The sequence below is a fragment of the Jaculus jaculus genome, chromosome 5, assembly GCF_020740685.1.
Source record: "Jaculus jaculus isolate mJacJac1 chromosome 5, mJacJac1.mat.Y.cur, whole genome shotgun sequence".
Classification (NCBI taxonomy): domain Eukaryota; kingdom Metazoa; phylum Chordata; class Mammalia; order Rodentia; family Dipodidae; genus Jaculus; species Jaculus jaculus.
In genome coordinates, this window is record NC_059106.1 from 57,736,040 (window position 1) to 58,018,251 (window position 282,212).

Consider the following 282,212-nt stretch of genomic DNA (forward strand, 5'->3'; position numbering starts at 1 on the left):
ACAAGAAATGCGTCTTACACCCAAGCACACAAACGTGGACATGTGCAGAAGTGCCTGTCTAACACGACGTCTATTTCAAAACGTTCAGGGGACACGTAAACGAAGAAAACTTCCACTCCACTCTCCCACTTCTGAACACAGTTCCTGAAGAGACTACACAGCTGTTCCTCTTTCCAGATTCTGCTTGATCTCGGCTGTGTATTTCCCATAGAATCTTTCCGCTTTCTTGTTGAACTTGGCATTCCTTTCATTGATGTAGTCGATATCTGCATCATCATTATAAGGACGTCTCCGGCTGTATTTGTCTCGTTTTTCAATTCTGAAGAAAGGAAATGGTTCCTTTTTAGATTTTTTTTTTTTAATTTTTATTATTAGAGAAAGAGAAAGGGACAGAGGGAGAGGGAGAGAATGGGAGTGTCAGACACTCTAGCCACTGCAAATAAACTCCAGACACATATGCCACTTTGTGTATCTCACCTATGTGGGTACTAAGGAATTTGGGTCCTTAAGGCAAGCACCTTAACCACTAAGCCATCTCTCCAGCCCTAAAACTGCCTTATTTTTATCTTAATAAAACAGGGTCAGGAGCTAGGAAGATAACGCAGTGGTTAAAAGCACTCGCTTGCAAAGCCTAATGGCCTGGGTTAAATTCCCCATCACCCATCAAGACTGGACACAAAGTGGCACATGCATCTGTGATCCCAAAGTGTGTATGACAATGGGAGGAGGAACCAGAAGAATCTGAAGTTGAAGGTAGTGAGTCTTCAGTGGCAAGAGACCCTGTGTACAGTGTACAGTAGACACCTTAGGTGGTTGTAACCACACACATGCTGTGGAACATGTGCACCCACACACACATACATGCATACCCACACATTAACAAATTTAATTGCACCAAGCTGGGTGTGGTGGTGCACGCCTTTAATCCCAGCACTCAGGAGGCAGAGGTAGGAGGATCATGATGAGTTCGAGGCCACCCTGAGACTATATAGTGAATTCCAGGTTGGCCTGGACTAGAATGAAACCCTACCTTGAAAAACAAACAAAATAATAATAATAATTGCATAACTATTTGCATCTCCATTCCAAAGGATAGTGGCTCAACCCATACTGGCTGCCTAGCTGTAAAACTATTAGACAACTAGTTTGTAAGCAAGCAAGCATCATCTGAAGCAAATGAGACTGAGATACACCTTCACATGCATTCTCTTGCTAAGTATTTAGTACTGCAGGCTGCCCAACTGTATACTTACTGTTTTTCCAGATCTAGGACCATTCTATCAATTTCCTCTGTGGAAGGCACATGTGTCCCATGAAGAAGACTGTTGGAAGTTGGGAAAAAGTCTTCTCCACTGAAAAGACACCAAAAGGAATTGCAGCAACACTCCAGTACTCCACTCTCAACCTCAAACTACACTACCATTCATGACAAACCTGCATATATATCAGGGGAAAGGGGGAGGGGAGGCAGAATTAGAAAAGACTAGCCAGGCTTGGTGTCACAGACCTGTAATTCTGATGCTGGGGAAACTGAGGCAGAATTGGTGACATCAAGGTCAGTCTGGACTTCACAGAAAGCCCTTCAATCTTCAGATGAATGGCCACAGTTTAAAGAGCTTATCAAAGGTCACAAAGACTTAGGATTATAGCTCCTAAGCAGTTATTACTCTTTTCACTAAAGCAGGGGCCTGCCAACCCCCTGCATCATCTTGGGAATAGCCCCACCTGCTCTCCTGTGTGTCCTTTCTGACTGCTTTCATACCATGACAACCGAGGTGAGAAGTGTGCCTGAGACTGTTCAGCCCTCAGAGCCAAACATCTACCATCTGGTCCTTTGTAGGAAAAGCTCACCAGCCCCAGCACTAAAGCATCTGGCCTCCTCTGACAGCATCTCACTGACAGCTGAGTGTGAATCATCCAACAGTTGCACACTTAACTGCTATGATATAAACAATAGTGTTGCAAACTGAGCATAGTGATTCATGCCTGTAATCCCAGCAGTCAAGAGACTGAAGCAGGGGGATTTCTGTGAGTCTGACACCAGCCTGAACTATGCAACAAGATCCTGTCTCAAAGAACAGTAAGTAACTGATGTGTATGTGTGTGTATATCATGGTCTACCTGCCTCCACAGCCCCCCGAGAAGAACACTTGCATACACTGGGGACTTACTGCTTTTCTCTCAGTCGCTCATACGCTTCCATGTCAGGTTTGATCTGCTTGGTCAGCCGATGATACTGGCGTAACTGGGCAGCAGCATAATCTAAACACAAAACGTGAACTAGAGATGACACATGTCCCTGTTTGGGCACGACTATTCAGAGAAACACTGATTTATTATTGAGTAGTAGATACACAAGACATGGACCTAAGCAGTCTCTAAAACTAAATGCTGACAAGGCTGGTTAATTTGCCAGGTGTAGTGGTGGTCCATGCCTACAACTCCTAGATTCAGGTTGAGGGGCGAGAATCACAAGTCTGGGACCAGCCTGGGCTACTATTGTCTCAGGGCTGGAGAGATGGCTTAGCAGTTAAGGCACTTGCCTGCGAAGCTTAAGGACACAGGTTCAATTCCCCAGTACCCACGTAAGCAACTGCACAAGGTGGCACATGTGTCTCAAGTTGGTTTGCAGCAGCTGAAGGCCCTGTGCACCCATTCTCTCTCTATCTGCCTCTTTCCTTCTCTCTCTCAAATAAATAAAATAAATTTAAAAAAATAAAAATAAAAAACAACTCAGGCAAGGCATGGTGGCACATGCCTCTACTCCCAGCACTTAGGAGGCCAAGGAAGGAGGATCAGCATGAGTTCAAGGTCAGCCTGGACTACGTAGTTTCTGGTTAGCATGGACTAGAGTGAGACCCTGCCTCAAAAAACAAAACTAACCAAGAACCTCAACAACAAAGACTGCCTGTGCCACTCAAGTAAACCAGCCTGTGACTGAAGTGCAGCCACTGAGGGTCTTCTGAGTCACACCCACACTGTCCTTGGTGTCCTGAAGAGCACCCCAAGGAGGAGGAAGCACAGAGCACATCCTTTCACTGCACCCGATGCCAGTGCAGGAGTGCTTGTCAGTAAAGTTCCTCCAGGTCAATTTTACCTGAAAATCCCAAGTCAGGGTTTTTCCTCTTCTTCTTTCTCTCCCACCTCTCGGCGTCTTCTGCACTGATCTCCAGTAGCTTTGCTTTCTCATAATCTTCTCCTCGGGCTGCGCATTCCTGGCAAGGAAAGAAACCTACCACAATTATGGCACAAGCAAACAAGAAATTATGCGGCTTTTCTGTCTGGCTAGAATTTTGTTTTGTTTTGTTTTGTTTTGTTTTTTGAGACAAGAGTCTCTTGCTCTAGCTCAGGCTGACCTGGAATTCACTCTTTGCCCAGATGCAGTCTTTCATTTCTAACTCATGGCAATTCTCCTACCTCAGGCTCCTAAGTGCTGGGTTAAAGATATGAGGACCATGCAAAAAGGGGTTTTAATTTTTTTTTAATTTACTTGAGCGTATGTGTGTGTGTGCACATCAGGGTCTTTTGTCCCTACAAGTAAATGCCAGACGTATGTGCCACTTTTCTGCATCTGACTTACCCAGGTTGGCAGGCTTTTCAAGCAAGTGCCTTTAACCACTGAGCTATCTCCCCAGTCCCTTTTTTTTGTTTCTTTGAGACAGTCTCACACCAAAATCCATGGCTTCAAACAGCAATCTTCCTGTTTCTACCAGGGATATATATAATAATCACAGATATGAGCTACCACACCCAAAATAATTATTTGCTCTATTTTACTTCTTAAGGTTTTATTTGATTTTGTTATTTGTTTTGTTTTTGAGACAAGGGCTCTCACAGCCCTGGCTGGCTGGCCTCCAACCCACTATGTAGCTAAAATTGGCCTTGAACTCTTTGATACTGTCCCTACCTCCTAAGTGCTGAGATTCTAAGTGTATTCCACCATGCCTTGACTTCTTTTTTCTTATAGCCTAGTCTGGCTTCAAACGCTTGGCAATCCTCTCACCCCAGCTTTCCCAGTGCTGGAATTGTAGGTGAGAGCCACCAAGATGGCTATTTAAATCTAGAAAGATCCAACAAAGGTATCAACTTTTGAAAACAGTTAAACAGGCTAGAGAGATAGCTCATGGGTTAAGGCACTTGTCTGCAAAGCCTGAAACCACAATTCAATTCCCTAGAACCCATGCAAAGCCAGATGCTCAAAGTGGCGCATGTGTCTGGGGTTCATTTGCAATGGCTAGAGACCCTGGGGCACCCATTCTTGTTCTCTCTCTTTCTCTCTGCGGAGTGTGGTGGCACACGCCTTTAATTCCAGCACTTGGGAAGCTACAGTAGGAGGATCACTACAAGTATTAGGACAGCCTGGAACTACAGGGTGAGTTCCAGGTCAGCCTGAGCTAGAGTGAAACCCTACCTCAACAAAACAAGGAAATCCTAAAAAGTCTACGCCACCACACCCTGCCAAATTTATCACTCATTCAATTATTATTATGTCCTCATCATTTAAAGAAAAAGTAAGGTAGCCAGGGTGAGTGACTTGCCCACCGCATGGCAGTGAGAAGAGGGCAGAGCCAGAATGTCAGCCCAGTTTGGTCTCAGCACTACTCAAAGACCACGTCCTTCAGTTTCACCCTAAGAGGTTGGTGGAAGAAATCTTTTTAGGTACTGCCCTCTTAATTTGTGGCATGGCATGCTTCCTGACCTTTTTCTTTTCTTCCTCCTGCAGTTCCCATTCCAAACGAGCTTTCTTGGCTTCCCAGTTGGCAGGCAATTTAAGTCTTTTATCTTCTTCCACGACTTCCTGGTGGTTTAATTTACGAGCTTCATTCTAAATCCGTAAGACAAAAAGGCTTTCAGGGGAAAGGTGAAGAGGATTCCACATAATCCTGCTTTCTGAGGAAAGTCATTGACAAAGTGACGAAATTCAATCCAACAGCAGTAAAACGCCACCAAATGATGTCTGAGCCTCCTGAATGTAAAGATTACAGGTGTGAATCATCGTGAGCCGCTCAGAAAGTCACCTCCTATAGGACGCACTCCCCTAGGATGCCCCAAACTGCATTCATCTCTCCTCTGCACTTTCACGAGGATTATTCCTACCTCCACGTTGCATTTACCACAGTATAATTTTAACTCTTAAGAATGCTGGGGAGGAAGGGAATTACCATGGGATTTTTTTTTATAATCATGGAAAATGTTAATAAAAATTTTAAAATTTTAAAAAAATAAATAAATAAAAGAATGCATCCTCTGGGGCGGGAGAGATGGCTTAGCGGTTAAAGCACTTGCCTGCAAAGTGTAAAAACCCAGGTTCCATTCCCCAGTACCCACATAAGCCAGATGCACAAGGTGGTGCATGGGTGTGGAGCTTGTTTGCGGTGGCTACAGGCCCTGGTGAGACCATTCTCCCCCACTCCTCTCTCCAATAAATAAATAAATAAAAAAGAAGGGCAGAGGTAGGAGGATAGCTGTGAGTTCAATGCCAGCCTAGAACTACTGCTACAGAATGAGTTCCTGGTTAGCCTGGGCTAGACTGAGACCCTACTTCGGCCAAAAAAATTTTAAAAAATGCCGGGCGTGGTGGCGCACGCCTTTAATCCCAGCACTCGGAAGGCAGAGGTAGGAGGAGTGCCCTAAATTCAAGGCCACCTTGAGACTACATAGTGAATTCCAGGTCAGCCTAGACTAGAGTGAAACCCTACCTCAGGGGAAAAAAAAAAATGAAAGAAAAAGAGAGAATGAATGAAAGAGCAGGAAGGCCAATGTGTAATAGACTCCCAGATCTACTCTGACACATGAAATCCTGTGGGTGGAGAAAACAGGTCTGGCTTTTGGAAGTTCTCAACGTGGTTTCAACGGGCTGCGAGGGTCGGGAACCACCGGCGGAGGCCGCCCGTGCGGCCGATGGGGCGAGCCTGGGAGCAGGGCGCAGAGGCCGGGCAGGGCCGGGTGACGGGTGACAGGTGACAGGTGGGCTGGCCTCCCCGGGGACTCACCCGCTTCAGATGCAGCTCCCGGAACTTGCGCAGCCTCTGCTCGCGCTTCTGGGCGGCCAGCTCCTCGGCCGCCGTGCAGGGCGCCTCCTCGGCGGTGGCCATCGGCACCTGTGGCGAGGAGGACCGGCTTCAGCCCGCGCTCGGCCGCCCGAGGCCTTCCAGGCCGAGCCGCGGCGGGGCAGTCAGCCCGGCGCCGGACCCTCGGCTGCCCGCCCACGCCGACGTCCGCGCTCTCCGGACCCCAGAGCCTGGCTCCCGCCTCCCCTTCCCAACCCCTGACTCTCCCCGGAGCTCGCAGACACAACAACCCGAGGGTGCTCACCTCCACGGCCGTCGCAGACGCCATTACAGTCCTCTCCTCGCTACTTCCGGCAACAACTTGGAGCACTTCCGCCGGCCTACGGACCGCCCCCGCCGAGTACAAACAAGCCCGCAAGCCCCGCCCCTTCCGGGCCGCTTTGGGGATTTAGGACCCACTCTGGACCTTGTTGGCACGGAGATGCGACGGATGAGGGCACGGCCTGGCGCAGGCGCAGAGGTCTGCGAGAGTTAGTACGCGGAGCCTGGTAGGTGCCCAGGCGTGGCGCACTTTGAATCGCAGCACTTGGAAGGCAGAAGTAGGGGGAACGCCATGAATTTGATGCCACTCTGAGACTACATAGTAAATTCCAGATCAGCCTGGGCTAGAGCGAAAGCCTACCTCGAAAAACACTACCACCAAAAAAAAAATCCTTTCCGGGCACATCAAAGTGAATAAGAATTGGAACTATGCTGCTCTCCGGCAGTCAATAACAGGAAAGTATCTTGTTTTCTCGAGGGTTGGGCCCTTAGAGTTTGCAGGCAAGCACCTTAAGCACTAAGCCATCTCTCCAGCCCTCCTTTTGTTTTTTCTGTTTTTCCAACGCAGGATCTCACTGTAGCCTCTGGCTGGCCTCAAACTCAGGGCAATCCTCCTCCTACCTCAGCCTCCAAACTGCTGGGATTAAAAGTGTACACCACCATGCTTGGCTGTTAAGTTACTGCTTTCTAACAACCAATTACATGTAGAAATTAATAAATAATCTTCCAAAATAGCTCAGTGGCTAAAGATGTTTGTCGTTTGATGGCCCAGGGTTCAATTCCCCAGTAACCATGTAAACTTGATACCAAAAACAAGTGGCATAAGGGTCTCGTGTTCATTTGCATAGTCAAGAGGCCCTAGTATGCCCATACCTGCACATCTCCCAAATGTAGATGCTTAGGTATAAAACCAGGAGTAGTAGTGCACACCTACAATCCCAGCACTTGGGAGGCTGAGGCAATTCAGACTGCCTGGGCTACAGAGCAAATTCCAGGCCAGCCTGAGAGTGGTTCCAGACCAGTTAGGGCCAATTGTGTATATGAAGATTATGTATATAATCTCCACAAAACTTAAATGATTTGAAAGACTCACAAAACCCTAGCATGGAGAGTAGCTGTTGGTGTGTGCTTGTGGTGCAGATTCCCAGCGTTCCTCTATAGGGCCTGATTGCTCTTCCACCATACTTGCCTAGGACCATCTCTGTTTCCCAACTTTGACCCTCTCAGGGCTAGGGTTACAGGCAGTGCTTCCATGCCCAGCTCTTTACATGCATGATAGGGAGTCAATCTAGGTTTTCATGCTTGCATAGCAACTATTTTACCCGCTGAAAATCACTCCACCATACAAATGTGTTGCAGTCAGGTTCTCATTGCTGCCAGAAATCACCCAACCAAGAGCAGCTTGTGGGAAAAAAAAGGTTTATTTTAGTTTACAGGCTCAAGGGGGAAGCTCCATAATGGCAGGGAAAATGATGGCATGAGCAAAGGGGGGGACATCACCCCTGGCCAACATAAGGTGGAGAATAGCAATAGGTGTGCCAAACACGAGCATGGGGAAACTGGCTGTAATATCCACAAGCCCACCCCCATTAATACACTCCCTCAAGGAGCCGGTAATTCCCAAACCTCCATCAGCTGGGAACCTAGCATTCAGAACACCTCAGTTTATGGGGGACACCTGCATCAAACCACAAAACGTATCTCAAATGATGACTAAGACAGCTGAAAGGCAGTTGCTTATTAAGCCTGCTAACGCAGGTTTACTTGCCCAGTACCTACATGCAGGCACATGCATTTTGAGTTCACGTGCAAAGGCAAGAGGCTTATGCATTCTTACGTTTTATTTATGAGAGGCAGATAGAGAATGGGCACACCAGGGCTCCCAGCCACAGCAAAAGAACTCGACACATACGCCACTGTGCATCTGGCTTTAGGTGGGCACTGGGGAATCAACCCAGGTCATCGGGCTTTACAGGCAAGCACCTTAACCATTGAGCCATTATCTCCAGCCCATTTTTGTCATCAGTTTCCTTCACCTATTTTTCATTTTTTCAAGGCAGGGTTTCACTCTAGTCCAGGTTGACCATGTAGTCTCAGGGGTGGCCTCGAACTTGTGACATTCTTACTTCTACCTCCTAAATCCTGGGATTAAAGATGTGTGCCACCATGCCCAGCTTATTTTCTTTATATATTTTGAGTAAGAGGCCGCGAGGGAATGGGCACACGAGGGCCTCTAGCCACTGCCAACTCCAGATGCATGCCCCAATATGTATATTTTGCTTACATGGGTACTGAAGAGTCGAACCTAAGTCCTTAGGCTTTGCAGCAAGGACCTCTCCAGCCCTTAACTTTTCATGAGAAATAAACAGAATAGGTATGCCAGGGCCTCCAGCTGCTGTAAACGAACTCAACACATGCACCCCTCCATGCATCTGGTTTACCTGAGTCCTGGGAAAGAGAACCTGGGTCCTTTGGCTTTGCAGGCAAGGGTCTTGACTGCCAAACTCTTCTCCAGCCCTCTTTTTTTCTTCTCAAGGTAGGGCCTGCTCTAGCCCAAACTGACATGGAATTCACTATTTAATCCCGGGGTGGCCTGGAACTCAGTGATCCTTCGACCTCTGCCTCCCAAGTCCAGGAGTAAGAAGCTACCTGGGAATATCTCAAGTGAGTTTACAGATGTATTCCCATCAAATCTTGGGTAATGAAGAGGAAAACTCTCAAAAAGTATTATAGCCTTTGGATTTGGAACTGGAAAAAATTTTAATATTGGGTGTTGAAATGTAGCGGTACTGCATAACTGCCCTGACCCAGGTTCCAATCCCCAAACCACACAATTAAAAAAAAAAAAAAAAAAACAGCGATGGCACACACACCGCTAATCCCAACACTTGGGAGGATCGGTGTGAGTTCGTAGTTAATTCCAGTCAGCCTGAGCCAGAAAACCAAAAATAAGCCACTAGAATCCTGGTACCACGTCCAGGTGCAGCCCTGATTTCTGGACAACACTCAGGAGGCCAGAGGTAGGAGGATCCCTGTGGGTTTGAAGCCAGTCTGAACTCTTAGAGAAAGCCTCTCAAAAACAAATTTTAAAGCTGGGCATGGTGGTGTATGCACTCCGGAGGCAGAGGTTCACCAGTTCAAGCCACCCAGAGACTACATAGTTTCAGGTCAGCGTGCGCTAGAGATCCTATGCCCCCCCCCCGCCCCCCGCAATTTACACAACTTAACCTTTGGCCAGCTTTTACATGTAAGGGGGAATACATTTTTATAAATATTTTTTACTAGAGAGGACGCAGATAGAATAAGTGCACCAGGGCCTCCAGGGACCGCAAATGAATTTGATGCATGCACCATCTGTGTCTGGATTATATGGGTTTTGGAGAATTGAGCCTAGGTCCTTAGTATATGTAGACAAACGCTTTAACTGCTTAGCCATCTCTCCAGCCCACAACATACAGCTTGATGGGTCAGGGTTTTTTCTTCTGGAGGTGAACTGGAAAATGAACTGATGGCCTCATGCATGACAAACGTGGCACCACTAAGGGACAACCGCATCCCTTTTTGAGGTATAGTCTTGCTAATTTATTATCATGTCTTTGAAATTCTGACTTCAGCCTTTTGCACTGGGATTACAGATATGAACCACTATACTAGGGCTTTTTTCTTTTGGGGAGGTAGGGTCTTGCTAGCCTAGGCTGACCTGAAGTTCACTATGTGATCTCTCAGGGTGGCCTCAAACTCGGTGATACTCCTCTACCTCCTGAGTGCTGGGATTAAAGGCATCATCCATGCCTGGCTTGGGATAGTTTCTTAATAGCAAAGAAATGAAAGCCTTAGTGGTGGTGGTAGCACCCACCTTAATTCCAGCACTCAGAAGGTACAGATAGGATCACTGTGAGTTCAAGGCCAACCTGGGACTAAGAGTTCCAAGTCAGCCTGAGCATCATGCATGAGAGTAGTTCAAAGTCACCCTGAGACTACATAGTGAATTCTAACTCAGTGAGACCTTGGTGGTGGTGAGGAACACATCTCATTTATGCCTCCCCATTAAAATAAGATCCATTAAACACACAAGACAAATAATAACAAATTTATTAACAAATGTACAAAACAGTACACACTGTATCAAGGTTCACTTCAATAAATGATACTATACAATATTTACAACTATATATACAAGACTCCCACCTGTATTGAATCGCTGGTCCATTTGTGCCGATAGATATCTTCAAGAAAAACATCAACTGTTAATTCTTTATCATTCTATCTTTCCCCATTGGTTTTTAAAAAATCAATTGCTAGCAAAGTAGACTCAGATTTTTCCAGAAACAGACCTATTCAGTAAAGTGCAGTTGTAGGCAACATTAGCCACTAATTTTCTTTTAGACAGGTATCCACAACCCATATGGACTTTTTTTCTTATCTATTTTTGGTGATCCTGACGATGTGACTTCAGCATTAGCTGTTTTCTGTATTGGTTTTGCTACAGAATTCTGCAAGACAATAAAATTAATTTGACTTCCAGACATTTACACATACACTTTTCAGAAAAAAAAATTCCAGTTAAACAATCATCAACTACAAAGCATGCACCCCACTTTTGACTTAGCAGGAGAGGGATTAGATACCCACAGGACATGTACTTATAGGGGCAGGAGGCATTTGCTTACAAACTGATCACTTTGGCTTGAATCCCTAGTACCCACATAAAACTAGACACAAAATGGCCCACGTCTGGAGTTTGCAATGGCAGGAAGCCCTGGCACACCCATACTCTCAAATGAACTCCAGACACATGCAACACCATGTGCATCTGACTTACATGGGACCTGAGAATTGAACCTGGGTCCCCCCTTAGGCTTTGCAGGCAAGCACCTTAACCACTAAGCCATCTATCTCTCCAGCCCCTTAGATTCAATTTACTAAGATTACACCAGACACCATTATCAACAAAGATGCTACACAACAAAAATAACGGGTCGTCTGAATTAGATGTTCCCCATAGTCATGTTTTGAATTCTCAGTCACCAGCTGATGACAACTTCAGAGGTGCAGCCCAGCTGAAGCTATGTACCTAGGGTGCTGACCTTGAGGTTTATTAAAGCCCTGGCTTGCCAGCGGAAGTTCTGCTCACTCTACTCTGGCAAAGGTGCTATCCAGCCTCTGCTCCTGCTATGCTTCTGCCTGCCACCTTGAAGCCAAAATAAACCTTTTCCACCTGCCAGCTGCTTTTGGTCAGGCGTTTTTGTCCCAGTAGCATAAAGGTAACTACAAAAGCATTCTAAAACCTAATGTTCCCATGCTAATTAATGCTTAAATATACTTACATTAGAGCTGAAGGCTATGTTTCTTTGTTGGGATAATTTCTCATTGGGACTTCTAGTTTCATCTTCTGTTTGCTTTTCTGACAGCTAGACAGGCAAGAGAAAGAATATATTTGTTTAAAAATAGCCCAGATATGAAAACAAAAAGGGAAAAAACGAATAGTCTTGGGTTTACAAAGTAGCCCCAAGTGTGTGATTTCTTTTATTTTTAGATGCATAAATGAAGTTGTATCTACTGCCATAGTTCAACACCTAAACATAAAAATATTTGCTACTTAGCAAGGCTGACTAATCATAGGCACACTTGTTTGTAAATACTTCCCTGCCACTCATTTTCAAATACACTAGAAAATGCCTTGTCTGAAGGAAATTACTACACTTGCCAGTAAGCACCTCAATCGAAGTAACTTACTCAAATAGGCCCTTACTTGTCCAACCCTACACGGGTCCCAACAAAGGTTCATTTAAACAAGACTTTTAGTATGTAAACTGGTCAGTTTCCACCTTCAATCATTATCTACTAATTTCATCTCAGTTTTCACATAGCGGAAAAGCACAATGCAATGTGCTAATGCACATCCTTTGTTTCTGGAGAATTGTAACAAACTTATCTGCAAGTGAAGCAGGCCTCCTCTTCTGTAATCTCTCAAAACATCTGCAATATATTGCATATATTATGAAAGGGACATCTAAATCAGATGCCCCAACATTACAAAGTGTTATTTTTGCTTATTTTAAAAATTGTCTTTTTAGTAATTTAAGCAACAGTACCTGTTCCAAATTCTAGCATGCACAGGGTGCTATCAACTTTAACAAACTAAGCTTTGCTGTGTAAAAGGTAAACTCTTGATGCTTAAACCCATGTGTCAATTACCAACAGATTTTCTTCATCATTGTCTGGAGACCACATTCATGATTTCTATAAGACAGAAATAAAGCAGATAAACTATACTGTATGCTGAGTACAGACTTGCGGGAACATAACGCTGTAAATGAAAGCTATATACAGAGTATGGAAATATCTAAAGAGTAAGAAAACTTGAAAGTTGATCAAGTACAAGGAATAATATATTCACCGGGTTTGGAGCGTTTCTTTAGATTTTTTTTTTTTTTTTTTGAGGCAGGGTCTTATCCTAGTCCAAGCTGCCCTCAAAGGGCCAAGCTATCCCAGCCTCCCAAGTGCTGTGATTAAAGGCATGAACCACCACTTTTCTCTCCTGGAGGTGTTTTTCTTTTGATTTTTTTTTCAAGGTAGGGTCTCATTCTAATCCAGGTCCAGGCTGACGTGAAATTTACCACTTTCACCACGTAGTCTCCCGTGTGAACTCACTCACTCCTGATCCTAGCTTCTGCCTGAGTGCTGGGATTAAAGGAGGATGCCGCCACACCCAGCTTTCTTTTAGAGATTTTAATGGTGTTATGAGACTAGTGTCAAAAGTTCAAAAAGTCAATGAGTTCACTTTCTAGTCTGACTTCCAGTCCATCCCATGAACTAAACTCATGGGCCATAAACACACCCAAAAGCATTTGTAGATGTCAAGAAATTGAGCTTATATTGATGTAACTACTTTTTATTTTTAAGGTAGTGTTGGTACTTGTCATTTAGTAAGGTGATTTTGTGATGTATAAATGCTATAAAAAAAAATCTCGAACCCCCCAAAAAATTTTCCACAAGTATGTAAAGATGACTTGAATTTCATTAACATATAGGAAAAAAGTTAACATTAAGGTCAACGTATGGGAAATAAAGTTCATAATCCTCCAGTTTTGTGTGAATGTTTTGGCCAAATCATCTAAGCGACTTCCCAGGAGGGGAGTCTAAGGTAACGATCTGTGTGGAAGTAACTTTCTGAACCTCCTGCTCTGCACATCTCAAATACTTACCTCACTCTTTGCACCCCTGCTTGTGTCTTTAGCTGCAGGAACTGTCTGGAGACTGGCTGGCAGGACAAGGTTGGTTGTTCCCAAAGCTTTAGCTGCATTGGCTTTTGCAATTTCTAGCAGCTCCATGCGATCTAAAAAGGCAAAGCATTCATTAACCTGTAGGTGGTTCCCTAACACAGTACTGGTTCAGGTACAAATTGTTTTTACTAAAACTAATTTGTTTTCCTTTCCTTTTCACATGTTATACATTTTTGCTAAGATAAATCAGCATTCCTAAATTACTTCTTTTTCTAATACTTGATTATTTTCATTTTTTTCTGTAAACTAGGGATTTTTGCAACTTTCCAATTACTGCTAAACCAGTCTATACACATTGCTAACATTCATGTTCAAGCTTTCTTATTCAACTAAATTTCGACTACATAATCCTACCAAGACATCAAATCACTTGATGTAACACTAGGCAAAATTCAATTTGTCCACTAAGAGCTAAAAAAACGATCCCAGGCTGGGCTACAACTCCAGGTGACCCTCATGCAGCACTAAATGCTTGAGCCACTACACCAGCTTTTATTATTTTTGTATGGGCAGGTTATCATGTAGCCAAGGATGGCTTTTAGCATCTCATCTAGTGTTGGGAGCTAAGGCTGAGTCATTGGCTTGGACTTGTGCTAAACTACATTTTAACCAGATGCTACCTAAAATCCTTCTACAAGAAACCTTAAATTTCGCACAATAACCCAGTTGTGGTAGCACATGCCGTCTCGGGAGGCAGAGGCGGAAGGATTCCCACTGAGTTTGAGGCCACCCTGAGACTACATAGTAAATTCCAGGTCAGCCTGGGCTAGAGTGAGTCCCTACCTCAAAAAAAGAAAAAAAAGGTTCCGTACAACAAATGTACTAATACACACTATCCGAGGATATAAACCTGCAGTAAGGTGCCTGACTTTGTGAAGGAGGCAGCAGCAAATAGACCCTGGATTAAAGCCAGGGGATTAGCCCGAGACACTGCAGACTTGCAAACAAGCTTGAGCCAGTTTGCCAGACAAAACCAGTCTTCCTATCTTAGGCAACAGGCAGCCAGCGCTGTCCTCACTTCCCCTTCTCATTTTATAGCCAGAACTTCTGTGACCCTAACTAGGGCTAATAAAACAACCTCCCAGCACACCCCACGCAGTGCTCCTGAGTCATAGTGTCCTTGGACTCTTGACACGTTGTCACCATCTCAGGCCTGGCAAGGCAATCTGAAATAAAGCCTGCTCTTTGCCACTAAAATCCCTGTTTATTCTGAACTCGCCTTAAAACTTTTTCCTTACACCTGGTATGTGACAACCCCTCGGTTCAATTCCCTAGTACCATCCTTTTAATAAAAAGGCGGGGGGGTCCGGAGAGATGGCTTAGCGGTTAAGCGCTTGCCTGCGAAGCCTAAGGACCCAGGTTCAAGGCTCGATTTCCCCAGGACCCACGTTAGCCAGATGTATAAGGGGGCGCACGCGTCTGGAGTTCGTTTGCAGCGGCTAGAAGCCCTGGCGCGCCCACTCTCTCTGCCTCTTTCTGTCACTTTCATATAACTAAAAATAAAAATAAATTAAAAACAAAAATGGGTGGGAGTTGGAGAAGCCGGAAGGACCCAGGTTCGACTCCCCAGGACCCACGTAAGCACAAGGGGGCGCATGTATCTGGAGTGCGTTTGCAGTGGCGGCAGGCCCTAGTACGACCATTCATATTCTCTCTCTACCTGCATTATTTTCCTGCTTCAATTAATGAAAGATTAAAATACTTTTTAAAAACCCTAAAACTTCAGTGTTACCTAACACTTGGCACATGCACGAGTGCAAGCGCCGTAGGCTCACGCCCACCCCCACCGCGCTGATTACGTAAGTCCTCTTGGGTCTAGGTTCGGTCCCTAAAAAACGTAAAGGGGAGAGCCGGCACGCCGACGACTCACCTTTCTCGGTCAGGCGAAAAGGGGTTGCGCTCCTGCTCCGCGACCTCGTCCTAGATCGCGCCCTCCACCGGCCGTGCTCCTCCGGGTACACGGTGCGGCCAAAGCCGTAGTAGCGGCGCCCGCGCGTGATCGCGTAGTACGACCTCCGCGAATGCGACCTCCCGCGGGAGCGCGAGCGGCTCCGGGAGCGGTACGGCGAGGGGGACTGGTAATACCTCCGCGGCCGTCCGTAGTAGCCGTCTCGGTGCCGGCGGCTGCGCGAGTAGGAGCGCGAGCGGCTCCGCGAGTACGAGCGCGAGTAGCGCCGGAAGCGCTGGTGACGCCTGCGGGAGCGGGACCGGGACCTGCGGCTCCGCCGGGGTCGGCTGCGGCTCCGGGACGAGCGGCCCGAGGAGCGCGAGCGGGACCGGGTGCTTCGGGACGACGAGCGGGAGCGCGAGGACAGGCGGCTCGAGTGGCCCGACCCCGAGGTGGACGGCGAGTCCTTCTCCTGCGGCGAGCCGGGCCACATGTCGTTCACGTAGTTGGACATGGTCGCCGGCGGCTTACGGCGATCTCTCAACTTCAGCGGAAAGGACGCGGTCTGGAAAGAGAAGAGGGAACATGTCGGACACCGGAAGCAGGGGCGGGGCGACGAGCTCCGGCTCACAGGGCGCAAACATGGCGGCCTTGCGCCACAGCCCCGAGCGGAGCCAGTCAGGCGCCACCCAGCCCGTACCGGACGACTGCGCGGCCCCACACTCACCACAAGCAGCCCACGCCGCGCTCGGGCGTAGAGGAAGAACAAACGTTAACGCCTTCCTCCGAAGTTCGGGACTAAGCGTGGAGGAGGGACCAAAGTCCAGACCAACGACGAGGCAATAACCTCCACCTCTCCCGTCCGGAAGGGAAGTGAGCTAGGCGCTTGTCTCCGCGTCGAAAATACTAGAAGCTGGAGCCCTGCGCATGCGCATAGGCGTTGGCGCGGTGGGCGGGCCCTCCTCCCAGCCAACCGCAGTCGTGCCTTCTCGCCCCGCCCACTGCTTGCCGCCTAGGCCTCAAGGATGCGCAGGCGCACCTTGGCTTCCCACCGCCCTCCTGTTTTCTTATCCCCTCCCCCACCGCCGCTGGGTACTACATCCGGGTATTCTTAGGCCGCTTTGTTCTTAGGGTTTTTTATTATTGCTTGTTGTTCTTTTGGTTTTCCGCGGTAGGGTCTGGCTGTACCTCTACCTAAAATTCACTCTGTAGTCTCGGGCTGGCCTCGGACTCAGCGTAATCCAACTATCTCTGCCTCCCCGGTGCTGGGATTAAAGGCGTGCGCCACCACGTCTGGCTGTTCTGTTGTCAGTATTGTTGTTTATGTTTAGGGTTTCGTTGGGGCTTGTTTTTTGCTTTGAGATGCAAGCCCTTCAGGTTGCTTAGCTGACTGGTCTCGAAGTCGCAGTCATCTTCGTAGGGGCCGCGGCCGCCGCCCGGCTTGGTTTCCGGTTTTTCTTCCCAACCCCCCCCCCCCCGTTTGGGTTTCGGGAGCTGTGTCTGACCCACTGGCTTCCCGGAAACCTCGGGCGGTCTCGGGGCCAAAGGCTAGGCAGGCCCAGAGCGGGCCTCTGCGGGCTGCGCCGAGGGCTCTTCCCCACCACCCCACCCGCAGCTGCGGGCTTAGGCTGAGCCTCTCCGCCCGCACCCGGGACGGTTCCTGTCGCGCTGGGTCAGGCCGCCAGCCCCAGTGACGCAGACCTGGACCCGGGACCCCGCTTCCCCGCGCATCGTCTCGGCTGGCCCCTGACAGCGCAATATGAGTTTAGAAAAGATTTTTTTATTTCCATGTTTTGATTAGTAAAGGTAATTGAAATAGAGACAAACACAAAGACAACCATGGTTGACCTTGAAGGATTAAGAATTCTGATTAGGTCTATCCTCCATAAGTTTAAACAGCAGAGCCCTTCTGCTTCCAGGGTGTATTCCGAACACTAATAAAGCATGACAAGTGAAGGGCTAATGACTTTCCTTGAAACCAGAGGGAACTGAAGAGTTAAAAACTGACCTTGAAACTAGGAGGTTTGGGGAACATCAGAGGCATCTGTAGTCCCACCCAAGCCTGACAACTCCCTGCCTGATAAACATCCCTTAACTCGGAAGCGCTTGAAGGAACAGAAACCATTTGAGGAACTCTCCCTGGACACTTGGCTGAAAAGCTTATTCTGAGCAAGGACACAAACAGTTACATACAGTTCCTTATCAAATTCCCTTGGACCTGTATCTGTTTCAGTCTGTTTGTCTTAGGATCCGCCTTAAAAACTTGAACCCAAGCCGGGCGTGGTGGCGCACGCCCTTATTCCAGCACTTGGGAGGCAGAGATAGGAAGATTGCCTTGAGTTTGAGGCCACCCTGAAACTACGTAGTGAATTTCAGGTCAGTCTGAGCTAGAGTGAGACCCTACCTTGACAAACAAAAAAAAAAAAAAAAGCGCTGCGGGGGGGAGCCTTAACTGAGGGCAGAATTCAGGGGGATTTATGTTGAGACTGTCTACCTGCAACTGAAGGTGCTCTAAACTGATTGGTCTATTGAAAGTTTAGTAGTAACCAGAAGATCTTTTGTATTGAGGAAGGAACAGGAAAGGGAGTAGGCTGATGGCAATAGCAGTGATTCCACCTTGGCCAACCACAGTGTTTTTGGATAAACTCCCAGAACCCCAACCTGTCTTCAAGCAAGCCACATAATTTCCAGATTTCTTAACTATATAATTCCCAGAAATGAGGGATTTCTCCTTGTGCTTGTTTTGTTTTGTTTTGTTTTGTTTTGTTTTGTTTTGTTTTTGTTTTTCGAGGTAAGATCTCACTGTAGCTCAGGCTGACCTGGAATTCACTATGTAGTCTCAGGGTGGCCTTGAACTCATAGCAGTCCTCCTACCTCTGCCTCCCAAGTGCTGGGATCAAAGATGTGTGTCACCATGCCCCACTTTTTTTTTTTGGTTTTGGAGACTTTCTTTTGTGAGCTGTCTGAACTGCAAGCTGTCTGATTAGTTTATTTTAGTTTCCCAGGATGGCCAGTCAGCAAGTGGCTTCTTGTGACCTAAGATAAGGGGCAGGTGGTTATCTGGGGGCAGTCTGTGGCTCACATTTGTCTGCAAGCCTGCCATCTCCGGGCAAATCCCCTGGTGTGTGACCAGGGTCTGCCTGCCACCTGCTTCAATGTCTACTTAGCATGGGAAGGTCCTGACTTGTTCCATCCCAGGAAGAGGGGAGGCTGTAGATTGTACTTTTTTTTGCCATGAGGTGTTTTATTTTCATTAACCATATAAATAATTTTCTATAATATCCCAAGTCAAAGCAGAAAAATTTGGCAGTCCCATTGGGGGTTCCTAAAGACACCTGCAGGCTGGTGACATCGGCGCAGAGTGACCAGGTTCACCGTGCAGCTGTTGGCTCTTGTCCATCTTGCAGGTGGCTCTTTCTCCACATCACTAGGAGACTCAAGAAATGAGGGGGAAAAAAAAAAAAAGAAGCCGGGCATGGTGGTGCATGCCTTTAATCCCAGCACTTGGGAGGCAGAGGTAGGAGGATTACCGTGAGTTCGAGGCCAGCCTGAGACTCCATAGAGACTTCCAGGTCAGTCTGGGCCAGAGTGAGACCCTACCTGGAAAAAAAAAAAAAGAAAAGAAAAGAAAAGAAAAGAAAAGAAAAAGAAATGAGGGGGGCAGGAAATCCTCTAGTAGGCTGTTAAGAAATCTCACTCCACTTTTCCTGCCCAGTGTGATCTCTCTGGTCTGGTCGGTAGGGTGTTTTTCTCCTGCATCTTGGTTTTTTTCATCTTGGCCTTATCAAAGCTGGCTATTTCCCCCATTTCTGGTTTGTGGTTTGTCTGCCATTTTCTTAAAGGAATCCATGTGGAGTCTAGCCCCAGTTCCTGGTACTCCCACTTGCATCACTGCAGCAAGAGTCCTCCTTTTTTTTTGTGTGTGTGTGTGTGTGTGTGTGTGTGTGTGTGTATGAAAATTTGTGAGTTTGCCCATTGCATATATGTGGAGGTCAGAGAACAACTTTGGATGTGAGTCTTGGCATTCCACATTGTTTGAGGTCACACATGTGCACAAGATGGCACACCATCAAAGTTCAATTACATTGACTGGAAACCCTGGCCCACCAGTAGTCTGTCTGTCTCTCTTTCTTTCTTTCTTTCTTTTTTTTTTTTTTTTTTTGGTTTTTCAAGGTAGGGTCTCACTCTAGCCCAGGCTGACCTGGAATTCACTATGGAGTCTCAGGGTGGCCTCAAACTCAAATCCTCCTACCTCTGCCTCCCGAGGGCTGGGATTAAAGGCGTGCACCACCACGCCCGGCTCTCTCTCTTTCTCTGATAAATAATTAAATAAATATAAAGGTGGAGGCAGGCATGGTGGCACACGCCTTTACTCCCTCCACTTGAGAGGCAGAGGTAAGAGGATCGCCGTGAGTTCGAGGCTACCCTGAGACTCCACAGTGAATTCCATGTCAGCCTAAGATAGAGACCCTACCTCAGAAAATAAAAAGCCTTTAATCCCAGCACTTTGGAGGCCTAGGTAGGTGGATTGCCATGTGTTCAAGGATACCTCAATACTACATAGTAAATTGCAGTCAGCTTGGGCTAGAACAAGACCCTACCTCAAAAAAAAAGGCCAGGGCTGGAGAGATGGCTTAGCGGTTAAGCGCTTGCCTGTGAAGCCTAAGGACCCCGGTTCAAGGCTCGGTTCCCCAGGTCCCACGTTAGCCAGATGCACAAGGGGGCGCACGGGTCTGGAGTTCGTTTGCAGAGGCTGGAAGCCCTGGCGCGCCCATTCTCTCTCTCTCCCTCTCTCTGTCTTTCTCTCTGTGTCTATCACTCTCAAATAAATAAATAAAAATTTAAAAAAAAAAAAGGCCAGAGAGATGGCTTAGGGGTTAAGGTGCTTACCAACAAATTTTAAGGACCCATTTTTGACTCTCCAGATCCCACTTAAGCCAGATACACAAAATTGAGACAAGTGTAAGTGGGCACAAGGTGGCGCAAGCATGTGGGGTGCAACTGCAGTGGCAGAAGCCTTGGCACACCAATCCTCCCTGTCTCTCTCTAAAATAAAATAAAAAAGTCTACCAATCGTCTTTCTCTCTCTTACTGATAAACAAATTAAATAAATATAAAGGTGGAGGCAGGCGTGGTGGCACATGTCTTTAATCCCAGCACTTGGGAGGCAGAGGTAGGAGCATTGCCATGAGCTTGAGGCCACCCTGAGACTACATAGTGAATTCTAGGTCAGCCTGGACTAGGGTGAGAGCCTACCTAGGGGAAAAGAAAAATTTTTTTAAAATTTTTTAGAGAAGAAAGAAAAGGCCTGGGTACACAAGGGCCTCCAGCCACTGCAAATGAACTCTGGATGCATGTACCACATTGTACATCTGGCTTTAGTGGGTACTAGGAAATGGAACCTGAGTCTTTAGGCTTCCCAGGCAAGTGCCTTAACAGCTGAGTCATCTCTCCAGCCCTTTATTTTTCTTGTCCTGGAATTCACTATGTAGCCTCAGGGTAGCCTCAAACTCACAGTTATCCTCCTACCTTTGCCTCCTGAGTGATGGGATTAAAACCATGAAATGGGCTGGAGGGATGGTTTAGCAGTTAAGACGTTTGCCTGCAAAGCCAAAGTCCCCTGGTTCGACTCCCCAGGACCCATGTTAGCCAAATGCACAAGGGGGGGCACATATGTCTGGAGTTCATTTGCAGTGGCTAGAGGCCCTGGCACACCCATTCTTTCTCTCTCTAAAAAATAAAAAAATTAAAAAATATTTAAAAAAATAAAAGCATGAAACACCATGTCCAGATTCCTTTTTTATTTTCTTTTTTCTTGGTTTTTCTAGGTAAGGTTTCACTTTAACTCAGGTGTTGACCTGGAATTCACATGTAGTCTTAGGGTGGTTTTGAATTCACTGTGATCCTCCTATATCTGCTTCCCAAATGCTGGGATTAAAGGCGTGTGCCACCATGCCTGCCTCCACCTTTATATTTTAGTTTATTTTTGGAAACAGGATCTTATGTAGCCTAGGCTGGCTTTTTTTGTTGTTGTTGTTTTGTTTGTTTATTAGATACTGAGGGAGAGAGAAAGAGAAAGAAGAGATGTGCCAGGGCCTCTAGCCACTGCAAACAAACTCCAGATGCATGCGCCACAATGTGCATCTGGCTAATGTGGGACCTGGAGAATCGAACCTGGTTCCTTAAGTTTTGCAGGCAAGGGCCTTAACTGCTAGGCCATGTCTCCAGCCCTACTTATTTATTTTTATCAAGGTAGGGTTTCTCCCTAGCTCAGGCTGAACTGGAATTCACTATGTAGTCTCAGGGTGGCCCCAAACTCTTGGTGATCCTCCTATCTCTGTCTCCCGGGTGCTGGGATTAAAGGTGTGCACCATGACACTGGGATTTTTTTTTTTTAATACAAGTAGAGAGCTATTTGTTTTTATTTATTTATTTGAGAGCGATAGGTAGAAATAGAGAGAGAATAGGTGTGCCAATGCCTCCAGCCACTGCAAAGGAACTCCAGTTGCATGCACCCCCTTGTACATCTGGCTAACGTGGGTCCTAGGGAATCAATCCTCAAACTGGGGTCCTTAGGCTTCACAGGCTTAGTGCTTAACTGTTAACAGTTAACAGCCCAACACCCAGCTTTTAAAAAAAATATATTAATTTATTTATCTTCAAGGGGACAAAGGGTGGGGGAGAGAACATGGATGAGCATGCCAGAGCATCTAGCCACTGCAAACAGACTACAGATGCATGAACTAGTTTGTGCATCTGGCTCTATGTGGGTGCTGGGAATTGAACCTGGGTTGTTAGGCATTGCCAGCAAGTGCCTTACCCACTAAGCCGTCTCTCCAGCACCCACCCCCTGCCCTTTTAAGGCACAGTCTCACAGTAGCCCTAGCTGACCTGGAGCTCATTTTGTAGCCCAGGCTGGCCTCAAACTCACAGCTATAGCAATCCTCCTGCCTCAACTTCCCAAGTGCTGGGATTACAGGCATGCACCCCTAAACCCTGCTTTTTTTTTTTTTACTTTTTACAACTTTATTTAATGAATAATTTCCTTGTAGATGACGTAGGAGTTCACCAATTACAAAAGAACAAATATATTTGCACATTCATTACCTTGTTAAAACAAAGATCCTCTTCTGTATACTCAAACTCATAAACACGTCTAAAATTGGCAGTACCTATTATCTATTTTTATGGGTAGATTTCCCATTTTATCAACTTCTCATTTATGGGAAGAGGTTCTGGGTTTCAGAGTTTCTTAGTATTTATATCCTGATTCAAGGACAGAACCGCTCTGCTGTCCATCACACGGCACCCACTTACAGCTGCCGGACGTTTGACAGTACTCTTCTCCTGACGTCAACACACAGAACACGTAATGCACAAGGATGATCCCAATCTTGTCAAACGATACTTTGTTCACTCTTCTTCAAATAGAAATTCCTATTTCTTGTCTCTTTGCCACACCCTTCCCCTTCAGTTGCTCCCATCTGGATTATGCGAAAGTTTAACATTTCAAGGGCTAAAGGCCCATCTTCCCACTGAAGGAAAACATCTTGCCTACTATTTTACCCCAGTCACCTATGAGCTGTCATTCGTTAGCCTTTATCAAGCATGTGGCGCTGCTTAATACTGTTCATTTATCTTTTCACAAGTTTTTGAGTTATCCTTGATTAGACTGAAAGCACCTTACAGATTCCTATATTGTTCTCCCTATACTCATAGGCCTACATACTAGATGTAAGGTACTGGTTTTATGATCCAACATATATACATTTAGTAAACAATAATTTTTCTATAACAAATATACATTATTTGTAGAAACATGGATATGTTGCTAGCCAGTAAGTTAAGTGTTAGGTATCAGAAGTCATCAGATGATTGTGTGTCCCAGCACAGGACTGCAGTTGTTCATCCTGTGGGGACGCAACCTCCATGTCATAAACAAAATTTGGATCATCCTTCTTCTGATTTTTCTCAAAAAGTTCATCCATGATGCTCTTCCTTTTGGCGAGCTACTTGTCACCTAGTTTGTTCAGGTCCCTCTCGGGATCAATGATGGTTTCCCTTCGATTTTGTTCCGTCGTTTCTGTCAAGCTCTGTGCCTGTAAATAACCTTGTAAAACACTGAACAACTTCTAAAGCTGCTTCAGGCACACCTGTTCCAGAAACGCTTGTGTCATGGGTTATTCTTTAATTGTTCAGCAGCTCTGGTGCAATACTGACTTTTCAACAGATAGACACCCCTCTTCCCGCCTGGAGACATTTCGCCTAGAGCCTTTTGTTGTACCCCACTGTCCGCCAGCACTCTCCACACCCTCGAGACCTGCTCACGGATTCCGTTCAGTGGGACCGGGGGTCCATCCATCCACTTGTTTCCGGACCAGTGACTGTAAAGACACTGACCCGTGTTCCCCACAGCATTTAAGCGAGTACAGATTTCCCAACACAGACCCCATCCTTCCCTGAGTCAGGCCTCCACGTCCTTATCGTTGAGATGTTTGGGAAGTGCATCTCCTATGGCGGCTGGGAAGGGGTTGTTCCTTGCTATTGTTTTTAAAGGTTTAGAGAAACTTTATTCAATTGAGAGCAGAATAAAGGAGAAAGTAAACAGAGCTCCTGCCATAAGGAAGGTGGGAGGGGGTCAAGCCCCTAAACTCCATTTTCTTGAGAGTTTTTTTTTGGGGGGGGTTGAGGTAGGGTCCCCTTCTAGCCCAGGCTGATCTGGAATTCACTATGTAGTCTCAGGGTGGCCTCCAACTCACAGTGATCCTCCTACACATGCCTCTTAAGTGCTGGGATTAAAAGCGTGTAAAGCTAGATGCACAAAATGGTGCATGCATCTGGTGGTCTCTTTCTGTCTCCCTCTCTACCTCAGCAAATAAGTAAATATGCTTAAAAAAAAGAATTTCAGCTGACAGAAAGCTGGAAAAAGCTATAATGCATGCAGTTCAATGGGAGAAAGAGAAATCACTAGTGAAGATACTCAACAGCGGATACTGCAAGCCTTAAATTTGGCCAGCCAGGCCAGATGAGCCAACTGGTGCAATAGTGGCACGTCTGTTATGGGGGAAACCACCTGTCCTCTAATTGGACTGGAGGCCTGCTCCTTGGGAGGGAATACATCCCTGATACTGAAAACCTACAACAGGGTAGTCATGAGCCCTAGGGGTGTAACATCTGGTGGTGTCAGGCTAAATGCATATACTATGCTTATCAAACTGCCCAGTAAGCCCTTCTCTTAATGTTCATCCCAAAGTCACTGCCATCCGGAAAGAGAAGATTCTCTACCCAAAATGAGAGTAGTGTTAATATAAGGGTATAAATATTAAGAGAAGGGCTTACCGGGCTGTTTGATAAGCATAGTATATACATTTTTCCAGACATCAACAGATGTTACATCCCTAGGGCTCATGACCACCTCTGTTTTCAGTTTTCAGTATCAGGGATGTGTTTCCCCCCATGGAACAGGTCTCCAGTCCAATTGGAGGGCAGTTGGTTTCCACCATGACAGACGTGCCACTGTTGCACCCGTTGGCTCATTTGGGCTGGCTGGCCAATTATAAGGCTTGCAATGTCCACTGTTGAGTATCTTCACTGGTGGTATCTCTTTCTCCCATTGAACTACATGTAGAATGGCTTCTTCCAGCTTTCTGTCAGCTGGTCTACATGGGGGAGGTTATCAGCTCAGTTCCAGCAGGATTTCTCAGTGGCCTTTTAGGCCAAGTATGTGAAGTCTTCAGCAATACCAATAAACCTTCTTTAATGAAGGGAGAAAAATAATTAGAAAGCACTCAGGAGGCCTGTGTAGGAGGAGTTTGAGGCCAGCCTGGATCTAGGCTGGGCTAGGTCAAAATCCTACCCCGAAAAAAATAATGTCAAGACTTACAGATAAGGGATACTGAGGGTCTACAAACACCTCCTTTTGGGAAGCTAGAGAGAAGGAGCAATTCTTCACACTCAATTTTTTTTTTGTTGTTTGTTTTGTTTTGTTTTTCAAGGTAGGGTCTCACTCTGGTCCAGGCTGACCTGGAATTAACTGTCATCTCAGGGTGGCCTTGAACTCATAGCGATCCTCCTACCTCTGCTTCTCTAGTGCTGGGATTAAAGGCGTGCACCACCACGCCCAGCAATACACTCACTTTTTAATTTTTTTGTTTGTATTTTTTCTGAGACAGGGTCTAGGTGACCTGGGACTCACTTTGTAGTTCAGGCTGCTCTGGAACTCTTGGGGATAATTCTGCTCCTCCCCCCATCCCTCTCCATCTCGCTGAGCTGAGACTAAAGGCCTGAGCCACCTCAGGGATTTTTGTTTGTTTGTTTGGTTGGTTGGTTGATTTTTCGAGGTAGGTCTCACTTTGGCTCAGGCTGACCTGGACCTGGACCTGGACCTGACCTGTAGGCTCAGGGTGGCCTCGAACTCACGGACATCCTCCCCAGTGCTGGGATTAAAGGCGCGCGCCACCACACCTGCTTTTGATTGGCTAGCCAGCGAGCGTGGTCCTAAACGGGGAAATGCTCCAGAGCATGCGCGAAGCTCGCGGGCGTGGCCTGCAGGCTCTTGGTCCCGGCTCCGCCCTCCGGCCGGTCTCCGCTTGCGCAACGATGTGGGGGCGGAGCTGCCACATCCGGGCGTCTGGCGGCCTGGGGCTGTTTTGTTTTCCTGGCTGAGCAGGAAGGAAGGGTGGCCGTCCCGCGTCTGGCGACAGCAGGCTCCCGACCTTACTGCCAGGGCCGGGCTGGAGGTGAGTGCCGAGCGGGGAGGAGAGGAGCAGCCGTCCGCCCGACAGCGACTCCGATCCCGGGCTCGGTGGTGGGCTGGACGCCCACGGCTTCGGGAAGCGGCAGCCTCGGGCTGTGCCTCGCTGGACACTTCCTGGTCACTTCCTGTTGTCCTGGCCGGAGAGCGTGGCCGCATCCGGACCCTCCGCGCTCGGGCGGGCGGGGAGACGTGGAGGGAGCGGTGGCCCGCCCAGGAACATCGCAGGGTCTCTGGAAACCTCGGGACGGTGCTTCAGAGCTGGACGCCCAGCCGAGGGGGAGCGTCCGAGATAAAACTAGTTCCCACATCTTCCAGCTCCCTGGCCACTCTCTGGAGCTCAGATCCCCGGTCCCTGGAGGGTGGAGTTTGGGGATTGATTGTCAGTAATTGTGCAGAGGAAAATGGACCCGGGGTGGGGTCCTTGGGGTGAGGCGAAAATAGCAAGTAGAGGGTTGCTGCACCTTCCCAAGAAAGAACAAAATGAATTTTAAAAATCAAACTCATCACGAAAGGTATATTAACGTTGCTTATAATCATAGGTTTTTTTTGTGTTGCTGAAATCGAAGTTGTTGCACTCTTTAGGGTATCTTGGGATGTTTCTTGAATATCAGTGAGTTATATGTAATTCAGGCCTTACCATAGTCTCATATGGATGTGTCTCAAGCCACATCAGCACAATTTAGCTTGGAGGGATGTTATGTCATTTGGTAAGACAATCTAGGTTAACTGGTGACTTGACTATTAATACTATTATTATTATTATTGGCTTTTCAAGATAGGGTCTCACTAACCCAGGCTGACCTGGAATTCACGCTGTAGTCTCAGGGTGGCCTGAATTCACTGATCCTCCTACCGCTGCCTCCAGAGTGCTAGGAGTAAAGGTGTGTGTCTTTATTTATGAGAGAGACAGAGCAAGAGAGAATAAATGAGAATGGGCGCACCAGGGCCTCTAGCCACTACAAAGAAATGCCGAAGCATGAGTCACCATGGGCATCTGGCTTCCATGGGTTCTGGGGAGTAAAACCTGGGTCCTTAGGCTTTGCAGGCAAGCTCCTTAACCATCTCTTTAGCCTTTTTTTTTTTTTTTTTATTTTTTTTTTATTAGAGACAGGAGAGAAAAAGAGAGGGAGGGAGGGAGAGGATGGGCGAGCCAGGCCCTCTAGCCATTGCAAAGGAACTCCAGACACATGTGCCATCATGTGCATCTTCCAGCCTTATTTTATTAATTTGAATTAATCTCTTTTTTAAAATGTCTAGAAGATATGAGTTTGGGCACTCTAGGACTTCCTGGCACTGCAAACAAACTCAACATACTTGTGCCACTTTGTGCATCTGGCTTTACATGGGTACTGGAGAATTAAACCCAAGCAGTCAGACCTTTCAAACAAATGTGTTTAACTACTGAGCCATCTCTTTAGCCCCTGAACTATTTTTTTTTTATATTTTACATTTTTAATTTTTATTTGAGAGAGACTGGGCAGGCATGCCATGCCAGGGCCTTCAGCCCCTGCAAACAGTCTCCAGAAGTATGTGCCACCTTGTGCATCTGGCTTACCTGGGTCCTGGGGAATATAGCTTTGCAAGCTAGCACCTTAACAATTAAGTCGCCCCTGCAGCCTGAGTTTGGCCATTCTTCGTTGTTTTCCACTGCTGTGGCAGATTGTGATGTCCAGCCTCTGTGTTGCCATCACAAAGCTTCACCTTGAGACTGCAAGCCAAAGTAAAACCTTTCCTCACATTAGCTGCTTTTGGTGGTGTGAGGAAGAGATAACAGAGCTGAAAAAGTACAAGGCCAAAAGAAAGTATTTCTAACTTACATCAAGTTTTTCCTGAAGTGGGTGTTTTTGTTTGATTGTTTTGTTTTTTTCCGAGGTAGGGTTTCACTCTAGCTCAGGCTGACCTGGAATTCCCTGTGTAGTCTCAGGGTGGCCTCCAACTCACTGCGATCCTCCTACCTCTGCCTCTTGAGTGCTGGGATTAAAGGTGTGTACCACTACACCTGGCTCTGAGGTGTTTCCCCCCACCCCCAGGAATATAAGCCAAGTTTGAAACAAGTAAATGGCATTATTTTTTATTTATTTACTTGTAAGCAGAGAGAGAGAGAGAGAGAAGAAAGAGAGAATGGGCGCTCCAGGGCCTCTTGTCACTGCAGACAAACTCCAGATGCGTGTGTCCCTTGTGTATCTGGCTTACGTGGGTCCTAGGGAATCAAACCTGGGTCCTTTAACTTCACAGGCAAACATCTTAATTGTTAAGCCATCTCTCTAGCCCCTAAATGGCATTATTTTATTTAACTGTATTTTCTTTTATTTTAAGTGACCTCCCTCCCCCCCCCAAAAAAAATGTCTGGATTCCTAGAAGGTATGAGGTGCTCCGAATGCATTGATTGGGGGGAAAAGCGAAATACCATTGCCTCCATTGCTGCTGGTGTTTTGGTAAGTGTCCTTGATAACTGGGCCCTCATTATTTTGATTTGTGTGTGTGTGTGTTTCAAAGCAGGGTCTCACTCTAGCCCAGGCTGACCTGGAACTCATTGGATTGTCCCAGGCTGGCCTTGAACTAATCATGATCCTCCTACTTCCTGAGTGCTAGAATTAAAGTGTATGATTTTTTTTTTTTTTTGGTTTTTCAAGGTAGTTTGTCACCCTAGCTCAGGTGGACCTGGTATTCACTATGTAGTCTCAGGCTGGCTCACAGCAATCCTCCCACCTCTGCCTCCCGAGTGTTAGGACTAAAGGCGTGTGTCACCACTGTAAGGAAAAAGCAAGAAAGAACACCGGACTTGATCTCTGTAGTCAGACTATTAATTGAGAGATACAGCGAGGGGCAGCAGCCTTCCTGAGGAATGAAGGCTGAAGCACTAAGTCAGGCTGGGGTTCAGACTTACAAGGAGGCTCCTAAAGCAAACAGACTAAATCAGCTACAGGTCCAAAGGAAGGAGATAAGGCATCAAAGTTACTTGTTCAGAAGAGGCTTTTTGGCAGAATTGTCTAGGGAGGACTGGGTGTCTCTTTTTCTCCCTCTCTCCCTTCCTTCCTTCCTTCCTTCCTTCCTTCCTGCCTTCTAAGCTTAAGGTTGGTTATCAACTCTTTTTAATTTATTTTTATTTTTATTTTTTTTTGTTTTTATTTATTTGAGAGTGACAGACACAGAGAGGAAGAGGCAGATAGAGACAGAGAGAGAGAATGGGCACGCCAGGGCCTCCGGCCACTGCAAATGAACTCCAGACACATGCGCCCCCTTGTGCATCTGGCTAACGTGGGTGCTGGGGAATTGAGCCTCAAACCGGGGTCCTTAGGCTTCACAGGCAAGCGCTTAACTGCTAAGCCATCTCTCCAGCCCTCAACTCTTTATTTATTTTTTTATTAACAACTTCCCGTGATTATAAACAATGTCCCATTATAATGCCCTCCCCCACCCTTTGAAACACCACTCTCCATCATATCCCCTCCCCTTCTCAATCAATCTCTCTTTTATTTTGATGTCATGACCGGTTCCTCCTATTATGATGGTCTTCATTAGGTAATGTCAGGCACTGTGAGGTCATGGATATTCAGGCCATTTTGTGTCTGGGGAGAGCACATTGTAAGGAGTCCTACCCTTCCTTTGGCTCTTACATTCTTTCAGTCACCTCTTCCACTATAGACCCTGAACCTTGGAAGGTGTGATAGAGATATTACAGTACTGAGCACTCCTGTCACTTCTTTCTAGCACCATGATGCCTTCTGAAGTCATCTCAAGGCCACTGCCATCTGAAAAGAGAAGATTCTCTACCAAAAGTGAGAGTAGCATTAATATATAGGTATGAACATTAAGAGAAGTGCTTACTGGGAAGTTTGATAAGCATAGTATATACATTTAGCCAGACAGCAGCAGACGTTATACCCCTAGGGCTCATGACTACCTGTTTTAAGTTTTCAGTATCAGGGATGTATTCCCTCCCATGGAGTGGGCCTCCAGTCCAATTAGAGGGCAGTTGGTTTCCACCATGCAGAGTTGCTAAAATGAAGAGGGTAGCTAAGATTCTAACAATAATTTCTGCTTTCTGGAGAGATGGCTTAGCCATTAAAGGTGCTTGCTTCCAAAACCTGATGGCCCAGGTTCAATTCCCCAGTACCCATGTAAAACCAGATGCACAAAGTGGCACACACATCTGGATTTCTTCTGTAGCACTGGGTGGCCCTTGGCTGCTTATTCTCTCTCAAATAAATAAATAAAATTAAAGTAAATTTTCTCCTGTAATGTTTTAATTTTGAGTCAGGGTCATGCTACCTAATAATCCTCCGTGCTGCTGGATTAGTAGCCTGTGCCTATAGTCCCAGCATTTAGGAGGAGGACAGCCTGGGCTACTGAGGGAATTTCATGTCAACCTTATCTTTGTAGAGGTCTATGATGTAACCATAACAGGACATTTCTTCTTCTGTCAGTTAGAATCTGAGGTTGCCCTTAGATTCACAACCATCCTTCTGCTTCAGCCTCCTCAGTGCTGGGATTATTGGTACAGGCCATATTACTAACTTCATTTTTTTTTTTTCTTTTGACAACATAAAGTAGAAAAAATGGGTTTAGGGTTCCTAATATTTGTTAATACTTTAGTTAGAGTCTCACTATAGCCTGGGCTAACCTGGAACTCACTCTGTAGCCCAGGTTGGCCTTGAACTCATGGTGATCCTCCTACCCCAGCCTCCCAGGTGTTGGGATAAATGGTGTGAGCTACCCTGCCTGGTTGGGTTCCTAATATTCAACCACCTACTACACATGTACAAATTGTATTTGTGAAACCATTGGAACATTTAAGAACTTAAAAAAATTTTTTTTGTTTATTTTATTTATTTGAGAGTGACAGAGAGAGAAAGAGGCAGAAAGAGAGAGAGAGAATGCCCCCTTGTGCATCTGGTTAAAGTGGGTCCTGGGGAACTGATCCTCGAATTGGGTCCTTAGGCTTCACAGGCAAGCGCTTAACCACTAAGCCATTTCTCCAGCCCTCAAGAACTTTTTAAAAAAATTTTATGTATTTATTTATTTGGGAGAGAGAGAGAATGGGCACGCCAGGGCTCTAACCATTGCAGATGAGCTTCAGACGCATGCACCACCTTGTGCTTGTGTTTTTATGTGGCTACTGGGGAATTAAACCTGAGTCCTTTGGCTTTGCAGGCAAACATTGTAACTGCTAAACCATCTCTCCAGTCCTTAAGAACATTTGCAGATTCATTAGAAGGATATCTTTTTTTTTGAGGTAGGGTTTCGCTCTTCCATGCTGACCTGGAATTCACTACATAGTGTCAGCTTGGCCTTGAACTCAAGGCAGTCCTCCTCCTCTGCCTCCCAAATGCTGGGATTAGAGGCGTGTGCCACCATGCCCAGCAGAAGGGATGTCTTTACTTAGACCCTTGACTCCTTTTGGCCAGTGGTGGGTACTGTTTCTGTAATGTGCCTCTGGTGTCACCTGATTTTGTTTGTTTTCAGTTTTTCACAGGCTGGTGGATTATCATAGACGCAGCTGTTATTTACCCCACCACGGAGGACTTCAACCACTCCTACCATGCCTGTGGTGTTATAGCAACCATAGCCTTCCTAATGTAAGTCATGACTGAGCCTGCCTGCAGAGTGTCGCAAGCTAAGACTGACTTCCGTATACCAGTAAGACTGCAAAATTAGAAGTGTTACCGTGTCAGCATATTGGACATGACTAAGTTGCAGTAGGAGGGAAGGCCTGGGTGTGGTGGCACGGCCGTGTAACCTGGAAACAGAGGCAGGAGGATCATTGTAAGTCTAAGGACTGCCTAGTGTACATAGTGACTTTCAGACCATCCAGGGCTATATAGTGAGACCTTGTCTTAAAAAAAATAAAAGGCTAGTAGCAGTTAAGGCGTTTGCCTACAAAGCCAAAGGAACCCGGTTCTACTCTCCAGGACCCACATAAGCTGGATGCACAAGGGGGCACATGCATCTGGAGTTCATTTGCAGTGGCTGGAGGGCCTGGCGTGCCCATTCTCTCTCTCCCTTCCTCTTTCTTTCTCTCACATAAGTAAGCGAATAATATATATACATATACTTTAAAAAGGCTGAATGAAGAGCAGTGTTGTGAGTTCAAGACATACTCAGGCCTTGTCTCAGGAGAAAAATCCACGGATTTGGGTGACGACTCAGTGGGGAAGGTGCTTACTGCGCAAAGCAAGAGGACCTAAACTTGCATGCCAGTGCCATATGAGTGCCGCGTAGTCACGGCAGTCTGTCTGTATGCCTGCAGTCTCAGCACCCAGGGGTTGGAGATAGGCAAGTCCCCAGGGCAAGCTAGCTGTGGAGACTACATGAATCAGCGAGCTCTGGGTTCAGACATGACTGAGGAAAACAATATCACTCTCTGGCCTGTGTCCCCACATGCACCTGCACACATACATGTACACCATAACACACACACACAAAACCAGAAAAGGACAGTCCTGCTTTTCTATTCTGTTCCCATCTCTCCTCCCCTGTGTCCGTCTCCCAGATTTTCTCAAATTGTTTTTTTTATGTCTGTACATTTCACATGTAGATCAGAGACCATGTGCTTTCCCTCAGGGATTATTCATTCTTCCCACAGGTGTGTATTAAGCTTTTTTGTTTTGTTTTGTTTTTTTGGAGGTAGGGTCTCACTCTAACCCAGGCTGACCTGGAATTCACTATGTAGTCTCAAGGTGCCTCAAACTCGCAGCAATTCTACCTCAGCTTCCCAAGTGTTGGGATTAAAGTCATGCACCATCACACCCGGCTAAAGAGGAGATTTTGAGTGACGATATAAAAAATGAAGGTACTGACCGTGGGGATAGAAAGAGAGGGTTCATTCCAGGTGGCTGGAACTGCGAGCACTGTATGAAGACTGTACAGGCAGAAGACCCGTGTGGCTGGAGCAGTGGCTCAAGGGACAGAGCAACTGATCGGCTCAGGGAAGTGGAGGTGGGCAGACCGGCCTGAGCCCTTTTTAGTTTTTTGTGTTTTTAATTTTTTTTTTTTAAATTCTTTTTGCCTTTTAAAACAAGGATTTGCTGTTATGAGTGTGAAGGAAGCTACTAAGGAGTTTTGTGCAGACAAATAGTGTTACCTGACTACATAGGGCCAAAACCTGTTCAAACAAACACTGTAAACAAAGTAATCACTGCAAAGCCAAATGTACATTCTGAACAATTCAGTACCATGACCCCACTTCTTTTTTTAAAATTTTTATTAACATTTTCCATGATTATAAAAAAATATCCCATGGTAATTCCCCCCCCCCCCCCCCCGACACTTTCCCCTTTGAAATTCCATTCTCCATCATATTACCTCCCCATCTCAATCATTGTACTTACATATATACAATATCGACCTATTAAGTACCCTCCTCCCTTCCTTTCTCTTCCCTTTATGTCTCCTTGTTAACTTACTGGCCTCTGCTACTAAAGTATTTTCCTTCTCACACAGAAGCCCAATCATCTGTAGCTAGCATCCACATATGAGAGAGAACATGTGGCGCTTGGCTTTCTGGGCCTGGGTTACCTCAGTTAGTATAATCCTTTCCAGGTCCATCCATTTTTCTGCAAATTTCATAACTTCATTTCTCTTTACCGCTGAGTAGAACTCCTTTGTATAAATGTACCACATCTTCATTATCTGCTCATCAGTTGAGGGACATCTAGGCTAGTTCCATTTCCCAGCTATTATAAATTGAGCAGCAATAAACATGGTTGAGCACGTACTTCTAAGGAAATGAGATGAGTCCTTTGGATATATGCCTAGGAGTGCTATAGCTGGGTCATATGGTAGATCCATCTTTAGCTGTTTTAGGAACCTCCACACAGATTTCCACAATGGCTGGACCAGATTGCATTCCCACCAGCAGTATAGAAGGGTTCCTCTTTTTTCACATCCCCAACATTTATGATCATTTGTTTTCATGATGGTGGCCAATCTGACAGGAGTGAGATGGAATCTCAATGTAGTTTTAATCTGCATTTCCCTGATGACAAGTGATGTAGAACATTTTTTTAGATGCTTATATGCCATTTGTATTTCTTCCTTTGAGAATGCTCTAATTAGCTCTATAGCCCATTTTTTGATTGGCTTGTTTGATTCCTTATTATTTACCTTTTTGAGTTCTTTGTATATCCTAGATATTAATCCTCTATCAGATATATAGCTGGTGAAGATTTTTTTCCCATTCTGTAGGTAGCCTCTTTGCTTTTTTCACTGTGTCCTTTGCAGTGCAAAATCTTTGTAATTTCATGAGGTCCCAGTGATTAATTTGTGGTTTTATTGCCTGAGCAGTTGGGGTTGTATTCAGAAAGTCTTTGCCAAGACCAATATGTTGAAGGGTTTCCCCTACTTTTTCCTCTAGCAGTTTCAGAGGTTCAGGTCTGATGTTAAGGTCTTTAATCCATTTGGACTTACTTCTTGTGCATGGCGAGAGAGAAGAATCTATTTTCATCCTTCTGCAGATATATATCCACTTTTCCCAACACCATTTGCTGAAGAGGCTGTCTTTTCTCCAATGAGTATTTTTGTCATTTTTATCGAATATCAGGTGGCTATAGCTACTTGGGCTTACATCTGGGTCCTCTATTCTGTTCCACTGATCTACATGTCTGTTTTTGTGCCAGCACCATGCTGTTTTTGTTACTGTGGCTCTGTAGTATAGGTTAAAATCAGGTATGGTGATACCACCAGCCTTATTTTTGTTGCTCAGTATTATTTTAGATATTCGAGGTTTTTTGTGATTCCAAATGAAGTTTTGGGTTGTTTTTTCTATTTCCATGAAGAATGCCTTTGGAATTTTGATAGGGATTGCATTAAATGTGTAGATTGCTTTAAGTAAGATTGCCATTTTGACAATATTGATTCTTCCAATCCAGGGACAAGGGATGTTTCTCCACTTTCTAGTGTCTTCTGCAATTTCTCGCTTGAGTGTTTTAAAGTTCTCATTGTAGAGATTCTTTACTTCCTTTGTTAGGTTTATTCCAAGGTACTTTATTTTTTTTGATGCAATTGTGATTGGGAGTGATTCTCTGATTTCATCCTCTGTGTGTTTGTTGTTAGCATATATGAAAGCTACTGATTTCTGTGTATTTATTTTGTATCCTGCTACATGGCTGTAGGTTTTTATCAGCTCTAACAATTTTGCTAGTAGAGTCTTTAGGGTCCTTTATGTATAGAATCTTGTTATCTGCAAATAATAATAACTTGATCTCTTCCTTTCCAATTTGTATCCCTTTTATGTGTGTCTCTTGCCTTATTGCTATGGCTAAGACTTAGCTTTTTTTTTTTTTTTCTTTTTTGAGGTAGGGTCTCACTGTATCAGGCTGACATGGAATTCACTATGTAGTCTCAGGATGGCCTCAGCAATCTTTCTACCTTAGCCTCCCAAATGCTGAAATTAAAGTCAGGGCCCACCATGCTGAACCCAAATTTATTTTATTTTTTAAAGATAGTGAGAGGAGGGTCATGGAATTGGTGCACCAGGGCCTCAGCAATTGAACTCCAGATGCCTGCGCCATCTAGTGGCCATGTGGGATCTTGCATTTGCATCACCTTTGTGCTTCTGGCTTATGTGGGATCTGGAGAGTTTGAGCATGGGTCCTTAGGCTTCGCAGGCAAGTGCCTTAACCACTAAGCCATCTTTCCAGCCCCCAAATGTATTTTGAGAGTACTCTTTTTGCACAGTACCAGTTTCTCAGGCCCTGCGGTATTTTAGTTTAGTGGTTTTTTTTTTTTTTTTTTTGTATGTGGATTGTGCCTTATTTATTTATTTTAGAGAGAGTATGGGCATGCCAGGGCCTCCTGCCACTGATCAAGAACTTCATACACATGCGCCATTTTGTGTCTGGCATTATGTGGGTACAGGGGGAATCAAACCTGGGCCATCATACTTTGTAAGCAGATGCATTTAACCACTGAGCCATCTCTGCTGCCCAACTTTTCTTGTTAGTATTGTTTTTCCCGAAGATTCTGATTGCTTCCTCCTTGACTTTAGTAGAGAGAATGAAAGAATTATATATTTGTTTTAGGACCCATTTTGGGTGTTTTGACAATCTCATTCTAACCCAGGCTGACATGGAGCTCATTCTGTAGCCCAGGTTGGCCTCTGTCAGTGATCCTACCTCAGCCTACCAAGTGCTCAGGTTCCACACATGCACCACCACACCTGTCTAAGGTCTACTGATAGGTCTTTCTTTGACATGCTCCAGGCCTTTCCTCAGATTCTGGTGACCCTTGGTATCTATTCTTACTAAAGGAGTCACTGAGAGTTGAATGAGCTCTGGGTCTAGGTCAGGGCTTCAGTTTAGGGTAAGTGGTTAAGGGAGTTAGCTTCCTAAATATCCAAATAAAGGGAACTTTACACTGGGCATCAGTATTCTTTTTTATTTTTGGTTTTTATATTTATTTATTTATTTATTTACTTATTTATTTGAGAACGACAGACAGAGAGAGAAAGAGGCACATAAAGACAGATAGAGAATGGCACACCAGGGCATCGCAAATGAACTCCAGATGCTTCTGCATCTGCTGATATGGGTCTTGGGGAATTGAACCTCGAACCGGGGTCCTTAGGTTTCACAGGCAAGCGCTTAACCGCTAAGCCATCTCTCCAGCCCTGGACATCAGTATTCTTATCAGCTGATTCTTTCCAGATGACTCTTTAGTTACATAGGAGAGCCCCGCTGCCCATCTTGGTTAAGAGAACAAATAGTTGCAGGTATGTTGCCGGACAGAGGACTAGCACACTGACCGGTCTTGTTTTGCAGGTCAGGTTCTGTCGGAACAAAGTCAGGTGCTGTTACAGGTGGTGTGTGTGGTGCTCTTGTCGTGTTTCTTCTCTCTGTGGTGTCCGGAATTGAACCCAGAGCCTTGTGCATGCTAAGCAAATACCTTGTGACTTAGCCTTATCCCTAAGCCCAAATATGGTCTATGGTTTCTTACTTGTGGTGTGACTGACTGTATTGTGCATGGGTCTGAAATACGTATTTTGTGATCTTGACGGAAGTGTATGCAGATACTTGGAAGGCAGGACAAATAAGGAAGGGAATTCCTTTATGTTTTTTTTTTTTTTTTTAAATTTAATTTATTAGTTTTCTTTTCAGTAAATACAGGCAGTTTGGTACCATTATTTAGGCTCATCTGTGATCTACCCCCTCCCATTAGACCCTCCTTATTATTGAAAATGGGTCGTGCATTGTGGAGTTAGCCCCCAGTTATTAGTATGATAAATGTCTCTGAAAATCATGACCCAACATGTAACTCTGACATTCTTTCCGCCCCCTCTTCCGCAAGATTTCCCTGAGCCATGTTGGGTTCATTTTTGGTCTGCTTCAGTGCTGAGGTGTTGGGGGCCTCTGAGGCTCTGGCTCTCTGATTTTTCTCTGAATTGATCTCCTTCCCCTTTGTGCTGGTATCCAGTTCACAGGAAAACATCACCCTTGCTTATTTCGCCAGTTGTCCTTAGTTTCAGTTGGGCCCCTTCTGAGGTATGTTGGGGCAGCTCTCTTCTTAGGATCTGCATCTATCTGGAAAAGAGAAGCAGATTCTCCAACGGAGAGTGAGTTAGCACCCAGAAAATTGAGATAACACTTACTTTTTTGATAGACAGTTTGATAGGTGTAGGCCCTCTTATACCCCGTGATTGATGATAGCTTGATATTGTAGAGTGGGCTTGTGTTTGGGTATGGTTCTGACTTGTTTCCCAGCTCCAGCTAAGGGTCTAGTACCACTGAGTGGATCAGTTAGCCAAATCAAGAGCAATTGATTCCTCACCATGGCTGTGTACCACTATTGCACTTGTATGGGTATCACATCCGGTTAATTGTTGCTACTTAGGTTAAACAATGTGTTGCTTGGACAGATCTTGGTCACTTCCCCCAGTCGCCTATGTAGCACCTTCTGGCACTAGACACACTGACTGTCTGGGGACTGACTCTCTCCTGGCTTCCAGCCATGTCATTCCATTTTACGTGTCAGCTGCGTATGGAGTCTTCAGCAATAGGGTCTTACCACTGGCCTTTGGTGGGTCATCAATTGGGAATTCCTTTATGTATAGAACCTTGTTAACCCTGGGTTCTCACTATCTTTCTAACTCCTTCCCTCCTGCCATATCCAGGCCTCTATACTGCGGCACTCTCGAGTTTAGGCCCCGCTCCTTCATCATCTGTGTTCCAAACATGCAAAGGAAATGTCATCTACTAAAGGATGTTCGTGTTCTTACTGACTGTCTCTATTATGTGTATTTTCCCTTTATGCTTCTCTCTCTCTCCCCCTCTCCCCCACCTTCTCTCTCTCTCTCTCTCTCTCTCTCTCTCTCTCTGTGTGTGTGTGTGTGTGTGTGAGATTTACTATATAACCCACATTGGCCTTGAATTTAGGTAACCCAGACTACCCTCAAACTGATAATCCTTTTGCCTCAGCCTCACAAGTACTGGAATTTCAGGCAGCTACCATCATTCTTAGCAATTCTCCTTTTGAATGGGGCATTGGGAAAGAAGAGATCTGGGTAGACCTGGAATTCACTATGTAGTCTCAGGCTGCCCTTGAATTCACAATGATCCTCCTACCTTTGTCTTCCTAGTTCTGGGATTAAAAGCATGCACTACCACACCTGCTTTATTTTGTTTGTTTGTTTATTTATTTATTTATTTTGTTTTTTCAAGATAGGTTTTCACTCTAGCCATGAGTTCAAGGCCACCCTGAGACTACATAGTGAATTCCTGGTCAGCCTGGGCTAGGGTGAGACCCTACTGAAACCCTACCTTGAAAAAATAAATAAGTAAATAAATAAAAGCTACCCTTTGTTTTTGTTTTTGTTTTTTGAGGAAGAGTCTCACTCTAGGCTACATGCTGAATTCCAGGCTGACCTTGAACTCACAGGGATTAAAGGCATGTACCACCATGCATGGATAAACTACTCTTTTAATAGAAACAATTATTTATTCTATTACAACAAACATTCTACTATTTGTGGCTTTCATAGTACTAACAAATATTTGTTCCATGTGTTACTCTTTTTTTTGTTGTTTGTTTTTGTTTTTTGAGGTAGGATCTCACTCTAGCCCTGGTTGACCTGAAATTCACTATGTAATCTCAGGGTGGCCTTGAACTCTCTCCTATCCTTTTACCTCCCTGCTTAATTTTTTTTTATTAGCATACAAAGAATTAGGATTCAGGGCCTGGAAAGATAACTCAGTGGTTAAAGGCACCTGCTTCCAAATCCTCCTGGTATGGGTTCAATTCCCCAACTCCCAGGTAAAGCCAGATACAAAGTGGCACATGCATCTGTGATCCTAATGTGCCTGTAATGGGAGGCAGAGCCAAGAGAATCTGAAGCTTCAGCCAGCCCGCTAGTCTGATACTTCTTTGCAGCAGTAAGAGACCCTGTCTCAAAGAAGATGGGTCACAGACACTTCAGAGCAGTCCTCTGACCTCCACATATGTGCCCATACCTGCACACATATAAATAAGTAGAATTAAGTTTAATTGTGGTGATCTCCCAACTTATTGTATCTAGTAATGTTATGTCATAGACGCTGCCTTCTTGAATTGAGAAACCCTGATTTCTTGTCTTTTTTTAAAATTTTGTTTGCTTTAGGGTCTTTGTGTGTGTGTGTATGTGTGTGTGTGTGTTTTGTTTTTCGAGGAAGAGTCTCACTCTAGCTCACACTGTCCTGGAATTCACTGTGTAGTCTCAGGCCGGCCTTGAACTCATGACAATCCTCCTACCTCTGCCTCTGGAATGCTGGGATTAGGGACGTGAGCCACCACACTCAGTGGCTCTAATTTTTTTTTTTTTTTTGGTTTTCTGAGGTAGGGTTTCGCTTTGGTTCAGGCTGACCTGGAATTCACTATGTAGTCTCAGGGTGGCCTTGAATTCACAGTGATCCTTCGACCTCTGCCTCCCAAGTGCTGGGATTAAAGGTGTGCGCCACCACACCCGGCTTGCGGCTCTAATTTTTTTATAAATATTTTATTTACTTATTTGAGAGAGAGAGAGAAAGAAACAGAGGGGAAGAGTGAGAATGGGTGTGCCAGGGCTTCCAGCCATTGCGAACAAACTCCAGATGCAAGTGCCACCTGTGTGTCTGGTTTACATGGATCCTAGGGAATCAAACCTGGGTCCTTTGGCTTTGCAGGTAAGTACCTTAAGTGCTGAGTTATCTCCCCAGCCCTCCAATTATTTTATAATATTTTATCTATTTTTTTTGAGAGAATGGGCATGTCAGGGCATCTAGCTATTGTAAATGAATTCTAGACACGGGCATCACCTTGTGTAGTGTACATGGGTACTGTAGGGTCAAACCCGAGTACTTTGGCTTTGTGGGCAAGCACCTCAACTGCTAAGCATCTCTCCAGCCCTTTTTTTGTCACCCCCCCCCCCCACCAATAGGATTAATGCAGTATCGAATGGACAGGTCCGGGGCGACAGTTACAGTGAAGGCTGCCTGGGACAAACAGGTAAGTAGGTAGAAACATCTTACTACCCTTGTCTTAGCTTTGGAGGGAGAACTACACGTGGAAGAGCACGTCTCTGTTGTGTTTGGTTCAGGCACAAGGTGGGGCAGTGTCTGTGTGTGTCTGGGTGCTGGGTTCCAAGGCAGAAATCACACTGGCTCACAGCCGGCTGGGAGTGACCTTCATACATGCCTTGGCACGTGCATGCCTACACTCACACAGGGTTATACACATCATACAGAAACTTTTTTTTTTTTCCCCAGATAGAGTCTCACTCTAGCCCAGGCTGACCTGGAATTCACTATGGAGTCTCAGGGTGAACTCGAACTCACTATGATCCTCCTACCTCTGCCTCTTAAGTCCTGGGATTAAAGGCATGTGTCACCACACCCAGCACAAACTTATTTTTAAAATCATCACTTTGCCAGGTGTGGTGACATACTCCTTTAATCCCAGCACTGGGGAGGTTGAGGTAGGAAGAACACCTTCAGTTCAAGGCCAGTCTGGGACTATAGAGTTGAGTTCCAGGATAGCCTGGGCTAGGGTGAGACAATGACAAAAAGTCAATTGTACTCTTGTTGTTTTTTTTTTTTTTTTTTTTTTTTGAGCTAGTGTTTTACTCTAATAGAGGCTGATCTGAAATATGTAGCCTTAGGGTGGCCTGGAACTCATGATGATCCTCCTACCTCTGCCAAGTGCTGGGATTAAAGGTGTGCACCACCATGCCCGGCCTGTTAATGTGAGCTTTTAAAAAATTTGTTTTCATTTATTTGAGAGAGAAGCAGAGAGGAAAAAAAAAAATGGGTGTGCCAGGACCTGTAGTCATTGTAAACAAACTCTAGACACATGTGCTACCTTGTATATCTGGCTTACATGGGTCCTGGGGAATCAATCCTGGGTCCTTAGACTTTGCAGGAAGCACCTTACCCACTACGGCATCTCTCCAGCCCTGTTAATGTAATTTTAATGCAAGTTTTGTAAGTGCTAGCCATGGTAAATTTGAATTTCCTTTTTTGTTGTTGCTGTTTCTGAGACCATGTTGTGTAGTCCAGGCTGGCCTTAAGTTTCTAATCCTTCTGCCTCAGTTCATCACCTAAGAGCTGGGATTACAAGTGTGCACTCCACCTCTCTTGCTTTTGATTTTTACTTTGTAACATTTACTGAACTTTTTTTTTTTTTTTGGATTTTTGAGGTAGGGTCTCACTCTAGCTCAGGCTGACCTGGAATTCACTGTGTAGTCCCAGGGTGGCCCCGAACTCTTGGTGATCCTGTGCCTCCCAAGTGCTGGAATTAAAGGCGTGCACCACCATACCTGGCCTACTGAACTTTTTGCTGCCCTCTAAGATTCAGTCCTGATACCATGTTGTTTCTTTGAAGGTGCTCGCATTTGGCTGTTTATTGGTTTCATGTTGGCCTTTGGATCTCTGATCGCATCAATGTGGATTCTCTTTGGAGGTTATGTTGCTAAGGGTAAGAGACAATACTGGTTCCATTTTATCTAAGTGCACTGCTGGTCTGTAATTTGGCCTCCCTAGGACTGGATTTACGGGCATGAACCACCACACCTGGCCACTGGTGCTGGGGTTTTGTTTTGTTTGACATGTTCATGTGTATAGTAGGTGTGGTATGGTATGTGCATGTGTGTTACAGAAATACATGCGGAGGCCAAAGGGGAAAGTCAGTTGTCCCTCGCCATCGCTCATTCCTGTGTGTCTTGACTCAGAGGGTCTCACTGATCCTGGAGCTTGCCATTTTGTGAGTCCCAGTGATTCTCTGGTTTATGGCCACACCAAGCTATTTACATGGGTGCTGGGGAATTGAACTCAGGTGGTCTCAGGTGCCCTCAGGCCCTCATGTTTGCATGGGAAGCACTCTTACCTGCTCAGCCATCTCTCCTCCCCTGTTTAAAATTTTTCTTTTCCTGGTTTTTTTTTTTCGATTTTTTTAAGGTAGGCTGATTTGGAATTCACTGTGTAGTCCCAGGCTGGCCTCAAATTTACAGCAATCCTTCTACCTCTGCCCCTCATGTGCTGGGATTAAAGGTGTGTGGCCACCATACCCAACAGAATTATTTATTTACGTGTGTGTGTGTGTGTGTGTGTGTGTGTGTGCACGCGTGCGCGCGCGTGCGTGTGCATGCACTTGCACAACACATGCATCAGGGCCTCTCCCCTCTGTGCAAACACACACCAGACACCTGTGCCTTTTTCCTTTTCTTTTCTTTTTTTGCATTCAGTTTATGTGGGCAGGTTGGGAATTGAGCCTGGGCCAGGAACAGCAGCAGATATTGCAAGCAAGTACATTTAACCAACCAGTGAGCCATCTTCTCAGCAACCCCCCCTTAATTAATTAATTAATTAATTAAGTTATTTTGGGGTTTTGAGGTAGGGCCTTGTTCTAGCTAAGGCTGACCTGAAATTCATTATGTAGTCTCAGGGTGGCCTCGAATTCACGGAGATCCACCTCTGCCTCCCCAAGCGCAGGGATTAAAGGCGTCACCAAGCCTGTGTCGCCACCTCCGTCTTTTAAGTAAGCGAATGCTTTCTTTTTACTTTCTCCTTGTACATTACCATTAGTATTTGTTTAGCTGGACATGGTGGCATGTGCCTTTAGTATCAGAATTTGGGAGGCAGAGGTAGGAGGATCACTGAGTTTGAGGCCAGCCTGGGACTACAGAGTGAGTTCCATGTCATCCTGGGCTAGAGTGAGACCCTGCTTCATAAAAACCAAAAGAACAAAAGTTTATGGTTAACTGGGTTATATTACCTCGGAATTTTTTCACGGTAGTAAAGGGAGTTTAAAAAATTAAGGTGTCTTCCCTTAGCATTAAGGATTATTGGTTTCCAGAAATGTGGAAGCAGAACCTGGGAAGACATCCTGGTCATTTTGTCATGAGCAAGCCAGACTTGTGGCTCACGCACAATGAACCTGTCCAATGAAGGGCTGCTGGCAATAGCCATGGCAGGTGTGGTAGCTTGGCCCACACCTTCAGCTGCCATTGTCAGTTTTCTGGATTGGAAGAAAATAAGATAATGTAGCTCAGATTTATTAATGAAATAGGGTTGTGGTCATTAGACTCTTGAGGCTAGCTCAGTTGGTAGAGTGCTCCTGTAGTATTCATAAAACCCAGGGTTCGATTGCCAGCACCACATAGACCAGGCGTGCACCTCCATGCCTACGCATCTCCACGTTAAGCATCATAATCTTTTTTTTTTTAATTTTTATTAACATTTTCCATGATTATAAAAAAAAATCCCATGGTAATTCCCACCCTCCCCACCCCCACACTTTCCCCTTTGAAATTCCATTCTCCATCATATAAAGCATCATAATCTTAATCATAGGAGGCTGGGGATGAAGCTGAGGGGTAGAGTTGGACCCTAATTATCCTCACTGCTCATAGAAAACACTTGTTTCTACTGGGTGTGGTGGCACACGCCTTTAACCCCAGCACTTTGGAGGCAGAGGTAGGAGAGTCCCTGTGAGTTCAAGTCCACCCTGAGACTACGTAGTGTATTGCAGGTCAGCCTGAGCTAGAATGAGACTCTACCTAAAAAACAACAGAAAAAAAAAAAAAAACCCACTTGTTTCCTTCTGGTCTCTCAGATGTTTTTGTATAGTTATTGTTATAATGTAAGTACAATTTCTGCACTTAACATATTGTAAGTCATTCTTTTGCTGCTACAAAAATCCTTATTAGTATCACATTTTAGCAATGGAAAGGTCTTCTTAGGTGAATTTTATAATACTTTATTATAGAAAATTGGGACTATCAATGAACTAAAAAGAGAACAAATTATTGAAAGTTCTTTTCCAGATAGAGCTAGAAGTAGAGAGCTCCATTTTCACAGAATTTTTTTTTGAGGTGTTAGCCTGGAATGTGCCCTCAGGAAGTGTTATTAGCTGAATGTGGGAGCTGTCATCTGCTAAACCAGTGCCAGTCTACCATATGCATTATGTTATTTAAGATTGCTCCCCTCCATAGGTACTAGAAAAACCAGTCCCAGTAGGCAAGAAACAGATGTTTGCCATTACACCTGAAACTACATGTCTTGAGATCATAAACCTCTACATACTTGTTTTTACAGAAAAAGCCATAGTATATCCTGGAATTGCTGTATTTTTCCAGAATGCCTTCATCTTTTTTGGGTAAGTTTGTTTTGTATTCTTCGTGTGTGTGTATATATGTGTGTGTTTTGATGACAGAGTCTCACTGTATATCTCAGGCTGGCTTTGAACTCATGATCCTTCAGTGCTGGGATTACATGACCACCATGTTTTAATAATGTTTTATATCATTTACTATATTTAGTTGCTTAATTTACTCCCCCATGCTCTTTTCATAAAATATAAAGAATGAGGTTGAATAGGATATTTTTAATACTTGGGTGGGCTTGTTACCAACCTCGGGAGCATGCATTAATTTTTAAAATTGCCACCCACCTGTTTAATGAGTAGTTATGATTCATATAGACTTAGTTATATAACACTGACGATGTTCATTTTGAATAGAGATCTCTAACAACAGCATTTAATGAAAAAGCCTATTTAAAACCATTTCATGCATGCCTTTAATCCCAGCTCTTGGGATGCAGAAATAGGAGAATCACTGTGAATTCAACAAACTGGGACTTCATAATGAGTTCTAGGTCAGCCTGGGCTACAGCAAGACCCTACCTTGAAGAAAAAAAATTTTTTTCTTAATAATTAATTCTTAATTTCTTAATAATTTTATAGTAGTTCTATCAACTTGTTTGATTTTTAAAATACAATGTCTTATTTATTTATTTATTTATATATTTATTTATTTATGGCTTAGTGGTTAATGTGCTTGCCTGCAAAGCCTAAGGACCCAGGTTCGATTCTCTAGTACCCATGTATGCCAGATGCAAAAAGTGGCATATGAGTCAGGAGTTCATTTGCAATGGCTAGATGCCCTCGTATGCCCATTCTCTTTCTATCTGCCTCTTTCTCAGGAGGCAGAGGAAGGAGGATCACTGTGAGTTTGAGGCCACCCTGAAACTACATAGTGAATTCCAGGCCAGTCTGGGCTAGAGTGAGACCCTACCTCGAAAATTCTACAGAAAAAACTGCCCAGCTAGGTGGCTCACTCCTTTAATCCCAGCACTTGGGAGGTAGAGTTAGAAGGATTGTTGTGATTTAGAGACCAGCCTGAGGCTACATCGTGAATTCCAGGAGGTCAACCTAGGCTAGAAGGAGACCCTACCTTGAACCCGCCCCCTCCCCCCCCAAAAAAAATCCTTGAGGCTGGAGGGATGGTTTGGGATGGTTTAGTGGTTAAGATATTTGCTGGCAAAGCCAAAGAACTCAGGTTCTATTCCTCAGGACCCACATAGGCCAGTGCACAAGATGGCACATGCTTCTGGAGTTTATTTGCAGCAGTTGGAGACCCAGGCACACCCATTTTCTCTCTCTCAAGTAAATAAATAAAATGTTTAAAAAAAAAAAAAAGCCTCACCGGCGTGTTGACGCACACCTTTAACCCCAGCACTTAGGAGGCAGAGGTAGGATTGCCACAAGTTTGAGACCACCCTGAGACTACATAGTGAATTCCAGGTCAGCCTGAGCTAGAGTGAGACCCTACCTCATAAAAACCACCTCATTGATGGTCCTTTGTTGCCAGGCTGAGCCACTATGTGATGTTTCTTGCTTTATCCACAGGGGCCTGGTTTTCAAGTTTGGCCGCACTGAAGACTTGTGGCAATGAAGAGTCAAGTTTGGGCAGCACAGCCACCCTGCATGGGTTTTTTTTGTTTTTTTTTTTAAGGCTCCCCCGTCTTTTGTAATGCCGTTTTCTACACTTCTGAGTGTAGTCTCAGCTTCAAGTTGTTTAATGCTAAAATCATGAGACCTCCCTAACGAAACATCTGCACAGCACACAGTGAGTTGTGCACTTGGCCATCTTTGGCAGCGTTCAAGGAACTGTTCCCATGAGTACCTGTCACATGAGTATCATGACATAAAGAGAAGTAAATTATGCAGACATGGTGGAGTCATCTGTATGAGTATTTGATTGGAAGTCCGGCATGTTTGTTAAAACATGGCCTCTCCTGTGTCAGACGTTCATGATGTCTAGACATCTTGTTATTAAAATCTTGTGTGGTCACAGTCCTGTCTCATTATACTTTGATTTGTATTATTTTCCAAAGTATCTGCAACATGTCGGCATAACTAGCACTTGAGGGTCTTCCAGAACGTGACCAAGCAGGCAGAGAAGCCTGCAGCCCATTAGGCTCCCCTCCCTCCTAGTGCTGAATCAGAGATGTGACCCCGGGTCTTGGTGGGACACAGATGACTCACTCCACATTTGCCACTGAGGGACTTCACTGGCTACCTACAGCTGAGTGAGCGGTTCCAGGCAATCCTGAGGTTACAGAGCCTGCCTTGAAAACTAATAATAATAGGGCTGGAGAAATGGCTTAGTGGTTAAGGCACCTGCCTGCAAAGCCTAAGGACCCAGGTTCAATTCTCCAGGTCCTACATAAGCCAGATGCACAAGGAGCCATATGCATCTGGAGGTTGTTTGCAGTGGCTGGAAGCCCTGGCTTGTCCATTCTCTCTCTCTCTCTAACAAATTAAAATAAACTGTAAAATAATAATAACATTAATAAAGACCCGACATCTAGTCTCTCACTCAGGCAACAGTTTCTAGGACTTGATGTTCTCTTGATCAGGTGACTGACACACCAGCAGGATCAATTACAACCACACACAGGAGCTTCCAGGAATTCTCGTAGACTGTTCCTCATTTCAATCCTTACCTTCCCCCCAGGCTGCAGCCCCAAAGAGGGCACATACTCCTCAGAACCACACCTTGTAATGTTGGCCTTCTTAAGACATGCTACAGGGCTGGGGATGAGCTCAGTGGGAAAAGTGCTTGCCTCACTTACAGGAAGCCCTGAGTGATCCCCAGGCCTTCATAATGAAAACTAGGCATGGTGGTACACACCTGGAATCCTAACACTCAGGAGGTTGAGGCAGAAATCCGGATAAGTTCAAAGTCGCCCTTGGCTACAGTAAGGAGTTTGAGGCCATGCTGGGATACATGAGACCTTAGAAAACCAAAGATTAAGACATGAAGGGTGTAGCATGATTAACGATTTTTTTTTTTTTTTTTTTTTTTTGTGGTTTTTCAAGGTAGGGTCTCACTCTAGCCCAGAATGACCTGGAATTCACTATGGAGTCTTAGGGTGGCCTTGAACTCACAGTGATCTTCCTATCTCTGCTTCCCGAGTTACTGGGATTAAAGGCGTGCGCCACCACGCCCGGCTTGATTAAGATTTTTTGAGGGGTGGGGTTCCAAGGCAGGGTCTCACTCCAGCCTAAGCAGGCATGGAATTCACTATGTTCTCAGGCTGGCCTCAAACTTATGGTGATCTTTTTTCCCCCTCACACCACATGCCTTTATGGAAAGTAGGGAATGTGAAAAATCAATACATGCCAAGAACAGTGCTTGACACAACAGTAATAGCTATTAACTAATCTTTGTTCAAGTGGTGTGTCTGGAGTTCGTTTGCAGTAGTAAGAGGCCCCGGTGTGGCCTATTCTGTAATAAAAATAAAATAAAAAGTAAAAAGCCTTTTATATTGAAAACCTGTCCGCAAGAACCAAAAGTGAGGTCCTAATTTTTCTATCTGCTCTGCTGGTATAGACAGGAGTTAATTGGGTAGCAACTTGATTTTTGTAAACCCCTACGCCATAATTCAACTTGGTGAATCAGTGAGCTTATAGGAATCACAGGGGCATGGATGACAAAAAGGCAGCTGCGTTATCAAAAACCCCATCCCAGCCAGGGAAATTCATGAAAATTGTGCCCCTGGAGCTGACGGCACAACTTAACAAGGCTGCGGGCTCTCCTTGCCATCTTCCACAACCTTGGGCAGGGGAAGGCCTTCGCTTACTTGTTTCTTTCATTTCCTTTTTCGGTTTTTAAATTTTTTTATTTTTCAAGGTGAGGTCTCACTCTAGCTCAGGCTGACCTAGAATTCACTATGTACTCTCAGGGTGGTGTTGAACACTCGGAAATCCACCTATCTCTGCCTCCTGAGTGCTGGGACTAAAGACGTGTGCCACCACATCTGGCCTCTTAATTTCTTTTTTTAAATGTGTGCACCAGGTTCCCTAGCTGCCACAAGCTTAACTCCAGAAGCATGCGCCACCTTGTACATCTGGCTTGGGTCCTGGAGGATTGAACCTTGGTCCTTTGGCTTTGCAGGCAAACGCCTTAACCACTAAGCCATCTCTCCAGCCCTGTTTCTTTTCCCTCTGAAGTAGGGTCTCCAGCCCAGACTGACCTGGAACTCACTTTGTAGCCTAGACTGGCCTGGAACTCACGGTGATCCCCCCCCCCCAACCTTAGTCCCTAGTGTACTGGGATTAAAAGCATGTGCCACCATGCTTGGCCCTTATCTCTTCTCCCTTTCTACATTTGTGTGTGCACATGAATATGGGTATCTTGTTACAAATGAACATGAACACTAGCTGCACCACTTTGCATCTGGCTTTAAAGAGTGACTTGGCAACTGGAACTGGGCCAGCAGGCTTTGCAAGCAAGCATCTTTAACCATTGAGCCATATCCCCAGCCCCAATACCTATATTTTGCATTGGCAGTTTTCATACATATAGAATGTATTGGAGGGGACTGGACCCAAGTTTAATTCACCAGTGCCCATGTAAGGCAGATGCACAAGGTGGGACATGCATCTGGAGTTCGTTTGCAGAGGCCCTGGCACACACATTCTCCCCCCTTTGTTCTCTCCCCCTCTCTATGTACCTTTTCGCTCTCTCAAACAAATAAAATATTAAAAACAGAATTTTTTTTCAAGGTAGGGTCTCACTCTAGCCAAGGCTGACCTGGAATTCACTATGTAGTCTCAGGGTAGCCTCAAATTGACAGTGATCCCTGGTGTTGGGATTAAAGGTGCCTGACCTCCAGAATGTACTTTAATCATAATTTCCTCCCATTACTTTTTGTTCCCCTCCCCCTTCTACTTAATCCTTTGATAACACCTTTATTAAGCATGAGAAAGGATAGCAATTGTCAGTAGACTTGAGTCAGAACCTTAATCTTGTGGCTACAAGCAACATTGATAGCATCTTTTTATATAGCATCTTTAATGAAACTGAACATATTTTAAGCTTTATTTAATTAATTAATTTAGTTATTAGAGACAGAGAGAGGGGAGAGTGAAAATGGATGCACCAGAGCCTCTAGTCACTGCAAACAAACTCCAGACACATGCACCACCTTGTGCATCTGGCTTATGTGTGAGCTGGGGAATCGAACCTAGGTCCTTAGGCTTGGCAAGCATGCACCTTAACGGCTAAGCCATCTCTCCAGCTCACCAAACATATTTTTTAAAGTATTGTTTAAAACTTTAGTTGCCACTTAAACAAGCACATCTTCAGCCATTTATTTATTTATTTGAGAGAGATTGAGAGACAATGGGCACACCAGGGCCTCCAGCCACTGCAAACAAAACAAACTCCAAATGCATGCAACCCCTTGTGCATTTAGTTTACGTGGGTACTGGGGAATCAAACCGGGATCCTTTGGCTTTGCAGGCAAACACCTTAACCACTAAGCCATCTCTCCAGCCCATCTTCAGCCTTTTATTTGCTAATATTAAATCCATCTCTGACCTTTTTCACTGTACATAGACTTCATTATGAGTGTGTGTCTCACACAGAGTGGCCAACAGGGGAAGGAAGTTTCTTTCCAAGCTTAGTCAGGCTTGTTCTTGGATGAATTTGCTTAGAATCCAACTGCTAAGTGGGGAAACTGTAAAAACAAAACAAATGTGTTATTGTGGATGAACTGTTGTTCTCAAGGTTTATTTATTTATTTATTTATTTTTAGTCTCATGGTGGCCACAAACTCACCATGATCCTCCTACCCCTGCCTTCCAAGTGTCAGGATTAAAGGCGTGCTCCAGGGGTTAGTTTTTTAAACTTGATCTGAAACTTGCACTAACCTAAACACTTCAATACAGTACCACAGAGGTTCACATTCATGGGCTGGGAAGGTGGCTCAGTGGGTGAGAGCACTTGCTACACAGGTATGAAGACGTGAGTTTGGTTTCCAGTACCCATGTAAGAAGCCAGGCGTGGCTACCACCTGTAACCTGTCACCCCAGTGCTGAGGCGGATGAGGACAGGCAGATGGCTGAGGCTCAGAGGCCAGTCAATCTAACCAGAAAGTGAAGCTCCAAGTTCAGTGAGACACTGTCTCAAAGAAATAAGACAGAAGACCATTATTTTTGATTTATTTATTTGAGAGAGAGAGAGAGAGAGAGAAATAGGCAGGTAGAGAGAGAGAGGGAAAGAATGGGCGTGCCAGGGCCTCCAGCCATTGCAAACGAACTCCAGATGCATGCACCCCCTTCTGCATCTGGCTTACCTGGGTCCTTTGGCTTTGCAGACAAGTGCCTTAACCACTATTTTTGTTTTTGAGAATGTGTTTTGCTATGCAGCCTAAGCTGACCTTGAACTCATCATCTTCCTGCAAATAGCTTTTCAGTGATGGGCTTACAGGCCACCATGCCCATCTCTGTTTAGTTTTCTTGTTTTTATTTATTTGCAAGAGAGACAAAGAGGCAGACAGAAAGAGAGTATAGGCGCACAAGGCCTCTTGCCCTCAAATGAACTCCAGATGCACGTACCACTTTGTGCATCTGGCTTTATGCAGGGACTGGGAATTGAACTCAAGCCATCAGGCTTTGCAAGCGAATGCCTTTAACCATTGAGCCATCTCTCCAAGGCCCTGTTTAGTTCTTTACATGGATCATTGATGGTAAACTGTACTTTGTTTGAATGCCTTCAGTGACAAGGGACTTACTGCTACCATAGGAAGTAGCTCGCTCCGTTTCGCAACAGTTCAGTTTGTTACGCATGGGTGCTGCGTCTCCACTGGGGTTCCTAAAACCCTGTAACGGAGCACAGTGTCTCAGGTGTTTGAAACGAGTTCTCAGGTCTCCGTTGGCCCCTCCGCAGGCTCAACATATCCTGAAAGGTTCTGTTGTCATTTGTTTACTTGGGGCTGTATCACAGCCTGCTGTGCCACATCCCTCATCTTGAGCGGTTTTTATTTATTTATTTATTTATTTATTTATTTATTTATTTGAGAGCGACAGACAGAGAGAGAAAGAGGCAGATAGAGAGAGAGAATGGGTGTGCCAGGGCCTCCAGCCACTGCAAATGAGTTCCAGACGCATGCGCCCCCTTGTGAATCTGGCTAACGTGGGTCCTGGGGAGTCGAGCCTCGAACCGGGGTCCTTAAGCTTCACGAGCCAGCGCTTAACTGCTAAGGCATCTCTCCAGCCCTTGAGCAGTTTTTGGATCACAGAATACCAGGGCTGGGAGTCAGGAGCTAGCGCCTTGATTTCTCTACATCAGTCAGGGCGCTGGCATCTCACACACACTGTCTCCTTTATACCCTTTTTGGTAGTTTGGAAGTATGGCCCCATAGACTCAGATGTTTTACTAAAATTAAGTTTGTAATTTTCAGTTTCTAGCAGGCGGATTGCTGCTAGCGGGGGCATGTCATTGGGCGGATCTGATTCCAGTCCAAACATGTTCAGAGAGAGCCTGAGCTCTGGATTCGGGAGCTACTGGAGCTGGTGTTTGCTGGCTCTAGTTGTCTCTCTCTGCCGGGAAGCAGCTTCTGCCATTGACGGAACTTCCCCTGGATCTATAAGCCTGAAATAAATCCCTTCTTCTCAAATGTTGCCTTCATTTCACAAGTGGGGAGGCTGCGGTTGCAGGAGGCCATGCAGGAGGGCATGGGCAGAAGTGGTAGGACCTAGACCTGACTCACTGTAGAGCCCGGGCTCTCAGAATGTGGAGCTTGGTCTCATTTTTTAAAATTAATTATTTATTTATTGCAAACAGAGCGAGAGAATGAGAGTGCCAGGCTGCAAACAAACTCCAGACACGTGTGCCACTTTGTGTGGTCTGGCTTTATATGGCAACTAGGGACTGGAACCCAAGGCCAGCAGCAAGCCAGTGCCTTAAAACACTGAGCCATCTCCCAAGCTCTGGGTCTCGTTTTATAGCTGATGAAATGGAAGTGGCCTGTCCTGGGGAGTTAGACTTATAGTTCAGACCTCATTGCTTCTAATCCGTTTTCCTACTTTACAAGCTGGCCCTCCTCATTCTGCTCCCTAGAACATTCATTTCAAACCAGAAGCAGGATGATATCAGTACAGCAAGGCTAGATTTTAGAAATTCTGTGTAATGGCTGGAGAGATGGCACAGGGTTAAGGTGCTTGCCTGCAAAGCTGAATAACCCGGATTTGATTCCTCAGTACCCACATAAAGCCAGATGCACAGTGTGGCGCATGCATCTAGAATTCATTTGCAGTAGCTAGAGGTCCTGGCATGCCCATTATCTTTCTCTCTATTTCTCTCTTCTTGCAAATAAATAAATTTAATTTAATTTAAAAACTTCTGCATAAAACAGCAAGAGGAACTCAACACATTTTGTTGTATTTTTATGCCAAAATTGTAATAATATTTATATTTTTTGTTGTCTATATTCCTTGACAACAACCCTGAAACTACATAGTGAATTCCAGGTCAGCCTGGGCTAGAGTGAAACCCTACCTCAAAAAACTCGAACCCCCCCCAAAAAAAACTTCATAGTGGATGAGAATGCAGCTTGAATGTTGATGTTCAGTGGTTAGCTGAGGAGAGGTTGGGAGGAGCAGGGAGGGAGCAATTCAAGCAAGCACTTTTAACTGCTGGCTGAGCCATGGCCTCTCCCGGAAGGGAGTAGTTCAGAACACACAGGAGCCTTTTGAGGGTGAAAGGTGCATGATCCTTGCCTTAATTGTGCTCAGGGTCCCACAGGCATATAATTATGTCTCAATGGATCCAATTGTATTTTTTGGTCTATTTGCTTTTTCTCTTTCCTTCCTTCCTCCTTTTATTTTGATTCTTCCTGCCTCTTTCCCTTCTTCTCTCCCTCCCTCATTCCTCTCTTCCTCCTTCTCTCCCTCCCTCCTTCCTTCCTTGCTTTTTTCTTTCACAGACAGACCAACTGTGAAGAGATGGGTGTACCAGGATCTCCTGTCACTGCAAAGGAACTCCAGACACATGTGCCACTTTGTGCATCTGGCTTACTTGGGTCCTGGGGAATTGAACCTGGACTGGCAAGCACCTTTCATAGTTGAGCCATCTCTCTAGCCCATTTTATTTTATTTTACTTTTTGTTTTTTTGAGATAGTTTCAATCTGTAGTCTAGGTTGGCCCCAAACTTGCAGCAATCCTCTTACCTCAGCCTCCAGAGTCCTGGGATTACAGGCCTGTGCCACTACCCCTGGCTTCCAGTTGTATACTTGAAGCGTGTGGGATTCACTGCGTATCAGTTATACCAGGATAAACCTGTCTAAGGGGAAGAGGAAGAGGCCCTTCCTCAGCACCCTCTGCTGGCCACATGTGCTCAGGTCCTTAATAGCACTGTTTCTATGTCCCCTTTGTGGCCAGTATCTTGGCTGCTCCCTAGAGAAGGGACTGTCCTGGAACCCAGAAGGCCTAATATCTAATCTTGTCTTATACTCACAAAGGTACGATTCAAGCCCAGCATGGTGACACACGCCTTCAATCCCAGCACTCAGGAGGCAGAGGTAGGAGGACTGACATGAGTTCAAGGCCAGCCTGAGACTACAGAGTGAATTCCAGGCCAGCCTGGGCTTGAGCAAGACCCTACCTTGAAAAAAAGTATGATTCTGGGCCTGCCATCCGTCAGACAACTTCCCCAGGTCCCTGCTTACCCAGCCTACCCACAGCATGCATCAGAGGATGACTGACGAAAGGGACACACGACAGAGTATTCTGTGAGCTGAGTGTACGTTAAAAGAGAACAGGGCAGTGGGATGACGGGTGAACTCTGGCCCTTCGAGCCAGCTCATGACCACAGGTGCTATAATGCAGCTCGGTGTGTTCTCCCCTCTCCGCAGCTGAGTTCTTTCTTTTTTTTTTTTTTTTTTTTTGTCTGTTTTGGTTTTTCGAGGTAGGGTCTCACTCTAGCCCAGGCTGACTTGGAATTCACCATATAGTCTCAGGCTGGCCCCGAAAGCACAGTGATCCTCCTACCTCTGCTTCCCAAGTGCTAGGATTAAAGGTGTGTGCCATCTATGTAGAGAAGCGCGCGTGTGCACCGAGCATATCATCTATGTAGGGAAGCATATGTGTAAAAAAAAATCTCCTTTCGTGGTTAGGAGATGGCTCAGTGGTTAAAGGCTCTTGCTTGCAAGGCTTGACTGCCTATATACAATTCTCTACTCACCCATGCAAAGCTAGATGGACATGCTCAGTGGCCAGAGAGCTGGTGCACCCACCAGCTCCTCTTACACATGCAAATAAGTAAATTTTTAAAAAAAGCTTACCTCCCAGAAAGCTTGATCATCAAAATATTTAGCTGCGTGAGGTGCTTTCCATATTTTGAGATTTAGGAGCAAACCTTAAACAAATGATAATAAATGTCAAAACATTTAGAGCACATTTGTTACATCAAGATTATAGAAAATATCGCATGTAGATTATGGCATCTCAAAAGGAATTCTTTTTGTCTCACAATCAGGGGACAGGCAGATGAAATCACTGTCACTCCTGATTAGCCTCCGTGGATATCTAAAAGGAACTGGCCAGAGCCAGGTTCTCCAAAGGATCGAGGTCTCACTAAGCTGTATTGGATGAGCATGACTCTGACTGCTTAGATGGCATAGCAGGGCCTTGGCACAGCCCGTCACTGTAACAGTCAGGAGGCAGAGGCAGGAGGATTACCAGTTGGCTACATAGTGAGACCCTGTGAAGAAGAAAGTTGGGAGAGAAGGAAGGAGGGCTGGAGTGAGGGAGGGCAGGGAAAGAGGAAAATGCAAGGAGCAGTGGCTCCATTTCTTTTCTAAAGATGTGTGTGTGTGTGTGTGTGTGTGTGTGTGTGTGTGTGTGTTTGAAATTAATGCCCATCCAGCTTTATGTGGGTGGCTAAGGAAGAGAACCCAGGCAAGCAGGTTTTGCAAGCAAGCACCTTCAACCACTGACACAAGAGCTACCATGGAGAGTGTCTCCTACTGCCGGGTTTGGTGGCGCACACCTTTAATCCCAGCACTCGAGAGGCAGAGGTCGGAGGATCGCCGTGAGTTTGAGGTTCAAGGCCAGCCTGAGACTACATAATGAATTCTAGGTCTGTCTAGGCTAGAGTGAGACCCTACCTTGAAAAACAAAAACAAAGAGAGAGGGAGGGAGAGGAGAGAGGTTCCTACAAAGTGCCCTCACAGTTCTGTCTGTCCTCACTCCAGTACCCACAGGCACCTCAGCTGAAGGGTCTGCTTTTGTAGGGAGGACAGTAGTTTAGAGCAATTTGCATTTGCTGCTGTTTTGTCTTTTTCCTAATCAACCAGCCTTTGTCCAATCAGTTCAAGCCTGAGCGTCCTCTCAATTTCTGGTTGGATTCATTAGCTTACCCTAAAGGAGTACTTGCCTTTTTTGTGAGGTGGCTAATCTCTCTCTCTTTCTCAACAGACTGGGTCTTGCCTTAGTATTCTAAGTAGTTAGAATCACGGCATGGGAGCTGGGTGTGGTAGCACACGCTTTTAATCCCAGCACTTAGGAGACAGGTAGGAGGATTGCCGTGAATTCAAGGCCACCCTGACACTACTGAGTGAATTCCAGGTCAGCCTGGGGCACAAGTGAGACCCTACCACAAAAAAACAAAATAAAATAAAATAAAAAGGAATATATCTGTATATAAAATTTATTTATTTATTTATTCATTCATTCATTGGAGAGAAAGAACGAAGCAGGTAGAGAGAGAAAATGGGCATGCCAGGGCCTCTAGCCTCTGCAAACAAACTCCAGATGCATGCACCACCTTGTGCATCTGGCTAACGTGGGTCTTGGGGAATCGGACCTGGGTCCTTAGGCTTCACAGACAAGCATCTTAACCGCTAAGCCATCTCTCCAACCCTCTTTTATTTACTATATTTTATTTATTAGAGAGAGAGAGAATATAGGCATGTCAGGGCCTGTTGCTGCTGCAAACAACTCCAGATGCAGCACCTACCACGTTATGCATCTGGCCTTAACCGCTCAGCCATCTCCCCATCCCGTACATACACAGAACGCAGAGCAGTCCTCCAACCTCTGTCTCTTGAGTGCTGGGATTAAAGGTGTGCACCACCAACCTGGCTGGTTTCGTTTTTTTTCTTTTACCTCTACCTCTGGAGGACTAGGATTACAATAGCACTACATCCAGTTTCCCATGGTGTTAAAGACTGAACCCAGTGCTTTCCACATGCTAGACAAGCACTCTGCCAACTGAGCTACATTCAGATTCAAAAACACCTCCAATGTGTGTGCGTGCGCGCATGCTCGCCACAGTGTGAATGTGGGGGTCAGAGGACAACTTCCGGGTGTCAGTCTTCACCTTCCACCTTGAGGCAGAGTCTTTCTTGTTGGCTGCTCTAAAGGCCAGGAGCTTCCAAAGCTTAGTTCCACCTCCCATTGCCGTAGGTGTGTTGGGATTGAAAGTGTGAGTCCCAGCGCTTCCCTGAGCTGGGCCTGGGGGGATGACTCAGTACATACATCCCCAGCTATAGGGCAGGAAATGCCCAGGTAGAAGGATGATGTCACACTGACCTGTTAGAAGACCAGATACCATGCCTGCTGCCATAAGAAAGCTGAGAGCCCCAATGTCATTGGTCACCTGGCTGACGAGTCTAGAAAAAACAAAAGAGAGGGGCCACTCAGGCCTCAAGTTGCAGAGGTTACAAGGAACAAAAAGGACAGTTGGCATCAGTAATGTCATTGCTAAGAAGGGTCATGAAGGTCAGGTCAGCTGTGGTCTGCAGTGATGTCTCAGCAGCTAAAGGTGTTGGCTTGCAAGGCCTGATGACCTGGATTCAGTTCCCCAGTACACACATAAAGCCAGATGTACAGAGTGGTGGGCACATGCATCTGGAGTTCGTTTGCAGTGTAGGAGGCCCTGGAGTGTCCATACTCACTCTCTGTCTGCCTGTTTCTCTGTCTCTCTCAAGCAAGCTCCTTTATCCACTGAGCCATATCCCTAGCTCTTTCTGTATCTCTCTCAAATAAATGAATAAAATATTTTAAAAAGAGGCCAAATCAGTGACCTTGGGATCGCTCAGGAGGCACCATGGTACTGAGAAGTGACAGAGGAGTGCTCAGCACTAAAAAATATCTCAGTCACACTTTCCAAGGCTCAGGGTCCATTGCAGAAGAGGTGGCAGAAAGATCGTAAGAACCAAAGGAAGGGTGGGACTCCTTACAATGTGCTCCCCCAGACACAAAATGGTCTGGATATCTATGACCTCAGTGCCTGACACTACCTACACAAGACCATCATAATAGGAGGCAAAGAATATGACATCAAAATAAAAGAGACTGATTGAGAGGGGGAGGGGATATGATGGAGAATGGAGTTTCAAAAAGGAAAGTGGCGGAAGGGTGGACATTACTATGGGATATTGTTTACAATCCTGGAAGTTGTTAATTAAAAAAAATAGGGGTTGGAGAGATGGTTTAGCAGTTAAGCGCTTGCCTGTGAAGCCTAAGGACCCCAGTTCGAGGCTTGACTCCCCAGGACCAGATGCACAAGGGGGCACGTGCGTCTGGAGTTCGTTTGCAGTGGCTGGAAGCCCTGGCGCGCCCATTCTCTCTCTCTCTCTTTTGCCTCCTTCTCTCTGTCACTTTCAAATAAATAAATAAAAATAAACAAAAAAAATTGGGGGCTGGAAAAAAAAAAGAGGCCAAATGTCCTCTCCACAGTCTGCACATTTCCTGTCATTTTCCTACAGAGTCATGCAGACAAATGGCAGGAAGGGAGGAGGAGTTCCAGCATCTTCTCTAGTATATTAGAATCCTTGGGCCCCGGGGTGCAGCCTGGGCCTGGGCACCACTAGCCCTGCGGGGCTGTGCTGTGGACAGCAGCATTGATCGCGTCTGCTTGACTCTTGCTTCTACAGTTCACAGGTGGGTGGGAAAAGGAGAAAACAGAGAGCTCAGCTCAGAGCCTGGCCCAGGACTCATCCCAGAATCATCCTGGGGTAAAACTGAAAGGCAGGATGGAAAATTTTAAAGTAAAACTTAGTGAAGAAACAGCTGGTTGCTACAGAACAGCTAGGGGTCAGCCTGAATGGTATATTCAGGAAGAAGTAAATCAAAGATAGGCTAAAGATAGACTGCGGGTGGCCCAAGATATGGGTTGGTTGGGTCAACCTGAACTTTATGTCCCGGGAAGAGGAAAAACAAAAATACAGTTTTGAGAAAAACCAAAATAATGGAATAGTTTCCCAAGATAGCCTGACCAAGGACTTAAACTCTGGTTATGCAAAAATAAGATATGTAGACATAACTGTACCAGTAAAGTTATAAGCTTTGCAAATACCCTTGTGAAACCCCCCTTTTCCCGTCCTTGCTAAAAACCCTATAAAAAGAAACACCCAATAAGGCTCGGGGTCGACTCCTCTGTCTCCTGCATGAGATACGTGTTGGCCCCAGACCTCTGGTCTTCCCAAATAAAGCCTCATGCTTTTGCAGCAAGCTCGGTCTCCCGTGTGTCTTTGGGTGCATGCTATCTCGAGACTTGAGTGAGGGTCTCCCTCTGGGGGTCTTTCAAAACCTCTTCCTAATTCTTCACTTTTCCCTCTGACAATGACAAGAGCCTGGAAGCGCTGGGTGGAGTTCTCAGGCTGCTCTAAGACCTTCCAGCCTCCACCACCCGCCACAGGAACAGTTTTAGGGCCACTCTGATGTTACCCTGATCCCAACTACCATGTCTGGAAAAAGTGACCCAGAGGGCTTGAACCAGATTGACCTGCTCTGTTTACATTGTGGGGCCTCAACTGTGGGCTTCTGGACTGGAGCTATGGCTTAGCAGTTAAAGAGCTTGCCTGTCAAGCCAACGACCCAGGTCCAACTCTCCAGATCCCACGTAAGCCAGATGCACAAGGTGACGAATGTTCAAGGTTGCACATGCGCATAAGGTGGCATACGTATCTGGAATTTGATTACAATGGTAGAGGCCCTGGTGTGCCAATTCTCTCTTATAAAAAAACAAAACTGGGGCTGGAGAGATGGCTTAGCAGTTTAGTGCTTGCCTGTGAAGCCTAAGGACACCAGTTGGAGGCTTGATTTCCCAGGACCCACATTGGCCAGATGCACAAAGTAGTGCATGCATCTGGAGTTCATGTGCAGTGGCTGGAGGCCCTGGCATGCCCATTCTCTCTCTTTCTCTTTCTGTCTCATTCTCTGTGTCTGTTGCTCTCAGATAAATAAGTAAAAATAAACACAATTAAAAAAAAAAAAAACCATTGGACTTGTCTCAACACACACACACACATACACAAGCCAGGCATGGTGGCACATGTCTTCAATCCCAGCACTCGGGAGGCAGAGGTAGGAGGATCATTGTAAGTTCAAGGCCACCTGAGACTACATAGTGAATTCCAGGCCGCCTGAGCTAGAGTGAGACCCTACCTCGAAAATAAAAAAAATAATTAAAAAAAAAAAGCAAAAACATGTGTGCCACATACTTTCTTAGGCAGCACATCTACTAAAACTGGAACTATACAGACATTAACATGGCTCCTGTGCAGGGATGAGACACAAATTCATGAAGTGGTCCATATTTTGGGGAAGGCACACTGTGAGGCATTGTCCTCCACACAGGAACTGACTGGTTCATTCAAGACCCACAGTGATCACAGATTGCCCCACTGAGGAGGGCCATCGGCGGAATGCGGCAGAGGAAGGTACGAAAGAGTACACCCCGATGGAAATATGACCAATTTGTAGCATGTTCATATATTAGAGCTCCCAATAACAATTATTTTTAAAAAGAACAACAAAAAATACCGTGCGCCTCTGCCCTGCTCCTAACTTGCCCTTCTGGTAAGAAGTGTCCTGGAGAATGAACTCCACACAAGGTAGAGGGAAGAAGAATTTCTGAGGCCAGGCATGGCGGCTCACACCTGTAATCCCAGTACTAGAATGGTTGCGGTAAGAGGATCTCTCTGAGTTCAAGGACAGCTTGGGCTACAGAGTGTGTTTCAAGAGTGGCACCATTAATCCCAGCACTTGAGAGGCAGAGGTAGGAGGATGTCCGTGAGTTTGAGGCAACCCTGAGACTACATAGTGAATTCCAGGTCAGCCTGGGCTAGAGTGAGACCTTACCTCAAAAAGCCAAAAACAACAGAAAAGCAAAACACAAGTGTGTTCCAGGTTGGCCTGGGGTTAGAACAAGACCTCACCTAAACAAACAAAACAAAACAAAATGGAATTTCTGGCTGGGCATGGTGGTGCACACCTTTAATCCCAGCACTTGGGAGTCAGAGGTAAGAGGATCACCATGAGTTCAAGGCCACCCTGAGACACCATAGTGAATTCCAGGTCAGCTTGGGCTAGAGTGAGACCCTACCTCGAAAAACAAACAAACAAACAAAAAAGAATCTCTGAATAGACTGGCCAACAAAGGTTGGATGTGTGGTCCTGCATGGCCACCTACGCTGGACTCTGGGCACATTTCCTATTGAGTTGGGGCAGGGGCTGTGGGACAGCAGGACCAAGCAACCCACGTTAGAGCTGAGAAGGTGTGATGTGTTATCAGGATAATGTAGGTGACCCCTCCGAGTAGACCCGGCAAGCCGAAGGTGTAGTGCACGCCACTGGGGTCCTGAATCTCCAGCATGCGGTTCAGACACACCTGGGGACAAAATGAAATGAAGTTACAAGCAGATCAGCAAGTGAGACTCATGGCCCCTTCCCACCCTTCCCACAGGCTCTTGACACCCAAGGCCACCAAAGGGGGATGGGCACAGGGGATCACCTTAACAAGCAGGGCATGGTGACGCAAGCCTTTGAGTCCAGCACTCAGGAGGCAGAGTACTGGGGGTTTGAGGCCAGCCTGGAGTCACAGGTGAGTTCCAGGTCAGCCTGGGCTAGAGTGAGACCCTAAGATGGGGTTGGGGAGGGGAGGAGAAGGTCTTCTAAGACCTGTAGGTTGTATTCACAGCCCCTGGGGAACAAATGTTAAGAAGGCTGAGGGTGTGGTTTGGTGAGAGGGAGTTTGCTTAGAAGATGCAAGGGCCTGGATTCCGTCCCCACCACACACACACACACACACACACACACACACACACACACACACACACAAATAAGTAAAAAGATTTTTAAAACCATATATTGCCGGGCGTGGTGGCGCATGCCTTTAATCCCAGCACTCGGGAGGCAGAGGTAGAACTTTCCTACCAGCGCTGGGATTGCTATGTAATACTGTGTCTCTGCAGAGTCCCCACAGGTCTGCCTGAGTTCAGAAGACTTATCCGTTTGAAATGACAAGGGCCTCCAAAAACTGGTGCAAAGGACAATTAAGAATCCTTCGGAAACAATGAAAGAAAAGCTTCCATTGGGGAAAAAAAAAACCCTAAAAATAAAAGGAGAGGCCCCACTTCTGTGCTCCACAGCTCGGGCTAGGAGAGCAGCGATAAAGGCCTGCAGCCAGAGAAGTGGGTATTTTAGGGTTTTCTACAAACATTTCAAGACGCTTGGGGTCTAACGGGCTACACAGATCTTCTGTGTATGTAATTAGTTTGTGGAAAATCATCTTTACCTTCAATTACCCATATCCAGGCCCACAGCTGAGAAGGCTAGACTCAGCAAAGTGGACGGTTCAGAGCCACTGCTACAGTGACAGCAGTGAAGGACACTGTCCTGATGAAAGGGGCCTGTGGTGGGAGTACCAGAAGCTTCTGTCCTTTTCATAATTGGCATGGCAGTGAAAATCAATCAAGACCACTTCATGATCATTTTAAAAAGTTGAGCTTTTTTTTTTTTTTGATTGGATCTTCAAGGCTGGGTCCCACTGTTCTCATTTTATATTATTCTTACCTTTGTATGGATTTATCCCCTGATCTTTATACAGGGCTTGTTTAAATAGCTTACTGCAGCCAAGGTCTCACCCCAAAGCTACCTAAGGTCTATGGTAGAGTTGTGGGTTGTTTGGTTTTTTTTTTTTTTTGTTTTTTGTTTTACAATTTTCCTTAAAAATATTCCACAATTTGTTATTCCCAAACAAAATAAGATTATGCACCACTCAGAGAAATTGGGTAGCCATTCGAAGATGTTTATGAAGCTGGGCGTGGTGACGCACGCCTTTAATCCCAGCACTCGGGAGGCAGAGGATCGCTGTGAGTTTGAGGCCACCCTGAGACTACATAGTGAATTCCAGGTCAGCCTGGGCTACAGTGAGACCCTACCTCAGAAAACCAAAAACAAACAAATGAATGTGTCTATGAACTGTATCATTGCCACATTCTTAGCTCACATTTCTTCCCTCAGTTCTCATTTGTACATCCACACTGTGGTTCACAAGTCATCTGCTTTCCAGTGTCTCCTACTCAAGTTAAAAGAACTTGGATTTACACATTTCTTCCCAACAGCTAGATGCCTTCACAGTTTGGTGCATACTAACGTATACAAAACTAGGGTCGATCCTAACTTCCATCTTTTTTCAAAAATTATTTTTATTTATTTATTTGAGAGCGACAGAGAAAGAGGGAGGGAGGGAGAGAATGGGCACACCAGGGCCTCCAGCCACTGCAAATGAACTCCAGATGCGTGTGCCCCCTTGTGCATCTGGCTAACGTGGGTCCTGGGGAATCAAGCCTCAAACTGGGGTCCATAGGTTTCACAGACAAGCACTTAACTACTAAGCCATCTCTCCAGCCCCTGACTTCCATCTGAATCTGATAATTCAACATCAGAGTCCAGGTTGGGCTTTGGCAAGCTCTTCATGTACGATTCTCACCATCAGAATATGCGTGAGCATGGTATCCAGGGTGCCAGGGTCGATTGGGAATGTTGAGTATGCATGGGGCTGTTCGGGACACAGGAACGCTCAGGCTGAAGGTAAAATGCATCACTCCCCTGCTTCACACTTCCTGAGCACTTTGACAAGTACAATTCATAGAGCCAGACAGGGCATCTCAGGGGATTGTCCATATTCTCTGCCTTCTCTGCACCCATTGGAACCTCATCATCTTCGTTTTGTCTCCTCTTGTCAATAGTTAGTTTATCATTAAGAAGTATTGCAGGTTCCCATATTCTCAAGAGTTTGGTAAATTCAATCATAAATCTGGAATAGGGCTCAGTGAAAATGTTATCTATTCTACCATTTTCAACCAGGTACTGCTGAATTCCAAGGCATGTAAGTATAAGGTACTGTCTGGATCAATATATGTATATGTGTATATATATATATAGTTTGTTTTTGTTTTTTTTTCAAGGTAGGGTTTCACTCTAGCTCAGGCTAACCTGGAAATCACTATGCAATCTCAGAGTGGCCTCGAACTCATGGCGATCCTCCTACCTCTGCCTCCTGAGTAGTGCTGGGATTAAAGGCATGTGCCACCATGCCCAGCTTGGATCATATTTTTCACCATTTGGTCTCCACACCTCTTGGATAAATTGGCGTAAGTCCAAACTCAACTCAGCAAAAGTGCAGGCCAGAATATCTTCCTTCAGCTTAATAGAACGACCCTTATAGCCTGGCTCTGAGGCTTCTTGAGAAAGTGACTGGTCTTGAGCACTTCCTAAGGAATCAGAATGTGGGCTGGCCACAGCATGCTCACCTCCACTACACTTGAGACCTCCCTGCCCTTCCTTGGCATTTTCCCACTGAACCCAATTCTTCTAGACGTTCACCCCATACATGTACTTCAATGTCATCCCAGACACCGAACACCCTTGAAAGGCTCCTTGAATAAGACTCGTGGGCTCCAAAGCTACTACAGACTTCTTCCGCCCTATTCTTCTTGGCTGGGGGAAGCCATCCCTGTGTCGCCGTCTCGTTTGGGAATGAGCTTGGATTCCCTGTCCTTTATTAAGTGGGTCAAAGAATTCTGATGGAAAATAGGCCTCCAGATCCTGTTCAGTTTCCCCTTTTGAGGACTGTTTCAGTTCTGAATCAGTTTCTTGCACAGCGTTTGATTTTTAGGACACAATGATTCAGTTCTTCCTCCCAGCTATGTGGAGTAGACACTGCCTCCAATTCAAGGTCACCAGTATATGTACTTCCTTGGTCTTTTTCAAATATCACTTTTTATTTATTTATTTGAGAGTGACAGAGAGAGAGAGAAGGAGACCGAGAGAGAGAGAGAGAGAGAGAACACGGGCGCGCCAGGGCTTCCAGCCACTGCAAACGAACTCCAGATGCGTGCTCCCCCTTGTGCATCTGGCTAACGTGGGTCCTGGGGAACTGAGCCTCGAACCGGGGTCCTTAGGCTTCACAGGCAAGCGTTTAACCGCTAAACCATCTCTCCAGCCCCAGGGTCTTTTCTTTATCTTCATCGTCTACAAGTATTTCTGCCATCTCAGGAGATCAGCTTCAAATGATGTGAAGGAAGTTCTTCCTTACTGTCTTCAGTGTGCTCTGTGACTTTATCCACTAGGGATGGAGAGAGCATGGGGACAGGCATTGGAACTGGAATACCAAAGGGAACAGGAGCATACTGGGTATACAGATGAGGAGGTGCAGGTACAAACACTGGCACAGGCTCTGTCTGGCACCACAATAAGCTGGGGCCGGCTTGGAGCGTCTTCTGTCTGGCATTCTTTGTTCTGAGTATGCGGTTTGCGTGAAGTGGCTTTAGTCTGTGTAATGGGTTTGCACAATAAAGCTTTGTTCTTCAAAAGCCTTGGAGGTTGAGAAGGTGGCAGGTTCAGGGTATCTGTTTGTGTACTGGCACCCCCACTGATCTTTGCTGTGACAGCTGGAACTGTACCTCGTAAGACACTTAGAATTCACTGCAGGCCCAGCAGCAGGAGCACTTGCCCAAAGATACTACATTAGCAAAAACTGGAGTTAGATCTTTTCTGAGGGATCATGGGGGCCCTGCAGAAGTGCCTTGGACCATGGAAATACTTGCTGCATTGTTCTGTGAAGGTGGGTTACATATACTTTGCTGATGGCAGAACATCAGGACGGAAAGCAGGTTACAAAAATGTTTTCTTGCCCCTCGCCATTTCCAGGACTCACTGAGTTTACTCTGTCTTTGACAAGCACATCTGGCCATCTGACAGCACAGGCCTGTGCACTTACCACTCCTCACAGCACAGTCTCCTGTCTTTCCGCCCCAGTGATTCTGCGTCTGTAAACAATCTCTGCCCATTGTACAGTGACTTCCCCAGCGTTTCCCCACGTTATGTTTATAAAGTACTTTGCAACCTTCACTACAAAATGACTTGTCAGCATCCGAGAATCGCACAGTCTCCTTTAAAACATTCTCAATTTTACAATATTCACACATCGCCACTACATTATTTATTTTCTTATATTCATCAGAACAATTCTTGCCACAGAACTGAAACATTTTACCCTTATAGACAAGAAGTTCTGGCTTTGCAGCAAAAAAAAAGACAATTACAGTGTTGACATCTGGGTTTCGCGACACTTCGTGCAAACCCAACATGCTGAGACTGGGCGGCTAGACGTGGCACCCCAGCAGGGGCAGAACTGATGGTGGGGGGGGGAGACGCCAGAGGCGTTCCCTCCGCTTGTTGAACAAGTGGGGATGCGCGCAATTAACTTGAGCCTGAGACAAGGGAACCAAGGAAAGATTCATTCCCGTTGGTTTGCTGAACAAACTCTGGAAAGCCACCACACAGCTGTAGCCGCAGAAGTTGCATCTGACACAGCTAGGTGACGCTGAGGGACCGCAGAGATTTTACGACTGTTAACACCGAACTTGTACACCTGCTTGTATGAGGTGACACACAGTGAGCTACAAAACTTCTTGGACTGTCCTTCAATCTGAAGCACATGGCACTGCCAAGAGCCACTGTAAGAGCAAGCCCCACGGTCCTCACAACAGTTCATCGTGAGGTTGCTAGCAGAGCGAAACTTCGAGAAGCAGGCATCACTGCATAGTTTATGAACCACGTTCTGATAACTGACTTCATGTTGAATCACAGCATTCTTCCGACACATGCTGCACTTGGTTGAAATAATGTTTGTATTTATAGTAACAATAGTTTTTTGTTTTTTTTTTTTTAGTTCATATGTGGATAAACATGACCGACTACAAAAATCCTTACTGGTGGTGGTATTTTTCTTTCTTTTTAAATATTTTATTTTTACTTATTTGTTTAATTGACAGAGAAAGAGGGAGAGAGAGAATAGGCACGCCAGGGCCTCCAGCCACTGCTAACGAACTCCAGACGTGTGCGCCCCCTTGTGCATCGGGCTGATGTGGGTCCTGGGGAATTGAACCAGGGTCCTTTGGCTTTGCAGGCAAACGCTTTAACTGCTAAGCCATCCCTCCAGGCCCTGGTGGTGGTATTTTTAAACTGGGCACTGATCACATCTTTTGAATTTAAAATATCTTTGTAATTCCAGCACTCAAGAGATAGAGACAGGAGAATAGTAAGTTCAAAGCCAGCCTAGGCAGTACAGTGAATTCCAGACCAGCCTCAGCTGCTGGGGTTTTATTTCCCCCACACTTTTTGTTTGGATTTTTTAGCAGCATCTCATGTGGCTCAGGTGGTCCTCCAGCTTGCTGTGCAGTAGAAGGTAACTGATGTGATCTAATTGCTTCTACCTCCCAAGTCTAGGGGTCACCCCCAAAGCAATTTTTAATTTAATTTATTTGAGACAGAGACAGTGTCTGTGTGAGAGACAGACAGTGAGAAGGAGGCATATTGAGAATAAGTATAGGTGTACCAGGGCTTCTTGTCACTGTAAACGAACTCTAGACGCACAGGCCACTTTGTGCATCTGACTCTATGTGGATACTAGGGAATCAAACTCAGACTATCCGGCTTTGCAAGCAGTACCTTTAACCACTGAGCCATCTTCCCAGCCACATTCATCCACTTGCCCCCCCCCACCCCTCCAAGGTAGGGGCTCACTGTAGTTCAGACTAACTTGGAATTCACTATGTAGTCTCAGGGTGGCCTCAAACTCACAGTGATCTCTACCTCTGCCTCCAGAGTGCTGGGATTAAAGGCGTGCACCACCACGCCCATACATCTACACGTTTGATTGGCAGTAACCTTGAATGATTGGCCTGCTCCCCACCCCCACTGCAGTCAAGGATGACATATCATCCATGTTAAGCCAAGAAGCCCTTTCTTCAAAGAATTTGGAGTTGAGGGCCTAGAGATTGTTTTTGATTTGTTTGTTTTTGTTTTTCAAGGTAGGGTCTCACTCTAGCCCAGGCTGACCTGGAATTCACTCTGTAGTCTCAGGGTGGCCTTGAACTCACGGCAGTCCTCCTAGTAGAGGAGGAGAGGAGGTTGGTCCGCAGGGGGAGAATAAAGCAGATATCCAGGAAAAGCAAAGAAAGCCCAGACTTGGCATCTCTTTGTACAGTGATCCCTGGTTGGCAGTCGCTCCTGGGTTCCTAGTGGCATCTCTGTCTCTGGGTTCTGTGACACCCTAATGTTTCCTCAGGAAAAGTCACACCAGTGGTTTGTGACTTGCTCCGCAGAATTTGACAAATTGACAATCCAACTAGGGTTTGACCCCAACCTAAGAAAGCATCAACATGCGCCTCATGCACCCATGGCACCACACAGCAGCCCAGCAGGGACCCACACACACCCTGCCGGACCGAGGCAGGGCAAAGGATGGCAGATGGCCAGTTCCCCTACCGGCAGGCACTTGGCTCCCGTGATGGAGATCAGCCCAGCTATAAGGCCCAGCACCATGGAGATCCAAGGAGAAGGAATCAGGTGACCCGGGGCTCCCACGGCCACGCCTCCTGCCAGCACGGCGTTGTGGAGGTGAATCTGCAAAGGAACAGCTGTGAGTGGATGGCACGTGGGGCTCTGAGACGGCAATGTTTAAAAATGCTTTTATTTACTTATTTGCAAGCACAGAGAGAGTGAGAGAGATAGAGAAGAGATAGACAAGAGAATGAGTGTGCCAGGGCCTCCAGCGGTTGCAAATGAACTCCAGACACAAGCACCTCTGTGTGCATCTGGTTTTACATGGGTACTGGGGAATCAAACCTGGGTTCTTTGGCTTTGCAGGCAAGCGCCTTAACTGCTGAACCATTTCTCCAGACCTGAGAGGGCAATTTTGCCCAGAGCTTGCCAACACATTGGCAGTGAGGCAGCCTTGGAACGTCCTGACACCATTCCTTTCCCTCTGTTGACACCTTCATTTCTGGGATCTCTCTCTCTGGTGCTCAGAGAACAGAAGCCCTGACTGGGAATTAATTAATTCTGAGGTAATTAAGATGTTACCTGGGGGCTGGAGAGAGGGCTTAGCCACTAAGCTGCATGCCTGCAAAGCCTAAGGACCCAGGTTCGATTCTCCAGGTCCCATGTAAGCCAGATGCAATGGTGGCACATGTTTCTGGAGTTTATTTGCAGTGGCTGGAAGCCCTGGCGTGCCCATTCTTACTCTCTCTCTCCCTCCCTCTCTCTCTCTGACTGTGATAAATAAATAAAAATAAAATGTTTAAAGGAAAAGATGTTACTCAGCATCATGGCCCTTGGACACTTGGAAGGTTTGTGTGTGTGTATGCACATAGTACATGCAGCGTGCGCGCGTGTGTGTGTGTGTGTGGTATGCACATGCTGATGAGGCCCATAGGTTCCCCTGCAGCAGTCCGGGAAGGGCATCAGGTGTCCTCCTCTATCGCTTCCCCGCCTGTTGTTCCATGCAATGAAGTCTCTTACAGGCTCTGGAGCTTGTTGTCCACTAGCCCCAGGGCCTCTCCGGTCTCTGCTTCCCATGGGACTGGGGTTATAGGTGTGGGTGACCACACTCAGCTGTTTGTATGGGTTCTGGGGAGTCAGACCCAGCCACTTCCAGGTCTTTATGCTTGTGCAGCCCAAAGAAACCTGCATGCATGTGTTTGTGTCCTGGAGGTGGCCCATGTGTTCACCTGCGGCAGTGTACGTGGGTCTAGTGATTCAAACTAAGGCAGTTCCAGGCCCCCTCGGCTCATCAAGCTTGGGCAGGAACAGCATTTGAGCACCGAGCCATCGCTTCAGCCCCCAACCTTCGTGTGTGTGTGTGTGTGTGTGTGTGTGTGTGTGTGGTTTTACAGGGCAGGGTGACCTTTTAGCCGAGGCTGACCTGGAATTCACTATGTAGTCTCAGGGTGACCTTGACTCACAGAGATCCGCCTGCTGCTGCCTTCCTAGTGCTGGGATTAAAGTGAGTGTCGCTATGCCCAGAGGCTTTTTTGTTTTTAATTTTTTGTTTGTTTGTTTTTTGGAGGTAGGGTATCACACTGGCATTCTAGCCCAGGCTGACCTTCAATCTTTTTTTTTTTTTCTTTTTAAAACAGGGTCTCACTCTAGCCCCGGTTGAACTGAAACTCTCTGTACCACAGGCTGATCTTGAACTCACAGCAATCCTCCTACCTCTGCCTCTCAAGGGCTGGCATGAAAGGTGTGTATGTATGTATGCGTTAAAACCATGGTTTTTAACCTTGTTTGAGACAGGGTTACACTTATTTTGCTGCTGGGAAGGCCAGATTAGCTGGCCCTTGAGCTTTGGGATTCTCCTGACTCTGTCACACATTGTCATAGGTGCATTAGGATTACAGATACTGTACATCTTGTTTTTTTAAGGGGTGCTGAGCATATGAATTCTAGTTGGAAAGCACCTTTATTAACTGGCATCTCTCCAGCCCCTCTCCCTCTTATTTAAAAGATATTTATTTGTTTGCAAACACAGGGAGAAAGATAGACAGAGAGAGAGAGACACAGAGAGAGGATGGGTTCACCAGGGTCTCTGCCAAGGAACTCCACATATATGCACTACTTTGAGCGTCTAGCTTTACGTGGGCACTCAGAAATCAAACCCAGACAATAGGCATTGTAAGCAAGTACCTTAACTGCTGGGCTGTTTTCTCCATCCCCTCCCCCCTTTTTAAAATTTTTCATTTATGGGCTGGAGAGATGACTTAGCAGTTAAGTGCTTGCCTATGAAGCCTAAGGACCCCGGTTCGAGGCTCGATTCCCCAGGACCCACATTAGCCAGATGCACAAGGTGGCGCATGCATCTGGAGTTTGTTTGCAGTGGCTGGAAGCCCTGGTGTGCCCATTCTCTCTCCCCACTTTCTCTGTCAAATAAATAAATACATTTTTAAAATAATTTTTTTGTTTATTTTTATTTATCTATTTGAGAGTGACAGACAGACAGAGAAAGAGGCAGACAGAGAGAGAGAAAGAGAGAGAGAGAGAGAGAGAGATTGGGCATGCCAGGGCCTCCAGCCACTGCAAACAAACCCCAGATGCATGCGCCACCTTGTGCATCTGGCTAATGTGGGTCCTGGGAAATTGAACCTGGGTCTTTGGCTTTGCAGGCAAACGCCTTAACCACTAAGCCATCCCTCCAGCCCTTTGTCTTTTTTTTTTTTTTTTTACTTTTTTGTTTATTTTTATTTATTTATTTGACAGCAACAGACAAAGAGAGAAAGAGGCAGAGAGAGAGAGAGAGAGAGAGAATGGGCACGCCAGGGCCTCCAGCCACTGCAAACGAACTCCAGATGCGTGCGCCCCCTTGTGCCTCGAACTGGGGTTCTTAGGCTTCACAGCCAAGCGCTTAACCGCTAAACCATCTCTCCAGCCCCCCTGTGTCTTTTTAAAATTAATTAATTAATTTTTTATTGACAACTTCACTCCACCTTTTTTTTTTTGTTTTGTTTTTTTGAGGTAGGGTTTCACTAGGTCTTCTCAGGGAGGCCTCAAACTCAAGGCGATCCTCTTATCTCTACCTCCCAAGTGCTGGGATTAAAGGCGTGCGCCACCATGCCCAGCAAGTGCTTTTTAATTTAATTTATTTATTACAGAGAGAGAAAGAGAGAAAGGCAGAGACAGAGAGAGAATGGGTATGTCAGGGCTTCCAGCCACAACAAATGTTCTCAAGACACATGTGCCACCTTGTGTATCTGGCTTATGTGTGCCTTTGGGAATCAAACCAAGGTCCTTTGGCTTTGCAGGCAAATACCTTAACCTCTAAGACCTCAGTTTGATTTCCCAGGACCCATGTAAGCCAGATACACAAGGTGGGGCATGCGTGTGGAGTTCGTTTGCAGTGGCTGGAAGCCCTGGTGCACCCATTCTCTCTCTCCCTGCATCTCTCTCTCTCTCTCTCAAATAAATAAACAGAAATAAAATATTTTTAAAAATTGTTTATTTGCAAACACAGAAAGATAGAGAGTAGCTGGGTATGGTGGCACATGCCTTTAGTCCCAGCACTCGGGAGGCAGAGGTAAAAGGATTATTGTGAGCTTGAGGCCAGCCTGAGACTAAATGAATTCCAGGTCAGCCTGGGCTAGAGAAAGACCCTACCTTGAAAGCCCCGCACCAAACGAGGAGGGATTTAGAGGTTAAGGTGCTTGCCTACAAAGCCAAAGAGCCCAGGTTCAATTCCCCAGTACCCATATAAACTAGATGCACAAGGTTGCATATGCGTCTGGAGTTCATTTGCAGTGGCTAGAGGCCCTGGCATGCCCATTCTCTCTCTATATCTGCCTCTCTCTCTCAAATAAATATTTTTTTAAAAATTTAGTTTAGTTTATTTATTTGAGAGCGACAGGCAGAGGGAGTGAGAGAGAGAGAGAATGGGCGCTCCTGGGCCTGCATCTGACTAACGTGAGTCCTGGGGAATTGAGCCTGGAACCAGGATCCTTAGGCTTCAGAGGCAAGCGCTTAACCGTTAAGCCATCTCTCCAGCCCATCAAATAAATAAAGTTTTTTTTAAAAAAAAAAAAAAAAAGGAAAAGAAAGATAGGGAGAGAGAAAGAGTGGCCTCTTATTTTTTGAGGTAGAGTCTCATGAAGTCCAGACAGGCCTTGAACTTGCTATATAGCCAAGAATGACCTTGAATTCTAATCCTCCTACCTATACCTCCTCAGTGCTGGTGTGTGCCAACATACTCCTTTATGTGGTGCCAGCTAGATAAGAAACCCAGAGCTTTGTACATGGTAGGCAAACATTCTACCACCTGAGCCACATCCCCAGCTCCTGCATTATCTTTCTCTCTTTTTATTAACATTTTATTTTTATCTATTTATTTTGAGGTAGGGTCTCACTAGCCCAGGCTAACCTGGAATTCACTACTTCTGCCTCTCGAGTGCTGGGATTAAAGGCATGCATCACCACACTTGGCTTATTTATTTATTTTTAACTTAATTTTTTTTTCTTGACAACTTCCATAATTTAAAAAAAAAATTTATTTATTTGAGAGAAAGAGGGAGAGAGAGAGTGGCAGTGAGGAACTGTGCAACAGGGCCTTCAGCCACTGCAAAGGACTCCAGGAGTATGCACTGCCATGTGTATCTGGCTTATGTGGGTCCTGGAGAACTGAACCTGAGTCCTTTGGCTTTACAAACAAGCACGTTAACCTCCAAGCCATCTCTCCAGCTCCCCAACTTCCATAATTTTAAACAATATCCCACGGTAATTCCCTCTCTTCCCCCCACTTTCCCCTTTGAAACTCCACTCTCCATCAAATCCCCTCCCCCTCTCAATCAGTCTCTCTTTTATTTTGAGGTAATGATCTTTTCCTCCTATTATGATGGTCTTTTGTATGTAGGGTCAGGCACTGTGAGATCATGTATTATTTATTTTTGCAAGACGAGAGATAAAGAAGCTGATAGAGCAAGAGAATTGGGTGTGCCAGGGCCTCTAGACGCTGCAAACCAACTCCAGACGCATGTACCACTATGTGCATCTGGCTTACGTGGGTACTGTGGAATCGAACCTGGTTCCTTAGGCTTTGCAAGCAAGTGTCTTAACTGCTAAGTTACCTCTCCAGCCCACATTATCTCAATTTAATGTTCATTTGCAAGGAGAGAGATATACAGAAACAGAGAGAATGGGCACGCCAGGGCCTCTTGCCACTGTAAACAAACTCCAGACACATGTGCTACCTTTATGTACGTACTGGGGAGTCGAAACCAGTCCATCAGGTTTTGCAAGCGAGTAAAAAATATTTATTTGCAAGCAGAGAGAGACAGAGAGAAGAAAGACAGGCAGAGAGAGAGAGAGAAAGGGAGGTGTGTCAAGGTCTCTAGCCACTGCAAATGAACTCCAGGCGCATGTGCCACTCTGTGCATCTAGCTTTATGTGAGTACTGGAGAACCTGGGTCTTTCAGCTTTGCAGGCAAGTGCCTTAACCACTGAGCCATCTCTCCAGCCCCCCCCCCCCACCACCTTATAGGTGCCCATAAAAGCTCAGAATGTTGAAGCCTAACCAAGGTCATATGACTAGTGGCACATATTTCACTTCTGTGGTGGTTTGAATGAGGTGTTCCTCATAGTTCATGTGTGTAGGGTACTTGGTTCCCAGATAGTGGCAGTTTGGAAAGTGTAGTCATGCCAGACAGGGTGTATTTCTGGGGACAGACCTTGAGGTCTCTTTGTCCAACTAGCTGAGTGTTTGGAGCTCGCTCACAGGGACTACTTCCTCTTGATGTGATGTGGGGATGAGATTCAGGCTTTCTGCTTGGGTCTGTCGTCTCCCATGATGAAACCTCCCTCAAGGCTGTCAACCAAGCACTGGGGAGACGGTTCAGCCATTAAAGGCATTCACTTGCAAAGCCTGATGGCCTGGGTTTGATTCCCCAGGACCCACGTAAAGCAAGATGCACATGCATCTGGAGTTCATTTATAGTGGCAGGAAGCCCTGGTGTGCCCATACCCACTCTCTGTCTGCCTCTTTCTCTGTCTCTCTCTCAAATTAAAAAAAAAAAAAGTTTCAGGGCTGGAGAGATAGCTTAGAAGTTAAGGCACTAAGGACACAGGTTCAATTCCCCAGTACTCACATAAGCCAGGTGCACATGGTGGTGCATGTGTCTGGAGTTCATTTGTAGTGGCTTGAGGCCCTAGTCATCCCATTCTCGCTCTCTCTCAAATTAATAATAATAAAAAAAAATTAGCTGGGCATGGTGGTGCACACCTTAAAAACAACAACAACAAAAAGAAAAACCCAGGCTAGAGAGATGGCAAGTGCTTGCCTGTGAAGCCTAAGGACCCCAGTTCGAAGCTCGATTTCCCAGAACCCACGTTAGCCAGATGCACAAGGGGGCGCACCTGTCTGGAGTTCATTTGCAGTGGCTGGAGGCCCTGGCACACCCATCCCATTCTCTCTCTCTCTCTGCCTCTTTCTCTCTCTGTCTGTCGCTCTCAAATAAATAAATAAAAATAAACCAAAAAAATTTTTTTTTAAAGAAAAAGCCCTGTAAGCTGAGATAACCCCTTTCTCCCATCAGTGGCTCTTAGTTGAGTATTTGTCCCAGCAAGGAGAAGGTAACTGCTAAACTTCTGATCATGCTAACTCCATTCTTTTTTTGGGGGGTGGGGGGTTTCAAGGTAAGGTCTCACTCTAGCTCAGGCTGACCTGGATTTCACTATATAGTCTCAGGGTGGCCTCGACCTCATGGCAATCCTTCGTGCTGGGATTAAAGGCATGCGTCACCACGGCTGGCCACTAACTCCATTCTTGAAATTTCTTGGGAAAAAAGGAGAGGCTGGCTAATTCCATCCTGTTCTGCTGACTCTTGTTCATAGTGACTTGCTTTAACTGCCAGAAATGTGGCCTGAATGTGAGCTGTCGCCCATGTTTGTGAGTGAGCCTCACACTCACTCCCCAGCTGGTGGTAGTTTGGGAGGTGGAGCCTTGCTGAAGGACACGTCATTGTGGGTGGACCTTGAGGGTTATTAGCCCAGCCCTACTGGGTGTTCACGGCTCAGCTCACTCCAGGTACTTCCTTCCCGTGCCGTGATGAAGCTTCCCCTAGAGACTGTGAGCTGAAATAAAGCTTCTCCTGTCAGCAGCTGCTTCTGGTGGGGTGTTTTGTCCCAGCAAAGACGAAGGCAACTGCAACATGCCCATTCACCTCAAGGTTTTTCCCCACCTGTGATCTGATCCTGTGAGAAGCGCATGGACGTATGTGATGGGTCTGGAGCCCCCCAGCCCTGCCCAGCAGGCAGCCCCCTCCTCACCATGTTGATCTTCCCTTGGGGGTGAGCCAAGGCTGACGCCGAGGCGGCTGTCACCGTGCTGGCTGCCAGGGCGTAGTAGGTGTTGAACACAGCATTCTTCTTTACATGTGGAGAGTCCACCAAGGCAGAGTTGAAACTTGGCCAGAATATCCACAGGAAGAGGGTGCCTGGGCCAGAGAAGGTCATGAGTGAGACGCGCACTCTGGCTCTGAAACCCTGAGCCTGCGAGGAGCTGGCGCTGGGAAGTCAACCCGGTCAGGTTCGTTTGTTCATTGACAGGTGGGGTCTCGCTCTAGCGAGAACTCACACAGATCCTCCTAGCTCAGCCTCCCAAGGACTGGGCTTAGAGGCATGCACCACCATGCCTTGCCAAAACCAGTCACTTCCTAGTTGCGCGACTCTGGGCAGGCCACCTCTCCCCTCGGAAGTCTCAGGTTGACAGGGACCAGCGGACCTATTTTCTAGGCAAGGAAAGCAAGGCCCAGAGAGCTGAAATATACGAACCCCAGGACTCTTGACCCTGTTGATCTTAGTCTGTGATGGCAAAGAACTTACTTGATTAAAATTTATTTTTATTTTTAATTTTTATTTATTTATTTATTTTGGATTTTCGAGGTAGGGTCTCACTCTAGCTCAGGCTGACCTGGAATTCACTATGTAGTCTCACGGTGACAGCCGCCTCGGCATCAGCCTTGGCTCACCCCCAAGGGAAGATCAACATGGTGAGGAGGGGGCTGCCTGCTGGGCAGGGCTGGGGGGCTCCAGACCCACCACATACATCCATGCGCCTCTCACAGGATCAGATCACAGTCTCGAACTCATGGCAATCCTCCTACCTCTGCCTCCCAAGCGCTGGGATTAAAGGCGTGAGCCACTACGCCCAGCCTTATTTATTTATTTATTTATTTATTTATTTATTCCAGGGTAGGGTTTCGCTGTAGCCTAGGCTGGCCTGGAATTCACTATGTAGTCCTAAAACTCACAATGATCCTCCAACCTCTGCCTTTTGAGTGCTGGGATTAAAGGTGTGTGCTACTACACCAAGCTTTTTTTTTTCCTGCAATTTTTTTTTTAATTTAATTTATTAGTTTTCATTTCAGTGAATACAGGCAGTTTGGTACCATTATTTAGGCTCATCTGTGATCTACCCCCTCCCATTAGACCCTCCTTGTTAATGAAAATGGGTCGTGCATTGTGGAGATAGCCCCCAGTTATTAGTATGATAAATGTCTCTGCAAATCATGACCCAACATGTAACTCTGACATTCTTTCTGCCCCCTCTTCCGCAAGATTCCCCTGAGCCATGTTGGGTTCCTGCAATTTTTTTAAAGACAATCTTGCTATGTAGTTCAGAGTGGCCTCAAACTGGAGGCAATCCTCACAAGTGCTGGGAGTAAAAGCATATACCACCCCATCTGGGTCTTCACTGGGCACTTTAAAAAAACATTTTATTTTTATTTATTTATTTGACAGAAAGGGTGAGAGAGAGACTAAGAATGGGCTCGCCAGGGCCTTCAGCCACTGCAAACTAACTCCAGACTTGTGCGCCCCCTTGTGCATCTGGCTAATGTGAGTCCTGGGGAATTGAACCTGGGTCCTTTGGCTTTGCAGGCAAATGCCTTAACCTCTAAGCCATCCCTCCAGCCCTTCAGTGGGCGTTTATATTCCATCTATCTATCTACCTACCTAGGACAGGATGCATGTATCTCAGGCATGTATATGAAACTCACTATGTACCCAAGGATGACCTTCAACTACTGACCCTTCTACCTCCATTTCTTGAGTACTGGGATTACAGGCATGCACCACCAAACCTGGTTTATGTGACGCTGGGTTTAATTTGTGTGTGTGTTTGCAGAGTACACGTGGCATGGTGTGCATGTGTGTAGATAAGCACACACCATGCACATGGATGTGGAGGCCAGAGGAGAACCGCAGGTGCTCAGCTCTATCTTTGACCTGCATACTTCCTCCAGACAGGGTTCTCGCCTTGAACCCACAGCTGCCATTTTCCTTCGGGAAACCTCAGCACAGATGGGGGTTACAGCTGTGCATGGCCATGCCTAGGGCTTTTTTTTTTTTTTTTTTTTCCAAGGTAGGATCCCACTCTAGTCCAGGCTGACCTGGTATTCACTATGTAGTCTCAGGATGGCCTTGAACTCATGGCATTCCTCTTTCCTCTGCCTCCCAAGTGCTGGGATTAAAGACATGCGCCACCATGCCAGACTCTGATGCCTAGTTTTGTTTTGTTTTTTGTTTTTTTTTAGCCTGAGTTCTGGGGAGTTGAACTCGGGTGGTCTCAAGCCCTCCCAGACCTTCATGCTTAAGCGGCAAGCACCCTTAATCCCTAAGCCAGCCCTCCATTGGCGATTGTTGGAAGAGAAGTATATAGAAAAACAGGCTTAATCCAAAACTATGAAGTCAGCAAACATTACTAGAAGCTGTGGCTCCTCACAGAAGGGACTCGGACACTCAGGGTGGAAAGGCAAAGGATTCCTCAGAAGAGTGTACGGAGGCTCTCAGCTCCACCCAGACAAGAGAGCACCTAACTCCCGTCCTTACCCAGCATGGCAAACAGACTGGGGCTTGTGGCAATCTGAACTTTCTCCATCCGAGCTTTCCGGTCCAATCCCTGGGGCAGACGCCTTGAGAGGCACCAGGCCACAGTCAGCCCAAAATAGGCCGCAAACACATGGACATACATCATGGTTACGTGGTCTTCCATCTGTAACAGAATCCAGAGGGGGCAGTCAGTGTCCCCGTGCCCTGCAAACAGGCCAGCTTTACTGTCCCCTTGAGAAAGCTCTGGGCTTCCTAAAGGTGGTATGACTCCAGCTCTAACCTGGTGTTCATAGCTTATCTAGCCTGGCCAGCTGGCCTCTCATACAGAGGAGCCCGTGGGTTGCTGGGTGTTTATTCTGTGAGGTTGCTGGGTGGAATTTATCAGTAGCTCTTAAGTGCTATTGGCTGAGGTCCATTTAGGTGGAGCCGAAAGCCACCTGTCCACATCTGGCATCTTCTTTTATTTAAAATTTTATGTGTATGTGTGTATGTGTATAGGCATGCCAGGGTCTCTTGCCACTTCACATAAACACCTGTCTGGCTTTATGTGGGTGACTGAGGAACTGAGAACCCTGGCTGTCAGGCTTTGCAAGCAAGCATCTTTAACCACTGAGCCATCTCCCCAGTGCCCCAAAACTTTCTTTTATTAAAAAAAAATTGGGGCTGGAGAGATGGCTTAGCAGTTAAGGCACTTGCCTGCGAAGCCAAAGGACTCAGGTTCGATTCCCCAGGACCCATGAAAACCAGATGCACAAAGTGGCGCAAGTGTCTGGAGTTCATTTATAGCGGCTAAAGGCCCTGGTGTACCCATTCTCTCTCTCTCTCTCTCTCTCTGCCTGTTTTTTTTCCCTTTCTCTGTCAAATAAATTTTTTAAAATTAAATTAAAAAAACATTTTTACTTATTTATTTGAGGGAGAGATGAGAAAGTATGGGAGCGCCAGGGCTTCCTGCCACTACAAAGAAACTCCAGATGTATGTGCCACTTTGTGCATCGGGCTTTATGTGGGTACTGGGGGAACTGAACCCAGACATTCATGCTTTACAAGCAGGCACCTTTAACCACTGAACCATCTCTGCAGAACCTCCCTCTCCATCTACTTCTTTTTCAGTGGCATTTCTACAGTGCCTGGAGAGAAGCAGCCTGTCTTCTTATAATATCACATTAAAGTCCTTGGTGAATTCGAGATTCATTCTATTTTCCCCTCAGGAATATCAAATTTAGTAATTCTTTCTAAAATTGTTTTTTATTTTATTTTAATTGAGAGCAACAGAGAGAGAGAGAGAGGGAGGGAGAGAGAATGGGCACACCAGGGCCTCCAGCTATTGCAAACGAACTCCAGACGCATGTGCCCCCTTGTGCATCTGGCTAACGTGGGTCCTGGGGAATCGAGCCTCAAACTGGGGTCCTTAGGCTTCACAGGCAAGCGTTTAACCGCTAAGCTATCTCTCCAGCCCAAATTTAGTAATTCATTTTTTTTTTAAATTTTTATTAGCATTTTCCATGATTATAAAAAAATATCCCATGGTAATTCCTTCCCTCCCCCCCTTAGTAATTCTTAAGAACTCACTTAGTGGGTTACTGGTAAAGGCTGTCATGTGGGCCTTCCAAAAATATCTACAATTGGCAGATTTTTTTTTTTTTACTTTTATATTGACAACTTCCACAATAAACCATAATTCCCATCCCCACTTCCCATCACTAATCCACCCTTTATCACATCCCCACCCCCTCAATTACTGTCTCCTTTTTAAAAATATTTTATTTTTATTTACTAATTTGAGAAGAGAGATACAGAAATAAGCAGGTAGAGAGAGAGAGAGAGAGAGAGAGAGAGAGAGAGAGAGAGAGAGAATGGGCACGCCAGGGCCTCCAGCCACTGCAAATGAACTCCAGACGCGTGCGCCCCCTTGTGCATCTGGCTTACATGGGTCCTGGGGAATTGAACCTGGGTCCTTTGGCTTTGAAGGCAAGCACCTTAACCATTAAGCCATCTCTCCAGTCCACTTAGTGTCTCTTTTAAGTATATATATATTTGTTTGTTTGTTTGTTTGTTTTTGTTTTTCAAGGGTTGTGTTCTAACCCAGGCTGACCTGGAATTCACTGTATCATCTCAGGGTGGCCTCAATCTCATGGTGATCCTCCTACCTCTGCCTCTTGAATGCTGGAATTACAGACATGCGCCACCACGCCTGGCAAGGATATTTTAAAACATATTTTTACTGGGCTAGAGAAATGGCTTAGTAGTTAAGGTACTTGCCTGCAAAGCCAAAGGTCCCAGGTTCAATTCCCCAGTACTCACATTAAGCCAGATGCAAAAGGTGGTACATGTGTTTGGAGCTCATTTGCAGAGGTTTGTGCCCATTCTCTTTCTCTATCTCCCCCCTCTCTTAAATAAATAAATAAATAAAATATTTTAAAAAATTTTAAATATTTTTATTATGTATTTGCAAGAAGAGAGAGATTAAAACATGGGCATTCCAGGGTCTCCTGCCACTGCACACTCCAGATACATCCGCCCACCACTTTGTGTATCTGGGTTTATGTGGGCACTGGGGAATCAAACCTGGGCTCTTATGCTTTGTAAGCAAGCATCTTTACCCACTGAGCCATCTCTCCAGCCCAACTGGCAGAATTTTCAACACTACTCCACTCTGATGCCATCTTGGCTTACACAGCCATTAATGCTACCCCAAATTTCTGCAATAACCTCTCAGTGGACTCCCCGCTTCCACTCTCATCCTACTGACTAGTCTCCATGCAGTAGCCAGGGGAACCCAGTTCACTGCATGCCCACCATGTCACTTCTTTGCTCCCGTCTCACTCAGCCCATACATTAAGAATATTTTGGACTTTGTTGTTTCGAGGCAGTTCTCATGCTAGCTCAGGCTGACGTGGAATGCACTATGTAGTCTCAGGGTGGCCTTGGACCCATGATAATTCTTCTGTACCTCTGCCTCCTGAGTGCTGGGATTAAAGGTGTGTACCACACGCATAGCTATAAATTAAGTTTTTTTTTAAAAGCATGGCTAGAGGGATGGCTGAGTAGTTAAGGCACTTGCCTGCAAAACCAAAGGATACAGGTTCGATTCCCCAGGAACCATGTAAGCCAGATGCACAAGGTGGTATATGCATCTGGAGTTGCTTTGCAGCAGCTGGAGGCCTTGGTGCACCCATTTTCTCTCTCTCTTTATCTGCCCCCCCCTCAAATAAATACAAATAAAATATTTAAACTTTTTTAAAGTAAAAAGAAAAGAGGGTTGGTGAAATGGTTTATTGTAGGCACTTGCCTACAAAGCCAAAGGACCCAGGTTTGATTCCCTAGTACCCACATAAAGCAGATGCACAAGGGGGCGCATGTCTCTGGAGTTTGCAGTGGCTAGAGGCCCTGGCACACCCATTCTCTACCTGCCTCTCTCTCTCTTTTTCTCTCTTAAATAAATAAGAAAAGAGGAGAGCTAGGGGTGGTGGCGTCCATCTTTAACCCCAGCACTTGAGATGTTGAGATAGTCCCAGGGTGGCCTTGAACTCACAGTGATCCTCCTACTTCTGCCTCCCAAGTGCTGGGATTAAAGGGGTGCACCACTATGCTCAGCTTCATACAATTAAAAATAATAATAATAATAAAATAAGCCGGGTATAGTGGCATGTGCTTTTAATCCCAGCACTTGGGAGGCAGAGGTAGGAGGATCGCCATGCATTTGAGACTACCCTGAGACTACAGCGTGAATTTCAGGTCAGCCTGGGCTAGAATGAAAACCTAACCTCAAAATAAATAAATAAATTAATTAAATTAAATTAAACTTTAAAAAGTTTGGGAATATAGCTAAGGGGTAGAACAAATGTGTGCTAGATTCTGAGTTCAATCTCCAGTATTGCAAAGAAAAGAAAAGAAAAGAAAAGAAAGAAAGAAATAAAGAGAGAAGGGAGGAAGGAAAGAAAGAGCTAGTTGTGCTGAATGACGCATTTAATCCCAGCACTCGGGGAGGCAGAGTTAGGAGGATCGCAGTGAGTTCAGTGAGTTCAAGGCCACCCTGAGGCTACATAGTGAATTCCAGGTCAGCCTGGGCCACAGTGAGACCCTACCTCAAAAAAACAAATGAGAAAATTAAGTATTTTTAAATTTTTATTTATTTGCATGTATATGTTTGGGCATGCCAGGGTGTCTTGCCACTGCAATCAAACGCTTATCTGGCTTTAGGTGGTTGGCTGGGGAATTGAACCTAGGTGGACAAGCTTTGCAAGCCTTTAACCCCTGACTCATCTCCCCATCCCCTAAATGTCTTTATTTTTAACTTTTTATTTATTTTATTTGTTTTCAAAAATATTTCAATTATTTATTTGGAAGTGGGGGGGAGAGAATAGGTGCACCAGGGTCTCCAGCCACTGCAAATGGCCTCCAGATGCATGCACCACTTTGCGCATCTGGCTTTACATGCGTACTGGGGAATCACACCCAGGCGGTCAGTCTTTGCAAGTGCCTTTAACTGAGGCACCATCTCCCCAGTCCTGTATTCATATTTTATATATATATATATATATATTTTTTTTTTTTTTTTTTTTTGAGGTAGAGTCTCACTCTAGTCCAGGCTGACCTTGAGCTCACTCTGTAGTTCCAGGCTGGCCTTGAACTCACAGTGATCCTTTCTCAGTCTTCTGTGTGCACTGGGATTAAAAGTGTATGTCACCATGCCAGGCCTGCATGTCTTTATTTTTAAAATTCCAGAACTTCATCACACACTTTTAATCCCAACACTAGGGAGGCTGAGGTAGGAGGATCGCTATGAGTTCAAGGCTAGCTTGAGACTACATAGTGGATTCCAGGTCAGCCTGGGCTACAGCGAGACCCTATCTTGAAAAAAAAAAGAAAGGAAGGAAGGAAGGAAGGAAAGGAAAGAAAATGCCAAAGCTTCATCAATGGAAGCCAGTACCCTCCCTCCCAGCCTCCTCCAATGTCCCCTCACAGTCCTGGTACTTACTCTGAAGATCTTCCAGTGAAGAAACCTAGTAGCAGCAAAGGCCGTCATTTCCACCAGCACCATCATGGCCAGCTGCACCAAGTTGGCCTTCCCAAGGACAGAGCCAGCCGAGATCAGCACTGCCATGGCGCTCATGGTGGCCGTCCGGATACTGCCAGAGAAGTAGAGTGGATGACCAAGAGGAAGGACAGCTCTCGAATTCACCTACTCTCAGTGGCACCTCTCACGGTCCTGAAGACACAGGTGGACAGAAGAACAAAGTCCCACCCGTGGGATGACCACTGCTACAGAGCAGAGGGTCTCCTGCCATGTCACCCACCAGGATAGCATGTGTGACTTCAGCGTCTTCTTTGCACACACTCATGGAACATCTGAAGATGCTCAGAGCAATCCCATAAATACTGTGAGCTAACAACCAGGTGTGGTGGAACACGCCTTTAATCCCATAATCCTAGCACTCGGGAGGCAGAGGTAGGAGGATCGCTGTGAATTCAAGACCTGATTGGGACTACATAGTGAGTTCTAGGTCAGCCTGGGCTAGAGTGAGACTCTACTTCAAAAATCAATATATGGCTTGGCGGTTAAGGCGTTTACCTGCATAGTCAAGAGACCCAGGTTTGATTCCCCAGGACCTACAAAAGCCAGATGCACAGGGGGCGCATGTGTCTGGAGTTTGTTTGCAGTGGCTGGAGGCTATGGAGTGCCCATGCTCTCTCTCTTTCTTTTTGCAAATAAATAAAAATCTAAAAAAATCTATCATCTATCTATCTACCTACCTACCTACCTACCTATCATCTATCTATCTATCTATCTATCTATCTATCTATCTATCTATCTATCTATCTATCTATCATCTACCTATCTATCCTGAGCTGGTACCCAAAAGCTGACATGCTCCCCATGGATAAATCTTTTCTGCAGTCACCACTCACAGATGCTCAATAGAGGGCGCTCTGTGCTTGCCGTCTTTCTCTCTCATAACGGAGACAGATTGGGTTTGGACAAACCTGGTTGGTTTCCCACTGGAGCAGTTATTTAATCTCACTGAGCCTGTTTCCCCGCCTGTGAAAATAAGAATGATAACTACACTTATCTCCCTGTGTTGCAGTGGGGATTAGAAGGAAGTCATTGTAAAAATGTGTCTGGCACCAACACTGGCATGAAGGATATACCCAGAGACACTACCACGGGTTCTCCACTTCCCTGGACAGTGAGCATGCTCAGCATGGGATTCAGGAATTAGAAGACAGTTCTGTCTTCAGAGTGCTTATGATCTGGCCAGGGAGACTCGGCTCTGACCATGAGCCTGTTGGCTAAGTACATCTATGAGATTGGGAGGCCACAGGCTTCTCTGGAAGAGGAGAGCAGTGCCAACTGGATCCATCAGAGGGAGCCTCCCGAAGGAGGTGACATCGGTCCCCTCTCCCTGAGGTCCCCTTCTCCCCAGGGAGTTGAAGCTTCTGGGAAAATCGGAGATTCCCACCCAACACAGCAGTTGGTGAGATCACTCATTTAAACACTTCCGTTCCTCCATGTGCCCCAAATGTACAAAGAGGGCATGGAGATTAGGAGAACAATTACATGTCCAACTGATGGCATATATGCGGTTCAGACCCGGTTGGCCTGGATGCAACCTCCTCAGTGCTCAGTGTCAGGGGAAGGGCAGAGAAGGGCACTGCGAATCCAGCCCTGATGGGACCAGGAGCCATTCAGTGTATCATCAAACTGGAAAGCTGTGCCTGCTTTACCGTTATTATCATTGTGGTTACTATTTTATTGATTAGAGAGACACACACAGAGAATGGGTATACCAGGGCCTCCAGCACCTGCAAACGAACTCCAAATGCCTGTGCCACCTTGTTCATCTGGCTTACGTGGGTTCTGGGGAATCAAACCTGGGTCCTTAGGCTTCACAGGCAAGCGCCTTAACTGCTAAGCTATCCCTCCAGCCCTTATTATTTTATTATTTGGGTGTGAATATGTGTGTAGGCACATGCATGGCGTGGTGCATGTGTGGAGGCCAGAGACAGCCCTGGACGTTGGTCCTCACCTTCCGCTTTATTTGAGAGGGTCGCTTGTTGTGTGACGCTGCACTGGCCGGGCTGGCTGGGCCTCCAGCTTCTGAGGAATTTTCTGTCTCTTTCTTGAATCTCACCATAAGAGTGCACAGATTATAGACACGTGCTTTCCTGTACCTGCCTTTATGGGGGTCCTGGGGATGAAAACTCAGGCCCTCATGCTTGCTTAGCAAGCACTTTACCTACTGAGTCATCTCCCCATTCCAGCAATGCCTGTTAAGTGAATGCTCACTAAAATGTCAGGCTGTGGGCCAGCTATAGGATTTTTTTTTTTTAAAGCAAGGTGTCATGTAGACTAGGCTGGCCTTGAACTCACTATGGAACCAAGGATAACCTGGAATTTATTTTTATTATTTATTTATTTATTTTTTTTTGCTTGTTTTTCAAGGTAGGGTTTCACTTTAGCCCAGGCTGACCTGGAATTCACTATGTAGCCTCAGGGTGGCCTTGAACTCACTGCAATCCTCCTACCTCTTGCCTCCTGAGTGCTGGGATTAAAGGTGTGCATCATCACGCCCGGCTGGAATTTATTATTTTTTTAAATCTCGAAGTTCTGATCCTATTGCCTTCACTTCCCAAGTGCTGAAATAACAGGTATGTGAGACTCTACGTACTTTATGTGGTACTGGGGGTTGAACCCTGGCCTTTATGCATGCTAAGCAGGTGCTCTGCCAACTGACCTATATCCCCAACCCAGCTGTGAGATTTTTAGACCCAATGGGCCAGGTGGCAGAAGGGAGGTGCTGAGACGTTGAAGCCCAGCGCTTAGAGTGCAGTGTCACGTCTAAGCTCTCTGGAGCGGAAGCAAGGCTAAGCTGCTTCCTGACTGTGGGGTCTTGGGCATATTGATTAACCCCTGTGTGCTTTCAGGGCCTTTTATTATAACGTGCAGGCAGTGTCTCAGGAGCTGTCGTAGAGGATGAACAAACATAAATCAAGTACGAGGATTGGTTATTATTAGTATCTCCTAGGGAGAGTCCTCTAGAACTTTTCAAAATACACTATTTTTAATTTTTAAAATTTTTGTTGTTTATTTTTATTTATTTATTTGAGAGCAACAGAAAGAGAGAGAGAGAGAGAGAGAGAGAGAGAGAGAATGGGCACGCCAGGGCCACCAGACACTGCATACGAACTCCAGATGCATGTGCCCCCTAGTGCATCTGGCTAACGTGGGTCCTGGGGAATTGAGCCTCAAACCGGGGTCCTTAGGCTTCACAGGCAAGCACTTAACCACTAAGCCAACTCTCTAGCCCTCAAAATACGCTATTAAAAATATCACCCACAAGTTGGGCTTGGTGGCACACGCCCTTAATCCCAGCACTTGGGAGGCAGAGGTAGGAGGAGCACCGTAAGTCTGAGGCCACCCTGAGACTACATAGTAAATTCCAGGTCAGCCTGGGCTAGGGTGAGACCCTACCTCAAAAACCCAAAAAACAGAAAGAAAAAAATTGGCTGGGTGTGGTAGCGCACACTTTTAGTACTAGCACTTGGGAGGCAGAGGTAGGAGGATCGCTATGAGTTCAAGGCCACCCTGAGACTACATAGTGAGTTCCAGGTCAGCCTGGACTACAGTGAGACCCTGCCTCAAAAAAAAAAAAATAGGAGGACGGTATTTCTGAGGAACAGCTGAGGTCGTGCACAGGTGTGCATGCACACACACCAATATCATCCACCTCTTGGGGGAGAGCTCAGTGGCAGAGTGTTTACTTATCATGTACAAGTTCCTGGTTTTATCCCCAGTAAATAAGTAAATAAATAAATAAAATATCATTTTTGGGGCTGGAGAGATGGCTTAAGACATTTGCCTACAAAGCCAAAGGACCCAGGTTCAATTCCCCAGGACACATGTAAGCTAGATACACAAGGGGGCACATGCGTCTGGAGTTAATTTCCAGCACCTGGAGTCACTGGCAGGCCATTCTCATTCTCTCTCTCTCTTTTAAATGAGTAAATAAATAAATATTAACAATTTTGGGGAGACATCTCAGCAGTTAAAGACGCTAGCAAGTCTGTTGGCCTGGGTTTGATTCCCCAGTCCCACATAAAGCCAGAAGCACAAAATGGATCATGGATTTAGAGTTTGTTTGTAGTGGTAAGAGGTTCTGGTGTGCTTATTCTCTCTGTGTCTCTCTTTCTCTCTCTGCTTGCAAATAAATAAAAATTATTAAAAAAAAATAATAAAATTGGGCTGCAGAAATGGCTTAATGGTTAAGCCAGTTGCCTGCAAAGCCTAAGGACCCAGTTCAATTCTGCAGGTCCCACATGAGCCAGATGCACATGGTGGTGCATGCATCTGGAACTCGTTTGCAGTGGTTAGAGCCCTGGTATGCCCATTTTCACTCTCTCTGTCCTTTCTCTGTCTCTAATAAATAAATAAAAATAAATCAAAAGGGCTGGAGAGATTGCTTAGTGGTTAGCACTTGCCTGTGAAGCCTAAGGACCCTGGTTTGAGGCTCGATTCCCCAGAATCCACGTTGGCCAGATGCACAAAGGGGCGCATGCATCTGGAGTTCGTAGGCAGAGGCTGGAGGCCCTGGCACGCCCATTCTCTCTCTATCTGCCTCTTTCCCTCTCTCTCTCTGTCACTCTCAAATAAATAAAAATGAAGATTACAAGTATGTTACATTTGTGCAAAAGGAAGAAATTTCTATCTCTTCATTAAAAAAAATCAAAAACTTTTAAATAAAATAAAATTGCCAGGCATGGTGGCACATGCCTTTAATCCCAGCACTTGGGAGGCAGAAGTAGGAGGATCAACATGAGTTGTGAGTTCAAGACCACCCTGAGACTACATAGTGAATTCCAGAAGTAAAACAACAAAATTAACTTTTTTTCCTCCCTTTCTTTCTTTCTTTCTTTCTTTCTTTCTTTCTTTCTTTCTTTCTTCCTTCCTTCCTTCCTTCCTTCCTTTCTTTCTTTCTTTCTTTCTTTGTTTTTTTTGTGGTAGGGTCTCACTCTAGCTCAGGCTGACCTGGAAATCACTCTATAGTCTCAGAGTGGCCTCAAACTCATGGCAATCCTCCTACCTCTGCCTCCCGAGTGCTGGGATTAAAGGCGTGCACCATCATGCCCGGCAAAATTAACTATTTTTGAAATTAAAAATAATATCACTCTCTCAGGGATTCTTGTGTTTTCATTTTTGTTCTTGTAAGTATTTACCAAGTTCTAATGTGAAGAATAACAGGTCCCTCTGCCCTGTAGGGACTCAAGGAAGAACTAAATTCAGTGTCAAGCCAGGCGACTCAACTTTCAGTGAGGACAGGGAAGGAGAGGACTCTGTCCTCAACATAGGAGGCAGGCCAAGCATGGATTAGTGGTCAAGAGGGTGCTGCTTGACCCATCCAAGACCACTAGCATCTTCCTCACTGGGACCCATTGGTACTGGCTTTATAAAGGCAACTGAAACCTCAGCCCAGGGCTGCCACTGCCAGTATACCCCCAAGGGGCTCAACCCAAGTGGGTGCCAGCTGATATCCTCTCCATGGGGATGAGCCCTACAACTTTTTTAAATGGGCAAACTGGGGCTGGAGATGTCTTAGCGGCTAAAGCCATTGCCTGAGAAGACATAAGCCAGATGCATGAGGTAGCCCATATGTCTGGAGTTGGTTTGCAGTGGCTAGTGCATTCATAAACTCACCGTGACTGTCATTATTGGCACAAGGCTTACTTAATATTGGATTGATCATCCATGCTGGCATGGATGATGGAGGAGGGAAAAAAAAAATGATATCATGCTGGAGAGATTGCTTAGCGCTTAAGGTGCTTGCCTGCAAAGCTTAATGTCCCAGGTTCGGTTCCCCAGTACCCTTATAAAGCCAGATGCACAAAGTGGGGTTCGTTTGCAGTGGAAAGTTATTTCCATCTCATATAAAGGTGTCTAAGTAGGTCAATGTTAGTTTAAAGAAAATAAAGGCATGGCCATATCTTGTCTACCAGCATCTGAGGACTGAACATGCTCCCTTCGGCTTCTCCCCGACCCCCTGCAATGCAACCCAGGGCCTTTGCACATGCTACTCCTCCAGTCCTTCCTTCTATTATTTACTTATTTGTGAAAGACAGTGAATGGGCGAACCAGGGCCTCTGACTCCTACAAGTGAACTCCAGACGTATGTGCTACTTTGTACATCTGGCTTTCATGTATTAGGGAACTGAACCCAGGCTATCAGGCTTTGCAAGCAAACACCTTTAACCACTTAGCAATCTCCCCATCCTTCTTTTTTAAGATTTTATTATTTATTTTATTAGAGAGAGAGTGAGAGAGAATGGGCACACCAGGGCCTATAGCCACTGCAAATGAACTGTAGATGCATGAGCCACTTTGTGCATCTGGCTTCACATGAGTACTGGGGAATCAAACTGAGATCCTTAGGCTTTACAGGCAAGCATCTTATCTCTCCAGGTCTTCGTCTCTTTCTTTCTTTCTTTCTTTCTTTCTTTCTTTCTTTCTTTCTTTCTTTCTTTCTTCCTTTCTTTCTTTCTTTCTGGTTTTTTTATTTTTCGAGGTAGGGTCTCACTCTAGTCTAGGCTGACCTGGAATTCACTATGGAGTTTCAGGGTGGCCTCAAACTCACGGCAATCTTCCTCCTACCTCTGCCTCCCAAGTGCTGGGATTAAAGATGTGCGCCACCACGCCCGGCCAGCCCTTTGTTTCTTAATCTTCCTTCTTTCCTTCCTTTCTTTCTTTTTTGGTTTGTATGGATGTGGTGTGGTGGTTTCATATGTGTGTGGGTATAGATGTGTGCACATGCACATGGAGACCAGAGGACAACCTGGATATCCTCAGAAATGCTATCCGTGACTGTCAGAGAAATGGTCTCTCATTGACCTGGGACAATGGTCTACACTGGTTAGCCAGCAAGCTCCAGGGGTCCTCTTGTGTCAGCCTCCCTAGTGCTGGACTTCCAGGTGCCTGCCACCGTGCTAGCAGTTACATGGTTGCTGCGGATCAAACTCAGGTCCTCATGCTTTGGATGAACACTACCAAACCGAGCCATCTCCCCAGCTCTCTCTTCTTGTGTGTAAGCCTATGTTGGTTGTGTGTCTTTACACAATCAGAATTGTATCTATAATTAAAAAAAAAAAAAAAAAAGGATCATGGGCTCATTTGGTAGCTCAGTAGAGTGCTTGCCTAGGATATACAAGCCTTGGGTTTGAGCCCCAGCACCACATAAACTCTGTGTGGTACACTCTGGTAATGACCACACTTGGGCAGGTGTGGAGGAGGAAGCTGAGAATTCTAGGCCAACTTTGGACACAGGAGACAGTCACCCTCCTTCATAATAATAATAATAATAGAAACAATAATACAAAAAGAAAGGATCCAGGAAGGGCTGGAGATCTAGACATGACAGCTCTGAGTAGGGATATCCAGCAGGATGCCCAGTTAAATTTGATCTAAAAAAATTTATTTTCTAGGCGTGGTGGCACACGCCTTTAATCCCATCACTCGGGGCAGAAGTAGGAGGATCACTGTGAGTTGGAGACTAGCCTGGTACTACAGAGTAGATTCTAGGTCAGCTTGGGCTAGAGTGAGACCCTGCCTTGAAAAACAAAACCAAAACAAAAAAAAATTATTTATTTGCTTGCGTGGGCGTGTGTGTGTGTGGGGGCACACCAGGATCCCTTGCCTCTGCAAATGAACCTCAGAGACTCTTGTGTTACTTTTTACATCTGGTTTATATGGGTGGCTTGGGATTTGAGCCCAGACTGGCAGGCTTTGCAAGCTGCTGCTGCTTCGTCCTTCTCCATCTTCTCCTCATCTCCCCTTTCCCTCCCCCTCCTCCTCCTTATTCTTTTATTTTTATTTATTTTCTTTTTGGATTTTCGAGGTAGGGTCTCACTCTAGCCCAGGCTGACCTGGAATTCACTATGGAGTCTCAGGGTGGCCTTGAACTCACTGCGATCCTCCTACCTCTGCCTCCTGAATGCTGGGATTAAAGGCGTGCACCACCTCGCCCGGCTCCGGCTTCTCCTTATTCTTTTTGGCTTTTCACAGCAGGGTCTCCTTCTGTCCCAGGCTTAGCTGAATCTTACACTGTAGTCCCAACCTGGCCTCGAACTCACAGAGATCCTACCTCTGCCTCCCCAAGGCTGGGATTAAAGTTGTGTGCCACCATGTCTGGCTCCTCCTCCTCTTCTTCCTCTTCTTCTCCTCCTCTCCCTCCCTTCCCCCTCCTCCTCCTCCCTTTTTAAAATGTATTTTATTTATTTATTTATTTATTTGAGAGAGAGAGAGAGAATGGGCACGCCAGGGCCTTCAGTCACTGCAAACCAACTCCAAATGCATGTGCCTCCTTGTGCATCTGGCTTATGCAGGTCCTGGGGAATCAAACCAGGGTCCTTTGGCTTTGCAGGTAACACCTTAACCACTAAGCCATCTTCTTCAGCTGCCCCCCTTTTTCTTTCTTTCTTTTTTCTTTTCTTTTTTTTTTTTTTTTTTTTTGGTTTTTCGAGGTAGGGTTACACTCTAGTTCAGGCTGACCTGGAATTCACTCTGTATTCTTAGGGTGGCCTCAAACTCATGGTGATCCTACCTCTGCCTCCCGAGTGCTGAGATTAAAGGCGTTCACCACCATGCCCAGATCTTTTTTCTTTCTTTCTTGGTTTTTCAAGGTAGGGTCTCACTCTAGCTCAGGCTGACCTGGAAATTCACTATGTAGTCTCAAGGTGGCCTAGAACTCATGATTAAAGGTGTGTGCCGTCACACCTTGCTTTTTTTTTTTTTTTTTCAAACAAGCTTCTTTAATCACTGAGCCATCTTCTCAGCTCCTAATATTCATATAAACAATGAACATCCTTTTAGAAAGAAAAAAAAAAACTATGACCTAAGTCAGTGCAGAAAGAGTTATGTCCTGGCTTTTCTAGAACTTTCTCTGACTCCATGCTCTAAGGACCTCAAGGGATACAGCTGCTTTCAGTTACCTGGATAGATTAATGGACATACTCCAACTGAAGTGTGGTTTCAGGAAGCCATCCAGCAGGACTGTCCACTGCACTCCGAGGGCCAGCATGAAGAGGTTGAAGGCCACGCTGCTCCAGCCATGCCTCCGCAAGGACGAGGTGAGGAACCCCAAGCCCAGGGCTGCCATGACAGTCAGATCCTGGAGGACTGCGCCGAGGGGGAGGAGGAAGCAACCAAGGGACAGAGGGCTGGCGTGAGAGTTTGACAGTGACCACGGGGAAGAACATTCCAGATCATTTAAGGATGCTTGGTTAAGTTACTTTAGGGCCTCAACTTTCTCCTCATGTGCTCACACATACCTCACACACCGAGCTGAGGTGAGGGTTAGGTGACCAAAGGTTAGCCAAGCTCATCAGGCGGGGCCGGGCCCATGTGAGAACACAGGAAATGAATCAAATCTGTGATGGATAAGCATGACTTGATCAAGTGAAGGGCATAGGGCCCATGCCTGGCATACCACCCACACGCAGTAAAGGTCATTGCTTCTGTGACTGGACATCAGCCTCCACTCCCTGGTCATGCACACCACTGCCACAGCACCTGGACTGCTGTTGCTGAGGCGTCCATTACTAGAAAGTTCCTTTGGTGGGCTGGAGAGATGGCTTAATGGTTAATACACTTGCCCTTGAAATTTAAGGACTGAGGTTTAATTCCCCAATACCCACGTAAGCCAGATGCACAAGGTGGTACATGTGTCTGGAGTTCGTTTGCAGAGGCTGGAGGCCCTGATGTGCCCATTCTCTCTCTCTCTCTCTCTCTCTACCTCTTTCTCTTTCCCATAAATATTTATATTTATAAATAACTAAGATATTAAAAAAGCAAACAAATCAAAACAAACAATAAATAAATGTTCTAGTTTGCATATTCATAAAAAAAGAAAAAGAGGGCTGGGGAGATGGCTTAGTGGTTAAGGCACTTTCCTAAAAAGCCAAAGGACCCAGGTTCAGTTCTCTAGGACCCACATAGAGTACATGCATCTGGAGTTTGTTTGCAGCAGCTGGAAGCCCTGGCATACCTGTTCTCTCTCTCTAAAAAGTAAATAAATTTTTAAAAAAATTTTTTTAAAGTAAGTTCCTTTGTTGTAGGAGGGCCATTGGGACTCACTTCCACTGGGAAACACACACACCCTAGGGTCTGGCACATAAGCCTTTCGTGCATATTGATGTTTCTAGATCAATCTAATGTCCCTGGATGCAGGAGGTCCCCCCAGGATTTAGGATTTCCATGGCTCTGGGGGGCTGGGTAAGAAATGGGCATTGAGGAGAATTCATCTCCTCACCATCTCCCCTGATGCGCGGGAGACAGGCGCAGGGAAGGGGTCTATCTTCCCTTTGCATCTTCTTGGTGATGAGAGTGAGGATCAGTGGAGTGGAGGGCATACTTTGCATGGCAGCTCAGCTGAGGGTGGTTCCAATTCCATCCGGAGGGAGCCAAGCCGGAAATCGATGTATGAAGGTGCAGTACACATTTGGGGAGTGAGGAAAGATTCAAATCCAACCTTGTACTAGACACTGGTGTCAAACCCAAGCCATGTGGGTTTGGGGAAATGGCTCGATGGATAAAATGCTCACTGCTCAGGATGCACTACCCAAGTTTGATCCCCAGACCCTTTTATTTAAAGCTGGACCTGTGGAGCTGGAGAGATTGCTTAGGGAGCTTGCCTGTGAAGCCTAAGGACCCAGGTTCGATTCCCCAGGACCCATGTAAAGCAGATGCACAAGGTGGTGCATGCGTCTGGAGTTTGCAATGGCCTGGTGTGCCCATTTTTTTTTCTCTCTCTATGTATCTACCCCCCTCTCAAATAAATAAATAAAAATATTTAAAGTTGGGCCTGTGGTGGGCTTCTATAATCCCAGCTTGCTTACACTGAAGTCAAATGACGAGACAGGAAGCAGACAGGAGAATTTCTCTGAAGCTCATGGCGTGTACAGCAAAGAACATGGGTAAAGAGCTGGAGAGATGGCTTAGTGGTTAAGGCACATGCCTGAGAAGCCTAAGGACCCCGGTTTGATTCCTCAGGTCCCATGTAAGCCAGATGCACATGGTGGCACATGTGTCTGGAGTTCCTTTGCAGTGGCAAGAGGCCCTGGTGAGCCCGTTCTCACTCTCTCTGTCTCAAATAAACAAATAAAATAAATTTTTTTTAAAAAAAGAACATCAGTAGAAAGAAAAACCCTGCCTCAAAGGAGATGGGCAGGGGGGACCACCCCCCCCCAAAGTAGCCCTCTGACCTCCACATGTGTGCCATGGCACAGGGCACCCACGCTCATAGACTTCCTGAAGGCCTCACAGCAGACCTGCAGGGAAGCCAGCTGTGGACTTCCCGGCACTGCTCTTCCTCCTCCTCCAGCTTTGTGCTTAGCCTCGCCATGCTGTGACCTGCGGCCAGCCTCTGGCCCTCAGTTTTCCTCTCTGGAAGCCATAGGGTTAGGTTTGATACTCTATATATACATCTCTGGAACCTTCTTTTTTCTTTTAACTTTATTTATTTATTACAGACAGGGGGAGAGAGAGAATGGGCGCGCCAGGGTCTCTAGCCACTGCAAACGAACTCCAGACCATGTGCCACGATGTGCACCTGGCTAACGTGGGGCCTGGATAATCGAACCTGGGTCCTTAGGCTTCGTGGGTAAGTGCCTTAACCGCTAAGCCATCTCTCCAGCCCAGCTCTGGAATATTCTGAAGAGGGTGTGGCGAGGGTGGAGAGAGTCACAGGATGAGGGAAGTAGTAGGCCCTAAAGGTTACCAAGACAGAGCTTGGGGTAGCAGTGAGCAGGACATGTACTGGCCCAGCTGCCGCTAATGCCACCAATGGCTTTCTTCCTCGAGGCCTCACTCATGATGCCCCTGAGGGAGAAACTGTCTCAGACAAGAAGATGAAATTACAGCAGCAATTTTGCAGGAGCCATTGATAGAACCTGTGCCTTCCAATCCATCAGCACTGAACATCTGGCTTCAGGCTCCGTATCTTCCTGTTCCCTGTCTCATCCCCTTTCCTCTCCCAGCCTCCTGAGGTTCCAGGCTCAGACTGCCCCCCCCAACTCCTCTCATGTCTCAGGGAGTCCCTCTCACTCAGGGCATCTCAGCTGGCATCAGCCTCCATCTCTCAGAGTCCGCTTTGCACCACATTGGCCTCGGGCTGATAAGTTAATGGACTGCAAGGTGTCCGGGGAGATAAGGAGCCTGCTAAGGACTGGGCCCCTGCAGGAATTCACAGTCTGACTCGGGCTTTTAGAAGTGTCTGAAAGCCTGTGGTTTGGTTGGGGGGCGAGAGGGGGTGGGGGGAGGAATCCACTCCCACAGTGCAGCGGTGACAGGAAGCGGTCCTTAGCATCCCGGGGACCGAGGGCAGGTGGGGAGACGTCTGCCTACCATCCCTCACAGGCTGGGCAGTGGCTAACTTTAGTGCAGTCTTTTTCTTTTACAAATGGAGCAAGGGAAGGCACAGGCCAAGAAGCTAGTAGACGGCAGCAGAGGGATTCAGACCCTGTGCCACCCTGCCTTTCCCACGCGTGTGCATTACGTGTGTAGATCTCGGAGTCAGTGTACCCGTGCTTAGGGCCTGGCTCTTCCTCTGTGTCCCAGCTTTCTAATATGTAACATGGGCAGGAAACTGGGGAGCCTTCTCACTGGCCCCTGAAAAATCACAATGGTGCCATTCCAGGAGCTACTACCTGGTGCCTGCCACGGATTAGCTGGGTGACTTTGGGCAACAGTACTCCCTCTCCAAGTGTATCAGTCACTTCATTGTCGCTGGGACAAAAATATCCTACCAGAAATCGGTTAGGGAAGGAAAGGGTTTATTTCAGCTTACAGCTCCAAGGGGAGGCTGGGCTGTAACAGCTGAAGGCCTCCCTCCAGTCACACAGGTCCTCCAGCAAGGCTCCACCTCTTAAAGGTTCCACAACCTTCCCCAGTGGTGCTACTAAGTGGGGATTAACTATTCATACACACGAGTCCATGGAGGACGTTTTATATTCAACTACCACACAGGCCTGCACATTCGGGTAACTATAATTCATCCCTTCAGAGTCCATCTACACAGGCCAACTGCAGCTCCCCTCCTGTGGAACTGCCCAGCTACTCTTGCTGTCTCTCTCTCTCTGTTTTTAAGCTTTCTTTCTCTCCCTCCCTTCCCTTCCCTTCCCTTCCCTCCCTCCCTTCCCTCCCTCCCTCCCTCCCTCCCTCCCTTCCTTCCTTCCTTCCTTCCTTCCTTCCTTCTTGAGAGAGGGAAGGAGAGAATGGGCATGCCAGGGCCTCCAGCCACTGATAAAAAACAAATTCCAGATGCATGCACCCCCTGTGCATCTGGCTTAGGTGGGTCCTGGGTAATCAAACTGGGGTCCTTTGGCTTTGCAGGCAAATGCCTTAACCGCTAAGCCATCCCTCCAGCCCTCTTGCTCTCTCTTGGCCTACAGAAATGTCAGTACCAACAATTCTGAAGCCAACCAGACCCAGCTATCCTTAGTCGCTGGGCTTCTAGGACTTTCTACCCAGAGGGGTGGAATGCTTACAGCCTTGGGAGGGTCAATGGCGTGAGCTCCAATCTGTCTCCTTCCTCAGGTCTCCAACTCCTCCTACCCCATCCTTACCCCAGCAGGCCCAGGAAAGAAACAGCAGTCTCGGGGGTGGGGAGGGAGGGAATTACCATGGGATATATTTTATAATCATGGAAAATGTTAATAAAAATTAAAAAAAAAAAAAAAGAAACAGCAGTCTCCCAAAGGGGCAACAGGCCCAGGCAGACGTGTTGTGGCAGCTGCCAACGTGTTGGGTATTTACTGGTTACTGGAAACCCTTTTTGCCTTCCTCATAGCACTTCTCCCTGGCCCTGAGGAGAACGCCAGGCTCCTGTGTGGTGTCCACTGCACAGGGCTCAGGATGGTCCCTTAATGTGGTAGCCCTAGGGCAGGCTTTCTGGGGGTGGATTTTTCCAGTAATGACCTCAGAGCAATATGCCTGTCGGTGTAGACACCTCTCTCACATGCTCTCTCACGTGGGTTTGGCCTTGTAAGCAGCCTTGGCCAATAGGATCTCAGTAGTCACACTGCACACACCCTCCTGTCCTCACTCTCTTTGCTCCTCGCCCTCTGCTCTGCTGCCATGAGGAAGTCCAGGCCTTGCTCCGGGCCAGCACCAACTACCAGGCACGGGACTGAAGCCAGATGGGAGCATCCTCCAGGTTGCAGATGCCCAAGTAACTTTAATTGAAACGAATGGGAGAACTGCCAGCTGAGACTGACCTACTTTCCAGCCACGGACTCTTGCCCATGAATCAATTACATGGTTGCTAGTTGAAGGCCTTAAGCTGGTTGTGCAGGGATAGATGACTGATACACTCTGCTTCTCTGAAGCCTCTCAGAGTTAGCTCAGCAGCCAGCCCAGAATGAACACAGCATTGTGTATTTATTCCACACCCAGTCTTCTGTCTTTGTGCTTCTCCTGTCAGGAACTGGCCCAGCCGTAACCAAATCGCACGCCTGGGGACATTCTTAACTCCTCCCCCTTTTTCACTAAGTACATCTGATTTTATCTCCTAAATATGTCTTGAATCTGACTCCTTGTTTCTGCTCCTTCACACCCACCCGTCATGCTTCACCACAGACCGTTTAGACCATTCAGTGATCCGTAGAGCAAAGCACGCATGCCTTGGAAGACACCCAGGATAATCATCAGGGTTGATGGAAGAAAATATTAGCACTACAAGTTTTAAAAAATGTTTTACTAGGGGCTGGAGAGATGGCTTAGAGGTTAAGCACTTGCCTGTGAAGCCTAAGGATTCCGGTTCAAGGCTCAGCTCCCCAGGACCCACATTAGCCAGATGCACAAGGGGGTGCATGTGTCTGGAGTTCGTTTGCAGTGGCTGGAGGCCCTGGTGTGCCCATTCTCTCTCTTTCTCCCTCTTTCTCTGTCTATTGCTCTCAAATAAATAAATAAAAATAAAATATTAAAAAATATTTTACTAGGCTGGAGAGATGGCTTAGCGGTTAAGGAGCTTGCCTGTGAAGTCTAAGGACCCATGTTCAGTCTTCTCCAGATCCCAAGTTAGCCACACACACAAAGGTGAGGCAAGTGTAAGGTTGCACATGTCCACTAGGTGGCGCAAGCGTCTGGAGTTCAATTGCAGTGGCTGAGGCCTGGGCATGCCCATTCTCCCCCCTCCCCCATCTCTCTCTCTAAAAAATATTTTATTTATATATTTATTGGAGAGAGAAAGAGGAAGAGAGAGAATGGGCATGCCAGGGCCTCTACCCACTGCAAACAAACTCCAGATGCATGTGCCACCTTGTACATCTGGCTTATATGGGTCCTGGGGAATTGAACCTGGGTCTTTAGGTTTTGCAGCAAATGCCTTAACCTCTAAGCTACCTCTCCAGCCTGAACTTCAAGTTTTATTTTAGAGATGGTCTTCATCCATCTACATATGTGCCAATAATATATATATATATATATATATATATATATGTATATAATTTAGTTAATTAATTTATTTTGAGGTAGTGTTTCACTCTAGTCCAGGCTGACCTGTAATTTACTATGTAGTCTCAGGGTGGCCTTGAACTCATGGTGATCCTCCTAACTCTGCCTCCCAAGTGCTGGGATTAAAGGCATGTGCCACCATGCCCAGCTAATTTTCTTTTCTTTTCTTTTTTTTTTTAATTTTTATTAACATTTTCCATGATTATAAAATATATCCCATGGTAATTCCCTCCCTCCCCACCCTCACACTTTCCCGTTTGAAATTCCATTCTCCATCATATTACCTCCCTATTTTCTTTATTAGAGAGAGAAAGAGGCAGATAGACTGGTTGTGCCAGGACCTTCAGCCACTCCAAATAGACTCCAGACACATGCAACATCTTGTTGTACATCCTGCTTGTACATCTGGCTTACATGGGTACTGGGAAGTCAAACCTGGGTCCTTAGGTTTTGCAGGCAAGTGCCTTAACCACTAAGCAACCTCTCCACCCATATAATAAGATATAACAAATATAGGCTGGGTGAGGTGGTGCATGCCTTTAATCCCAGCACACAAGAAGCAGAGGTAGGAGGAGCTCCATGAGTTCAAGGCCAGCCTGAGACTACATAGTGAATTCCAGGTCAGTCTGAGCTAGAGCAAGACCCTACCTTGAAAAATCGAAAAAGCCTGTGTGTGTGTGTGTGTGTGTGTGTGTGTGTGTGTGTGTATAATACATATATATATGTATATTTATTTATCAGAGAGAAAGCATGAGTGTACCAGGGTCTCCAGCCACTGCCAATGAACTTCAGATGCATGTGATGCTTTGTGCACCTGGATTTAACTAAGTACTGGGGAACCGAATCCTGGGCCATCAGGCTTTGCAAACAAGGGCCTTTAACTGCCATGTGGTAAGTGTTCTCATAGCATTGCACAGACTGCAGAGACACACAGTGACAGGGAGTTGCATGTCCAAGGACTCAGGCAGTCCGGTGTGAAAGACTGAATCAGTGAAGTTCTAGTATTTCTCAAACTTGCACATGCATTAATGAGCTTGTCAATCAACAGACTGCTGGCCCACATCCCCAGAATTCTAAGCAGTCGGCCTGAGAATCTGTGTTTCTAATAAGTTCCCAGAAGCTGCTGGCCAGCTGGTCTGAGGACTACTCTGTGAGAGCCACTGGTTTAGGTTCTTCTGTTTCTAAAGGTGCTCCATGAAATCTGCAACAGGAGTGAGGCCTCCTGCGGCCTCTGCGCCTGCATGCCGGGGGTGTGCCCACCAGCACACACATGAGCAGACACACATACATCACAACACACACACTCATGCCCCAAAAGAAAAAAAGTTCAGATGAATTCCAAATTTCCTCACATGCACAGAGCATCAGCCAGCCTCCGGTCTCTTAGATTTGGAAGGTGTCCAGAGAGAGCATTGGGAAAACCACTGCATTAGGCACTTTTCTGTTCACTGTGACAGAATCCTGGCAAAGACAGTTTACGGGAAGAGAGGGTATATTGTGGCTCACAGTTGAGGGCATACAGTCCATCACGGCGGTCGGAGCAGCTCCTGGCCATGGTGGAGGCAGCCGGAGCCCGTGGCAGCGGCTTGTTACATAGGGCTGGCTAGGTAGAGCCCTAGGAAACCCCTCAAGTCCTTAACCCCCACAGGCTTACTTCCTCCAGCAAAGCCTACTGCCTCCAGGGTCCACAACCACCTAAAATAGTGATGCCAACTGGGTACAAAGTTTTCAAGCATATGAACCTGTGAGGGACATTTCCCATTCAAACTGTAACAATCACTGAGCAGAGACTCTTCATATTTATCACATTATAAGAAAAGATAGTTTTCAGGCTGGTGAGGTTGCTTAGCGATTAAGGCACTTGCCTACAAAGCCTAAAGACCCAAGTCAATGCTCCAGGGCCCACGTGAGCCAGATGCACAAGGTGGCGCATGTGTCTGGAGTTCGTTTGCAGTAGCTAGAGGCTCTAGCATGTCCCCTTCTCTCTTTCTAATAAATAAAAAATAAGAATAATTTTTTTTTTTCGTTTTTCGAGGTAGGGTGTCACTCTAGCCCAGGCTGACCTGGAATTCACTATGGAGTCTCAGGGTGGCCTCGAACTCATGGCAATCCTCCTACTTCTGCCTCCTGAGTGCTGGGATTAAAGGCGTGCGCCACCACGCCCGGCTAAGAATAATTTTTAAAAGAATACAGTTTGCCTTTACATTTTCTTTGTATGGAGAATTTTTTGCATACCAGGAAAAAAAGTAAACCAGGAGAGAAAAACAGCACGGTGGTTCCAGTGTACCCATCTCCAGGCTTCAGTGATTGTCGCATGGAACCAATCTTATTATTGCCATCCACTTGTTCTTTTCATTCATTTATTTATTTATTTTGAGGCAGGGTCTCACTCTAGCCCAGACTCACCTGGAACTCGCTCTACAGCCAAGTCTGGTCTCGAACTCACAGCAGTCCTCCTACCTCTGCCTCCTGAGTGTTAAAGGTGAAGTTAAGGGCATGTGCTACCACACCTGGACACATTCTTTTTTTATCTGGCATAAGGCAGATGCCAGAAATCATGTTAATACCTTTCTGTGATAGGGCCTTCTTTATGAACATATACTGTGTGGGCTGGAGAGATGACTTAGTGGCTAAGGAGCCTGCTTGCAAAGCCTAAGGAACCAGGTTTGATTCCCCAGAACCTACATAAGCCAGATGCACAAGGTGGCTCATGTGTCTAGAGTTCATTTGTAGTGGTTGGAGACCCTGGCGTGTCCATTGTCTCTCTCTCTCTCTTGAATAAATAAATAAAAAATAAATTAAAAAGAATAGAAAATATACTATGCTTCTAATCATACCTAATAATAAATAGTCGGGTGTGGTGGCACACGCCTTTAATCGCAGCACTCAGGAGGCAGAGGTAGGAGGGTCCCTGTGAGTTCGAGGCCAGCCTGAGACTACAGAGTGAATTCCAGGTCAGCCTGGGCTAGAGTGAGACCCTACCTTGAAAAACCAAAACTAAATAAATAAATACAGACTTTGTTAATAGTTTATATACACGTAAATATATAATACATAGAAATATATGGAGTCATATTTGAGGATAACATAAATGTTGGTGTTGCTTAACACACGGTGTACACAGTCAGCAGTCTCAAGCCCTCTTGCCCATGACACACAGCAACGTCCACACAAATCTCACATCCCTAGCCATGTCCCCCACACCCAGCCCTGAAATGGCTTTCTCCATCACCCCAAACCAAGCTGCTCCTGTCCCCACTTCAAGCTAGCTTAACAGGACCAAAGGCCAAATAACTCTGTGCTGAACGCTGTGGGGTCCCCACACGCAGCCCCAGCGCAGTTCTGAAGCCTGGCCGGGTGTTCCCCATGTGCACGTGGCAAGAGCTCCTGCCGGGTTCTTGCTCGATTTTTCCATGGTCCTCTCTTCCTGCGCCTTCCTGACCGTCCCCTTTGCCACCACCATCTCTGCTGCCTCGTTGGGGTCCCTGCTCTGTGCCTTCGTGTAAAGTGAGTCTCTGAGAAAACTCTGGCATGTGTTAGCACAGTGGAGGCCCCTGGCACCCCTTCTCCAGGTTTGGCTGAGTGACTCTCACACCGACTGGTTGTATGAGCAGCGACTCAGCCCTGCTGTGAAACACGAAAAGGTGCATGACAAGGAAAACCATGGGGCCTGAACGCAAACCAGATATGCTAGTGTTTGCCAAGGAACCCTGGGCAAATGACTTCCTGCCCACGGACCTAATTTCCTCAGGTGCAAAATGGAGATCATAGCAGGACCCACCTTCCTGGGTTATTATCAGGGCACAAGGCAAAGCTTTTAGCATAGCGCCTGCTACACAGTCAGTGCTCACTAAGCCTCAGTTCAAACCCACCCTGGCTGTGACCTACAATGGGTGCACTGAATTGGAAGAAAGATTGTGTTGAATTTAGAAGAAGTAAATGAAAATGAATTAAAGTTGTGTCCAGATCTGGCTTACCCGGCCATGAAGTTCAGTAGAGCTTAGAGCTTCCCTCCTGCATCATTCTGTCCTAATCACCTCTGCCAGGGGCTCTGGATGCTTCCTACTGAGTAGTGAGCGAGGCACAAGCCAGCACTCAGCCAGGCTCAGGCTGCAGCTCGCTCTCACGGATGCCCCTCGAGGAAGCCCATCCGTTATCATGAGCATCCTGTCGGCCGCTAAGATGCTTGAGACACAGAAACAAATTCCCAGCATCACGGACATCTGTCTTGTTTATAGCTGCTCGCATCAGCCTGGGGATATTTTCAGCTACATATGAAAGAACCACCATACACTGCCCCCCCCCGCCCCCAGCTGGCTCTTCTGGCTGTCCACTGGCAGCGAAAAAGCAGACTTTCTTGCCCCTAAAGGTACAGAAAAGAGCAAGGAAGATCTCCCAAAGGATCCCGTCCCCTCAATATAACAACCACATGTCTTTGCCACAAAGGGAGAAGAGAAAATATATAATTACAAACATCATCTGGCACAGGGAATTTGGGGACCACCAACATGTAGGTCCCTTGCTCTACGCTGACAAACCCAGGTAGGCTTCATGGAAGAGGTGATGCCCAGGCTGTTCCTAGAGCTAATCTTCACTACTGTCCCTTGGGTCTCAGCACAATCCACGGAAGCATGGCAATCATCTTTCTTTGGGAATTTTGTGGAAAGGAACAGCTTTGCTTTTAGGGAACCGCAGACTGTCATCACCACTACTACTTACTACCACCCTATTTGCCTCTGTGACCCCTTCCTGAGACCCCTCACCTTGATAGGTCTCCATGAACTTCTGATCCATTGGGAGCTCATAGGTGGAGAAAAAGGCAAAGATGAGAATGAGGGCCGCCTCCAACATGATGGCCCACAGGGGCAGGCAGCAGCGGACAGACTGCGGGTACTTCGAGCCCATCTTGTGTGTGGCCTTACACAGGGGTTCTTCCAGCACCAGGCCTCACTGGTGCCTCCACACCCACTTGAGGGAATGATAGGGAAGACACCCGCCAAAGCCCTTATCTCGGGCTGCAAGGCTGGCTTGGCCAGCTTGACTGTGGAGTTAGCAAGGTACGGAGAGACTTTTATGAAGGGAGCCACAGTGCATTAATTATCCAGACATTGTCACTTTTTCAGAAAGTCCCTGCAGGAGCTCACGCTGTGTTTCAAGGATCCATTCTCTTCACTGGTTGCCCCAACACAGTACTCCTTGACTGGTTCCCTTGCTCCTTCCTCACCACATCCTGTACAAAAGACAGGACCAATGTTGGGGCTCTAGTCTAGTGGCCTCCCACCGGCACAACACACAGGTTCCAGGGTTTGCTGTACCAGCAGGGAATGGATCAATGTTCCTGCTTCTCAAAACTACATGTAACACAAGCCGGCAGTGGTGGCGCACGCCTTTAACCCCAGCACTCGGGAGGCAGAGGTAGGAGGATCCCTGTGAGTTTGAGGCCACCCTGGGAATACATAGTGAATTCCAGGTCAGGCTGGGCTAAGAGTGAGACCCTACCTCGAAAAACAAAACAAGGGCTGGAGAGATGGCTTAGCGGTTAAGCGCTTGCCTGTGAAGCCTAAGGACCCCGGTTCGAGGCTCGGTTCCCCAGGTCCCACGTTAGCCAGATGCACAAGGGGGCGCACGCGTCTGGAGTTCGTTTGCAGAGGCTGGAAGCCCTGGCGTGCCCATTCTCTCTCTCCCTCTATCTGTCTTTCTATCTGTGTCTGTCACTCTCAAATAAATAAATAAATAAAATTAAAAAAAAAAAAAAGAAAAACAAAAAAGATAAAACAAGGTTCAAAGGGGACTTTGGATTGGCAAAAGTTTTTTTTTTTTTTTTTTTTTTTTGAGGTAGGGTCTCACTCTGGTCCAGGCTGACCTGGAATTTACTATGTAGTCTCAAGGTGGCCTCAAACTCACGGTGATCCTCCTACCTCTGCTTCCAGGTGCTGGGATTAAAGGCGTGTGCCACCACGCCCAGCTGCAAAAATTCTTTAAAGACTTTTAAAAATATATTTTAGGGCTGGAGGAATGGCTTAGCAGTTAAGACATTTGCCTGTAAAGCCAAAGGACCCAGGTTCAATTCCCCAGGACCCACTTTAGCCAGCTGCACAAAGGGGTGCATACGTCTGGAGTTCCTTTGTGGTGGCTGGTGCACCCATTTTTTTCTCTGTCTAATAAATAAATAAATAAAAATAAAAACATATTTTATTGCTGAGCATGGTGGTACACACCTTTAATCCCAGCACTCGGGAGGCAGAGGTAGGAGAATTGCCATAAGTTCAAGGCCACTCTGAGACTACGTAGTGAATTCCAGGTCAGCCTGGACCACAGTGAGACCCTACCTCGAAAAAAAATATATATGTAATTTTTTATGAGAGAGAGAATGGGCACTCCAGGGCCACTAGCCACTGCAGAGGCCACCATGTATCTGGTTATGTGGGTACTAAGTAATAGAACTTGGGTCCTTAGGCTTTGCAGGCAAGTGCCCTAATCACTAAGCCATCTCTCCAGCCCTATAAAACCTTATTTATTTTTATTTTTGAGAGAGAGAGAGGGAGAGAATTACAGCCTGCTGTAAACAAACTCTAGACGCGTGCGCCCCCTTGTGGCACATGTGCAACATTGTGTGCTTGTGTTGCTGTGTGACTGGCTACATGGGCCCTGGAGATTTGAACACGAGTTTTCAGGCTTCACAGACAAGTGCCTTATCCGCTAAGCCATCTCTCCAGCCCATAAAGCCTTTTTTTTTTTAATTATTTATTTATTTATTTGAGAGCGACAGACACAGAGAGAAAGACAGATAGAGGGAGAGAGAGAGAATGGGCGCGCCAGGGCTTCCAGCCTCTGCAAACGAACTCCAGACGCGTGCGCCCCCTTGTGCATCTGGCTAACGTGGGACCTGGGGAACCGAGCCTCGAACCGGGGTCCTTAGGCTTCACAGGCAAGCGCTTAACCGCTAAGCCATCTTCTCCAGCCCCCATAAAGCCTTTTTAAAAAAAAGTTATTTATTTATTTCTGAACAGAGATAGAAGAGAGGCAAAGAGGGAGAGAGGGAGAGAGAGAGAGAGAGAGAGAGAACAAGCTCTCCTGGGCTTCCAGCTGTTGCAAATCAACTCCAAATGAATGTACCACTTTGTGCATCTAGCTTTATGTGGATACTGGGGAATCAAAACCTGGGTGAATCCAGGTGGTTAGGCTCTACAGGCAGGTGTCTTAATTGGTGAGCTATCTCTCCAGCCCTCTAAAATTTTAACACATAAATAAGGGCATCCAGCAAGCTCTTGTCACCAACATACTGGGTGGGGGAAGCAAGCAAAGACATTCTCACATGAATCCACACTGACTCCACAGAAGACCTGTCCATATAGTTGCAAAACCTGTCTGCATGTAGTTTTACTCTTTCCTAAGTTTTTTTTTTTTTTTTTTTCAAGTTAGGGTCTAGCTCTAGCCCAGGCTGACCTGGAATTTACTATGTATCTCAGGGTGGCCTCCAACTCACAGGAATCCTCCTACTTCTGCCTCCCAAGTGCTGGGGTTAAAGGTGTGGGTGAACACCACCCTGGCCAGGCTTTCCTAAGCATTTTAGAGATAGGTGGGGTGTTGTGAAGCAATATTCTCTGATTTGAAACATCTTATTCCTGAGGGGGGCTTTTAAGACTCAAGAAGTAAACAAAACTTACAAGGTCAGGAAGCTCAAGTCTCTCTCCAAGGTTAGATAAACAAAAAACAAGTCTCAGGAAACTCCTGAAACTTACATGATCCCAGATGTCCATCACCATGGTCAGATAACAGGGAAGGAGCTCAGGAGAGAGCAGATTCTCTGCCCAGCACCTGTCGACAAGCTGAGCAGGCACCAGGGACAGTTTTTGTGGGCTGTCACCCATGCTGGGGTGGACTTTTGAATGATGCAGGTGCCTTTTTTTAATCAGTTGCTTTGTCCTTGTTGGACAAACCACCTGAGCAGGGGCAGCTTATGGAAGGAATTGAGTTCAATTAGGCTCTCAGTTCATCCTGGAAGTAAAGGCATGGTGACAGGAGCCGATCACATTTAGCTCCACAGTGAGGAAGTAGAGCAGAGCAATGAATGCTGAGTGTTCAGCCAGCAACTTTAAGAGAGAGAGCTGGAGAGATGGCTTAGTAGTGAAGGCACTTGCCTGCGAAGCCTAAGGAGCCAGGTTCAAATCTCCAGTCACCACTCCTCATTTATGAGATACCAGGACTTGAACCAGAGCCTCATGCATGCTAGGCAATCACTCTGCCAAATGTGCTATATATTTATCCTTAGCCCCAATGTCTGGCTTTTTACTGTATAATGTTTGAGATTTTTCATTAAAAGTATTGAGGGGGGCTTTGATTCTCCAGTACCCACATAAAGCCAGATCAGTGGTACATGCATGTGGAGTTTGTTTGCAGCAGCTGGAGGCCCTGGCATGCCTATTCTCTCTCTCTCAGATAAATAGTTTTGTTTTGTTTTTTTTTTAATTAGAAGACAAGTATTGAGAAAGCATGCTTTCTGGGTACTGCTCACTCCCCTTGCTCCCGCCTCCTCCGTTCAGGTCTCATCTCAGCCACCTTCCCAGGGAACTTTCCCAGCTTCCCTGCGTGGGGCACGTTGTACCATCCCAGAGGCTCAGAATGCTGAGGTGGGAGCATGGCCTAAGGGCACAACTTCATGCAGCCTGGGAAACACAGTGAGATCACACATCTCAAAACTAATTAAACAAGCCAGGCGTGGTGGTGCAAGCTTTTAACCCCAACACTGGGGAGACAGAGATAGGAGGATCGCTGTGAGTTCGAGGCCACCCTGAGACTACATAGCGAATTCCAGGTCACCCTGGGCTAGAGGGAGACCCTACCTAGAAAACCAAAATAAACAAATAAGTAAATATAAATAAGTAAATAATAATAAAATGAAAGTGCTAATCTTTGTCCCAGGAGTGCTCTTTATGCTCCTCCACACACATATTGTTTTCTTCATAGCACTATCATTTAGCGCCCACTCGCTCACTCACGCCTGCTCTTGAAAGACCCAAGAATTCAGAAGCTCAGAAATACTATCACGCTCCAAAGGGAGCTTAAGCGGGCTCCTGCATACCTCAAACTCCAGGCTTTACTCTCTGTTAGAAGCAAGTAAAGAATCCCTCTTCTCATTATATCAGAGCCCGCTCCTAATATAAAATTAGGTAAAAAGGGCATGAGATAGCCCTCAAGGATGGGAAATGAGTAATAAAGTGAACCACTTATTTGGTTTCTGTAAATAGCCTTACACTATAAGCCTTAATAGCCCACACTGTAAGCCTTAGTAGCTCGCACCATAAGCTGTAGCAGCCTGCCTCAGACCACCAAGGTCATAGGAGGCTGATACCATACTCTGCTACCCCCACCTAAGGAATTGCACAAGTGCTGACCTCCAAGGTCATAGGAGACTGGTACCACACTCTGCTACTCCCACCCAAGGACCTGCGCAAATGCTGCCCACCAAGGTCACAAGACAATGATTGGTCCATGAGGGGCTTGAACAAAGTAAACTAATTGGCTTAGAAACTATGGGGTGGCACAAACTGTCTGGCTAACACCTTGCAGGCTCCTGATATTGTTAAATGATTGGTCTAAGGCACAGGCTTTGTTAGAAACCCTATAAAAACTGTCCCGTTCCTGCATTCGGGGCTCTGCAGTCCTCTACCCCTGTGCGGTGTACGACTGTGGGCCCCAGCGCGCTTGGAATAAAATCCTCTTGCAGTTTGCATCAAGACCGCTTCTCGTGAGTGATTTGGGGTGTCGCCATATCCAGGCAGAGCGTGGGGTCCCCCTGCGGGGGTTTTTTCCTACACACACACTCTCTCTCTCTCTCTCTCTCTCTCTCTATCTATCTATCTATCTATATGTACTTTTTTTTGACATAGAAAGAGGGAGAGAGAGAATGGGTACACCAGGGCCTCCAGCCACTGCAAACGAACTCCAGATGCATGCACCCCCTTGTGCATCTGGCTTACGTGGGTCCTGGGGAATCGAACCAGGGTCCTTTGGCTTTGCAGACAAACGCCTTAACTGCTAATTCATCCTTCCAGCCCTCAGTGTGTGTGTGTGTGTGTGTGTGTGTGTGTGTATATATATATATATATATATATATATATATATATATATATATATATATATATATATATTTGTTACTGCTTTTCCTCCCTGAGAATCCAAGGAACATGAGAATTGGGATTTGACTTCTCTTGAAAAAGTTCTCCTTATATTTCCTAGGGTGGCCTTGAACTTGTAATCCTCTTGCTTGAGCCTTCCCAGTAGGTGATATGACAGGTTTGTGCCACTGCACCCAGTTTAAACTGAGATTTTAATTTATTTACTTGTTTTGTAAAAATTTATTTATTTGCAAGCAGAGAGAGAGAGAGAGAGAGAGAGATAGAAGAAACAGACAGAATGCGTATTCCAGGACTTCCAGCCACTGCAAATGAACTCCATCCGGATACATGTGCCCTTTTGTGTATCTGGCTTTATGTGGGTATTGGGGAATTGAACTTGGGTCATTAGGCTTTAAAAGCAGGTGCCTTAATCACTATCTCTCCAGCCCCATATTTGTTTGTTTTTAAATTTATTTTAGTGGGAAAAAATCTCTATAGCTCATGCTGGCTTTGAATTTATGTCAATCATACATTAGTCTCCTGAGTGCTGCTGGGATTAAAGGTGTAGATGCCTGGGTTTTCATTTAAAAAATATTTTAATTTTATATATTTATTTGAGACACACACACACAGAGAGAGAGAGAGAGAGAGAGAGAGAGAGAGAGAGAGAGAGAAAGAGGCAGGGGAAGAGAGAAAGAATGGGCATGCCAGGGGCTTCAGCCACTGCAAATGAACTCCAAACACATGTGTCACCTTGTGCATCTGGCTTATGTGTATCCTGGGGAATCGAACCTGATTCTTTTGGTTTTGCAGGCACCTTTGCTAAGCCATCTCTTCAGCCCCATTTTTTTTTTTTAAACAGGGTTTCATGTAGCCTCAGCTGGTCTCAAATTTACTATGTAGCTGAATATGACCTTAAATTCCAGAGATCTCCTAAATGTTGGGATTGTAAGTCTGTGCCACCATGCCTGGAAAGGACTTTAGCTGAACCTGGTATTATGCACCTATAATCCCAGCATTTGGGAGGCAGAGGCAGGAGGATCAGAGGTTTGAGGTCAAGATAGTGTCTGTGATGGTTCACATTTATTATCAATTTGACAGAATTTAAAGTCACTTAGAAAATAACTTCTGGGCATGCCTGTGAGGGATTATCTAGATGACATTAATTGAGGTGGGAAGAACCATTTTAACTATGGGCAGCATCATTGTATGGACTGGGATTCTAGACTGTATAAAAAGAAGAGAGGGCTGGAGAGATGGCTTAGCCGTTATGGCGTTTGCCTGAGAAGCCTAGGGACCTAGGTTCGATTCTGCAGGGAAGACACATGCACAGGGTGGTACATATGTCTGGAATTCATTTGCAGTGGCTACAGGCCCTGGAACACCCATTCTCTTTCTCTCTCTCTCTCTCTCTCTGTCTCAAAAAAAAATTTTAAAAGGAGAGAGCTGGCTGAATGCCAACACTCATTGCTGTCTGCTTCCTCACTGTGGACACGGTGTGACCAGCTCCGCTTCAAGCTCCTGTCTCCATGCCTTTCCTGCCGCCTTGACGGACTGCAACCTTGAACTGTGAGCTGAAATAGACCCCTACTTAAATTATTCATGACAGGTACTTTGTTGCAACAACAAGAAAATAACTAACATCTTATCTCAAAGCAACAGCAATAAACTCCTGCAATAACAACAAAAGAAAGGGGACTTTGGGGTCTGGAGAGATGGCTCAGTAGTTAAAAGCATTTGCTTGCAAAGCCTGATGGCCTGGGATTTAATTCTTCAAACCCACATAAAGCAAAGTGCACAAAATGGAGCATTACTCTGGAGTTTGCTTGCAGTGGCAGGAAGCCCTGATGCACCCACACTTTCTCTCTCTCTCTCACTCTCTCTCTGCCTTTTTCTCTCTGTGTCTCTCTAAAATAAGTAAATAAGAGCTGAGCTTGGTGCTGCACACCCTTAATCCCAGCTGAGGTAGGAGGATCACCATGAGTTCAAGGCCACCCCAAGACTACAAAGTGAATTCTAGGACAGCCTGAGCTAGAGTGAGGCTCTACCTCAACCCCCCAGTAATTATAATAAATGACAAAATAAGTAAATAAGTAAAAATTTAAAAAATAGCGACTTTTAAAAGCTGGGCATGGTGGAGTATGCCTTTAATCCCAGCACTTGGGAGGCAGAGGTAGGAGGATCGCCATGAATTCCAGACCAGTGCATTCCAGGCCAGCCTGAACTATAGCAAGACCCTATCTCAAAATAAATAAATTAATTAATTTAATTAAAAATAGGGACTTAAAAATATAAACATCTATTTATTATGAGTTAGTTAGTTATTTGTAAGCAGAGAGTAGGTGCTCAATAATTGTGGTGAATGACATAACAGCTGCCATTCCTGCATGCCAAGCTAGACTAAGCATTTTGCTCACCTGATTCCACTGAATCGTCCCCTCCAGCCTCTGAGTACAGGCATCACCACCTGTTTTACTGGTGAGGAAACTGCTGCTCAGAGAGGTGATGCCACTAGCCAAAGTCACACAGCTAATAAATGGCAGAGCTAGGACCCAACCCAGATGCGTCTGCTTCTGGCAACACAGCTTGTGCTGAGTACTACGGTGCAAGTTTGCCTCCCAAGTTACTAAGCCACCCTTGTCTTTATTTCCTTAGTCATGTGCTCGGCCTGTCCCTAAGGGTTATGACAAATGTGAAAGCATGCGGGCATGGCTGGCAACTGTGAAGGTAGCAGGTGGTGCGGGGATTGTGGCACCCTGGTCTGACTGGCCCGTGCTCCCCAGAAGTGGCAAATCAAGTTGGAGCTCCCAGCCTTCACACACAGTTGTTGCAGGAATTGTCTGGAAAGACTGAGATCTTTCCTTCCTTCCTTCCTTCCTTCCTTCCTTCCTTCCTTCCTTCCTTCCTTCCTTCCTTCCTTCCTTCCTTCCTCCCTCCCTCCCTCTCTCCCCCCTCCCCTCCCCTCCCCTCCCCTCCCCTTCCCTTCTCCTTCCTTCCTTCCTTCCTTCCTTTCTCCCTCCCTCTCTCTCTTTCTTTCTTTCTTTCTTTTGATTAGGGTTTCACTCTAGCTCAGGCTGACCTGGATTCACTCTGTAGTCTCAGGGTGGCCTCGAACTCACAGTGATCCTCCTACCTCTGCCTCCCAAGTGCTGGGATTGAAGGCATGTGCCACCATGCCTGGCAAGATTTGAGATGTTTCTATAACACAGTCATGCTTTTTCTGTAAAATCAGGGCTCTGGCAGAACACAGACAGTCACAGCAAGGATCATACCATGGTTTGCATATGAAATGTCCCCTACAGGCTCATGTACTAGGACTACAAAGTGAGTTTCAGGTCAGCCTGGGCTAGAAGTGAGCCCCTACCTCAGAAAAGCAAAGCTAACCAAAAGAATAAACAACAATTTCCTCCTTTCAAGTTGCTCTTTTTGGTTGGGGGTATTTTGTACAAGATGACTATTAATACAGGTAGTGATCAGTGAGGTAGGGGGACTTTCCATTCCCTCTCTGGAAGCTTCCACATAAAAAGTATGATCTTGCTCTGGGCATGGCTGGCTCATGTGTGGCTAAGTCCATTATTCATTCACTTAGCACCCAGGACTGAGTTTTGGAATTATGCAATGTGGTTTCAAAGCCTGGTTCTGCAATTAGCTGTGTGACCTTGAACAAGACTGATTAGTCTCTGTTTCCTCCTTTATAAAGTGGAAACAAAACAAAAACCCAAAACATCCAAGTGTCAAGCTCATAAAGTGCTGTGAAGATGTGAGCTGGGGATGTGTTTAAGTGTTTGCCTAATATGCAGCAAGGATCTGGGTTCAATCCCCAGCACCATAAAAAAAAAGGAAGGAAAAGAAACAGCACTGCATTTTATATATCCTTTCGGATCTTTTTCTCCTAAAAGTAGGTTTATATTGCACATATTTTATCAATGTGTTCTATATTCAAGTACAGTATTTCCAAGAAAGAAAGGTCTTTCTATAGCAGTATGGCATGGAAGCTAAGAGCCTAGGCTCTGGCAACAGACTGCATGTGTTTGAATCCCAACTCTTTCACACACTGACCCTACGCAAGTGACTTAACCACTCTGTTCCGCAAATTAATTTTTTTTTCTTTATTTATTTGAGAGAGAGAGAGAGAAAAATAGGCAGGAGAGAGACTGGGAGTGCCAGAGCCTCTAGCCACTGAAAACGAACTCCAGATACATGCGCCCGTTGTGTATTTGGCTTACATGGGTCTTGGGGAATTGAACCTGGGTCCTTTGGCTTTGCAGGCAAGTGCCTTAACCGCTAAGCCATCTCTGCAGCCTTATAAAGTTTTTTATTTATTCTTTTTATTTGCAAGCAGAGATGTAATGGAGTGCTCGGTGTCCAGGAAAGTCCTTGAACCCCAAATCCTAGGTTCAGTTTTGATTTTTTAAAAATTTTTTGTTTATTTTTACTTATTTCTTTGAAAGTGACAGAGAAGGGGGGGAGGGAGGGAGGGAGGGGGGGAGGGAGAGAGAAAGAGAGAGAGAGAGAGAGAGAGAATGGGTGCGCCAGGGCTTCCAGCCACAGCAAACGAACTCCAGATGCGTGGGCCCCCTTGTGCATCTGGCTAACGTGGGTCCTGGGGAATCGAGCCTCGAACCGGGGTCCTTAGGCTTCACAGGCAAGCGCTTAACTGCTAAGCTATCTCTCCAGCCCTCAGTCCTGATTTTAATCAAAGAATTGAATAAAAAATACTGAAAGGGGTTGGAGAGATGGCTTGGCAGTTAAGGTGCTTGCCTGCAAAGCCAAAGGACCTTGGTTTGATTCCCCAGGACCCATGTAAGCCAGATGCACAAGGTGGTGCGTGCATCTGGAGTTCGTTTGCAGTGGCTGGAGGCCCTGGTGCACCCATTCCCTCCCTCTTTCTCAAATAAATTAAAAAAAAAAACAAACAAACAAGAAACAGAAAGAAGAGTGATGGAGTGGACAGCCTATGTTCCACTCTACTCTGACCATAGTAGGTGAGCACACCCAGCTACAGGCAAGGTCATAGGGTGCCATGTGGGCTCATGTGCGATCATAATCCACACGTACCACATACACACCACACCATACCCACACAGTAAAAATTTAGTAATTAAAAAAAAAAAAAAAGAGTGAAAGATTGAGGAGCCAGGTGTGGTAGTGCATGCCTTTAATTCCAGCACTTGAGAGGCAGAGGTAGGAAGATCCCTGTGAGTTCGAGGCCAACCTGAGACTACAGAGTGAATTCCAGGTCAGCCTGCACTAGAGTGAGACCCTAACTGGAAAGAAAGAAAGAAACAAACAAACAAAAGACTGAGAAGGATTATTATCAAATTATTATATTTATTGAGGAAAATACAGAGCCAAGGAAAGGCATCTACGTGTCTAGAGATCCCATGTGGAAGGCCTGGAAGAACCATGGAAAGAAAAGAAAGTTCAAGGAGCTCTTGCCCAGTGGGGAGCTGTAGGAGAAAAAGAACCCTTGTGGAAAGTAAGAGCTAGGGGGCTCATCCTGGCTGGGCCTGGCAGAGGGAAAAACTCACCCACAGGGCTGGAGAGATGGCTTAGTGGTTAAGCGCTTGCCTGTGAAGCCTAAGGACCCCGGTTCGAGGCTCGGTTCCCCAGGTCCCACGTTAGCCAGATGCACAAGGGGGCGCACGCGTCTGGAGTTCGTTTGCAGAGGCTGGAAGCCCTGGTGCGCCCATTCTCTCTCTCTCCCTCTATCTGTCTTTCTCTCTGTGTCTGTTGCTCTCAAATAAATAAATTTAAAAAAATTAAAAAAACCAAAAAACAAAAAACTCACCCACAGCTGGAAGTTCCCAAGTGATCAGAGAGCTTGCCCTCTCCTTGCAAAAGTCTTTATAACCTTGTGAACCAGAGGGACAGCCGGCTGGTTAGGGCTAGGGGCTGTCTCTGGAAGAGGCTAGCCTTGATGCCAATTTCGGGGGACTGAACTTGATCAACCACAACGCACAATGTTGAAATCCTATGAAAGACCTCCCTCCCAAGAGGGGTCCTGGTTGTTTGTGGAAAAACAGGTCTAGGGAACTAGGTAAGAGATAAGAAATCAGATAGCCTTTGATTTCTAGCAAGTGAAGACTTTCCTGCCTTTTTTTTTTTTTTTTAAACTTTCAGGGGTCCAGTCACCTTAACTGTACCCTAGCTCTCAACCCCCTCCCAGGAGGGTCCCAGGTTGCTTGTGGAAAAACAGGTCGAGGTAAGAGATAAGAATTCTAGCAAGTGCAGAGCATCCTGCCTTTTTTACTTTTAGGGGCCCAGTCACACTAACTGTCTACTTCCTCTCAGAGAGAGAGAGAGAGAGTAAGAGAGAGAATGGGCACACCAGGGCCTCTTGCCACTGTAAGCAAACTCCAGACTTATGCGCCACTTTGTGCATCTGCCTTTCCATGGGTACTTGGGAACCAAACCCTAGCCATTAGCCTTGGCAAGCAAGCACCTTTAGTAGCTGAACCATCTTTCCAGCCCCAGTTTTGCAATTTTATCAGCTATTATATGGTGTCAGTAATAATCTTCACCTCATGAGTTGTGGTGATGACAACAGTGTGTTTGGTACTTGGAACAGTGACTACAGCACTTAGCACTGTGTATTATTGTGCTCCAGGCTTCTCTGGTGGGGATGCATGAGCATCTATTTGATCAGCCTTCTTTGTATCATAGCTGAGCTGTTCCCAAACTATGCAATTTTTTTTGATTCTTTATTTTTTGTTATTCTTAGAAATGGTCTCATGGAGCTCAGGCTGGCCTCAAACTTACTGTGTAGCTGAGAACAATCTTAAACTGTTTTTTCAGCGACAGAGAAAGAGGCAGAGAGAGAGAGACAAAAGAGAGAAAGAGAGAGAGAATGGGCACACCAGGGCCTCCAGCCACTGCGAATGAACTCCAGATGCATACACCACCTTGTTCAACTGGCTTACATGGGTCCTGGGGAATTGAGCCTCGAACCGGAGTCCTTAGGCTTCACAGGCAAGCACTTAACTGCTATACATCTCTCCTGCCCTAAACTTTTTTCTTTCTTTCTTTCTTTTGTTTTGGTTTTTCGAGATAGGGTCTCACTCTGGTCCAGGCTGACCTGGAATTAACTCTGTCATCTCAGGGTGGCCTTGAACTCATGGCAATCCTCTTACCTCTGCCTCCCAAGTGCTGGGATTAAAGGCGTGTGCCACCACGCCCGGCTCTTTTTCTTTTAACATTTAATTAAAATAACTTATTGGGCTGGAGAGATGGCTTAGTGGTTAAGCGCTTGCCTGTGAAGCTCAAGGACCCCGGTTCGAGGCTTGGTTCCCCAGGTCCCACGTTAGCCAGATGCACAAGGGGGCACACGCATCTGGAGTTTGTTTGCAGAGGCTGGAAGCCCTGGCGCACCCATTCTCTCTCTCCCTCTATCTGTCTTTCTCTCTGTGTCTGTCGCTCTCAAATAAATAAATAAAAAAAATTTTAAAAAATAACTTATTTATTTGCAAGCAGAGAGAGAGACTGGGCATGCCAGGGCCTCTAGCTGCCATAAACTTCAGGCACATGTGCCACTTTGTACATCTGGCTTTATGTGAATACTGGGCAATGGAACTTTGGTCATTAGATTTTGCAAGCAAGCACCTTAACAGCTGAACTATTTCTCTGGCCCTTAAACTTTTTTTTTTTGTTTGTTTCACTGTACCCCAGGCTGATCTGGAATTCACTGTGTAGTCTCAGGGTGGCCTCGAACTCACAGTTTCCAGAGGAGATGTTGGGTGGGTATTCTTCCTCTCTCATTCACTCATGAAGCCCCTTGAGATGGAGGCTGTCTCTGAACATAGAGCTGCTTTTTTTTTCATAAGCCCCAGCGAGTCTCTAGTCTCTGGTCCCCACAAGACTGGTGCTACAGACATGTGTGGCCATGCTCAGTTGTTTACATGGATCCTGAAAGATCGAATTCAGGCAATCTCAGACCTTCACGTTTTCAACAAGCGCTTGTACCCACTAAGCCCTGATCCTAAGCTCCTCTGCCTTCACCTTCCAAGTGCTGTGATTCCAGGAGTGCATCGCCACGCCCTGCTCAGCCTGTCCCGGTGTGAACTCCACAGTGAGCCTCCTCCATTGACTGGGTCTTGGGGTGGGGAGGACTTCAGGTAAACCGGGGACAGTCAGCCACCTGGCACCTGGGCTTTGCTGGGATCCCTGCAGACACCAAGCTGGAAGCAGCAGGCAGCAAGCAGGGCCAGCCCTGGGTGTGGTGGGGCCTGAGAGAATGGAAGCTGCTCTGAGAAGCTGCCACAGGATGCAGCCACATCCTTATTCCTGAAACGTGATCTCTCCATGACTGCTCTGAACCCAGCTGAAGCCCAAGTGCAAGTCCCAACACTGTGCTCATTGTACAGGGCCAGGCCCAATTTCCTGGGCCTTGCATATCTGAATGAGCAGATCATTTCCCTCATCTGTGAAGTGGCCACCGTTGATCCCCCACTGCTGTTGCTGCTGCTTCCTCTTCTTTTTTAAAAAATATTTATTTATTTATTTATTTGAGAGAGAGAAAAATAGAGGGAGGGAGGGAGAGAGAGAGGAGGGGGGGGGAGAGAGAGAGAATGGACATGCATGCCAGGGCCTCCAGCCACTGTAAATGCTCCAGACACATGTGCCCCATTGTGCATCTGGCTTTTGTGGGTCTGGGGAGTTGAACTTGGGTCCTTTGGCTTTGCAGGCAAATGCCTTAACTGCTAAGCCATCCCTCCAATCCCCCCTCTGCTTCTTTTTTTAAAAAATTTATTTATTTGAGAGCAACAGACACAGAGAGAAAGGCAGATAGAGGGAGAGAGAATGGGCACGCCAGGGCTACCAGCCTCTGCAAACGAACTCCAGACGTGTGCGCCCCCTTGTGCATCTGGCTAACGTGGGACCTGGGGAACCGAGCCTCGAACCGGGGTCCTTAGGCTTCATAGGCAAGTGCTTAACCGCTAAGCCATCTCTCCAGCCCCCCCCCCCCCCCCGCTTCTTGACTGGCAGTGAAGCACAGGGGATGGGATTTAGGTGTGCTCTGGCAGGAGGCCTGTCTTCCATTAGCCCACTCTGTGTCCTTGGGATCTGGGAGGTTGCCTTAGGGCTCAGAGGAATGGCTGCAGTGGAAGGGCTTCAATGTGGGCGAGTGGGAGTGGGGAACGAGCTGGTCCAGAGAGGCAGAAGAGACTATGGAAAGGCACTTGTCATCTCTTCTGCCCCTGTGCTATTGGCAAGAAGAAGGGCGTGGCTATCTTCCCAGGGACTCAGCAACTCAGCCAGCCACATGGCTCCAACTCCAACCACCAGGAGCCATTACTTGGCAGGGGCCTATCCCCTCAAGGTTTGCTCAAGTTGCTGAGATAAAGTGCTCTGCTATATGAACTGTATGACTGGTTTCATAAGCCTCAACTTCTTTTGTAAAATAGAGTTAACATGACCTGAGTCCAATCATAGAGCTTTGAAGTGGCTCTGGAGGGAGCCCTGACCCAGGAGAGGTGGGTCACTTAAAGATACCAATGAGTTGCCATCCGAAGTGGGATTGGAACCCAAACTTTTCTGATTGCTACTTCTCAGCCATCATCCCACTTCTCAGCACCATAGTGCCTTCTGAGTTTTCCCAAGGTCACTGCCATCTGAAAAGAGAGGGTTCTCTAACCAAAAGTGAGAGTAGCATTAATATAGAGGTATGAACATTAAGAGAAGTGCTTACTGGGCAGTTTGATGAACATAGTGGATACATTTAGCCAGACAGCACCAGGTGTTACACCCCTAGTGCTCATGACTACCCCTGTTGCAGGTTTTCAGTATCAGGGATGTCTTCCCTCCCATGGAGCGGACCTCCAGCCCAATTAGAGGGTAATTAGTTTTCACCATGACAGATGTGCCACTATTGCACCTGTTGGTTCATTTGGCCTGGTTGGCCAAATATAGTCTGCTGTTGAGTGTCTTCACTGGTGATTTCTCTCTCTCCCATTCAACTGCATGCAGTGTGGCTTTTTCCAGCTTTTGGTCAGCTGGTATACATGGAGGAGGTTTTCAGCTCAGCTCCAGCAGGATTTCTCAATGACCTTGCAGCCCAAGTATGTGGAGTCTTCAGCAATAGGGTCTTACCATCTATTCCTGGTGGGAAACCAAGGACCTCAGCAATGGCCTATAATGTTTTGTGGGCATCAGGAACCTGTCTGGCCAACAACTCACTGGAAGGTATCCCATCCCTTGCACTGAGAATTTTCTACTACCAATCTATGGCTAATGTGTGTTCCATTATCCAAAAAAGTAGGTTTCCATATGACTTATTTATATCCTCTTAGATTTTGATTAGCCCTCCCGCCACCTTTTCTCTACTTAACCTCTTCCCCTGACCTCACTTAGGCCTTTTTAGTCCCCACTAATCTGTTCTTTTACTTACATAAATACAACCATATTTAAATTTTTTAAATTATTTATTTATTTATTTGAGAGTGACAGAAAGAAAGAGGGAGAGGGAGGAGGGAAGAGAAAGAGAGGGAGAGAATGGGCATGTCAGGGCCTCCAGCTACTGCAAACGAACTCCAGATGCGTGTGCCACCTTGTGCATCTGGCTAACGCGGGTCCTGGGGAATCGAACCTCGAACCTGGGTCCTTGGGCTTCACAGGCAAGTACTTAACTGCTAAGTCATTTCTCCAGCCCATGTATTTTTTTATTGTGTGTGAATATGAGTACATGTCTGCCATGGAACACATATGTGGAGATCAAATGACAACCTCAAGTGTCAGCCCTTGCCTTCCACCTTGTTTTTTTAATTTTTAATATTTTATTTATTTATTTGACAGAGAAAGGAGAGAGGGAGAGGGAGAGGGAGAGAAGGGGCGTGACAGGGTCTCCAGCCACCGCAAACGAACTCCAGACACGTGCACCCCCTTGTGCTTGCAGGCAAACGCCTTAACCGATAAGCCATCCCCCCAGCCCCCATACCTCATTTTAAGGCACAGTCTCATTGTTCGCTCTGCTGCACTGGTCAGGGTAGCTGGTTGGTGAGCTTCAGGGCTCTCCTGTCTCTGCCTCTCCCTTCTCTCTGTAGGCACAATGAGATTACTGAAATTCCCCCTATACATCCTGGTTTATATGCCAGTTCTAGGGATCTGAGTTCAGGTCATCAGACTTACCCACTGAGCCATCTTCCCAACTTCTAACCATATTGATTTAAGCCCCACCTGTAACAGCTTTATGAACCAATCCTGTTTTGGAAGCTGCAATCATTTTCTGCTGCTCCAAGCAGAACTTTCTGTCCATGTCATTTCTCCCATCTAAGTACCAACCAGCCTTCACCCTACTTAGCCTCCCACACAAGATGTGTTCAGGGTGGTATGCCCATAGACCCATGTCACTTCTCCATGATGGAGAGGTCTAGTTAAAGCTGAGCTGGGTTTCTTTCTTTCTTTCTTTCTTAATATTTTTATTTGGGAACAGAGAGAGAGGGAAAGAGAGACAGGAAGTGAGAATGGGTGTGAAAGGGACTCTTGACACTGTAAATTAACTCCAAATAAATGCACCATTTTGGGTATCTGGCTTTATATGAGTACTGGGGAATTGAACCCTGGGCTGACAGGCTTTACAAGAAAATACCTTTCACTACTGGGCCATCTCCCCAGACCCCTGAGCTGAGTTTATCATACTAACCCCAAAGTGTCACTTTCTTAACATGTTGCAGTAGAACTGAGGGATGAAAACCAAATATACTCTTAAGAGCGGTTACTTGGTGCAGGCATGGTGGCTCATACTTGTAATGCCAGCTTTAAGGAGGCTGAGGCAGAGGACTGCAAGTTTGGAGGGCAGCCTTAGCTACGTAGTGAAGCTGTTTCTAAGAAAGAAAAGAAGCCAGGTGTGGTCACGCACTCCTTTAATCCCAGCAGTTGGGAGGCAGAGGTAGGAGGATCCCCGTGAGTTCGAGGCCACCCTGAGACTACACAGTGAATTCCAGGTCAGCCTGAGCCAGAGTGAGACCCTGCCTTGAAAAAGACAAAACAAAACAAAGCTGGGCATAGTGAGTCATGCCTATAACCCTGACACTTGGGAGGCTGAAGCAGGAGGATTGCTTTAAGTTGAAGGCCAACCTGGAATACATAGTAAGCCCTTGTCTCATAAAAGAAAAGAAAGATAGAAGGAAGGAAGGAGATAAAAGTAGCCAAGAAAAGAAAGAAAAAAGGAAAGCTACTTGCTTTACCCACTGCATACCTGGCTCTGAAGGCTCATTATCCTCCAAGCCTTAACACAAACCTGAGTGTAATCAGAGGCTCTGAGGGATTCAGTAACTTGCCCAAGCTAGTAAGTGGCCAAGCTGGAATTTCAACCCTGGTCTGAAAAAGCAAGAACCCTTGCCATTTTTTTTTCCAAAACTGCATCTCCAGGGTATAGATCCAATTCCCCAAGAAGTTTTTTTTGTACACAGAGAGGGTAAGCTTCCCCCAAGACACCCTCAGAAGCAGCACTGCCAGAGATGGTGCTGGGGAGGGAAAGGCAAGGCCAAAGAGAGAATGCCAAGTTGTTGTGGGCTTAAAAATGGAGAAGACAAAGCTTGATTGCTTGGGGGGCTTGATTAATTTTCCATGTTAGTATGCTCTGGATTTTCTCTTCCAGGTATTAGGAATTTTTTTTTTTTTTTGAGGTAAGGTTTCACTCTGGTCCAGGCTGACCTGAAACTCACTACGTAGTCTCAGGGTGGCCTGGAACTCATGGTGATCCTCCTACCTCTTGTCTACTGAGTGCTGGGATTAAAGGTGTGCATCACCATGCCTGCCTTGGAAAGTTTTGAAGGTCTGTGAACATCTGAAAGCAACACAGCAAAGTGACTGAAGTGTGAGCTGAGAGCTCTGGGGGTGGGTGTTGACTAAGGTGTGATCACAGGGAATGGTGCCCAGTATCCCAGGACCAAATAAAAGACCCCTATGTCCTGGAAGTCTAAAACAATGTGATAGAAAGCCTGGTGTGGTGGCACATGCTTTTTATCCTAGCACTCAGGAGGCAGAGTTAGGAGGATTACTGCGAGTTCAAGGCCAGCCTGGGACTACAGAGCAAGTTCCAGGTCAGCCTGGGCTAGAGTAAGACCCTACATCAGAAAAAGCTCAATAAAATACAATAAAAATGTGATAGAAACCTGGAGGTTAAAGGTGCTTGCTTGCAAATCCTGCCAGCCTGGAATGATTCCCCAGTACTCATGTAAAGACAGAGGCACAAAGTGGAACATGAGTCTGGAGTTCTTTTACAGAAGCAAGAGGCCCTGCCGTTCACTGTTCACAAATAAAAAATATTTAAAATATTTTATTTATGAGAGATAGAGAGAGAGAGAAAGAGCGAGCGCGCGCAAAAGTGAGAGAATGGGCACACCGGGGCCTCCAGCCACTGCAAACAAACTCCAGACACATGTGCCACCTTTTGCATATGGTTTATATGGCTCCTAGGAAATCAAACCTGGATCCTTTGGCTTTGCCAGTAAGCAACTTAACCACTAAGCCTTATCTCTAGCCCTCAAAATATTTAAACATGTGGTAGAAGTCGGCTTCACTGTTGTTGAGGGATTATCTGGGAAAGCCATTTGCTAGTATATTCTGCAACCATTATAAAGAGTGTATGATAACTTACAAAATGATTATGCTCAATAAAGGATCGGACACAAAACTGAATTTCCAGTGTAAACACTATACTAATAGTACCAGCAACCTTACAAGAAAAATGGGGTGGGGGTGTGAACACATACAATGTAGGGTTACAATTACGAGATCCAGCCGGGTCTGGGGGCACACGCCTTTAATCCCAGCACTTGGGAGGCACAGGTAGATCTGTGTGAATTGGAGGCCAGCCTGAGACTACATAGTGAATTCCAGGTCAGCCTGGGCTAGAGACAGACCCTACCTCGAATAACAAAAAAATTTTTAGATCTAAAAGTGCTTTTCCTCTCATGGCTACTTCCCTACATTTTCCTATTTTTGTCTAAAGACAAAAGCAATTTATTTATTATTTATGTTTGGTTTTTCGAGATAGGGTCTTGCTCTAGCCCAGGCTGACCTGGAATTCACTATGTAGTCTCAAGGTGGCCTCGAACTCAAATTGCTCCTCCTACCTCTGCCTCCTGAGTGCTGGGATTAAAGGCGTGCGCCACCACGCCCGGCTACTCATTTTTTTTTTTAATTGCTGTCTTCTTATTGTTATTTTCCTTTTATCTCCATGGCAAGGGAGTTAGAGGAGTAAATGAGCAAGCAGATGCAAATTAGCCCAGTGCCTGGCACAAAATAGGCGTTGGGCGACAAGGGACGTCAGTGATGCTTCGGAGAGTCCTGGGTCCCCACTCCGGGAAGATAACCTCTGTTGCAGAAGATCGGCACGCTGGAAGCCCCCAGACAGCCCCAACCTAGGAACGTGGAGCCCGGCCACGCAGCCCCGCGGCACACGCCCCCAGGCAAACTCCGCCCCCCGTCGCTCGCGCGCCCCGCCCCGCCCCCGTGACGCAAGCACAGGGGGCGGAGCCCGAGGCCCCGCCCCGCCTCTTCGATTGGCTGTCGCGCTGTCACCACGTCGCGGGAAGCTGGCAGGGTGTGTGTGTGTATGTGTATGGGGTTTGCTTTGTCATTCGTACCCCGGGCTGACGCGGCCGGCCCGGCCCAGCGCTCCAGCACCCGCAGGAAAGGCCCCAGGTGCGGCTCCGGGGACGCTCCCTTACATTATGACGCTGCTGACATGCATATGTCAGCGCAGAATCACCGCATGCCGCACACCGGGGCCGCCCGGGTCAACACTCGCTGAACGGAAGCCTTCAGGGCCACACGGCACGGGGTGTTCTGGTGTGGATTACTCCCGCACAGCGAGGCCCCCACCAGATAGCCGCGAGGCTCATCTTCGCGACAAGGCATCATATAAGATGTTATATTTATAGGGCCTATTTATAAGCCTCTATTTAAGTCTTCTCTGATAGGCCCAGCCACGCGTCTAGACGCCAATATGATTGGCGCATTCTCCTGTCCGTCAAAGAGGCGGGTTCAAGAGTCCGTTTTGCCTCAGCGGGTTTTGGGATTGGTTGTCCGCGACCGAGCGGAGTCTTCGATTGGTCCAGTGGGCCGTCCGTCCGCGTTGAGGAGGCGGGGCAGGCGGCTGGCTAGCGCTGGGCGGGCGGGCCCGGAATTGTCATTTCTTTGTTTCCGAAGGCGGAGGAGGCTCTGAGGCCCCCCCTTCTCCCCGTGCCACCCCCTCCCCCCGGGTGCTGGCTCTATGTCTGTGTGACCGGCCCCAGGGGTAGAGTCCAGGCCCGACGCGGGGCGGGCCGGAGGAGGAGGAGGAGGCGGCGGCGGCGGCGGCGGCGGCGGCTGAGGTGAGAGGCGGCGGCGGCGGCAGCGGCGGCGCGGGCACCGGGCCCCCCAGCGGGAGGATGAAGCGGCGGAACGCCGACTGCAGTAAGCTCCGCCGCCCCCTAAAGCGGAACCGGATCACCGAGGGCATCTACGGCAGGTGAGCGGCGGCGTCCCTCGGCCTGGCGTGTACCGCGGATTCCGCCCCCCTCCTCCCCGTAGCCGGTTCTGGAGGGGCCGGGCCCCGTTATGTAACCCCGACTAGGCCGCACGCCCGCCCGCGCCGGGGGGTTCTGCCCAAGGAGCGCACCCCGGGAGCTGCCGGGTCGGGGGAGGGGGGGTCCGCCCCGGGGCGCGGGGTGTGGCGAGGGCCGGGCGGCGGGCGCGGACTGAGGAGTCGCGGTGCCACCGTTGGCAGCGGCCGTCCGGCCTGCCGGGGGGGAGGGGCGGCGAGTCCCCCCTCCAGGCCTGGAGACCCCGGACCCCTATGTCCCTCCCGCCGGTCCCTGGCGGTCCGGCTCCCCGCCCTTCCCCGCCTCCCCCACCCCCGCCAGCCCTCCTCCGCCTGTCCCGGGCCTCCGCTCTGGCCGAGGAGTTTGGCGACCTGAGCCCTAGGCGCGTGGACACCCTGGGCATGGTGGGTGGTGGGTGGTGGCGGAGAGGCTGACAAAGTTGGGAGCTGACAGTGACCCCCTTGGTCTCCCGCGGCTCCCGGTCAGCTGCGTCCGGGCCACGCGGACCCCTCTTGCTCTTTCTGCTTCTCTTAAGGGATTTTTCATTGGCATTTGAAGGCTGAGGCCGATACCCCCAAATCATGCCTTGTGGCTCTGGTCCAGACTGAGACTGCCATTGGCTTCTTAGCAAACATTTTGACAATTTTAAGCAAATAGTTCCTTTTAACCTTTAAAGCAGATTGTCTTTCAGATTCAGAATTGAGGGATATCCCCCCCCCCCGCAAAGAAAAGTAGTGTCCCTTTAAATAGAAATTGAATCCACTCCCCCTGGAGATAAGGACAACAGGTTCATGGGGCAACTCTGTCATAGCTTCCCCAAGCCGAATTTGTGTTACGACTGCTATTTTCTGGTTCATTTTGGGATGCCTCGGTTAAATGATTTTTCTGTGAAGTCATTTTGCAAAGGAGATTTTGCCGCATGTGGACATAGGCCTCTTGAATCCTCATGGCGTTTCCCAGTTTAACTCTAGCTGTGGGGCTTGGAGGAATATGGGAGGTAGCTGATGACAGCCACGTTGTCCTAACATAACTGTACACCTTGCACATGCTGTTGTTTACACGTGTGGAATGACTGCTTTCCACAGGCAGCTGACTGATAAAAACATGGCCTAGGGCGGGGGGGGGAGTTCAAATTTAGAAACATTAAGAAATCAAAAGTTTTTGGGTATAACCTTATGGATTGAGCTATAGGCCATGGAATCATTAATTCATTTAACAACAGTGTGGAAAACACTTGGTGCCAGTCAGGATACAGCAGTGAGTAACAACAGACCAACATGGATGCTGAGTGAATCCAACCTGACCATTTGAACTATAAAAACTGTAAAAGTAAAAATAAATTTTCCTATAGCTTTAGTGGGTGTGTGTGTGTGGGGGGGGAATCTCTTACGTTGAATGCACTGTAAATTGTGGAATCAAGGAAGGTTTTTTTCCCTTAGCCATTGAAACAAATTTGAAAAACTTCACCTTAATAGTACCACAACAGAAGAAGTGTGTTATGTAGTTTGCAAAACTTAGAACAACTGTGGCATTTGAATGGCTGCAACTTAGAAAAACATAAAAACAAGAAGATCCAGAGTCCCCAGTTGTTGACACATTTTCCGCTGTGATAGTTCAGCTTCTTCTTGTATTTAAATAACTACACCTTGTTTATGACCTTACCACAGTAGCACACAATCAGTGTGTATTGAGATGAAGTGAATTCATTGTTTAAGGAGATCTGTTATTTAGCTGATGGGTTTTAAACTGTGCATTTTCTTACCTTAAAGGTTAGTAGTAAATACACAATGCAAGTTGCTCAGTTACATATGTAACTTAAAAAAAAAAAAAGCCACAGTATTTCAGTTCTGTTGTGTTTGCTCCTCTGTCCTCCTTTAAGTTAAATGTTAATGAAAGAACCTAAATATATTCCTATCTGTCTTTCCTAGTTGGAGCATCATATATTAGATGAACATTTCTATTAACTCATTTTCTGTTTTTAGTTTATTTACAGAGTATTGAGCTGAAAAAAATTATTTTTCCCCATTCTGTTTTTAAGGAATGATTTGGAGATTTTCCAGTTATCTGCAAAGAAAACAGAGTGAGTGAGTTAGTTATAAATTAGGACGTTTGAGGATTCATGAATATCAAATTTCTGTTGATCATCAAATTTAAGCCTGTCCTCAATTCTTTTCACACCATCTATTGCCTGTTTTGTTTCTGAACATCTGGCCAATTTAGTCTCATTAAACAAAGAGCCCCCCTCCCCAGGCTGTGTTGACAGTCTTTATAACCACTGTCTACACTCTCATAGCTTCACTTCTCATGGACTTACTGTGTTCATGCACAACTCTGTGCATCTTGGCATAGGGAGAAAGCAGCTGTGGTGAAGAGAGAGCTGGAGTACTTCAGCTTGCAGGAGACCCAGGGTAGACCCAAGGCCCAGCTCTGTGGCTTTGCATAGGCAGGGCGTCCATTGTCATGAGCCCTAGTTCTCCAATCTGTTAAATGAGCTATTTATTTATTTACTTACTTACTTACAGGGTGTCACTATAGCCCAGGCTGACCTGGAACTCACTCTGTAGTCCCAGGTGACCTCAAACTCACAGCAGTCCTCTTGCTTCTGCCTCCTGAATGCTAGGATTAAAGGAGTGTACCACCATGCCCAGCCTGAGTTTTATCTGTCTGTCTATTTACTTATTTTTTGAGAGAGAGAAAGAATTGACAAGCCAAGGCCTTACCCACTGCAGCGGAATTCCATACATGTGTGCCACCTCATATGAATGTGTGACCTTGTGCGCATGCCTTACCTTATGCATCTTGACTTGGATTCTGGGACGTTGAACATGGATCCTTAGGCTTTGCAGAGAAGCACCTTAACTACTAGGCAATCTTTCCAGCCCCTGAGTTTTTTTTATATTTTATTTTTATTTATTTATTTATTTATTTATTTATTTGGGACACAGAGAGAGAATGGGTGCACCATTCTAATCACTCAGCCTTGTACATCTTGCTTTATGGGGGTACTAGGGAATCAAATGCTAGTCCTTAGACTTTTCAGGCAAGCGCCTTAATCACTGAGTCACCTCTCTAGCCCCTGAGGTTTTTTTTTTTTTTTTTTTTTTTTCCCTTTAAACACTTGTATTTGAGAGAGGGAATGAGTGCACCAGGGCTTCTTGCCATTAGATGCATGATCCACGTTGTGCATCTTGCTTTTATGTGGGTCCTGGAGAATCGAACCCCAGGATGTCAGGCTTTGCAGTCAGGCACCTTTTATTGCTGAGCCATCTCTTCATTCCACTCCCCTCCCTTTTTCTTCAAGGTAGGGCCTTACTCTAGCCCAGGCTGACTTGGAATTCACTACGTAGTCTCAGGGTGGCCTTGAACTCAAGGCGATTCTCCTAGCTCAGTCTCCTGAGTGCTGTGATTAAAGGCATGCACCACCACACCTGATTTACCCTTTCTTTCTTAATATTAAGTGAATTTTGAGGACTAAAAAGAATGAAGGGCTGGAGAGTGGCTCAGCAATTAAGGCATTTGCCTGCAAAGCCTAAGGACTCAGGTTCGATCCTCCAGTACCCACATAAACCAGATGCACAAGGTGGTGCATGCATCTGGAGTTCATTTGCAGTGGCTAGAGACCTTGATGCACCTATTTTCTCTATATATCTGCCTCTCTCAAATAAATAAGTAAAACACTTTTTTAAAATTTTTTTTTTATTTAAACACTTTTTTAAAAGATGAAGAGGGGCTGGAGAGATGGCTTAGCGGTTAAGCGCTTGCCTGTGAAGCCTAAGGACCCCGGTTCGAGGCTCGGTTCCCCAGGTCCCACGTTAGCCAGATGCACAAGGGGGCGCACGCGTCTGGAGTTCGTTTGCAGAGGCTGGAAGCCCTGGCGCGCCCATTCTCTCTCTCTCCCTCTATCTTTCTTTCTCTCTGTCTGTCGCTCTCAAATAAATAAATAAATAAATAAATAAAAAATTTAAAAAAAAAATGAAGAGATTGTGAGAGTATAAATTACTATGTAAATATTGTTTACCATATTGTTGCTATTACAGTTTTAACATGTGTGGCTTGTTCCTTCAGGAAGCAGGGAACACTGTTAGATTAGATACAGCTATAAGCACAGTTGTGTAGTAAAAACAAGGTACCAATTGCTGCCTGTTCTTGCTTCAGAAACTCCTATTGCTGAGATGCTTTTAATAAGGACTCCAGCAACCATTACTGAGGTGATTGTCAGATGATAGCAGTTATTGTCAGTATCATAGCTATGTTGGAATTTTGTTTGAGGGGTAAGAAACAAGGAAAATTAATCTTATACATTATGTTAATGCTTTCTGCATTTATATATGTGCATGTCATTTGAAAAATCAAACATACTATGAATATTATTCTAGTCAAGTTAATAATCAAGAGTAAGAAAATAAGAAAAAAAAAGGAATGGTGGTTTTCTTTTTGTATCACTAAAAGCTATCATCCAACATAAATTAAAAAAAAAACCTGAGCCAACATAGGCAGTCACTTTTCAGAGTCCAGAGAGGTAACCATTACACCATGGAACAGTTAGTTTTCAATAAATGTGGAATGAGCAGATAATGTAAAAAATTTTTTTTAAATTATTTGCAAACAGGGTGGGGGAAGGAGAAAGGGAGAGAGAATGAGAACATGTGTTGTGCAAATGAACTCTAGATGTATGTGCCACTTAGGGTGTCTGGCTTTACATGGGTACTGGGCAATTGAACCCAGGCCATCAGGATTTGCAAGCAAGTGCCTTTAACTGCTGAAGCATCTCTCCAGTCCCCCAGTGATCAGATTAATAAATAAATAAACATGAGCTGATCTGTTCCATTCATTCAAAACTTACATTGTTCTGGGAGTAGTGGAGACTATAGGATAAGACTTGGTTACTCATCTTCAGGGAGTTTATAGTGTAACAGGCCATAGTAGTACTTTTAATTTTTTTTTTATGTGTGTGTGTGAGAGAGAGTGGGTAATATGAATTGGTGTGTCAGGGCCTTCAGCCACTGCAATCGAACTCCATTTGTGTGTGCCACCTTGTGCACATGTGTAAACTTGTGCACTTGTGCCACCTTGTGCATCTTGTATACGTGGGATCTGGAGAGTTGAACGTGGGTCCTTAGGCCTCACAGGCAAGCGCCTTAACTGCTAGGCCATCTCTTCAACCTAATAGTAGTACTTTTAAATTTGTGCAGTGGCTTAGAGGTTCCAAAGAACTTAAATAAATTCCTTAAAGTAAAAATATTTCTGTTGGACCACATTTTAACTTTCTCATTTTAGCTATTCACCTGACACATTAGCAGCTATGTTTTCTCCCCTGTGTAATTTTATGAAGTTGCCACTAAGTAGAAAGTGCTTTCTGACTCAAATGAAATAGATTTGAAAATTATCAAAACAAAGCTAATAATGAAAACTCTCCTTAATTATCACACTTTGGGGATCCCTGGATTTCCTAGCAGTAATTCTTTCCCTGAGGCTGTGTACACCCACCCTAGATACTCCCACCAGCAATATCTCAGTGTAGGTAGTAATTTTCCAGGTGCAATGGGGCTGAGTACTGCGTAGTATTTGAGCTTTGAGGTGTTCTGTGCAGTTCTTCCCCTTTCTCATCTTGCCACATTCCCCATTCCCTTTCATAGAATAACTAACTTTAAAATAGGAAGGTGAGGTGATAGAGATGTGTTCAATAGAAGATGGAGTCAGAAACATTTATATTGAAGATACATTTCAAGTCTCTATACTTAAAAATTGTTACTTAATTATAACAAGAATTTTAATTCAGTCATGTGTTTTTTAGCGTCAGGAAATTGTTCTCTATCTTGGTTACTGGTAGTTGAAAGCAGCATCCCTTCATTGCCAGCTTATGACCTCTTCCTGTGTTGGACCCTTGTGTTATCTGAAAAGTAGGGCAGTAGTACTGTACCTGGTGCTCAGGCTTCTAAAGCTCCATCCCTTAAAACTGGATGTGGAGACTCAGCACTGCCATAGTGTGTGGCACCTTTCCCATCTGTTTGTCAAGAAGAGTCCTTTGGTGTTTAGTGTTCTTCAGACATGACTTTAAAACCATCAAAGTCTGCATCCTTCTCATCCTCCCAATTTCCTTTTCCAGACCTTTGTCTAAATAATGCGGGCCCTTGAGATTTCACTTGATTGCTGTTCCTGCCTCCTTAATGATGTTTTCTAAGCCTGGTTTTAGATTCCTTTGGGCTGTGCTTATTAAAGCCACTGGAGGCTGGCTGCCTTGATCGTACATGTATTCTGCAACTGAACTCCAGATACCAGTGTGGCAGTCTCCTGGCCTGAAAGCATTTCTGTACTCCTGCTAGGCATTTATTTTTATTTTTTGTTTTTTCAAGGTAGGGTCTTACTCTAGCCCAGGCTGACCTGGAATTCACTAGTAGTCTCAGAATGGTCTGGAACTACAGTGATCCTCCTACCTCCTGAGTGCTGGGATTAAAGGCGTGCGCCACCACGTCTGGCTATTTCTGCAAGGCTTTGATTGAACAATACTGAGCCTGACATGACAGACAGTGTAGATGCTGCGTGTTTTAGAGGGATGCTGGGAAGGGGTGAGGTTAATGGAGAAACAAACCAATGTGTTTAGCTCAGCCCTTATATTTATGGCTTCTACACAATAACATTTGAACAGTTAGTCACATTGGAGTATTAGACTTAATATTTGCCAGTAGTATGTCCCCCCTTCAGCCTTTTAAAAAAAAGTGCTTTCCTGCTGGGCTTGGTAGTGTAAGCCTTTAATCCCAGCACTCCAGAGGCAGAGGTAGGCAGATTGTTGTGACTTCAAGGCCACCCTTGAAGTCTAGACTAGAGTAAGACCCTATCTTGAAAAAACAAAAGTGCTTTCCTCCAACTTTCATTATGATTCTCCTGTCTGAACAGACTTGGCAGGTCGGTTTTATTAGGTGCTTAGAAAACCCCTTTAAATCGTTGCTGCTGTGTTTAGGAATGGAGAAGGGAATATAATTCAGTTCAGGTTATTTACTTAAGTCTGTTTGACTAGTAGTGGTATTTCCTAGGTCTTCACATGGATTTCTCATGGCCTTTGTCAATAGACTTGATACTTTAACCATAGGCATAGTAACCTGGTACTGTGGACTCAGTTGTTATTCTGTAGACACTTGTATTTCAACAGAAATAGTTTTCTTGGCTATTTCTCCCAGATTTGCCCACTGAGTTTAGCCTTTTTTGTGTTTTTTTTTTTGTGTGTTTTGTCATTTTCTAGGCTGCTAGCATCTTGTAGTCAGATTTCACAAGCTTAGTGAAAGACTGTAGTTGAGCTACTTTTCTTCATAAATTGAGTGTGCTCTTCAAACATACTGATTACTTTGTTCTCTAGGCTTACTCAATTTGGTTGTAATTATTTTACTTGGACCATTTTCAAGAATCGGGTCCAAAGAAGAAGCTGGCTGTGCACTAAGATGGTACACAGCAGCAGGAGACATGCTTAGCCTCTGCTACACTTGCCTCCACTGGGCTTCCTCGAGTGCTTGACTGTATCCTTATCTCTCCCCTTCAGGCACAGGTGTCCCGGCAACAGGAACTTACAAAAAGTTTAGTAAACTGTTAGGGAAGATTCTTCCAAGTTTTAGGTCTTTAATTTAACATTTAGCTTAACTGACACCAACTTGGTCTCTGCTCATGGGACTTCAGGGTCCTTCTTCAGAACTTCAGGGTCCCTTCCCAGCACTGGCCTTTATTCCTTTCTGTTTCTCTCTGCTGCCCTTAAGGGCAAGGTGCTAGAGTCATGGAACTGTAAAATCTGAAGTAACTTACCCCTCACTTCCCCATCTTTGTTGCATTTTCTTTTTCTTCTATTTATTTGAGAGAGAGAAAGAGGCATCGAGAGAGAGAGAGAGAGAGAGAGAGAGAGAGAGAATGGGGGAGGGAGAGAGAATGGGTGCACCAGGGCCTTCAGTCATGGTAAACGAACTCCAGACCCATGTACCACCTTGTGCATCTGGTTTACATGGGTCCTGGGGAATGGAACCTGGCTCCTTTGGCTTTCCAGGCAAATGACTTAACCCCTAAGCCATCTCTCCAGGTCTGAATTTTCTTTTCTTCTTTTCTTTTCTATTTTATTTATTTATTTGAGAGTGACAGAGAGAATATAGACATGCTAGGACCTCTAGCCACTGCAAATACTCCAGACACATGTGCCACTTTGTACACTGGCTTTACATGAATACTAGAGAATTGAACCTGGGCCATCAGGCTTTGTAGGCAAGCACCTTTAACTGCGGAGCCATCTCTTCATCCTCACCTTTTTTAAATTGACAGCTTCCATAATTATAAACAATAAACTATGATAATTCTCTCCCCCCCACTTTCCCCTTCACAAATCCCCCACCATTATATCCCCTCCCCCTCTCAATTAGTCTCTTTCTTTTCTTTTTCTTTCTTTCTTTTTTTTTTTTTTTTCATGGTAGGGTTTCACTCTAGCTCAGGCTGACCTGGAATTCACTATGTAGTCCCAGGGTGGCCTCGAACTCATGGCGATCCTCCTACCGGAACTTCCGAGTGCTGGGATTAAAGGCATGTACTACCACACCCAGCTTCTTATTTATTTATTTATTTATTTATTTGTTTGTTTGTTTGTTTGTTTTTTCCAGGTAGGGTATCACTCTGGCTCAGGCTGATCTGGAATTAGATATGTAGTCTCAGGGTGGCCTTGAACTCGTGGTGATCATCCTACTTCTGCCTCCCCGAGTGTGCCACCACGCCTGACTAATTTAATTAAAAAACTTTTTTTGTTTGCTTTTCAAGGCAAGGTCTCATTCTAGTTTAGGCTGATGTGGAAAATTCACTATGTAGTCTCAGGGTGGCCTTGAACTCAACGGCGATCCTCCTACCTCTGCCTCCCGAGTGCTGGGATTAAAGGCATGTGCCAGGACGCCCACTCTCTCTTATCTTGATGACATCTTTCCTCCCATTATGAGGTTCTTGCATAGGTAGCACCAGGCACTGCAAAGTCATGGATATCCAAGTCATTTTGTCTCTGGAAAATGGGCATTATAAGCAGTTCTACCTTTCCTTTGGCTCTTACATTCTTTCTGCCACCTCTTCCATAGTGGACTCTGAGCCTTGGAAGGTGTGATAGAGATGTCTCAGTTCTAAACCCTCCTTTGTCACTTATTCTCAGCACTATGGTGCCTTTTGAATCATATCAGTGGTCACCACCATCTGAAAAGAGAAGCTTCTCTAATCACAAGTGAGAGTACTATTAATATATGGGTATGAACATTAAGAAAAGAGCTTAGGGCTGGGGGAATGCCTTAGTACTCAACTTTTGCCTGCAAAGTCAAAGGACCCAGGTTCAGTTCCCCAGAACCCATGTTAGCCAGATGCACAAGGGGACATACACATCTGGAGTTCCTCTGAAGTGGCTGGAGGCCCTGGTGTGCCCATTCTCTCTCTCTCTCTCTTTTTTTCGAGGTAGGGTTTCACTCTAGCTCAGGCTGACCTAGAATTTACTATGTAATCTCAGGATGGCCTTGAACTCACAGCGATCCTCCTACCTCTGCCTCCCAAGTGCTGGGATTAAAGGCGTATGCCATCACACCTGGCTTCCACTCTGTTTCTCTCTCTCCTTCCCCCTCTTTCTCTGTCAAGTAAATAAAAATAATTTTTTTTTAAAAAAAAGAAAAGAGCTTACCAGGGCAGTTTGGTTAGCCATATGTATTTAGCCAGACAACAGCAGGCGTTACTCCCCTAGAGCTCATGATCTCCCCCGCCATAGGCTTTGACTAGTTTTCAGTACCAGGCATGTATTCCCTCCCGTGGAGTAGGCCTCCAGTCCAGTTAGAGAGCAATTGGTTTTCCATAACAGACGTTGCACCCATTGGCTCATTTGGCCTGGCTGGCCAAACTTAAGCTTGCAGTGTCTACTGTTATCTCCACTCATGACTTCGCTCTCTCTCATAAGGCTGCATGCAGTATAGCTTTTTCCAGCTTTCTGTCAGCTGGCCTGTAGGGAGGTTTTCAGCTCCACTCTACCTTGATTTCTTAGGGACCTTGCAGCCCAAGCCTGTGGAGTTCCCCTTTTCTTTTAGAGACTTTTGCATTTGGGGATTGGAATGGTGTAACTAGTTAACTTCAGATCAACTCAGTCATATCACTGATAGATTTGAGTTCTTTGTGATCTTGGCACAGAGCAGGTAGTTGGAAATTATCTTACTCTGTTTTAAAATTATATTATTGCTTTCATCATTTTCAAAACACTTTTTTGCTTGAGTGTGTGTATGTGTGTTGACATATGTGTGTGCGGGTGCACATGCATGTGTGTGTTACATGCTGTAGAGGCCAGAAGTCAATAATGTTGAATGTCTCCCTCAATCCTTTACCTTACTTAGTAAGATAGGATCTGTCACTGAACCCAGAGCTCACTGATTGGCTAATATAGTTAGTTTTCCCAGGGGTTTCTCATGGCTTTGCCTCCTGATTGTTGGGATTACATACATGTTACCACCCTTAGCATTTGAGTGGGTTCTGAGGATCCAAACTCAAGTCTTCATGCTTGTGTGGTTCCCAGCCCTTAAGCCACTTTTGAAAACCAAGCCAGTGGGTCAGTACAGAAGCCATTACTTTACCTGTCTTGTAGGGAGGACACTTGAACACTAGAGAGAATGAATGTCACCTTGATGGTTAAAACAAGAATTCCTGTCTATGATGAGAGAAAAAAACATTGAGGCTTGATATACTATTGATGTAGTGAACTGTTTTCTTATCTTTTTCTGAGCTTAGTAAGGTGTTGCACATAGGTTATTGTACTTCTGACTATATTAAAAGGGGAGATTTATTTAAAAGCATTTTTATTTATTTGCAAGCAAAGAGAGAGAGAGAGGGCTGGAATGAATGGGCATGACAGGGCCTCTTGGTGCTACAGACTAACTCCAGGTGCATGTGCCACTGTGCATCTGGCCTTATATATGGGTAATGGTGAATCACACCTGGGCCATTAGGCTTTGCAAGAAAATACCTTTTCCCACTGACCCATCTTTCCATCCCCTGGGATTAATTTTTTTAAATTTTTATTAGCATTTTCCATGATTATAAAAAAAAATCCCTGAGATTAATTTTTAAGTGATAGGTTTCTCTGACATAGTGACCATTTTGAGTGAATATTATGGAAACTTATATTTGATTGTCCCATCTTTCCTATCATAGCAATATCTGTAAAGAACATTTTTTTTTGGGGGGGTAGGGTTTCAAAGTAGGGTCTCGCTATAGCCCAGGCTGACCTGGAATTTACTATGTAGTCTCAAGGTGGCCACAAACTCACAGAGCTCCTCCTACCTCTGCCTCCCAAGTGCTGGAAGTAAAGGCATGTGCCAACCTGCCCAGCCAAGAACATTTGTTTTAAATTATTTTCTTCCATTTCATAGTGTGCTTACAAATTAAGTTTATAAACTGGAAATTAAGAATTAAGATTCTGGATTATAATTCTTTCATAAAGTACATGTGCTCATTTTTTAGAAGTTTTTTTTTAGAATGAAAGAACTATGTAACTTTGAATATGTATATATAAGGAGAAATTATTTAAACTACCAGGGTGAGAAAGTTGAGTATGGTAGATAAGCACATGGGTTTTGGTCATATGAACATTGGTTCAAATAATGTCTATAGCACACATTGTGTGATCTTGAGCAAGTCATTTACCTGTTTTAACCCTCTTTATTTATTTATTTATTTTTGGTTCAAGGTAAGGACTTGCTCTAGCCCAGGCTGATGTGGAATTCACTATGTAGTCTCAGGCTGTCCTTGAACTCACAGTAATCCTCCTACTTTGACCTCTTGAGTCCTAGGATTAAAGGCATGTGTCACCACACCTGGCTAACCCTTGGTTTTCTCATCTGGACAAGGAGCATAATCATTTTTTTTTTAAAGAGCTGGAGAGATGGCTTAGTGGTTAAAGGTGCTTGCTTACAAAGCCTGATGGCCTGGGTTTGATTCCCCAGCACCCACATAAAGCCAGATGCACAAAGTGGTGCATTTGTCTGAAGTTAGTGTTTGTAGCAACAGGGAGGCCCTGACACACTAGCCTCTCTCTCTCTAATAAGTAAATAAATATTTTAAAAGCTAACACTTTTTATGGAGCAACTATGAAAACGTATTCGTTCTCTCATTTCACTTTCCATAGTTCTTTTTTCTTCTTTTCAGATAGAAAATATTTAGCAAAAAATTCCAGAAACAACACACAAATTAGTTATAAAATAAACCATTATTTTTGTAGTTCTATCTTATTATTAGTTATTGTTAATCTTATATTCCTACTTCATAAGTTCAGCTTTATTATAGGTATACATGTATAGGAAAAAGCATACTATGCAATGGATTTGATGCTATCCAAAGGTAGGTATCCACTGGGATGTTGGCAAATATCCCTTTGTTACAATGGGCAGGGCAGGGAGGGGAGATTAAATACAGGTAAATCACCCGATGCTTGCTAATTGTTCAGAAAGATGTTTGCTGTTAGTAGTATTGTGTGTGTGTGTGTATTTATTTGTTTTGTTTGTTTTTTGAAATAGGGTCTCATTCTAGCTCAGGCTGACCTGGAATTCACTATGTAGTTTCAGGGTGGCCTTGAACTCATGGCAATCCTCCTATCTCTGTCTGGGATTATAGGTTTGAGTCTTTTGTACTACTTTTGCAACCTTTCTTTCTTTCTTTCTTTTTTTTTTTTTTTTAAATTTATTTATTTATTTATTTATTTGAGAGCAACAGACACAGAGAGAAAGACAGATAAAGGGAGAGAGAGAGAGAGAGAGAATGGGAGAGAGAGAATGGGCGCGCCAGGGCTTCCAGCCTCTGCAAACGAACACCAGATGCGTGCGCCCCCTTGTGCATCTGGCTAACGTGGGACCTGGGGAACCGAGCCTCGAACCGGGGTCCTTAGGCTTCACAGGCAAGCGCTTAACTGCTAAGCCATCTCTCCAGCCCCTTTTTTTGTTTTTTTTGAGGTAGGGTTTCACTCTAGTCCAGGCTGACCTGGAATTCACTATGTAGTCTCAGGGTGACATTGAACTCAAGGCAATCCTCCTACCTCTGCCTCCCAAGTGCAGGGATTAAAGGTGTGCACCACCACTACTGGTTTGCAACCTTTCTGTAAGACTAAAATGGTCATGAAAAGTTAAAATGTAGCACATGGTTAAAAAATTAAAGTAATATGACAGTGTGTAAGAATAGTTTACAAGCCCCCTTAGTAGTTCTTCTCCCAGAATAATTACTGTTACAAAATAGGGTCTACCTCTCTCCCCCTCCCATGCTCACACCTTCCCTTGCTGTGTAGCTCAGGCTGACTTTAAACTTAAAATTTTCATGCCTCTGAGTGCTAGGATTACATTTGTATTCCAGGGTTCTTGACATTGTTTCTCTTTTTTCCTATATAAACAAACTTTTTTTTTTTTTTTAAGTGGAGTTTTGAGGGATTGGGAAGATGGTTCAGCAGTTAAGAATGCTTGCTGTGCAAACATGAGGGCCACAGTAGGTCTGAGATCACTTAAATTTGATTCCCCAGCACCTATGTAAACAGCTGGGCGTGGTCACACATGCCTGTAGCCTTAGTTGGGGGGTGGGAGGCAGAGACTGGGGCTTGCTGACTGTGAAGGGTGGGCATGGAAATAGTGACGACTGTAGCTCTATGTTAGAGAGCCCATCTCAAGGAATCCTGCAGAGGAGCAAAAGAGGGGGACACCTGAGGTTCTCCTCCGGCCCGTGCACCTGCACATACCACACATGTTCAGTGCATATGCACGGAAGTGTGATTGTATATTACATGCCCACGTCTTTGCATAGACATTCACAGGACTCATTTTAACTGAAGCACAGAGTTCCATGCAGAATAAACTCAGTTTTCTGTGCTCTTTCAATAGTGCCTTTTTGCCTCTTAATTTCCATCCTGTTCCTTAGGTTTCTTTCCTGTAAAATGACAATGACTGCCCTGCCTGCTTCACAGGAGGATAAACTGAGATGATTAATATGGAAAAAATTACAAATGTGATAAAATATGTAAGGCATGGCTGAGTAGATCATTACTGTTGGTACTAGAAATAGTTGATTTACATCTAAATGGATTTCTTTTATTTGTACAATATTAACACAATTATTATGATTTTTAAAATTTTTTTTGTTCATATTTTAAATTTATTTAGTTGAGAGCGACAGAGAGAGAGAGTGACAGAGAGAGAGAGAGAGAGTGAGTGAGAGAGAGAGAGAGAGAGAGAGAGAGAGAGAGAGGGGGAGAGAATCAGTGCACCAGGGCCTCCAGCCACTGCAAATGAACTCCAGATGCATACGCTCCCTTGTGCATCTGGCTAACGTGGGTCCTGGGGAATCGAGCCTCAAACCGAGGTCCTTAGGCTTCACAGGCAAGCGCTTAACTGCTAAGCCATCTCTCCAGCCTATATTATTATTTTTTGATCTAGGGTCTCACCCTAGCCCAGGCTGACCTGGAATTCACTATGTAGTCGCAGGGTGGCCTTGAACTCATGGTGATCCTCCTACCTCTGCCTCCTGAGTGCTGGGATTAAATGCGTGTGCCACTATGCCTGGCAATGTTAACACAATTTTTAAATTTTTAAGTATTTATTTACTGGTGATAAGAAAGAGAGGGGAAAATAGGCACTTCAGGGCCTTTTGCCTCTGCAGACAAACTTCAGACACATGGGCTGCTTTATTGGTATTGGGGATTTAAACCCAGGCCAGCATGTTTTATAAGTAATCACCTTTGACTGCTGCCATTTTCCCCAGCCCAATACAATTGTTTTATAATATAACCTGTACTACTACTTCTTTTTTTTTTTTTTTTGAAGTAGGGTTTCACTGTAGCCCAGGCTGACCTGGAATGCACTATGGAGTCTCAGGGTGGTCTTGAACTCACAATGATCCTCCTACCTCTGCCTCCCAAGTGCTGGGATCAAAGGCATCACCACCATGCCCGGCTTCCATACTTTAAAAAAAAAAAAAATCTCTCCTGGTTTCATTACTTCTTTGATCCCAAACCCATAGATTCCACACTTTTTTTTTTTTTTTTTTTTTGGTTTTTCAAGGTAGGGTCTCACTCTGGTCCAGGCTGACCTGGAATTAACTCTGTAGTCTCAGGGTGGCCTCGAACTCATGGCGATCCTCCTACCTCTGCCTCCCGAGTGCTGGGATTAAAGGCATGCGCCACCACGCCCGGCTTTTAAATGTTTAGCCCAGGCTGGCCTCGAACTCATGATCCTCCTGCCTCTGCCTCTTCAGCAACATCCTACCGGCGTGTGCCACCACAACCGGCAGATTCCACACTTTTTGAGGTAGGGCCTCACTCTAGCCCAGGCTGACCAGGAATTCACTAAGTAGTCTCAGGCTTGAACTCATGGTGATCTTCCTACTTCTGCCTCCTGAGTGCTGGGTTTAAAGGCATGTGCCACCACTCCCGGCAGATTCCACACTTTAAAATCCATGTTTAGGGCTGGTGAAATGGCTCAGTGGCTACGGTGCTTGCTTGCAAAGCCTAGTGACCCAGCTTTGATTCCCAAGTCCCAATGTAAAGCCAGTGTAAAGTACAGTGGTGTGTGTATCTGGAATTCATTTGTGGCAGCTGGAAGTACTGGAGTTTCCAGTCTCTTTTCTCTTTCTCTTTCCTTCTCTCTCTCCTTGAAAACAAATAAAATATTTTCTTTTGTTTGTTTGTTTGGTTTGGTTTTTCGAGGTAGGGTCTCACTCTGGCCCAGGCTGACCTGGAATTAACTATATTCTCAGGGTGGCCTTGAACTCACTGTGATCCTCCTGCCTGTGCCTCCCAAGTGCTGGGATTAAAGGCATGCGCCACCACACCCGGCTTCAAATAAAATATTTTTTAAAATACATTTTTATTATATACAGAGAGAGAGAATGAGAATATGGGTTTACCAAAGCCTTTTATTGCTGCAAATGAACTCCAGACACTTTTGAATCATTTTGTGCATCTGGCTTACATGGGTCCTGGGGTATCAAACTGAGGTCCTTTGGCTTTGTACACAGGTGCCTTAACTGCTAACTGCTAAGCCATCTCTCCAGCCCCAGATTCCACATTTTAAAAAGTGTTTTTAGGTTGGGTGTGATGGTACAAGCCTTTAATCTCAGCACTTGGGAGGCTGAGGTAGGAGGATTGCTGTGAGCTCAAGGCCAGCCTGAGACTGATTCCATGTCAGCCTGGACTAGAGTAAGGCCCTAGCTTGAACCCTCCCCCCAATAATAAAAATATATAATAATATTATTGTAGTGCGGAAGAGGTGGCTGAAAGAATGTAAGAGCCAAAGGAAGGGCAGGACTCCATACAACATGTTCCCTCCAGACACAAAATGGCCTGCATATCCATGGCCTCACAATGTCTGACACTACCTGCATAAGACCATCATAGGAGGAAAAGATCAAGACATCAAAAATAAAAGAGAGACTGATTGAGATGGGGAGAGGGTATGATGGAGAATGGAGTTTCAAAGGGGTAAGTGGAGGGAGGGAGGGTATTACCATGGGGTATGTTTTATAATCATGGAAGTAGTTAATAAAAAAATTAAAATGCAAAAAAATTATTGTAGTTATATGGATGGTGTTTTTATTGTGTGTGTGGTGTTTGCACCTGTATGTTCAGATATGTGAGCCTTGTGTACAGTGGCCAGAGGAGGATGTTGAGTGTCCTCTTCTGTCACTCTTCCTTATTTTCCTGAGACAGAGACAGTGTCTTTCACTGAATCTGGAGCTTTTCGTCTTGTACTTAGACTGGCTGACCAGGGAACCCAGCGATCTTCCCTTCTCCAATCCACTCAGTGCTAAAAATCACAGGTCTGTATGCCATGCCTGGCTTTTTACATGGGTGATAGGGATCAAACTCAGGTCCTTATGTTTGCATAGTATACCCTTACCTGCTGAGCTGTTTTCCTAGCCCCTTAAAAGTGCTTTTGAGGGGATGGAGAGATGACTTGGTGTTAAGCGCTTGCCTGTGAAACCTCAGGACCCCAGTTCGAGGCTCATTTCCCCAGGACTGACATAAGCCAGATGTACATGGTGGCACATGTGTCTGGAGTTCGTTTGCAGAGGCTGGAGGTCTTGTTGTGTGCCTATTCTCTCTCTCTGCCTCTTTCTCTGTCACTCTCAAATAAATAAAATAAATTTTCAAACAAAAGTGCTTTTGAGGCCTGGAGAGATGGATAAGTGGTAAAAGGCACTTGGTTGCAAAGCATCTGATGGACTAGGTTCTATTCCCCATGTATCCACTTAAAGCCAGATGCACAGAGTGGTACATGTATCTGGAGTTCATTTGCACAGTGGCAAGATGCCCTGGTACACCTATTCTCCCCATCCCCCCACTCTCTTTCAATTTTTCTTTCTCTGTGTAAATAAATAAATAAATAAAATATTTTAGAAAGTATTTTTGAAATAGAAATTCTAGAATTCCAAATACTTCACTTGCACTAGATTACAGTTTCTGTTCTTGATATCTCTCTAGTCTGTAGTATTTTTTATAAAAATACTATTCCAGGGCTGGAGAGATGGGTTAGTTGTTAAAGCACTTGCCTCTGAAGCCTAAGGACCCAGGTTTGATTCTCCAGTACCCATATAGAACAGATGCACAAGGTGGCACATGTGTCTGGAGCAAGTTTTCAGTAGCTAGATGCCCTGGCTGTTCTCTCTATCTGCCCCTCTTTCAAATAAATAAATCAATAAAATAGTATACCATAAAACTCATGTTTTTATTTAGTGATTTCCATTCTAGTTGGGTATAGTTCATATGATTAGAATTGTGATTCCAACCAGGCGTGGTAGCAGCAGTAGAAGGATTGCTGTGAATTTGAGGCCACCCTGAGACTACATAGTGAATCCCAGGTCAGCCTGGGTTAGAGTGAGACCCTATGTTGAAAAACAAAACAAAGAAAAAAGAATTGTGGTTTCAGTGCTGTGTATGTGTATGTGTATGTGTATGTGTATGTGTATGTGTATGTGAGTCTACTGACTCCAGAAAGGTGCTGTTTGCAATCTACAAGAGGCTCACAATCGAAGAAAACAATGGAAGAGCAGGTTGGTTATCTCAGCCTGCTCCTCTTTTCTAGATTTTATAAAAAGACTATGAAGCTCATAAAATGTTCATTTCTCATTTGTTTCATAATCTCCTTATACTCTGAAAAATGGTGAGAATGTCCAAGTGCCTTGGTTTATGTGAGTTCTATCTATCAATAGTTACTATATTAGAAATTAAAAGCTGGCATGGTGTGCATGCCTGTAATATTAACATTTGGGAAGTTGGGGGTAGGAGGACCAGCACTTAGGATCATCTAGCTGTATAGTGAATTCAAGGCCAGCCTGGACTAGAAGAGAAGGGTGGAGGGAGATGGAGAGAGAAAGATTAAAACAGAAACTTTTAAAATATGTATTTTATAATGGGAAAAAGGGGTTTATTTTGTCTAGCATACTCAGGAACCTCCATGATGGCAGGGGAAAACAATGGAATGAACAGAGGGTGGACATCACCACCTGGCCAACATCAGATGGACAACAGCAACAGGAGAATGTGCCAAATACTGGCAAGAGGAAGATGACCATAACACCCATAAGCCTGCCCCCTCCCAAATATACTGCCTCCAGGAGATTTTAATTCCCAAATTTCCATCAGCTGGAGACCTAGCATTCAGAACACCTGTGTTTATGGGGGACATCTGAATCAAACCACCACATTCTACACCTGGTCCCTATACACTGATAACCATACATGATGTAAAATGCAATGCATTCATCCCAGTGATGTTCAAACATTCCCATAGTCCAAGAACTTTTAACTGAGCTGCAATACCAAAAAAAAAAAAAAGAAAAAAAAACAACAACAACCTAAAAACCAACCCCTAAACCCACAATGGCACAGAATAAACATTCACACTGTAAAAGATAGCATTGGGCATAGCAAAGAAACAGTCAACCAATACAAGATTTAAACAGGGCAAATACTGAACTCTGTAGCTCCAAGTCCAACAACTCTGGTTAGTGACAAGTCTCCAAGTTTGATAATTCTAACCATTTGATAAGTCTCTGGAGTTCCAAATCTGCCCCTCCAGCTAGGGTATTTATAGTCACGGAAAACTTCAACTGGTACCAGCAGCTCTCATTGGCAAGTCATCTCATAGTCCTGGCATCTGACTTGGGTCTCCACTGCAACCCACTGTTCATCCTCATGGCTCCATCAGGTCTCTGTGTAGGTAATCCAACAAGTCTGCTTCACATTGCCCATGGCCATTTCCAAAATAAAAAATCCTGTTGCAAATTCAATGATCTCTTTCCTGCATTTCTTATACTCCAATAATACCAGGTGAGCTACCAATTTGTTAATACTGGGGTCGGGGGTTGGAGAGAATAAAGCAGACTTTGAAGAACAGGACACTTCTTTAGCACTCAGATCCCATCACAAGAGTCTACATTTTCCTGTTGACCCAATGTGAGTCAGCTAGCCCAATCTCAAAGGTTGTAATCTCTTAAACAATTGCAGCGGAATGGGCAGAAGTTTCAGCCCAAAGATTTCATTTCTTTCTGTGCCATATTCGGCTCACACCAGTCCCTGCACAAGTTCCCAGGACAAAGGCAAACAGAATGCAGCAAGCCTCTTACACAAACTGCTTCTAGCCCAGTCCAGGCAAAGCTTTTTTTCACCCTCATAAGCCAAACCTCACAGTCTGCAGTTACTGCATTCAGTTCTTTCAGCTCTGACCAGAATAGTCCATCAAGTTGTACTTATAGTACTGTAAGGCATCTCTTAGGCCAACGTTTCAAACCTTCCACATTTCTCCTACAAATAGTTCCAAAAGGCTAAAAAGCCACACAATCATATGTCCAGCAGGTATGATTCAACTTCTTGGTACTAATTTTGTTGTAGTCAAGCTTGCATTGCTGGCAGAAAACACCTGACCAAGAGCAGCTTATAGAAAAAAGGGTTTATTTTGGTGTGCAGGCTCGAGGGGAAGCTCCATGATGGCAGGGGAAAACGATGGCATGAGCAGAGGGTGGACATCTGGCCAACATCAGATGGACACCAGCAATAGGAGAGTATACCCAAAACATGTATTATTTTAACAGTAAAATTACAGTAAATTCATGAGAAAAGAGGAAAGATTCAGTATTTTGCATATCTTTATTGTCCAGCTTACCTGGAGGATGCCTTGACAACCAGCTGCAGTAGTCAGAGCCATGGGCAGGTGGACCGAATGGAATGATAGCAAACACAATGGACCATCTTTGTTCATGTGGATTTTATATGTAAATACCTACTTCTACAAAATACTATTTTTTTAATATATTTTTAAAAATTTTTTATTTATTTATTTGAGAATGTCAGACACAGAGAGAAAGACAGAGGGAGAGAGAGAGAATGGGCGCGCCAGGGCTTCCAGCCTCTGCAAACGAACTCCAGACGCGTGTGCCCCCTTGTGCATCTGGCTAACGTGGGACCTGGGGAACCGAGCCTCGAACCAGGGTCCTTAGGCTTCACAGGCAAGCGCTTAACCGCTAAGCCGTCTCTCCAGCCCTCTACAAAATACTATTTAATCATAATAGTGATAAGGTGTTCTCAATACAGGATACTATGAACATACATTTGAGATTTAGGATTTATTTTGAGGTGAAGGTGCTTTTTTCTTATTTCTCAGTTTTTTGAGGTAGGGTCTTGCTCTAGCCCAGGCTAACCTGGAATTTACTATGTAGTTTCAGCATAGCCTTGAACTCAGAGCAGTCTTCCTACCTCTGCCTCCCGAGTGCTAGGATTAAAGGTGTGCGTCACCATTCCTGGTTTGAAAGTGCTTTTTGAGGAGTGATACAGTACTTGTGCTGTGTGCTAAAGGATGACTAGCAATGGAGTGTCTCATGTAATTCTTTTAAAAAATATTTTGACTCATTTGCACGTAGAGAGAAGAGAGAGAATGGGTGTGCTAGGGCTTCTAGCCACTGCAGATGAACTCCAGATGTGTGTGCCACATTATGCATATGGCTTTAAGTGGGTCCTGGGGAATTGAGCCCAGGCTGTTAGGCTTTGTACACAAGTGCATTAACTGCTGAGCCATCTTTTCAGACCTCATGTAGGTTTCATTTATTTTTTTGGGTTTTTGGGGTAGGGTCTCACTCTATTCCAGGCTGATCTGGAATTCACTATATAGTCTCAGGGTGGCCTTGAACTCTCAGTGATCCCCATACCTCTGCTTGTCGAGTGTTGGGATTAAATGCATGTGCCACTATGCCTGGTTCCTCATGTTTTGTTTTGTTTTTTTGTTTGTTTTCTGTTTTTGGTTTTTTGAAGTAGGGTCTTGCTCTAGCCCAGGCTGACCTAGAATTCACTATGTAGTCTCAGCATGGCCTTGAACTCATGGTGATCCTCCTACATCTGCCTCCCAAGTGCTGGGATTAAAGGCGTGTGCCACCATACCCGGCCTCTCATGTAGTTTTAATTGTACTGAGGTAGGAAGTTTCTTTGTTGCTTGAAAAGAATTATAGAAAACCAAAGGAACTGACTCCTTACAACTTTGAATGTTCCTGATTGAGGAGAAGGTGTTCAACAGCTTGTAGCTAAGTACTGATTATCTGTACTGACAAGTCTTGTAGGAGACATAGTGGACTTTGGTGGAAGGTCCATCACAATCAGACTGTGTATTATACCACCTTCCTTCCTTCCTTTCTTTTTTTTTTCAAGGTAGGGTCTCACTCTAGCCCAGGCTGATCTGGAATTAACTATGTAGTCTCAGGGTGGCCTCGAATGTGATCCTCATACCTCTGTCTCCTGAGTGCTGGGATTAAAGGTGTGTGCCCAGCCTTTCGCATTTTTTCTTTTTATGTGGATGCTGGGGATTGAACTCCAGCCCTCATGTTTGTGCAGCAAGTGTTTTACCTGCTGAGCCATCTCCCAGCCCTTCCTCGTCTGCCTTAGCCTCTGGGTAGCTGGGAATTAGAGCATGTGCTACTGAGCATGGCCATCATGTGACTTTATCTAATCCCTGTTGTCTCTCTAAGGCCCCACCTCCAGCTAACAACAATATATGAACGTAAATGTTAACTTTCAGCTTGTGTTTTAGAGAGGACATTTAGATCAAATCATGTCATGGTACCAATGCTTTTCAAATTTCAATGTAGGTATAAGTAGTTTAGGAATCTGATTAAAATGTAGGCATGAAAGCTAAGTGTGGTGGCGCACACCTTTAATCCCAGCACTTGGGAGGTAGAGGTAGGAGGATCACCATGAGTTTGCGGCCAGCCTGAGACTACAAAGTAAATTACAGGTCAGCCTGGGCTAGAGTGAGACCCTACCTTGAAAAACCAAACCAAAACAAAACAAAACAAAAACAAAAACAAATAAAACACCTTCTTGAGGCTAAAGAGATGAGAGATGGCTCAGCAGTTAAAGCACTTGCTTGCAAAGCCTAAGGACCTGTACCCAGTACCCATATAAAGCCAGATGCACTAGGTGGGCATGTGTCTGGAGTTTATTTACAGTGGCAGAAAACCCTGGTACACCCATATTCTTTGTGTCCACCCCTCTTCCCTCTCAAATAAACAAAATTTTTAAAAAGCTTCTTGATGGGTATGATAGCACACACCTCTCATCTCAGCACTCCGAAGGCTGAGGTATCTTGCTGATTTCAGAAAAGAAGTTCCCGGTTGCCATTATCCCAGGATAGGAGAGCTAGGATTGGGGTAGCTGGCTACTAGAAAAGCCAGCGAAGCATTCCAGACTCATTTCTGTGGTGAGCCACCATGTGAACTAAATGGCCACTAGTCTCCCCAGGAAAGGTCAGGCACTGAAGATGATAGCTATCCTGTCATGACATGTGTCCCAGAAAGTGATCTAGGTGACAAGCAGCTAGTGATACTGAAGAGAAGGTGCATTTTACTTGGGAAAAAAGAAGAATGCTCAATAGTATTTCTCATTAATGTAGGTGATTCATCTGTAGATGGAGGGTACTGATAAGTGGATTCAGGTTTTAAAATAAAGGTGGTAGGGCTGGAGAGATGGCTTGGCAGTTAAGGCACTTACCTGTGAAGCCTAAAGACCTAGGTTCGATTCCCCAGTAACCACGTAAGCCAGATGCACAGGGTAGCACATGTGTCTGGAGTCCATTTTTAGTGGCTAGAGGCCCTGGTGCACCTATTCTGTCCCTCTCTCTTTCTCTCTCAAATAAATAAATAAAGGTGGTAAATGACTCTGATAGGAATAGAATAAAATAACTCTTATAATTAATATCTACTTTAAAAGATTTACTATTGTTAGCCAGGGATGGTTGCATATGCCTTTTATCCCAGCACTCAGGAAGCAGAGGTAGGAGGATCAATCACCATGAGTTTGAGGCTGCCCTGAGACTACATAGTGAATTCCAGGTCAGCCTAGGCTACAGAGACCCTACCTCAAAGACAAACAAACAGAAACAAAACAAAAACCCCCGAAAAGATTTACCCCTGTTAAGCCAAGTAATTGCATATTCTTTTATTTCACTCACACTCAGAATAGCAGCTTATAAGATTGTTAAAAATGTCATTGTTGGGCTGGAAAAATGGCTTGACAGTTAAGGTACTTGCCTGCAAAACCTAAGGACTCAGATTCGATTCCCTAGGGCCCACATAAATCAGATACACAAGGTGACTCATGCATCTGGAGTTCCTTTGCAGTGGCATGCCTTTAATCCCAGCATTTGGGAGGCAGAGGTAGGAGGAGCACCGTGAGTTTGAGGCCGCCCTGAGACTACATAGTGAATTCAGGTCAGCTTGGGCTAGAGCAAGACCCTACCTCAGAAACACACACACATAGAATGTGATTGTCATTGCAGCTGGGAATAGTGGCACATTCCTTTAATCCTAGCATTTAGGAAGCAGAGATAGGATCTCTGTGAGTTCAAGGTCAGCCTGGGACTACAGAGTGAGTTCCAGGTCTACCTGGACTAGAGTCGAAAAATCAAAAAGAAAAAAAAAAAAACTACCATTGATCTTTCCTTACTCCAGTAAGTATTTTTGAAAACTATCTTTTTTTGCAGTTAAGCTTTAAATTGTTTTGGCCATAGTATACGTATGTGGTGCACATGTTTATATGTTCATATGTGTGTGGATACATGTGTGTATCCAGACGAATGTGTGCATATGGAGGCCAGAGGTTATTGTCTGTATCTCCCTCTGTTGCTCTCCACTTTATTTATTTATTGGTTTTTCAGGGCAGGGTCTCACTGTAGCTCAGGCTGACCTGGAATTCACTGTAGTTTCAAGGTGTCCTCGAACTCTCGGCAATCCTCTTACCTCTCTCTGCCTCCCGGGTGCTGGGATTAAAGGCATGCACCCACCATGCCCAGCTCTTCTTTTTTAATTTACTTGAGAGAGAAAGAGGCAGGGCTGGAGAGATGGCTTAGCGGTTAAGCGCTTGCCTGTGAAGCCTAAGGACCCCATGGTTCGAGGCTCGATTCCCCAGGACCCACATTAGCTAGATGCACAAGGGAGCGCATGCATCTGGAATTTGTCTACAGTGGCTGGAAGCCCTGGCGTGCCCATTCTCTTTCTCTCTCTCTCTCTCTGCCTCTCTCTCTGTCGCTCTCAAATAAATAAATAAAAATAAACCAAAAAAATTAAAAAAAAAAGAAAGAGGCAGATAGAAAAGAATGGGTGCACCAGAGCCTCTAGCTTATTTTATTTTATTTTATTTTATTTTTTTATTTTTATTTTTATTTTTTTTTTATTTTTTTATTTTTTTTAAATTTTTATTAACATTTTCCATGATTATAAAATATATCCCATGGTAATTCCCTCCCTCCCCACCCCCACACTTTCCCGTTTGAAATTCCATTCTCAATCATATTACCTCCCCATTACAATCATTGTAATTACATATATACAATATCAACCTATTAAGTATCCTCTTCCCTTCCTTTCTCCACCCTTTATGTCTCCTTTTCAACTTACTGGCCTCTGCTACTAAGTATTTTCATTCTCACACAGAAGCCCAGTCATCTGTAGCTAGGATCCCCATATGAGGGAGAACATGTGGCGCTTGGCTTTCTGGGCCTGGGTTACCTGACTTAGTATAATACTTTCCAGGTCCATCCATTTTTCTGCAAATTTCATAACTTCATTTTTCTTTACCGCTGAGTAGAACTCCATTGTATAAATGTACCACATCTTCATAATCCACTCATCTGTTGAGGGACATCTAGGCTGGTTCCATTTCCCAGCTATTATAAATTGAGCAGCAATAAACATGGTTGAGCATGTACTTCTAAGGAAATGAGATGAGTCCTTTGGATATATGCCTAGGAGTGCTATAGCTGGGTCATATGGTAGATCAATCTCTAGCTGCTTTAGGAACCTCCACACTGTTTTCCACAATGGCTGGACCAGATTGCATTCCCACCAGCAGTGCAGAAGGGTTCCTTTTTTTCCACATCCCCGCCAACATTTATGATCATTTGTTTTCATGATGGTGGCCAATCTGACAGGAGTGAGATGGAATCTCAATGTAGTTTTAATCTGCATTTCCCTGATGACTAGTGACGTAGAACATTTTTTTAGGTGCTTATATGCCATTCGTATTTCTTCCTTTGAGAACTCTCTATTTAGCTCCTTAGCCCATTTTTTGATTGGCCTGTTTGATTCCTTATTAGTTAACTTTTTGAGTTCTTTGTATATCCTAGATATTAATCCTTTATCAGATATATAGCTGGCGAAGATTTTTTCCCATTCTGTAGGTTGCCTCTTTGCTTTTTTCACTGTGTCCTTTGCGGTGCAAAATCTTTGTAATTTCATTAGGTCCCAGTGGTTAATCTGTGGTTTTATTGCCTGAGCAATTGGGGTTGTATTTAGAAAGTCTTTGCCAAGACCAATATGTTGGAGGGTTTCCCCTACTTTTTCCTCTAGCAGTTTCAAAGTTTCCGGTCTGATGTTAAGGTCTTTAATCCATTTGGACTTAATTCTTGTGCATGGCGAGATAGAAGAATCTATTTTCATCCTTCTGCAGATATTTATCCAGTTTTCAAAACACCATTTGCTGAAGAGGCTGTCTCTTCTCCAATGAGTATTTTTGGCATTTTTATCGAATATCAGGTGGCTATAGCTACTTGGGCTTACATCTGGGTCCTCTATTCTGTTCCACTGATCTACATGTCTGTTTTTGTGCCAGTACCATGCTGTTTTTGTTACTATGGCTCTGTAGTATAGGTTAAAATCAGGTATGGTGATACCACCAGCCTCTTTTTTGTTGCTCAGTATTATTTTAGATATTCGAGGTTTTTTATGATTCCAAATGAATTTTTGGATTGTTTTTTCTATTTCCATGAAGAAAGCCTTTGGAATTTTTATAGGGATTGCATTAAATGTGTAGATTGCTTTAGGTAAGATTGCCATTTTCACGATATTGATTCTTCCAAGCCAGGAACAAGGGATGTTTCTCCACTTTCTAGTGTCTTCTGCAATTTCTCGCTTGAGTGTCTTAAAGTTCTCATTGTATAGATTCTTTACTTCCTTAGTTAGGTTTATTCCAAGGTATTTTATTTTTTTTGATGCAATTGTGAATGGGAGTGATTCTCTGATTTCATCCTCTGTGTGTTTGTTGTTCGCATATATGAAGGCTACTGATTTCTGTGTATTTATTTTGTATCCTGCTACATTGCTGTAGGTTTTGATTAGCTCTAACAGCTTGCTAGTAGAGTCTTTAGGGTCCTTTATGTATAGAATCATGTCATCTGCAAATAGTGATAACTTGATTTCTTCCTTTCCAATTTGTATCCCTTTTATGTGTGTCTCTTGCCTTATTGCTATGGCTAAGACTTCCAAAACTATATTAAATAGAAGTGGAGACAGTGGACACCCTTGTCTTGTTCCTGATTTTAGTGGAAAAGCTTCCAGTTTTTCCCCATTTAGTAATATGTTGGCTGTAGGCTTGTCATAAATAGCCTTTATTATATTGAGATATGTTCCTTCTATTCCCAGTCTCTGTAGGACTTTTATCATGAAGGGATGTTGGATTTTGTCAAATGCTTTCTCTGCATCTAATGAGATGATCATGTGGTTTTTGTCCTTCAACCCATTTATGTGATGTATTACATTTATAGATTTGCGTATGTTGAACCATCCCTGCATCTCTGGGATAAAGCCTACTTGGTCAGGGTGAATGATCTTTTTGATATACTCTTGTATTCTGTTTGCCAATATTTTGTTGAGAATTTTTGCATCTATGTTCATGAGGGAGATTGGTCTGTAATTTTCTTTTTTTGTTCTATCTTTGCCTGGTTTTGGTATCAGGGTGATGCTGGCCTCATAGAAGGAGTTTGGTAGGATTCCTTCTTTTTCTATTTCCTGGAAAAGCTTAAGAAGCAATGGTGTTAGCTCTTCCTTAAAAGTCTGGTAAAATTCAGCAGTGAATCCATCCGGGCCTGGGCTTTTTTTAGTTGGGAGATTATTGATAACTGCTCGGATCTCCATGTTTGTTATAGGTCTATTTAAGTGATTAATCTCATTTTGATTTAATTTAGGTAGGTCATATAGATCAAGGAAATCATCCATTTCTTTCAGATTTTCATACTTTGTGGAGTATATGCTTTTATAGTATGTCCCTATAATTTTTTGAATTTCTCTGGAATCTGTTGTGATGTTACCTTGTTCATCTCTGATTTTATTAATTTGTGTCTCTTCTCTCTTTCTTTTGGTCAGATTTGCTAAGGGTTTATCAATCTTGTTTATCCTTTCAAAGAACCAACTCTTTGTTTCATTAATTCTTTGGATTGTTCTTTTTGTTTCTATTTCATTAATTTCTGCCCTAATCTTTATTATTTCTTCCCGTCTACTACTTTTTGGTTTGCCTTGTTCTTCTTTTTCCAAGGCTTTAAGGCGAAGCATTAGGTCGTTTACTTGCGACCTTTCTAATTTCTTAATATAGGCACTTAAGGCTATAAATTTACCTCTTAGAACTGCCTTCATTGTGTCCCAGAGATTTTGGTATGTTGTGTTCTCATTATCATTTGACTCTATAAATTTTTTGATTTCCTTTTTGATTTCTTCATTGACCCACTCATCATTTAGTAGTGTATTGTTTAGCTTCCATGATTTTGTGTATGCTCTGTAGCCTTTCTTGCTACTGGTTTGTAGTTTAATTCCATTGTGGTCAGATAGAATGCAAGGAATTATTTCAATTTTCCTGAATTTGTTAAGATTTGCTTTGTGTCCTAATATATGGTCTATTTTAGAGAATGTTCCATGTGCTGCTGAAAAGAATGTATATTCTGCAGCCTTTGGATGAAATGTCCTGTATATATCTGTTAGGTCCATATCTTCTATGACCTCATTTAGTCCAGATGCCTCTCTGTTTATTCTTTCCCTGGATGACCTGTCAATTGATGAGAGTGGGGTGTTAAAGTCACCCACCACCACCGTGTTTGGTGTTATCTGTGACCTTAGTTCTAATAGTGTTTGTTTGACGAATTTGGGAGCCCCCATGTTAGGTGCATATATGTTTAGGATTGTAATGTCCTCCTGTTGGAGTGTGCCCTTAATCAATATAAAGTGACCTTCCTTATCTTTTTTGACTAACTTCGGACTAAAGTCCACCCTGTCTGATATTAGGATAGCAACCCCTGCTTGTTTTCTAGGCCCATTTGCTTGAAACACCGTCTTCCAACCTTTCACCCTAAGATAATGTCTATCCTTTGTAGAAAGGTGAGTTTCTTGAAGACAACAAATTGTAGGATCCTGCTTTTTAACCCAGTCTGCAAATCTATGTCTTTTCGTTGGGGCATTGAGACCGTTGATATTAAGAGATATTATTGAAAGGTGTGTATTTATGTTTGCCATTTGTGTGTGTGTGTGTGTGTTACTTGTTCTACCTGTGCTCTCTTCTGTTAACTGGTATTTGAGTATGGCTGGTTTTTTCTAGGTTCCTTATATGTGTGCTTTTCCTTTTGTTCAGCATGGAGGATTCTATCAAGTATTTTCTGTAGAGCTGGTTTTGTCTTCAGATATTCCTTTAACCTGCTTTTGTCATGGAATGTCTTTATTTCTCCATCTATTTGGATGGATAACTTTGCAGGATAAAGTAACCTTGGTTGACAGTTGTTATCTTTCAGAACTTGGAATATATCACTCCAGGCCCTTCTGGCTTTAAAAGTTTGTGTTGAATAATCTGCTGTAATCCTGATGGGCTTGCTTTTGTAGGTAACTTGATTTTTCTCTCTAACTGCTTTCAATATTTTTTCTTTGGTTTGTGTGTTTGGAAGTTTGAGTATAATGTGGCGATGAGAGTTTCTTTCTGGGTTTTGTCTGGCTGGGGTTCTAAAGGCTTCCTGTATCTGTATTGGCACCTCTTTCCCAATTTGGGGAAAATTTTCCTCTATGATTTTGTTGAAGATGCCTACTATGCCTCTGGAGTGGAATTCTTCTCCTTCTACTATGCCCTGAATTCTTATATTGGATCTTTTCATAGTGTCCCGAATATCTTGAAATTCCCACTCATACTTTTCTATAAGTTTGTCTTTCTCTTTGTTGGACTGCATTAGGTCTGCCACCTGATCTTCTAGCTTAGATATTCTGTCTTCTCCCTCATCCATCCTACTGGTGAGATTTTCTACAGAGTTTTTTATTTCATTAACTGTGTTCTTCATTGCTAGTAATTCTGACTGGTTTTTCTTTATTATTTCTATTTCTCTATTTATGTCTTGTATTGCCTTCTTTATTTCATTAAATTGGTGTCCTGCCTCTTCTTTGATTCCTTTGATTTCCTCTTTGATTTCCTCTTTGATTTCTTCTTTGATTGTTTTCATGTGTTCTTTGACCTCTTTGAACATATTTATAATTATTCTTTTGAACTCTTTCTCAGGCATTTCCTCTAACTCTTTCTCACTGGAGGACATTTCTGATGCATTAATACTTTTAGGTGGATTTATATCGTCTTGTTTTTTAGTGTTTCTTGTGTTATAATGTATATATTTTTGCATCTTGGATTAAGTGAATGCTTGGATTTTCTAGCTAGCTGTGTATTCTTAGCTGTATCAATTGATTTGGTGTAATATATTTTCAGGGTAGGACCTTAAGGTAGTGGAATAATATACTGGTAGATTCTAAAATTTAGCTAAACACTGTACCCATTCCATCAAAAACAGCCCCGAGTATGTATGCAAGAGTAGTTATTATAATGACCAGATCCTCTATCAACAAAGAGGTTTAGATTTCTGGTCTGTTGAGGTATCCAAGTCAGCTTGTGACCAAGTGAGACCCTTCCCTGGTGCAATCCCAGTTACCTTGGGTGATTGTGGTCTCAGTCAAGTTGCTGCCTGGGTCGTCGGGCTGCTGTTCTGATTTCTGGAGCTGGGCACTTGCTTTTCCTACGGGGCAAACCGAGCCGCTGCCGCCGTCTCTGCAGCTGTTGTAGGCGCCACCCCCGGAGCCCCCACCGCTGCTGAAGCTGCCGTTGCCGTGTCCACCGGTGCTGCTCCCCCGAAGTCGCTGCTGCGGGATCTGTCACCGCTGCCGCTCCTGGGTCCGCTGCTGCTGGGGCCACTGGTATCGGTGCTGGAGCCGCTGAAGTTGCTGCCAAATTCTGCTCCTGCTTGGGTCCCGCCGTCAGCCCAAGTTGGCGTGGCCGGGTCCCGGGCCGCTGCTGTGTTCGCTGGAGCTGGGTTCAGGCGGCAGGGGAGGGGAGGGAGCCGCGCTGTTCTGGTTGTATCGTTTCTCCACGTGTGCTTTTACTTCGCGGTCTGCTCCTCCCTCCGTTGCTCGCTGCCGCTCTCCCCTCACGTTTCCCGAGTTGCGGAGAGCGCGGTGTGAGGGGAAAATCCCGCACCTGGCTTGTCCTGCGGCTCGAGCCGAGGGTCCGGCGGTTTTCTGCCGCTCCGCGGTTGCGGCGGGTAGTCGAGCGGCCCGGAGCCGCTGTTCCCGCCTGTGCAGGCTCTGGATGCTCTATAACTCTTCTACTTCTCCGCTGCCGCCTCAACTTCCTATACACCTCACTTTTTAGTAAAAGTGTGTATTTTGCTGAGTTTTTTTTTGGTCTTCCCCCCCCAGGCTGTTTTGGCGTGGTACCTACGCCGCCATCTTAACCGGAAGTCCAGCTATTTTATTTTTTTAATGCATGTGCCACTTTGTGTATCTGGCTTTACATGTGTCCTGGGGAATTGAACCTGGGTGGTCTTAGGCTTTGCAGGCAAGAACTTTAACTGCTAAGCCATCTCTCCAGCCTTTTTTTCTGTAGGCTTTTTAAAAAACTTTTTTTTATTGATAACTCTCATAATTATAGACAATAAAACATGGTAATTTCCTCCCATTACCCACTTTTCCCTTCACAAATCCACTCTCCATCATATCTCCTCCCCTCTTAATTAGTCTCCCTTTTATTTTGATGTCATCATCTTTTCCTTCTATTATGAGGGTCCTGTGTAGGTAGTGTCAGGATTTGCAAGGTTATGGATATCCAGGCCATTTTGTGTCTGGAAGACTGCATTGTAAGCAGTCCTACCCTTCCTTTGGCTTTTAAAAACCAACAAACAGGGCTGGAGAGATGGCTTAGCAGTTAAGCGCTTGCCTGTGAAGCCTAAGGACCCCGGTTCGAGGCTCAGTTCCCTAGGACCCACGTTAGCCAGATGCACAAGGGGGCGCACGCATCTGGAGTTCGTTTGCAGTGGCTGGAGGCCCTGGCACGCCCATTCTCTCGCTCTATCTGCCTTTTTCTCTGTCTATTTCTCTCAAATAAATAAATAAAAAAAGTAAACAAAAAAAATTTAGAAAAAACCAATAAACAAACAGCCAAAAACCCAAAAACAAGGTAGGCTGTCACTCTAGCCCAGGTTCACCTAGAATTCACTGTGTAGTCTCAGGTTGGCCTGTATTTCATAGTGATTCTTCTACCTCTGTCTTGGGAGAACTGGGATTAAAGGAGTGCATGCACTAGGGCCAGGTGTGGTGGCACATTCCTTTAATCCTAGCACTTGTGAGGCATTGATAGAAGGATTGCTATGAGTCTGAGGCCACTTTGAAACTACATAATGAATTTCAGGTTAGCCTAGGCTTGAGTAAGACCCTACCAAAAAAAGAAAAATAAAGTCATGTACTACCACATCCAGCATATTTCCCTAACGCTTTAACTTTTGTGTATGTGGTGTGTGTGTGCGTGTGTGTGTGGATGGGCATGCTTGTGAAGGCCAGAGGAGGCAGTACCCTTCTCTGTCACTCTTACACCTTATTTTCATGAGACAGAGTCCCTCATTGTACCTAGAGCTCCTTGTTTTTCTTTCCTTTTTTGTTTTTCAGTTTTATTTGCAAGCAGTGTATGTGTGTATTTGTGTGAGAGAGAGAGAGACAGACAGACGGAGGGGCAGAGAATGAGTACACTAGGCCCTCTTGCCACTGCACACAAACTTCATATTCGCTTTGTGCATCTGGCTTTACAGTGGTACCGGGGAATCAAACTCTGCTCATCAGGCTTTGCACACCTTTCTAGCTCCCCCGTTTTTTATTAGACTGGCTGACCAGGGAGCCTCAGCTATCCTGTCTCCACTCTTTTTACCTGGGGGCTGGGGATTGAATGCAGGCTCTCATGCTTGTGTAGCAAGTGTTCTATTATATCTCCCCAGACCCTTCAAATAAATATTTTGAAATGCCTTTGGAATACCATCCCTTTGAATTTGACAAAGTCTCAGAACCTTTACAATATGGAAGGGGAATGATTAATCAGGGTTCTCTTTTTCATGCACTGATGTAGTCATTTTAGATTACTTGCCTTTTCACGTCTGTATATGTACCAATAGAAGGACGAGTGATCTGCAGATGAAGGGTCAGTAATCAATGCTGAATCAGGCAGCTTTCTTAAATTTTCCCTAAAACTCTGAAGCGACTCAATAGAGTCCAAGATTATGTCTTAGGAAAAAAATCAGCTTTGTTAATTTTGATTTTAAAGGCAACTCACCTGAAAGGAACCTGAGGAAATGCCTAGGGGATGGCATATGTCTGTGAAAGATGAACTTTGCTTAGGTAAACTAGTTAACAAGGAATATCAAAGGTCTAACAGAGTTGGCTTAGTGGTGAAGATGCCTGCCTGCAAAGCTTAAGGACCCAGGTTCAATTCCCCAGAGCCCACATAAACCAGACACAAGATGACACATGTGCACACAGTCATCACACATGCACACAAGTTGGCACATGTATCTGGAGTTCAGTTGCAGTGGCTAGCTAGCTCAGGAATGCCAACTTTCTAACCCTCTCTTCATTAAAAAAAAATTTTGTAAAAAGGAAACCCCCAATTTGAAGTTACAGAATTAAAAAAGAAAAGCTACTAACAAAGATTACCATTTTTGTATCATTTTAGGTTTAATTGATTGAGGTGCTACAAGCTATTTTACAGGCTGCTATTTTTTAAGGATAATGAGTGTTTTCAGCTAGGCTGGAATTATGCTGTATCTTTGTTGTCTTTCAGGCAGAGAGTAGTTGGTAGCACTGTTTTTTTTTTTTTTTTTTTTTTTACTTGGGACTGATAATGATGAGACATGGTAAGGTATCCATCATACCTCATGTAGTAGCAGTCCAGAGACAGCTCGAAAAAGGATGAACCTCTTAGGCTGGGGATGTAACTCTTTTGGTAGATTACTTGTCTAAGCATGTATGAAGCCCTGGGTTCAATTCCCACTTGTAAACCCCAGCACTCAGGAAGTAGACACAGGAGGATCAGAAGTTCAAGGACATCTTTGGTACATAGTGGCCAGGAAAGGTAGAATCTAGAATAAAATACATTTTTTTTTTTTTTGAGGTAGGGTCTCTAGCTCAGGCTGACCTGGAATTCACTGTGTAGTCTCAGGTTGGCCTCGAATTTATGGAGATCCTCCTATTTCTGCTTCACGAGTACTGGGATTAAAGCTGTGTTTCACCATTTCCAAATTGTCATTTGGTAGATGATTAAATAAGAAGAAAATATTTAAGGATGAGAGTAAAGTTATCCCAAAAGAAATTATACATTTTCATGCCTTTGATGTTTCTCTGTGTGTGTGTGTGTGAGAGAGAGAGAGAGGGAGGAAGAGATATGCTGGGTATGGAGCCCAGGGTAGGTATTGAGCTCCACCTCCAAGCATCTACTTGGCCCCATGCCATCTATTTTTATTTGTTTAGAGAGAGAGAGAGAGAGAGAGAAAGAGAACTGGTGCACCAGGGCCTACCTTAGCCACTGCAGTTGAACTCTAGACATTTGTGTCATCTAGTGGGAATGTGTGACCTTGCATTGCCTCACCTTTTGTGCATCTTCTTTACATGGGATCTGGAGAGAGAGTGAACATGAGTCCTTAGGCTTTGCAGGCAAGCGCCTTAACCACTACCATCTCTCCAGCCCCCATGCCATTTTTAAAAATTATTTATTTATTTATTTGAGAGTGACAGACACAGAGAGAAAGACAGATAGAGAGAGAGAGAGAATGGGCGTGCCAGGGCTTCCAGCCTCTGCAAACGAACTCCAGATGCATGCGCCCCCTTGTGCATCTGGCTAACGTGGGACCTGGGGAACCGAGCCTCGAACCGGGGTCCTTAGGCTTCACAGGCAAGCGCTTAACCACTAAGCCATCTCTCCAGCACCCCCCCATGCCATTTTTAAAATGGCATTAAAATTTGGCCAAGAAGCCATATAAAATTATATTTTTTAATATTTTTTAAATTTTTATTTATTTCTTTGAGAGTGACAGGCAGAGTGAGGAAGAGGCAGATAGAGGGAGAGAGAATAGGCGTACCAGGGCCTCCAGCCACTGCAAATGAACTCCAGATGCGTGCACCCCCTTGTGCATCTGGCTAACGTGGGTCCTGGAGAATCAAGCCTCAAACCAGGGCCCTTAGGCTTCACAGGCAAGCGCTTGACCACTAAGCCATCTCTCCAGCCCCATATAAATTATATATATCCTCTTCCACAATAGGCCCTGAGTCTTGGAAGGTGTGATAGAGATATTGCAGTACTGAGCACTCATCTGTCACTTCTCAGCACCATGGTGCCTTCTGATTCATCCCAAGGTCACTGCCATCTGAAAAGAGAAGCTTCTTTACCAAAAGAGAGAGTAGCATTAATATGTGGGTATGAACATTAAGAAAAGTGCAGTTTGGAAGAGAAGTGCAGTTTGGTGAGCATAGTATATACATTTAGCCAGATAGCAGCAGACATTATACCCCTAGGGCTCATGACTACCCCTGTTGTAGGTTTTCAGTATCAGGTATGTATTCCCTCCCATGGAGCAGTCCTCCAGTCCAATTAGAGGACAGTTGGTTTCCCCCGTACCAGACGTGCCACTGTTGGACCTGTTGACTCATTTGGCCTGGCTGGCCAAATGTAAGGCTTGCAGTGTCCACTGTTGAGTATCTTCTCTGGTGATTTCTCTGTCTTCCATTCAACTGCATGCAGTGTGGCTTTTTCCAGCTTTCTGTCAGCTGGTCTACATGGAGGAGATTTTCAGCTTAGTTCCAGCAGGATTTCTCAGTGTCCTTGCAGCCCAAGTATGTGGAGTCTTCAGTAATAGGGTCTCACCATCTATTCCTGGTGGGAAACCAAGGGCCTTGGCAATGGCCTGTAATGTTTTGTGGGCATCAGGGACCTCCCTGGCCAACAGCTCACTGGAAGGTATCCCATCCCTGGTACTGAAAATTTTCTACTAACAATCTATAGCTCCTGAGTGTTCCATTATCCAAAAAAGTAGGTTTCCATATGACTTGTTCATAACCTCTTAGATTTTGAATAGCCCTCCCTTTACCTTTCCTTCACTCAATCTCTTCCTCTGACCTCACTTAGGCCTTTTCACCCCCATTAATCTGTTTTTCTACTTACATATATACAATACCATCCTATTAAGTTCCTCCCCCCAACCCCCTGTCTTTCTATTCCCTTTATATCTCCAATCTAGTTTACTGGCCTCTGTTACTGAGTTTTCTTCTTACGTAGAAGTCCAGTCATTTGTAGCTAGGATCCACATATGACAGAGAGCATGTAATGTTTGGCTTTCTGGGCCTGGGTTACCTCACTAAGTATAATCCTTTCTAGATCCACCCATTTTTCTGCAAATTTCATAACTTCATTTTTCTTTACCACTGAGTAGAACTCCATTGTGTAAATGTGCCACATCTTCCTTATCTACTCATCAGTTAAGGGACATCTAGGCTGGTTCCATTTCCCAGCTATTGTGAATAGAGTGGCAATAAACATGGTTGAGCAAGTATATCTAAGGTAGTGAGACAGTCCTTAGGATATATGCCTAGGGGTGTTATAGCTGGGTCATATGGTACATCTATTTTTAACTGTCTCAGGACCCTCCACATTGATTTCCACAATGGCTGGACCACATTGCATTCCTACCAACAGTGTTAGAAGGGTTCCTCTTTTTCCGCATCCTCACCAGCATTTATGGTCATTTGTTTTCATGATGGCAGCCAATATGACAGGAGTGAGATGGAATCTCAGCATAGTTTTAATCTGCATTTCCCTGACGACTAGGGATGTTGAACATTTTTTTAGATGTTTATATGCCATCTGTGTTTATTCTTTTGAGAATAACTCTCTAGTTCCGTAGCCCGTTTTTAATTGGGTTGTTTGATTTCTTATTATGTAATGTTTTGAGTTCTTGTATATCCTAGATATTAATCCTCTTATCAGATGTATAGCTGGCATTTTCTCCCATTCTGTAGGTTGCCTCTTTGCTCTCTTCACAGTGTCCTTTGCTGTACAAAAGCTTTGTAATTTCATGAGGACCCAGCAGTTAGTCTGTGGTTTTATTTCCTGAGAAATTGGGGTTATATTCAGAAAGTCTTTGCCAATACCAATATGTTGAAGGGTTTCCCCTACTTTTTCTTCTAGCAGTTTCAGAGTTTCAGGTATGATATTAAGGTCTTTCATCCATTTTGACTTAATTCTTGTGCATGTAGAGAGAGAAGGATCTATTTTCATCCTTCTACCCAGTTTTCCAAGCACCATTTGCTAAAGAGGCTGTCTTTTCTCCAATGAGTATTTTTGGTATTTTTGTTGGAGATAAGGTGGCTCTAGCTACCTTTGGATCCTCTATTCTGTTCCATTGATCAACATGTCTATTTTTGTGCCAGTACCATGTTGTTTTTTGTTACTATGGTCTGTAATATAGGTTAAAATCATGTGTGGCAATACCACCAAACCTTATTTTTGTTGTTCAAAATTGTTTTAGATATTCGAGGTTTCCAGCTTGTATTTTTCAATACTTTATTTGCAAGCAGACAGAGAGAGAGAAAGAAAGAAAGAGTGGGATGGGCACAGTGGTGCATGCCTGTAGTCCCAGCTACTTGGGAGGCAGAGGTAGGAGGATTGCTTGAGTTCAGGAGTTCTTGGTTATAGTGAGCTATACCAGTTGAGTGTCTGCACTAAGTGTGGTGTCAGTATAGTGATCTTCCAGGAGCAAGAGACCACTAAGTTGTCTAAAGAGGGGTGAACTGCCCCAGGTCAGAAATGGAGCAGATCAGAAAAAAGAATGGGCACACCAGAGTTTCTAGCCACGGCAGACAAACTCTAGATACATGTGCCACTTTCTGCATCTGGCTCTATGTGGGTACTGGGAAATTAAACTCTAGTTTTTAGGTTTTGTACGAAAGGCCTTAATGAGTGAGCCATCTCTCTAGTGTCCCACCCTTTTTCCTCTCTCTGTCTTTCCCTTCCCCACTTTCTAACACACACATAAATAACATTTTTAAAAATTTTGATGTAGCTAGGCATGGTAGTGTATGCCTTTAATCCTGGTATTTAGGAGGCTGAGATAAGAGGATACCCATGCTTTTCAGGTCTGCCTGGGCTAGAGTGAGACTCTACCTCAAATAAATAAATAAATAAAAATATAAACAAAACAAAATCTTGGTTTTGTTGGTGCTTATTTATTCAGATAGATAATTTAATCACACCAGTATTGGAATGCTTACATTGCAAAAAATTGTAAAATACCGTGCAAAGCTCTTGGCCAAACCAAATTGAATTCTGGGTGTTTCCAAACTATGTATCTTTTAAATGATGGTGATTAGAAGACAAATTGCCTTCTCTTCTGTTTCTGCATTTAGAGTTTTATTTCTACCATTTAGCCTCTGAAAATAGCATCCCACCCTGAATAATCTTGAGGGAATTATAATTCAAAAGGCAAATAGGACTGGAGCGATTGCTCAGAGTTTAAGGCACTTGCTTGCAGAGCCTCATGACTGGTGTGCAATTCTCTAGCAGCCATGTGGAGCCAGATAGACAGAATGGGGCATGCATTTTCAAAGGCTAAAGGCACTAGTGTGTCCATTTCCTCCTCCCCCAGTCTTTGTTTCTGCTTGCAAATAATAATAATAATAATAATAATAATAATAATAATAATAATAATGGGCAAATAGTGTATTATACCTATTAAGACAAAGTAGCTTTGATCTTAGGGATAAGATCAGAAGAGCTCTGGTGCCTCAGGACTCACTGAGAAACCTTTGCTACAGTATTGTTACTATGTTGATTGTTTTCAGAGTTGACATAAATACCTGCTTTTATTTGGAAATATATGCTGCTGCTTTTGTTCTAGTGGTTATCTTCCTACTTGAACCTTTTAACCATAGACAATTTTTTTTTTTTTGGTTTGTTTTTCGAGATAGGGTCTCCCTCTAGGCTGACATCAAACTTCCAGCAACCCTCCAACTTCAGCCCCCTGAATGCCAGGCTTAAAGGCATGTTCCTTCACCTCACCTGGCAGAGAGAGATTGTGGGGGGGGGGGATGGAAAAAAGGGAAGAAGAGGGAAAGAGAGAGGGAGAAGTGGGGAGAGAATGAACATAAATGAGTGCACCAGGGCCTGTAACCACTGCGAGTTAATTCTAGACACTTGCTCCACTTTGTGCAGCTGGCTTTACATGGGTACTAGGGAATCGAACTCTGATCATTAGGCTTTATGGGAAGCAAGTGCCTTAACCACTGAGCCATATCTCTAGCCCTTAGATCTGTTTTTAACTTGACTTATGTGATTGTCATGGTTTTATTATTCGAAGCTTTATTAAGGTATATTGATTTACTGTGAATTGCATGAATTTAAGTTGTTCTGAGAGGACCCACTAACAACCACAACCAATACGAAGAACATATCTACTAACCCTAGAAGTCTCTTTCTTCCACTTTTCATTCTCCTTCAGTCCCAAGCAAACGTTGATCTGCATTCTCTCTTTAGATTAGTTAGTACTAAAGTCAGTAAAGCTTCAGTTTTATTTGCTTCATATCATATATTAATATGTTTTTGTCCAGCTGCTTTTGGGATAATTTTGAGTTTTTTCCATGTGGCCTATATCAGTATGTAATGGGGTGCTAAGGGTCCAGGAAAGTCCTTGAACCCCAAACCCTAGATTCGTTTCTAATTTTAGGCAAAGAATTGAATAAAAAAGAACATGGAGAAGAATAATTACTAAACTACTATATTTATTGAGGGAAGTAGAGCCAAGAAAGGCATCCACGTGGCTAGAGTTCCCACATGGAGGGCCTGGGGGAAAAAGCATAAAAGGAAAAGAGAAAAGAAAATTCAAGGAGCTCCTGCCAAATGGGGAGTCTAAAGGGATAAAGAACCCATGCCCAGAGTAAGGGCTAGGGAGCTCTCTTGGCTGGGCCTGGGCTAGGGCCTAGGCCAAGCCAGCCCAGGCCCAGCAGAGGGAAAAATTCACCCACTGCTGGAAATTCCTAAGTGATCAGAGAGTTAGTTTGCCTTCCCCTTGCCAAGGTATTTATGACCTTATGAGGGTGGGCTGTCTTCTGGCTCAGGAGAACCAGTGGACCAGCGGGTTGCTTAGGCTAGGGGCTGTCTCAGAAAGAGGTTAGCCATGGCAGCAAGTTCCGGGGTCTGAACTTGACCAACCACAATGTTTAAATCCTATGAAAGACCTCCCTCCTAAGAGGGGTCCTTACTGTGGAAAAACAGTTCTATGGAACTAGGCAAGAGAGATAAGAAGTCAGAGCATCTTGGATTTCTAGGAAGTGCAAACTTTGCTGCCCTTTTTACCTTCAAGGTCAAATTACCCTAACTCTGCCCCCCTCAAGTAGTTTCTTCCCTTTTAATGCTACATAGTATTACTCTGTGTAGATATACTAAAATCTGTATATGCTTTCACATATCATGTACCTTTGATATGTATGCCACTAGCTGCAGTCTTCAAAATGGCTGGGGGGGCTGGAGAGCTAGCTCAGAGGCTAAAGGGGCTGGCTTGTAAAGCCTGATGACCAGGGTTTGATTTCTCTAGTATCCATGAAAAGCCAGATGAACAAAGTAGTGCATATGTCTGGAATTGTTAGCAGTGGCAAGAGGCCCTGGTGCTCTTATTCTCATCTTATTTTCTCTTTCTCTTGCTCTCCTTTCAAATAAATAAATAAACTTTTTGAAAAAAAAAATTAGTAGCTGGGTGTGGTGGCACATACCTTTAATCCCAGTACTTGGGTGGCTGTAGTAGGAGGATCGCTGTGAGTTCGAGGCCAGCCTAAGACTACCTAGTGAATTCCAGGTAAGCTTGGGTTACAAAAACAAACAACAAAAACCAAAAAAAGTTGGTGGTAATAGTTTCATGTAAGTCTTGAGTGATGCCTTGGACATGCATGTCTGAGTCACGAGGCTGGTGTATGTTTAACTCTTAAGAAACTGGAAAGTCATGGTTATACTGTCGTCATTGGTTACCCTATCATTAGTTTATGCCCCCACCCTACCTCCCCCACAGTGTGGAAGTCCTGCTGCTTTACATTTTCACTAGCACTCATTAATTTTTTAACTATTTTTTTAATTTTTTATTTAGGGGGAGAGAGAGAATGGGCATGCCAGGGCCTCCAGCCACTGCAAATGAACTCCAGATGCATGTGCCACCTTGTGTATATGGCTTACATGGGTCCTGGGGAATTGAACCTGGGGATCTGGAGAGTAGAATGTGGGTCCTTTGGTTTTGCAGGCAAGCACCTTAACCACTAAGCCATCTCTTCAGCCTTAAATTTATTTTTTTTTTTAGTACAAGGTCTCTTTATGTAGCACAGGCTAGGTTGGAACTTGCTGTGTTGCTTGGGCTGGTCTCAAACCCTCAGTATTTTTGCTTCAGTTTTCCCTGTGCTTTGATATGGGTATGTGCCTCCAAATATGATTTAGAAAATATTTTTTAGGGCTGGAGAGATGGGTTGGTGGTTAAGGTACTTGCCTGCAAAACCAAAGGACCCATATTCTACTCTCCAGATCCATGTGAGCCAGATGTACCAGGTGACAATGTGTGCAGGGTCGCACATGAGCATAAGATGGCACACATATCTGGAGTTCGATTGCAGTGGCTGGAGGCCCTGGTGTGCCCATTCTCTCTCTCGTTCCCATAAACAAAAATTATAAAAAAGAAAATGTTTAAAAACATATTTTATTTATAATTAGAGATAGAAGAGAGAGAGAATGGGCATGCCAGGGCCTTTTGCTGCTGTAAACAGACTCTAATGCATGCACCACTTTGTGTATCTGGCTTTTACGTAGGTACTAGGGAATCTAACTTGGAACATTAGACTTTGCAGGCAAGTGCCTTAACTGCTGAGCCATCTCTCCAGTCCCAAGAAAATATTTATTAAAGGGCGAGAGAAAGAGGCAGATAGAGAATGTGAACGTCAGGGTCTCCTGCCACTGCTAATGAACTCCAGATTCATGTACCACTTTGCTCAGCTGGTTTATGTGTGTTCTGGGGAATTGAACCTGGGTCCTTTGGCTTTGCAGGCAGGCACCTTAACTGCTAAGCAATCACTTCAGCCCAAGAAAATCCCTTTAGCATCCCCCCCCCTTTTAATTTGAGACAGAGACAGAGAGAAAGAGAGAGGGAGAGAGGATGAGTGAATGAGAATGAATGGGCATGCCAGGGCCTCTAGCCACTGCACATGAACTCCAAATGCATGCATCACCTTGTGCATCTGGCTTAATGTGGGAACTGGGGAATTGAACCAGGATCCTTAGGCTTTGCAGACAAGCTCCTTAACCTCTAAGCCATCTCTCTAGCCCCCAAGAACTCTCTCTTTTTTTTTTTTTTTGTTTTTTTTTTGTTTTTTTGAGGTAGGGTCTCACTCTGGTCCAGGCTGACCTGGAATTAACTCTGTAGTCTCAGGGTGGCCTTGAACTCACGGCGATCCTCCTACCTCTGCCTCCCAAGTGCTGGGATTAAAGGCGTGCGCCACCACGCCCGGAAGAACTCTCTTTTTAATACTTAAATTTGGCCTACCCTGTGGAAGTTTATTGATAGATAAGAGCTAAAGGTCTTTATCATTTATTATGTAACAAATGAAGTAGAAAATGATTTTGAGATTTTGTGAAAAAATAATTCAGTATCTATATACTTACCTTATTTTGAGCTTAGTGCAGTGGTTACATATGTGTGCTAACTGGTTTGTTAAATTATCTGTTTAACAAATCAGAGGGAACCTGGGAACACAAATTTATAGTCAAAACAAGCCTGATGCTTAAAGTCATTTCATTTACTATTTTTTGTGCCCTCAGTCTTTGGTAGTGATGGGCATCTGCTCCTTAAGTTAATTTTGACTATTCTGGGAAGTTATTTATATTTTGTTTGATCATTGCAGATGAATGCTATGTAAAGGCCAGAGGAGTGGGGTGGGGGGGGAGGGAGAAGGACATGATTCTTGAAGCACGTTGGGTGTGTGTCAAGAATTTCAAAGACTCTTGAGCAGATGTAGAGGGGTGGGGGAAGCAGCACATTTGAAGCCTTTCAACCATGACATTTTCTTCTAATGGAGAACAGCTTGGAAGCTATAATTTGGAGAGTGTTGCACTATTTTAAAGGCAGACACTTAGCACATTTTTAAAATAGTGGCGAGATTTAAGTGTTTCCTCCATCTTAAATGGAATTCGGCACTTTTAGTCGTTAGTTATGAGTTTCTGAGAGAAACCAGAGCTTGTTACAATCTACATGAGTTATAGCAGCATCTCGTTGTGCTTTACTGCCATTGTGTCCGTGGTAAGTGAATTATTTTTGGCTATTTTAAACAGAAGCAGTGCATTTCCTGTTCCTAGTTCTTCACAAATGACCTTAATTCTTTATTTTTATATTTTGCAGTACATTTCTATACCTGAAATTCCTGGTAGTGTGGGCACTTGTCCTTCTGGCCGACTTTGTCCTGGAATTTAGATTTGAATACCTGTGGCCATTCTGGCTTTTCATCCGAAGCGTCTATGATTCCTTCAGATACCAGGGACTGGTATGTTTCTAATATCTGTTCTCCCACCATGAGGGACTTACCATTCTAAGAAAATTTCCAGTAGCAATAGTGATCTGTTTCATGTGGATTTTATTAGCAATACTTAGGTGACTGTGTTGGGATGAGATAATTGGGTTTCTGGACTGAAATGGGCCTCAGACTATTAGCTAAACCTATTGGCAGGACCATTTTATTTTCTCTTTCATGCCAGTGGTAAGAAGGGATGGGTGGAGGTGCAAAAGGGAGATAATGAGGGGAAGCAGTAACTGCCCAGTCTTACTCTCAGGTGCTCTGGAGTCCCTGTCACTGGTGAGCAGTTGAATTCAAGCTAGAGCAGTGGTTCTCAAGCTCTGTTCTCAGGACTCCTTTAAACTCTTAAAAGTTACTGAAGACTCCAAAGAGTTTCTGTTAAGGTGTGTTATACCTATCAGTTTAAATTCATGATTCACCTATGGTTTAACAGTAGTAATTTGTTACTACAAATTACACTTTAAAATAAAAGTAACTATTAAAAAAAAACAAACAGAAAATGGCTCCATTAGAAAGATTGTCTAATGTTTGGCCTGATAGATTATAGCTAGAGTTTTATATCTGTTTCTCAACTCAGTCTACACTATCACATGCAATTTTGGAAAATTCCACTATACTCATCAGTGAATGAGTATGCAAAAGATAGACAGCATGTTGTTATTATGAAACAAATTTTGATCTTTAAGACCCCAAAAGTAGGATCTCAGAGACTCTTCAGGAATCCCCACAGTTTTCACACTACTGGGTTAGAGCAAGGGCACTGGCCTGGGCTTGTTCTTTTGGCTTGTGTGTTCTGTTGTGTTTCATAGCCACACCTTAAAGCTAATGCTCCAACCTAAGCCTGGCTCTTTGGTCAGAGCAAATCCATGCATTCAGAAGATGGCTTCAAGCTTCTATCTGATTAGTAACGGATATTGGTGTCCAGCGGAAGGCAGCATTATTAAATTACTACCATCAGCATATTTCTTGCTAATATTTTGGTTCATCTGCATTAAAACAAGCCTCTCTTTTAAGACTGAAACGATTTAGAAAAGGCTTGTGGGGAGAAAGGAGGCTTTTCCATGTTCACATTCACATTCACTCAGGCAACCTGCCTATGGGATTTCAGTGAGCTTACTGTGGTCCAGTTTAGTTTGCTCTAGTCCAGTTCATCTTCATGATTTAAGGACCATTAGTAATACTCATCCTTAATACAGTGTTAGCCAGGCCTTTTAGTGTATGTGCTATAGGATCAAACACATGACCACTGCATTTTATATGGTATATTGTAAATGTTTAAAATTTCATCTTGTTAACTTGGTCTGTGTTCAATACTTTTGTCCGACAATCTTTTAATGACCTGTATTTAAAAACAACATGTTCTAAGATGTTTTTTTAACTTGTCTTGTTTTCTCTTTAGGCCTTCTCAGTATTTTTTGTTTGTGTAGCATTCACATCAAATATAATATGTCTGCTCTTCATTCCCATACAATGGCTTTTTTTTGCTGCTAGCACATACGTATGGGTTCAATATGTATGGCACACAGGTAAGTGTTAATGATTGGTTGGACAGAAACCTTAGATTTGTGTTTTCAAAATACGGTGAATTCTTTGAATAAGTTATTTAGAGCTGAGTTTATGTGTATATCTTATTTATTTATTTATTTTGGCTTTCCGAGGTAGGGTCTCACTCTAGCCCAGGCTGACCTGGAATTCACTATGGAGTCTCAGGGTGGCCTTGAACTCACAGTGATCCTTCCTACCTCTGCTTCCCAAGTGCTGGGATTAAAGATGTGCGCCACCACACCTGGCTATGTGGATGTTTTAAAGTTGCCTTTCTCTAATAGGTTGTAACATACATATATATAGGTTGTAATATACTTTTTTTTTTTTTTTTGGTGATTTGAGACAGTCTCAATATTTAATCTTGGCTGGTCTAAAACTCACAATGTAGATAGACCAGGCTGGTATTGAACTTGCACCAATTTCCTGACTCTGCCCTCCTGAGTGCTAAGATGGCAAGTGTGTGGCATTATGCCAACTTTTATACATAGATTTTTTTTTCATTAATTATTTAAGGAAGGGAAGGAGGAAGGGGAGACAGAGCATGAGAGAGAGCATACACACTAGGGCTTCTTGTCATTGCAAATGAGCAACAGACGCATGTGCTACTTGTACATCTGGTTTTATGTGGTTACTGGGGTATTGAACCCAGGTCTTTAGGCTTTGAAGGCAAGCACCTTAACAGTTGAGCCATTTCTCAAGCCCTTTTTTCATTATTTAAATCAAACACTTAAACCTTTATGATTTAGTGTCCCTGTGGTAGGCATTTAACTTACAAACTTTATTACAAAAATACCAGTTTAAAAAAGTTAGTGATTTCTATTTAGGGCTAGTTAAAGACAGCCATGTGCCAAGTAGGAAAAATGATAACAGTATTTCAGTATTGAAAGGAATGTCAGAAGTGGCTCCCTGCTCTAGGGGTATGATTGCCCCCTTTGATGTATGAAAAGAACTTCAGAGGGTATTTAACTGAACTCTTAAATTACTTACAAATAAATCCCCACAGTATCCCTGGCTCATAGTGGCTTCATAGTGATTTTCCCTTACTTGGAAACACAGAGTGACACAGAATTTACCTTCCATTTCTGGCTGTGTAACCATTTGGGGGCTGCTGTAATAGAAAGTTGTTCCCCATACTATGCTACAAAAGTGTCTTCCTTACACTCTCAACCCAGGATGACTTAACTGTTTAGGGCTCATTGATTCTTAGAGGATCCAAAAAAAAGCTTTTCCCCAAACATGAAAATGTATGAAACGTTCATTAGTGTGTCTTGGGACCTATAAGACCATCCTCTAAGCCAAAATAGTGAACTGGGTGGGAGAACCACTCGAATGAATGGAATCTCCCTCTGGTTTCCATTTCTTTGGGATCTAAAGACCCTGTCATATTCTCTTATGTCTTTCTTTTCTGTAGGCAAAACTATCTTTGATTTCACTAGCTTTTCATTGTGTGACATTTTAAGAATTCTTACCACGCTGGTCTGGTTTTTAGTGGCCCTGTGTACTGTATTTCCAGTATGTTCTAACTAGAGGAGAGCTATACAGCCACCTTTTGTTTTCTTCAAGCAACACTGTTATTTCAAACCCAGATCAGATGAGCTGTTTTGACAGCTCCAACCCATTGTGAAACCCTGAACATGACATGCACTGGGGTTTGAGAATTGGCTACCAGCGCGTCACACTTGTCTGCAGAGCTACAGGAAACCTGATTCGTAGGGCCAGCTGCAACCTGTAGTGTTTTGGCTACTGAGAGAGCTCCAGATAGTAAAGGCTTTCTGGAGAAATAGTCATCCTTTTTGGTGCTGACATTGGAGCTCTGGGGTTTGGAGTTCCCACTGTGAGCATGGTTTTCTTTGTATTTAGCACTCCCGCTGTATTTGACTTGATTTATAAGCTGCCATGAGTGTTCTTTAGTCTACTGACCTCTGATTTAAGGGATTTAAAAAGCATGTTTTCCCTTGTGTTTCTTCTCTTGGGCCATTTATACCTGTGCCTGTCTCTAGGTCTGAGTTTTTTTTCCCTCTGTCATCAGAAGGTATAGTAATCAAAATAATATCGAATGGAACTTTAGCTCAAATAGGGTACCTTGGACTCTGATTAGATACAGTGATTCCCTAAATTGCTTCAGTGTTTTTTTCTTGAGGAAACTCAACCATGTAACTTTTAAAAAATTTATTTATTTATTTATTTGAGAGCGACAGAGAAAGAGGTAGAGAGAGACAGAGAGAGAGAGAGAGAGAGAGAATGAATGGGCGCGCCAGGGCCTCCAGCCACTGAAAACAAACTCCAAACGCGTGCGCCCCCTTGTGCATCTGGCTAACGTGGGTCCTGGGGAATCAAGCCTCGAACCGGGGTCCTTAGGCTTCATAGGCAAGCGCTTAACTGCTAAGCCATCTCTCCAGCCCCACATAACTTTTTTTACTACTATTATTATTTAGGTTAGCTCTCTATCTTTTTTCCTTTTTTTTTTTTTTTGGAGTCAGGGTCTGCTCTAGCCTAGGCTAATGAAGAATTTATTCTGGCTGGGCATGGTGGCACACACCTTTAATCCCAGCACTCAGGAGGCAGAGGAGGGAGGCTCATTGTGAGTTCAAGGCCACCCTGAGACTATAGAGTGAATTCCAGGTCAGCCTGGGCTAGAGAGACCTATTTGGTTACTATATGTATGTATGTAGTATGTATGTAGGTATATGTATATGTATATATAATATGTATAGCCTGGTTATTTGTACTTTTTTCCTCCCCCCTCCCCACCGAGGTAGAGTTTTACTCTAGTCTTTCAAGTACTTAAATGTCAGAAAAACCTTTTTTTGTCTTACAGCTCGTTCTTAAGAATTTTATTTAAAAAAAATTATCAGATCATGACAACACGTTCTTTAGAAAACTGGCAACATATTCCTTTGTATAGATGCCCTGTTGATGAGCATTTAAGTTAAGCTAAAATTTTTGCTATTGTAAGCAATAGTACAATGAATATTTTCTTTTGCATTTCTATAAGTTAAGAGTCCTGGCAGTAAAATTTCTGGGTTAAAAGTATAAGTACTTGAAGGTTGGGAAAGTGACTCAGTAGGTAAGAATGCTTATTCAACAAGCATGAGGAGCTGTGTTCAATCCCCAGCTCCCACTTAGTGGCTGTGTGCGCCTGTAACCCTAGTGCTGATGGGGCAAACATAAGAGGACTCTGGTCAGTCAGCTCGCTAAAAAACAGCAAGCTCCAGGTTCAGTGAGACTGTCTTAAGAAAACAAGGAGGAAGAGCAATAGTGGAGCACAATGACACCCTCCTCTGGCCTCTGCATGGGGCATACATGTGTGCACACATCTACACATACATTCACAAGCATTTGAAATGCCTTATTTATTTACTTATTTGAGAGAGAGAGAATGGGCATGCCAGGGCCTCCAGCCACTGCTAATGAACTCCAGACAAGCATGCCCCCTTGGTCATCTGGATTACATGGGTACTGGGGAATTGAACCTGGGTTCTTACGCTCCCCAGACAAGCACCTTAGCTGCTAAGCCATCTCTCCAGCCCTACAAGCATTTTAAACTTAATTACACTGCCAAGTTGTCTTCTAAAAAAGTTGCCACAATTTATATTACTGTCAAGTTTTGTCCTCCCTACACTACACTATTGGATGTCTTTAAATTTTTTCCTAATGGGTTATTCTAGGAATTAGTGTTTTAATTTCCTCTTCTTTGTTAGTATTAAAGTTTATTTTTTGTTTGTTTGTTTGTTTGTTTTCTGGGGTAGGGTCTCATTCTAGGTCAGGCTGACCTGGAATTCACTCTGTAGTCTCATGGTGGCCTTGAACTCATGGTGATCCTTCTATCTCTGCCTCCCAAGTGCTAGGATTAAAGGCATGTGCCACCATACCCAGCTTTTTTTCTTTTTGACTGAAAAGTTTTCTTCAGTTGTCTTTATCTCATTTTCTACCCCCCTTTTTTTGGGGGGGGGAGATGTAGGAGGGTCTTAAACCTATGGCCTTGCAGATGTCAAGCTTATGTTCTACTACTGCACTAGTTCAGCTTTCTGTGTTGTTGGTTTGTCTGTTTGCTTTAGTCACTATTTTCTTTTTTTTTGGTATTTCAAGGTAGGGTCTCACTCTAGCTCAGGCTGACCTGGAATTCACTATGGAGTCTCAAGGTGGCCTTGAACTCACGGCAGTCCTCCTACCTCTGCCTCATGAGTGCCGGGATTAAAGGCGTGCGCGACCACGCCCATCAAGTCACTATTTTCATAGGATGGGCTCAAACCATCCTCTTGCCTCAGCTGTCCAAGTGCTGACGCTACAGGCAGACACCCAGCAATGCACTCAGCTTCAGTCACCTTTTCTTTTGACTGCTAGGAGCTCTTAATATCGAAGATTATGAATATTTTTTTACATGTATTCTGGATATTTTCTTCCAAGACGTTTTCCTTTTATTCCTGTCAGTGTTTCTGTGTAATTGTCATCAATAAGCTTTCAGTTTGGATCGGATTGTTTTTTAGTTGAGTTGAAAGTCTTAATACAAGTTTCTATAGTTGACTCAATCTCCCAAACAACCATCTGTGTGTCAGTGTACCATTGATGCTCGTCTCTCTGCTGCTTTCCACAGAAAGAGGAGTGTGTCTGCCTACAGTGTCCCTCTGGATACTCTTTGTTTACATTGAAGCAGCAATTAGATTTAAAGACCTCAAAAATTTTCACGTAGACCTTTGTCGTCCATTTGCTGCTCATTGGTGAGTCATTTTCAGTATTCTGATTTCTTTTCATAATTTTCAGTAGTTTTTTAGGATTTTATTTTTATTTGTTAGAGACAGGAGAGAGAGAGGGAAAGTGAGGGAATGAATGGGCACGCCAGGGCCTCTAGCCATTGCAGACAAACTCCAGATGCATGTGCCACCATATATGCATCTGGCTGACATGGGACCTGGAGAATCAAACCTGGGTCCTTAGGCTTCACAGACATGTTCTTTAACCTCTAAGCCATTTTTCCAGCCCTAATTTTCAGTGTTCTTTTTGTTTTGTTTTTGCTTTTCAAGGTAGGGGTCTCACTCTAGCTCAGGCTGACCTGGAATTTATTACGTGATAATCCCAGGGTGGCCTTAAACTCATGGTGATCCTCCTAGCTCTGCCTCCCGAGTGCTGGGATTAAAGGCGTGTGCCATCACGCCCGGCTTCAGTATTCTTAATGTATATTTTCATGTAGAATGGTAAGTTCAACTATGAAATTTTTTTGTTTTGTTTTTTTGAGTTAGGGTCTCACTCTAGTCCAGGCTGACCTGGAATTCACTATATAGTCTCAGGGTGGCTTTGAACTTTCAGTAATCCTCCTATCTCTGCCTCCCAAGTGCTGGGATTAAAGGCATGTGCCACCACACCCAGCCAACTATGAAGCTTTAAAAATTTTATTTATTTATTTATTTGAGAGAGAGAGAGAGAGAGAGAGAGAGAGAGGGAGAGAAAGAGGCAGGTCAAGAACGTTTGCACCAGGGCCTTCAGCTGCTGCAAATAAACCCCAGATGCATGTGTCACCTTGTGCATCTGGCTTACATGGGTCCTGGGAGAATTGAACCTGGGTCAAACAAACAAACAAACAAAAAAACCAAAGGGTTTTGCATGCAAGTGCCTTAACTGCTAAGCCGTCTCTCCAGCCCTATGAAGTTTTCTTCTTAGAGACTACATGAACCCAGGAGCAGTCCAGCATGCTGGGAAGAACATGAGCCTTTTTAGACAGAAGGTGTTGGAGTCCCACTCCTGTCCTAATAGTTGTGTTGCTGAGTCTATCATTGTCTCTAAGCTTCACCTTTTTTACCTGCCTCCTAGGTCGGGGAAAAAGGAAATAAGATGATATAAAATGTTTTTGAGAGAGGGTATGGGTGTACAGGGCCTCCTGCCACTGTAAGTGAGCTCTAGGTGCATTGCTACTTTGTGCATCTGGCTTTATGTGGGTACTGGGGACTCTAACTCAGGGCGTTCAGGCTTTGCAAGCAAGCCCCTTTAAATACTGAGCAATCTCTCCAGCCCCATTATTAATGTCTTTAAAGGGATATTATTTCTTCTTATGAAATGTAGGTGAATATTGAGATGTATCTCATTTTTTAAAATCTCTCAAGAAGCCATACTAAGAATATGGAGCAGTTCACGAATTTGTATGTCATCTTTGTGCAGGAGTTATGCTCATCTCTGTCGCTCTGCTTTTAGTATGCATGGTGATGCTAAATGAGCACAAGATGACATTTAACTCTTAGCTAAAAACATGTCTGAAAATGGGCTTGCTTTCTCTACATCTATTGAGGAAATCACTATTCACATTTCTCTTAATTTTACCAATTTTTACTAATATATATATCAAAACTCAAATTCTTTTCAATTTTTGTTTTCTTTTTTTGAGACAAGGGTCTCATTCTATAGGCCAGGCCATCCTGAATACACTATGTAGACCAGGGTGGCCTTGAATTCATGGTGATTCACTTACCTCAACCTCCTGAGTGGTGGCATTTATAGGTGTGAACCAGATTATTTCCAGTACTGTTTAGTATTTTCATAGACAAGTGAATTAAATAAAGCATGTCATTTTGATTTGTGGTGGGAACACATTTGGAATAATTACGAATTGATAAGTTTTAATGTGAAATAATATAATTTTGACAATATAGAGGCTTTGAAATAGTATTCATCAGTCTGATGAATGAAACTGGTTCTACTTTCTAGCCCCAGAGAGTAGACTTATAAATACACCTGGTTTAATTAGGTAATAGCTGATGAGTGATTCTTGAATTTATGTATGACAGAGTGTTTATGAATTAACTTTCCAGAAATAACTGGTGATACTGTTCCTTCTGCAGCCAGAAGGATAAATTAATGTAATTTGAATTTGACCCTAACTGTTGATAGTAAAAAATCAAATAATGGAGGGCTGGGGAGATGGCTTAGCAGTTAAAGGCACTTGATTGCAAAGCTTGCTGGCCTGGGTTCAATTCTTCAGCACCCACATAAAGCTGGGCACAAATTGGCATTGGTATTTATGATCGCTGTGTACCTATGATAGTTGAAGGCCAGCTAGTCTGAAGTTCATTTGCAGCAGCAAGAGACCCTGCCTCAAAGAAGGTAGAGCACAGACTCCTTAAAGTTGTCCTCTCACCTCTACATGTGCATCATGGCAGACATGACCCCCCCAGTACAATTTTTTAATATTAAATGATGTCCTTTTGATTTTTGTTTGTTTTTTGTTTTTGTTTTTGTTTTTTTTTGAGGTAGGGTCTCACTCTGATCCAGGCTGACCTGGAATTAACTCTGTCATCTCAGGGTGGCCTTGAACTCATGGCAGTCTTACCTCTGCCTCCCGAGTGCTGGGATTAAAGGCGTGCGCCACAACGCCCGGCTTGTCCTTTTGATTTTTAACCTTTGGTATGTTTGCTTGTGGCTACTCATAACAGTGTTGTAAGTATGCAGATGCCTAAAATCTAATGCATAAGACAGTTCATTGTTTCTTCAAAGATACTGGGCACTGTATCTAGCAGTTCCTGTGGTGACTTTTTGATTAAAGAATCCCAGAGTCTGCTGGGAACTATTTTCTTATGGTTTAGCTATTGACTTGTTCTCTGTGAGATTGTTCCACATGTACCTGCCTGTGGTTTCCACAGCAGACATGCTTGTGTGTGTGCTTATCCAATGCTGACTTCAGCCGTCATCAGTTAGAATTTATTTTCTAGTTTTAAAGTCATAGGTATTCTCATGTGCTCGATACTTGTATTGTTTTAAGATTATAGTTACTGACCAGATTGTCTTCTTTGTAGTATTGGGTACCCGGTGGTGACTTTGGGCTTTGGCTTCAAAAGTTATGTGAGCTACAAAATGCGGTTAAGGAAGCAAAAGGAAGTTCAAAAGGAAAACGAATTTTATATGCAGCTTCTTCAGCAGGCCCTTCCTCCAGAGCAACAGATGCTACAGAAGCAAGAAAAGGAGGCCGAGGAAGGTAGGGCTTTACCCTGAAGCTGTAGGCCCATACAGCACTCAGATTTTGTCTTAGGAGACTTTCTCCCTTAAGAAAAAATAGCTAGAATTTTGGATTTTCCTATTTTCTGGTGTTTCTCCTCAGGGCCATTGTTTTTTGTTTTTGTCATGAAATGGAAAGTGGAGATATTTCTTACTCTCTGAAAGGTCATCTGCTTCCTATGTTTATTTCTTTTTTTTTTTTTTTGAGGTAGGGTCTCACTCTAGCCCAGGCTCATTTTTTTTTTTTTTGAGGCAAGCCCAACAGACTGGTCTTTTAAAATAAATAAATAAATATAAATATAAATATGTGTATATATATATATATTATTTATTTAAGAGAGAGAAAGAGAGAGAGAATATGATTGGCTGCTTCAGGGCCTCCAGCCACTGCAAACAAACTCCAGATGCACGCGCCCCCTGTGCATCTGGTTAACGTGCATCCTGGGGAATCGAAACAGAATCCTTTGGTATGGCAGGCAAACACCTGAGCTGCTAAGCCATCTCTCCAGCCCTATTTCATTATTTTCAATTTCATGATTTCTTATTTAATACTTTACTTATTACAAATTTTATAAGAAAGTATTTATGCCCGGCAACAACATAGCATATAGCTATGAAATGGTAGCTGAAGTGAGTCAAGAACCAGAGTATAAGCACAACAGTGGTGTGGACCCATGGGGCTCAGTTGTATATTCAGAGGTCTTCTGATCACAGAAAGACAGATGAGTCCTGTTCTCATGGTTAAGATATTGTGGATTTTAAATTGCTATTTTTAAATTTTTTAATTTTTTTGTTTGAGAGACAGTGAGAGTATGCACATGCCAGGGCCTCCTGCCATGGCAGACAAATCCCAAATGCATGTGCCATCTGGCTCTATGTGTGGTCTGGGGAACTGAACCTGGGTTAGCAGGCTTTGTAAACTGGTGCCTTTACCCTATGCACCATCTCTCCAACCTGGATTTTATTTTATTATTATTTTACTTTGACCTTTTAAAATTTTTTTTAAAAATTTTTATTCATTTTTATTTATTTATTTGAGAGCGACAGAGAGAGAAAGAGGCAGAGAGAGAGAGAGAGAATGGGCACGCCAGGGCCTTCAGCCACTGCAAACGAACTCCAGATGCGTGCGCCCCCTTGTGCATCTGGCTAATGTGGGTCCTGGAACCAGGGTCCTTAGGTTTCACAGGCAAGCGCCTAACCGCTAAGCCATTTCTCCAGCCTCTTAAAGTTTTTGTATTGACCACTTCCATAATTATAGACAATAAATCATGATAATTCCCTTCCCTCCTCAGTTTCCCCTCCTAACCTGGATTTTAATTTTCTTTTTTTGGTTTTTTAGAGGTAGGGTCTCACTCTAGCTCAGGCTACCTGGAATTCACTCTATAGTCTCAGGGTGGCCTTGAACTCATGGTGATCCTCCTACTTCTGCCTCCCAAGTGCTGGGCTTAAAGGTGTGTGCCACCATGCCTGGCCCTGGATTTAAAATTTCTATTTTTCCAATAATGATAGATACATTGAGAGCAACACTAGTTTTCTTGGCTGAGGAGTTGGAAACTTGAGATGATGTTTTTTAGTTTGTGTCAAAATATTTTTCTCTGAGGTAGTACAAAAATATCTTTCAAGTATATCTTAACACATTAAAATGTAGAGGTAATACAACAAATTCTTTATAACTGACCTGGTAAATGGTACATGCTTCTTATTACCTCAGTACTAAAATTGAGGAAAAAATACATGTCTCATATCCTGAATTCACACCTTTTTATATGTTTCTTATGTTTTCAGTAACATTACTAGCAGCCTGTTTAATACAGGTATCTTTTAAAATACGCCCTCTTAGGAAAATGACTTGTCTTTGTCCTCTTACCTCTGTGACAAAAAGTTTTAATTGATACACTAAGTATGACTTAATTATAAAATTCTAATTTTTAAAAATAAAATTCTAATCTTAAAGCCAAATATTTACTGCCTGATGTTCATAAAATACAAATTTCTAAACATGCAGTTTCTCAAATGCATTTAGAGTTATTTCTTAAAGTTAGCATAATGTACTATAATACTTCTAAATGAGTTTCTAATTAATGTAATAATTTCAACATCTAGATAATATGCCTTATTAAATCAATTTTGTCTGTGTTTTTAAAAAGCTAAATATTCCAGTGTGGGTTTTTTTTTTGTTTGTTTGTTGGTTTGTTTTTGGTATTGTAGCAGCCAAAGGATTACCTGACATGGATTCTTCGATCCTTATACATCACAATGGAGGCATCCCAGCCAACAAAAAACTGTCCACAACTTTGCCAGAGATAGAATATCGAGAAAAAGGGAAAGAAAAGGACAAGGATGCCAAAAAACATAACCTTGGAATAAATAACAACAACATCCTACAGCCTGTAGACTCAAAAATACAAGAAATTGAATATATGGAAAACCATATCAATAGCAAAAGATTAAATAATGATCTTGTAGGAAGTACAGAAAATCTCTTGAAAGAGGACTCATGCACTGCTTCCTCAAAAAATTACAAAAATGCCAGTGGAGTTGTGAACTCCTCACCTCGAAGTCACAGCGCTACAAATGGGAGCATTCCTTCCTCATCTGGTAAAAATGAGAAGAAGCAGAAGTGCACCAGCAAGAGCCCGAGCACACACAAAGACTTAATGGAGAACTGTATTCCTAACAACCAGCTGAGCAAACCAGATGCTCTGCTAAGGTAAGTGTGCATGCTGTGCCCTTACCAGCTCCGTTCAGTCAACTGGTCATACTCTTGAAAAGCAGACATTTTCTGATGGTCTTGGAGGAATTATAAGCAGATAGTGTGTGACTGGTGATATTTTGCAGTTTTAACACATTTGTCGGCCACTTTGTGTCATATTAAAGCATTGAGTTAGCTTTGCCTGGTGTTCTGAGTAAGAGGTGATGTGATTACTTCCCACTTTGTTGTTTGTTGTTGAGGCAGTCTCACTGCAGTCCAAGCTGACCTGGAACTCATTCTGTAGCCCAGGTTGGCCTTGAACTCATGGTGGGCCTCCTTCGTCAGTCTCTGGAGTGCTGGGAGTAAAGGCATCTGTAACTGTGGCCAGCTTTACTTTGTACATTTTATTTTATTTAGCATTTTATAGACAATATACCATGACCATAATCCCCTTGCACCACTCCTCTTTCCCCCTCCCAAGTCACCCTCCACTGATCCCTTCTTTCCAGCTAGTCTTTCTTCTAACTTCCAGCATTTGACTCATTTCCATGCAACCTGATTCTTAGGTGTCCTTAAAAAAGATGTTTCTTCTTCCTTGTTCATCCTTTTATGTTTGCATAACAAACAAGCTTGTGCCCTGTTCATGCAAATCTTTCTTTAAAAGTATTTACTTAAGAGACAGAGAGAGTGAGAATGCGTGTGCCAGGGCCTCCTGCCACTGCAAATGAGCTGTAGATGTGTGTGCCGCTTTAATAGCTTCACATAGGCCCTGGAGAATCATACTCAGGCTGTCACAGTTGGCAAGCAAAAATCCCTTTAACTGCTGAGTCATATCTCTAGCCCAGTGCAAATCATTTTATAGTCAAACAGATACATTTTGGCCTGTGTGTGTGTAGGAAAGTTGTGGTTTCTACCTTGGGCTTGTTTTGTTCCTTTTTCTCCAGTTAGATTATGAATTCTCCATTGATAACTGTGGCAAAGTTAGGTCTGAAGGTAATCTTTTACCATTCCATTGAGCAAACATAATGTTGGATGTTGGTTTAATCAGAAATGTTCCTTTCCTCATCTTTAATTAAAATAACATTGTCAGGGCTGAAAAGATGGCTTAGTGGTTTAAGGTACTCCAAGGTTCGATTCCCAATACCCATGTAAAGCCAGATACACAAGGTGGCACATGCATCTGGAATTTGTTTGCAGTGTCTAAAGGCCCTGGCGTGCCTATTCTCTCTGTCTCTCTGTCTCTCTCTCTCTTTTTTTTTTTTTTTTTTTTTTGCTTTTTTGAGGTAGGGTTCACTCTAGCTCAGGCTCTCCTGAAATTCACTATGTAGTCTCAGGGTGGCCTCAAGCTCACTGCGATCCTCCTACCTCTGCCTCCCTAGTGTTGGGATTAAAGGCATGTGCCACCATGCCCAGCTCTATTCTCTCTCTCTCTTTTTTTTTTTTTTTTTTTGGTTTTTACGAGGTAGGGTCTCACACTAGTCCTGACTGACCTGGAATTCACTATGTAGTCTTAGGGTGGCCTTGAACTTATGGTGATCTTCCTACCTCTGCCTCTCAAGTGCTGGGACTAAAGACGTGCACCACCATGCCCGGCCCAGCTCTATTCTCTCTCTTTATTTGCCTCTTTCTCTCTAAAATAAGTAAACAAAACTTAAAATTTTTTTTTTAATATTTATTTCACTATGCAGTCTCAGGGCTGCAATCCTCCTACCTCTGCCTCCTGAGTGCTGGGATTAAAGGCATGCGCCACTTTGCCCAGTCCCCAAAATTCTTTAAAAATAACATTGTTAGAATCTAGCATGGTGGTACACACCTTTAATCCCAGCACTTGGGAGGCAGAGGTAGGAGAATTGCTGTGAGTTCAAGGCCAGCCTGGCACTACAGGTCAGCCTGGACAAGAGTGAAACCCTACCTTGCAAAAGCAAAACAAAAATAAATAACATCATTGTGTCATATTGACCAGCTGAGACTTTATTTCGCTGAATTTGATAAGACTTATGTTAGGCAAACATATATGTTGTTTTACCAGTGATTTTCAATCTGGAAACTGACATATAAATATCTTTTTTTTTTGCCTATGGTTAACTCTACAGCGCAATTGTAACTTACTCAGTCCAGTAGGTTTCTTTTTTTTTTTTTTTCTATAGTAGGTTTCTTATATTGCACTTCCTGTGGCTTACTTAAAGGCCAAGGGCCATTTATTCTAGGAGGGAAGGTTTCCAGCATTATAAATTCTGTGAAACAGAGTGTTACTTAGTTTAATTCTGTGATTGATAGCTGGATTAAGGAAAATATGTTTAGGGTCTTCTGCTCTACCTTTAGATCCTATTGCAGCTTCAAATTAGCTTTTGTGCCACTTTTGGAAGCATGTTCTTGCTTCCTTGCTCTGATGCCAGGAGGCATCCATCCTGCCCATGAGTGCCCTGCAAAGAAAATAGTCAGCAGAGAACCTCCTCCAGATGCCCCGGGGGACAACGGCCAATAAGTAGGCATTCTGTTTCAAAAGGAATTTCCCACAAATTCACTAGATGCAGTAGAGGAGACACATGTCACAAGTTACTTAACATCCTTTTTCTTACATGATTGTAATAATAGCAGTGAAGCCAAAACCTGCTCCTCTGTTGATGGCCAGCAGTCAAAGCATTCTTAGGCCCCAGCTGTGATAGGAATTGACTGCACTGACTATCTTTAGTACAGGAGTTTGAGGACCAGATGGCCAGTCATCCAGTGAACTAGGAACCATACTGTGGATTTTCTACCCCTCTTACCTACTTCTGGGAGCTTGGCTTCTTCATTGGTCACTAATATATGCTATGCCTTGACCTGTAGGGCCCCAGAGCACTAGTAGAGAACTACTAGCTATCAAGTAAGTAAATAGAAAATAGCATATCTAAGTAGTTTTATAAGCTTCCATAGGATTTAAATTTTTTTTGATTTAAAATTTTTCTTCTCAACTTTTTTAAATTTTTATTAACATTTTCCATGATTATAAAATATATCCCATGGTAATTCCCTCCCTCCCCACCCCCACACTTTCGCATTTGAAATTCCATTCTCCATCATATTACCTCCCCATTTCTTCTCAATTTTTTTTAATTAATTAATTTATTTATTTGAGAGCGACAGACATAGAGAGAAAGACAGATAGAGGGAGAGAGAGAGAATGGGCGCGCCAGGGCTTCCAGCCTCTGCACACGAACTCCAGATGCGGGCGCCCCCTTGTGCATCTGGCTAATGTGGGATCTGGGGAACCGAGCCTCAAACCGGGGTCCTTAGGCTTCACGGGCAAGCGCTTAACCGCTAAGCCATCTCTCCAGCCCTTCTTCTCAATTTTTATTAACATTTTCCATGATTATAAAAAATATACCATGATAATACCCCCCCACTTTCCCCTTTGAAATTTCATTCTCCATCATTCCCTCCCCATCTCAATCAGTCTCTCTTTTATTTTGATATCATGATCTTTTCCTCCTCTTATGATGGTCTTGTGTAGGTAGTGTCAGGCACTATGAGGTCATGGATATCCAGGCCATTTTATGTCTGGAGGGAGCATGTTGTAAGGATTCCTACCCTTCTGTTGGCTCTTACATTCTTTCTGCCACCTCTTCCACATTAGACCCTGAGCCTTGGAAGGTGATTGCAGTACTGAGTACTACGGTCACTTCTTTCCAGCACCATGATACCTTCTGAGTCGTCCCAAGGTCACTACCATCTGAAAAGAGAAGATTCTCTACCAAAAATGAGAGTAGCATTAATATAAGGCTATGAACATTAACAGAAGTGCTTACTGGTCAGTTTGATAAGCATAGTACATACATTTTTCCCGACACCAGCAGAAGTTGCACCCCTAGGGCTCTTGACTACCCCTGTTTTAAGTTTTCAGTATCAGGGATGTGTTTCCCCCCCGCCCCCATGGAGCGGGCCTCCAGTCCTATTGGAGGGCAGTTGGTTTCCACCATGACAGACGTACCACTGTTGCATCCATTGGCTCATTTGGCCTGGCTGGCCAATTATAAGGCTTGCAGTGTCAACTGTTGAATATCTTCACTGGTGGTATCGCTTTCTCCCATTGAACTACATGTAGAATGGCTTCTTCCAGCTTTCTGTCAGCTGGTCTATATGGAGGAGGTTATCAGCTTAGTTCCAGCAGGATTTCTCAGTGGCCTTGCAGCCCAAATATGTGGAGTCTTCAGCAATAGGGTCTTACTATCTGTTCCTGGTGGGAAATCAAGGGCCTCGGCAATGGCCTATAATGTTTTGGGGGCATCAGGGACCTCCCTGGCCAACAACTCACTGGAGGTATCCCATCCCTGGCACTGAAAATTTCCTAACAATGATCTGTGGCTCCTGAGTGTTCCATTGTCTGAAACCGAAGGATTCTATATGATTTATTTGCATCCTGTTAGATTTTTTTTTTTATTATCCTCTTAGATTTTGATTAGCCCTCCCTCCACCTTTCCTTTACTCAGTCTCTTCCCCTGACCTCACTTTGGGCCTTTTCACCCCCATTAATCTATTCTTCTACTTACATATATACAATACCAACCTATTAAGTACCCTCCTCCCTCCTTCCTCTTCCCGTTATATCTCCTTTTTAACTTACTGGACTCTGCTACTGAGTTTTTTCCTTCTCACACAGAAGCCCAGTCATCTGTAGTTAGGATCCACATATGAGGGAGAATATGCAGCACTTGGCTTTCTGGGCCTGGGTTACTTCACTTAGTATAATCCTTTCCAGATCCATCCATTTTCCTGAAAATTTCATGATCTTATTTTTCTTTAGCTCTGGGTAGATCTTCATTGTATAAATGTGCCACATCTTCATTATCCACTCATCAGTTGCAGGACATCTAGGCTGGTTCCATTTCCCAGCTATTATGAATTAAGCGGCAATAAACATGGTTGAGCATGTGCTTCTAAGGAAATAGGATGAGTCCTTAGGATATATGTCTAGGAGTGCTATAGCTGGGTCATATGGTAGGTCAATTTTTACCTGTTTTAGGAACCTCTACACTGATTTCCACAATGGCTGGACCAGATTGCATTCCCACCAACAGTGTAGAAGGGTTCCTCTTTTTCCACATCCCTGCCAACATTTATGATCATTTGTTTTCATGATGGTAGCCAATCTGATAGGAGTGAAATGGAATCTCCACGTAGTTTTAATCTGCATTTCCCTGATGACTAGGGATGTAGAACTTTTTTTTAGATGCTTATACATCGTCTGTATTTCTTCTTTTGAGAACTCTCTATTTAGCTCCATAGCCCATTTTTTAATTGGCTTGTTTGACTTCTTATTATTTAACTTTTTGAGTTCTTTGTATATCCTAGGTATTAATCCTATATCAGATATATAGTTGGCAAAGATTTTTTTTCCCATTCTATAGGTTGCCTCTTTGCTTTTTTCACTGTTGTCTTTGCAGTGCAAAATCTTTGTAATTTCATGAGGTCCCAAGTGATTAATCTGTGGTTTTATTGCCTGAGCTATTGGGTTGTATTCATAAAGTCTTTGCTAAGACCAGTGTATTGAAGGGTTTCCCCTACTTTTTCCTCTAGCAGTTTCAGAGTTTCAGGTCTGATGTTAAGGTCTTTCATCCATTTGGATTTATTTCTTGTGCGCATGGAGAGAGAGAAGAATCTATTTCATCCTTCTACAGATACATATCCAGTTTTCCCAGCACCATTTGCTGAAGAGGCTGTCTTTTCTCCAATGAGTATTTTTGGCATTTTTATTGAATATCAGGTGGCTATAGCTCCCTGGACTTATATCTGGGTCCTCTATTCTGTTCTGTTGATTTACATATCTGCTTTTGTGCCAGTACCATGCTGTTTTTGTTACTATGGTTCTGTAGTATAGGTTAAAACCAGGTATGGTGATACCTCCTGCCTTATTTTTGTTGCTCAGTATTATTTTAGATATTCGAGGTTTTTTTGTGATTACAAATGAAGTTTTGGATTGTTTTTTCTATTTCTGTGAATAATGCCTTTGGAATTTTGATGGGGATTGCATTAAATGTGTAGATTGCTTTTGGTATGATCGCCATTTTCTTTTTTTTTTTTAATTTTTTTTTTTTGATGGCCATTTTCATAATATTGATTCTTCCAATCCAGGAGCAAGGGATGTTTTTCCATTTCCTAGTGTCTTCTGCAATTTCTCACCTGAGTGTTTTATAGTTTTCATTGTAGAGATCCTTTACTTCCTTGGTTAGGTTTATTCCAAGGTACTTTATTTTCTTTGATACAATTGTGAATGGGAGTGATTCTCTGATTTCATCCTCTTATGTTTGTTGTTAGCATATAGAAATGCTACTGATTTCTGTGCATTTATTTTGTATCCTGCTACATGGCTGTAGGTGTTTATCAGCTCTAACCGTTTGCTGGTAGAGTCTTTAGGGTCCTTTATGTATAGAATCATGTCATCTGCACATAATGATAACTTGATTTCTTCCTTTCCAATTTGTATCTCTTTTATTTGCATCTTTTGCCTTATTGCTATGGATAAGACTACTATATTAAATAAAACTGGGGACAATGGACACCCTTGTCTTGTTCCTGATTTTAGTGGAAAAGCTTCCAGTTTTTCCCCATTTAGTAATATGTTGGCTGTAGGCTTGTCATAAATAGCCTTTATTATATTGAGATATGCTCCTTCTATTCCCAGTCTCTGTAGGACTTTTTATCATGAAGGGATGTTGGATTTTGTCAAACACTTTCTCTGTGTCTAATGAGATGATCATATGATTTTTGTCCTCCATTTACATAATATATTACATTTATTGATTTGTGTATGTTGAACCATCCCTGCATCTCTGGGATAATGCCTACTTGGTCATGGTGAATGATCTTTCTGATATATTCTTGTATTCTCTTTGCCAATATTTTGTTGAGAATTTTTGCATCTATGTTCATGAGGGAGATTGGTCTGTAATTTTCTTCTTTTGTTCTGTCTTTGCCTGGTTTTGGTATCAAGCTGATGCTGGCTTTATAGGTAGGATTCCTTCTTTTTCTATTTTATGGAAAACCTTAAGAAGCAATGGTGTTAGTTCTTCCCTGAAGGTCTGGTAAAATTCACCAGTAAATCCATCTGGGCCTGGACTTTTTTCAGTTGGGAGATTTTTGATAACTGCTTGGATCTCCATGCTTGTTATGGGTCTATTTAAGTGATTAATCTCATCTTTATTTAATTTAGGTGGGTCATATAAATTGAGGAGGTCATCTATTTCTTTCAGATTTTCATACTTTGTGGAGTATATGCTTTTATAGTATGTCCCTATGATTTTTTTGAATTTCTTTGGCATCTGTTTTGATGTTACCTTTTTCACCTCTAATTTTATTAATTTGTGTCTCCACTCTCTTTCTTTTGGTCAGATTTGCTAAGGGTTTATCAATCTTGTTTACCCTTTCAAAAAACCAACTCTTTGTTTCATTGATTCTTTGGATTTTTTTTTTTGTTTGTTTGTTTGTTTCTATTTCACTAGTTTCTGCCCTAATCTTTATTAGTTCTTCCTGTCTACTGATTTTTGGTTTGCCTTGTTCTTCTTTATCCAAGGCTTCAGGGTGAAGCATTAGGTAGTTTACTTGCGACTTTTCTAATTTCTTAATATTGGCACTTAAAGCTATAAATTTACCTCTTAGGACTGCCTTCATTGTATCCCAGAGATTTTGGTATGTTGTGTTCTCATTATCATTTGACTGTCTAAATATTTTGATTTCCTTCTTGATTTCTTCATTGACCCATTCATCATTTAGTAGTGTGTTGTTTAATTTCCATGATTTTGTGTATGCTCTAAGCCTTTCTTGCTATTGATTTGTAGTTTGATTCCATTGTGGTCAGATAGAATGCAAGGAATTATTTCAGTTTTCCTGAATTTGTTAAGATTTGCTTTGTGTTCTAATATATGGTCTATTTTAGAGAATGTTCCATGTGCTGTTGAAAAGAATGTATATTCTGCAGCATTTGGATGAAATGTCCTGTAGATATGTTAGGTCTGTTCCTTCTATGACCTCATTTAGTCCAGATTACTCTCTGTTTATTGTTTCCTGGGATGACCTGTCAATTGATGAGTGTGGGGTGTTGAAGTCCCCCACTACCTGTGACCTTAGTTCTAATAGCCTTTGTTTGATGAACTTGGGGCCCCCCATGGTAGGTGCATATATGTTTAGGATTGTAATGTCCTCTTGTTAGAGGGTGCCTATAATCAATATAAAGTAACCTTCCTTATCTTTCTTGATTAACGTTGGACTGAAGTCTACCTTGTCAGATATTAGGATAGCAACCCCTGCTTGTTTTCTAGGTCCACTTGCTTGAAACACCATTTTCCAACCTTTCACCCTAAGATAGTGTCCATCCTTTGTAGAAAGGTGGGTTTCTTGGAGGCAACAAATTGAAGGGTCCTTCTTTTTAACCCAGTCTGTAAACCTATGCCTTTTGGTTGGGGCATTGAGGCTGTTGATATTAAGAGATAATACTGAAAGGTGTGCATTCATTTTTGCCATTTATTTATTTTTTTTTTTGTGGTTCTTCTGGTTTTACCTTTGCTCTCTTGTGTTAACTAGTATTTGAGTATTGTTGTTTTTTTCCCAGTTCCTTATATGTGTGCTTCTCTTTTTATTCAGTATGGAGGATTCTTTCAAGTATTTTCTGTAGAGCTGGTTTTGTCTTCAAATAATCCTTTGGCTTGCTTTTGTTGTGGAATGTTCTTATTTCTTCGTCTATTTGAATGGATAGTTTTTTTGGGGGGGGGGTTTCCGAGGTAGGGTCTCACTGTATCCCAGGCTAACCTGGAATTCACTCTGTAGTCTCAGGGTGGCCTCGAACTCACAACAGCCCTCCTACCTCTGCCTCCCAAGTGCTGGGATTAAAGGCGTGCACCACCACACCCGGCTTTGAATGGATAGTTTTGCAGGATAAAGTAACATTGGTTGACAGTTGTTATCTTTCAGGACTTGGAATATATCACTCCATGCCCTTGTGGCTTTTAAAGTTTGTGTCGAGTAATCTGCTGTAATCCTGATAGGCTTGCCTTTGTAGGTAGCTTGATTTTTCTCTCTGACTGCTTTCAATATTTTTTCTTTGGTGTGTGTGTTTGGTAGTTTGATTATAATATGGCTAGGAGAGGTTCTTTCCAGGTTTTGTCTGGCTGGTGTTCTAAAGGATTCCTATATCTGCATTGGCACCTTTTTCCCAATTTGGGGGAAGTTTTCTTCTATGATTTTGTTGAAGACACCTACTATGCCTTTGGAGTGAAATTCTTCTCCTTCTACTATGCCCTGAATTCTTATGTTTGATCTTTTCATAGTGTCCCAAATATCTTCAAATTCTCACCAATACTTTTCTATAAGTTTGTCTTTCTCTTTGTTGGACAGTATTAGATTTGCCACCTGGTCTTTTAGCTTAGATATTCTGCCCTCTTCTTCATCCACTCTACTGGTGAGATTTTCTACAGTTTTTTATTTCATTAACTGTGTTCTTCATTGCTAGTAATTCTAACTGGTTTTTCTTTATTATTTCTATTTCCTTATTTATGTCTAGTATTGACCTCTTTATTTCATTAAATTGGTGTCCTTTGTTTTGATTCCTTTGATTTCCTCTTTCATTCCTTTGATTTCTTCTTTGACTTCTTTGAACATATTTATAATCATTCTTTTGAAATCTTTCTCAGGCATTTCCTCTAACTCGTTCTCACTGGAGGTCATTTCTGATGTATTAATACTTTTTGGTGGATTTATATTGTCTTGATTTTTGGTGTTTCTTGTGTTATAATGTATATATTTTTGCATCCTTGATTATTTAATGGTTGAGTTTTCCAGTTAGCTGGGTACTATTAGATGTATCAGACAATCTGATGTTATATAACTTCAGGGTAGGAGCTTAAGGCGTTAGGTGTGGCTCTCAAGACAGCGTATCTACAAAAGTGACTGTAGGTGTTGGGTTTGCCTGCTATGAGAGTATTCAAGTAGGCTGAGTGGAACAAAATACAGGCAGATTTTAAAATTTAACTAAAAAAATGTGTATTTTCAATGAAAAATAGCTCAGAGTATTTATCCAAGAGTAGGTATTATGTCAACCAGATCCTCTAACTGTCCCTTAGGGTGTGTGGTGCCCCACCCACACACTTAATCCTGACAACAAGGAGGTTAAGATTTCTGATCTGTTGAGGGTTCCAAGTCAGCTGTGAGCAGGTGAGACTCTTCCCTGGTGTAATCCTAGTCACCTCTGCCCCTGCTTGAGTCCTGCTGTCAGTTCAAGTTGGCTTGGCCGGGTCCCTGGACGTCTGCTCTGTTCGCTGGAGCTGGGCACTGGCGGTGGGGGAGGGGAGGCTGCCGATGCTGCTCTAGTTCTCTCGCTGTTCCACGTGTTCTTCTACCTTGTGATCCGCTCCTCTGTTGTTCACTGCCGCTCTCCCTTTACGTTTCTTGAGTTTGCGGAGAGCTCGGGTGTGAGTGGAAGCTCCCCTCACCTGGCTTTTCCTCTGGATTTTAAATTTTAAGTGTCATATAAAAATAAAGAAATGAGTCAGGCATGGTGGTGCATGCCTTTAATCCCAGCAATTGGGAAGCAGAGGTAGGAGGATTGCTGTAAATTTGAGAGGCCACCCTGAGACTATATAGGGAATTCCAGGTCAGCCTGGACTAGAGTGAGATCCTACCTCAAAAAACAAAACAAAACAAACAAACAAACAAACAAAAGACAGAAAAAGAAGAAAAGAAATGGCTGGGTGTGGTGGCACATGCCTTTAATCCCAGGCAGGTAAGATGATTGCTATGAGTTCAAGGCTGCAGAGAGACCCTACCTTAAAAAACAAAACAAAAAGTTGGGATGGAGAGATGGCTTAGTAGTTAAGCTACTTGATGCAAACTCTAAGGACCCAGGCTCAGTTTCTCAGGGCCCACGTAAGCCAGATGCACAAGGTTGTGCATTTGTCTGGAGTTTATTTGCAGTGACTAATGGTCCTGGTGTACCCATTCTCTTTCCCTCTGTCAAATAAATAAATAAAAATAAACAAAAAAACCCAAGGTGAACATTGTCAGATACTAAACCTGTTTAAAAACAAACAAAAAAAATTCAGCAAAGGGAAAAATTTAAATAAAATTCCATTTATTTGATGGAATTTTAGTACAGGAATTAAAAAAATCATACTTTTGAGTAAGAATTTGGGGCAGCCAGGCCTAGTGGCACATGCCTTTAATTCCAGCACTCAGGAAGCATATGTAAGTAGCTTTATAAGCCTCCATAGGATTTTAAATTTTTTTTAAATTATTTATTTATTTATTTAAGAGCGACAAACACAGAGAGAAAGACAGATAGAGGGAGAGAGAGAGAATGGGTGCGCCAGGGCTTCCAGCCTCTGCAAACGAACTCCAGACACGTGCGCCCCCTTGTGCATCTGGCTAACGTGGGACCTGGGGAACCGAGCCTCGAACCAGGGTCCTTAGGCGTCACAGGCCAGCGTTTAACCGCTAAGCCATCTCTCCAGCCCGGATTTTAAATTTTAAGTGTAATATAAAAATAATGAATGGGGTGTGGTGGTACATACCTTTAATCCCAGCACTTGGGAAGCAGAGGTAGGAGGATGGCTGTGAGTTCAAGGCTACCCTACCTCAAAAAAAGAAAAAAAAAAAAAGAATTTGGGGGCTGGAGAGATGGCTCAGTGGTTAAAGGCACTTGTTTGCAAAGTCTAGTGACTCAGATTCAATTCTTTAGCACCCACCTAAAGCTAGATATGTCTGGAGTTTCTTTGCAGTGGCAACAGGCCCCTGGTGTCTGTCTCTCTGTTTCTCTGTCTCTCTCTCTCTCACATAAATAGATAAAGGTTTAAAAATAAAAAGTTTGGGAAAGTATTGTGACATGATTTTTTTATGAAAGGAGAAAAATCTAATTTAAAATTTTATTTTTGGGGCTGGAGAGATGGCTTAGCTGTTACCTTGCATGCCTGAAAATCCTAAAGACTTAAGTTCGACTCTCCAAAATTCATGTAAGCCAGATGCACAGAGTGATGCATGCACACAAGGTAGCATACACATTAGTGTTCATTTGCAGTGGCTAAGGTCCTGGTGTGCCAATTCTTTTTTTTTTCCTAAATTTTTATTAACGTTTTCCATGATTATAAAAAATAACCCATGGTAATACCCTCCCTCCCCTCTCTTTCCCCTTTGAAATTCCATTCTCCATCATATCCTCTCCCCATCTCAATCAGTCTCACTTTTATTTTGATGCCATGATCCTTCCCTCCTCTTATGATGGTCTTGTGTAGGTAGTGTCAGGCACTATGAGGTCATGGATATCCAGGCCATTTTGTGTCTGGAGGAGCACATTGTAAGGAGTCCTACCCTTCCTTTGGCTCTTACATTCTTTCTGCCACCTCGTCCGCATTAGACCCTGAGCCTTGGAAGGTGTGATCGAGGTGTTACTCAGTATTCCAGTCACTTCTTTCTAGCACTATGATACCTTCTGAGTTGTCCCAAGGTCACTGCCATCTGAAAAGAGAAGATTCTCTACCCAGAGTGAGAGTAGCATTAGTATAAGGGTATGAATATTAAGAGAAGTGCTTACTGGGCAGTTTGATAAGCATAGTATATACATTCATCCAGACATCAGCAGATGTTATACCCCTGGGGCTCATGACTGCCCCTGTTTTAAGTTTTCAGTATCAGGGATGTATTCCCTCCCATGGAGTGGGCCTCCAGTCCAAGTGGAGGGCAGTTGGTTTCCACCATGATAGACGTGCCACTATTCTGGTGTGCCAATTCTTTTTCTTTCTCAAAATTAAAAAAAAAAAAATTTTTTTCCAACATACACCAAATAGGGGTTTGAAGGAGAAAACCAAACTGTTCACAAAAGTTGTTGCCTCATGATAGTACTGGACATTTATTATTTTATTTTTATTTTCTTACATTAATTTTTTGGTTGTTGTTGTTGAATACAAAGAGTTTGAAAGGAAAGGTACCTCAGCAAATTATCCATCTTGTTTGGAGAATGCCTTATCTCATTTCCTTTCACTCTTGCTTATCTCCTTGTTTGACTTCCTGTATGATTTTGTGAATGCTATGGAGGCTGACTGATGTAGACCTGGTGTGTTTGAGTTGCTAGTGAGAAAATGGGTTTGTACTCTTCAGATGGAGAAGGCTGTACTTCTCCTAATGTAAACATGCAGGGCTCCACAACCCTGCTTTTGCATGCACACCAAGGTTGGGCCTGGCTCAGGCTGGCTGTAACTTCACTGGGATGCTTTCTACCCTTTCTCAAGTATTTAGAGAGAGAATTTAAAACCAGTCCTACATTAACCAGTCACTTTATTGCAGTAATAAATTAATTGCAACACAATCTACAGTTTGCCTTGTTTCAATATTGTGAGTGTGAATTGCTGTTTTGAGACACCAATTTAGTGGCTTTGAGGAGAAATTAGTGGTCCACCACTTTCAGGGAGCTTTCTCAGAAGTCCAGATGCAGCTAGACTACTCCCTCAAGAGACTAGCAGTCCTGTGGGTGTAGGTCTCCTCTGTCTCTCTGAGCTCTGAGGATGTTGTACACTCAGCTTAGCAAACACAGCAGCACACAGGCCACATCTGGCTCACTGCCTGTCTTTGTAAAGATGAGTTTTGTCGGAACACAGCCCACTGTCACTTGTTTACATAATGTCAGTAGATACTTTCATGGCAGAGTTGAGTGGCTAAGATGGAGACTACAGCTATAAAGCCGGAAGCATTTACTTCTGGTGCTATTCAGAAAAAGCATGCTGACCTGCAAGAACTCTTCATTTTTGTGTCTAATTAATAAAGTTCTCAGAGCAGGGCGTGGTGGGACATGCCTTTAATCCCAGCACTGGGGAGGCAGAGGTAGGAGGACCGCTGTGAGTTGGGAGGCCACCCTGAGTCTCCATAGTGAATTCCAGGTTAGCCTAAGCTATAGTGAGACTATACCTCAAAAAAATAAACAAAAACCAAACAATAATAAAAATAAAATAAAGTTCTTAGTGAATGTTCACTGGATCAAATAGTCACATGGGAACAGAACTGAGTGAATGGAGAAGGATCAGGTTGTCTGTGAGGAGGTGCTAGCCAGTGTAGATGGATTGCAAAGTAAGGGGAGACTGGGAGAAAGGAGCAAAATTTGAGAAGTGTAAGTGTTGCTGTAGGGTTATTCCAGGAAAAGCTTGAGTTGCCAAGACCAGTCTCAAGTCCTTTTTTTGTTTGATAATCACATATTTTATATATTCCATTTTAGCTTAATTTTGTGAATTCTTAGAATGTGTGTTACATGTGTGTATATGTTTATACATGTGTGGGCACACTTTGTAGGTGCTCATGTGTTCTGGAGATAGGAGGTCGGCATGAAGTATCTTCCTCAGCCACTCTATACCTTATTTATTGAGACACTGTTACTGAACTCAGTGCTCACCAATTTGGCAAGTCTGGCTACACAGCTTGTCCTGGGGTTCTGCCTGCCTGCTTTTTTAAGAAAAAAATTTTTTTATTTTTATTTATTTATTTAAGAGCAACGGACAGAGAAAGAGGCAGATAGAGAGAGGGAGAGAGAATGGGCGTGCCAGGGCCTCCAGCCACTGCAAACAAATTCCAGACGCATGAGCCCCCTTGTGCATCTGGGTAACGTGGGTCCTGGGGAGTCAAGCCTCGAACTGAGGTCCTTAGGCTTCACAGGCAAGTGCTTAACCACTAAGCCATCTCTCCAGCCCCATACCTGCTTTTTTTATTTTTTATTTTATTTGAGAGAGAGAAAGGCAGAGAGATGGAGAAAGGGCGCTCTAGGGCATCCCACCACTGCAAACAAATTCCTGTGCCACTTGTGCATCTGGTTTACATGGTTCCTGGGGAATCGAACCTGGTCCTTTGGCTTTGCAAGCAAGCACCTTAACCGCTAAGCTGTCTCTCCAGCTCTCTGTCTGCTTCTTGAGTGCTAGGATTATAGGTGTATGCTGTCATGTCCAGCATTTACATGTGTGCTGGGGATTCAAACCCAGGTCCTCATGGTTGCAGGGCAAGCATTCTGTTGTACTCACTGAGTTATCGTCAAGCTTCAGATTTTATGACTTCTTTATTCAAGATATTTAAAAATAGGCTTATAATGTCAGTCACCAATAATGTTTTTATTCCTATCATGGCCAAAACCCTAGTCAAAAAAGAGAAGCAATGAAGATCAGTTACTTTTGTTTGTTTGTTTGTGTTTTTGTTTTTCAGAGTTGGGTCCTGCTGTAGTCAGACTGACCTGGAATATACTCTGTAGTTTCAGGGTGGCATGGAACTCAGTGATCCTTCTACCTCTGCCTCCTGGGTGCTGAGATTAAATGTGTACACCACTCTGCCCAACTTAAAAATTGTTTTTTTAATTTATTTGCAAGCAGAAGCACACAAAGAGAAGAAAGAAAAGAGTGAGAATGGGCATGCCAGGGCCTCTAGCAGCCGAAAACAAACTCCAGATGCATGTGCCACAGTGCATCTGGCTTTATGTGGGTACTAGGGAATTGAACCAGGGTCCTTAGGCTTTATAGGCAAGTGCCTTAACTTTTGAGCCATCTTTCCAGGCCCTGGCTTTCTTTTGGGAGGGCAGAGGTTCAATGATAGGGTCTTGCTCAAGCCCAGGCTGACCTAGCATTCATTATGTAGTCTCAGTGTGGCCTTGAACTCATGGTGATCCTTCTACCTTTGCTTCCTGAGTGCTGTTTTATTTTTTTTAAATATTTTATTTGTTTGAAAGAAAGAGGATGAAGCAGAGAGAGGGGAAAAGTGGGAGCATCCGGGCCACTGCAAACAAACTCCAGATGCATGTACCACCTTGTGCATCTGGTCTTAACTGCTGAGTCATCTCTCCGATCAGTTATTTTATATTAGAAAGAAATAATGTAAATCAGAGTAAGTGTTGTTTAGGTTTCCCCAGTGTTCAATTTAAAAGTATTTTCAGTCTCCTTAACCCTCACGAGAAAAATGTGAAAATTTGTTAATAAAAAGGAGAAAAGAAGCCGAGTGTGGTGGTGCACACCTTTGATCCCAGCATTTGGGAAGCAGAAGTTAGAGGATAACTGTGAGTCCAAGGCCAGCCTAGAGCTACAGAGTGAGCTCCAGGTTAGCCTGGCCTAAAGTGAGACCCTACCTTAAAAAACAGAATAAAAACAAAAATAAAGGGGGAAAATAATCCCACTACCATGACACAAGTCACTTAAAATTTTGTTGTATTTCCTTCTTACCAAGTAATTCTGGCAGCTGATACTTGTGAAATGTTTAAGAAACAGCTAAGCCACCTCTCCAGCTCCTAAGTGCTTTTTTCAGTAGTGATGTTCTTACTGTCTTTTCCAGAATGTCATATCAAGGAAGAATCATAGTGTATAGCCTCTTCAGAATGGCTTCTTTCATTTCGCAGTACAAGTCTAAATAAGACTCTCAGCTTGGTGTCTCATTGTTCTTTAAGGCTGAATGATACTTCATTGTCTGCCTGTTCCTGCCATCCCTTCACCTTCTTGTTCCTTCCAGATTTGGATAACATGTAATGTGGAGCATCTTTCCATACACTTATTTGCCATCTTCTTTGGTGGGGTATTTGATGAAGTCTGGCTCTTTATTCATGCCACAGGGGTGGGTGTGTGGAAGGGGGGGTTGTATACACATGTGTATTGTAGAGGCCAGAGGTTGACATCAGATTTCTTTCTGTAACTCGTTTGTTTCTATCTTTTTTTAAAAAAATATTTATTTATTTATTTGACAGAGAGAGAGAGAAAATGGGTGCACCTGGGACTCCAGCCACTGCAAATGAGCCGTATTTCTTTAGAATATATAGTTTTTGTGTTCTTCTGTTTTCACGCTTGTTTTCCTGGGGTGTGGAATATTCCATGGAAGGTCTGTGTGACTATCAGCAGTCCCTGTGTGAGATCTGGCAAGTCGTGATAATGATACCTGAACTGCTGTTGTCTTGGAGTTCAAGGCCTGAAGGCAGGGGTCAGCAGTTTTCTTTTCATTTGGCACAGCTGTTCCTTCTCAAGTCCATCCCAAGACTGTGAGTGTTCTTGTTGGTGTTTGTGACTTGTTTTAGTTTCCCAATTAAGGGAGAGAATTCAAAACGCTTGAGTGAACACAATGTAAAGTGATCTATATTCTATAGAAACATTGAAATAAGTCTTTTCATTTTATTTTTATTCCATTACCTTTTGTATACCAAAGCATATCCTTTTTAATTGTTGTTTATTTTTAATATGCCATAAATTCATTGAAATAGTTGAATAGTATCATGGGTTAAGAGTCATAAAAATAAGTATCCACTTTGCTTTGCAGAATAACATTTAACAAAACAGGAGAATTAAAAAAAATTTTCCCTCTTTTTCTCAGTGAAGTGAATGATTCCTAGAGTTAAGTAGCTGGTGATAGTGACCCAGCTAGAGTGACAAAGTCAGGACCAGGTTGAATATTTTGACTTCTAACCTATAAGAAAGTCATCAACCTGCTTGATTTTTCTGCTTTGTATTCTTGTTTTTGTTTAATGTTCAAATACAGCTGCCAAATCAAGATTTCTCACCAGAGTTAGATTTTATGATCTTAATGTTAAAACCTATAGAAGACTTGTTTAGCAACACTTCAGGATTTATTTTCTTTCTCCTGAGAAGTGATGTCCTAAGTACCTTAAAAAATACTTATTGCTGCTGGGGTAGGGAGATGGATCAGCAGTTAAAGGCATTTGCTTTACAAGCTTGCTGACCTGAGTTTGATTCCTAGTTTCCATGTAAAACACACCATCTAAAACACACCTACAGCAGTGGGAGGAAGACCTAAGAGAATCTCAAAGCTTATAGGCAAGCTTGAGTGGACTTCCCAGTGAGTGGCAAAGCAAGACCCTGTCTCAAAGAGACTAGAAAGAGCCGGGCATGGTGGCACATGCTTTTAATCTCAGCACTTGGGAGGCAGTGGTAGGAGGATTGCTGTGAGTTCGAGGCCACCCTGAGACTACATAATGAATTCCAGGTCAACCTGAGCTATAGCAAGATCCAGCCTCAAAAAAACAAAAATAAATAAATAAATAAATAAATGAGAGGCACTGGAAGAACACTGACACAAAGTTATCCTCTAACCTCTACACCTAATTTTTAAAAATTCTTATGTGTATCAAAAGATATAAGGTATGATACTAGCAGTAAATTAATAGAAGAGATCCAACCATTTGTGCCGTTAAGAGCTTATACGGTCTATGAAAAAAAAGTCACTTCTTTCTTATTTATTTATTTGAAAAAGCAAGAAAGAGGCAGAGAGGAGGGGGAGAGAGGGAAAGAGGGAGAATGGGCATGCCACGACCTCTAGCCACTGTAGACAAACTCCAGTCTCATGCATTACCTGTGCATCTGGTTTACATGAGTACTGGGGAATCGAACCTGGGTCCTTAGGCTTCACAGGTAAGCGCATTAATAAACCATCTCTCCAGCCCCCCGCCCCTCCAATCACTTCTTGTTAGGACTAGTTTAGGAATTAGACTGGTCCGGATAGACTAGAGCTACCCACATGGGATTGCCATTTATTTCTTGAGTAGGCTTAATTGGAATACTTAAGACCAGCAGCAGAACTGTCAACATACCCTAAGGAGAAACCATCTTTGACTGTGCTGTCTTTTTTTGCATGGGAGGCCTGGAATCTTAGCGTATGAGCATTGCCATAATGGTAGTTTTGAGATTTAGAAGATACAGAAGGAAAAAGAGCCATTTCTTTTAAAAAATACCTTATTTATTTATTTGCAAGCAGAGAGAGAATATAGGTACACCATGGCCTCTATCCACTATAAACAAACTTTGTGCATGTGGATTAACAGAGTACTGGGGAATTGAACTTCTGTCATTAGGTTGGCAGGCAAGTGCCTTAACCACTGAGCAATCTCTTCAGCCCACTTCTTCTTTTTTTTTTTTCAAGGCAAGGTCTCACTCTTGCTCAGGTTGACCTGGAACTCACTCTGTAGTTGCAGATTGGCCTCAAACTCACAGCAGTCCTCCTACCTCAGCCTCCTGAGTGCTAGGGTTACAGGTGTGCACCACCACACCTGGAAAAAGAGCCATTTCTATTTCTTTTTAAAAAATACTTTTTTGTGTATTTAACAGAGAAAGAGGTGGGAGATGCGGAGGAGGTAGGGAGAGGGAGAAAATGGGAGCCCACAAGAGAGGGAGGCATGCCAGGGCCTCCAGCTGCTACACATGAACTCCAGATGCATGTGACACTTTGTGCATATGGGTACTGGGGAATCAAACTTGGGTCATTAGGCTTTGCAGCCAAGTGCAAATGCTTAAGAGCCATTTCTTTTTTTTTTTCCAAGGTAAGGTCTCACTCTAGTTCAGGCTGACCTGCAATTCACTGTGCATTCTCAGGGTGGCCTCGAACTCACAGTGATCCTCCTACCTCTGCCTCCCCAGTGCTGGGATTAAAGGCGTGCGCCACCACGCCCGGCTCAAGAGCCATTTCTTAAGGGGAAAATGGAAATCTCAATAATACCATAATAAACTAAATAGACTTTTTTCCCCTTTCTAAATTAATGTGGTATTCCAGGCACATCAAGATATATTTACTTAAAACTAGTTTGCTCCTGCAATCAGTTCTGTTTATTTGTTGATTTAAGAACTAGGAAAGAAGGAGGGAGAAGAGAAAACATTTCTCAGGATTTTCCCCAAAATCTTAAAACAACTAATACCTTGCCTCAGAATCAAATGAGAATAGAGAAACACTTCCAAAAATAATCACCTCATTTCTTTACACTGAGGAGCATTTAACTTACACCGTATGTCCAAGAACAAACTTTCATGATGTGGGTCTTAAGTACGCTTATGTTTCATTTTTAAAATTTTTTTGTTTATTTTTATTTATCTATTTGAGAGCGACTGACAGAGAGACAAAGAGGCAGAGAGAGAGAGAGAGAGAGAGAGAGAGAGAGAGAGAGAGAGAGAGAGAGAATGGGTGTGCCAGGGCCTCCAACCACTGCAAACAAACTCCAGACGCGTGCCCCCTTGTGCATCTGGCTAACGTGGGTCCTGGGGAATGGAAGAACCTGGGTGCTTTGGCTTTGCAGGCAAGTGCCTTAACTACTTAGCCATCTTTCCAGCTCTTATGTTTCATTTATTTAGGTGTCTTATTCTAGTCCTTGCTGACCTGGAACTTGCTCTGTAGTCCAGACTGGTCTTGAACTCAAGGCAGTTCTCTCCTACCTCAGCCTCCTGAGTGCTGGGATTAAAGGCATGCGCCTCCATGTCAGGTTTAGAGCAGCACTTTTTAGAGCATATTTGTTGATGTCAATATGATTGATAAGTAAGCTAATGATGTTATGATTCATTAATAGTATATTTGACTACTATTGTTTTAATACTCTGTGATAGGCATAGTAGTAATTTGTGATATATTTCTGGTAAGTGAACAAAATATCATCATCCTTTCTATGCTATATAAACTGTGTATTTATGTTCTGACTTTAGTGTTGTTTTTTAAAGAGCGCTAAAGATAGAAAAATCTTTAAAAAAATAAGTAAATAACTAGTTTCCCCTCTGATAGAACTTGTTCATGGATTGTTCAGTGTGGTTTGACTAATAGCTCAAAGGCTTTGGTATTTCTAAATTTAATGTTATCTTTAGGTACTAGGATTTTAGGTCGTAGAGGGCTCTTTCGTCTGTGCAGTCTTGCTCTTTGGAACAGTTTATGGTACTTCCTACCTTCCATTTCCACACATTGTAAGATGTCTGTACACAATTAAAGCAACATATCCATTAACAAAGATTTGGGCTGAGGAGATAGCTCAGGAGGACCTGTGTTCAATCCTTAGAACCCACATAAAATGCTGGCTGTAGTACTGTTCACTTACAATGCCAGTGTTGGGGAGGCAGACACAGGAGGATTCTTGGAGCTTGTGGACTATCCATTTAGTCTAATTACTGAACCTCTAGGCCAATGATGCTGTCTCAAAAAAAGTGCACAGTATTCCTGAGGCATGATGATTGAGGTTGCTGTCTGGCCTCCATACATAGACATACATGCAAAAAAAAAAAAAAATTGTTTAAGATTGTTGTTACTTTTTTTTTTTTTTTTTTTTGAGGCAAGCCCAACAGACTGGCCTTTTTTTTTTTTTCATGAGAGAGAATTGGCGTGCCACGGCTTCCAGCCACTGCAGTTGAACTCCAGATGTCTGCACTACCTTGTGTGCAGGTGCAACCTTGCACACTTGTGTCACTTTGTGCATCTGGCTTACATGGGACCTGGAGAGTCAACCATGGGTCCTTAGCTCTTAATGTTTTTTTTTTTTTTTTTGAGGTAGGGTCTTACTCTAGTTCAGGCTGACCTGGACCTAGATGATTATTTTATAGAATCTTTTTATTTTTAAAAGTTTTTTTTTTTTTCCCCAAGGTAGGGTCTCTTTCTGGCCCAGGCTGACCTGGAATTCACTATGTATTTTCAGGGTGGCTTTGAACTCACAGCAATCCTACCTCTGCCTCCTGAATGCTGGAATTAAAGGCATGCACCACCACACCTGCCGCTTAAAAAAGTATTTTTAAAATTTATATGTAAGTGAGAGAGAAAGTATGGGTGTACCATGGCCTCTTGTCACTGCAAACAAACTCCAGGTGCATGTATCACCTTTATGCATCTGGCCGTAAGTGGGTACTGGAGAATTGAATTTGGGCTAGCAGGGTTTTGCAAGCCAGCACTTTAACCTGCTAAGCTATCTCCCATTCCCCCTAAATGCTGTTTTTTTTTTCTTTTTTTTTATGTAGGGTGTCACTCTAGCCCAGGCTGACTGGAAAACACTGTATAGTCTCAGGGTGGCCTCAAACTCACCGTGATCCTCCTGCCTCTGCCTCCTGAGTAAAGACATGCATTACCATGCCCATCTTAAATGCTTTCTTTAAAAAAAAATTTATTCATTTATTTGAGAGGGGGGAGGGAGAATGGATGCACCAGGGCCTCTAGCCACTGCAGATAAACTCCAGATGCATGTGCCACCTTGTGCATCTGGCTTTATGTGGGTACTGGAGAATTGAACCTGCATCCTTTGGCTTTGCAGGCAAGTGATTAACCTCTAAGCCATCTCTCCAGCCCCTTAAATGCTGCTTTTTTTTTTTCTTTCAAGGTAGGGTCTCACTCAAGCCCAGGCTGACCTGGAATTCACTATGGAGTCTCAGGGTGGCCTCGAACTCATGGCAATCCTCTTTCCTCTGCCTCCTGAGTGCTGGTATTAAAGGCGTGTGCCACCACCAAGCCCAGCTTAAATGCTTATTTTTAATTATCAGTGGATCCAGCATGATTCTGTTTGAATAGCTGAAACAAAACAATGAAAAGAGAACCCAAGAACTTTTGTTTTGAAATACAGAAGTATTTCAAAGTAAGAAGGAAAATTGGGGGCTCATGAAAGAACAAAAAAAGCCCAGTTCTTCCCTGTACTCCCTGTTGTTTCCCCCACCCTTCAGAGACTGGCCTAGGTCAGGGTTCAGAGTGGTGAAGCCAGCTCCTCGCTTGGTGCTAGTCCAGATTGCATCAGAAGGGTGCAGAAGAAGATTCAGAGCTCCAGCTGGAGGTGGTAGAAACAAAGCAGTAGTAGAATCCAAAGCTAAGGCCTGGCTGGTGGAAGAAAGCTGCACAGAGCAGTCAGCTTAGGAGCTGGTGCCTCTGAGCTTCCCTGGCCCTTTTACTCACTGTTCCTCTGGATGTGTCCCACAGAATCTTACATAGGGAGTCAGTAGCTAAGTAGGGAAGGGGAACCAAAGATAGAAACCTGTTTTTAAAGAAGACATTGGGCATATCGTTGAGTGAGCAAAGTGCTTGTCATACAAGCATGGGGACCTAAGTTCAAATCCTTAGCACCACATAAATGTTGGGTGGGTATGGTTGCCAGTCTGTAGGGGACCCGAGGACAAGCTGGGCAGCTAGTCTAGCCAAATGAGCAAAGTCTGGAGGTTCAGTGAGAGACTGTCTCAGTACATAAGATGGAGGATGATTGAGGAAGATACTGACATCAACCTCTGGCCTGCACACTTGTTCACCCACACACATGCAAACATAGGTACGCATATTCACCCATACCATCTTCATGTACACATGCAGAAAAGAAAAGAGTAGTGGAAAGAACCCAAGCTTGATTCTTCAGGGTGGGAAATACATTTCTTGGGAACACAGAAAATACTTGAAATATACCAGCTACTCAGTTGTATTTTGTAGGTCATGTTTACTTCCTGTATTGTGACTTTCTGTATAATCGCTTGACTTTTTATAGCAGCCTTATGCCCATAATAAAATGTAGGGCCACTGAGGGCAGAGACTTCCTTTCCTCTAATCCATCACAGTATGGGAGCTTGGCACAGAATAGATACTTGATTTAAAACAAAAACTTGTTGAATAAGTGACTATTGCCTTTGTGCAAGGATACTACCAAAGGGGCAGCTGGGGCCCCAGAATTTCATCATAGTGCAACTCAAAGCTCTGAGGTTAGGAAACTTAGGAAACCTAAATGTCATATAGGACTAGCCTTGGTGCTTGGAAGAAGTTGTCAATTTTGTTTAAAAAGAAAAACAAAGCCGGGCATGGTGGCTCACGCCTTTAATCCCAGCACTTGGGAGGCAGAGGTACATAGTGAATTCCAGGTCAGCCTGTCATGAGGTTGGAATGGATACTTTTTGTTTTCGAGGTAGGGTCTCACTGTAGCCCAGGTTGACCTGGAATTCACTGTGTAGTCTCAGGATGGCTTTGAACTCACAGCAATCCTACCTCTGCCTCCAAATGCTGGGATTAAAGGTGTGTGTGCTACCATGCACGGCTTTGTTTATCTTTTTAAATGAAATTGACAGCAACTTCATCCAAGCACCAAGGCTAGTGCCTGTCTAGTCCTGCATGCCATTTAGGCTAACCTGGAATTCACTCTGTATTCTCAGGGTAGACTCAAACTCATGACAGTTCTCCTACCTCTGCCTCGCGAGTGCTGTGATTAAAGGCATGCGCCACCACGCCTGGCTTCCAGCCTCGTTTCATTGGTCGTTCTCAAGAAGTTTTACAAACTTGGGCACCTTGTCAGTACTTTTCCTAAGGCTTTGCAGGAGGTGCGTGGATCCTGCAAGTTTCACAGAGCCAGGGGGAGACTTGTGTGAGAGACTGAGCAATCCATTTGATCCACCCATGATTGGTTGTGCTCCAGGGCATGGGACCTAGGCTTAGGCCATCTATCCATAAAACTAGGGGAGAAACCTTCATGTGCCTTGTCTTACTCATCTGTCCTCTCTCTGTCAGCTTTCTCTCCCCTCCCCCAGCCTCTGCCTCTGTGGCTGCTGGAGAGAATTTACATTCCACATTTCTGTTCCACCCTTCTCTCCAAGGAGAGTCCCCAGGTGAGGAGGTGTATCTTATCTCCAGTGCTGGAAGAGACTGGTACATTTGTTTATTTCCTTTTGCATTTGAATACATTTTGCCTGAGTGTCAGAAATAGTTTGTGGAAGAAAATCTGATCTTAGGGAGGCTGTGATCTGGCTTTGGCGGCTATACCCTGCTGTTTTTCCTTCCCATGGCACCTGCCCATCAGCTGCTGCTGCAAAATGAGCCCCTGACTCCTGCCATGAGTGGATGCTACCAAACAGGCTTCTGCTTCAGTGGGGCATATTGTCAGTTACTTGAAATGGCATCATTTCTAGATAAGAAGTAAAATAGTGTGAAATTTTAGAATTAGGATCTATGAAAGCCAGACCCTTATACGTTCTGGGCAGATTAAATAGGTTGGAGATGGAAGCTACTAAACTGGAAATTATTAAGTTGAAAAAATAACTAGTAGACTCATGTCTGTTTTTAAAAATTCAGCGTGTTTTCTTGTCTTGTTAGAAATATGTTTAACTTATGTTTTTAATTTTTTTGTTAATATTTATTTATTTGAGAGCAACAGAGAGAGAAAGAGGCAGATAGAGATAGAGATAGAGATAGAGATAGAGGGGGGGGCACACCAGGGCCTCTAGCCACTGCAAATGAACCCGAGACATGTGCACCCCCTTGTGCATCTGACTAATGTGGGTCCTGGGGTCCTTAGGCTTCATAGGCAAGCGCTTAACTGCTAAGCCATCTCTCCAGCCCTAACTTATGTTTTTGCCTAGTATTATGTCTGAGCAAATATACTTTGGCAGACTTGATTTATTTTCTTTTTTTTTTAATTTTTATTAGCATTTTCCATGATTATAAAAAAAAATCCCCTGGTAATTCCCCCCCCCCCACACTTTCCCCTTTGAAATTCCATTCTCCATCATATTACCGCCCCATCTCAATCATTCTACTTACATATATACAATATCAACCTATTAAGTACCCTCCTCCCTTCCTTTCTCTTCCCTTTATGTCTCCTTTTTAACTTACTGGCCTCTGCTACTAAGTATATTTCTTCTCATGCAGAAGCCCAATCATCTGTAGCTAGGATCCACATATGAAAGAGAACATGTGGCTTGGCTTTCTGGGCCTGGGTTACCTCACTTAGTATAATCCTTTCCAGGTCCATCCATTTTTCTGCAAATTTCATAAGTTCATTTTTCTTTACCGCTGAGTAGAACTCCATTGTATAAATGTGCCACATCTTCATTATCCGCTCATCAGTTGAGGGACATCTAGGCTGGTTCCATTTCCCAGCTATTATAAATTGAGCAGCAATAAACATGGTTGAGCACGTACTTCTAAGGAAATGAGATGAGTCCTTCGGATATATGCCTAGGAGTACTATAGCTGGGTCATATGGTAGGTCAATCTTTAGCTGTTTTAGGAACCTCCACACTGATTTCCACAATGGCTGGACCAGATTGCATTCCCACCAGCAGTGTAGAAAGGTTCCTCTTTTTCCACATCCCTGCCAACATTTATGATCATTTGTTTTCATGATGGTGGCCAATCTGACAGGAGTGAGATGGAATCTCAATGTAGTTTTAATCTGCATTTCCCTGATGACTAGTGACGTAGAACATTTTTTTTAGATGCTTATATGCCATTCGTATTTCTTCCTTTGAAAATGCTCTATTTAGCTCCATAGCCCATTTTTTGATTGGCTTGTTTGATTCCTTATTACTTAACTTTTTGAGTTCTTTGTATATCCTAGATATTAATCCTTTATCAGATATATAGCTGGCGAAGATTTTTTTCCCATTCTGTAGGTTGCCTCTTTACTTTTTTCACTGTGTCCTTTGCAGTGCAAAATCTTTGTAATTTCATGGGGTCCCAGTGATTCATCTGTGGTTTTATTGCCTGAGCAATTGGGGTTGTATTCAGAAAGTCTTTGCCAAGACCAATATGTTGAAGGGTTTCCCCTACTTTTTCCTCTAGCAGTTTCAGAGTTTCCGGTCTGATGTTAAGGTCTTTAATCCATTTGGACTTAATTATTGTGCATGGCGAGAGAGAAGAATCTGTTTTCATCCTTCTGAAGATATATATCCAGTTTTCCCAACACCATTTGCTGAAGAGGCTGTCTTTTCTCCAATGAGTATTTTTGGCAGTTTTATTGAATATCAGGTGGCTATAGCAACCTGGACTTACATCTGGGTCCTCTATTCTGTTCCACTGATCTACATGTCTGCTTTTGTGCTAGTATCACGCTGTTTTTGTTACTATGGCTCTGTAGTATAGGTTAAAATCAGGTATGGTGACACCACCAGCCTTATTTTTGTTGCTCAGTATTATTTTAGATATTCGAGGTTTTTTTTGTGATTCCAAATGAATTTTTGGATTGTTTTTTCTATTTCCATGAAGAATGCTTTTGGAATTTTGATAGAGATTACATTAAATGTGTAGATTGCTTTTGGTAAGATTACCATTTTCACAATATTGATTCTTCAAGTCTTGATTTATTTTCATATTATCTGCACCCATAGTAGCTTATCTTTAATTTTTTGTTTATTTTTATTTATTTATTTGAGAGCGATAGGTAGACAGAAGGGGCGGGCGGGGGAGAGGGGAGAGAATGGGCACGCCAGGGCCTCGAGCCACTGCAGACATACTCCAGATGCATGTGCCGTTTTGTGCATCTTGCTTATGTGGGTCCTGGGGAATTGAGCCTCAAATCAGGGTCCTTAGGCTTCACAGGCAAGCGCTTAACCACTAAGCCATCTCTCCAGCCCCTGTCCTGTAGTTTTCCTTGATGGTAGCCCTGTTTATATGATTTCACAATATAGCTTGTGTTTTAACCATTGCAGGAATTTCAAACGATAATCTCAGATATAAAGATGATGATAGAAACATGATTTTATACTTAAACAGAGCTACTTTGTGCCTTGAAAGCCATAGAGCATCTTATAAACCAGACAAAATAAATGTAAGCAAGCAGTTTATTTAATTTATCTAATGTCTTCACATCTAAGTCATCAAACAGGAAGGTGGTTGTGTATATAGATAAATAATGAAATAACCCATAAATTACTGGGAGGTGTTCACATTAAAAAAACCTTAATAAATACTTGGGTTTATTTTGTCAAAATAGTGAATTCTAGATCGATTGCAAGTTTCCTCACTCCAGTTGAGAAGACGCCCCTGTAAAACTTGGAAAAATTTTTAACTTGTGTTAAATTCTGAGTCAGTGCTTCTGTGGCACAGGTTGAATTGAGGTTTCCAGCCAAGAGGATGGGAGAAGGGATTCCTTGAGGGGAAAAGGTCACCTCAGTGAAGAGGAACCTTACTCTTGAAATATTACTCATGCTGTCACTTCAAAACTGGCTCTTTGGATACTTTACTAGCCACCATGGACTTAATATGGTCTTTACAGATCTCCTGGAGACCTCTTAGACCTGGCCATTTGGACCAGTATAAGGGATCAATATAAGTGTGGAGCTGTGGGTGTACCTCAGTGATGGAGCACTTGCACAAACTCTGAGTTCTATGCCCAGTATTAAAAATGAAAAAAATAAGGGGCTGGAGAGATGGCTTAGCAGTTAAGGCATTTGCCTGCAAAGCTGAAGGACTTTGGTTCAGTTCTCCAGATGTAAGCCAGATGCACAAGGTGGTACATGCATCTGGAGTTTGTTTGCAGTGGCTAGAGGCCCTGATACTCCCATTCTCTCTCCCTCCCTCCCTCTGTCTCTCAAATAAATAAATAAAAATTTTTAGATGAAAAAACAAGCTTTGATTTCTTAAGGAACGACAACTTCCCTCCATCATAAGGTCCATTTCATCTTTCTAGTCAGTGTTTTAGTAGATTCAAACCAGAAACAGAAAAGGATGGCCTAGAGGACCATTCTGCTTCACTGTCACCTACATGTACGCTAGAGCAGGCAGCGCAGACAGACTCCCTAGAGGCCACATAAGCCCTGGAAAGTGTGCAGCGGAGCATGTGCTGTTATTCACATTCAGTGCTATCCATGATGCTGGGTAGTTATTTATTTATTGGAGAGAAAGAGAGGGAGAGAGGAACATGCAGATATATGTAGAGAGAATGGGTGTGCCAGTGCCTCCAGCCACAGCAAACCAACCCCAGATACATGCGCCACCTTGTGCATCTGGCTTATATGGGTACTGGGAAATTGAACCTAGTTCCTTAGGTTTCGCCAGCAATTGCCTTAGCCTCTAAGCTATTTCTCTAGCCCTGAATACTTCTTTACATCATGTTGGGGGAAAGTTGAACAAAATGTGTTTGTCAGTCAGATTGGATCACCCATTTGTAGTCTCTGCTCTGAACTTTTTGTTGTTGTTCTGTTCTGTTTATTTTATTAGTGTGTGAGAGAGAATGGGCACACCAGGGCCTCCAGCCACTGCAGATGAACTCTAGAGACGTGCGCCACCTTGTGCATCTGGCTTACGTTGGTACTGGGGAATCAAAACTGTGTCCTTTAGCTTTGTGGGCAAGTGTCTTAACCAGTAAGCTATGTCTGCAGTCCCCTATTTTGTTCTTTTGAGGCAGGGTCTCACTGTAGCCCAGGTTGACCTGGACTTACTCTGTAGCCCAGGCTGGTGTTGAACTCATGGTGATCCTTCTACCTCAGCCTCCCAAGTGCTGGGATTAAAAGCATGTGCCACCACACCCAGCCCTGACATTTCTTGTTATGCTTATATTTCATTCCCTCCTATCCCCTGGCCCCACCAACCAAAATGACACTTGGATAACAAGGGCTTTGGGCTTCTCTATCAAGGACTATTTGGTAAACCCTGTAGACTAATCGGCCATGTCTTGATAGCCCCTGTTGCTTTGTCCTGCTCTTCCCTTCTGTATTCCTGGGAAACAAGCACCACCCAAAAATCACACATCACCCCTTTCTGTTGAATCCCACACCTGTGTGAACTTTTAGGCCACTTAGAAGGAAAGAGGCTAGCCTTTGGCTGAGAAGAGTGTTTAGGAGCCTCCTGGCATTTCTCAATCTGTATAATCCCAAGAATTTCTTAGGCCACGTGTGGCTAGAACTGGTGGCTACTTTCAAGTCTAAAATCTTATAATCTTGGAGCATAAAATATGAGAAACTTAGGGTGTGGCCCTGTTTGCAGACAAAGTGATTTAAGATCTGGACCCTCAACAGCATCCTTACGGTATGTCTGGTCTAGTTAAGACCCAATGCGAGGACGGTGCCGGTGCCCGTGCCCTAGACCCAGTGTCACATGTAGCCAGGAAAGCTTTCACAGAGAACCAGGACAGATGAGAAGCTGTAGTTCTCAACTTTAAGAAACAGGTTTTGTTTTGTTTTTAAATATTTCATTTTTATTTATTTATTTGAGAGGGAGGAAGAGGAAGGCAGAAAATGGGCGCATCAGGGCCTTCAGCTGCTGCAAACGAACTCCAGATACATGTGCCACCTCATGCATCTGGCTTACGTGATCAAATCTGGGTCCTTTGGCTTTGCAGGCAAGTGCCTTAACTGCTAAGCCATCTCTCCAGCCCATGTTTTTTGATTTATAAGAACTGGTGAATAACAAATAGTTTGTGTAGATTAAGGAACTGAGACATTCCCTATTTGAGAAAGATAAGTTCCCCTTCTTTTGAGCAACCTAAAAATCTTATAAAGTAGGGCTAGGGAGGTGGCTTGGTTGGCAAAGTAGCATGAGGACCCATGTTTGATCAATAGTGTCAGCTGGGCATGGCATTGCTGTAAATACTTGCAATCCCATTGTTGGAGTGGGGAGACAGGCAGCTATCTGGAGCTCGCTGGCCAGCCAGTCTAGCCTCATTGTTGAGCCCTAGGCCAAAGAGAGACCCTGTTTCAAAGGAAGTGGGCAGAATTCCTGAGGATGACACCCAAGACTGTCCTCTGTCCTTCACTTGCACATACATGTGCAAATGAGCAATAAGGTTATAAAGTGAGACTTGTGTTTTCCTAAAGTTTTCACATTATTCTGAAGCTGACCTGGGCAGGTCTGAAAACAACAGAATGGTTAAGAGTTGTAGAAAGCAGAATGGCAACCTCCTTGTAAGTTTTCTTTCAGTTAAAAACTAACTAACATGCTTAAAAATGTTGAGCATATTTATTTTGATATAGAGGAGATAATTACTATTTAATATACATGTTCTATCAGCATTTTTCTCTTGTATATATGGACTGTTTAAACCTGAGCTCAATCTATGATGTGTCCTGTATATTCACATATGTTCAGAGAGTATATGTATGATATATATTACATCAGTCTTTTGCTCTTTACTGACTAAATCATGACACTTTCTCCCATTGTCATTGAGTAGTCCAGAGCCTTTTTTGTTTTTGTTTTCAAGGTAGGGTCTCTATCTAGCCTGGTGAAATTCACTATGTATTCTCAGGCCAGCTTCATACTAACAGCAATCCTCCTACCTCAGCCTCCCAAGTACGAGGGTTAAAGGTGTGTGCCACCACTCCTGGCTGGATATAATTTTAAAAATATTTTATTTTTAAAAATAAAATTTTTATTTTAAAAATATTTTTATTTATTTGGGGGGGGAGAAAGAGACAGAGAATGGAAGAGAGAGAGAGAGAAAGAATGGGAACACCAGGGCATCCAGCCACTGCAAACGAGCTGCAGACACATGTGCTACCTTTTGCCTCTAGTTATTTGGGTCCTGGAGAATTGAACCTGGGTCCTTTAGCTTTGCAGGCTGGCCTCAAACTCATAGTAATCCTCCTACCTCTGCCTCCCAAGTGCTGGGATTAAGGGTGTGCGCCACCACGCCCGGCTCTTGATAAATTTTTTTTTCAAGGGTAGAGTTTCACTCTAGCCCAGGCTGACCTGGAATTCACTATGGAGTCTCAGGGTGGCCTCAAACTCACAGTGATTCTTCTACCTCTGGCTCCCAAGTACTGGGATTAAAGGCGTGCGCCACCATGCCTGGCTTGATAAAATTTTTGACCTTTTTTTTTTTTTTTTGAGAATGAGACAGACAGAGACTGAGCGAATGGCCGTGACAGGGCCTCCAGCCACTGCAAACGAACTCCAGATGCGTGCACCACCTTGTGCATCTGGCTTATATGGGTCCTGGGGAATTGAACCAGGATCCTTTGGCTTTGTAGGCAAACACTGCCATCCCTCCAGCCAAATAAAAATTTTAATGGCAGTCAAATACATGAACATACAATATATTTAACCAATCTTTGTGTGTTGAGAGAGAGAGTGAGTGTATGCATGCCACAGTGTACTTATAGAGGTCAAAGGACAACTGGAGGGTTGGTTCTCCCCTCCCACCTTGTTTGAGATAGGGTCTCCTGTTTCCCTCTGGGAACACCAGAGTAGTTAGCCCACAAGCTTCAGGATTCTGCTAACTCTTCCTCCTATTGCCATACACATGTAGGGATGGTTACTTAACACACGTGCCACTTTGCTTCTGGCTTTATGTTGGTGCTGGACATCTAAACTCCAGTGTGCTGTTGGCTAGCTTGCAGAAAAGTAGCCATCTCCCCCATCTGACCAGTCTTTTGCTGAACACTCAGTGCCTCTGATAGATTTATTACAATAAGTATGCTTTTGTATACAAGTTGGTATGCATTTATAACTGTTAAATCAAAAGATAGGATATTTTAAAGACATTTGAAGGCTATGGAGATGACCCTGTGGTTAAAGGTACTTGGCTTGCAAAGCCTGCTGGCTGGGGTTCAGTTCCCTAGCCTCCACATAGAGCCAGATGCACAAAATGGAGCAAGCTTCTGGGGTTTATTTGCAGCAGCAAAAGGCTCTGGCACACTCTTTCTTCTCTCCCTCCCTTTTTTCCTTTCTCATACTCTCTCTTTGTGTCAAATAAGTTTAAAAAAAATTTTTTTTTTATTTTTTGGTTTTTCATGGTAGGGTCTCGCTCTAGTCCAGGCTGAGCTGGAATTCATTATGTATTTGATACAGTTATCAAATCTAACCATATTCCTTTTAGATTTTAAAAAAATATTTTTATTTTTATTTATTTATTTGAGAGATGGCAAGAGACAGAGTGAGAGAAAGAGAGAATGGGCACGCTAGGGCTTCCAGCCACTGCAAACAAACTCCAGATGCATGCACCCCCTTGTGCATCTGGCTTATGTGAGTCCTGGGGAATCTAACCAAGGTCCTTTGGCTTTGCAGGCAAATGACTTAACTGCTAAGCCATCTCTCCAGCCCCCTTTAAAATGTTTTAAACATTCATACATTTATTCTTGAAGGACTTAAAAGTCAGTACTATATTTCTGTAAGTGACCAGTTATATGAAAGTCTCTAGAAATCCTTTTCTGTTTCTCTTTGTATTCTTTGAAGAAACTTAATGTGTTCACCCTTTGTGTGGAGTAGAAATACAAGGTACTTTGTAATGTGGTTTTACCTAGTAATCAGGTCATCAGGCTGTTGTCTATTTTTGGACACTTGTGCCTGGTAAGCAGTTGTAGTCACTACAAGGAGACACAAGGCAGCTTCATTTGGTATTTGCAAAGCTGTGGTTTATAGAGTATGTTGGAGCAGCTTCAAGTCCGTGTAGGCTTCACGTGAGGGGTGGATACATCCACCATATACAGAGTGTATGTACACTTCTGTGGCTAAATGGTCCATGCAGCCTGTCCTGTCGGTGCGAATGACCTGCAAGGGGGAGGGGAAGTAGGTGCAGAGGATTATTGGCATTTCTTCTGGGGACAGAGCTTTGATTTACGAGCTTAGCTTTCAGCTGTGTGATCTCTAAACAAGCTTTGTGTTGTATGATTAATGTATACCAGAGGCCTCTTAATGGAATTAGGTACTTACACAGATGAAGCAGTTGCTCCTCATTCGTTCTTCCCATGTGCACCTGCCTTTTTCATAAGCAGACACCCATTTCCACTGTGTCCTTCAGCTGCTATTTAAATGAAAACCCAAGCGACCTGCTGTGAGGAGGTTGATGCAAAGCCTGTTCTATTCTGAGCACTGAGGAGATAGGCACAGAGTGGGGATTGGAGGAAACTTTAGAAATACAGTCTCTGCTTCTAATTTTACATGGTCCGTCCCTGGCTTCAAAGAACTTGCAGTCTTCTGAGAAGTAAGTACGCATGTACTAGAAAAGCAGCCCCACACAGGACAGTGTCAAGCCAGATGGGAAGCACTGTGAAGCCTTTAGGGCTCCACCGGGAGGAGCAGCTTTGGGCACTTGGTGCTGAGGAATTTTTGTTCTTTTTATAACAGGGCCTTGAAAAATGGGTGAGAGTGAACAAATGGAGGCCTCTCCTCCCCCAGGAGCAGTGTAACTAACAGAAGATATCGGGACAAAAGGAGTGGTTATTTTGGTCAGTAAGGGGGTACATACCCTTCAGGAAACCTGCCTCAGTCACTTGGCTGTATCACTTGGAGATGGCTTTCTGAAGCCCTTTTCCTTCAGCACCAGAAGCAGCGTAAGTTCTAGTACATCTGTGCTGCCAGCTGTTGAGCGTACAGAGCAGCCAGCAAAGCCACAGCTTTCATCCTGCCCTCAGGTCCACGAGATCCAGTCAGCAGCCCACAGAGGCATGCATATAAATATGACTGCTAGAGTGGTTGGAGAACTTAGTCCCCCCAATCTGATTCTCACAGAATTTGCTTCCTGGCGAAACCAGGCTGTCAGCTTCACCTGTGCTTTCAGTCAGGCCTCTTTTGTAGCCCAAACAGGCTTCAAGAAAACATGACGTTACTGGCGCTGCCCACTGGAGACCTTTAAACTTAAGTGAAGTCGAAGTGTTTGCTGTGAGCTATAATTCAAGCCCTTTACCAATACCAAAGATGAAAACTACAAACATTGAAATGCATTGTCTGGGACATTACATTTTCAGAAACTTTAGTGTCCTTTTCAAGTAAAAGCTGGCACCTGCGCACTCTACTTTCTTACTGGATGCCCTTCAAGGTACTCAGATGTTTTTCCTACCTAACCTCCCTGAGGCAAACATTTGATGTTAATTCTTTGTTAGTTGGAAGATTCCTTTTTATTAAAATATAAACCTTTTTTTCTCTTGCATTTAATTGTCTTATCAGTCACACAAAGCTTTCCTTCTTGGGTAGGATTAGGGAAGAAGTAGGATTATAGGAAGAGTTAAGGTTTAAAGTAAGTTAGAAGGATCCTCAATTTGACCAGTCTGTCAAACCAAGTTAACTCTGCCATCTGATGTGGGGACCTGGGGAAGTGCTTCTGTAGATGGGTCCCAACCCTACTGAGTTAGCTATGTGCTGGAATTCAGAGGTAGCTTCAAAATGTTCGCAGAGTCTTAAAAAAAATGCTGGATGTGGTGACACACACCTTTAATCCCAGCACTCAGGAGGAAGAGGTAGGAGGATCGCCCTGAGTTCAAGGTCACCGTGAGACTACCTAGTGAATTCTAGGTCAGCCTGAGCTAGAGTGAAACCCTACTTTGACCCCCCCCAAAAAAATACACACACACATAATATGTAATTTGTGAGAATGAATATGAGTATGTGTGTCAGGGCCTCTTGCTTCCTGCAGACAAACTGCAGACGCATGCACCACTTTGTGCACTGGCTTTATGTGGGTACTGGGTCAGAAGGCTTTGCAAGCAAGTGCCTTTAACCATTGGACCAACTCCCCAGCCCAAAACTTCCTTTTGTCAGCACAGCCAAGTGGCTAGAAGGTTGTCTAATACATAGCAGGTTCAAATCTAGGCTTGTCCAACAGGGCAGAAATGCACACAGAACTATACACATAGCCTCCAGCTTTACATGGGCCTGTTTGTCCATGGCTGCGGAATTCCATAGGGCAGCCCTTGGAGCGGGAGGAAACTGCTGTACTGGAACTAGGCAAGCAAGAAGAACATTTGCCTCCTAGCTAAGCTTTACAGGTTTGGCTAAGAAGCCTAATACGGATGTGAGGGCAGTCTGGACATTTGTCACCCCACTGATCACCAGAGTTGACTGTTCTGACTGGCTAGGCGGGTGTCTCCTTCCTCCCTCACTGCCCCATGCACATCCCTCTGGGTTGAAGAGGACGACCCTTCCTGAATAGAGGAGGGCTGGCTCATAGGTCAAAGGTGTACAAGAAGCTGCTCTCCCCTTCTAGAACCTCCAGATAAGCTCTCAAGAAGTATAATGAGACTGTAACTGTTGTAGGAAGAGTTTCTTTTCTTTCCGTTAGAATCCAGTGTAGAGAAGAGAGACCTAGCTCTGATAAAAAGGGGTACAAGCTTGTGGCTGAATTTCCCCCTCTACCTCTTGATCCCTATTTACTGAAATTAGTTCCAAATGTTGTAAAACTGTTACTTCTACCTCATTTCTCTCTGACCATTTGCTTCTAATTTAGATTCTAGATACTGACAGTTGAATGAAATCTCCTGAATACATTTGAAGAGTTTGTGTTAACCTCTTGACACTATTTAATCAGAACTTCTCAGTGTCACATTAATAAATTATATATCTGCGTTTTACTTAGGGAAGTGTTGACCGTCAGCACCAAGGGATTAAGACAAGTACTAGTTATCTGCTTGATAAATGCCCCTAGTACTTGACTGGCTTGATTCAGTTGAATTTACTAATTCACTAGTTCTTTTAAAATTCCTGGTATGCATCTTTATAGCAAATGCAAAAATTAAACCATGTCTTAGAAAAAAGGATTGTGCAGTACACTGTACAATAGAATATATATATCTTAGCACTTATCTGTGGAAAAATATATTAGTGGGTGAGGTCATAGGATGTGGAAGTTGTTATGGGATACTTTTTCATCAATATAAAATATATTTACATGTATGAAAAGATAGGAAAAAATGTAGAAAAGCATACCAAATCCAGGTACCGAGTCATTCTGCTGAAATGGAATATTACAAGTATTCACATTTTTGAACTTTTATTATGTATTTGATAGTAGATATCATAATAAAAATTAAGTCCAGGCCTGGAGAGATGGCTTAGCGGTTAAGCGCTTGCCTGTGAAGCCTAAGGACCCCGGTTCGAGGCTCGACTCCCCAGGACCCACGTTAGCCAGATACACAAGAGGGCGCACGTATCTGGAGTTCGTTTGCAGTGGCTGGAGGCCCTGGAGCACCCATTATCTCTCTCTATCTGCCTCTCTCTCTCTCTCTCTCTCTCTCTCTCTCTCTCTCTCTGTCACTTTCAAATAAATAAAAATAAACAAAAAAAATAATTTAAGTCCACTATGAGATTATTACTCATTTTAGCACTTAGACTCAGTAAAGATTTAAAATATATAGTAGACTTCCAAATAATGCTTGCTATAGAAAGGCAGAGAAAAATTTCTCACTGTAAATATAGCTTTGTTTTTTGAGCCATGGTCTCCCTATAATATAGTGCAGGCTGTGCTTGAACTTGCAATCCCACCTTATCTCCTCAGTGCTAGGGTTGTGGGCATGTACCACCATGCCCAGCTAATATATTTTTAAAGTTAATGAGAATTTCTATCTTGCTTGTTAACAAATGTTATTTAACAGAATTCCTTATGTCAGTGTTCCTTATGCTGGGAACACTGATGTTAATTTACAGGATTGCAACAGGTTGGAAAGCAGTCATTCAGAATCTTACAAAGTTGATGATTGTAGTGAGGAAGATCCTGAAGCACTTGAGTTATATTTCTAATGAGAGCAGTTTTTTTTTAAATAAGCCATTTGCTGGGCGTGGTGGCACACGCCTTTAATCCTGGCACTCGGGAAGCAGATCGCTGAGTTCGAGGCCATCCTGAGACTACAGAGTGAATTCCAGGTCAGCCTGGGCTAGAGTGAGACCCTATCTTGAAAAACAAAAAACAAACAAAAACAAGCCATTTATAAGTCTGGAGCTAAAGCTCGGTGGTAGAGCACTTGCCTCACATGTACAAGGCCCTGAGTTCAATTCCCAGTGCCAGTAAAACATTATAAAAATAAACTATTTCTTTTGTTTGTTTATATTTTTTCCAGACGGAGTCTCATTCTAGTTCAGTCTGGCCCCAATTTATGGTGATAATCTTGTCTCAGCTTTTCTAATGCGGGATTAAAGGCATGTGTCACCGTGCCCAACTCATAAACTGGTTCTTACTGTATTGTAACATATACTCAGCAGTGAACAAGCCTTAAGTCTATAATTATAAGTTATAAATTTTCACAAAGTGTACATAATTTTTACAAACTGTTTTACTTTGTTATAGCTCAATCTGAGGGCTGGAGAGATGGCTTAGCAGTTAAGGTATTTGCCTATGAACCCTAAGAATGAATGTTCGTATCTCCCAGTCCCACAAAGCCAGACACACAGTGATGCAAATGTAAATGTCACACATGCACACAAGGGGTTGCACACTTTTTGAGTTTGTTCAGAGTGGCTAAAAGGCCCCGGTGTGCCCATTTTCTGCTTGTCTCTGTCTGTCTCAAAAATAAATAATAAAAAATGTTAAAAAATCAAAATGAGCATGGTACCATATACCTTTAATCCCAACACGCAGGAGGTAGAGGTAGGAGGATTGCTGTGAGTTTGTGACTACCTTGAGACTACATAGTGAATTCCAGTTAAGCCTGGGCTAGAGTGAGACTCTGCCTCAAAAAAAAAAAAAAAAAAAAATTGGGAGGGGGAGCTGGGGAGATAGCTCAGCAGTTAAAGGCACTTGTCCTGCAAAACCTGACAACCTAGGTTTGATTCCCCAATACCATGTAAAGCCAAATGCACAAAGTGGTGCATGCATCTGGAGCTTATTTACAGTGGCTAGGAGTCCTGACATCTTTTCTCTTTGCTTGCCAAAAAAAAAAAAAAAAAAATCCCATCATTCAGGAGGCAGAGGTAGGATCACTGTGAGTTCAAGGCCAGTTTAGGGCTATGGAGTGAGTTTCAGGTCAGCCAGGACTAGAGTGAGACCCTACCTTGAACAAGAAAACAAAACTCATTGTGTTCTGTAGTCCCCAGCCGTTTGGTTTTACATTTTTGGTCTCATAACTACATTAGCTATTTAGATTTTTGCAGTTTTGAGGGCACTCTAAATTTCACTGAGAATAAATTATTGTTATTCTTAGGAAAATGGGCTTCTAAAGCTTTTTAAATGAAGGCAAGCAATCACTGCCAAACTCCTGGCTCTTAGCATCTGCAGGCTGAATGTGCTTCAGCTGCCAAAGGAAGGCTGGTGGTGTGGATGGAACTTGACTCCTGTGCGTCTGCATACGGTGCGTGCGGCTTAGGTTGCTAATCTGAAGGAGCAGATCAGCTGCCGTCTGTAAGTGTGTCAGGCCGAGGAATCCGAGCCCCGCCAGGAGGAGCTTTAGAGATTCAGCCGCAGATGAGACTAGAAGGTTGAGTGCCTTGCCCAGGGTCAGGGTTGGCACCAAAGCTGTTTAGCACCCTGATGCTAAATCCCATTACTGATCCATGCTCATCTAAAAACTCACTTTCCTACTAAAAATGCAATTCCTCCAACTGTGAAATTGACATCTCAAGCAAGCATTATTTAACATCCCTTCATCCAAACTTCTTAATGGGCATAAGCCTGACAGTATCGACCTGTTTGGAATATATCCCATGGCCTATTTCAGGTGAATGAGGGACAGTGTGGCAATGGTATAAATGTGATCTGTAATTGTTTAGAGCTATTCCGTGCAAGAGTACACTGAACTGGAATAATCCTGGCGATAGGGAAAGTGTGGTGTGATGTTGACTTGTGACCCTTCCCTGGGGAGTGACCGTCAGGAGACCTGGGAGTACTTCTGGAACACAAGGTTTCTAGGCTGTGCTCCCAGACCCAGGACGGAAGAACTGGTGACTGCTCCTGCAAGGTGATCGCTCGTGTTGCGTGACTGCAGGGCCTCGAGGGTGTGTTTTTTAGCTGCCTAATGGTAGATGTGGGAATAAAGCTGCTCTTTGGTTTGTCCTGGTGGTCAGGGAACATTATTGAATACACACATCGATCTGTAGGCCCTGGGGATTTAAGGCTTAATAAAGTGTCCAAGTTCTTAGTTGAGCTGACATTGCCAAAGAGAGATCACTATCACCCTCTAGAAATCTTGGTTCTGTTGGTATGTTGGATTAGTGACATGCAAAAGAATTTTATGAGGCAGGAGCTGGGAGTGTATGTAGTACAGTGACAGTCTGTGTGTTTAGCATGCATGAGGCCCTGGGTTCAGTCCCCAGCACAAAATAATTATATCCTGACAGGAAAAAAAAATATGTCTTCTCAAAGCTTCATACTATTGCTCTGCTGTCCACCTTGGTCCCTTCTAACTCTTTCCTACTCTGCAATATAGGACAAACTCAAAGGTCAGACTGTGTACATGTCCCCAAACATCTGTGGCTGTTTCTGCCTTTGAGGCTTTATTTTTTTTGTGTGGGTATGTGTAGTGTATATGGTATGTGTGTGTATAGCATATGTGTAGGTGCATACACCACACACAAATAAAAGCCTGCGTGTATGTGCGGGCTCCACAGGAGAATGTTGGGTGTCCTTCTCTATTGTTCTGCTTTATTCCCTTGAAGAGAAGTCACTGAACCTGGAACTGCAGCTTTCGTTCAGGCTGGCTGGCCAGTGAGCCCCAGCAACACTCCAGACTCCCCCCGCCATTGGTGGGGTTATAGACATGTGTTGCCACTCCCAGCAGGTGCTTGAGGATGAACTTGGATGTCTCTGGCCCTCATGCTTGTATGTCAAGCTGCTGAGCTATCTCCCCAATTCTTATTTTTGTACACTCCCCCTGCCCTGCCTGTGCATGTGCATATGTGTGTAGAGGTCAAAGGATGACTCCCCCCTGCCAGGTCAGTCCTTGCCTTTCGCCTGGTTTTCTTTTTATTTGTTTATTTACTTATTTTTGGTTTTTCGAGATAGGGTCTCACTCTGGCCCAGGCTGACCTGGAATTCACTATGTAGTCTCAGGGTTGCCTCGAACTCACGGCAATCCTCCTACCTCTGCCTCCCAAGTACTGGAATTAAAGGTGTGCGCCACCACACTGTTTATTTATTTTTTAAAAAATATTTGAGAGAGAGCTACATAAATAGATGATGGATAGATAAATAGGTAGATAATTACATACATGCATACATACATACATAGAAAGCATGGACGCACCAGACCCTCCAGGCACTGCCAACAAACGCCAGATGCATGTGCCACCCTGTGCATATGGCTTATGTGGGTACTAGAGAATAGAACCTGGGTCCTCAGGCTTCACAGGCTAGTGCCTTAACCACTAAGTCATCTCTCCAGCCCTCACCTTTTTTTTTTTTTTTTGAGGTGGGTTTTGTTCTCATTGTATTTGCCAGGCTAGCTGGCCCAAAATCATCCAAGAAATTCTTATCTCTGCCTCCCATCTTGCGATCAGTGTACTGGGATTACAGAAGCCTGCCATGTCATCTGGCTTTTACATGCGGTCTGGGGATCGTTGTCTGCACTGAGCCCTCTCCCAGACCCCCTGCCTTTGAGTTTTTGGGCATGACTATCCATTCTGCTCCCCTTCTATTTCTCTAAACACTGTCCAGCCCTATTCTGTACTCTATAAAGCCTTTCCCAACCACTCTGCAGAGCCCAGGTAGTACTTTAAAAAATACTTTTATTTATTTATAAGCAGAGAGAGAATGGGCATGCCTCTTCTGTATGTGGATAAAGCAGCTACGGTGCCATCTGGGCGGGCAAAGAATGTACTCTGGCACTACTATGTGGAGGATCTTAGGCTGCAATTTTTTTTTTTCCGAGGTGGGGTCTCACTGTAGCTGAGGATGACCTGGAATTCACTATGTTGTCTCAGGGTGGCCTCGAACTCAGGGTGATCCTTCTACCTGTACATCCCAAGTGTTGGGATTAAAGGTATCTGCCTGGTGGCTGCAAATTTTTCTTAACCTGTATTTCTTCACCCGGGAAGAAAAAAAAAAGGAATAATAATTGCAGTTGGTCCATGACCAAGCTGATTATATTAGTTCATACTTAAGCAGGCATGGTGAGTATCAAAAGAAGAAAAAGGGACTGAGAAGATGGCTCAGTGAATAAAGCACTTGCAGTGCAACTCAGACTACCTGAGTTTAAATCCCCAGTCCCCATGTAAAAGCTGCAAACCAGAGGGCTTCTGTAATCCCAGTGTATTTATGGAAATCAAGTGAGGACTGATTTGGAAGTTGTCCTCTGACCTCCACATGCTTGCCTGAGTGCATGTGCATGCACACACACTAAATAAATTTTAAAAAATAATAAAGTAAGACATTTTTGAAAAGAGAAAGGAGACTGGAGAGATGGCTTATTGGTTAAGGCACTTGCTGTGAAGCTTAAGGACCCAGTTTCGATTCCCCAGTACCCACGTAAGTCAAATGCACAAGGTGACATGTCTGGAGTTCGTTTGCAGTGGCTGGATGCTCTGGTGAGCCCATTCTCACTCATAAATTAATTAAGTAATTAAAATAAAAGACAAAGGGGCCAGGTGTGGAGGCACATACCTTTAATCCCAGCACTCAGGAGGCAGAGATAGGATTGCTGTGAGTTTGAGGCCACACTGTGACTACGTAGTGAATTACAGGTCAGCCCGGGTAGAGCAAGATCCTACCTTGAAAAGCCATGAAAAAAAGAAAGGAAAAAGGAAACATTACTCCTTTTGAATTAGAACTCAGGAAAGTGGGCAGGTTCAGCAACTGACACATCCTTTTAAAAACCTTTAGAACAGTGTGGGTACATCAAGAGTACTATCACTACTAACTTGATTCTCTGTGTGTGGTGTATGCACATATATGTGTCCATGGGGCACTCCATGCACTTGCCTACAGTAGCACACTAAGCTCACCTGTGGTGGCCTGAGTGGAAGTGTGGGTATCCCTCTCCATCACTCTTCCATATGTTCTTACTTGAATCAGAGTATCTTAGTGATCTTGGAGCTTAACCATTTTTAAAAGTCTTATTTATTTGAGAGAGAGAGAGAGAGAGCCAGGTAGAGAAAGAGGCAGATGAGAAAGAGAGAGAAAATGGGTCCTCTAGGGCCTCTAGCCACTGTAAACAAACTGCAGATGCCTGTGCCACCTTGTGCATCTGGCTTACATGGGTCCTGAGGAATCACACCTGGATCCTTTTACTTTGCAGGCAAGCACCTTAACTGCTAAGCCATCCCCAGCCCATTTTAAAAAATATTTATTTTTTATTTTTTAGAGAGAGAGAGAATTGACACGCCAGGGCCTCAGCCATTGTAGTTGAACTCAAGACACTTGTGCCACCTGGTGAGCATGTGCAATATTGTGTTTGCCTCACTTTTTGTGTGTCTGGCTTATGTGGGATCTAGAGAGAGATGGCGCTCGGGTCTTTGTAGGCAAACACCTTAACCACTAAGCCATCTCTCCAGCCCTTAACCATTGTGTGTGTGTGTGTGTGTGTGTGTGCGTGCGCGCGCGCACGAGCGTGCACATGTATATGAGCTCTGGTGATTCTTGGGTCTCTGCTCCTCTATGGGACTGGGTTAGGCTTGCATGGCCATGCCAAGCTGTTAATGTGAGTCCTAGCGATCAAACTGGACCAATCTCTCAGGCCTCCTCAGGCCCTTAACCACTCAGCCATCTTTCCAGCCCTGTTTAATCATTTTTAACTTAATTTAACCAATTATCTATTTCTTGACCCTTATTGAAATCATGAAGCCCTTCTGGGAAGAAAAGGACTTGACTTTGCCCCTGTGTGTTGGTCCTTTACTGCTGGTGTGTATAGATCCCTTTCACTTAAGATGAAATTATTGGGCAGAGAGATGGCTCAGCAGTTAAGGCACTTGCTTTTAAAGCGTGACGGCTTGGGTTCAATTGCTCAGTACCCCCATAAAGCCAGACCCACAAAGTAGCACATGTATCTGGAGTTTGTTTGCAATGGAAAGAGGCTCTGGTGCACCCTTATTCTCTCTCCCCATCCCTCTGCAAATAAATAAAGAAGTAAAAAAAGAAGATGAAATTATCACAGTATTAAAATAGGGCAAGAAGTAAGGAATTGAAGGGTAAGACAGGCTTCATCTCAGTTTCCTTACAGTTCTTAGAGATGTATTTGTTCCCTTTTTCATTGTAGAATCTAGTGAGTTCTTCTGCCACAATCATCAAAAGTGTGACCATTATTTAGCAAGGAGGCTAGCAATTCAGGAAGTTGATAGAAAATATTTTCTAACAGGAATCTGAGCTGTGAGAGTACCTCCCAGCAGTCAGCGGGAGGGTCATGAGCCAGTTGATTTGGCTGACTTCCCTTGCCGAGGAAGTCGCCAGTGGGGAGGGCACCTTAGTTTTCAGCCACCTTCATTACTTTCCTGTCTTCCTTTATAAGCAGTTTGGATACTCACAAGTACCGCTGTCACCTGCCCATTGCCACAAACATTTGAGGGAAATCAGAAGTTACCCCTACTGGGAAGAGGTGGAGACCAAGGTAGCATCATGCAGTAAGACTAAGCAGAAGCCCCCTCAGCAGTCCAGGCGCTCAGCCAGGCTTCCTCCCGGTGCTCTGGGCTGGGTTCCCTCTTCAGATGAAAACGCTGCTTTTCTCCTTCTCCTAGGCTGGAACAAGACATTAAAAAGCTAAAGGCTGACCTGCAAGCCAGCAGGCAAGTGGAACAAGAGCTTCGCAGTCAGATCAGCTCCCTCTCAAGCACTGAACGAGGGATCCGCTCAGAAATGGGCCAGCTGCGACAAGAGAACGAGCTGCTGCAGAACAAGTAGGTGCCTGTCACTTTGGGAACCTCTGGAGGCCAACCTCACATCCCTGCCACGCCTCCTTTTCCAGAGCGAAGCCCAGATCCGCTCTGAGGACAGCGTCTGTTCCTTGAATATTACTAGATATTTCACACTTCATAAAATCTACATATTGCCTTCCAAAAACTTCTTGTCTTTTCTCATCTAATAACTTAGTTGGCTTAAAATAGTTATTGAGCTTTTGTGAAAATGTAAGTAAAAGTGATAAGTAGTTCTGCTGAAATTTAAAAATTTTGATCCTTTGAGTAAGTTTCCAGAGCATCAGGCTAGATTTACTCTTCTTCTCAGAACTAAAAATTGACATTGAACTTGGATTTTATGTGAGGAGATGGGCAAAAAGCCAATCTTTGCTGTGCATTCTTTTATGTTTTCCTTTAATTCATTCTGGAGTTACTTGTTGACTCAACAACGTAAGGCTGTCTTACAGTTCTTGTTTTTTGTCTTTAAGCAATGTGTGTCTGTGGTAGTAATTAGTATCATAGGTGTTCTCCTTGAAGAGTTGCACATTTCTTAAGGAATACAATTCCAAAGCTGGAGCACAACAAGCAAAAAACAAAACAAAACAAAAAAACACCCTGTGTAACTTCTTAACATGTGTGGTAGTCCTACCCCTAACCCCTGGGTAACTTTCCAGTGAATGAGCTTATGTTGCTGTATAAAGCTGTAGGTGTCTAAGAATTGTGGAGAAACTGGAGAAAGGCCTTGTATCTGAAAGAACTGCAGCATTATTCAGAAGCGCATAGAATACTGACTCACACCTGTGAGAGTCTGAGACAGGAGGATTGCCACAAGTTTTCAAGGTCATTCTAGGCTACATAGTGAGTTCCAGGCCAGGAACTAGAAGGAAAAAAAAGGGAGGAGAAAGATCTTCCCCTCCCATGTTTATTTCACTTTTTCAATTTTTTTATTTTTATTTTTTTATTTGAGAGAATTGGCCTACCAGGGCCTCAGCCATTACAATAGAGCTCCAGACACTTGTGCCACCTAGTGGGCATGTATGACCTTGTGCTTGCCTCACCTTTGTGTATCTGACTAACACAAGATCTGGAGAGTAGAACACGGGTCCTTAGGCTTCACAGACAAGTACCTTAGCTGCTAAGCCATCTCTCCAGCCCATTTTTATCTCACTTTTAATAGGATCCCATCAGTAGTTCTTTGGTCTAACTCAAGTTCTTTCAAGGTGCTCTGGAACACTAGAATTAATTCTACAGTCACTTTCCCTCTATGTGAAGCTTCCTGTGCCTTGTTACCTTAGCAGAGTGGAGGCCAGACCTGCTTGTGGGTCATGTAAGGCAGGTGTCTTATTGGTATTTAGGAATTACTAAATAGTAGTGACCATGTGTTTTCTCTGGGCATGTTTAAGGCTGATATCTGCTATTCAAACCACCTGTTGACCTGCTTGATATGGAAAGGCTGCATTAGATACCAAGTTGCTCATGGGCTTATAGTGGGTGTTTCTAATGATAAGTCTCTGTATGACAATTGTTTCTACACAGGTTACATAATGCAGTGCAAATGAAGCAGAAAGACAAGCAGAATATCAGCCAGTTGGAGAAAAAGCTAAAAGCTGAGCAGGAAGCCCGGAGTTTTGTAGAAAAGCAGTTAATGGAGGAGAAAAAAAGGAAGAAATTAGAAGAAGCCACTGCTGCCCGGGCTGTTGCATTTGCTGCTGCATCTAGGTATGTTCTTGTCACATGAGTTTAATCCAGAGTGGGCCTTCCTTGTCTCAAGACAAACAAGACAAGTTGATGCCTTGGGTGAGACTGGACAGACAGAATCATGCATGGATGGATTGCTTTTAAGAATTGTCGTACTGGCTGGTTGCCACTCCAGCTTAAACTGTCTCAAGACTTCATTGCCTACAGAGTAGGGTGCGTGGCTAACTACACCAAGTGCCACTTCTAGTCACTGTCTGTAAGACTGAGGACCACTAACTGCTTTGAAATATTCCATCTGTATTTGGACAGCCCTTTACACAGCTGTCATTACTCTCTACTCTTAGGTATGGGTGTTTGAGTTCTTACTGTTAAGATAGAACAGGAAAACTCTTGTTACCTAAGCACTGTAGACTGACTGCCGGTGTCTGTTGGTTGTCACTAAGTGTCAAGTGGAATGAAGAAAAGCAGCAACCTAAGTCTTTGGTAGATATAATTACATTTTTGGAGTGATTGGAAAATATCCCTGTGTGCAAGTATCCCAGAAACAGATTTGTAACTGCCACCTGAATTTCGGTAGGGAAACAAGATTGAGAAAAGCCTTTGAAAGTTGCGGTTACATTTTTTTTCCCATTGCTTCAACTTCACCACCTTTTTGTTTGTCTTTCTGACCAGTGACCTCCATCCAGATATATGGATGGGGTCAGTTACAGGTTTGCACATACTGAGTGAGGGTAAATTATTTATTTCACTTTAAATTTTTATCCTAATTCATGTCTGTGGTACAATTCAGCTGTTACTTTTTCTTCAGTTTAGCTTTATTGTATTAAATCAGTAATTTCTATTAGGCCCTTATTAGGGTTTTAGTGTTTGCAGACTAATTGGTGAATCAACATTTCACCTTTTAGGAAATCATAGTGAGTGGTGAGAACTCTTTGTTCTGGGTAAGCATGTTACCACCTCACCTGGCTGTGTGGTCCGGACTCGGAAGCCCTTGACTAGCCTTGAACGTAAGGAGGTTGTTTGAAGAGTTGTGAGCATTTCTAAAGCATGTGGGCTTGTGGGAGGATTGATTTTCCAGAATGCTAGCCACTGTGGTCAATACATTCCTTAGCTCTTTGAAAACCCTTCCTTGTGGAGTTAATCACATCACATGGTATCTTTTGTGCCTGAGAATCAGCCAGTTGGTCTCTCTGCTGTCCTTAGCCCCGTTGCTTCCATCTGAGCTTACTTGTGTTGATCGGACCATGGATGGTCTTTGTATGCCATCGCTTACCTGAGCCTTTCTTTCTTTCTTTCTTTTTTTTCTTTGCAAGGTAGGGTCTCACTTCAGCCCGGGATAACCTGGAATTCACTATGGAGTCTCAGGGTGTCCTCAACCTCATGGTGATCCTCCTACCTCTGTCTCCCAAGTGATGGGATTAAAGGTGTGCACCACGCCCGGCGTCAAAGCCTATTTTATTCTTCAGTAAATCTCACTGGACCTTCCTTTATAGGCAGAAGACAGGCACCCACTTTCTTCCTCAGGCTGTTTCTGGAACCTTAGCACTCAACAGTCCAGCAGCTTTGCACTGGCCATGGTCGTCTTTAGCTCATTCTCATCATCATCCCAAGAAGAAGCTTAGTCTGTACTGTCCCTTCAGGTTCTGCTCACTCCAGACCTGCAGCAACTGAAGAAAGGGAAACTCCCAACCCAGCCCCTCAAAAATGGAGACTTGAGTGTTTTGTTTTTATTTTTAAAATTTTATTTTCAGAGGGGGAGAGAGAATGAGAATGAGCTCATCGGGGCCTAGTGCCACCGCAAACGGACTCCGGAATTGAACCCAGGCCTTTGGGCTTTGCAAGCGAGTTCCTTTAACCTCTGAGCCATCTCTCCAGCCCCTCAGGTGTTTTTTTTAAAGTCTGTCTCTCCTGTTGGAGGCCTTGTATGCTTAATTCTGCATTTTCTGCAAGTAACCAGACTTGGTGGAAAGCATTCTTTTTCCTTTCTTTTGAAATAGTTTTTTTAATGTATAATTTTTTTGAGATAGGGTCTCACTCTGACCCAGGCTCACCTGGAATTAACTATGTACTCTCAGGATGGCCTTGAACTCACAGTGATCCTCTTACCTCTGCCTACCAAGTGCTGGGATTAAAGGTATGCACCACCACACCCAGCTAATGTATAATTTTTTTTATTGACAACTTCTATACTTATAGACAGTAAACTATCATAATTCCATCCCCTCTCCCACTTTCCCCTAAACAACTCCACTCTCCATCCTATCTCCTCCCTCTTTCCATTAGTCTCTATTTTGATGTCATCATCTTTTCCTACTATTATGAGGGTCTTGTGAAGGTATTGCTAGGCACTGTGAGGTCATGGGTGTCAAGGTCAGTTTCTCTCTGGACAGTTGCATTATAAGGAGTCATTGCCTTCTTTTGGTTCTTACATTCTTCCTACCATCTCTTCCGCAATGGACCCTGCACCTTGGAGGATATGATAGAGATGTTTCAGTCTGGACACTCCTCTGTCACTTCTCACACAGTGTTGCCTTTTGGGTCATCCCGGTGGTTACCACCATCTGAAAAGAGAAGCTTCTCTAACCAACATGAAGAGTAGTGTTAATATATGAATATGAACATTAAGTGTAATGTTTACAGGGACGTTTGGTAAGCATAATATATGCATTTAACCAAACAAGAGCAGGCTTTATACCCCTAAGGATCATGACCTCCCCTGCCATAGGCTCTTGATTAGGTTTTCAGTACCAGGCATGTATTCCCTCCCATAGAGCAAGCCTCTAGTCCAGTTAGAGTTTCCCCTAGAGCAGACATGCCACTATTGAACTCATTTGTCAGGCCAAACTTGAGGCATCCAGTGTCCACTGTTCTCACTGCTGATGACTTCTCTCCCATAGGGCTGCATGCAGTTCAGCTTTTTCCAGTTTTCAGTTGGCTGGTATACAGGAGAATGTTTACTTCTCATTCCCAGTTTGATTTCTTAGTGACCTAGCCGCCCAGGTATGTGGAGTATTCAGCAATAGGGTCTTACCATCTGTTTCTGGTGGGAAACCAAGGGCCTTGACAATAGCCTGTAATGTTTTGGAAGTAACAGGGACCTCCCTGGCCAACAACTCACTGGAAGGTATCCCATCCCTAGCACTGAAAGTTTTCTAGTAACAATCTATGGCTTCTGAATGGGCCATTATCCAAAAAAGTAGGTTTTCATATATCTTATTCAGAATATCTTGAATTTTGATTGCCTCTCCCACACCCTTCTTTTACTCAGTCTCTTCCCCTGGCCTTGCTTAGGCCATTCCACTCCCTGTAAATTGTGCTTCTACTTACATTTATACAATGCCATCTCCTTAAGTCCTTCCCTCTCCCCCCTCCCTTAGAGCCTTTTTCTAGCTTACTGGCCTCTGCTACCGATTTTTGGTTCCAGCTCATACACAAGTCTAAACATTTGTAGCGAGGATCCACATATGAGAGAGAACATGTGACTTTTGGCTTTCTAGGCCTGGGTTACCTCACTTAGTATAATCCTTTCCAGATCCATTCATTTCCCTGCAAGTTTCATAATTTCATTTTTCTTTACCGCTGAATAGAACTCCATTGTGTAAATGTACCACATCTTTATTATCCATTCATCTGTTGAGGGACACTAGGCTGGTTCCATTTCCTAGTTATGGTGAATAGAGCAACAGTAAACATGGTTGCACAAGTATCTCTAAGGTAGGGAGAAGAGTCTTTAGGGTATATTCCTAGGATTGCTAGCTGGATGATATGGTAAGTCTATTTTTAGCTGTCTTAAGAACCTCCACATTGATTTCCACAGTGGCTGTACCCATACTACATTCCCACCAACAGTGTAGAAGGGTTCCCCTTCTTCCGCATTCTTGCCAACATTTATGAGTGAGATGGAATCTCAAAGTAGTTTTTGTTTTTATTTTTTTTTGTTGTTTATTTGTATTTATTTATTTATTTGAGAGCAACAGACAGAGAAAGAGGCAGGTAAGTAGAGAGAGAATAGGCGCACCAGGACCTCCAGCCACTGCAAACGAACTCCAGACGTGTGCGCCCCCTTGTGCATCTGGCTTACATGGGTCTTGGAGAATCAAGCCTCGAACTGGGGTCCTTAGGCTTCACAGGCAAGCGCTTAACTGCTAAGCCATCTCTCCAGCCCTCTAAGTAGTTTTAATTTGCATTTACCTGAGGGCTAAGGATGTAGAACACTTTTTTAAATGTTTATATGCCATCTGTATTTCTTCTTTTGAGAACTCTCTATTTCGTTCCATAGCTCATTTTTTAATTGGGTTGTGTTGCAGTCTGGTTCGCATTGCTGTTAGAAATCACCCAACCAAGAGCAGCTTCTGGGAAAAAGAGATTTATTTTGGCTTACAGGCTCGAGGGGAAGCTTCACGATGGCAGGGGAAAACGATGGCATGAGCAGAGGGTGGACATCACCCCCTGGCCAACATAAGATGGAACACAGCAACAGGAGGGTGTGCCAAAACTGGCAAGGGGAAACTGGCTTTAATACTCATAAGCCCACCCCCAACAATACACTCCCTCCAGGAGGCATTAATTCCCAAATATCCATCAGCTGGGAACCTAGCATTCACAACACCTAAGTTTATGGGGGACACCTGAATCAAACCACCACAGGTTGTTTGATTTCTTATTATTTTATTTTTTGAGTTCTTTGTATATTCTGGATATTAATCCTCTGTCAGATGTATAGCTGGCAAAGATTTTCTCCCATTCTGTAAGTTGTCTTTTTGCTCTGTTCACAGTGTTGCTGTACAAAAGCTTTGTAATTTCATGAGACCCCAGTGGCTGATTAGTGGTTTTATTTCCTGAGCAACTAGAGTTATATTCAGAAAGTCATTACCTATACCAATATGTTGAAGGGTTTCCCTACTTTTTCCTCTAGCAATTTCAGAGTTTCAGGTCTGGTATTAAGGTTCCTGATCCATTTGGACTTAATTCTTATAAATGGAGAAAGACAAAGATCTATTTTCATACTTGATAGACAGATAGATACCCAGTTTTCCCAGCTCCATTTTATGAAGAGACTATTTTTTCTCCAATGAATTATTTTGGCATTTTGGTCAAAAATCAGATGGCTGTAGCTGCCTGGATTAACATCTGGGTCCTGTATTCTGTTCCATTGATCTACGTGTCTGTCTTTGTGCCAGTACCATGCTATTTTTGTTACCATGGCTTTGTAATATAGCTTGAAATCAGGTATGGTGATACCACCAGCCTTATTTTTGTTGCTCAAAATTGTTTTGGTTAGTCAAGGTTTTTTGTGCTTCCAAATGAATTTTAGGATTTTTTTTCTATTTCTGTATAGAATGCCATTGGAATTTTAGTGGGGATTGCATTAAATGTGTAGGTTGTTTTAGTAAGATTAACATTTTCACAATATTGATTCTTCTAATACAAGTACATGGATGTCTTTCCATTTCCTAGTGTCTTCTGCATTTTCTTGCTTGAGTGCTATAAAGTTTTCATTGTAGAGATCCTCCATTTCCTTGGTTAGGTTTCTTCCAATGTACTTTATTTATTTTTTTGAGGCAATTGTGAATGGGAGAGATTCCCTGGTTTCATCCTGTACATATTTGTTGTTAGTATATAGGAAAGCTACTGATTTCTGTGTGTTTATTTTGTATCCTCCTGCATTGCTAAAAGTGTTTATCAGCTATGTTTGCTGGTAGAGTCTCTAGGGTCCTTAATGTATAGAATCATATCATCTGCAAATAATGATAATTGATCTCTTCCTTTCCAATTTGTATCCCTTTTATGAGTGTATCTTGCCTTATTGCTATAGCTAAAACTTCCAGTACTATATTAAATAAAAGTGGGAACAGTGAACACCCTTATCTTTTTCCTGAATTTAGTGGAAAAGTTCCAAGTTTTTCCCATTTAGTATTATGTTAGTTCTAGGTTTCTTTCTTTCTTTCTTTTCTTTTTTTTTTTTTTTGTTTTGTTTTGTTTTTCGAGGTAGGGTCTCACTCTGGTCCAGGCTGACCTGGAATTAACTCTGTCATCTCAGGGTGGCCTTGAACTCATGGCAATCCTACCTCTGACTCCCGAGTGCTGGGATTAAAGGCATGTGCCACCACGCCCGGCTTTATGTTAGCTATAGGTTTGTCATAAATAGTCTTTACTATGTTGAGATATGTTCCTTCTATTCCTAGTCTCTGTAGGACTTTTTACCATGAAGGGATTTTGGATTTTGTTGAATGCCTTTTCTGCATCTATTGAGATGATCATGTGATTTTTGTCCTTTAGTCCATTTATATAGTGTATAACATTTATCAGTATGTTGAGCCATCCCTGCCAAATACTGGCAAGATGAAGCTGGCTATAATACCCATAAGCCTACCCCCAACAATACACTGTCTCCTGGAGGGGTTAATTCCCAAATTTCCATCAACTGAGGACATGGCATTCAGAACAACTAAGCTCATGGCGGACAATTGAATAAAACCACCACACCCCTCTATTGTATTGAAGGGGTGGAATATGTAAAGTAGTTCACACTCAATGAATACTTGTTGAAGTTTTCAAAGAATAGAGAGAAGGATCATATGGAGCTGAAAGTTAAAATCTGACAGACTTTAAGTATAAGAAAAAATATAAGTCCTACAGTATAAGTACAATCAACCATCTCTACCTGCAAGTTCCCTGCCTGCATGTTGAATCAACTACAGACATAAAATATTTGAAAGCCAGGTGTGATAACACATGCCTATAATGAGAGGCTGAATTGGGGGGATTGCAAGATTGGGGCCAGCCTGTGCTACACACTTAAAACTGTCTTAAAAAAGAAAAAAAAAAAAAGCAACAGAAGGGCTGAAGAGATGGCTTGATGTCTTAGCAGTTAAGGCGCTAGCCTGGGGAAGCAAACACAAGGTTGCACATGCCCACTAGATGGTACAAAGATCTGGAGTTCAATTGTAGTGGCTGAGGCCCTGGTATGCCAATTCTCTCTAAAAAAATTTTTTTTAATAAAACAGAAAACAAAGTATCTACCCATTTTGCCTTTCTCTCTGTACAAACAAATTTTTTTTTAAAGGGGGGTCTGGAGAGATGGGTTAGTGATTAAGATACGACCCAGGTTTGATTCCCTGACCCAGGTTTGGTTCCCAAGGACCCATATAAGTCAGATGTCCAAGGTGGCACATGTGTCTAGAATTTGTTTGTGGTGGCCAGAGGCCCTGTTGCACCCATTCTCTCTCCTCTATGCCTTTTCTTTCCACCCCCAGCAAATAAATAAGTAAATAAATAAATAAATAATTTTTTTAAAAGGGGGCATGGCTGGGTGTGGTGGTGCATGCCTTTAATCCAACCACTCGGGAGGCAGAGACAGGAGGATTGTCATGAGTTCAAAGCCACCCTGAGACTATATAGTGAATTCCAGGTCAGCCTGAGCTAGAATTGAACCCTACCTCCAAAAAAAAAAAAAAAAAAAGTGAGGGAGGGCAACTGGAGAGGTAGACTAGTGTGGTTAAGGCACTTGCCTGCAAAGCCTAACAACCCAGGTTTGAGTCCCTAGTACCCATCTGAAACCAGATTAACAAAGTGGCGTATGTATCTAGCATTTATTTGCAGTGGCTCAAGGTCCTGGCACAGTCATTCTCTCTCTGTCTGTTAGTCTTTCTCTGTCTCTGTCTCTCTGCTTGCAAATACATAATTTTTTTTTGTTTTGTTTTTTGAGGTAGGGTCTCACTCTAGCCTAGGCTAACCTGGAATTCACTATACAGTCTTGTGGTGGCCTTGAATTTATGGTAATCCTCCTACCTCTGCCTCCTGAGTGCTGGGATTAAAGGCATGCGCCACCGTGCCCAGCTTGCATAAACTTTTTTTTGTTTTGTTTTGTGTTTGTTTTTGTTTTTCGAGGTAGGGTCTCACTCTAGCCCAGGCTGACCTGGAATTCACTAGAGTCTCAGGGTGGCCTTGAACTCACAGTGATCCTCCTACTTCTGCCTCCCAAGTGCTGGGATTAAAGGTGGAGCGCCACCACGCCCAGCTCATTGCATAAACTTTTTATTCAGTCCTTTTTTTACTGAAGGATACAGTATGTACAACAGTTTACATAGCTTTTATCTTGCCTTAGGTATTATAATGTAGAGGTGAGTTTACATGGCAGGAGAAGCCTTTATATATAAAGCCTATGCTGTCATGAGGAATTGGGGAGTATGTACAGACACTGGTGTTCTCAGGTCTTGGAACGTGTCATCCCCGGTCACAAAGTTGGGTGGGAGAGGGAGCTTAGAGTCTTTGAAACCTTTTATTTCCTGCTCTTTTTCAAAAGGGGAGAGTGCACAGAAACCTTACGGAATCGGATCAGAGAACTAGAAGCAGAGGGCAAGAAGCTCACAATGGACATGAAGGTGAAAGAAGACCAGATCCGAGACCTAGAACTGAAAGTTCAGGTAATGAGGAAACAAAAGATACCTTTGAGACTCCAACTCCTGTCTTAGCCTAAATTTGTGCAGTGTGCTGCCCTGTGAAAACAGCACCTTCTGGGCAAGTCCCATTGCCTGTAAACATCTGTATGTGACAAAAGCTTAGAAGCTGTACTCTAGTCATGTTTTACTATGGCTGGCTTTCTAATACATTCTGCCAACATTGCCAGTCCATGGCATGTTTCACACCAGGATTTGGTTTTCCAGAAACTCATTTGACTTTATCAGGCTATACATCAGCTTAGTGTTCTTTGGAACCTCCATCTCACCTTAGCCTTAACCCTCTGTCCAGTGCCAGGGAATTGACCTCATAGATGGCTCTGAGCCATGCAGGTGGCAGTGCTTAAGCAGTATGTGAGGTAGAAAGGTGCCAGGATTATGTACACCTTAGCCAAGTAATTGACATCAACTTTTCAAAGTGACATTTAAAACTAATGTCATGTATTGTAAAGGTTTGGTGAGAATTGTGTGGGCTGGTAAGAAACTACTAGCAAGTCAGTAGAGTAGAGCAGATGATGGAGACAAACCTTATGTGTGTAGTAAAAGGTGGCTTCAGAGATAAAGAACAGGAGCATGAGGCAGTAAAAAGCTTAGAAATAGCTGGGCAACTGTGAAAAAATAAAATCAGAAGTTTATAACAAGAAATTCTAGCTAGGTCTGAAGATATGGCTTAACAGTTAAGGTGCATGCCTGTAAAGCCAAAGGACCCAGGTTCAACTCTCCAGGACCCATGTAAGTCAGATGCACAAGGTGGTGCGTGCATCTGGAGTTCATTTGTAGTGGCTGAAAGCCCTGGTGTGCCCATTCTCTTTTTCTCTCTGCCTCTTTCTCTCAGTTTCTCTCCCTCTATCTCAAAAAAGTAAATAAAAATATTTTTAAAAATTCTAGATAGAAAGGGTTGGCCGCTAAAAAGTAAAAAATATGATGGACATGGTGGCACACACCTTTACTTCCAGCACTCGGGAGGCAGAGGTAGGAGGATCACCATGAGTTCAAGGCCCCCTGAGATGACATAGTGAATTCCAGGTCAGCCTGGGTTACAGTGAGACCCTGCCTCAAAAAATAAAATTATATATATATATATATATATATATATATATATATATATATATATATATAAAAACAGGTAAAATGCAGCATTTGACCTTGAGTTGGGAAGACTTTCTAAGCGTGAAAATAATGGAAAACTAACCAACAGTTGAGTGATGTATACTTAAAAATACTAAAAAAGAAAAAAAAGATCAATATATAAATAACTGAAGACAGTACTTACAAAGCTCATATACAGAGACCAAGGTCAAGGGTGTAAACATAGACTCTGTAGAAGTGTCAGTGACTTACCATCTACCATTACTAACCAGCAGTGACAGGCTGGCCAAGGTTAGAAATCATTTCTCTCCTGTGACATTAGCAAATAATTTTGTTTTATTTTGAAACAGGTCTTGCTACATAGCCCGAGCTGACCTCAAACTCAGGCAACCCTCTTGTCTCAGCCTCCCCAACTATCAGGAATATAGGAATGGGCCACTGTGCCTAGCCAAAGGAGCTTTTAAAACATTTTTGGGGACTGGAGAGATTGATTAGCCATTAATGCCCTTACCTGTGAAGCCTAAGGACCCATGTTCAACTCTCCACATCCCACGTAAGCCAGATGCACAATGTGACACAAGCACTCAAGGTCACACGTGCACAAGATGGTGCACAGCATCTGGAGTTCAATGACAGCAGCTGGAGGCCCTGGTGCACCACACCCCCCCACTCTTGCTGTCACACCTATTTTCTTTCTAATTAAAAAAAGCACTTTTAAAAAATTTATATGCTAAGTGTGTGCATGCATATATGCGCTAGGTCCTCTGCTGCTGCAAATGAATTCCAGACACACCTGCCTCTCTGTGCATCTGGCTTTACAGGGATATTGGAGAATTAAACCTGGGCTGGCAAGCTTTTCAAACATACTCCTTTAACCACTGAGCCATCTCCTCAACTCCCAAAGGATTTCTAAATGATAACATTAATCTTGGCAAAAATGATATAAAATAATCCTCACACATTGCTGGTGGAAGTGCAGCTTTTTGGAGCAGATCATGTACTTTTAAAGTACTACTCCTTTAAGAGTCCAGCTATAAGACAAAAAACCTCCTCAGTGACTGACACACAAACATATGGAAATGCAAAAAAAAAAAAGGACAAAAAGAGCCTGGTGTGGTAGTACATGCCTTTAATCCCAGCACTTGGGAGGCAGAGGTAGGATGATTGCCATGAGTTCAAGACTGCCCTGAGATTACATTAGTGAATTTTAGGTCAGCCTGCGCTAGAGTGAAACTTTTCCCAGACAAAAAATAAAAACCAAACCAAAACAAAAAGGACAAAAGGGACCTCTTAGGAATGAGATACTTCTTAAATTATGTTATGTATATGTTCACAAATAATCATTGAGCCACTAAAACTTCTTTTAGGCAGATGTGACGGCACCGGGAGCCTGAATAATGGATTACAAAACATCTAAAGCTGTACATACAGTATTACTTCAGTTATATTAAGATACAAATGCAGGGCTGGAGAGATGGCTTAATGGTTAAGGTGTTTGCCTGCATAGCCAAAGGATCATGGTTCAATTCTCCAGGACCCACATAAGCCAGATGTACAAGGGGACATATGCATCTGGAGTTCGTTTGCAGTGACTGGAGGCCCTGGCGCCCCCATTTGCTCTCTCTCTCAAATAAATAAATAAATAAAATATATTTTTTAAAAAAGTCACAAATACACACAAGTGGCTAAGTAAATGATATCATGTTTTTCAGAGACTGGATTAGAGTAATTTTCATTATTTAATTTAAACTTTTCTTTATTTCTGAATACTCTGTAATATGTTTTGATTTCTCTCTTAAAATAAAAAATTTCAAACCAGGTATGGAGGCATATGCCTTTAATCTCAACACTCAGGAGGTAGAAGATCTCTGTGAGTTTGAGGCCAGCCTAGAGCTGCAGAGCAAATTCTAGGTTAGCCTGTGCTGGAGTGAGACCCTGCCGCAAAACAAATAAATAAAAATAAAATCCAGTACTTATTAAGTATGTTACTAGCTGTATTAAATGGGATTTTTCTATAGTTTTGAACACAGTTTTGGCAAATTTGATTACAGCATTACAAGCAGCTAATGGAAATGTTTTGTGAGTCCAAATCAGGCTTTCAGGAAAGTGCTTGGTTTGGTGGCTGAGCACCAGGATTCTCTTTTCTAGTGGCCAGGTCAAGAGCAGTAGAATTTCATTTGTGAGTTCAGGCTGTGTGTAGACCTCAATGCCAGACTACCTGTAGCTTGTTGTTTTGCTGCTGTTGATAGGAGCTTCGGAAGTATAAGGAGAATGAGAAGGACACCGAGGTGTTAATGTCAGCCCTCTCCGCCATGCAAGACAAAACTCAGCATCTGGAGAACAGCCTCAGCGCAGAGACGAGAATCAAGCTGGACCTGTTCTCGGCACTGGGTGACGCAAAGCGGCAGCTCGAGATTGCCCAGGGTAGGAGAGCAGCGGGTGAGGTGGGACAGGACTGGAAATGCATGGAATGAAAGAGGGTAACCCTTCTCTTAGAGTTCTGAACTAGAGAGCAGCTTGGTGTTCTCCTCAAGATGTTTGGTGAGTGCCCAGCATCGGGATGGTGGAGTCCTCGCGTTGATTCTGCTGGAGATGTACTCTGCATGAAAGAAAGCATGTCAAGAGCGGGTAGAGAGAAGAGTGAGTGTCTGTATTCTAAGGGCACATGAGAAGAAACAGGTGCAAAGTCACACCATACACATCCTGTGGGACTTGAGAGGCAGGGCCTGGGCCTGAGAAGTTGGAAAGGTTGCATCACAGGGGAGCTGATGTCTGAGCTGGGCGTGAGTGATGAGTAAAAGTTGGATCATGATGGGCTAAGAGTCAAGAGGCCTCCTTACAGGGGGCTTGAGGTGGGTGAGAATTGTGCAGCTGCTGGATTGTATAGAAACAGTGCTCACCCCCCAAAGAAGTGAGTGAAGTGAGGGATTTTGGAAGGCTCTGAACCAGAGGTGAGGCATGACCTGATGAAATGAATTTGGGTTCTTTCCCACAGAACGGATTTGATACATAAACTTATTAGTACTAAGTGGATGCTAGAAAAGATTTCAAGAAGTTGCTTCAGTAGATGGGAAGGATACCTCCACAGGGACTTCCAGAGCAGCCATACTCTAAAGCGCCCAGAGTCTAACAGGATCTAGTTGGGCAGTGGGAGCCCAAACTCTTAAAATTGCTGAACACCCAAGATAGACTTACTCCAATAGATATTTATTAATCCACAAAATAACATAAACATATTACATGTTAGAATAAGTAACGTTGTATGAAAATATCTAAGACATTGTCATTGTCTTACATTAACACATATCTTGACTATGTGACTTAATGAAGATACATTATTCTCTTCTGGCTTGCTGTTCATGTTGTTGAGATTTTACATTCCGCATGGTTTATAGAAGACACTACTTCCTGTCATTACAGGATGAGTGAGAGGAAGGCAGGTGATTTTTAAGTATCCTCATGAAGGTGGTTTTGACCCCATGGATCTTGGCTACACTTGGAGAACTGCTGCATTCTGGAAGGCCAGAGGAGAGGTCAGGAGGGCTTTGTACAGCTGGGAGCATTGGCTAGGCCTTGCAGGATGAATTCTGTCTGAGAGCAGAGAATGACAGGGAAGGACACTGCCAAGCTGAGGAAAGGACCTGTTGAGGACTGTCCAGCTGAGCAATCTAGAGGCCTCAAACCTGGAAGACATGGGAGAAAAGAGTAGGAAGTTTAAGGTCATAAATGAAGTGTACCAGAGAACATGGCCCCTATATTTTCCAGAGGAAGGGGCAACATGTTCAGGCCGATACTTTGGAAATCTTCTAGTAGCAGTGTGAATGATGGAGTTTAGAATGGGATGGTGTGGTGGCAGAGAGGCCAGGTCACCGACTGTGACTGTCTTCTTTCTGAGAGATGTCTGAGAGATGAGTGAAAGTACTGGAATGCAGTCAGAAGAGCAGGACAGCTCTAGGGACTGAGACGGGGAGGGTGTTTGGCTTGGGACATTTCAGTGTGCTGGTGCTCTCCAGATATCCAGGTAAGAGGCATTCATCAGTCAGTTGGAACTTTTGGTTTACCCCAAGGATCTTTACACAATTCAGAAGTTGTGAGAAGTTAGTGAAGCGACAGGAGTGGCTTAGGATGGCCCAGAGTATTGACCAAGGGAAGGCGGTGCCACATAAGGCTAATTAGTCTGTGACCCTGAGAAAGACATGTAAAAAGAAGGTTCCTAAGCCGGGCTCAGTGGCGCACGCCTTTAATCCCAGCACTCGGGAAGCAGAGGTAGGAGGATTGCCGTGAGTTCGAGGCCACCCTGAGACTCCATAGTGAATTCCAGGTCAGCCTTGGCTAGAGTGAGACCCTAATTCAAAAACAAAAACAAAAAAAAAAAAAAAGAAGAAGGTTCCTGGGGTGGAGAGATGGCTCAGTGGTTAAGGCATTTGCTTGCAAAGCCAAAGGACCCAGGTTCGATTCCCCAGGACCCACATTACCCAGATGCACAAGGTGGCACATGTATCTGGAGTTTGTTTGCAGTGGCTGGAGGCCCTGGTGCGCATGTACACACTCTCTGTCTGTCTGTCTGTCTCTGCCTCTTTCTCTCAAATAAATAAATAAATAAAATAATTTTTGAAAAAGAAGGTTCCTGGGAATCCTTCTTTGAAGCTGGGCTTCTTGCCTGCCACTGGGTCTTTTTCCCTCCTGACTCCACACACAGCAACCAGCCCCTGTGCTTCATCCCTGTTCACTGGGATCAAGATCTCTTGGATAAAGTAGCACCTGCCATCCGGAGTCAAGGGAGTTTGCTACCCAGCATGGCTGGGCCTGGCCCAGCCCGAGTCCTTGGAAAGTGAGAAGGGTCTTTGCCAGAGCCCTTGAGGTGTCTTGGTGTTACTGATAAAAGAAATCAAACAGGTCTGCTTGGGAAAAGATAGAATGGCTCAGGTATCAGGTGCCGCTAGGTCTTCTACTCATCTGAAGCTTATTTTGTTCAAAGACAATGAAAGTATTTGGTGCTTTCTTGAAACTTGAGGGCCCTAAAGGAAGCACAGGTGCAGTTCCTTTCCACTGCTCTGGGCTCCTGCTTCCTTGCTGCCTCCCTCCTGATCCTGCCTGACTTTGTGATTCAAACCAACCCCTTGTTCCTTCTGCAGCATTTGATTGTCCTAGCACAGAACAGTTTGCATCTCTACTGTGTCCTTTTGAGACAGACACCACCATGAACCTTACATTCCAGATACACTGCTGTCTTCTCTCAGACCCATGAGCAGTGTCACAATAAAAGCAGCATACCTGCAGCTTCTCTTTTGGGAGACCAGGGAGCCACATGGCGCAGTGGGGATTGTGTGGTTTGGGACCAAGTGCTGCTGTGCATCTTAATAACTAGATGAGCGTGATGCATAGCCTGTGGAGCCTCGGCCCTCTACCGGACTGCGCGCAGGAGTTGAGTCATGGGGGAAGGAGACATAGCCTCACTCTCAGCCCTCACAGAGCTCCTGGGCCACGCAGAGATGACAGACACTGTCACTTCCCATAGACAGTGGCAAGAAGAGGAGTGCCGAGGGAGAGTGTAGACTGAGCTGACTGCATGGAGTCAGACCCAGCTGTCAGCAGCTGTACACCTCAAACAAGCTGTTAGCTTCTTGGTGCCTTGCGCTCTTCATCTGTAAAGTGGATGGTGGTGATAATTCCCACCTCTTTGGGTTGTCCTAAGAAAGAAATGAGTGAATATATTTGATCACTTATAATATGCCTGGCTCCTGTGGAGCCCTGTGTGTTAGACACAAAGGGGAAAGCTTAGGGTGGGTTGATCATCTAGGGGTCAGGGTGCTGATGTAGGAGGAATGGAGAAAGCTCTGGAACAGAAGTAGTGCTAGCTGGCAGGAAGCAGAAGGCCGAATGGGCCAATATTGCTGAAGTAGACACCTGCACACTGGGCAGCAGTCCCAGAACTTGGTTTGTTGTCTGTCAGAGAATCTGATATGACTTACTCAGGACCAGCATTCCTTTTAGGCTGCTCAGAGACTTATCTATTCAAACCCAGGGCCCCTGGGAACTGACTGCTTTAGTCACACTGACATGAACCAAATTGTTTTTCACCCTAAGCCAGAAAAGCAGTAAACTGGCTCACAGACCAGGTCTGTCCTGATTCTGCTGTTATACTGCTATGAACAAAGAATGGTTCAACATTTTTCCATTATTGGGAAAGAAAAATGACAAAGCTATTACATGCCCTATGGTACCTAACATATTTATTGTTGACCCTTTACAGGCTGTTTGCCAGCCCTTACCAACTGGTGAATATGGAGTTGTTCCCTCTGAGTTGAGTCTTTGGGGGCCAAGGCGGGTGAATTGAGTCCTTCTTCCTCCCACTAATGGTGGGTCTTGCTCTTGCAGGACAAATCCTTCAGAAAGACCAGGAGATCAAGGACCTAAAACAGAAGATCGCAGAAGTCATGGCCGTCATGCCCAGCATAACGTACAGCGCCGCCACCAGCTCCCTGAGCCCCGTGTCTCCCCACTACTCTTCCAAATTTGTGGAGACCAGCCCCTCTGGACTCGATCCCAATGCCTCTGTCTACCAGCCCCTGAAGAAATGAAGGCCAGCTGTGTGTTTGCCCAAACAATTGGTCACCAGAAGGCTTCGAAAAACAGCGTCTCTGGCAGTCAAGATAAAAAAAAAAAAAAAATTTTTATATTGTATTTTGTGGACTGTATATGTTGTCATTTTTTTTAAAGGGGGGAAAATAACATCCAAGTCTGATTAGAACTTCCCATCAGTTGTTCTTGTAAGTTTTTAGAGGACCTCACAGAACTTCGCAGTTTACTTTTCTTGGCCAACACATTAAAACCATTCTTGGATTTCAAGTAGCCAATTTTGCCTTTTTATGTATTCATACATAGTTTCCTCTTGAAGAAAAACAGCAATTTTCTTCTTTTCAACTCTGTTTTGATCTTAATAAGCAAGCAAAAAAAATGCACATTGTATTCACATGAGACAACAGTTGAAAACTCAGTTTCTAAAATGAAAGGGTTAAATAGCCTATCACAGCTTTGCTTTCATAGCTGCATTTAAGATGACTATCAATATTACAGAAAATAAAGTTTGATCGACCCTCCAAGGTCTAGACAAATTCAGGAGCATCATTTAAGCCAAGGAGAAAGATGACTAGCTGTAAGAATATAACGGGTGCACTGGGCATGGTGGCGCCTGCCTTTAATCCCAGCACTCGGGAGGCAGAGGAAGGAGGTCTCCAAGAGCTTAAGGCCACCCTGATACTACATAGTGAGCTCCAGGTCAGCCTGAGCTAGTGGGAGACCCTACCTTGGGAAAAAAAAATATATATATATAAAACAGGTGCGTTTAAAATATTTACGTCCCCATCCGGGAGTTCAGTCTTAGAATGTGGCTAGCAGCAGTCTTCTTTGTAGTGCCTTGGGCAAAGAAACTTCAAGAGGAAACTTGATGGATTTAAACTGTTTTCCCCCTGTTCTGTCATCTGTCTTCTGTTTGTCTCAAGCTCGCTGTGGATCCTGTTGTACCACTGGTGGGTAGCTGGGCTGGTGGCCGTGGCCACCACCACCTCTTCCGTTCCTTTTCATAGAAAGCGCCACAGTGTTCAGTGCTTGCCACCAATTGAGCACCTTGGGGAGCGGCCGGGCATGTCTCTGTGTGGCTGTAATGATGGCTAATAAAAGCCTGTGGTCTGGGTAGGGGTTTCCCCCAGCATTGCAGTTAACTGCTGTCCTTTACTTCTCATCACCTTGTGTTTGATAATTTCAAGAAGCTTGACTATTCCTCCACTCTTGTGCCAAGTTGAGTTGATTTTTTTTTTAAGACTTAAACTCAAAAACTGCACAAAGGTAATGGTTTCAACCGTGTATTATACATTGGTAGAAAAGTGTTTGCGCAGGCAACTTTTGGAAGTGTTTAAGAATCAGGGAGGGGAGGGGGGAGAGGGGCAAAGCAAAGTTGTATTTTGAAAACTTGGAAAAATGGAGAAACCAAGTAGATGGGCTTTGCTTCCTTGCCATGGGTTCTGGAAGGACATAGTTATAAAATTTCCTGTTAATTGGCATGTATATCTCATTTAAAGCAAATTAAGTAGGACAAACGAGTCAGTAAAATAGAAGTATTAAAGAGAATCATCCTTTTAGTCACAGGTCTTACGTTGGGACTTAAAAGCGAACTTCTAGCTTCAGCCAGGCGTGCATGTTGCTGCCATTTGCATTTTTGAACCATCTCGTGTAACTGTCACCATAAAAGTGTTACTCAGAATTGTCATAGATTTTTTTCATCTTTGTGCAAAAACCATGGAAAATTGTCACTGACTTTGTGTTGAGGTTTTCCCCATTTTGCTGCCTTTGGGACACTATTTTCGTTAAATACTTGGTCTTGGCTGCATTCTTTTTTGTTTCCCCCCGTGGGGTTCAAAAGAATAAACGTTTTCTTACGATAAAACTAGTTTTCTGACTTTTTAACTTCTCAGGAGGGCACGGCAAGGTATGTGTTCTGGGTGGGGCTGACGTGGCTCCCACTTTGTTCTCAGCCCCATGTGAGGTGGCAGTGTCCCACATGGCAGGTCACCGGGCAGAGAGCAGCCACATGTCCAGGAGGAGCACATCCCCCTCCCCAGTTGCTTCAATTTCTAACCTCATTTGAGACACACTCATCTCACTTTCTTGAATCTCCTCTGGCCTCCTCCCCTTAGAGCTGAACTGTTTTATGGTACCCTCCTCCTTTCCTAAGAGAATGACTTGGAAGCAAATTTGGAGAGTAAATTTTCCTCACAATGCCTGTCCCCTCTCCCCAGAATCACCTTTGGCTACTTAGTGACCAGTAACCTCTTGGGTTTCCTATCTGCTAACCACTTCCATCACCCCACCCCGCCCCACCGCCGCCGCCTTAAATTTTAGAGGTTTGACTGTTTTCATCCTCTGAGAAGCCAGCTGCCTGTCTTGGCCTATGTTTTCCTATTTTGGCCATTATTGCAATTGATCTTGGCTCAAGTTTTGGAAAATTCTGTTCTTGGCATCTCACCCTCCATCCTTGTTGCCGGATAGCCTTCCTGAATCTCTGCCATTAAGTTTTACAGACACACCACACTTACCACCATGAACAGAGGCCCCCAGGAAATCTGGGCTTGTTGGACCTGGCTTTCGCCTTGGCTTCCCCTGCAGAAATGAGTGCCTACAGTGTTCTCATTGGCACGTTCTTTTCTACCAAAAGATCTCCAGTTGTCTTTGTTATTTTAGGCCCACCGTAAAGTATGTCCACGTCTTAGTACATTGTAATTTATTACACACCATAAAGCAGTGTTTGCCATTTTAGATAGTTAAATATTTATAAGAAGAATGGGCTGAGTATGTTTTGACTGGCCAAAATAACCTCTCTATTGACATCCAACTGAACATAAGGAAATCATGTCATCTGTTCATCCTCCCCATCCCCCAAGGGGGACGGTCCTTTTTCTTTCCTCTGTCTTCCAACAGCTGCCATCTGGGCATGGTTGTGGTGCACGCCTACAGTCGCGGTGCTAGGGAGGAGGACTGCGAGCTCCAGTGCCCCCTGGAGCGACAATGAATTTGAGGCCAACCTGGGCTGCATTTTGAAGTCTCAAAACAAAAACAAACAATTCAGACCCCCGTCCATCTTCAGGTGAGAGTAACCTGGAAACCACCCCAGGACCAAGTCTGTGAAGCCAAACGAATCAGCTGGTTTTGAGGTGATTGGAGAGGCATGGTAGCCTGGCCCAACTGCGCTACAGGGTGTCAGAGACCTGTAAATGCCCAGCGGTTCAGGACCCATCTCCTGACCCAGGAGTGTGCAGCCCTTGTCTGCCCCGGCTCCTGCAGGGGCCTGCGGAGTAGCCGCGCCCTCCAGGCGGAGGGAGTCAGCCCCACTCTGGAGCTCTGCACCTTGAGCCTCGCTGGACTGCTTCCTCACCTTGGAGCCCTGTTTCTTGCTTCCCTGCCTGCTTAGAGGAGATGCTGTGGGACTGACAGCATGCCGCGTCCTCAGAATCCCAGGGCCTTCCAGATGGAGTTTCAGTAAGATAGGAACCTGGCTAGAGGGTCCCTGCTCCTGAGGCTAGCCCTGTCCCCAAAGCCTCATTCCTACAATTGTTATGCAAACACGGCCAGCAACCGCGGCCCATAGCACCGGCATTCCGGTTAAAACAGACATTCGGACTCTCCCAGACCCCTCCCTGTATTTGACCCGTATTTTAATAAAGTCTCCAGTGATTCCTTTGCATATTTAGAAATCCATCCTGAGAGTGGATTTCCTAAACATTACCATCTTCAAGTGGAAAAAAGCCTATCCTTTGAAATTTAAAATTAAGAGCTTAATTGATGAGGAAAGCATGCCAGAGGCAAAGACCTCTAAGCTTTCCACTTAGCTGTGTTTCCCACGCTGTTTGCATGTGTGTTTGCAGTTATACACGTGTGTACAACCTCAGGTGTCACCCTCAGAAAACCACCCCCCTCCTGGGAGACAGGGTCTCTCACTTGCCTGGAGTCCACTGACCAGGCTAGCCTGGCTGGCCACTGAGCTGGGATCCTCCTGTCTGTGTCCCCAATTATAGGTATGTGTCACCACACCAGGCATTTCTAGGTCCTGGGGATCGAACTCAGGTCCTCATGCTTGTGAGGCCAGAGGCATCTCCCAAGATCTCCCAAGCCTAAACTTTATGAGGGTCTCATTTTTGTCTATTTACTGCTATAGCCCCAGGTCCTAGAACTGTAACCGCTACATAAAAGGTGCTCAGCAACGATCGATTGATAGACCAAGGTCAGTTACTAGAGTGGCATGGAATCTGGAATGTGTCCTCAATCCACTAGAGCAGCTCCACGTGGCAAGTCTCAGCAGAACTGTTTCTGGAAGGAGTGCGTTTACTGCGACTACTCCCATCTGCCTATCTGGTTCTGCGGAACCCTTGGCTGCTCTTTTTAGCTGTGCTCTACAAACTCCTGGGTGACTTAGCCACTCGAGTGCAAGGAGAGCTCTGTGATCAGCCACCTCTGCTGAGGAACTCTGGCCACAGAGCCCCTCACCCATTCTTCCTCACTCTGGGCCCTTCACCCGACTTCCTCAGAGCAACCCCACTGCCTGAGAGCTGGAGTGGATATTTTTCATGTCACCTTCCCCAGGAAGGTACCTGGCTGAATGAATGTGCCCGCCATTTCCTGCTATGGAACCCAGGGCACCTGCTGCTGCTTTTTGTCCCCCTCTCCTGCCAAGCCTGACTTTGAAAGGTTCTGCTTTCTTCTAATCTCAACATTGACCTTCAGTTTGTCTGCCCTGCTTGAGGTTCAAGCTCAGCTCACCTCTAGGCCTTGGAGTCATCCACTCTTTGGCAGCCATGATTTCTCTCCTAGGAACTGTGGTGGTGCCTGCACGGCCTGCTGGTACCTTTTGAACCCTGCCCACGAAGCTTCGACTGGTTTACTCCGGAGCTGGTCTGTCCTTGCACTGTTTTCTAGTGCTGCAGCCTGTAGACATCTCAGGGCTGACAGGGAAGAGTTGCGAACAACAGGGGCCCTTTTGAGGTGACTCTGGCCTGGCACTTCCACTTTCTGCATCTTTGTTCATTTTCTCCCCTGACTGCTCAGCCGTGGTCTTGGTCAAGGACAGTGTCTTGCTCTCAGCATGAACCAAGCCCACTGCTGACTTTGAATAATGGTTCTCAATGGTTCTCATGAGAACACCCCAAAACAGCCTGCTAAAATACAAATGACCACATGTATAAGATTCGGGGGGGGGGGCTCCCAAATGCACCTCTAACCAGTTCCCAGGGAGGATTGGTCCTGTGTCCTCAGCCTCACTCTTGAGAATAGCCGGCCTGAACCACAGACAGGCCCAGCACAACCCGAAACCATCCCCACCAGCTGCCACCAGAGGGCACAGACCACTTCAGCCAGAGGTCTGGGTTCACCTCTAGCCATCGCCACTGGGCAGCAGAGACTCTTCTGAGACATCTTTCTAATCACACCATTGATTGTTGGTATAAGGAATAAAAAAGGGCAGCCCTCACACATGAAGTGGGCTGTCCAGATGCTGTCTCAGACCAGTACCAAAGGTCAAGTGGGTCCACTCCTGGAAGTGTAGAACACCCTAGCTCTGGAGAAATACAACCAGCAGTCTGGGTGAAGGTTTCCTGGGACTAGGTGGTAGGGCTTAGAAGATGACTCAGCAGTTAAAGGCATTTGCTTGCAAAGTCTTCCACCCAGGGTTCAATTCCCAAGGCACTCACATGAGCTTCATACAAACAGTGATGTGAGTGTTTGATATTTGTTTACAGTGGCAAGAGGTCCTGGTGTGTGTGTGTGTGTGTGTGTGTGTGTGCATGTACACACATACACATGCAAATTAATTATTAAAGTACATTTGTTAATTGAGAAAGAGAATATGGACATACTAGGGCCTCCTGCCACTGCTAACAAACTCTAGATGCATGTGCCATTTTGTGCTTCTGGCTTTACCTGGGTATTGGGAATCAAGTCTGGGCCACCAGGCTTTGCAAGCAAGAGTGTTTAGCTGCCAAGCCATCTCTCCAGCCCTCAAATTTAAAAATAGCAGGTGCCAGGCATGGTGGTGTGCATCTTTAATCCCAGCACTTAGGAGACAGAGGTAGGTCACCGTGAGTTCAAGGCCATCCTGAGACTACACAGTGAACTCCAGGTCATCCTGGGATAGAGTGAGACCCTACCTCAAAAAACAAAAACCAAAGAAACCAAAGCAAGGCCAGGAGTGGTGGCGCACGCCTTTAATCCCAGCACTCGGGAGGCAGAGGTAGGAGGATCGCCATGAGCTCGAGGCCATCCTGAGACTACATAGTTAATTCTAGGTCAGCCTGGGCCAGAGTGAAACCCTACCTCAAAAAAAAAAAAAAAAAAAAGAGGGCTGGAGAGATGGCTTAGTGGATAAGCCCTTGCCTGTGAAGCCTAAGGACCCCAGTTCGAGGCTTGGTTCCCTAGGACCCACGTTAGCCAGATGCACAAGAGGGCGCACACGTCTGGAGTTCGTTCACGGTGGCTAGAGGCCCCGGCGCGCCCATTCTCTCTCTCTCTGCCTTTCTCTCTGTGTTTGTCTCTCTCAAATAGATAAATAAAAAATTTTTTTTTAAAAAAGAAAGAAAAGGAAAGAAAGGAAAAAAAGAGCAGATGAGGGTTGGGGACATGGCTCAATGATTAAAAGTGTTTACTTGCAAAGCCTGCCAGCTTGGGTTCTAGTCCTCAGTGCCCACATAGGGCCAGATGCACAAAGTGGCTCATGCATCTGGAGTTTGTGTGCAGTGATAGAGGTGCTAGTGACCACATATTCCCATATTTTGACCCCCCTTTCTTTCTCCCTCCTCGCAAATAAATTTAAAAATGGGGGTGGTTTTTATTTTCTTCTTTGGTCTTACTATATACCCAAATTTTCTACAATAATCTTATTTTCATAAAAATTATTTTGGGGCCAGAGAGATGGCTTAGCAGTTAAGGCACTTGCCTGCAAAGCCTGACGACCTATATTTGACTCTACAGATCCCATGTAAGCCAGACACAGAAAGGTGAGGCAAGCACAAGATTGCACATGCCCACTAGATGGCACAAGTGTCTGGAGTTCAATTGCAGTGGATGAGGCCTTGGAGCGTCAATTCTGTCTCTGTCTCTCTCTCTCTAAAATAAAAAAATAAAGGGCTGGAGAGATAGCTTAGAGGTTAAGATGCTTGCCTGCAAAGGAACTAATTTTGATTCCCCTGTACCCACATAAAGCCAGATGCACAAGGTGGCACATGCATCTGGAGTTTGTTTGCAGTGGCTAGAGGGTCTGATGTGCTCATTCTCTCTATCTGCCTCTCTCTCTCAAATAAATAATTTTTAAAAATTAAAAAATAAAAATAAATGATTTTAGGGCTGGAGAGATGGCTTAGTGGTTAAGGCACTTGGCTGTGAAGCCTAAGGACCAAGGTTCAACTTCCCAGTACCCATGTAAGCCAGATGCACATGTTGGTGCATGCATTCTGGAGTTCATTTGCAGTGGTTTAGCGGCCCTGGTGCACCATTCTCCCTCTCTCAAATAAAAACTGAAATTGAAAATTGATTTTAAGGCTGGAGAGATGGCTTAGTAGCTAAGGTGTTCGCCTGTGAAGCCTAAGGACTTATGTTCAACTCTCCGGGTCCCATGTAAGACAGATGTACAAAGTGACGCAAGTGTGCAAGGTGGCGCATGTGCACAAGGGCGTGCACATGCCTGGAGTTTGGCTGCAGTGGCTGGCGGCCCTAGTGCGCCAACTCGCCCTCTCATTCTCTCTTTCCCTTCTCACTCTCACATAAAAAAGGCAGTCTGTTTGAGCTTGCCTCAAAAAAATTTGATTTTAGCCAGGCAGGGTAGTACACACCTTTAATCCTAGCACTCAGGAGGCAGAGGTAGGAAGATCACTGTGAGTCTGAGACTAGCCTGAGACTACATAGTGAATTCCAGGTCAGCCTGGGGTAGAGCAAGATCCTACCTCGAAAAAACAAAAATAAAATAATAATAATAATGGCATGTCTCTTATGGGGAAACCAACCACTCTCTAACTGGACCGAAGGCTGGCTCCACAGGAGGGAATACATGCCTGATACTGAAAACCTAGCCAAAAGCCTTTGACTTGGGAGGTCATGAGCTCTAGGGCAGTAACGCCTGCTGTTGTCTGGCTAAATGCATATATTATGCTCACCAAACTGCCCTGTAAGCACTTTTCTTAATGTTTATACCCATATATTTTTGGTTAGAAAAACTTCTCTTCAGATGGCAGTGACCACTGTGGTGATTCAAAAGTCACTACGATGTTGAGAAGTGTTCTGCACAGAAACATTTCTATCACACCTGGAATTCACTATGTAGTCTCAGGCTGGAGTCACCTCTGCCTCTGGAGTGCTGGGATTAAAGTTGCTACCACGCCCTGCCCAGCCTTTCTTTCTTTCTTTTTTTTTTTTCCTTGAGAAAAGTTGAAGGGAAGAAAAAAGAAGACCTCAGGGGGAACTTAGGGTGAGCAGTTTAGAGAAATTTGCTCCCTAGCTGTTGGTTTTACTGGGGTATCAGTCTGGGGGTGGCAGTCTAATGGGGTCACGGCTTAGTTCTCAAGAAGCAAGACTGGCACCTAGGACTCAACCTCTCACCTCTGCAGTGCACTGTCTCTAGTGTGTTTGGGTTCAGACTGCCCAGTCCCAACATAGCCCTGAAGTCAGACACGGCTGTTCTCTCATGCCTGGAGACTTCCACTGGGCCAGGTGCTGGGAGCAGCCCAGAGCATTCAACTTAAAGGCCTCCTGGCTTAGGCTACTGCTTAGTGCCTTGTCTGATCTGCATAGAATACCATACATTTAAAAATGGGCCTGGCTATCCATGACCTCACAGTGCTTGACACTACCTACACAAGACCATCATAAAACGAGGAAAAGATCATGACATCAAAATAAAAGAGAGACTGATTGAGATGGGGAGGGGATATGATGGAGAGTGGAGTTTCAAAGGGGAAAGTGGGGGGAGGGAGGACATTACCATGGGATATTTTTTATAATCATGGAAAATGTTAATAAAAATTGGGAGAAAAAGATAATCCTCCTGAAAAAATGGTGCATGGCCAGGTGTGGTGGCACATGCCTTTAATCCCAGCACTTGGGAGGCAGAGGTAGGAGGATCTTTATGAGTTCAAGGCTCCCTGAGACTACATAGTGAATTCTAGGCCAGCCTGACCTAGAGGGAGAACTTACCTTGAAAAAAAAAATTGAGGGTTGGAGAGATGGCTTAGTGGTTAAGGCACTAGCCTATGAAGCCTAAGGACCCAGGTTTGATTCTCCAAATTCCATGTAAGCCAGATGCACATGGTGATGCATGCATCTGGAGTTCATTTGCAGTGGCTGGAGGCCCTGGTGTGCCCATTCTCACTCTCTCTCTCTGTCCTTTTCTCTGTCTCTAATAAATAAATAAATCAGAAAAAAAAAATTAGGAGGTTTCATTACACCTAGACTGTGGGGATTTCTTTTATGTATGTATGTATGTATCTGTCTATCTATCAGCCTACCTACCTATATCTATCATCTTTCTATTTGTCATCTATTTAGAGACAAGAGCTTGCTATGTAGTCCAAGTTGGCTTCAAACTGTAATCCTCTTGCCTCAGCTTCCCAAGAGTTGGGGTGACGCCATACACCACAAAACCCAGGTCTTGTTTACTTTTCTGTTTTGTTATGTTTTGATTATTATTTTTTAAAATTTTCTTGTTCATTTTTTAGTTATTTATTTGAGAGCGACAGACAGAGTGAGAAAGGCAGATAGAGCGAGAGAGAATGGGCACGCCAGGGCCCCCAGCCATTGCTAACGAACTCCAGACGCTTGCCCCCCCCTTGTGCATCTGGCTCTCGTGGGTCGTGGAAAATCGAGCCTTGAACCGGGGTCCTTAGGCTTCACAGGCAAGCACTTAACCACTAAGCCATCTCTCCAGCCCTGTTTTGATTATTTTTGTCCTGTATGCATGTATGTGTAGTGTGGTATGATGTATATGTGTGATGTTTGGGCCTGTGCACACATATGTGCTCACGTGCCCGTGGCTCCCTGTGCCCTGGCTGCGGTGGCTGGAGGGGCTGGTGTCTGGTCTCCCTTGTCATCTTTCCCCATGGTTACTTGAGCAGGACTCTCTCTGATCCCAGAGCATGTCTTTGTGTCATGAGCCCCGGTGAGCCTCCCAGTGTCTGTTTCCCACAGGACTGGGGCTCTAACCTTAGGTGGCCATGCCCAGCTGTTTATGTGGGTGCTGGGGACTAAACTCTCAGGCCTTTAGTGACCTCTTGCGCCTCCAGCTCGCACAGTAAGTGCTCTTACCCCGTGAGCCATCTCTCCAGCCCTTGTTCTCTTTTTGAGACAGGATCCCAGTATGGGCCAGGGTGTCCTCAAATTCCCCTTCCTCCTGCCTCTGCCTCCTGAGAGCTAGGATTGCAGGAGTGTGTTGCCGTCCCTGGCCCAGGGGCTTGGGGGCTTCCTACCTCATCCTTTTCCAGCACTGAACAGCCTGGGAGCTGTGGAGCTGTGGGCCTCTGCCCTGCCTCCACATCACAGTCACCAGGCAAGGGCCAGATTCCATGTCCAGGGCCCCCGACAACCGTGTTTTCTTTGGTTCATCAGAAGGATTGAGATCCTGGAGGTAGAGGGTCTTCATGGGAAGCCTTGTCCTGGGTGGGCACTGGAGAGGATACATGTGGGTGATGTGAGCCTAGGGCCAGGGCTGGGGCCAGGACTGCAACATAGCTGGAGAAGTGAACAGAGCTGGGTCTGCTGTCCTCCTGTGCTCCTGCAGAAGCATTTGTCCACTCTTCCTCCCTCAGGCCACCGGGCTTCCCTCCTGGCCCTTTTCCCGGTTTCTCTTGGCCAGCCCCGTGTGTCCCACTTATGTTTACCAAAGTCAGTTAACCTTCCGATTTCCACACACACACGCAAAACCAGTACATCAGCTCCATTTATGGCCAGTATGCGTTCTCTTACGTGAGGGGTTTGTTTTGTTTTGTTTTCAAGACAGGGTCTCGCTATGTTCCCCAGGCTGGCCTCCAGCTCCAGCTCCTGATGTCCTCAAACCAACCTTCTGCCCCATCCTCCACGTACCTAAAATGAGAAGCACACAGGCCCATGCACGGCTTTGTGGGAAGGTTTTCCATGGAAGCCGCAGGCAGAGGCTGCAGTCGAGGTAGGTCCAGAGCAGCCTGAGTGCACAGGAGCAAAGCAAGTCTGCTCAGGGATACCTGGGGGGGGGGGGGGCTGTGGAAGCCAGTGGGGAGGTCTCCTGGGTGTGGGCTGCGCAGTGGGCTCAGGGCTGTCCCTAAGATGAGCAAGTCCAGGTCCCCAGCTCTCGGGCATCAGAGTGCTCCAGTGAGGCTGCCCTGATGGGTGTGGCTGTTGTCAGTGATCCTGTGACTTGCTCTGGTCAGTGGAGCATGACACGTCATGCGTGCCAGCTCAGAGCAAAAGTGTCCTGTGCACAGAGGGCTCAGGTTGGCCCCTTGCCTCCGTCTGTCAGGAGAATGAACAGTGGCTCCTTGTTAGAGGCCTCAGCTGGGTGAAGTGGGCTGAGTCAAAGCCAACCCTCAGACGGCCCGCCATTGAGGTCTGAGGGCTGTTGGTGACCACGGCTAAGCCAACTAATACAGGCGAGATTGGCAAGTTGAGGTCACCTGCTCCCTGGGTGAGTGAACCCTGGAGATCAGGAGCCCAGAATGGAGGGAGACTCAGGGGCCCTGCCAGGATCTGAATAGGTACATCTCCCCCATCCCAGTTCCTAGGTGGAAATCCCGACCCCCAAGGCAATGGCACTGGAAGGTGGCCCTGGGAAGGTGACCGGGTCACAAAGCTTATCCTTATGAGCGGGATCCACGGTCTTATAAAGAAGCCCCCAGAAAGTGGCGTTGGCCCTTCCACCATGCTCACACAGGGAGAAGTCACCCTCAACAGACACCAAATCTAGTCATCTCAGCCCGCAAACCTGTGAGAAAATGTGCTTCTGCTGTTCCAAAGCCACCCAACCCATGGCATTTGCTATAGTAGCCTGAGTGGACCAAGACACCTCAGCTCTCCCTTGAGGACAGAACGCAAGGCCCCTCCAAACCATACACAGAAGCCAGGAGCTCTGGGGGAAAGTACGCCATGTGCTGCTGGCCTCAGAGCTTTTGCATTGCCATCCTCCTTTAGAAAAGCATTTCACACGGGCTGGAGAGACGGCTGCGCGGTTAAGGCACTTGACTGTGAGCCCAAGCATCCAGGTTTGATTCCCCAGGACTCATGTAAGCCAGATGCACAAGGGGGTGCATGCTTCTGGAGTTCCTTTTTAGTAGCTGAAGGCCCTGGCATGCCCATTCTCTCTCTCTCTCTCAAATAATTATATATATTGTTTGTTTGTTTGTTTTGTTTTCCAAGGTAAGGTCTTTCTGTAGCCCAGGCTGACCTGGAATTCACTATATAATCTCAGGGTGGCCTCGAACTCATAGCAATCCTCCCACCTCTGCCTCCCGAGTTCTGGGATTAAAGGCGTGCACCACCACGCCCGACCTTTAAAAGTATTTTTATGCTGGGAATGGTGGAGCACACCTTTAATCCCAGAACTCGGGAGGCAGAGGTGGGAGGATTGCTATGAGTTCGAGGCCACCCTGAGATTATATAGTGAATTCCAGGTGAGACCTTACCACGAAAATATGTGTGTGTGTGTGTGTGTGTGTGTGTGTGTGTGTGTGTGTGTGTATTTAAAGAAAAACATGGGTGGAGAGATGGCTTAGCAGTTAAGCGCTTGCCTGTGAAACCTAAGGACCCTAGTTCGAGGCTCAATTCCTCAGTACCCACATAAGCCAGATGTGCAAGGTGGTGCATGGGTCTGGAGTTTGTCTTCAGTGGCATGAGGCCCTGCATGCTCATTCCCTCTCTCTCTTTCTCTCTCAAATAAATAAATAGATTTAGAAAGTCACAGATAACACAAATCATGGCACCTTATCATCCCAGCGCTTGGGAGGCAGAGGCAGAAGGATGGCTACAAGTTTAAGGTTTGCAAAGACTACATAGCAAGACCCTGTCTCAAATATATACACACATATATGTAGATAAAAATCACAGAAACTTACAAACTCCACATTTAATGCTCAGTTTCTCTGTCTCTAACATCCTTCCGCACTCTCACCCTCTCTCTTGAGCTAGACTCTTATGTGGCCCACACAGTCCTCAAACTCACTGTGGATAACCTTGGCCTCCCGAGCCACATGCCTTCACCTCTCAAGTGCTGGAATTACAGGCATCCATCGTCACGCCTGCAGTGCTGGGGGCGGAACTCGGGGCGTCACACATACTAGGCAGGCACTGTATCAATGGAGAGACATTCCCAGCCCCATCACTAACGTCTTATCTTACATTAGGATGGTACATACCTTCCTTATAACAAATGAGCCAGTGTGAATATGATTATGGGCTAGTCTCAACCTAAGATTTTCTTATTTATTTATTTATTTATTTAAGAAAGACAGACAGCTGGGCGTGGTGGCACACTCCTTTAATCCCAGCACTTGAGAGGCAGAGGTAGGAGGATCACCATGAGTTTGAGGCCACCCTGAGACTACATAGTGAATTCCAGGTCAGCCTGGGCTAGAGCGAGACCCTACCTTGAAAAACCAAAAAAAAAAAAAAAAAAAGGAAAAAAAAATAAAGAGAGAAAGAGGGAAAAAGAGAGAGAGAGAATGGGCATGTCAGGGCCTCCAGCCACTGCAAATGAACGCCAGATGCATGTGCCACCTTGTGCATCTGGCTTACGTGGGTGCTGGGGAGTTGAACCTGGATCCTTTGGCTTTGCCAACAAGTGCCTTAAGCACTAAGCTACCCCTCCAGCCCTCTACCTGAGATTTTCTTAGTTTTCGATTCCTACGCCCTTGCCCAGGATCCCATCCAGGACAATGCATTACAGCTGGTGGTCGTGTCTCCCCAGGCTGGCAGCTGCGAGCATCGCCCCTTTTCAGAACCCCTGGCCGCCCGCTCCTCTCCTGCTCCTCGGGGAGGCTGCCCAGCCGTGAGGCAAAGGCCTCTTCCCTTTCTCCGTCTTCTTCTCAGCAGCAGCTCTCCTAACCTGCTCTGACTTATATTACCTGTGACCACCACGTGTCGTGCGTTTTCATTTCTCCTTGTCTCACGGCTTGTCTGTCTCCCCTGCTCCACACAAGGCTTTGACAGGGGGAGGGTGGCATGTGTCCATGTGTATGCTGTGTATACATGCACATAATTGTGTGGATATTCATGGGGCAGGCTCGTGTATATGTGTGTGACTGCATTAGAGGCCAGGGCTCAACACGGTGTCTTCTGCAGTTGCTCTGCACCTGCTGTTCGCGACAGGCTCTCTCACTGAACCCAGAGCTCACTGTCTGACTTCACTAACCCCCGAGCCCCAGGGGCTCCCTGCTCCCCCGAAGCTGGGGTTACAGGCATGCCTTACGTTTTGCATAAGTTCTAGGGATCTGAACCCAGGTTGTGCCAAACACTTTGCCCTCTGAGCCAGCTCGCCAGCCCCTCCACAAAGCTTTCTGTCCATGTGGTCTGCTGTATCCCTGGCCCTGAGAATTGTGCCTGGCACACAGCAGTCAATGTCTGTCAAGCAGAAAGAGAACCTTCTGGTGTCCTTCCCATCCATTTTCACAAGTCCCCAGGGATATACTGTTGGTCCTCCCCAACACATGGATTACAAACATATATCATCGTGCCAGCCTTGTGTGTGTGGGCACTGGGACTCTAAACTTAGGTTCTAATGCTTTTATGGTGTTTACCAACTGAGCCACCTCCTCAGCACTTAAATGTAATTTTTTAAAGACTTCTATCTTCTTGAAAAAAGGAAATTTTATTTTAGTAGTTTAATCTCGGATAACAATAGCCACGCTATACCGCCACCTGGTGGTAACATGCTAAAGTCACAGGTTCGGTTTAGCTGGGGTTGAACAAAACGTTGTTTTGGACATGATTAAAGATAGCATTCCCCACTTCTTGGCTAAAACTAACTTCTGTAACCAAAGATCCCAAGTTCACAGCTTTTTTTTTTTTTTTTTGCGGATCCCATCTGAGAAGTCAATCTGCTTCTCTTCGGCCCCTTGCCAGCCCGGGGAGCCTCCCACGCACGCAGTGCTCCAGCTCTGACCAGGTAAGGCTGCCCATGCCTCCAGCCAGGCCCAAGGAGAGCCTAGTGGTGACTTGGATGGCAGAGAGCCCTGGGGCCGCTGTGGGTTCAAATCCTGGTGACCATTTTATTGGCTATGTGTCTCTGGGCCTCTCCCTTTTTCAATTTTTTTGGTTTTTTGAGGTAGGGTTTGACTCTAGCCCAGGCTGATGTGGACTTCATTATATAGTCTCAGGGTGGCCCTGAGTTCATGGTGATCCTCCTACCTCTGCCTTCCAAGTGCTGGAATTAAAGGCGTGCACCACCACGCTGGACTCAAATTTATTTATTTATTTACTTGAGAGAGAAAGAGAACGAGACAGAGAAAGTATGGACACACCAGAGCCTCTTGCCACTGCAAATGAACGCCAGGCGCATGTACCACTTTGTGCATCTGGTTTTACATGAGTCCTGGGGAGTTGAACCCTGAGCCATCAGGCTTTGTAAGCAAGTGCCTTTAGCCACTGTACCATCTCTCCTGTACACCCCTCTGGGGCTCTCTGAGGTTTCTCTGAGTCTCAATTTCCACATGTGAAAAATAGAACAGAGTCTAGATTCCAACTGAGATTTTTTGTTCTTTCTTCTACAAGTCTTTTATTAAACTTAAAAATTTTTACTTTTATTTATTTATTTGAGAGCGACAGAGAAAGAGGGAGAGAATGGGTGCTCCAGGGCCTCCAGCAACTGCAAACGAACGCCAGATGCGTGCAAGCCCTGCATCTGGCTAATGTGGGTCCTGGGGAATCGAGCCTCGAACTGGGGTCCTTAGACTTCACAGGCAAGTGCTTAACCACTAAACCATTTCTCTAGCCCATTTTTAAACTTTATTTTTATTTGAGAGAGAGACAGACAGACAGACAAAGAGAGTGTGAGAGAGAATGGGCATGCTAGGGCCTCCAGCCACTGCAAACAAACTCCAGACACATTTGCCCCCCTTTGTGCATCTGGCTTATGTGGGTCCTGGGGAATTGAACCGGAGTCCTTTGGCTTTGCAGGCAAATGTCTTAATCTCTAAGCCATCTCTCCAGCCCCAATTTTTCTGAGACAGGCCCAACAGACTGGCCTTTTCCTTTTTTACGAGAGAGAGAGAGAATTGGCGCACCAGGGCCTCCAGCCGCTACAGCTGAAGTGTAGACATGTGTGCCACCTTGTGCACATGTGCGACTTTACGCGCTTGTGTCACCTTGTGCATGTGGCTTACGTGAGACCTGAGGAGTCGAACATGGGCCCTCAAGCTTTGCAGGCAAGTGCCTTAGACCGCTAAGCCATCTCTCCAGCCCGCTACTGCATGTCTGTACAAGAGCTGGGGGAAGGGATACCGAGTATAAGAAGCAGTGAGGGTAACAAAAGAGGCCACGCGCCCCCTTGGGCTCTGCTCTGGGAGACCTGTTTTCAGAACAGCCAAAACCCAAGCCCGCCCAGAACTCCCTCGCCTCTGCCTCCGCCATTCCCACCCCAGTGCCCAGAACTGCCACACTTCCTCTGAGCCCAGTCACCCTGGACCATCTAATAACTTCTTTTAGCCCAAAGGAGAAAGGTCTGAGTGAAGGTGATCCACGCACGGGGCATTTGCAGAACGAGCCCCTCCCCACAAACGCCATCCCCCCAAGAGCCTCACCAGGTTCAGAAGAGAAGCCTTGCAGCTGGATGTCCTCAACATTGGCAACCACCAGAGCCATCCTGAAACTTGGGACACCAGCCTGCCAGCTGTTGCTGGTGCTGTGACCTTGGGTGGCCTTGGCCAAGTCACGTGTTCTCCCTTGAGCCTTGAGTTGCCATCTCGGTAAGGGGACAGAGGGTGGCTCTCTAGTGTGGCACAGCTCTTACAGTGTGGCTGTGGCCTGGTGGCCAAGAGACAGTTGGGTCTCCTAACTCCTATGCTGGTTCAAGGATGCAATAACCTCCCTTGAGGAGGTGGGTCTGGGGGGCTCTGTAAGGCTCCCCACACTGGCTGTGTACAGCCATCAGTAAGTGTTGTGTTAATTACTGCTCTCTCCCCTGCAAAGCAAATTCAAAGTGAGGTCACCATGGTAACCCAGACATTGCAATGTGACCACATTTTTAAAGTGTTCACATGTTCCAGGTTCCAAGAGGACGAGAAGGGAATGGTGCCTCAATCCCATGCCTCAGTGGCCCTAAGAAGAAAAGCCTGGGGGCTCCCATGGGGCCTGGAAACTTCTATAAAGAAAAGGTGATGTGGGGGCAGGGCTGTGAGATAAGGACCCCTGCCTTGAGAGAACACTGCAGAGCTGGAAACGACATCTTGGCTCCTAGAAGATCTCGGAACAGTGGGCACGAGGCCTGGCACCACGTTGCTCTACAGCCCCGGGCTGGTCCATTGCGCTCCCTGGGCTTCCAGGAATGGGAGCTGGTAGATTGTTGACCTCACATGGGGTGCAGGGACGTGGAAAAGCCACAGGTATGTGTTCATCCCGTCTGCAAGGTCAAGATCTAGATTCAAATGCCACTTCTGCCATCCAGCAGCTGTGTGAGTGGGCCAGTGACTTCAGCCCTCTGCACCTTGGCTTCCTTTCCTGCAAGAGAGGGCTAACCGTGGTCCCACCTGTTCAGGTGTCTGTGACGTTCAAATCAGGCAGTCTGTGGAAAGCACACAGCCAGCCCAGCACACAGTAGGTACGTGAGTCTCCATCACTGCCACCAGTTAGGAAGGGCCCACGTGCCAGGGGCTTTGCTGAGCATATGAGATACATTCTCTCTCTCTCTCTGATGTTTGCCTCATCCCTCCTGTAAGAATAAGAGTTCATCCCTCCTTATACATGGGCAAACTCCAGGTCTCAAACCAAAGGACCCTGTGCCGTAGGAATGGATTCCAGCCCAGGTCTGTCCCCTCCAGAACTTAGGCCCATCTGACCTAAGGGGGGACGTGGACACTGAGCCCAACACAGAGGTAAGTGATGCTCACCGAGAGAAGCCTGCAGGCACAGCCTGTGATCTGAGCCACTGTACAGGCTGAAGTAAGAGGATGCTAAATTCAAGTCCTGCCTGGGCTACTCAGGGCCAGCCTGAGCAACTTAATGAGACCCTGTCTCAGAGTAAAGGATATAGCTCAATTGGTAGAGTGCTTGCCTAGCATGCACAAAGCCCTGGGTTCAAATCCCAGCGCCATATAAACCAAGCATGGTGGGAAGTGCCTGTAATCTTAGCACTGGAAAGGTGGAAGAGTTCAAGGTCATCTTGCCTAGGCTACATGAGGCTCTGTCTAAATAAAAATAAACAAACAAAACTTTAAAAATAAAGAATGAAAGCCAGCTGTGGTGGCGCACGCCTTTAATCCAAGCTCTCGGGAGGCAGAGGTAGCAGGATGGCCCTGAGTTCAAGGCCACCCTGAGACTCCATAGTGAATTCCAGGTCAGCCTGGGCTAGAGTGAGACCCTACCTCAAAAAGAAAAAATAAAATAGTGAAACGAGGGTTGGGGTGTAACTTGCTCACATGTGTGTAGCCCTGGGCTCTCACCCCAGCACAATAATAGTAAGTGGGCACCCTTGTCACAGCCATGTTTGCTGTCTCAGCCAATGGACCGCACAGGACACCTTCATGGAAGCTGGGGTTTGAGGGATGGAGGGGGTTTGGAGCATCCATGGCTCTCAGATGGTGATGGAGTTAGAAGAGATCTCTGAGCAAGGGACTCATGTCAGGCCACTGCCCAAAGTTGGGTGGCACATTGGCCTTGTCCCTTCCTCTCCCTGGCCCTGGGGCCCTGGCTGCCCTCGCACAGTGGAGACACTTACATTCCGGGGCTGTCTCTGACCTCCTCCAGCCCTGCCTCCTCTCTGGTCTTTCCAGGGCCCCTCACCTCCTTTTCCTGCTGGGTCAGCGGCCCACCCCAGGCTGTCCCCAGCCCCCTAGCCAGCCCGGTGCAGGCCTGGCTTTCCCGGACAGAATGAGGTCAGGCCTGGCGTGTGATAGATGGTGTTAATAACCAGACTTTCCCACCAGCAGCCCATGCGCCCTTCACTGTCCCAGGTCCATGAAGGGCTGGAGTCACCCTGACCAGCCACAAGAGCTGGCAGAGATGTAGAGGCCACCTGTCCAACTGACTCAAGGCTCAGCAGGAGCCCAAAGCTGCTGAGCTGAGTGTCTGCCATGTGGACAGCCCAGCCTTCATCTTTGCCTTCATAGTGTTCACCCTGAGCACATGGCCTTTGTCTGTAGAGCCTCGGTTTCTCCATCTGTATAATGGGTGGGTAACCCTGCTGCCTGCCTCCTGGCCTGCTGTAGGGATGGGGCCAGGAGGTCACAGCACTGAATAGGGCTGTCACCTGCAAGGGTTAGCAATGCTAAGGAGAGGGTGGCAGGTTTCTGCATACATGGTCCCATTTATGGAGGAGGGCCCTCTTATAAAAGGTCCATTTGAGACCTCTGAGGGTCAGAGAAGTGAGATTACTGGCCCAAGGCCACATAGCTCAGAAGGGGAAGTAAAAAGCCTAGAAATAGTTATATGGGGCCTGGAAAGATGGCTTGGTGGTTCAGGTGCTTGCCTGTGAAGCTTAAGGACCTAGGTTCAATTTCTCAGGACCCGTGTAAGCCAGATGCACAAGATGGTGCATGTATCTAGAGTTTCTTTTCAGTGGCTGGAGGCCCTGGCACACCCATTCATTCTCTCTCTCTCATGAATAAATAAATAAAAACTTTTTAAAAATCTTGAAAATAGAAGCAAAATAATTACATGGTCTTTGGTGGGGGTTTTCCCCTCTGTTTCTTAGACAGAATTATAAACAGTAGCATGTCCAAAAGTCCTTATCAGTGTAGAGGAAAGACCTGTTGGCCCCTTATCTGTGGTGTTGACATTCCATTGCTGTGACAAAATTCCCAAGATAAATCAGCTTCAAGGAGGAAAAGTCTTTTCAGGTTCATGGTTCTGGAGGCTTCTGTCCACAGTCAGCTATCTCTGGGGCAGGGTAGGGTGTCAGAATTAAGGATGCCTGTAGAGCAAAACTGCTCACCTCAGCTGGGAGGCAGAGGTAGGAGGATCACCGTGAGTTCAAGGCCACCCTGAGACTACATAGTGAATTCCAGGTCAGCCTGGCCTGGAGTGAGACCCTACCTGCAAACAAAACACTGCTCACGTCATGGTGGCTGGGAAGCCAGGAGGGGTCCCAATATTCCCTACAGGGGCACACCCCCTATCACCTCACTTCTTTCCACCAGGCTGCACCTTCTAAAAGTCTCACTGTCCCACCATAGTGCTGGTGACCAAGCCTTTGGGGACACATAAGATCCCAGCCACAGCATGCCCCTAGCAGCCACTTTCAGGCTCCCAGAGCCATGATGCCCTCAATGGAACTGGGGAATGACAGCTGCCACCTGGCTGGGACACTGTGAATCCTGAGTCCTTCCCAGGTGGCCCTTGGTACCAGTGTGCAAACGTGTCCACCTCTCCCAGTTGGCTGCCCTCTGCCCTGGTTCCTCTTTCCTTTGGAAGGAATCCAAAAGACTCACTTTTATTTTTATGTTTTGGTATGCGTGTGTGTGTGTGTGTGTGCATGTGCATGTGTGCATGCGTGAGTGTGTAGAGTATGTGTGGTGTAGCGCAGGACGTGATATGTGTGTTGTGTACACATGGGTGTACAGAGGCCTGTGCCCTGGGCGCACGCATGTGGAGGCCAGAGGAGAGCACCAGTGTTTTCTTTTCACTTATCTGCCCGTTTCCTTGGGGTGGAGTCTCTCAACCCAGAGCTGCCAGGTTCTGGTCAGTGAGTCTCTGGTGTCTGCTGCTCCACCTCCACGGGACGGGGCTCATGGGCAGGCATGGCCGTGCTCGGCTGTTTTCATGGGTGCTGGGGACTAGAACTCGGGTGACGTCAGGCCCTTGTGCTTACACGGCAAGTTCTCAACCGCTAAGCCATCTCCTCACATCCCCGCCCCCAAGCAGCTCACCTTTTATTTATTTATTTATTTATGGTTTTTCGAGGTAGGATCTCACTCTAGCTCAGGCTGACCTGGAATTCACTATGTCGTCTCAGGGTGGCCTCGAACTCACAGTGATCCTTTTACCTCTGCCTCCTGAGTGCTGGGATTAAAGGCGTGTGCCACCACGTCTGGCTCCAAGCAGCTTACCTTTTAAAAGCCTGTTCTGGTCCTACTTCCCACAGACTATGTCTTCATTAGGATAAAGACCTCTGACTGCCTTACCAGTTCCGCATTCTCAATGACTTCACACAGTGGAGGTCTCTTGGCAGTTCTGCAATCTGTAGCAAGAGCTAGGATGCTCTGTTCTACACAGGCTCAGAGTCCAGGTGCCTTCCAGGTGTAAGTGTTGCTATTGCTAACACTGCATGCCCCAGTTCAGACCGGGCAGACACGGAACCAACGCCCAGCGCCTTTACCCAGTCAGTGGTCAGAACCATCCGGGGCCTTGCTGGACTGGAAGAGAGTCAGGAAATGCAGGTTAGCTGGAAATGTGAGTTTCTTTCAAGGGGAAAAGAGAACTTCTCATTGAAAAATCTATGTCGGCTTCAACCTCGATAAGCCCCACATCCATGGTCCACTCAACTTCTTTCTCATCTAGATTCTTCCAGAACATACAATTCAGACACTATTTCCTAGGATATAATATTCAGTATGGGGCTGGAGAGATGGCTTAGCGGTTAAGGCACTTACTTGCTGGTAAAGCCAAAGGACTCAGGTTCCATTTCCTAGTAAATATGTAAAGCTAGATGCAATAGGTGGCATATGTCTCTGGAGTTCATTTGTAGTGGCTAGAGGTCTTGGTGTGCCCATTCTGTCTCTATATCATCTGCCTCTTCCTCTCTCTTTCTGTCTATTTGCTCCTCTCACTCTCAAATAAATAAGTTAAATTAAATTAAAATTCAAGCCGGGCATGGTGGTGCATGCCTTTAGTCCCAGCACTCAGGAGGCAGAGGTAAGAGTATTACCGTGAGTTCGAAGCCACCCTGAGAATACATAGTTAATTCCAGGTCAGCTTGGACTAGAATGAAGTCCTACCTCAAAAAAAAAAAAAAAAATCAGTCTACCAGGCATGATTACTGTCTGCAGTCTGTGTGTTCAAACCTGATTGGCATTTAACCAGTTTGTTATTAAGTAATTCAAATTCGCAGCCAAGAGAAGCAAGTACAGTCTCTGAGTGGCCATGGATATGGCCTGGGTGCAGGGAGGATTTGCCTTAGGTCACGGAGCAGGTCAGAGCTGAGTTTTAACACTTGAGCCCAGGCCTTCTGGCTTCCAGCCGTGGGCTTGACCTGTTCTCTATGGTGCGTCTCAGCTCAGAGAGCTGACTGCAAACTTCATGTTACACAGGTCATAGTGGAGTCAGTCATGGATAACCAAGGGGGCCAAAAGATAGCCCATGGTGCTAGGGACAACAACTATGGGTTCAAGGTCATCAGTTTTAACCAACTATAATGGAGTGCTAGAAGAATACTGTATTCATTACTGCTCTTATTGCTGTGCCTGAACACTTGGCAGGGCGTGACTTAATGGAGGAAGGTTTGTTTTGACTCACAGTTTCTCCATAATGGTGGGGAAGGTATGGTGGCAGCTAGTCACATTGCACCCACCGTGAGGAACCAGAGAGAGCTGGATGCTGGTCTCAACTTGCTTTCTTCTTTTTATTCAGTCCGGACCCCAGGCCATGCGTGGTGCCACCCACTTCAGGGTGGGTCTTTTCTCCTCAGTTAACTCTTTCTGGAAACACCCACATAGACACATCCAGAGGTGTGTTTTCCTAGTTGTTCTAAATCCAGTCAAGGGCTAGATAGATCCATGCGTTTTCTTTTTTTTTAATATTTTATTTTATTTATTTGAGGGATGGATAAAGAGAGAGAAAGACAAAGAGAGAGAATGGGCACACCAGGGTCTCTGCCACTGCAAACAAACTCCAGGCACATGTGCTACCTTGTGCATCTGGCTTCCGTGGGTCCTGGGGAATTGAACCTGGGTTGCCAGCCTTTGCAGACAAACGACCACTAAGCCAGGCCTCCTTGAGTGTTTCTTGTGTAAACACGAGGGCCTGAGGAGACCTGAGAGACCATGTGAGTTGATCTCCAGGACTCACATAAATAGCACATTTGTCTGTAACACCAGCCCAGTGAGGAGGGGAGGCCTGAGAATGGCCAGAGCTTGTGGGGGAAAATGTCAAGCTCTAGGATCAGTAGGAGACTTGGGGCTGGTGATGGCCCAGCGCCACTGCAAATGAACTCCAGAGCCATGAGCCACCATGTACATCTGGCTTATGTGGGTACTGGGGGAATCTAACCTAGGTCATTAGACTTTGCAGGCAAGCGCCTTAACTGCTAAGCCACCTCTCCAGGCTGAATATTTTTTGTTATTTTTTTGAGATAGGGTCTTGCTCTAGTCCAGGCTGACCTGGAATTCACTATGTAGTCTCAGGCTGGGCTTGAATTTATTGTGTTCCTCCTACCTCTGCCTCCTGAGTGCTGGGATTAAAGGCGTGTGCTACCACACCCAACAATATTTCTTTCTTTTTTGTTTTGCAATATTTCTTTTAAACTTTTTTTTATTAACAACTTCCATAAGTATAGACAATAAACCATGATACTCCCTTCCTTTCCCCCACTTTACCCTTCATACTCTCTGGCAATATTTTTTAAAGTTTTACTTATTTATTTTTATTTGAGACAGAGAGAAAGGGAGAAAGAGAGAGATGGAGAACGGGTGCACCAGGCCTCTAGCCACTGCAAATGAACTCCAGACAATGTGCCACCTTGTGCATCTAGTTCATGTGGGACCTGGGGAATTGAACCTGGTTCCTCAGGCTTTGCAGGCATGCTCCTTAACTGCTAAGCCATCTCTCCAACCCCTCCAGCAACATTTTTTTTTTTTTTTTTTTTTTTTTTTTTTTTTTTTTTTTGGTTTTTCGAGTTAGGGTCTCACTCTGGCTCAGGCTGACCTGGAATTCACTATGTAGTCTCAGGGTGGCCTCGAACTCTCGGCGATCCTCCTACCTCTGCCTCCCGAGTGCTGGGATTAAAGGCGTGCGCCACCACGCCCGGCTCCAGCAACATTTTTTAAAAAAATTTTTTATTTATTTATTTGAGAGCGACAGACACAGAGAGAAAGACAGATAGAGGGAGAGAGAAAGAATGGGCGTGCCAAGGCCTCCAGCCTCTGCAAACGAACTCCAGACGCATGCGCCCCCTTGTGCATCTGGCTAACGTGGGACCTGGGGAACCGAGCCTCGAACCGGGGTCCTTAGGCTTCACAGGCAAGCGCTTAACCGCTAAGCCATCTCTCCAGCCCTACATTTTTTTTTTTTTTTGTTAAAAAGAGACTCGGGCTCAAATAGGAACAGGCTGAAGAGTGATTTAGCTCCGCTGCTGCAGGTGAGAACACCCCACCACAAGCAAGCACATGGGGTGTCTCATGGGTACGTAATGCACAGACACCACACACACACACACACACACACACACACACACACACACACACACACGAATAAATAAAAACATGCATGCAGCCGGACATGGTGGTGCACATCTTTAGTCCCAGCACCTGGGAGGCAGAGGTAGGAGGATCACTGTGAGTTTGAGGCCAGCCTGAGACTACAGAGTGAATTCCAGGTCAGCCTGGGCTAGAGCGAGACCCTACCATGACAAACAAAAAGACATGCATGCATTCAGGCAGTCAAGTTGACCATTAAGATGAACATCACACGTGCTTTCTCTAAGCCTGTTTCCTCATCTGGAGAACGGAGGTGATATAATAATACTTATTCCTTGGAGTGTTTAGGAGGGTAAAAATCTATGAGAGGGGCTCAGATGGTACCTGGTGAATCTTCATCCAATGCTCACTGTTGGCTCAGAGGGTCTGTGAGCTGAATATTTCAAAAGGGATATGGGTCCTTCTGGAAGTAGCCTTGCTTCTGTGGGGAACATGGGCACAAAGCAGACAGACTTTCTGTGAAAATCAGCTCCTAAAACGTACATGCCGATCCCTTGGAAACTCAAGTGGCACAGCTTAATCTGAGTTTTTCTCCAACTTGGCACAGAAGTAATTGTTTTAAAAATACTCCCAGAGTGCGTTTGTGCGCATGCAAGCTGGGAGCGATACTGAGCATGAGAGGCTGTGCTGGCGTGCCCCAAGGCCACCAAAGCCCCACCTCTCAGGGACACAGGCCATCCACGTCTTCCTTCTCTGCCTCTCCACACCTTCCGGAGGAGCAGTCATCCACCCAATGGTGCTGTTCTCAAGGCCCAGGGGAAGAGGGCTCCGGTGGATCTCTCTCTTTGTGGTAGTACAGAGCCCAGTCCCAGAACCGGGGGCCTTCTCATTTCTGAGCTGTTCTGTAGACCTCATGGAACAGAGGGAAACCAGAGCCTGTCCTTCTCTCAGATATAAAGGGGGGTGTGAACAGACCCTATCTCCTGTGATTGGGGTGAGGCATTGATGGCTATGAAGCTGTGGGGCTCTTTAAGCTAATACCTGGAATGGAAAAGGACTCAGTAAATGGAGGGACAGAAGAGCCCCAAAGTGAAATCTACCTCGACTTCACTATGAAATGTGTCCTGTGTCTATATATTGTTCAGCCATTAAACGAACAGAGCCGGGCGTGGTGGCGCACGCCTTTAATCCTAGCATGTGGGAGGCAGAGGTGGGGGGATCACAGTGGGTTCAAGGCCACCCTGAGACTCCATAGTGACTTCTAGGTCAGCCCGGGCTAGAGCAAAACACTAGGCCAAAAAGCCAAAAAGCAAACAAACAAAACAGAACACCTAGGCCACTGCAACATGGATGAACCGCACAAACATGTCAAGTGAAAATCCAGTCTCAGCAGGTTGTACAGTATGCAACCCCCTTCATCTGAGCTGTTCTGAGCGGGCGAATCCCCCAAGATAAAAGACACACAGGTGGTTCCTAGGGGTTGGAGGGAGCTGGGAGGGAATGCCAAAGAGGTTGAGGCTTCCATTTAGGGTGATGGGAATGCTGTGGAATTAGAAGGGAAAGTGGTAATGTTACACTGTGAATATACTAAAAGCCAATGAATTACATACTTTTCCAATGAAATTTGTTAGGTGAATTAAATCCACATGATAAAAAAAAACTTACTAAAAATGGGCTGGAGAGATGGCATAGCATTAAGGAACTTGCCTGCAAAGCCTAAGGACCCAGGTTTGACTCCCCAGAGCCCATGTAAGCCAGATGCACATGGTGGTGCATGTATCTGGAGTTGTTTGCAGTTGCTAGAGGCCCTGGAGCACCCATTCTCTCTCTCTCACCAGTAAATAAAAATAAAATAATAATAATAAAAAAACAACTAAAAAGCCAGGAGTGGTGGTGCATGCCTTTACTTTAATCCCAGCACTCTGGAGGCACAGGTAGGAGGGTCGCCATGAGTTTGTGGCCAACCTGAGACTATTTAGTGAATTCCAGGTCAGCCTGGGCTAGAGCGAGATCCTACCTCGAGAAACAAACAAATAAACAATCAAAGAAAAACCACTCAAAAACAAACAGATGATGTTTGGAGAAATGGCCTAGTGGTTGCGAGCACTTCCTGTACAAACAAAGGGCTGGAGGAGGCCCGAGGGGACCCCTCAAGTTTGGTCCCAAGTCCCATATAAAGAGCTGGGCATGGCCGCACGTGACTAACCTCAGTCCCGTAGACAAGCAGAGGCCCGAGAATCACCAGGCTCATGAACATAAGGGCGAGCTCGGGAATCAGTGGGGGACTCTGGCTCCAGTGAGAGTGGGCAGAACAATGGAGTGGACACCTGACTGTGCACTGTGGCCACCACAGACCAGTGCACCCCATCACAGGTGAGAGCATGGGGAGCGGCAAGGGCACACGCAGGTGTATACACCACACACACATGCACATAAACAAATACCTAAATGATAGTTAACACTCTTCCACACCCACCCAGAACTGTTCACACAATGCAGGCATCATGAATCCCCACTGTCATCCTTATCTTTTTTAAAAACCTATTTTCATTTCATTTATTTATTTGAGAGAAAGAGAGAGAGAATGGACCCACTAGGGCCTCCAGCCATGGCAAACAAACTCCAGACACATTCATCGCCTTGTGCCTCCAGCTTGTGTATGTAACCCTGGTCCTTGGGCTTCACAGGCAAGCACCTTAACCACTGAGCCATCTCTCCAGCCCTGTAAACTTCATCTTAATGCTGTCATTTCCTCTGTTCCAGCCTAGCTTCAGGGGTACTTTGGGACCTGGCTACTTCTGTTCTCTCTCTCTCTCTAGCCCCCGCTCAGGGCAGTCCAGCAACATCCGCTGTATGACCCGTGGCTCTTGCTGTCGTTGGCAAAGCTGGGCCTTGCGTGTGTGGCTGGGAAACTGCAGGGAACTGACTTAGTCACCACGGCAGAGGTGCCCTGGACTCCCCGGGACCGTGTTCTGCCCTCCCCCTGGACCCCAGCCAATCAACCCCTTCCAAATAGGAAAGCCGGGCCAGAGAGGGAGGGCTTGCCAAGGGCACAGCGAGGCAGTAGCGGTACCATAGGCACCTCCCAGCTGGCCAGGTGCCCTCCCTGATGGTGGCAGGGTGGAGGACAGTCTCTTGGGGTTGGGCAGCCTGAGGGGTGGGGTCTGCCTTGCACAAGGCAGCTTATCAACTCAGGCTGGGTGCAGGTGGACCTGAGGGGACGCAGTCAGGCGAGAAGTCCCAGCCCCCATGGCTTCAGTCATTGAAGACAGCTGTCACCACAAGACCACAGCACCAAACCCACTTGCATCCCGTGGCAAGCACCCAACCCTCCCGGTGCCCTTCTCTGGGATCCTGTCTGTCTCCTTGCCCTCCAGAGCCGCAGGACTGTTCCTCTTGTCAGGGAAGGGGCTGGACTCGAACGTGAGCTGGCCTGGACCCACTGCAAGAGCCAGGACTCAGCCTCACTGGATCCCTATCCAGCCCTTCTTCGAGCACCATTGCACCTGTGCATACACTGAGCACCTCCCGTGTGCCAGCTCCTACAGCATGAGCACAAGCCTGCCCTCAGGGGCTGCAGGGGACAGGCGTCTGTTGGTTCCCAGTTGAGTTGCCCCCACAGCCATTGTGACGGGGTCGCTGGGCACACAGCTCTGGGGTCTCAGAAGGCTCCTTCGCAGAAGGAACCCTGAGCTCTTCTCACTCAGGGTCTCCCTCCCTGAGCAACTCCAGATGGCCATGGATAGACACAGGTGAGGAGATCGGGGTCTGGGGCTGTACCCGTGTTTCTTGCATGCCCTTGCAGTCCATGTGGGTTGTGCATGTGTGTCATGTACATGCGTGTATGCGTTACATAGTTAGTGGGACACAGGGGAGGTGGCCTAGCCTCAGAGGTAAGGGAAGAGGCTGTTTGGAGCAGACCACTCCAAAGACATCTCTCCCAGCTTGACCATAAACTGCAACTCAGGAAAGGGCTTCTCTTCCAGTCTGCTGTGGGCTGTGGCGCTGCCCACACCCTGCACCACCTGGAACATTCCACGTCCAAGATGTCTTGCATCAGCACAGCAGTGGTGATGGAGGGCTTGTCATGCGCAGTGTCCAGGGCAGGGCCACACGGTCCTCTTCCAAACACGGTCATCACTGGCTTCCCTCCTTAGAAGTGTCCGCTGGCCTCAAGAAGAGACAGAAAAGAGGCAGGAAAAGCTTTCTGTGAATACAGGAAAGGAAAAGAGATAAGATAACGGCTTTTTTTCATGCAGGCTCAAGGAGCAAGCACCCAGAACAGAAATGACCACAGGAATTGCCCTCCTTGCCAAAGAACATCACAAACCAACCCAGACTCAGTCCCAGTCAGCATCCAGTTAAATCTGGATGCAAATTAGCATGCACGTGTCTGAGCCAGGAGAAGCTGGAACCTTGCAAGCGGCATAACAAGGATAGACAGAGCCTGTTGCAAAAGAGGATGGAGGGGCCGGGAGATGGCTTAGCAGCCAAGAGTGCTTGCTTGCAAAGCCTGCTGGCTCAGGTTCAATTTCTCAGCCACTTCTGTAAAGCCAGACAGGCATTCATTAGTAACAATAAGAGGCCCTAGCACACCTATACACACACACACACACACACACACACACACACACACACTTGCAAATAAATAAATTTTAAAGGAAGATGGAGAAAGAGGAGAAGCATCTAGCAGTTGTCCTTTGACCACACATGTGCCGTGGCACACATTCTCCCGTGTGTGTGTGTGTGTGTGTGTGTGTGTGTGTGTGTGTATCACATATACATGAACACAAATAAATAATAACATAGAAAAAAAGGGATGGAGAGATGGCTTAGCAGTTAATGCATTTGCCTGTGAAGCCTAAGGACCCATGTTCTACTCTCCAGATCCCATGTAGGCCAGACACACAAGGTGACACAAGCACCCAAGGTCACACATACACGTAAGGTGCATTGGCACACGCATCTGGAGTTTGATTACAGTAGCTGGAGGCCCTGACATATCAATTCTCTCTCTCTTACTCTCTCATAAAAAATTATTTTAGGCGCTGGGTGTGGTGGTGCATGCCTTTAATCCCAGCACTTGGGAGGTAGAGGTAGGAGGATCGCCGTGAGTTCAAGGCCACCCTGAGACTACATAGTTAATTCCAGGTTAACCTGGACTAGCGTGAGACCCTACCTTGAAAAACCAAAAAAAAGAAAAAAAAATACACACACACGCGCACACACACACACACACACACACACACACATATATTTAGGGGCTGGGGAAATGGCTTAGCAGTTAAGGTGCTTGCCTGTAAAGCCTAAGGACCCGGTTTGATTCCCCTGGACCCACGTAAGCCAGATGCACAAGGGGGCACATGCATCTGGGGTTCATTTGCAGTGGCGGAAGGCCCTGGTGTGTCCATTCTCTCTCTCTCTCTCTCTCTCTCTCTCTCTCTCTCTGCCTCTTCCTCTCTTTCTCTCACAAATAAATAAGTTAAAAATTATTTTAAAAAATAGGAAAAAGTTAAAAGAATATCATAAACCAAGCTCCAGAGTGACAGTAGACCATGCTCAGGATAAAAACATGCCTGTGTGCAGCTAAGTTACTTTGGCTTTTCATTTTCTTGTTTTTGAGTGTTTATGTGCACGTATATAGTGCACTGTGCTGTGATGCCCTGTACACTCGGCTGCTGGGGAGGGGGTGACTCATCTATACTGGCCTGAGTGGGAACGTCAGATGTCCCACTCCATCACTCCTCCTCCTCCTGGTCTTGTTTTGAACTGGAGTTTCTCTTTCTCTCTCTCGTTTTTTTTGAGCTATGGTATCGCTCTAGCCCAGGCTGACTCCAGTGACTCTCCGGTTTCTGTTCCCCTGTAGGACTGGGGTTAAGGGCACAAGCAGCCACGCCCGGATGTTCATGTGGGATCTGGAGAGTCTAATGTGGGCCGCCTTAGGCCCCCTCAGGCCCTCATACTTGCACAGGAAGTGCACTTAACCACCGAGCCATCTCTCCAGCCCTGCTTTTCATTTTGAGTCATGTTTTCATCTTGACCACATTGTAGTCATCTGGGGGCAGAGGAGGTGCTCACAGATTACCTTATAACTTTACTTACATAAAAAAATTCTCAGGAGCTGGAGAGATGGCTTAGCAGTTAAGGCATCCAGGTTCTATTCCCTAGTTCTCACATAAGCCAGATGCACAATGCAGTGTGGGCATCTTGAATTCGTTTGCAGTGGCTAGAGGCCCTGGCATGCCCATTCTGTTTTGCTCTATCTGCCTCTTTCTTTCTCAAATAAATAAATAAATAATATTTTTTTATTTTTTGTTTTTCAAGGTAGGGTATCACAAGCTCAGGCTGACCTGGATTCACTATGTAGTCGCAGGATGGACTTGAACTCATGGTAATCTTCCTATCTCTGCCTCCTGAGTGCTGGGATTAAAGTGTGTGCCACCATGCCTGGCTAAATAAAATATTTTTAAGAAAACATCTCTTGATAGAGCACTGAGGAGGACAACATATTTTTTTCTCCTCTCCCAACCTCATACATCACGCCCTTTAAATAATATAACTTCAAAACCCGCAGATTGCTTCTCTAGAGGCCGCCAAGACAAGGCGATCCTCTTCTTCTCGTTGGCGCTGGCCTCTCCTCGGCCCAGTCCTGTCTCTCAAGATCAGTCAAGCCGCTGACTTGGCCTCGCTGACTCGTTCCAAAGCTCCTTTCTGAGCTTGTCAGGAATCCCAGCTTGGTTGGCAGAGAGCGCGCCCAGTATATGCAGAGTCCTGGGTTCCATCCCTCAGCACCACATAAACCAGGAATGGTGGTCCTCACTGGTAATCCCAGTACTTGGGAGGTAGAGGCAGGAAGACCAGAAGTTCAAGTCCAGAGGCTGGGGAGATGGCTCAGTATTAAAGGTGCTTGTTTACAAAGCCCACCTGCCTGGGTTTGATTCCCCAGCATCCACGTAAAGCCAAATGTACAAAGTGGTGAATGTGTCTGGATTTTGCCTGGGTCCTTAGGCTTCTCAGGCAAATGCCTTAACCACTAAGCCATCTTTTCCAGCCCTATTTATTTATTTATTCATTCATTTATTGAGACATTGGTTTTTTTTTTAATTTTATTTATTTATTTGAGAGAGACAGACACAGAGAGAAAGACAGATAGAGGGAGAGAGAGAGAATGGGCGTGCCAGGGCTTCCAGCCTCTGCAAACAAACTCCAGACGCGTGCGCCCCCTTGTGCATCTGGCTAACGTGGGACCTGGGGAACCGAGCCTCGAACCGAGGTTCTTAGGCTTCACAGGCAAGCGCTTAACCGCTACGCCATCTCTCCAGCCCAAGACATTGGTTTTTTGTTTTGTTTTTTTTTTTTTAATTTTGAGGTAGGGTTTCACTCTAGCCCAGGCTGACCTGGAATTCACTATGTAGTCTCAGGGTGGCCTCTAACTCATGGCAATCCACCTACCTCTGCCTCCCAAGTGCTGGGATTAAAGGTGTGGGCCACCATGCCCAGCTTGTTTGAGATAGGATCCCATGTAGCCCAGGCTGGCCTGGAACTCCTTATAGGTGCTGACCGGGTCTTTCTGTCTCTACCTCCTAAGTCTGAATGCAGGGGTTTTCCAGGCATGTGCCACCATACCTGGTCTATGCAGTGCTGGGCATTGAATCAGGGCTTTATGCATGCTGGGCACACACTCTGCCCACTGAGCTAAATCCCAGCCATTGATGTGTGTTACATGTCTTCTGGTGCCCGCCTCACCCTTGGGACGGCGTGAACTCACTCCTGGTGCCCCTCGGCCTGGAACTTCCCTCTGATCCTGGGTGCTCCCCGCAGGGTTGCACATTCCTCAAGGGCAGGAACCGTGTCTGTGTGGCCTCAGTCTTGGCATGGGGTCTGACGGTGTATCACTGTACCTGTGTGACCCACATACCTAAAGAGCCCTCTGGCACCGACTGGGTAGAGCAGCTCTGTCACAGGTCATTAACCAAAATGAAGTGAAATGTCATTCCAATTGTTATTTGTGACTCTTGCATTCTTACAATCCTCAGCCCGCCCGGCCCCCTCTATTCCCCCATGTCTTTCCTTCTCACATTCCTGCTCCAGGCTCTCTTTATCCGCTCTGCGTTCTGTGACTCAAGCCCTGGAAAGGAGTCTGTGTATAATGCAGACCCGCCTGCTGCTAGGGAAGTGGGAGAGAGCACAAGGGTTTGGTTGGCCACCTGGGCCACAGTTCCCAGTGGATACCAAGACCTTGCCTCCCCAGGTCACTGTGCTACGGGGGGAGGCCTCAGGTGGCCCGGTGACTTGATGTCCAGGTTCTTTACATCTCTAACAAAGAACTGAGCAAGACACTGAGTAGAAGCAGTGAAAGTGTGGATTTGTTAAAAGTGAGAGTAGGACCGAAGAGACGGCTCAGCGATTCAAGGCACTTGCTTGCAACGCCCGACAGCCTGGGTCTGATGTCCCAGGACCCACGGAAAGCCAGATGCACAAAGTGGCGCATGCATCTGGAGTTCATTTGCAGCAGCTAGAGGCCCTGGTGCACTCCTCTCTCTCTCTCTCTCTCTCTCTCTCTCTCTCTCTGTCTCTTTCAAATAAATAAGTAAAATAATTTTTCAGGTGAGAGTGGGGGCTAGGGAGAAGGCTGAGTGCATCAATTGCTTGTCTCACAAGCATAAGCGCTGAGTCCAGATTCCCAGCCCCCCACGACACTGGACTCAGGAGTGGGGGGACATCTGTAATCCCAGTGCCCAGTGGTAAGAAGGGAGGAGAAGTCAGGAGAACCCCTGGAAGCCAGTAGGCCAGCTAGCAAGGCAGATGCTGCAGAGAACGGTGGAAGGAGAGACCCCGCCTCAAACAGAGTGGGAAGCAAGGACTGAGGCGTGAAGCCATCTTCTGACGTCCAACACGAGCTGTGGCACTCAGGAACACCCCCCCCCACGCACACCCGCAAGAATGGAGGCATGGAATACACTCCACGGAATGGGGGTGGGCCTAGGCAAAGCAGAAAGCTCACAAGCACCCCCCTTTTTTGGGGTGGGGGGTATGATTTTTTATTACCAAGGGAAGAGAGGAGTTCTCTTAAGGGTGAATGTGTTTTTTGGTAGTTATAGGCAATCAGTTTTTTTTGTTTGCTGGGGGGATTTGTTCAACCTAGGAATGGTCCACAGGCAGTCCACATGATGCCTTTTTGTTTGTTTTTGAGGTAGGGTCTCACTTTAGTTCAGGCTGACCTGGAATTCACTATGTAGTCTCAGGGTGGCCTCGAACTCACGACAATCCTCCTACCTCTGCCTCCCAAGTGCTGGGATTAAAGGTATGCGCCACCACGCCCTGCTTTTTTAAAAAAAAATCATTTATTTGCGTGCCTGTGTGTGGAGGTGAGTTACACCAAAATCTCTTATTGCTGCAAATAAACACCATATGCTTGTGCCACTTTTTGTGTCTGGCTCTATGTGGATGTGAGAGAATCAAACCCAGTCTGGAAGGCTTTGCAAGCAAGTGCCTTAAACTGTTGAGCCATCTTCCTCAGCATGCTGGTTGACTGCTGGGCCCCAGACTTCCTTATGACTCATCCAGGTATGTCCAACCAAGCGTCCTGCCTCAGGTGGAGGTGATGCAGCTGCTTGGGGCCCGGGGCCTTTGTTCTCCTCACTCCGGACTCCAAGCTTGGCCAGAACTGTTCTGTGAGAGAGAAATTCTCAGCAGGCCATACCGGTGCGTGTTTAAGATCCTTCCACTTGGGAGGCCTGTCTCAACTACGTAGCAAGTTGGAGGTCAGCCTGGGCTACATGAGGCCCTCTCTCAGACAACCAACACCCTTCCCCCCAAAAAAGGGAGAGAGAGAGAGAGAGAGAGAGAGAGAAAGGAGGGGCTGCTGTTGTGCTGGGGTCTCTTTTATTGCATATTTACATAGCAGTGTGTGTATGCGTATTCTCTCTTATGTAGTTGTACATGGATGTATATGTCCGTGTTTGTGTGTGTGGAGGCCAGAGGTTGATGTTGGGTGACTTCCTCAGTCTCTCTCCACCTTATTATTTACTGAGATAAGGTCTCTCACTTGAAACCAGGCCTCACCAGTTTGGCTACTCTAGCTAGCTACCTTGCCCAGGGGATCCCGTCTGTGCCATCTGAGAGCTGGGACGCAGGTGGAAGTGGACTGCCATGCCCACCCAGCGTTGACTCAGATGCCGGGGATCTGAACTCAGGTCCCCATGCTTGTGTTGCCCCTGCCTTATCCACTGAACCACCCCCCAGCCTTGTATTGGAGGGTTTCTGCCTATGGCCTTCAATCTCAGCTCCACATCATGAAGAGGGAAGGGGGTCAACTGAAACCCAGAGCTCTCTGCCACACCTCTGCACGACGAAAGAATGAATGAATGGCCACATAGGGTTATTTCTTGTGTAACTAAAGGGGAGGCATAGAGAGGGTCAGGGGGCATTGGAGGTACCTCAAGGACAGCAGGACAGCGACCTGGTTACGACAGAAGCCACCTTCATCTCAGCCAGCCAGCATTCTTACCCAGAAGGACAAGGCCTCTTCCCCGGGAAGGAGATCAAAGCCAGGTTCCCAAGCTGCAAAGGGCCCCCCTGGAGGAGAGGGGATGGCTTGTCCCAGGTCTCTTCGGCATTTGTAGGCGGAAGTGTCTGAGGAAACTGTAGCAGAAAATTTGGAGCCAGAATGGCATTGATGGGGAAGCAGATGGGAGACCAATCAGGGGACCTTGGGCAGGCGGAAAGACTAACTCAAGGATGAAGACAATGGCTGGGAATGACCCAAGGAATCCCGGAAGCGGGGGCTGCTGTAGTCAGGACCTGCAGAACTGTCTCACCCACAGGCCTGAGGTGACAGGAACAGGAATGGCAGGCTGAGTCACTGGGGTCTGAAGGGAATTTGGAACCACCACATCCTAGCCTGAAAGCCAACGGGGACAATATGGGCAGGGGAGGGTCTGAGGTCATCCAAGATTTCATCAATTCATTTCTTTTTTTTTTTTTTAATTTTTTATTTATTTATTTGAGAGCGACAGACACAGAGAGAAAGACAGATAGAGGAGAGAGAGAGAATGGGCGCGCCAGGGCTTCCAGCCTCTGCAAACGAACTCCAGACGCGTGCGCCCCCTTGTGCATCTGGCTAACTTGGGACCTGGGGAACCGAGCCTCGAACCGGGGTCCTTAGGCTTCACAGGCAAGCGCTTAACCGCTAAACCATCTCTCCAGCCCTCATTTCTTTTTTAATAATTTATTTTATTTTATTTTATTTATTAGTCGGGGGGGGGAGAGAAAAAGAGAGAGAGAGAGAGAGAGAGAGAGAGAGAGAGAGAGAGAGAGAGAGAGAGAGAATGGGCACACCAGAGCTTCCAGCCACTGCAAATGAACTCCAGATGCATGCCTTACCTTGTGTATCTGGCTTACGTGGGACCTGGAGAATTGAACCTGGATCCTTAGGCTTTGCAGGCATGCGCCTTAACCGCTAATCCATCTCTCCAGCACCCCCATTCATTCATTTCTTATGACATCCCCTGCAGAGCATCTCTGTAATCCCTTTCCTCCAGAAGTCCCGGACAACCAAATCCCAAAACCATAACAAATGAGCCAGTCACCCAGAGGGTCAGGATGCCACGGATGCTATTTAAAACCAGACAAGGGGATACAGGACAGGAGTGAGGGAGACAAGGCAGCCCTGTGATTGGCAGAGCCCAGGGCTAGAGACAAGCACACACTCCCTCTGTGAAGCACCAAAGGAGGCCCATAAAGGTGTGTACGCAATTTCCTCCCTGCCTTTTGCAGTCTCACCATTGCTCATTGCATTTTTAAAAATTTGCCATTAGTGTCGTTCTAAGCAAAGAAAAATTAAAAATTTAAATTATCAGCATGAATTTTGCCATTTATCTTTATTATAAGTTGCCAGCTTTAAATGCAAATATCTGAGCATTTAGCTCGCCTGTAGAATCCCAGGAAATTGTGCAATTTGTATTGATTTCCTGGCTTGTCCCCAGGGGGCCTCAAGGCTGCCAGAATGGCGGATACAAGTTGGCTGAGGGAGCTGGGAGGGGCAGGAGGATACCCAAGCAGACGAAGGTGCACTCTTGAACGCCGGACACCTGAAGTGTCCAGAAGTCACACTCTGCAGATTGACAGCTGTCAAGATTGCTCTCCAGCCAGACACTGTCCTGCACTTGTCACCTGGATGTGGGTGGGGCCCATGGAAGTGGAGGCAGGTATCTCCTTCCCACCCTTGGGAGCCCACTCCCCATCCTCAGAGACTTGAAGCCTCCTGTGAGCGCCCAGATCCAGTCTGTCCCCATTCAGCTGGCATCTGTAGTGGCCACCCATGAGTTGTGCCATGGTACTGTCCAAGATGACACACAATGTGTGTAACACACACCCTGGACCACACCCACACCCATACCTGGCACAGGGTCCAGCCACAATTGTGCATGGGGACGAGAAGAAGATGCCGAGGGGACCACAGGCCTGGAACCCTGGAGCTGAGGCTCCTGGTCCCTGTCAATGGTCCATTGTCACATCATATTTCACTTATTTTATTTATTTATTTGACAGAAAGAGAGAGAGAGAGAGAGAGACAGAATGAGTGCACCAGGGCCTCTAGCCACTGCAAATGAACTCCAGACACATGTGCTACTTTTTATATCTGGTTTTACATGGTACTGGGGAATTGAACCTGGGTCCTTAGTCTTTGCAGGCAAGCACTTAACTGCTGAGCCATCTCTCACTTAAAAAAAAAAAACAACTTTTTATTGGGCTGGAGAGATGGCTCAGCAGTTAAGTGCTTGCCTGTGAAGCCTAAGGACCCCGGTTCAAGGCTCGATTCCTCAGGACCCACGTTAGCCAGATGCACAAGGGGGCGCATGCATCTAGAGTTTGTCTGCAGTGGCTGGAGGCCCTGGCATGCCCATTCTCTCTTTCTATTTGCCTCTTTCTCTCTCTGTCAATCTCAAATAAATAAAAACAATAAACAAAATATTATAAAACCTTTATTTGAGAGAGAAAGAGAAATAGAGAGAGAACAAATGGGCACTGCAAACGAACTCCAGATGCATGCACCACTTTGTGCATCTGGCTTTATGTGAGTACTGGGGAATCAAACCCAGATCCTAAGGCTTTGCAGGCAAGTATCTTAACCACTAAGCCATCTCTCCAGCTCAGATTTCCCTTTTAACACACAACTCAGGGGCTGGATTGCTCAGCCGTTAAGGCACTTGCCTGCGAAGCCAAAGGACCCAGGTTCCATTCCTCAGGACCCATGTAAGCCAGATGCACCAGGTGGTGCAAGCATCTGGAGTTTGTTTTGCAGTGGCTAGAGGCTCTGGTGTGCCTGTTCTCTCCATCTATCTCTGTTTATCTACCTTTCTCTCAAATAAATAAATAAACAATTTAATAAAACCACAACTCAGGACTAAGGAGATGACTCAGTGGTTAAAAGCATTTGCTTGCAAAGCCTGACTACCCAGATTCAATTCCCAAGTACCTACATAAAGCCAGATACAGTGGTGCATGCACCTGGAGTTCATTTGCAGTGGCAAGAGGCCCTGGTGCACCCATTCTCTTTCTCTCTCTCTCTCTCAAATAAATAATTTGTTTTGTTTCGTTTTGTTTTTTGAGGTAGGGTCTCACTCTAACCCGAGCTGATCTGGAATTCACTATGTGGTCTCAGGGCAGCTCTACCTCTGCCTCCCAAGTGCTGGCATTAAAGGTGTGCGCCACCATACCTGGCTTCAGTTTTTTTTAATCAATATTCAGACCTTTGAATGATGACCACTAGCGGCACTAAGGGCGGGAGAGAAGAAGGTTGTAGGAGGGGCTTTAGAACTGTATGCAAGCTTCTTCTGATCTCAAGGTGGACAAGGGACATCATGACTGGCTTATCTTGAAGAGCTCACAAGAGCTGTGAGGACAGGTCTATTGCAAACTGGCCTCAGCTGGCACAGGACTCAGGCTGTGCCTGATGGGGAGGTGTGCCAGACCCTAAGCCCAGCCTCTCTGAGTGGGAGACAGAGGACTGGCTTTAGAGGTTTTCATCCCAGAGCCCAGAGGCTAGAACCCCAGGAAGATGAGTAAGGACATCTGGGTGGCGTGGCCATCACTGAGGCCAGTCACTGTTGGTCCTCAATGTGCTGGCTGGGAGGACACGGGAGCAAGAAGCCTGCCCTCGCCCAGAGTTCCCTCTGGCTCCGGCTGTTCCGCTCAGGGGTATAGTTGCTGGGCTGGAACTGGGTGCAAAAGCCAGGTATAGGATCAGGGTGCTCGAACTGAGCATGGGAGCTGGCTGCTAACGCTGGGGGCTCACCAAAGCAGAGCAGTGGATCTCGTCCTGCAGGCTGGCTTTTAAACTTCCAGTAACTTGAAACTGGCCATGGCAGCTGTATTTATATACTAGAGATCAGCAAGCACTACCATAACCTGAAGGTCTCAGGAAAGAAAAAAGGCCACACCTGTGTTAAAGACTCTGCAAGGCTAAATGACACAGACTCCATGATTATGGAGAGTTACCATGTCAGTGACTCAGAGCCAATTCATCGACGGCCATCAGCTGTAATCATGGGCGCATACGTCTGGAGTTTGTGGCTAGAGGCCCAGGCACGCCCATTCTTTCTGCCTCTCTCACTCTCTCTCAAAGTAAGTAAATAAATAAAATAAAATGTTACTAGAGAGCCGGGCGTGGTGGTGCATACCTTTAATCCCAGCTCTTGGGAGGCAGAGATAGGAGGATCCCTATGAATCTGAGGTCTCCCTGAGACTACATAGTTAATTTCAGGTCAGCCTGGACTAGAGGGAGACCCCACCTCAAAAAAATAGCAACAAAAAAAAGTTACTAGAAATGGAACCCTAGAACAAGGAAAATAACATGTGGGGTTCCCCCCATGTCTGCTTTATGAAGTCCCCTTAAAGTCGTCCTAGTCTCTAACCATTTGTGAAAAGAGTGTTGCTGTTTAAACTTTTTTAATTAGTCACAGACCAATACTTTAATAAAATGCAAGGATCATGAATTACTAGGAAAATAAAATATGGCTGGAGAAATGGCTTAGTGGTTAAGGCACTTGCCTGCAAATCCAAAGGACCCAGGTTCAATTTCCCAGTACCTAAGTATGCCAAATGTACTAGGTGGCACATGCATCTGGCGTTTGTTTGTAGTGGCTACAGGCCCCAGCGCATCTATTCTCTCTATCTGCCTCTCTCTCTCAAATAAATAACGTTAAAAAATAAATAAATAAAAATAAAATGGAAAGCTATGCACGCACCTTTAATCCCTGCACTCCTGGGAGGATCACTGTGAATTTGAGACCAGCCTGGGACTACAGAGTTACAGGTCAGCCTGGGCTAGAGTGAGACTCTGCCTCGAAGAGACCAAAAAGAAAATGGATAAAATGTGCCCCACCCCCCAGGGCTGGAGAGATGGCTTAGCAGTTAAGCACTTGCCTGTGAAGCCTAAGGACCCTGGTTCAAGGCTCGGTTCCCTAGGACCCATGTTAGCCAGATGCACAAGGGGGCGCATGCGTCTGGAGTTTGTTTGCAGTGGCTGGAAGCCCTATCTCTCTCTCTCTCTCTCTCTGTGTCTCTTTCTCTCTCTCTGTCACTCTCAAGTAGATAAATAAAAAATGAACAAAACAAAAATTAAAAAAAAGTGCCCCTCCCAAAGTCTAATGCTTTTATTAAGAAGTAGATGTCCTCTGCCAAACTGCCCTAAAGTTCTCCATGCTTAAGGTCTGTCCTCACTCTGAGAGGCCACGGCCACCCCGCTTCCAGTCAGAGCTAAGCACTCCTGAACAGCTCCCATCTTAGACACAAGGAAGCTGCTCAGAGAAGGCATGCCCAGGGTCACGCAGCTGCTGAGTGGCAGGACAGGGCCCTGAGGGTCTTGCTCTCTGCAGGCGCAGGCCAGCCTTCCATTCAGCCATCCCCCGGTAGCCGCAGAGCCCGTCCTTCCTCTTTGTCCTAGGCTAAGCACCTCCCTGTAGATGGCGCCAGGGCAAGTGGCGTCAATTTAAGACGATCAGGGAAACTTTCTTGCCTGCAAGGGGGTGGCAAGGGTGTCTAGCCTCGGGGTCTCCTGACACCTGCCTGTGCTCGGTTTCTGAGACTGTGGCCTCCAGGGAGGGCCAGGGGAGGAGAGCAAAGAGAAGCTGGGGATTCATCAGT

General features: G+C 44.9%; 5 protein-coding genes, 2 non-coding genes and 2 pseudogenes across 11 annotated transcripts in view; 3 read left to right on the forward strand and 6 right to left on the reverse strand.

The window, feature by feature from the left end:
• The window catches only part of Syf2 (SYF2 pre-mRNA splicing factor), a 6,727-nt gene extending 361 nt beyond the window's left edge, over positions 1–6,366 (reverse strand). Inside the window, exons 1-7 of the mRNA XM_045150094.1 lie at positions 6,316–6,366; positions 5,994–6,101; positions 4,700–4,825; positions 3,098–3,215; positions 2,172–2,262; positions 1,254–1,352; positions 1–319 (exon numbers count right to left, since the gene is read on the reverse strand). The exon at positions 1–319 is cut by the window's left edge and continues 361 nt beyond it. Of these exons, the coding sequence (XP_045006029.1) occupies positions 154–319; positions 1,254–1,352; positions 2,172–2,262; positions 3,098–3,215; positions 4,700–4,825; positions 5,994–6,101; positions 6,316–6,339 (732 nt within the window). The 5' untranslated portion in view covers positions 6,340–6,366 and the 3' untranslated portion in view covers positions 1–153. The remainder of the gene's footprint in view (positions 320–1,253; positions 1,353–2,171; positions 2,263–3,097; positions 3,216–4,699; positions 4,826–5,993; positions 6,102–6,315) is intronic.
• A 4,041-nt stretch (positions 6,367–10,407) lies between these two features.
• Rsrp1 (arginine and serine rich protein 1) lies at positions 10,408–16,392 on the reverse strand. 2 transcript variants are annotated; one of them, XM_004657502.2, is made up of 6 exons: positions 16,234–16,392; positions 15,489–16,071; positions 13,541–13,671; positions 11,660–11,743; positions 10,667–10,825; positions 10,408–10,558 (listed from the first exon to the last, which is right to left on the reverse strand). In XM_004657502.2, the coding sequence occupies exons 2-5, from the start codon at positions 16,018–16,020 to the stop codon at positions 10,715–10,717; spliced, it is 858 nt and encodes a 285-aa protein (XP_004657559.1). In that variant the 5' UTR covers positions 16,021–16,071; positions 16,234–16,392; the 3' UTR covers positions 10,408–10,558; positions 10,667–10,714. The 2 variants fall into 2 exon arrangements, with proteins under 2 accessions (XP_004657559.1, XP_045006681.1); XM_045150746.1 differs by having other exon boundaries at positions 10,408–10,825.
• Positions 16,393–23,363: 6,971 nt separating this feature from the next.
• On the reverse strand, positions 23,364–23,766 carry LOC123460659 (annotated as a pseudogene).
• A 2,324-nt stretch (positions 23,767–26,090) lies between these two features.
• On the forward strand, positions 26,091–46,842 carry Tmem50a (transmembrane protein 50A). Its single transcript, XM_045149832.1, has 7 exons — positions 26,091–26,245; positions 28,579–28,697; positions 31,729–31,841; positions 40,649–40,716; positions 42,091–42,183; positions 44,802–44,862; positions 46,396–46,842. Exons 2-7 carry the CDS (start codon positions 28,605–28,607, stop codon positions 46,439–46,441), a joined length of 474 nt encoding a protein of 157 aa, XP_045005767.1. The 5' UTR covers positions 26,091–26,245; positions 28,579–28,604; the 3' UTR covers positions 46,442–46,842.
• A 3,647-nt stretch (positions 46,843–50,489) lies between these two features.
• Positions 50,490–103,688, reverse strand: Rhce (Rh blood group CcEe antigens). 2 transcript variants are annotated; one of them, XM_045150283.1, is made up of 12 exons: positions 103,547–103,688; positions 92,264–92,450; positions 88,749–88,760; positions 83,265–83,415; positions 78,287–78,449; positions 75,725–75,891; positions 68,405–68,542; positions 61,338–61,457; positions 59,197–59,219; positions 57,374–57,453; positions 55,123–55,196; positions 50,490–50,516 (listed from the first exon to the last, which is right to left on the reverse strand). In XM_045150283.1, the coding sequence occupies exons 1-12, from the start codon at positions 103,686–103,688 to the stop codon at positions 50,490–50,492; spliced, it is 1,284 nt and encodes a 427-aa protein (XP_045006218.1). The 2 variants fall into 2 exon arrangements, with proteins under 2 accessions (XP_045006218.1, XP_045006217.1); XM_045150282.1 differs by lacking the exons at positions 59,197–59,219; positions 88,749–88,760 and having other exon boundaries at positions 61,330–61,457.
• On the forward strand, positions 60,285–60,388 carry LOC123461228. The gene has a single exon (XR_006637522.1). It is a non-coding gene; the product is annotated as a U6 spliceosomal RNA (small nuclear RNA).
• On the reverse strand, positions 61,761–68,317 carry LOC123460904 (annotated as a pseudogene).
• Positions 103,689–124,230: 20,542 nt separating the features above from the next.
• Maco1 (macoilin 1) lies at positions 124,231–243,454 on the forward strand. Of its 3 annotated transcripts, none has more exons than XM_045150159.1 (11): positions 124,231–124,355; positions 167,478–167,619; positions 169,141–169,175; positions 173,789–173,912; positions 176,973–177,151; positions 179,380–179,881; positions 223,610–223,768; positions 225,302–225,484; positions 233,769–233,889; positions 237,261–237,435; positions 241,390–243,454. In XM_045150159.1, the coding sequence occupies exons 2-11, from the start codon at positions 167,594–167,596 to the stop codon at positions 241,590–241,592; spliced, it is 1,707 nt and encodes a 568-aa protein (XP_045006094.1). In that variant the 5' UTR covers positions 124,231–124,355; positions 167,478–167,593; the 3' UTR covers positions 241,593–243,454. The 3 variants fall into 3 exon arrangements, with proteins under 3 accessions (XP_045006094.1, XP_004657557.1, XP_045006095.1); XM_004657500.3 differs by having other exon boundaries at positions 124,237–124,355; positions 169,049–169,175; XM_045150160.1 differs by lacking the exons at positions 124,231–124,355; positions 169,141–169,175 and having other exon boundaries at positions 167,506–167,619.
• Positions 175,300–175,403, reverse strand: LOC123461246. Its single transcript, XR_006637535.1, has one exon. It is a non-coding gene; the product is annotated as a U6 spliceosomal RNA (small nuclear RNA).
• Positions 243,455–282,212: the final 38,758 nt, after the last annotated feature.

What these genes read in the sequence shown, in the direction of transcription:
- Rsrp1 (XM_004657502.2), bottom strand. Translation starts at nt 16,020, where the DNA reads ATGTCCAACTACGTGAACGACATGTGGCCCGGCTCGCCGCAGGAGAAG. An exon ending in TTTTCGCCTGACCGAGAAAG is followed by an intron (nt 13,672 to 15,488) that starts GTGAGTCGTCGG and finishes TTGCCTTTTTAG; the next exon opens with ATCGCATGGAGCTGCTAGAA. An exon ending in GCAGGGGTGCAAAGAGTGAG is followed by an intron (nt 11,744 to 13,540) that starts GTAAGTATTTGA and finishes TTGCCTGTCTAG; the next exon opens with CTGTCAGAAAAGCAAACAGA.
- Tmem50a (XM_045149832.1), top strand. Translation starts at nt 28,605, where the DNA reads ATGTCTGGATTCCTAGAAGGTATGAGGTGCTCCGAATGCATTGATTGG. An exon ending in CCATTGCTGCTGGTGTTTTG is followed by an intron (nt 28,698 to 31,728) that starts GTAAGTGTCCTT and finishes GTTTGTTTTCAG; the next exon opens with TTTTTCACAGGCTGGTGGAT. An exon ending in AATGCCTTCATCTTTTTTGG is followed by an intron (nt 44,863 to 46,395) that starts GTAAGTTTGTTT and finishes CTTTATCCACAG; the next exon opens with GGGCCTGGTTTTCAAGTTTG.
- Rhce (XM_045150283.1), bottom strand. Translation starts at nt 103,688, where the DNA reads ATGGGCTCGAAGTACCCGCAGTCTGTCCGCTGCTGCCTGCCCCTGTGG. An exon ending in GTTCATGGAGACCTATCAAG is followed by an intron (nt 92,451 to 103,546) that starts GTGAGGGGTCTC and finishes CCCTCGGCGCAG; the next exon opens with TCCTCCAGGATCTGACTGTC. An exon ending in CGGGAGCCAAGTGCCTGCCG is followed by an intron (nt 61,458 to 68,404) that starts GTAGGGGAACTG and finishes TTTTGTCCCCAG; the next exon opens with GTGTGTCTGAACCGCATGCT.
- Maco1 (XM_004657500.3), top strand. Translation starts at nt 124,276, where the DNA reads ATGAAGCGGCGGAACGCCGACTGCAGTAAGCTCCGCCGCCCCCTAAAG. An exon ending in TCAATATGTATGGCACACAG is followed by an intron (nt 169,176 to 173,788) that starts GTAAGTGTTAAT and finishes TGCTTTCCACAG; the next exon opens with AAAGAGGAGTGTGTCTGCCT. An exon ending in AACGAGCTGCTGCAGAACAA is followed by an intron (nt 223,769 to 225,301) that starts GTAGGTGCCTGT and finishes GTTTCTACACAG; the next exon opens with GTTACATAATGCAGTGCAAA.